Raw genomic sequence first — 278903 nt, 5'->3', positions numbered from 1 at the left:
TATATATATATATATATATATATATATATATATATGTACATATATATATACACACACATATATATGTATGTATGTATGTACATACATACATACATACAAACATCAAAAGGAAGACCCCATTGGTTGCGTATGTCATGCATTTTGTTGTCTCATGAGCATAAGAACATGCACTTGTGTTCCTTACCTTTCTTTGCAATGGGGTCTTGATTGTGGTGGGGTATGCCAAAAATTGATCAACAACATTATTTGATGCATATAGTTTTAGTAGTTTTAGTACACATACATACATAAATACATACATAAGCTGCATAGTCATGTCCAAAAAAAGTTGTGTCAATTCTTGCCTCAATGTAGGGTGGTGAATATATCCTATTTCATCATGGGGCCGGAGAAGACGGAGGCAAAAAATTGAACCTCCAAAAAGACTTCTTTTACCAGTCTATGGGGATTGGCTCTTACTAGTGTTGAGAGTGGACAAGACAGCTACTATTGGTGTGATATGGGAATCTCCCAATCTACAATTTTAGCACCAATTCTGGGATGTAAACTGCATAGTCAGGTCCAAAAAAAGTTGTCAATTCTTGCATTAAATGTAGGGTGATGAATATATCCTATTTCATCATGGGGCCTGCAGAAGACGGATGGAAAAAATAAAAAGACTTCTTTTACCAGTCTATGGGGCCCAACTCTTACTAGCATTGAGAGTGGACAAGACAACTACCGCTGGTGTGATATGGGAATCTCCAAGTCTCAAGTTTTGGGGTACATGAAATTAGATCATGCTGACGGTAACTCTAAGAGGTTCCAAAGGCAGGCAACATTCTTCATGATAGCTAACTCAAATGCAAGGCAGTGAAAATGCCAGGAGAGTTGCTAGGTAGCATTGATTTTGGGAAGGGATATGATAATACTTTGTTGTGTAATGTAGGATATTAACTTCCATTAAATTTGGGACATGTTAGATATAACTTCATACAATCCTAAGTCATAAAATTAATACATTACAAGTTCAAGCATAAATAGCTACTCATGGTTGGCAAATACACCACGGCATAGATCCGAATAGATATTTGGTTTTTTGCTTCAACTTGCTTGACTAGACTTTCCTTGATGATTGTTCAATTATGCCTGATGAGTGGTCACTAGCTTAATTGATGCATTAAGTGCAATGTTTTCCTTAAAGTTTTTCATACTATAGGATACGAGTTTGCTTATAGGGGTGGAAATAAAGCTTGTTAATGCCTGGTGCATATTTTCTGTTAGATGCAACAGGATACTAGTTACAAAGTGTCTTTGCCAATTATTTCACTTGAATCATGCTCCTCTTATGCTTGAGTTTGTGGTCACGTATTGAGTTTAACATAATAGTCTATAGGATACTGGATGAGCAATCAACAGACATTGGTCATAATAGAACTATCATTCAGACATTGGTCATAATAGAAGTATGGAGGGCTAAAATCCTTTTTTGGCTCCCTAAGTTTTTTAAAGCATGGTATTGTCCAGATTACATAGGTATTTTCACTAAGCAAAATTAATCCTTATGATGAAAATGTGTTTTTTTTCTTTTGACATAGTTGGTTCTATTTCCATGTTTTTGGATCGAATGTATGGACAATCTTCTACAAGCATAAAATACATGATATGTATATGTAGCACATGATCATGTTTACATATTTTCAGTCATATATTGTACCTTGTGATCTATCATTATCTTGTTGTGTGGATGTTCAATCTGAGTAGTGTTTGCTTTTTTTATCACAAATTTTATGTATTGTTGTGTCTCTACCTCTCCACAACGACTCAAATGTGATAGTATGGGGATGAAAGAGAAGTTAATTGTGAGTTTCAGGCATGCCTTCATTGTTGGAATATGTTTAATTTGCTTATGATCACATCAATTGTTCCAATGATATTGAGAGGAATAAGATGATGGATGAGGTTCTCGCTCGCTTGAAACCTATTTAATCTTGCTCAATTATGTGCGGCTGCTCGCTTTTCTCCATTCGCTTTTTGGTAATCTTCATCCTTATGCTGATTTAAATTTGCAAGGCGTACGATTTGAGCTATTTTTAGTTTCACCTGTCTACCTTTACTTGTTTATATTACGAGGTATATTCCTCTAGGTAGAGATATTTAATACTGGTTGGCACTTCAAGTACTTTTGGATGATGTCGTCAAAGAAGACATATGTATCATGGTCCTCCAAGACTTGCAAAGCTACTTGATATTTTAGTATCAATGTTCTATCTTCTTGAAATTAGTGTTGATAAATGTAAATTGGCATGTGCACCTTGTCAAGGGGAGCGAGAGCACAATATAGACAACTTGTTGTGGGCTTAGTTCTTGAGTGTTTATTAGAGTATTTCCAAGCTTCCGTAGTTGCTCAAATGTGCTGAGGTTAATTTTGAGACAATCGTCGAAGGATTATTTCATTTCTTTGCATGTTTCTGTCTCTACTTTTGTGATGTAAGAAGTGCAATATGCACCTACAACATGTGGATTGAGAATAAATTGGATATCACTATTTGCATCCTCGAGAAAACATAACTTGCGGTTGAAATTGCTCTTGTAGATGTCCTTTGACTACCTCGTCATGAAGATAGTTGGCTTGCTAATAGAGTATCTTAATGCTTTAATAAATGTAACTTCTATTGTTTTAAGAGATGCCAACCATTTGTCAAGTGAAATCATTGTGTCTCTACTCAAATCATGGAGTTGTTTGCTAATTGTCTTTGCTAGTAGCTGGCTTTTTGAATTGCTTCCCTCAAGCTTAGGACCAATTGGGTGTAAGATGCATGTTTCATGCATTAGTGGCTTGGGGAAGCCATATCTATATTCTTTGCATGATTTCTTGTAGGCACATCGATGAGGATGTGTTTGTGCATCATGCAAAAATGAGGGAAACAAGTCACCATCAAAAGACATGTATTCTTCAATAAACATGATTATGCTTAGCATTCCCGAATCTAGAAGAGGGGCCATATTTGATCCATAGTAGACCATGTGTTGAGATATCAAGCTCCACTCGCGATATGCCAGGGTGACCGTTGTGTATTTATGTCACCGACTTGTTAGCTGGAGATGCGGTTGGTACACCGCCCACGAATAATAGCTGGATGACAGCTATCCTTATCTACTCTAGTTTGTGGCTCAGTTAGTATGCCGCCTTAGCTAGTTGAGTTTGGTTTGAGACCCACATATAGGGTTCTTATATTTTCTTTGTACTAGAGTTCTTTTGGCTTTTACAACTAAGAAGAGGAAAACTGTTTTCAGCCTCCATCTTTGTGTGTATTCCCCCATTGTGCTTGTGAGAAAGCTACAAGTGAGACTCCTTCCCTCTCTCCCACTATCTTCACATGGTATCAGAGCCTTGTTCATGGTAAGGAGCTCAAGAAAGCAAACCAAGTTCGCAGTGTCCTGGTAAGAGGACAAGTGTTGCTTTCCTTTTTTGAGTTTGGGAGCAAATCTCTGCAGGTAGCACAGCTGGAAGTGCAAGAGTGCACTGTCTCAGATTGAGACACCCTTCGCGGTGTGGCAAGAGGGCATTATATGCTACGGGACATGGCAAAGCCCTTAGTGACTTTATTTTTCTGATTCGAGGTCATTTCGGGGCCCGTTTTGGAGGCGGAAGTTCTCCACAGGCACTCAAAAAAAGGCCCTGTTTTTGCTGTGCGACCATTGTTCTGCAAGTCGGTGAAAAGTTGCCGCAGAAATTGCATCATATGCCTGTGCGCAGAGACATTGGGAGTTGCAAATTCATGCTTGTTGCCTATTAATGCAAAATCGTCACTAGGAAGTGACTGTGTGGTGAAATACCACTTTCGTTAGTTTTGCAGATCTGCCCGTGTGAGGCAAAAGCTGTGTTTTTTGCAGTGACAGAATATTTTGCAGTGTTCTGTAATGGCATCTGATTCCCTTTCACAGATTGTCACTGAAAAGCTTGACAAGAACAACTTCTAGGCATGGAAGTTTAGAATGACGAATTTCTTGATGGCAAAAGGCTATTGGGAGTTCATTATAGGAAATGAAGAAGAACCTGTTCTTCCTAATGTTCCCAATCAACAGGAAATGCAGGCATTCAAAGGATGGCATGAGAGAGCCAGGAAAGTTATGTACTGGCTGTCTATCAGTATTTCGGACTCCATGATTGTGCATATTCAGGATGCAAGTACGCCAAAGGTGGCATCGGATACGTTGGCTAAAATGTATAGCACAAATACACAGGCCAGGAAAATGCAGCAGCTCAAGCAGGAGCTGCACAATGTGCAGAGAGAAAATATGAGCATCAATGACTACCACATGAAGGTGAAGAAAATTGCGGATGCACTTGCTTCCATTGGGTCGCCAGTGGATGATGACGATTTAGTTTCTGTGACCTTGAATGGTCTAGGAAAGGATTATGCACAGTTCCGGACATCCATTGCCGTCCGTGAAAAATTTCCTGATTTTGAGGAGTTGATTGCTCTTCTAATTTCTGAAGAGCAGAGAAATGGTGGTGCATCTTCTTCAGCAGGAACTTCAAAAGAAGCTGTCTTCTACTCAAATGCTGGCAGAGGTAGAGGCAGAGGTAGAGGAGGCCGATCTGCAGGCCGTGGTAGAAATTAGAATATGCAGCAAATGCAAGAAAACCAGTCCTATGCAAGAGGACGTGGTAACTCTAGAGGCAGGGGGAGCCAAAGAGGTCGTGGTGGATGGCAGAGAGGCCAAAATGCAAACAGCAATGTTAAATGCTACTACTGTGGCAAAATGGGGCATATGGCTAAAGACTGCTACAAAAAGCAGAATGACATTATGAATGGAAAATTGCAGCAAGGCAGTTATGCATCCTCTAGTAGACAGGGTGATGACAGAAATGAGCATTTGTTTATGATGCAGCATATGAAAAATTCTGTGACAAGTGCAGAAGAAAGCAATGATGTGTGGTATGTTGACTCAGGTACGTCAAACCACATGACAGGTCATGCTGAATGGATGCAGGATGCAAGGAAAATGGAAAAACCAGGATTTGTGGAGACTGGTGATGATACTGCACATCCTATTGTGCAGATTGGCAAAATTCCTTTGTCTATGCAGGATGGGAAAAAGAAATACTTGTCTGATGTATTTCATGTCCCGAACATCACTAAGAACCTGGTTTCTGTTGGTCAGATGGTTGATCAGGGCTTGCAGGTCAGATTTAATCCTCATGGATGCTTTGTTGAGGATATGAAAAATAATGGTCGCTTGATAGCAAAAGGAAAGAAGAAGGGCAGGATGTTTACGTTGGATGCGGACATGCCTGAATTGAGTGCAGCAATGTTTCCACATGGGACCAGTGTAGTTGCAGATATTGATATCTGGCACAAATGCATTGGTCATGTTAATATACAGTGACTTAAATCAATGCAAGCCCAAAATATTGTTGCAGGATTGCCTAAATTCAAGGTTGCAGAAATGCACAAGGTTTGTGAAGCCTATCAATTTGGGAAACGGGCAAGGAAACCTTTTCCTAGGCATGTTCAAGAGAGTAAAAAGCCATTGGAATTAATCCACTCTGATGTGTGGACTACTAAAGCTGCATCTATTGGTGGCTGTCACTATTTTGTCACATTTATTGATGACTTCAGCAGAAAACTTTGGGTGTATTTTATGAAAAAGAAAAGTGAAGTGTCTGGGCACTGCTTCAAAGCTTTCAAAGCTATGGTTGAAAAAGAAACAGGCCTGCAAATAAAATGCCTAAGGTCAGATGGAGGGGGAGAGTACCTCTCAAATGAGTTTGCAAGGTTCTTGCAGGAGCATGGTATAAAGCAGCAATTTTCATGCAGTCATACCCCACAGCAAAATGGAATTGCAGAAAGGAAAAACAGGCATATTGGAGAGGTATCTCGGGCTATGCTAAATGAAAAAATATCTACCAGATTATTATTGGGCTGAAGCAGTTGCTACAGTAGTTTATATAATGAACAGGACTCCCACTGCAGCAATACATGGCATGACGCCAGAGGAGATGTATACTGGTAGGAAACCAGATATTTCTCATTTGAAAATTTTTGGTTGCATTGCCTATGTCCATGTGCCAAATGAGTTGAGTCCAAGTTGGATCCAAAAGCTGAGAAGTGTGTCTTTATTGGTTATTCTTTGCAGCAGAAAGGGTATAGATGCTATAACCCTTCTACTCATAAGTTTACAGTGAGCAGCGATGTTGTTTTTGATGAGATGAGCAACTGGTATAAACCAGTAAATGTGATGGTTGATGTAGATGCACAAAATGGTAATGCTGCACAGAATTCACAGCAACAATCACAAAATATTAGTGGACCTGGAGTGTCCTCTAGCAGCGGTTCACATACTTCGCCATGGACACGCAGATTGAGATCAGGAGAATCTCCTCAAAGCAATGCAGAGAGTGGTATGCAGGTATCACGAAAAGGAAAAGAGAAGGTAGATCAGCCCATGTTTGATGTGAATGCAGGTCACTCTTATGTGGATGGTGAATCCAGTGGCTCAGAGCAGAGCATTGATGATGAGTTGGGTATTCCTTCTGTTGTTACACCTGGAGTAAGGAAGACCAGGGATGTTTTGAGAGCACCTGGAAGTGAGCCTATTTTGCGCAGGTCTACCAGGGTTAGGTATTCTGTGGATAGGCTGAAATATGATGGATTTACAGCCATTCACTATGCCTATATGGTCAAAGTGATACAGGAACCAAAACCCACTTCTTTTGAGCAAGCCATGGGAAATGAAAAATGGGAGAAAGCCATGGATGAAGAAATGGATGCCTTGGATGCTAATGCTACATGGGAATTGGTGCCTTTGCCTAAAGGCAAGAATGCAATTGGCTGTAATTGGGTTTATAAGATCAAGCACAATGCAGATGGTTTTGTGAATAGATACAAGGCAAGATTAGTTGTCAAGGGGTATGCACAGACATATGGCATTGATTATGAAGAAACTTTCAGCCCAGTTGCAAGGATGGCAACCGTAAGAGCAATCATTGCTATGGCTACATCAAAGGGATGGTCTTTACATCAGATGGATGTAAAGAATGCCTTCTTGCATGGTGATTTGCAAGAAGAGGTCTTTATGGAGCAGCCAGCAGGTTATGTTCATGCTATTCATCTTGAGTTTGTTTGTAGGTTGAAGAAAGCCTTGTATGGCTTGAAGCAAGCACCTAGAGCATGGTCTGACAAGATAGGACAGTATCTTGTCACTATTGGCTTTCAAATTTCCAAGGCAGATTTCTCACTCTATGTGAGAAAAACAGAGAAAGGGATTATGCTACTTGTCATTTATGTTGATGATTTGATCATCACAGGTGATAGTGATGAAGATATCCTTCATGTGAAAATGCTATTGAAGCAGAAGTTTGAGATGAAGGATTTGGGAGAGCTGCGTTGTTTCTTGGGCATTGAGGTGATTAGATCACCAAGTGGGATACAGCTCTTGCAGAGGCAGTATGGATTGGACATGCTGTCCAAATATGGGATGACAGGCTGTAAGCCTATTTCAGTTCTTTTGGAGCAGAATGTGAAGCTGAGCGCAGATGCAGGTGAGCTTCTGGAAGACCCTACTATGTACAGACGCATAGTAGGAAGTTTGATTTACATGACTATTACCAGGCCAGATTTGAGCTATGCTGTTGGGTTGGTAAGTCAGTTTATGCAGGCTCCAAGGCAACCACATTTGGATGCGGCTAGACGCATACTCAGGTATGTGAAGTCCACATTATAGTATGGACTATTTTATGAGGCTGGGGTTCAGATACAGTTGCATGGATACACTGATGCTGATTGGGCTAGTAGTATTTCTGATAGACGATCTACCAGTGGATATGTGTTCTCTTTTGGGAGTGCTGAGTCACTTGGAGCAGCAAGAAACAGCCTACAGTTGCCTTATCGAGCATAGAAGCTGAGTACAGGGGTGCAGCAATGGCTGCATGTGAGGTAGCTTGGTTGCATAAGCTACTCTATGATATGCATCAGTCTACAGATGGGCCAGTTGTCATTTATTGTGACAACATGAGCAGCATACACTCGGCAAAGAACCCAGTCTTTCATGCTAGAACAAAGCACATTGAGGTGCATTATCACTATGTTCGGGAGAAGGTTTTACTAGGTCTTATTGATCTAGTTTATGTCAGCACAGAGGATCAGGTAGCTGACATATTCACGAAAGCATTGGGCATAGAGAAGATGCACAAGTTCAGAGACCTGCTTGGTGTGCAGGAATTGGGATTGTGCTCGAGGGGGAGTGTTGAGATATCGAGCTCCACTCGCGATATGCCAGGGTGACCGTTGTGTATTTATGTCACCGACTTGTTAGCTGGAGATGCGGTTGGTACACTGCCCACGAATAATAGCTGGATGACAGCTATCCTTATCTACTCTAGTTTGTGGCTCAGTTAGTATGCCACCTTAGCTAGTTGAGTTTGGTTTGAGACCCACATATAGGGTTCTTCTATTTTCTTTGTACTAGAGTTCTTTTGGCTTTTACAACTAAGAAGAGGAAAACTGTTTTCAGCCTCCACCTTTGTCCACCTTTGTGTGTATTCCCCCATTGTGCTTGTGAGAAAGCTACAAGTGAGACTCCTTCCCTCTCTCCCACTATCTTCACACCATGGTCATGTTGGAACTCTATGACAAAGAAGAAAGAGATGACACAAGTATGCTGCCTCATTCTCATTTTCACATTGTTTGATATTAGGGTTGAGCTTTTCCAAACAATCAACCAAGCTTGGCCATCGCCTCTCACCACAATGTCATGAAGAATGTTGGCATCCGAAGCTGACAAATCATTGCGAAAGCATTTTCTTAAAGCCTCTTTTTGTCATCTTTTGATGTTTGCAGCACATCATAATCCTTATAACCAATTTTGGCCTTGAGAAGCTTCTTGGTATTTGTGTCATCTTGGATATCCTTTGCATGGAGCTATTGGACTTGTAGCTTGCCTTTTTTTAGTCTCACCCAAGTAGAAGATAGAATCTTAGAGATCATTGTTTTGACTATTTTGAAAAATAGATTTTGTATGTGTGTTCCAAATCTTCTATGTTCATTAATTGGCTCCCATTTGCAATTGCTTGTTGGTAGCTTTTCTCGGCTACATTAGAATATGTTCTTTTTAGGCTGAAGAATAAGTTTGGGAAAGACATTTCTTTGCGAAAGGTATCCTAAATAAACCTAGTGGTGAGTAGCCTTTTGATGGTGCAACATGCATAATTGAATCATTATGGTCGACAACTTGCTATGATGCATATAGCCCATGGAGCAGTGTGTCCACTTTGGAAGCTTCAAGAAAGTCAGCTCCATCAAGTTCATCTTCATTTTTTGTTGGACTTGTTGGAATTGTTTTGTCTTGAATTGTTGTAGACTAGGAATATAATTGTGCACTGCTCATGGATCAGTGATATATTGAACTGTGACATCATTGAGAACTACACTGTTCTCAAAGTATAGTGGTATTTGAATGAGATCATGCAATGCTTTCATTGTCAGTAGCGGTTGCACAAAACCACTCATATAATAATGCTTGTATGCGAGCCTTCGCTTAATGCCAACTAGAAGACATGCCTCATCGTTAAAAACCTAGGCATAATTTGCACTCTCTACGTTTGCCATGCAAACCATATTGTCCCTCATAGTTCAGCTCACAAATTTGCACAAATGGAATACATATGGAAAGCAATTAGACCTCGATAGGGTTGAGCCTTTGAACCAATTGGATCAAGGTATTCATTATGAATATTGAAACTGCAAATATTTGTGATAAGAGTCCCTCGTTTAAGCTTGATTCACATCTTTTACAAGGTCTTTTTGGAGTTGAATTAGAGTCTATGGTAGCACTATTTATAAGAGAATGATATGTGGAAGCACCAATCTCATTTAACCCTTGTAGTTGTCTTCTAAACATAAGAGTACCACAACAAGAGAAAGGGTTTGAGGCTTTGTCCAAAATAGCATTCACATATCTTTGGTTTCTCATTTGATTTGGTTTTTTCTTATGTGTGACCTTAGCGAGTGGAAGTTCTACTTCTTTCCTCTTTTGATGCAATTTGTGAATATTGCCTTGAATCTGCTTGCTTGTAAGTCTTGCCATTGGACAAATCAGCTTGACTTGAGGCATGAGCATGTGAGAACAAGCACTAATCTCCACCCAAGATTTTATAACATGAACCACTTCTGCTAATGGTCTAATCATTTGAGCACATATGTACTAATTCCAAAGAACATATAGTGAACTCTAAAAAAACAAGAAATTTCTTACAAATAAGTATCTCGACTAACAAATGACCACAAATCTCATTCATGCAATGTTGAACCAATAAAAATGCCTTTTTGAATGCACTCATTCCCTTAACTATCAACCAATCAATGGCACCAATGCTCTCAGCTCAAAGTAGAAGAATTGGTAACCAAGCCATCTTTATAAATAAATTACTACATATTTTAAATACCACATAGATACACGCACCTCATGCCACAAGTAAGTAAATAAAACAAAGGAGCGTTGCCCTGCTCATAATCTCTAAGTAGCAGATATACTACAACAAGCAAAATTATGAAGAACCATGTGAGAACATGTGCATGTAAGTCCTATCCAACTCTCTAAGAACTCCTACACCATCAAAACTTCATAAAAGAAAAAGAATTGCACCATGATCTCTTCTTTTCTATAGAATTAAGCTTCTACCTCCCATCTCTATCATCAATTTTTCAAAAAACACGCTATGAAAGAATAAAAATACTTATCGCACCATGTAATGATCACTAGAGTAGGTCACCATCAAAAGATATGTATTCCAGACCATGAAAACCATGTCATGAATCAAAATTACAAAGTTTGACATTAAAAAGTTCTAGAATGCTCATAAGAAACAACAAGAAAGAGCCATAAATCAGATATGTATCATAACATGAGAGGAAAGATCGAGCATAATTACAAAAGCTTTTCTAACTTTCAATAAAAATTTACAACAGCTTTCGAGTGTTATTAAACTTTTTGCAAAGGCACCATATGCCAAGTATGGATCATTATATGAAGATAACATAAGTCAAGTCAAATTACAAAAGCTTTCTAGTTTAATAAAACTTTTTGCAAAGGACCATATGCCAAGTATGGATCATTATAACAACAAAAAGATCCAACCAGATTTTGAAAAGTTCCATTTACTATATATCATTTGATAAAGGCACCACATGCCAACCATCATCAAGATAGTTACAGTGCTCGGAAATCTAGTACTGCCGCAATACATACAGAAACCAAGTCTGACCACATAGAAATAGTTCCAAAACTATCAACCCACCGATTATATATTGAGAAGAAGAACCACTATAGCAATGCACAAACAAGGGACTCTTTACTCCTCCTACGCAGCAAACTTAAACAAAGTCTCTAATCCCAAAAGGCCCATGAATATTAGCAAATTCCATATATCTTTTGTAGCAAGCAATTGCACACCAACCCATTCATGTTCATTTTCTTAGCTAGCTCACATCAATTCGATTATCGCACTCATGCAACAACTTTTTGCCTTTCTTGCAATGAAGAAAAAGCTGCTAAACAATATCTATAGAAGTTAACTCTCATACAAAAGAACTTGATTTCAATCTGTAGTACACATCTATATTATTTACTCTACCTATCACTAAACACTATTCATGAACAAAAACACCATCTGTATGCTCCTAAACAAAAGAATACATGCTCCTTCCATATCTTTGCTATTCCCAAGCTCCTTCATGCATCCCCATTTTAAAGACATGATGCTTTTCTTACAACACTTGTTGCAATATCCTTCTCCATAGTCTCCAGCCGCCCTTCCTTGGCCACCTCTTATTAAACTTGTCAAAAACACTCTACTATTGGGAAAACAATAATTGAAAAACACAAAAAGATCAATCTCACCCAATTATGTCTCCTTCTCATGTACATTTCATTATCAAAATTTAAACCCACAATCTCCCTTCTCTTCCCAACCAAATTGTCTTTAATTGGCTACCAAAACATGCTTACCAAGACCACCAATGTACTTTCTCTTCTCAGAATCCAAGTCCCAATATCTCATAGGCATCTACACACAAGCTCAACAAGGCTACCAATGTACTTTCTCTTCTAGGATATCCAAGTCCCAATATCTTGTAGACATCTACACGTATGACTTCTACACACAAGCTCAATCCTTTCACAGTTTTACGTGAATGAAATCCCATATACATTAGCGATGCAAATCACATTTCAAAGCAAAATTTTCTTCATCAAAAGCTTCCCATAATCAATTCTAGCTATTATTATAACATAAAAACAAAATACAAATCTGCTAATGAAGAAAAATATTTATGAAACTTACGAAAAACAAAGCTTCCATTTTGTCCAACTCTTTTAGAACCTTCTCTCGATGTAGCTTTAATCCCACACATGAATCTAGAAGACAATGTGCCTGGTAAATTGTTCTTTCTTAGAATGATAAATTTCCTTTGAAAAGCTTGAAGAAACTCAATTGTCAAGCATCCTCAGGCACGTACTTAATGGAATGGATCCCTCTTGCTTCTACTTAAAATGCATCACCATAAGAAACACTTTGATTAAAACGTAGACCAAGAGACAAAAGAGTAGAGACTCAACATTGCTCGATCACCCAAAATACAAAGATCGCATGATCCAAGAACATTTGAATGAACTTAGACCAAACTAGTAGATCACTTCAATCTCACCAACTTGCTTATCGAATAACATGTCACCCATTCACATCCATCATACAAACTAGATTCCAAACAAATCATGATTACCAAATTAACGCAACCATAGATATTGCTCCTCTTAACTACAATTATACTAACTGAACTAGGGTTATGTAACACACCCAAACATCTCACCCAACCCCCATTGCTAGGCCACATGAATTTTCACCTTGTTCTTCCTTCTATTGAATTACTAATACCTTTGTTTCTTTTTGCTTTGATTGCTTTATTTTATGACCACACTCATTTCTTCAAACTTTGCCAGCTCCAATTCTATAGCTATATATTTGTGCCACTGTCAAGGCCAACCCTATAGCTAAATCTTTTGTGTCATGTCACATGCCTTTTGCAAAAATTCTAGCAGTTGACTTTCTGTATAACCTACAATCACTTTCACACCGCTTCCACTCACCCTCAATAGCACCTCTTTGCATGCCTTGCTTGCTTATCAAACTTCCCCTTTTCATATAGCATTTTTTGTGGTGGTATACAAGCTCATTAACTCCTTCAATACAACATAGGATCTATAGTAATGGCTTCAAATAGCATGACTAGAGGCTGCAGTGTCCATCCTTTGGGACTGCACATGGGTGCAACCTGAATTGGACAACATCCTAGCACAGCTTCTGGTCAAAGACAATGTCAAGATATAGGGTCAGTGTTACGTTCTCAATTGTTACGTTCTCAATTGAATGGGAGAGTTGTCAATTGTGCCTACCCATAGACAAGAGGCAAGATGTGGCAATCATGTTAAAAGTGAAAATGGAAGGCCTCTTTGGAAAGAAGCCTGAGAAATAGTTCCATGTCAATAACCTGGAGCCTGAGTTCCTCATACCATAGTATAGATTATTCCTAGAGATGATATGGCCCCAAATAAGATAATTAATGTCTCAAATGCTACAATTCAATGGTTGCTACAAGTAGATGAGGGGAAGAGACTAGTATACATGCACCTCTTCCTCTAGAGATTACACAATGAGGTGAGCCAATTGGGCAATCCCAACACAAGGACCTATGCGGCTTAGATCTTCTCTATCCCTTTTCCTACTAGTAGACAAGTGTACCATAGTAATAAAGACTAATCACCCCGATAGACATTTAGGTAAAGCCTCCAAATGGTAGGATTTAGTAATACTGACATCAAAGAAAAAGAAGATTAAGCCTCCACTAGTGTCCAAGAATCCTGCACCCAATGGAACCACCAACACGGTGCGCAAAAAAACTACTAATAGGCTTGTGCCTTGTGGAACCATCAATTTGACACCCAATGGATATACCAATCCTACACCCTTGGTTACCCCAAATCATGTGCCGAGTATCTCCAATAGTGTAACTTCAATGCTAGTATCCTTTAGTCGATCCAAGCTCGTAGAATCTTAAAGTAGAAGGTGGTGGTGTATGACCCCAAAGTCTCCAAAAATCCAACTAAAACCCTACTCTTTGTGAGGCCGCCTACAAAAAGTGTAGAGACCCTTGAGGTCCCCTACAAAAAGTGTAGAGACCCTTGAAGGTCCCCTACAAAAAGTGTAGAGACCCTTAGGTTCCATACAGTATGTGGAAACTATCCCATACACATTATGTGGAAACCAACATGTATAAATATCTTCTAATGGAAAGAACCTCCTACTCTTTGAAAATCGCCAAGTTGGTTTATCAAATTACAAAGGAGATCTCTTATTATTTTAGGAATGAGTTGCCTTATGGGTTACCTCCTGTTGAAGACTTAGTCTCCACCTATGTGGCCAATGACCCAGGGTCAGCATAGGTTAGGATAAGTCAGTCCCATGGCACAAGGCAGTTACTAAGCATGTATTGGATACCACTATCTATAACTGATAAGTAGTGGGCTAATGCAATAGTATGATGTTTTATCATAAGGGCTGTTACTAAAAAATATAACTGATTGCAGACTTATAGTTGGAAGGGATCTGGACAGCTATAAAAGTCCTGTAACAACCCATTTTGAGGTTGAATTGTTGTTTATCTCTGCTAAAGCATAATACAAAATATCAATTTTGCAAGTTTATGAGTTCTCTACTATTTTTACATTGTTTAGTACTGTCTACATGTAGTCTAACTGTCTCTTGTCCAACTCCTTGCACCAGTTGCATTTGAGTTGACGTGTGTTCTGTGTTTTCATTAGCTGAATGCACCCTAAACACATTTGGCAATCCTCACAGCGTTCATTCCTATAGTCTCTGGTTCACACTACTTCACATTGATATCAATAGCAGAGATAGCAAAGCAATAACTCCACAAACACAAAAGCAAGTTGAAGAAGAAATAGATTTACTAGATAATCTTCTTTTGCGAGTACTCCATTCATACAAAACCCACAGCCCAACCGAATATGGTGGCTAGGCTGGGGTGATGAACGGTCATTCATAGTTCATGCACCAAATCTATGTAGTTTACATTACTACAAAAGCCGCGTATAATTCATTGAAATCGAATAGCCAGGTGCAAAACACCACCAAGGTGAGCTACAGCCAAACAAGCTAGACTACATCAATACAAAATTCCGTAGACAACAACAATTGGATTACCATCGGAAAGAAGACCAACAACAAATGACAATGAATCAATACAACGACAATCAGATTACTGGTAGAAAGAAGACCAACAACAAACGACAACGAATCAATACAACAATAGTCGGATTATCAGCGGAAAAACAATAGGCAATAGGCGACATCAAAAACAATGACAAGCAACTACAATCCCAGATCAACATGGAGTCGTAATAGGCAGAGCAGCATTCGAGGCTTCAAACTCAAGAACAATCAATCGACTGAAATCCAGTGAGTAAAACTTTCTCCATTTATTTCATGGGAAGCACAGTCCATGTCAAATAGGCCTAAGGAAGATATCTCTCCATGTCATGTTGGTATTGCATACTTCACACGAGATAGAAGTCAGGCAAACACTGCATCACAAATGGAAGATCCTAATGACATTCTACACGACTCTAATTATATTCCAAGTGGCACGAGTTCCTCAGACAATTCATTACAATTCACAAGTTTCTCAAACAATTCAGCAGGGAACTACATGAAGCACAAGCTGAATTACAAAAACTGATGCTGCCCAGTCCTACACAATAACTCCTACAAAGAGCACTTGCAGTAAATATTGCAACTAATGTATTCATGAGTGCAAGGCAGAGGCTGAATTTCAATCCTCCTAAAAATAAGACCTTCGAAGCACAAGCTAGTGCAACAGTACAACCAAAGATGCAGAACCCACTAGTCAAAGCAACCAAATTTATTGGCAAAGATAAAGAAGATCTTGACAATCATGTTGGACAATTTGAGACAAGATGGACAGCTAGTGGATTTGGACAATTGTCAGATGCTACCAAGAAAGAACAATTTGCAGCTACCTTCAATGGTAAAGCAATGAACTGGTTTATGCAGTACGGTGTTGGTCATTTTGCTGATTATGACACATTGAAAGGAGCATTCTTAAGTCGTTTCAAAAAAGAAAAACCTCTGAAGGATATCCTCAAGAATCTAAGAATTGTGAAACAAAAAGATCTTATAGTTGAAGATTATTCTCAGATGTTTCGAAACCTCAACAGAAGACTAACAGTAGACCAACAACCCACCTAGGAGCAAGGGGATTATTTTTGCAAAGGATTAAACAAAGAATTGAGAACTCCAGTAGCTGGCAGAGACCAGCTTGGAGGGGCAAATGACTTTAATAATTTGGTAGAAGCAACACAACAGGTAGAAAGGAGACTTGGTACAGTATCAAAGTCCAAGAAGACAAGGAAGAAAAAGCATTCAGATTCACAATCCGATTCAGATATGGACACAGATAGTGAAGCAGAAGAAGACACTGATGAAGAAGAAGCTACCTCATATGAAGAAGATGAAGATGAAGAAGAATATTCCAAGAAGAAAAAGAAAGAAAAGAAGCAGAAAAACAAAGAAAAATCCACAGCAAAAAAGACAATAGATAAAATCTCCCAGCTAGAGAAAATGATCAAGGACCAGCTTCAAAGCTTGAAGCCACCACCTCAAGCACCACAGCCCCAAAAGATTCCATGTGAATTTTGCAAGAAAGATAACCATGACAAAGAAAGATGTTGGTACAACCCGAACTATAGAGGGAGGGAACCACCCTATGTACAACAACAACACAATAAAGAGCCACCTGTACTTGCCAATCAAGTAGCAATAGCAAGGCCAGCCCAACAAAGATATCTAAATGCATCCCCTAGAAGGCAATTTCAGCAACAATGGGGACATTAACAACAACAACAACAAGGACAAAACCAGGCATGCACTTATTGTGGCATGGATGGCCATAGCCAAGGCCCACAATGTGAACTTTGGTGTAAACACTGTGGGGAAAGAGGTATGCCAATCATCCATTATGATGGAAGAAACAATCAAAACAGTCAACAACAACAACCTCCAGGAGTGAATATGGTATATATCACTCCTCATAATCCAGATAACAGTTACAGCAATCAGCAAAGTTTGAATACTACTCATGCATTAGCAGTTACAAGGTCACAAGATACAAAGCCTATACAAGGATTGGGATAAACACAAAGAGACAATGCCAAGGCAATGAATTGGCCTAATCAAAATGCAACAAGAAACAAAGCATTGCAACAAGTACTTGCCAACAATGCTTCATAGGATGTTAGAAAAGAGCATCACATTAACAAAGGCAAGGGCATCAATCAATATAAATAGATCCGACAGCAATACGTCTACACTACAAACCAAAGAGGGCAACCAAGCTCAAGCTCCTCAAAGTAGTCAAAAGACATCAGAACAAATTGCAATATAGAGAAACTACACAGAAAAGGCTTCCTCACAACAAGGCACATCTGCAGACCAGCATATGCATTCTGGAGAGAGAACAGGGTCAGAAATACCAGAAAGGGAAAACAAAGATATAAAAGTAGAACCTCAAGATGCGCTACATTCCATCACAGTAGAAAAAAGTCAAATGCCTGTGACGATAGACAATGAGCAAAACGAAGGCTTCAATACAAAACAAGAGGACCATACACTCTTTTACCAAAAGCTTATGGAGTCACAAGTACAAATCACTCTTGACCAGTTATTGAACTTAGTCCCAGCTTTCAAACATCAGATTTGCAAGGGATTTCTAACACAAAAGACAGATACATGCACAAGCAATAAAGCAAGTGATGATGAAGAAGAAACTCTATACATTTATACATCTACAATTGAAGATGTGGACTATCAAGTACCACTCATTGTTGTACTATACAAGAGGCAGAAAATTCCAAAAGTTTTAGTTGATGGAGGTTCAGGTGTGAATATCCTATCAGAGGATATATTTAAAAAATTTTGCTGTAATGAGTTGGTTCTATCTCACTCTCACTCTCACTCTCACTCTCACTCGCATGAAGATATTCAAATCAGATGATCAAATGATCAAATCTCAATCACACTGTCACTCTCACTCTCACTCTCAAAATATCTTGATCTTATCTTCTTCTTTGCGCTGCCTCAATCCACATGCACTATTGTCACTTTCACAGTGCCTCGATATGCGTGCCTCCTCTTCTCTTTCGTATAGCCTCGATATGCATGTGTTGGATTGTGTGTTCTCCTTCTCATGATCTCCTCTTCTTTTATAGCCTTTCATGACTCCAAAAAAAGCCGCCAAAAACCTCCAAAATTGGCCAAAAATAGTTTTTCTTGAAAAGTGTGCGTGTGCTTTCCACCTTCTTTTAGTGTGCGCTTTTGATAGCAAACGCATACGAAATCTTGACGTCTCTCTTCTTTTTTTCTTTTTCTTTTTTTAAAGGCATGAAAACGGCCCTGTTCGGAGCATCACCACGCCTGCCTCGTAGATCCAATGGACAAGCTCAATAGCTCATCTCGAAGATCGGACCCTCTTCTTTCCCTTTGCATGTGACCTTTAATGGCTAACTCTTCCATCTTGACCTCCGTCTAATGCCTGCAACTCTTGACACGGAAATCTAGATGCACTTTTAGCTCAAAACCACTTTGTTAGCAACTTCTGACCTCCATGCAGGCATGCAAACGAGTGAACCACAAATTTTTCACTAGGACAAAGTTTTTCTAGTCAACAAGATCTAAAACTCCCTCATACAAAGTTTCTTCAAATTATTTCTCTAACCAACTCAAAATCAAGCTGCAAAATCTAGCCGACACCACAATGGACAAAAACCAAAATTTTTCGACCAATACCAAACTTTCCCAAAACCTTCAAAACATTAAAACCATCCTTTTTTAACACTATCTGTGATATATATTCCAAAATATTTCATATACAAAATTGGAGCATCACATGTGCAAATTATTAATCAATATGTTGACCCAGATAGACAAAAACAACAATCCAACACACTTCCACCAATTGCTGTAGGACAGAACAGAATCGGAACACAGTCAAAAAAGCCTTTGGCAAGAGAATCTACAAAAATGGCTATAAATGTAGACAGTAACGATGCAGAAAGATCTCTTGATTCTACATCACCAGAACAAGCAATTCAAGAGGTAAAAATTTAGTTTGAAGAGCAAATGCAAAGGAGTGCGAGGGTAAGACAAGATGACTTGGAAGAAATGAATTTGGGGGACGAGGACAACCCACAAGCAGTCATGATAATTACAAATCTTCCCCCACCATTCAAAGTGGCTCTCAAAAAGTTATTAGAATAGTACAAGCACATTTTTGCATGGCATTACACTGATATGAAGGGGGCAGATCCATCATTCTGTCAACATAGAATAAATCTCAAAAAAGATGCAGCACCAATCAAGGGAGATATAGAATGAATACAAATTATGCCAAGTTGGTAAAGGAGGAAATTGATAAGTTGTTGAGGGTTGGTTTCATATATCCACTAACACATGTGACATGGTTATCCCCAATTGTTATTGTTCCAAAGAAAAATGGGAAACTAAGAATATGTGTTGATTATAGAAAGTTGAATGTAGCAACCATCACTGATCCATTCCCTCTTCCATTTTGTGATTCATTGCTTGATGCTATGGCTGGACATGAGATTTTTATTTTTTTAGATGGTTTCAGTGGGTATAACCAGATCAGAATGGCTCCAGAAGACAGAGATAAAACTGCATTTGTAACAGAATGGGGTGTATTTGCATCCAATGTCATGACCTTTGGATTGAAAAATGCACTACCCACTTTCCAAAAATATATACAAGAGGTATTTGCAGAGTACCTGACCTCATTCATGAAGGTATTTCTGGATGACTTCTCAGTATTTGGAAAAAGGATAGATCATTTGCATCACTTATCATTATGCTTTGCTAAATGCAAATTTGTTGGTTTGAGCTTAAACCCAGCAAAATGTGCTTTTGCTATCAGTAGAGGTATTCTCCTCAGACATATTATCTCACAAGAAGGCATGGAGATTGACCGTGACAAGGTCTCAGGAATCCAAAATGCTAAGGCTCCCAAAAATGTCAAGCAACTATAAAGATTCATTGGCCAAATAAAATGGCACTGTAGATTTCTGAGATACCTTGCTGATATCTATTATCCTCTTACTAAGCTCACATAGGATAGTGAACCATTCATCTAGGACACTCCTCAAGAACAAGCTTTCAACATTCTCAAGAAAATACTAATGGTTGCTCCTGTATTATAGCCCCCTGATTGGTCTCTCCCTTTTGAAGTCTTTGTGGATGCATCGGATTCAGCAGTGGGAGGAGTCCTCATGCAACAACAATCGCCTAAGTGGTTCTAACCTATATATTATATGCAAGTAGAATCCTGATAAAACAGGAAAAGAACTATGCAACAATAGAAAGAGAAGCGCTTGGAATGGTGTATGCTTTAAATAAATTCAAACATTATCTTTTCGCTAACAAAGTACATTTTCATGTTGATCACCAAGCTTTAATTTACTTGGTCAACAAACAACATCTAACAGGAATATTAGCAAGATGGATGCTATTGTTGCAAGAGTTTGACTACACAATTGTCCATAGACCAGGAAAGCAGCATGCAATTGCACATTATCTGAGCAGGCTGCAGTCAAGAGAGCCTCTGACAAGGATACCAGATGAGCTTCCAGATGCAAATTTGTTCATGGTACAGCGAATTGAGGAGCAACCAAATTGGTATGACAAAATCTTATTTTTTCTCACTGATGGACTAATCCCAGAAACAATGAATCAAGATCAAAAAAAGAAGTTGGTGTTACAAAGCAGACCTTTTCTTATCATTGTTGGAGTGTTGTACAGAAGAGGCATTGACCAGGTCATCGGAAGATGTGACCACGACCATGAGCAAAAAGCTATGTTAACAAAAGCACATGGAGGTGTAGCAGGAGGACATTTCTCAGGAGATATTACAAGCAATAAAATCTTGCAGGCTAGATTATGGTGGCCCACAGTGTTAAAGGATGCCCACAAATATGCAAAATCATGCCTACCTTGCCAAAGAGATGATAGACCAATGGATAGTGATAGGATGCCACACCAACCCATCCTTCCATTGGGCCCATTTCAAAAGTGGGGATTGGACTTTATTGGACCAATCAAGCCTCTAGCAAAATATTCTAGTAATCAATATATACTTGGTGCTACTGATTATTGCACAAAATGGGTTGAGGCTGTTGCACTCAAAACATGCAAAGCTAGAACAGTTGCACATTTCCTATACCATAATATTGTTACTAGATTTGGTGTTCCAATTGAGATTGTATCTAATAGAGGGACCCATTTCATAAGCAAAACAATCAGAAAGATGACAAAAATGCACATGATGTTGCACGAAAAGTCTACAGCATATTGCCCACAAGCCAATGGTTTGGCTGAGAGTACAAACAAGTTAATGAAAAAGGTTTATTGAAGAACCATTGCTGATCATCCAGAGGATTGGGATCAGCATTTAGACTCAGTACTTTGGGCACTAAGGACAGCTCATAAAGTAGCCACAGGATTGACACCTTTCAGGCTGTGTATGGATGTGAGGCAATAGTAGCCATGGAATTCATTGCAGGAAGTCTGAGAGTAGCAATTGACAACAAACTTTCCCCATAAGACTCCATCAATGCAAGATTGGAGCAACTTTTACAATTGGATGAGGATAGACTGACAAGCTCTCATACAATTGACATTATTCAAAGAAGAAGAGCAGCATGGATAAACAGAAACATAAAGTTTAAGCTTTTCAAAAAGGGAGATTTAGTGTTGATGTTCAATACCAAAGTTCAATACCAAACTGGGAAAAATGCCAGGAAAATTCAAGCTCGAATATGTTGGTCCATTTAGAATACTTGAGGCATATGAACAAGGAATGTTTCTTCTCTCAGATCTCCATGGTAATCCATTTGACAAACCAGTAAATGGCCTCAAGCTAAAACCATACATTGAAGACCCTACAATAGAGGCAAAAATAAATACAGTTTCTCTGCATGATTCTATAAATAAAACAGAATACTTTCCCTCTGTTTTAACATTTCAGGTTACCCAAGTACCAAGCATCTCCAAAGTACAAATGCTATGTATATCACATAGCCAAGGACGTGCAGAAGAATGTCATTTACAAGGATTTAAGAGATTACAACTGTTCAATCTATAGTAGACAAAGCAAAACTATCTGTAGTGATGAATGAAGAAAATGCTGAAATACCAGGATTATTATACACACCGACATATGGAAGAAAGCAAGAGCAGCAACTAAAGAGCACTATGCAAGGTAGCAGCAACAAAGATTACTACAACATCAATAGCAACATCAAATATCTCTCTGCCACCCTAACAGTACTACTCTGACATCAAGCGGTAGCCCGCCCAGTAAGACACTCAAACCAGCTACAAAGCAGCAAAATATCTACTCAGGTAGTTTTATTTTACCTTGGAAAACAAGGGATTAATTATAATGTCATCACAGGAGAGCTAGAACATACACAAAAACTATATTTGATCGAAGCAGCAATCCGACTACCCTGGAGCACGCAGTACGACAGGCATCCGACAGCACATCTAGCTCAGTCAAATTTATCCGACTCGCATCTGCAGGCACTCCGCCACAATTTGTTCGACCAAAGACCATTTGATACTAAGGCAACAAGTCACGCCCACTTGACACATACGTTGTCTGACTCGTGTCCACCCCTCTTCCGACTAAAGGTCCACACACTGCCAAGCATCCGACTTCGCCCTAACTCCAGTCACTCAATCATCCACACTCCCGACTATCGCATATCGAGTATCTACTGCCAAGGGAATTTTGTCCCATTTGACACACGATTCGTGAGATTCATCATACTCTTCCCTCAGAATGCGAGCATACAACCTCACCATCCACACTATGTGGATAATTCCCCACTTTCATGTGAAGCTCTAGTCTCGACGCGACCAATCATGGCCCTTACAAATGACACTGACACAATCCTCACAAGGACTCTCATAATCCAACAATGGGAGCTCAATGCAACTCTCCCCCAATCACTGACTCCGACTGCCAGTCAACAACAAGCAAACTCCACAAACATCAGCCAGAAAATGCTAGTTTCCACAAGCTCTACGCCACACAAACTGGTTCATATGGCACCAAAACGAAAATCCCACCCCACAACCCCTCCCTCTTCTCAACCTCAATAGCCATCCCTCGACCTCCTCATCTCTACCACCCTCCTCAACTCGAACATGGCTCCCAGGAAGAACCCGATGCCCCCTACACAAAAGAGCCCATGCTAGAGCCCTACTATAGAGAAAGCCGTCATGGTGGAAGCGAACGAAGATATAGAAAGTGACTATGAGATGCCACAGCCAGCACTTAAGAAGCAGATCATTACAGCTACCTTCCTCGAATTCAAAGTCTCTCTCGACGTGCAAAAGAACCACAAGTGGCTGAAGAAGATCGGATTGCTAAACTATGCAACACTACCCTGGGCGGCTTGGAAATCCTCACACGATGCTCTCAAATAGTATGAGCATTTCCAAAAAATGGGAGGTAAGTTGACAAATACCTTGATGGTTACCCCCGAAGTCATTGCTGAAGTCTTTCAATTACCATTGATAAGGGAGGAGGTCACATATCAAAAAGATATTGATCAAGAGTTCGGTCCACCTGAGACGGCCAAAAAGTATTTTATTGTCAATAATGTCCAGGACAGCGAGAGGAGGTAGCAATTAATCTGGTATTTGGAAAGAATGTAATTGTTGGTTAAAACCAATACCATGAGCCGCGACTCATATGCCTTGCTCAAGGCAACAGAAAAGGGGACCAGAATCAGTTGGGCTCATATCCTGCATTCCAGGGTCATGAGCGAAATTGTGAAGAAGGAATTAACATCAACAAATGCACACTTGAAGATTTCGCCCATCATCACCGCTCTATTCGAGTTTACAGCACATGGTTCAACTGAGAAGCCTCATGTGAGTATAAAATATCGAGAGCAAAGGACAAAAATGCGACACAGCTCAGATACAAAGCAAGGGGACAGACCAGATCCAATAAAAAATGCCTTGGTAAAAGATTTGGAGGTAGCCAACTATTCGCATGAAGAGAGCATGCAAGCAGTGTATGGCACATCACTCGCCAAATCGTTATGGGATACTCCCATTGCCAAAGAAGCAGAGCTCCCAAGCCAATCACAAAAGCTAGCAACAAGGAAGATTAAGCTAAATCCAAGAGCAAAGACAGTTGCGAAACAAACATGGGTACAACTTGAAGATGACCTCCCAAGAATCCTACTCAACTCTCCTCCACATAGCCCGGTAGGTGGTTTCTCCCCACTACGCAAACTGACTGTTCTTTCGGAGACCATGCTATCAAATATACTAGCAAAGAGATCACATGAGGAGGTGTCAACAATGGAGGTAGACCATGCATTAATCACATTGAAAGACTACTGCGATCAGCAAAGAAAAAAGAACCGAGAATTGCAAAAGCAAGTGCAGGAAATACAGAGAGAGAAAGAGGCAACAAATAGTTTACTTCTTAAATAGATAGAACTCGAGCAAGAGCTACATGCATAGCTTGCTGAGATGGCTAAAGAGTACAACAGCTCTAAGGATCATCAAAACAAATACATAGCAAAATTGACAAGGCAGGTCAAAGTACAACAAGAATGCATGCCCACTATCAAAACATGGCTGCAAGAAATGAAGGATGAGTTTTTTATTCAACTTGACAAAATGGGTGCTGATCAGAGAGAATTACAGATTAAGAATACACTCCTCAAAGATGGCATCTGTGTGCTTGAAAATGTTGAAATCCAACTCAGGGAAATGGCAGCAGAAGTCGAAGGTGTGTTTATGACAACATCCGATGTCACTGAAATGAAGAATCAACTCAGCAAAACTTCACAGGAAGCATGGGACAATCTTAAAAGAAGGCTTTTTGCAATTGCTACATGCCCATATCAAGCATTTGCTTCAGTTGCTTATGTCTATGAGGCTATGGCACACGAGGTAAAGGATCTCAGGGCAAGAGTAAAGGTAGGAACTCAAAGACAAATGCCATTTAAGCAGAATTTTTCCCTTCCAGAAGAAGAACATGCTAACACCTCAGCACATCCTACAATGCAGGCAGAAGAGGTTAATCAGCCTACCTAGGTAGAACCAAAGATGCCAGTGTTACTTGCACAAGCTAATGCTCTGCACAGCCCAACTCAATCATGGTGTGCTAGTCCACCGAAGACCACAGAAGCTGTAGAAAGTACAGATGTAGAGCAACGTGACACAAAGGAAGACCAGCCCACAACTAACCCTATTGTCACTCAGAGTACTGAAATTGACCTTGCAGTGACACACAGTTTCAAGCTTGACCTGAAGGATTATTTCCAGTAAAGGGTTCGAGTCTCCAACTTTTTTGACAAAAATTCTTTCCACCAAAAGTGCCAGGTGTTGAAGACTTAGTCTCCACCTACATGGCCAATAACACAGGGTCAGCATAGATTAGGATAAGTCAATCCCATGGCACAAGGCGGTTACTAAGCATGTAGTGGATACTACTGTCTGTAACTTGATAAGTAGTGGGCTAATGCAATAGTATGATGTTTTGTAACAAGAGCTGTTACTAAAAAATATAACTGACTGCAGACTTATAACAGTTGGAAGGGATCTAGATAGCTATAAAAGTCCTATAACAACCTATTTTGAGGTTGAGTTGTTTATCTTTGCTAAAGCATAATACAAAATATCCGTTTTGCAAGTTCATGAGTTCTCTACTATTTTTACGTTGTTTAGTACCGTCTACATGCAATTCGACTCCTATCAGTCTCTTGTCCAACTCCTTGCACCTGTTGCATTTGAGTTGACATGTATTCTGTGTTTTTATTAGCTGAATGCACCCTAAACACCTCTAGAGCAGAATATTAAACACAAGATTAAACTTATCCCGAGGGCAAAATATATTAATAAGCCTCCCTATAGGTTAAGATTTACTAAAGAAGCTGAGGTGTAGAGACAAATGGAAGAATACCTCAACTAGTGAAGATTCAGCCTAGTAAGTGCATTGGTGACATCACTAATCCATATTGGAAAAGAAAAAGAATGATACCTTTTGTCTCTATATAGTTTACAAAGGATTGAATAATATCACTACTAAGCATAGGTAACCGATGGCTTGGATTGATGATTTTACTAGATGCATTACATGGATCCATAATTTCAGTAAGGTAGATCTTAAGAGTGGCTATCATCAAAGCCTGTGCATAAAATCACTTTCAAGAGTAAGTCTGGATATTACAAGTTTTACTAATGTTGATTGGGCTTACAAAGCTACATTCATCATGTCTATAAATGACTTACTATGCCTATATATCGAGAGTTTATAGTATGCTTTATTGCATTATTATTTATAGTAAAAGTATTGTTGAGCATCATGAACACTTAAGGAAAGTATTCAATACTTTAAGGAAACCCAATCTATATCAATAGAAAGAAAACCAAGTTGTGCATCATTAGACTTAGACTTGAGTATATAGGGCTCATTATTACTCCTAAGGGGGTTGAGATGGATCCAAAGAAGGTTTCTATGATATTAGTGTGGCTAATTTCTCATAATGTGACCATGTTGCAATCATTCTTAGGATTTGTCTAGCTTTATCAAAGGATATTCCAAGATAGTGCCACCTTTTACTAAGCTAACCTTAGATAAAATACCTTTTGTGTGGGGGAATAATCAACAAGAGAGTTTAACACTATAAAGAAGGCAATGGTCTCATATCCCATGTTAAAAATTGTTGATCCCTAGAAACCATTTTTCCTAAAAACCTTGCAAGTGGCATTGTAATAGGAGAAATGGTTTCCAAAAGGGAAAGGCTAGTAAACTTTGAAAGAAAGAAGATTTCTCCCTCTTAGTATAATTGGCCAACTCATGAACAAGAGTTGTACACTGTTATTCATGTTTTGAAATTATGGAGACATTCTTTCTACAGTTCATAGTTTTACATCAATGTGGACCATGATACTGTAAGTATTTTTATAAGTAGCCTAACTTGAGTGGTTGCCAAGATAGGTGGGTAGATCTCATGCAAGATTTTAATATGAAGACTCGGTACCAAAGAGGGAAGGAAAATAAGGTTACTTATTCATTGTCATGCATTATGCATAATATGAGTTTTGTGATATTGGAGAGAGCTCTCATGACCAAGATAGGGAAACTCAAAAGGTGGACAAGTTTGTCTAGAGCCTTTCTCCTAAGTCTATTATGATTAAACCCAAGGTAACAAATGACCTAGCATCTAGGAAAGGCCAAACCTATGCAAGATATACCATAGATGGTATGCTAAAACATAATGGGAAATAGTTGTACTTAGTAGAATGATCTCAAGAGCTAGAGAGTCATTTGAAAGTGCCATAATAACCCATGTCCATCTAGATGTCAAGAAGACATATGATCTCATGAAGTAATATTTCTATTATCCAAAAATGATAAATCGTATCCATGAATATGTGATACGATGTTTCTCATGTCAAAGTGAGTAAGGTAGAGTAGGTGAAGCCACCTAGCTTTTTATAGCCCTTGGAGATGGTGATGGCCAAATCCTTCAATACAGTGCTATTGAAAAACTACATCACACTCAAAATGGGAAAAAATAAAGATTAAAGCAAGAGGCTACCAAAAGCCTATTGAATATGTATAAAGGCCACCCAAACACGGGGTGAGAGGAGCTATCAAGAGAATGCTTCATACAAACACATACATGGCCAGGCATCAACATTCTCCTCGATGTTCACTTGCCTCATCAATGGATGAGTAAGTCCACCCTGTAGGTATATGTTGATGAAGATCCACTACTCATCGAGTAGGAGAATGTTGCCATGTGATAAAGAACACGTTACATCAACCATATCAACACTATGAATTGAAAGCCCTTTTTGGGTCCATTTTGCATCACATTAGAGTAATTTGGACTTGTCAAATCTAATGGAAATTGAGACTTCTCAAAATATTGAATGTAAAGATGAACTAGACAAAGAAATCTCTACATCATACTATCATGATGATTTACTGTTAGCTCTAGACCAATTGAAGAAGGAAAACATGTGCATCACCACACACTTGAAAGAAGCATATGTGGATTTACAGGAATCTCCAAGTCATTCATGGGTTTATAGATAGCTCCATATGCATTTACTAGACCACAAATTTACAAACAATTCCATACTGTTTGCAAGGCTTTATAGGTAGCTGTAGACCATTCATGCCAAAAACCTTGATTTATAAGTGGCTCCATACCATTTATGGATCTATAGGTAGCCTTATACTAATTACTGTGCATGAACACACATCGGGAACATGTACATCGTAGCTCAACTCAGAAGACATGTGCATTAGTGCACATCTCAAAAGACATGTATATCACCAGAACTCTTAGAGAAAAAAATGTGCATCAACCACACAATGATAAGAAAGGAAAGAACCAAGCTTTGACCACTCACAGAAGAAGAAAAAGCATGTGCCTTGTTACTCATCATGAACAAGGACCATGTGCATTAACCAGCATTGACCACATTTATAAAAAAGAATTGCAAAACGCTAGGAGGTGGGAGTCGATGCAATGGATCTCACCTTGGTGGATTAGGATTATAGCTCTTGATCATGGAACAAAACTAGTTGGAATGGTTCAAAATGTCAATGGAGTGTTGGGGCTCAATTGCATTGTCATAGCTTGAGACGTGTCAATCATGTGCATTGACTGCACATTTGTGAAAAGAAGCTTGTTTATCAACACACCATTGAGAGGAGGAGAAACCCAAGTACTAATTTCTCATCAGTGGAAGAATCAATATGTTAAGCATGCAATTGAAGGAGAACATGTGTATCATCCACACATCAAGGAAGAGGAAACATTTGCATCAACTATACAATGATAGAGAAAGGAGAAGAACTAAGCTTTGACTGCTCATAGAAAAATGAGCACGTGTGCATCGATTGCACGTATCAAAGTGTCAAAATTCTTAGAATCTAGAAAACTATTAAAAGCTGTGAATTACTATACATACGGGAGAAGATGTGCATTGTTTGCACATCTGAGGGAAAAACTTATTTTCGTGGCACAACTAAGAATACATCTGCATCACCACATGTATAAGGAGAAAACCTCTGCATTGACCGCAAATAAATAGAGAACCAAGCTTGAATACTCACTAGAGAGGGAAAATATGTGCCCCATTCCATACATCATGAAAATCCATGTCCATCAACCACATAATGGATTTTAAAATGTTGGACCATAATGGAAATTCAAAATCTAGGATGTTGATTAACTTGAGAATCACTTTCTCATTCTTGGAGAATTTGTGCACTAATGGTACAATATGAAGAAGAATATGTGGGGCCTTTGTACATCGGAGAAGATAACATATTTGCATCAAATGCACAATATAGGTATTAGGAACATGGAAAGAATCAAGCATCAATCGCTTACTAGAGATCATGTGTCTTGATTGGTAATATTAAGATGTTGGAATGTCAAAGGTGCACGATACTACTTGATCTGGTGGATTGAGGGACTAAGGACCAATGATGGACAAATGGATGATTGCTGGGACTGATTGACGAATAGATGAACGGCTATCAACATTTTGATGACAAATTGTCGCACTGACCACCTGACATCTAGATTGATTGAAGGAGGGGAAAAGAGAATTTATGGATTACCTCATGAATGGAAAAGCATGTATGTCAAAGCACATCGGAGAAGAGAACATGTGCTTAATGTAGACAAGGATAAAATATGTGCATCATCGCACATAGGAGAGGAGAATACATCATTGAGTTTACAAACAAATCCATACAAGGCTTTAATCTACATATTAGGAAGACAATATATGTGCATCATCATAGATCATGTAGGAGAGAGAAATTTAAGCATGGGCCACTCAATGAGATCAACTTGTGCTTTGCTGCACACTTGGAGAGAAAATTAAGCATTGGTTGCTCATGTTTATGTTAATGGATAGTAGAAAACCATCGCTCTCTACATGTATTATCGAATCTTCAATTAAATCCATTCAGAATGACCAGAGGGTCAAAAAATGGCAAAACACCAAATTTTACTCGACATAGGCAAAAAGGTTAATCTTGTCGATATATCTTCCAAAGATGACTTCTCTTTAGTCTTTTATCAGGTGGAATGTTAAGACATTGCACAAAGATTGGCCATCATCACAACATTGGGTCATCTCCAAGGATTGTCCATTTTTTCCTTTTCGTTTGAAGCAATTCAAAAATGAAAAATATTGTCCATATGGATCGTGCATATCTAATATTTCCAAAGCATTTGACATTAGAATTGGAGATCTAATATTGCCAAAACATTTGACATTAGAATTGGAGATCAGAACATTGGAGTTACTAAAGTCTCTGCTGGTCAAAGATCAGAACATTGGAACTACTAAAGTCTTCGACAGTTGAAACCTGTGGCCAATCATTTGGATCTATACCATCATTTAACAATGGCAATTGATCCTCAACCCTTTCCTAGTGCCTCTATAAAAGTTGGCTTCGTTCCTCAATTATGGCACCAATGATGTAGCAGAAAATAAAACTAGATATGATTAGATCCTTGCTCCAAATTCGTAGAGCAAGCCATTGCTATGTGAAGGTCAATGAGCTACATGTGCGTAATATGCCAAGAATGTCTAACCATGCATTAAATTTCCCAATAAATCTCTAACATTTGGTACCTGCTGATATACCATTACTACAACAATATCATGAACACCATGGTCAAGGGATTGGCAAAAGTAAAAATAAATAAGGGTCATGGATACTCTAAAAGAGAAATATGCTCCATCATCCCACTGTGTTGGAAAGCACTAGGAGAGCCTTCAAAAACATACATGGTCCTAGTGTAGGAATGTCCACATGGGTGCATGATTAGGGTTAAGGACTAGTGGATCTAGGTTCTGTGAATGCTTAGAAACATCATGAAAGATATCGGCAAGTCCATTTGCCCAACCATGGGATATTTTGATGCAATGCTATGGGCACTTGAGGACATCTCTTGGCTTGCCAACCACCATGCTCCTCTCATGTTCCATCAACCTCCTTCATATCAAACCGTGATCATGGCAATGCATCATTCATTTGTGCTTACATATCTCTAGGCATTCCTTGGCCTATTAGACCATGAACTGTAGCACCCTTTGCTTGGATATGGCTCCACCAATAACATGGCTAAATACCAGGACCTCATCATTGGTGACAGTTTGCTTGTACTAGCAATGTTCAGGCTTGTTGGGCCTATTGTGTTGGCGATGGCCTCTTTTACTATGGTGAACAATGCACCCTCATCAATAAACTATGCCTCTGGTTCTGTGGCAAACATTAATGATCATGGCCACTAAAGTGTTAATAGGATTTTTTTGCTATGTTAATCGGTCATATCAATACAATGCTTCACTAACACAGCTGTGAGCCAAGAAAAAAAACAAGTGAATTAGGCGCTAAAGGGTACATAATTGAATCGGGTTTGCTTAGTCATCCTATCTCCTTGCTATATCAATTGTGCCCATGGAGAGTGGTAAGAGAACTTAGCTCAATGGATCTTTGTGGCCTAGAGGTCAAGCCTCACACTCTTGTACGTTCTGGAAGCCAATTTGAAACTGGTTCTCTCTCTCTGAGCTGCTCAATGGAGGATAGATCCCATCTCAATGCTTTCTCTTGCTCCTAAAGAGAGTGCCATCAGCAAAGAGCTTGAGTTTGGAGCTCTCACCTGCATCTCTAATTTGCGTATACCATCCAAATAGGCCAATCACCTATAGGAGGGCTCTCTAGCTACTACCAAATCTCTATCATGGCCTTCTAACCTCCTCCTCTTGAACTAAATCATCGAGGATATAGACCCCTCTTTGTAGGAGTCCATGCCGGTGCTACTCTAGATGAAGCACACAATAGGAGGGCTCTCTAGCTACTACCAAATCTCTATCATGGCCTTCTAACCTCCTCCTCTTGAACTAAATCATCGAGGATATAGACCCCTCTTTGTAGGAGTCCATGCCGGTGCTGCTCTAGGTGAAGCACATAATCGAGGAGTGATCTGACAATGTCATACCTACCAAAATACCCTTGGCTACCCCTTTGTGCAACATCCAATCCCCCACATAGAACCTATCCAATCACTCTAACATGACATCATGCCACCAAGATCATGCCTCTACTTGACAAAGTAGAAGAACATGCTACCAAGAAGTTTGGAGAAGTCCACCTCTCTCCATGGGCCATGACCACAAATTGCAAAGATGAACTACTCCCATGTGCTCCTCTCATCCATGGTAGGCATCCATGAGAAAGAGGCTCCAACTTGCTTGTCCTCCTCAAACCATGTTGTTGAAGTCATCTCCAACAACTCACGAGTGGGAGGCTCTCAGTGAGCCACCTCAAGAAAGTAGGGCACTACTGGTTGCAAGCCAGAGCATACACATTCAAAATCCCAATCCTAGAGTCATCCATCCACATTACTTCCCATGTGATAAGCTCACCCTGATCGCACACATCTAAGGCCAATGCCTGGGAAATAGAAATGCAAATCCCTCCACTCTTGCTTACTACTATGGGGGGCCACACTCCTTGAGAGAAGGCAACATCGATGTATGATATGTGCTGCTAAGAACATGTGTTCTAAATTAAGAGGAAATCCACTACCCATCCTACCAAAACCTTTGCAACTCCTATAGAAGTATCATGTGATGTGGCTGCTGTCATGCTTAAATCGTGAAGCTCGTGCATGATCCAACTCACCATGGTCCAACTCAGGGGAGGCGGAGGGTGGAGAACAAGGCCCTCGTATGAGTAGGAGCTTGGACAACTCCTTCAAATTTGTATGACTTTGATGAGGTCTTGGAAGGGAAATATTCCTCATTCGTGCAACCATGCCAAAGGCATGGTAGGATCCCAATGCCTACCTTCAAGGCCCATTGCTGCATGAAGGAGACCTCTACACCAAGCCGGCTAACACACTATTGTATCTTCAAGGCCCACTGCTGCATGAAGGAGACCTCTGTACCAAGCCGGCTAGCACACTATCGTAATGTCTAGTCTGAGAAACCTGCTTAAGTTGAGACCCCAACTTCAAACAACCACTGCGAGGCCTAGTCTTTGTCTCTCTGTTGAGAAATCCAACTTGAAAGATAGCTATGTCACCATGGGAAATCCACAACTTCCTCCCCTAGGCTCCCAACCACTCCCCATCATGAGATAAAAAAGCATGAGGGTCTAATTCTCCTCTCCCATTGAGGTGAAGTTGAAACCCCAAAAAGGATGAGAGGGGGAAACAACTGCACCAATGGACCCCCCCTTTTGGGGCTACAGGATCAAAACTGTCACCTCCAAGGCTAGGGGTTAATCATTTGAGACGTTGAGGTTGTTCCAAGGTCCAAGCCTCCAGAACTTGCACATATAGGGCTATCTTGGACAAGGCCCTGGACATAAAAGTTGAGAAAAGGGGCCATTTGTCAAGAAGTGGAGGGTTGAGAGGAAGAAGTTGCAGCCTTGCCCTTGCCCAAAGACTTAGGCACCGAAAGAGGCTAGGGTTTCAAGGGCAGAGGGCGGGGGGGGGGGGGGGGAATGGGGGATTGCAGTAGTGGGGTGCGGAGGGTGGATGCAAAAGAGGTAGGTTGAGATGAGTGGTGAGGGTGGCTGCAGCAGTAGTGTGGACGGGCGGAGGCGAGGGTATGACGGAAGGCAAACGGGAAGGGGGGACATGGGAGATTGCAGGGGAGGGGGGGAAGGGGATGGAGAGAAGTGGTGGGGGTTAAACTTTCTAAGGCTTGGCTTTGAGTATAATTCTATGAACTTGTGTATTGCATTCTTCACCTGTTGCTTGTCTTTTTAAGAAAGTAGAACCTTAATGGTTCAGAGAGTCAAGGGCGCTGCCATGTGAGCCCCTCTTGCAAGACCACCACCGCCAAGATTTTTTCTTTAGCGAATGCAAGCAATAAACACTACACTACAAAAAAGGAAGGGGGGGCTGAAAAAAAGGGAAGAAAAGGCTAAATAGGACTGAGGGCCAGCTAGAGTACTGAGGTCTTGACAAAGGGCCAGCTAGAGTACTTGGCCAAAAAATACTTGCCCAAGGCTCATACAGAAGCTGACCAAATTGCTAGAAAAGAGCCAACAAAGCAAAAAAGACTCACAGTAGAGAAATGAAGTCTTAGCCTTAAATGAGCCCAAAAAAGACCCCTCAACTAGGGTTAAGTGGAGCTCAAAAGATCGGGGTTGCTCACATACTAGCAAACTAAAACTATGCCGAGTCACCTAGTTCTAATGCTCACACCAACAAAGAACTCCTAAAAACAAATGTGAACTACCAGAAGCTTTAGGACCAGTCATGACAGTAAGGCAACCAAAGAAGAACTCTTGCAATAGGCATGATCAAATGAGAGCTTTGATACTGCTTAGATGCTACTGCAAGCCTTTAAACATTGAGTTCTCCTGTGAGGCCTTTATTAGCCTAGGCCTATCTCCTTCTATTAACATAGGCCTACCTCCTTTTGTGAGCCTAGGCCTACCTTCTTTTCCTTCTACTCCTCAATTCACCATGTCTAATGAGCCACCTCATCTTTTGTTCATCCCTAAGGGGAGAGCAAAGGGTTAGAGGGATGACATAGTAGATGTGGGAGCTTAGTGGACCTAACAAGGGAGGAGAAGGGGGAAGGAGAAGAAAAGGAGGGGGCCACATGAGAAAGGAGATGCCAATGGAAGCAAATAGTAGCTGCATGTAGTGTAGAGATGTAGGCAAGAAGGTTTGGTGACTCTTAGACTATAGGGGGGAAGTCAAACCCTCATGTTCTCAAGAGATTTGTGCTTGGCCTCTCTATGATAACCTACACTCACAAGATATTGGTGGCTAGAATCTGAGCAAGTTGTTGGGTGAGTTATGAACATCAAAGAGCTAGCTAACATGCCACGCTAACTCTTTTTTAATAAAGAAATATCAACTGGGCCTTGTTTAAATAATATTTGATCAGCTTTGTTCCCCACCCGCTTGCTTATTGGCTTCTCTACCCTATAAGACCAACGCTTTAAACATCCCCTTATGTGTTAGACTTGTCTTGGATATGAATATTGGAAGTAAAATTGGTGGTGTTGTGCATCAATGTTCACAGAAAACCTTCGAAGTAAGTACAAGGAACTTGCAACAATTTCACTTTCCCCTGTATTAAATATTTTCTCAAATTTATAGAATCTGCAAAATTTTATGCAATTGAGTTATATTTTGGCTAAATTTTGAAACCCCAAGTTTGGTGATTAAATGAACACTTGGTGCACGTATTTTCAATTGGATATAATTAAACATTGGCCTCTCTCTCTCTCTCGTGTTTCTTTTTGAAAAACTCGTGTAATTAAATGCCAGTCACGACATTTGGAGTATGTACTCAGCGAGCTTGAAAGAGCAACGAGTTATACTGATATTGTAATATTTGCTATCCGAGCAACAATGTGGGAGTTTCTCTTCGTCTCCCTCCTTGCTCTGAGTGGCGCCTTGGCATTCGCTCCCCCAAGCTCTTGCGGCTTCCCGGTAGGCTAAGCATCGCTTGCTTTTGTAATTGATTTGAGTTCGCATCATTCTCGTTGCGGGTTGGACGTCCAATTGGCTGAAAAGTCACAGTTTGCAACGAGGTACTTCAAGCTGCATTACATACTGAGAACTTGAAGGATGACCAAGAGCAAAACTATGAATTGGCCGAATCAATTATTTCAACCATTTTCGTTTCTATAAAATAAAGTCATAATGCATGACATAAGTAATTCTCACAAATGACAGCAAAACCACTTCTTCATGCCAATCGCATAAGACTGAGAAATGCTTGGCTTGTGATGCACTATTAGTGGCACGAGCCACCAAGTTACTGTTGTATCCTTATGTGCTAAGAATCAAGTGGTTCTATTGCTGGCTTCAAATGGTTAGACAGATGTTCAAAGTAAAGATCTGAAATTTTTTATGACACCGGTTAGCAAAGTAAAGATCTGAAATTTTTATGGTAAACAAGTGGTTCCAATAGCTGGCCTTCAAATGGTTAGTTAAACTGCTCTGAATTTTGAAGCTTACATCTTTATGACTGGTTAGCAAAGAAAAATCTCTGTTACTAAAGAAAGAGATGCCTTACTGGTCCCTAACGAATGATTTCCTATTTAACATTTCAAGAAAAAATTGGGCCTGGCAAATGCTTGCTTCCTTGTAAAGTGTGAGAGCTCCCTGCATTTCATTTCTAGGATTAAATGTCTTAATGGGTATTTCAATGCTGACAATCACGGTGCTAATAATGATAAGAAGCCTCTAGCATGTCAGTTTCAAGGTGATTAACATGGCACATTAAGCATTTACATGGTTAGGGAAGGGTCTGTTTACTTTGTGATGAGTGCAGCCTGCTGATCGACTCTATCTCAATAACGTAATATATTATGGAGCTCTAGGTCGACCTTCCACTTGCAGCCCTAGAATCCCATAGATATGACTGGGTCAAGCAGAATATTGGTTGCGTGAAGATCTCAAAGTAACGCACTTCAGCCTTGAATGCCCAGCTTGCTTTGTGTAGAGTCAATAAGCTACAGAAGGATTAGTTTGACAGAAACTCAGTACGAAGAATCTTATATAATTGGACACTCGTGTGTGCATGGTTGTGTGGATATGTACCTGTGAGAGCATTTGTTTATGCTATGGCCTACACCCACCGTTGGGCACTGATGATGTTGGCGGGAATGTTAGAAGAGCTAGTCCCTGGTATGCGTGACGGAGTTTATAGTTTTAACCTTGTCATTTTCATGAGATTAGAACTGTACTATTTGTTGTGTTTCCAGAGGGTGAGTTTTGGCAGGTTCCTCTCTCTCTCTCTCTCTCTCTCTCTCTCTCTCTCTCTCTCTCACCCAGAGAGAGAGAGAGAGAGAGAGAGAGAGAGAGAGAGAGAGAGTCATATTAACGTCCACGGGAGGCCTCACGGGCCTATGGGACAAAAGACAAAATGTCAAAATGACTTACATCATCTGGATAAACCAGAGAGTCGAGGAGTGCACATGGCATCTCAGCATGATTATTATAACACACCTATACATACTAAATCTATAAAAGATGGCCTTCATAATATCAGTTTAAGACGATTTGAAATCTCTAACTAAAGCTACTCCATCTCGATACACAGCCCATTTTCCAGCTTTACGCGCATCAATCACTTTGGTAAGCTCCACATTCCTCTGTTTCAGCTGAGTTGGGGCGAGCTCCTTGGAGATTCAAATCCTTGTGCCCTTCAGCTTGTTTGTTTGTCGAAGAATCTTAGTTCTTCCTGCCCTCTCTCTGAAAAACACCTGTGTTTGCATTCCCATTTGGGAGACACAGTTGATATCATTTTCATCCCATTCTACTTGTGGTATTTCCTTCTTGAGGCATGCAATCTTTTCATCTTCTGTGTACTCCTCTTCTACACTAACATCCTTGTGGAGTCCTCCAATGCGTAGTATCTTCTTATTATGTACTATGGCCTACTGCTCTTTTATTTTTGTGTAAAGATCTACCTTGTTAAGTTCGCCGTTGGCAACAATGACCATCTCTTCTTTGGCTGAACTGACCTGAGCATTGATGATTTCCTTGACCTTGGAGACAAGTATTGGTGCTAGTGGAGATGTGCTGCATTTCTCCGTAACTTCTGCAATGATTTCCTGCTTGGCTTTGCTCTCCATCTCATTCACCTTTCTGCTAAGAGCTGCAACTGGGAGTGTGAGCTCTCTAATTTCATGCTCCAGATAATAAATGCGTTCCTGGGGGTCTGATCTGATTCTTTTCTTGTAGGTCAGCGCAAAGGCGCTGGGTGTAGCTGCAATAGTTGAGTATGAGGGCTTGTTGGTTGGGGTAGAGGCAAATAGCTTCATTTTGGGGAACTTTGTGTTGGCCTTCCTAAACCTGGACCTGGAGGTGCTTTGCTAGAGCTAACCCCCAGAACTGGGCCAAGGGCTCAGCCCAGCTCGGAGTGACCTCAAGAGAACTACCTGTGCTGCATTGCTCCCTCACGCTTCAAAAAGATCTGGGGCTGATGTACGGCACAAGTATGGCTAAGGTACGACGCAAGTACGGATAACAGCTGATACACATCACATGTATGGTTGAGGTACGGCACAAGTATGGCTGAGGTACGGATGGCGAAGGTTGAGGTCATACGGACGGACGGATGACGGGAGAGCAGGTACGGACGGGAGAAAGAAAGAAATAAAGAAAGGTGTATTAACGTCTATAGGAGGCCTTGTGGGCCTATGAGACAAAGTACAAAACCAAAAGTAACTCATTCAAGCCGCTATGGGCTGAAGCAAAGGGCTCACTAAGGCCCTTGCTGAAAGCTTAAGTGCTAAACTAGTGAGCAAAATAGCAGAGTAGCAAAATAGTATCAGGTGCTCAGAGCTAATGCTCCTAGTACATGCCTAGGCTCCATATATCCAAGTACCTGGTGGCTCTTTGATGGGATGTGAGCTCTCGTATTTGTGTCTGTCGAACTCTCTTGAGGCGGCGGAGGACGTGTTCTCCTTGATCTCTGTATCTGATGGGCTACGTCAAGGGTGACGCCTTGTCTCTGGTGGTCTCCTCTAAGGAGGGCTGATATAGACCGAACCTCGATCGTGCATGCTCTAGTCACTCTCCGTGCCGCATGTGGAGTGTGTGCCTCTCGTTTGGCAGCATTGTGGCGGTGACTCTCACTGATAATCCATGATGCTCTCATCTCATCAAGCTCTTCTCCCTTAGCCTCGCTGGTAGTTGACTCAAATGCATATAAGTTTGTAACACGTGTCTGTGCTCTGTGGTGACTTGTGGCATTGCCTTCTGCTGCTCTCTGGTTTGTCGCATTAGTATATCTCTCTGACGTGGCATCTCAATTAGGTAGAGCCCGACATAAACCTAGTCGGGAAAATGGATTAGCTATGTAAGCGGATCAAAGCCATGCCCTTCCTGAAGTGCTTCTAGGCACACTTCCAAGACCCTCCGATGAAGGGTTGGCTTTTTGACACCCTAGTGAGACCGACTGCCATGTATGCAGCACCCTTCGGGGAGAGTGACGTTTCAGCGATAGAGTGGAAGAGATTTGAGAGGCTACATGTGACTATGGGATCTAGGATGATTCGGAGTAAGCCCTCGGTCCCCATCAGATTATGCAGGCAGAGTTCACCATGACCCCCCTCCAAGTTGATGCCATCTTTTAGACAGTGAATTTCCTCTACAGAGTCTATGCCTTACCCTAGTGGAGATTACTGAGGCTAGCATAGGAGTCTTCCACTCGACTGGCAGAGAGCGGTGTTGATATAGCATGGTACACACGGGTATCCACATGGTTTGGTAGTCATGGCATTCAGATGGACAGACGTCCCCCCTTTCCGTACAGCATGGATGCACCATCCGAGATGATCCCATGAGATGAGATCAACCGTATCATATGTTTGGACCTCCTCCAGCTCCGTACGTCTAGGGCTTGGGGGGGAGTGGAGTTCCCCACCAAGATCTAGTTCTACCATGACCACTTCCAGAGGGTCTCGGAGTATGGTCTCGTCATTATAAACTAATCGTAGTCTTTGTGGGTGTCCCCACCAAGCAAACCAAAGCACACGCCATACATTAATTCTTTGGTTGACCAAGGACAACCCTCTTTTACCATAATTAAGGGGCTTTGGCTCATGGTCAAGGTGCCTTAATTATAACCGAATCTCTCCACCCGAGGTTGGAGTATCTTGGTTGACTAAAGTCAACCCTCTTGGCCTAAACCAAGTCTCCCGGATCGAAGTCAGGACTTCTTGACCGAAGTCAAGTGTCTTTAACCAATAAAAAGAACTCTTTGACCATAATTAAAATAAATAAGGAACTCTTTCACTATGGTTAAATAAAAGGTCAACTCTACATTTTACTTGGAGTATTAACAACTTGGTGACATAGATTACATTCACTTCACCACCTAGACGGATCTTCTGAGACGTCTATATTGCTGAAATCAAAGGTCGAGGAGCGTCTATATTGCTGAAATCAAAGGTCGAGGAGGAGTATCCCAGAGCCAAGGAATGAACTTACCCCTTAGCTTTGGATTTTGAGATCCAAGCCTTGGTTCTAGTTGTTAGGTCGAACCCCAAATTGGTGCCACCATGGTGTTCCCAAGGTGATATCCGCTGCTGTGCTGCTGTTACCCTGAGTGGCTAATTATCTACCCACCTTAAGATCTTCAGAGTGGTTGAAGAGACCTCCATGTTGCTCTCCGTCTGTTGACCCACGGATGTGCCATTCAAGGCAATGGTATCTGTCGGGGTGAGAGTCAACCGGGCTTGCTTGGTGGCTTTGGTGGAGTAATAAAATATTAACTCCCTGGATCTACAAGGATGAGGACCATCCGCCCAACGATCTGGCCATAAAATTGGAACACGGTGGGAAACATGTACGGGTTGCCCTTCTGTTGATCTTCAATCTCCTCAATGATCTTTGTGGGAGATGAAACTGTGGGTGAACCACTTGATGTGGCTGCTTTTGCTTGGAGCTTCTTGAAGTGCGGGCAATCTTGCTACTTGTGGCCCTACACACGACGACAATAGGAACATCAGTTCTCTTTGGTGTAGGTCGCTCGGGTTGCTGAATCCAAGAAACCGCCATAGCTGTTGCTATCCTTTGTCATTTAATTCTTGTTTGGCTGCCTGTTCCTAGGGTTCTTTCCACCATCTCCTAGCGTGGTGGAGTCCTAGGAGTTCTTGCGGTGGACTGCCTTGGGTTCCTAACCCTTCGGCATGAGCCCAAAGTTTTGAGCAAGCTCATATGCACTCTCGTAATCCCGTGGTCTGAAACTAAATACATACCCCTAGATATCTATATGCAAACCATGGAAAATGTATCCACCCTTTCACGTTTTTGCTGTTGCAACTGAATGGACACTTGCATAAACCTGCTGGCATAGTGACGCACTCAATGTCCTGTTGGTGCATCTCGAAGAATTGACTCCAAGTACTGTGGTGGTAGGAGTCGTCGTGTCGTGATGTCCTTCACGAACTGTCCACCCATAATGAGGTATCTCAAGGCCTGCAACATAATGGTCCTTTGCCACTTGTCCCACCATGCGACTGCCTCACCTGTGAGGTGCATCAACGCGAGAATAAACCTCGTATGCACAACTGAGAAATAACTCTTGAATTGGTTGAGCCAAGCGATCAACACTAGGGGTTCGGGCTTACCACCATTGTACCAAAGAAAGTTGAACTTCCCAAGGAATGACGTTTTGGCGGGCTTAGGAACTCTTTCCCTTTCCTCGTCTCCCTATGGGCGGAGTGGAGAAATGCGGAGGAGGTGATCTGGTTGTTCCTTCGCCTCCCAAGCTGTGCGCTCTCTAAGCTCCTTCTTGAGCCTCTATATCGTGCTCTTCCTTGGTCACCTCGCGGAGGAGGTGATCTGGTTGTTCCTTCGCCTCCCAAGCTGTGCGCTCTCTGAGCTCCTTCTTGAGCCTCTATATCGTGCTCTTCCTTGGTCACCTGAGCTGCTCTCGCGCTTTCTGGTAGACTTCTCACGATCCTCCCACATCTCTTGGACCTGAAGCATGTGCGCAAAAAGACTCTTTGATTGCTGCTGCTGCATCTGCATCATGGCTACCATGGCGGAAGCTGTCATTGTGGCCCCTACGACTGGGGGTGCTGGCGGTGTAGGAGCTGAGAAACTGCGTCGTCCTCCACACCGGGGTTGGATGTGCCATTGCCACTCATAGTTTCTCTGCCGGATCTCGTCAGTACCATAAATTAGTGGCTGTCCCTGAACTGAACCTCATTATCTCAGGAAGAAAACTAAAGCTGTGATACCAATGTAACAGGGAGAAGACTAACTCACTCTCTCCCCTACTAACTACTGACTGAATAGAGATAGAAAACTGAGAGAAGATACACTCATAAAACACAATTGGAAGCTGTGAGGTGAGCGTGAGAACTGAGGGGAAATTGGGGTCCTCTAATGAGGGAAAATAAACTGTATAAATGTCTGCCCAAAGGGCTGAATACAACTGTAGAAAGAAAGGAGAAAATACTGTATGTAAGGAACTAATCCCTCACTGTAGAACTGTGAACTGAGGGCTGCTCTAATGCATACCTTGCTGCTGCTGACCAGCGGGCCTGTAGGGATACTTTAGGGAATTGATGGAGAGGCTCCTGATTTGCTGCTGCCTGTCCTGGCCTGATCCTGGGTGATGTACTGCTGGCTGAGGGGATGAAGGCCCAACTCCAGCTCTGAAATGAGGATGAAAAGTGAGCGACGCTGTCTGCGGCATGCCATGGGCTGCATATGCTCATGACAGCTTCCTATCAGTTTGGCACATCCTCACCATGAAAGGGTTGACCTTCATTATTATTCCCATCCATGCCTTTTTTCCAGAAAATTTTCCCATCCATCCCTTCTTGGGATGCATTGCAAAATAGTTCAAATGCTGAAATTCACAATAAGGTTAGTTCCTTAACTAAAACACAACAATATTTTCAGTTTTGATGTACTCCCCCACACCCGCCAGTGAACGATGTTAAAAATGGTGTTGATGTCCCACAATGTGCAGCAGCAATTCCCCCTTGCTTTTGCTAGCTGTCCCATAATAGTTCTGATTTCAAGACATAATAGAGCAAGGAACATTGATTTCAAACAGCCCACAAAAAGGTGTACCATGGCAATTCTTTAGGAGGCGTATGCTCTGCAATGCTAGTGACTATAGAGGATGAAGATCTACTTGTGGTTGCCATGATAGTCACCACTTGATTCCAACCGCCAATCTGCAACTACTTTCCAGCAATTTTCACCTAAAGGTTTCCATATATCGTACTATGGAATTGGGGCTTCTTGCAGTGGTGAACCCACAAAGGGCCAAAAATGTATCTCTGAAAGATGAACCACAACCATATGGCCACTTGAGACCTTAGCATAGGTGAGTGGACCCTTACGTTATACCTGGGTATGTAAATGTTACATTTTAGTGAAGTCAATATGTAAGGAAATGAGCCCAGGACACCTAGCAGTTGGCTTATTGATGTCCATATAAAGTGACACTCTGTGCTTATAGTTTTAGTAACATTGAACCATGGTTCTTTTCTTGATCTTGAGATTTGAGGTTGCAAATGGACTTAGATTTAGATTTAGATGCTCGTTGAGGAGAGACTAAAATGAAAATGTTTAGACTTCACAAGCAGTTGTAGCTTGAATGAAGAGATTTTGGACTACCTTTTGATTAGCCTTCTCCTTTAGTGCTAGCCTTCATCATGGCTAAGTCTGCCCTTCACCTCTTGAGTGCCGACAGAAACTCAGTACGAAGACTTTGTATAAATGGATGCTCAAGTATGTGTGGGTGTGTGGATTTGTATGTGTGAGAGCATATTTTTATACTATGGTCTACACCCACTGTTGGGCGCTGATGACGTCAGTGGGGATGTCATAGTAGCTAGTCCCTGCTATGCATGATGGAGTTTATGGTTTTCAACCTTGTGAGTGACTCTCATGAGATTGAAACTGCACTATGTTGTGTTTTTAGAGGATGAGTTTGGGAATGTTCCTGGATTCATCTAGGTATATTGCAAATGGACTTATGCTACATATTTACAAACAACCTGCTTGCAACTGGCTGGGTGTAAAATTATATGTTATATGTTCTGTTGGCAACTTATGAAGGCTTGTGTTAGTGTCTGCCTCGTACAGAGTTTATTGTGTCTGTAAGGCTCTACACTTCTGTTACCTTTTTAATTAAGTGAGGATAAAGAGCTTTTACAAGCTGTATTGCTCTTATGTTTTCTACTTTTTTGATCTGGCAGAACTTTTCACATAAGAGCAGACAAACAATATCATGGCTAGCATACAGGCATGGACGTCACCAAGCTGGATCTGAAAGAGCTGGGGGAGCAAGAGATTGGTCAAAGTATGGAAGATCCTCTGTGATGGCTGGTAATGCGAATGGCACTAGCAATGAATCTCGAGAGGTTTGAAGCTCCCACTAGCTTTAGGCTTCAGCTGCTAAGATGAGATGATCTAAGACAGGGCCTGTAGTATACAGGCACAAACTTAGTCATGTTTTTGCTGGAAGTAACGTATGGATAGTTGCATCATAGTTAAAAATGTGACCGTGGTTCCAAAAGCCAAAGGAGACTGGTTTTTAATAATGCCATATGTCCCAGGTTGCTATGCTTTCAATGTGTTAGGGCAAGATCCTCTGTGAAATCAGACTCAATCTAATTAAATGTATGCTGCATGCAGTTTCTAAACTGGGTTCATGGAAGAAAGAATGCAGAAAGTGTTAGCAACTTTTTTCTTGTTGGAAAGGAAAAACCAAAAATCAAAGGTGAAGCATCATCGACTGGAGGAAATTACGGATACAATTCAATGGCTGCGGTTGATTTGGGAGCTGGAGACATTCTTTTGGAAGTTCCAGTAAGTTTTGCTCGTTGTAAAACTGCCCTTAGAAGAGTAATCATCATTTCAGGAAGAGATGGGTACATTACATGCACAATCCACATGCTCATGTTCTAGCCCTGTTTCCGAGCTGCTTATTGATGGCTGTTCAATGTAGTTTTGCACTGTGTTATATCTAAGATGATCACCTTACTGGCCCTTAATGGGATTGGTTAATCATACCAAATTTTTTGGGTTTATGGTGTACATACTTTTCCTTACATCTTTCTCTTCTTTCTGCTTGTTTCTGCAGGAAGATTCATGTGGTGACTTTGGTAGCTTGAATGCTGCTATATTTAGTATATATATGAGCTATTGGCTGCCATATATTTTGTTGTTGCAAACAAAAGCTAAGCTGAATTGTTTAAATGACAATGCTTTACAACATCCAGCTTTTCTTTGTGTTGTATCAGTTTGTTCCTAATCTGGATCCTCAATTCACAAATAATCAATGGCATCTTCAAGGTGATAGCCTAGTGGTAACAATGCATATGCCTCTTTAATACGGTCACGGTCCCATTGACCCTTTAGTCATCATCAAGGGTATATCTTGGAAGATCCACCCAACCTAGGGTGGGGGAATCACATAAGTTCAATCTCTGCCCGAAGAAGTGGGCATGAAACGGTTAGTGCATTTTGGATTTGTGAAAGGGCTCTTCCCATTGGGTGAATTTGGGTTGTTGTCCAGCTCTATTACTATTGGAGGTGACAACCTTAAGACCTTGCACAGTGTAGCCTGATACCCAAGGGTTTCCCCAGCCATTGTCAAATGGAGAAAGCTCCGAATGATGTACAAGTCAACAGCGTTTTGTGTGTTTAGGATGGTTGAATGCAAAGTAAGAAAACAACGAGTGCAGCTTCAAAGTGCACTTTCCTTGTAGTTACGAGACTGAAGAAAAACCTGATACACTGAGCAAAAGGGTGGAGCTACTAAGCGAGCATCCTAACCCATGCTAGAAAACTGTATAGACATAGTCAGTGATATCATAGTACATGTCCACCATAATCATATACAGCCATCCTGGCATCATCCTCTTGTGGAGACATAGTTTGATCCAATACAATACAATAGGTATACAGAACATCAAGATACGCCCAACGGCGGACTAGGCAGTGTAGGCAAGAAGCCCATAATGGAACGATGTCTGCTATCTGGATAAGTAACTTGTCATGCTGTTACGAAAATTCAAATTAGACATCATCACAAATTCATGATTTACGAAAATCATAGAAACCAAGAACAAGGAAACAATTGGGGAAGAGAAGAGGAAGAGAGAGAGACACTGCATGGGGTCCAATCTGCCTCCCTAGATGGTGGCTCTTGCTTCCCATCTAGAGTATTTATAATTGTAATTCCAAAAAGAAAAGAGCCAATAATAGTATATCCAAAAGCATCCCTTGTTCATAATTAGAGGGATTGCTCAACATAGCTCCACGAGCTTAAAATATCACAAGGCTTAATATGCCCTCATTCACAATTAATAAAATAAATTAGCCCACGGCTTAATATTCACTTCTTTACAATATGGCCCATGGCCTTTGGCAACCATTCGATACTTAGGTCAATCCAAATCACTTTTACCATCTCCATTCCTTGTTATCCAACTCATCATCTGTACTCAAGCCGCCAATTGTGTTAGTTGTTACAATGAATTGATGAATCATCACACCAACGAATCCCAACACAATTGTACGCTTGATATACATACATCAAAATATACACCTTGCGACCAATTGCAATAACACCAATAACACTAGTGACATTAGTATTAACATGGAATCACCCACAATACTAACCATCTAGCCTAGTAAAACACAAGTAGTTAGGCGTTCCCAACTAAACCCACAAAGCATCCACTAGGACCCTCGCCGCATCCGGTGCGCTCCTATGGAATACTTTGCCATAGTCACACTTTACTAAAATAAAATAATTTCTATAGCGAGAAATATTGGAAATACAATTTCGTAACACGTGCCCTCCTAGTCTGACGAGCGCCACTGTAACCCCAGTCGGCTGCACCCCAGGTCTGAAAATAGAGGAGATGTCAGTGAGTGTGATCTGTGTGTTTGTCCTTTGCCGTGTGTGCCGCGTCTCGGTCTCAGGGTCTCTGCCTCTCCTGCTAATTGTGGCTGGGATAGCAACCTGCTCTGCCTGGAAGAACTCTGTGATCGTACTCTGGGATGGGCCGGGCAGGGTCCCTTGCTCCTGTCTCCTCGATCTGATGAGACGATCTCTCTGTCGGACTGCCTCGTGAATAAAAGCTGCCAAGCATGTCTAATCTGGGTATAGAAGGCAATGGTATCGTCCACGAATTTCATAGTAGACTGGGCAACGGAAGAAAAAGTGCTCCTCTGACTCCACCTCATGGCGATCACACAATGTGCAGCTACGACTCTCCCTAGGTATCCCCTCTGCTCACCTGCTCTCGATACGGAGTCGGTGCGATGACACACGTAATTGTCCAAGGGCAATCTTGGATATGGGTGTACCTTGGTGGGATGATGAAACTCTCAGCTGAAATGTGCAAGCAGTGGTCCCAATAGAAACTAAACTAGCCAGGTCCTGAATGTCTGTAGCTGTAGAAGATCCTCCCGATGATTGGGTTGAATTCGTTGCCTCGGAAGGGTGGCAGCATGTCTACATGAAAACCCAATCTCTCAAACCACCCGCATATGCGTGCGTACCAACATCTCTGATCACTTTGAGCCAATAATGCCATAAAAGATGCTAGTGCCAATCAAGGTAGCGTGCGTCGCCTTGTGGTACATGAGCCATACGCGTGCATGCGGTAGAGGTAAGTGATAGTCTGGAATGCCGCATCTAACTGCTGTGGCGATGCCCGAACTCAGCCTGAATGATCTGATGAGGGACAGATCGCTTGTTGCGTATAATTCGTGAGAGTAGGAGAACCTCTAATCTCTCCAGTCGAATCCACTCTGTGTCGGTGCTACCATACATGCATGCTGGTTGGACCAAGGAGTAAAAGGAGAACCTTGGTCCGCGGGCCTTGAAAGCGTGAGTGGAAGCACTATCTCTCGAGTCGGGCTAGGGAGGCATAACCTCTACTTAGGCGGGCCTACATCGCCGGTCACATTGTGAAGATAGGTCTTGAAAACATAACTTCCAAGTATGTGTATGATGAAACGATCTCAATTGGCGCCCCGTCAAAAGTAAACTGCTCTCTGTGTGAGGAGAGAGTAGAAACAATAACATGTATTGTCCCAAAGATGGATCAAACCATGTACAAAAGCTGCGCACAGTGTGCCCCCATCGAGTGGCATCGTGCTGCCTAGACATGGACCCCTGCGACTCCAAGACTGTTTTCCTACCACCTTGTGGCACCTTCAAAACATTGTCAGCCTGCGTGCCCTCCTAGAGCTTCAGTGGGCTGCGTAATGATGCCCTGCAAGCATGCCTTCTTGCTGCTCCGATGGACAGCCTATGGTAAGGCAGCATTTTCTGCTTGATCCTTGACCTCCCTTTACAGCCAATGGTGATGCACAAGTAATCCCTTGATTCTCGTCCTTCGTGCTGTGTGTAGGTGTTGGAAATGTAAGCGGAAGAACACGAGAGAATGAAGCTGAAGCAAGCGGGAATGAAATTGCAACAACACAAATGAACTACCAAGCTAGGGTAGTCATAGAGATGAAAGCCTAGAATGAACACCCACAAACTCAACCTGTAACTTAGGTAGGGATAAAAAACCTTAATAAAGGGAAAACGTGTCCCTAACCCATTATTACATGCAACATAACATTGGCCACCTCCTTAGGAAATACAAATATTTCTAACACCCCCTGTAGTGACAATGTCACAATGTACAAGGTAAACATCAATCACCAAACGGATATAATTTTAAAGCTTTGTGAAAAGCTTGAAACTTTGGACGAGGTAATGATTTGGTGAAGAGATTTGCCGCATTCTGCTATGTAGGGTAGAAGACCAAGTTGATCTCCCGTGCATTTAGCTGCTCCTTGACATAATGGTAATGAATTTCAATGTGTTTTGTACGAGCATGAAACACAGGATTCTATGCCACTGCAATGGCACTCTGACTGTCGGTGAGTATTGGAGTAGGCTTCTCCAATGATGCATGAAGATCAACCAGCAAACGCCTTAGCCAAATACACTTGACTATGGTCGTGAAGGCTGCCCTATACTCAGCCTCACATGAAGAGGTAGCCACTATAGACTGTTTCTTGCTTAACCAAGAAATGCAAGAGTGCCCAAGAAAGAAACAGTTGAACACTAGTGGACCGAGTATCAAAATCACCAGCCCAATCTGACTCGCTGTAAGCATATATGCGAAAGTTACTGCTCCTAGGAAAGAGCAAACCAAGAGTTCGGGTTTCTGCAGATAACGGAACACATGCTTCACAGCTTGCCAATGTGAAGTCTTTGGGCTGTGCATAAACCTGCTCAACTGGGACACTGCATACTGAATGTCAAGATGTGTGCTGCATGAATATATAAGGCATCCCACAGCTTGGCTGTGAATAGAGGCATTAGAAGGTTCACTGATGTCTGAACGGACACCTTAAGTGTCGGCTCCATAGGAGTAGAGATGGATTGCAATTCTGAAATCTAAACTGTTCTAGGAGCTTAGCAATACACGTGGACTGCAACAACAACCCAATACCTCTTTCATTGTGTATAACCTAGAAGCCCAAATAGTAGTGAAGCAACCCTAAGTCTGACATCTCAAATGTTTGCTGTAATTCAGCCTTAAAGTCTGTAATTTTTGCAGCATTAGTGCCAGTGAGCAGCATGTCATCGACATTGGGAACAATGATGAGTAAATCCGCTTCTTCCTTCCTGACATAGAGGGTGCTCTCATGTGGACTATTCTGCATTTCTTGGATGGCCAAACATGCATCTATCTTTGCATAGCAAGCTCGAGGAGCTTGCTTCAAACCATACAAGGCCTCTCTGAGGTTGCATACTTTAGCTTCCTTGCCAGGTTCCACAAATCCAATGGGCTGAGAAACATAGACCTCCTCCTAAAGGTCCCCATTCAAGAATGCAGTTTAACAGCTGATGGATCTTCCATCCATGAAATGTGGCCAATGCAACGAGAAGTGGGAGCAAAGGTTTCATCATAATTTTGTTGTGCATAACCCTTTGCTACAAGGCGAGCTTTGTACCTATCAGTGGACACATCTGATTTTCTTTTGAGCTTGTACACCAACTGTGCGCCAATCGCCTTCTTGCTGGCAGGCAAGTCCACCAACTCAAGTGTGGTTTTTCTTAATGGAGTCAATCTCCACTTGCATTGCCTGCATCCAATGCACATTGTCTCGTGCATCATAAAAAATGGTAGGCTCATCTGCCTCAAGTATGCTGCTGACCCACCCAGACTCACAGTAATGGGCATCCTCAAAGTTTCTAGTGCCACTCCATGTACGGCTAGGAAGTGATGCTGAAAGTTTTCTGTCCTCAAGAGTGCGGGGCAGCCAACGAGGTACTGATCTTGCTTCCTGCAGTAATTTACTTTCACGTGCTACGACATCATCAATCTCTTCTGAGAAACAGGCTCAGCCAAGCAAGAGGGAGTGTCATGACGAGAAATGACTCTTTTGTAATTAACAAACATCAGACCATTATTTCATTATGCACCAATTTGATGGTGCCGCATTTTTTGCATTTATCATGGACACCGACCGATATTGATATGTGTGAAGATCCACACTTTTCGAAAATGCAAATGTGTGCAATGCATGCAGAATTTGAATGCCGATTGGCCCTCCAATGGGGAAGAGCGCCCTCGTGAGAGTACTTGTTTCTTTTTCGACCTACATGCAAGGTGGGAGAGAGATGACGGATGAATGCAATGTGGTAGAAAGAATGCTACGTGAGATTCACAATGAAAGGGTGATACCCTTTCATTAATGTCCCTTGAGATCACTCAAGTTCCATCTTCCCATTTACACCTACCCTTAGCCTATGACCCATGCACCTACCATTCAATGCACTCTAATGCACCCTTTCCCTTTCCTATTGCCCCTAGGACCTAGACACGTGTGTGCACATCTTTATTACTAATCATTGGCCAATGTTACATAGTTTTGGCGGTACTATTGACACCGCTTGATCGATCATAAATACAAACATATAACCGCACCATCAAATTGGCGCCTAACAATAATAAAGTTCTAATGACTATTAATTAACTAAATAATCATTTCTCTTGTCATGACACTCCCTCCTACTTGAATGAGCAGAAGTCCTCTTCTGGATTATTGCTTGTCTCTTCCTCTTACGTGCACTTTCTCTTGTTACTTCTGCCATTGCATCGCCTCTTTGTAATCTGCGAGTATCTATGGAAAATCTATAAAGAACTCTTCTTCCATCCATTGTGCATCACTAGCTGGCTGGTTTTTAAACTTCAGTAAATACATATATCTCTTCTTTCCACGAATACTCTTCTTTTTATGGTACACGATATGTTCCGGAGTAAGAACTTCAGTCCCATCTTCAAGTTCAGGTTCTTCTTGATGTTGAGTATCCAAAAACGCAAAAGTATCGCCATGGTATCTCTTCAAATTGCTCACATGAAAGATGTTCTTCATACGCCAGTGGGCTGGTAACTTGAGCTCATACGGGCCTCATGATCTTTTTAAGGTGTATGGATTCGTGAATGGACAAAGATGATCAACCTAGAAGGTGGCCAGAGTTCTTACCCATGTTAGAGTTTGCTTATAATAACACTGTACATACTTCCACCAAGAAAGCCCCATTTGAAATCATCTATGGGCAATGTTTACCCACTTCAATAACACACTTGGGGGAGCGAATTTTTGCTGCTGACCAGTTTGCTGAGGATATGTCACAGGTTATTGAGCAGGTAAAAGAACATATTAAGAAGGCCCAGGTTCAACAATCCAAGGCAGCCAATAAAAAAAGAAAAGAAGTTTATTACAAGGAGGATGATTGGGTTTTATTGAAGATTGATAAAAGAAGAATCAAGTCAGTGAGAGGAAGTACCAAACATGTCAAGCTAGCACCGAAGTTTTATGGTCCATTTCAGATTTCAGCAGCTTTATATCCAGAAGAAGGATCCACCAAAGGTATTGGCTGAATGGACAGCATTCACTATTGGCTCAATAGTCAAAGTAGATTTCGAGGGTGACAAGGTAGAAGCCTCACCCTCCTGCTTGGATGCCTTGGCTTTCCCTTTTATTGAATTCGTCTTGGCAATCTTAGCCAAGAGAACAGGACACTTATGCCATATGTGCCCTGGCTTATGTTTCTTACAACCGAAACATTTTCCTTCCTTAATCAACTTCCTCTTCTCTTCGTCAGTCATAGAAGGAAATGGCACCCATCCAGGACGTGATTGGCTGTTCACATTCCTTACAAGAGCTTTACCCTTCCCTTTATTATTCTTAAATCGGTTTGGTTTCCTAAAAGTGGGTATATTATTGGTCTTAGATGATGACCCATACTCCTTATTGAAGGGTTTACGAGGATTCAATTTTCTCTCGGCTATTTCAGCCAGCTTAGTGAGGTCCTTAAGCGTGGTTGGGTTAAACATTTCAACCTCGTACCTTACTTTTGGGCTTAAAGCTACTAAATACTTCTTTCTCCTATCTTCCTCACTCTTTTCGGGTAACTTTAGAGAGAGTTTCCAAAATCTGGCTGTAAAATCTGCATTACTCTCATTATCGAACTGCCTAAACCTCTCCCAACGAAAGGTTAGGTTTTCTTCATGCCTCGGTGGCATGAAAGTGGTTTTCAGTTGCTCCACAAATTTAGCCCATTCATGAATAGGATCTTTTCCTGTTTGTGACAAGGACCACCACATTAGAGCATCCTTCTGTAGATGCAATGTGGCAAGAGCAAGCTTCTCTTGCTCGGTCTTGTCTTGATGGGCAAAGTATAGCTCAAAATGACGAATCCAATTGAGGATTTTGTCAGCCTCCCTTGCCCCATCATATTTGGGGAACTCAATTCTCTCTCGCGGTTGGAATTTGGACCTCTTAGAAGGGTTACTCAACTCTTCATCCCCGAAGTTTAAAGTCCTCTTAGTCCTCAATCTTGTCATAATGGACTGCTCAATCATATTGCTAAGCTGGAAAACCAGCTTATCAACAGGAGTCTCCTCTCTTCCTCTTGCACTTGGATTAGAATCCATGTGTATTGGGTTTTGAGTTGAAGGCGTGAACTCATCACCTTGTTCTTGGCTGGTCTCATTTCTTCTTTCATTACGAAAGGAGAACTCCCTATCAGTAGGTTCTTGAAGGAGAGACTGCTGTAAATCTATTTGTGGGTTATCATACTCAAGATGTGTATAACTCTCACCTAATCCATCCTCTTCAAGAGGAGGTGAAGGTGTTCTTTCCCTCTCTCCTTGGGGTAATGGAGGAAAAGGAATAAGTTCATTGTTATATGTCCCTTCCCCTTCCATTCTTTCCTTTTATTAATACAAGAGAGAAAATGTCTTGCTGTAATTTCAAAAAAGAAGGTTTATTTTACAGCAAACTTCAAGTGTTGTAGAGGTGGTGGTACTTATCCGACTCCCGCTTCGTTTGTGTTGAGAAGACACTTAAAATGACCTCCTTTCCCTTCTCTTTCAAGCTTTTCTTCTTGTATTTCTGCTGTAAACTGGTACGCTCCGTTTGGGCTACTTGTTTTGAGCGGATTGGAGCTCTAGATACCGTTATAGGGGGTACTTGATGGGTGGATCACTCCCTTAAAATCTTATTCCGATCCGACTTCCCGTTTGGGTAGAACGGGGATCCCTTTTTCTCACGGTTTAAGGGTACATTCACATTGGGGGGGGGGGCAAATCGTGAGGACACCCCGTTCACCGTTGAAGGCCAAAATTTTTCAGAAAAATCCCTTGTCTCAGAACCTCGAGATCGGTCAGTCGTGATCCTTTTCCGCAACCTCTCTTGCGACTTCCGTCGTTCGCAACTGTCGCCCTCTTCTCGTCCCGCTCGTGGATTGTCGCCGCGCTGATACCAAATGTGAAGATCCACACTTTTCGAAAATGCAAATGTGTGCAATGCATGCAGAATTTGAATGCCGATTGGCCCTCCAATGGGGAAGAGCGCCCTCGTGAGAGTACTTGTTTCTTTTTCGACCTACATGCAAGGTGGGAGAGAGATGACAGATGAATGCAATGTGGTAGAAAGAATGCTACGTGAGATTCACAATGAAAGGGTGATACCCTTTCATTAATGTCCCTTGAGATCACTCAAGTTCCATCTTCCCATTTACACCTACCCTTAGCCTATGACCCATGCACCTACCATTCAATGCACTCTAATGCACCCTTTCCCTTTCCTATTGCCCCTAGGACCTAGACACGTGTGTGCACATCTTTATTACTAATCATTGGCCAATGTTACATAGTTTTGGCGGTACTATTGACACCGCTTGATCGATCATAAATACAAACATATAACCGCACCATCAAATTGGCGCCTAACAATAATAAAGTTCTAATGACTATTAATTAACTAAATAATCATTTCTCTTGTCATGACAATATGGAGGTGGATCATATGAGTAGACAAGGCCCATGGAGCTGGAGCCACTGCTTCAGGCTCACAAAATTTGGACATGTAAAACTTATTTTATTAATAAAGATGTGCACCCATGTGTCTAGGTTCAATGGGTAATAGGAAAGGGATGGGTGCATCAGAGTGCATTGCATGGTAGATGCATGGGTCATAGGCTAAGAGTAATCTAATTGGGAAGATGGACCTTGAATGATTGCAAGGAACATTAATGAAGGGGTATCCTTGTTCATTGTGATCTCTCGTATCATTCTCTCTACTTCTACTAATAATTTCTACTTCTACTTCTATCTGAGGGGATGCCACCTATTCCCATCACAGACCCAGATGTGTGGCACACCTATGTGACATCCCTCTATGACGTCCCACAGCTCAAGCATCACTTGATAAGTCCACCCTTCCCAGATCCACCACATGCATTCTGATCACCACATAGAATGTGCTAGTTGCTTTACGTTGGCTCCACAACTGGAGAGCCCGGGACTCTCACATGGATAGGAGGTCTTGGCACCAATCCTAGCATAGATGTTCAATCATGCTGTATGCCACAGCTTCCCCCCTGTGTAGAGTACCACCACCATTGTGCCGATACACCAAGCAGGGAATCCCATGGATACTAGAAACTACCACACTACCATGATTGGCCATACACTGGCTAAGATTTAAGGGTCAGTACTAAAGAGAGAGATTAGCTCCTACACAGAGACACATGAGCAATGGGCATTGGGACAGGCTGGGTCTCAGAAGAAACATTCCACCCTTGATCATATTTTCACCCTACGGGCAGTCATCGAGGAGGCGAAATTGAGAGTCCAGAAAGTCTACGCTTGCTTTGTAGACTTTCAAAAGGCCTCCGACATAGTCCCACGATCTCGCATGATTAGGCGACTTTAGGAGATGCAGATCCTAGGAGTCATGATTTGGGGAGTGAAGCAAGGATGCCCCCTCTCACCGACACTATTTGGGCTCAATATTGATGAGATCACGACTTTGATTGACCACCTAGGAGGTGAGGGATTGTTACTGGCCGATTTGATGATACAAATCCTGTTGTATGCAAATGACATGGTCCTTCTATCCTCTTCAGCAGGTTTATAGAGACACCTAGAGGTTGTAGAGGTGCTTTGCAAGGAGAGAGACATGACAATCAACCATTGCAAAACCAAGGTTATGGTTTTCAACACCTCGCAACAGTACTTCGTCGACATAGCTTCACTTATCGAGGGGAGCCAATGGAGATTGTAAAGTCATACACCAAACCAAGGGTAGTCTTTTGTGGGTCCAGTCTTCATGATGACCCACGCAGCCAAGGCACGACCTACACAAGGATAGTGAGCTCTAGCTCAACAAGAGCGACATTGCTTTTAGGCACATTTCTAGGACCCCCCAACAAAGGGATGGCTATTTGACATATTGGTGAGACCAACAAACATATACGCAACACCCTTATTGGGGAGTGACCTATCAACGACGATTGAGTGGCGTCGTTTTGAGCTGCTGTAGGTGATTTTGGGATCCAGAATGATTCGTAGTAAGCCCTCAGTACCCCACCAGATCGTACAAGCAGAGTTTGCTATGACACCACTCCCAATTGATGCCATCTTAGACGATAGCTTCACAGGGTCTGAGCCTTATCTAGGGGGAGGCTATCGAGATTGGCACTAGATCCATCTATATGACTAGTTGAGAGTGGGGTTAGCACGGCCTGGTACGCACACATAACCAGATGGTTTGATAGCCATGATATTCAGATGGACCGTCTTCTCTCCTTTCAGTACAGCTTCGATGCCCTGGATCTCCTGGTCACATAGGATGAGATCAATTGTATTATACAGTTGGATCTACTCTAGCTCTATACGTCATGGACAGGGGGGGTAGGAGTTTCCCAGTAAGATCCAGCTCTATTGCGGCCACTTCTTGAGAATATCGGAGGATGGAGTGATTATCAGACCCCAATATCTAGAGTACAGGCGAGTCTCACATGCCTTGAGGATTGCCATCGGACATATGTGGGGTCTCGTCCCATCAGTTGAGGATTGAGACAAGGAGAGCCATAGGTACACCTAGAGAGTAGAGGATTTGTAGACTGCACACATTGGGGAAGGGGGAGACAGAGGAGCATTTCATGTGTACTTGCTCAGTTTACTATGAGATCCGAGGACAATACCACTATCTCTTTCAGGAAGGGCACGGTTTGGAGCCTCTCTCCTAGCTGTTTCACTTCTAGGACCAGATCTGCACTGGCCTCTATCTGATGGAGATGCAATGATACAGAGAGATCCTATTGCGTCAAATTAGATAGCAGGAGGGGATAGTATCATGGGATACAAAGATGGATCGAGCTCAGCGACATGCCACAGATTTCTATGCATTCGAGTTTGCCTCTGGACATGATAGAGTAGAGCAGGAGGAGATAGATGATATAAGGGCAACATGGATCAGTGGGATGAGACGAGGAGGAGGGATGGAGCCAACGACACAGAAACACTCATGATGTAGAGACGGACCAGGGCACACACGATGGAGGTTCAGCCCATCACAGCTCTACTCGGAGGGGATCGCCCGAGCAAAGGCATCACTCTCGATATGGCCCCAGATTCAGAGATCACGGAGACCATGCCTCCCGCCACAACGACAGACGACCCGGTAGACACAGATACGAGATATTTTCGGAGCTCACAGGAGAGCCACTGTGGCACTCGGGTTATGTATTTTGACTTTGAGATTGAGTACTAGTTTTTGAGTTCTAAGTTTGAATCTTAGTTTAGTATAGTACTTTGGAAAGGGCCTTAGCAAACCCTCTGTTTTAGCCCATAGTGGCTTGTATGACTTACTTTGTGATTGTACTTCGTCTCATAGGCCCGCGAGGTCTCCCGAAGACATTAATACATCTTTCTTTCTTTCTTTCTTTCTACCACCTTGCATGCATCTGCAATCTCTCTCTCTCTCTCTCTCTCTCTCTCTCTCAATAAGTGGAGCTGAGCTGCTGCTTTGAGTGCTTCCCCAACTCTCGCTCTCTCCCCCTCCCTCCCTCTCTCCCTCCCTTCCAGCCCCCTCTCCCTCTGTTCATGACCCTCAGGCCCTTGTGGGCTGACCCTTAGCCACCCCTTGGACTGCCCCTGCTGTCGGGCTTGCTTGTACCAAGCCCTCGGGCCACCGGACTGGTCGCACCACCAAGGGCAGCTGTTGGGCCACCTCTGTTGCTGCCGCACAGGCTACATGGGCCTCTAGGCCCCCCCCCCACTGTTCGCACCTCGTCTCCCAGCTCAGGTGGGCTGCTGCCGCCATCGTGGGGCTGCTCCACACCTGCCATCAGACCAAGGGGCTGCTACCAGCCCCGCCTAGCCAGGGAGAGGCCCAGCCAGCACAAGGGAGCTGCTCACAGCCCCTGCCTCATACAAGCATAGGCTGCTGGGGCTACTCCCTAGCCTCAGCCCACCTTTGCACCTCGACTCCAGCCCCTATACCTCTGCTTCTGCTCCAGCCAGCTTCAGACCTGCAAGAAGTACCAAAAAAATCAAGAAAGACAAGATTTGAATGAAGAAAGTACAAAAGAGGAGACTCCACCAGAAAATCTACACAATGCATCACTGAAAAGACAAAGAAGGACAGGGAGGAACCACCAACATGCTTGAAGATCACCCAGGGCAGTAAATATGTGAGGAACCTCTATATTTCCGCACTATTACACTTCTGCAAACAAACAGGGACAAATAGTGATTTTGCACAATGCCTACACGAGGATGTGTAGAGGACATTTGGGGGAAACAAGCACTTGAAAATGCCATGACAACTTACTCAGCAGGGAGAACTCATAATGCTACATGTAGTGTCCTCACTAGCCTCCAAAGGGTATGCCTAGCATTGATTGAGAAATCGACAATCTGGAAGCTACAAATGTAGTCCTCCTAGCAGAGAAGAACATGTAGATAAAACAATAGATGAGGTGAAGAAACATGGAGGGAAGATGCAAGAGGAATGGAGAAAGGATAAGGCCAAAAGAGATGGATGGGAGAAAGAAGAGAGAAAGAAAAGGCTGAATGGATATGGGAAAGAACCAAGCTCCAAGACAGATAAATGCCTTGGGGATTGAAGTGCAGCAACTGAAGGACATGAAGGGCACTTTGGAGGGGAATAGCAAGGCCATGGAAGAGCTTCCATTCTCAAGAAGGATATTGCAGCCATGCAAGCAACGGTGCAGGGCACACATGCTGAACTCAAACAACAAATCAGCAAGGGAGAGACAAAGATGATGGAGTGGAAGGATATGGGTAAAAAAGGCACAACAGCCCCAAAGAAAGCGTTTATCTCTGAAGCTCTTGAGGAGAAAAAGAGAAGGGTCAGCAAGGTACTAAATGTCTTGGTAAGAGGCCTACCAATGGGAGACACTCCAATGGCAGATGCCAAGAGCTTCTTCATTAAAAGGGGGGTCAATCTCACCTGTGAGACAGCTTGGAGGGTGGGCAAGGCGGACGCACCAGTAAGGCCACTAGTGATGAAACTCAGGACTGCATTGGACAAGTCCACCCTCATGAGCTTGAGGGCAACCTTGAAGGGAACTAAGATTTATTTGGAGATTTATTTGGATAGCGATCTCACTTTCCTAAAGTAGGAGCACAAGAGGGAGTGTATGGTATGGGTGATGGCAGCAAGAGAAGCAGGGAAATGGGCTGCATGCATACAGGGATGGTAAGGTGATCATCTGAGAGAGAGGAGGCAGGGAAGAGAAGGAAGATGGGGAATTATACGGTGTTGAGGCCCATTGGATGATTCACTACTCTACCCTCGAGGGGGCAGGGACACCTACAACACAGGCCCTCTCTCATCTACTCTAGCCTCACTCTGGGCAGGCACACCCACAAGCAAGCCCTCTCTCTCTGGGTGGCACCATGAGATTTTGACCTCCAACAGCATCAATGAACATAGTTGAAATGACAGCTACATGGCAATGGGACCAACATAGATGCTGAACAAAACAGCCCACAAATCAAGAAAGGCCAAGGAAAATAAGGGAATGCCATGCAACAGCTGGTTCTATCTAGAATGCAAAGGAGCTAGGGAGGCCTACAAGTTTGCAAGATAAGGAAAAACCACAAGAAAAGTGTCTCAAAGAGAAGAGAAGACAAACATTACAAACAGCTCAAGAGGGGTCCTATACTTTTTTTGGGAACCCCATGCAAAGGAAATCTTAGATGGGAATGGAAAGGTGAATTGGGAAGAGATGGTGCATTTGTTAAAGAGCTAGATGAAAGGAACGAAGCAATGGACAAAGGGAGGCAGTTTAAGGCCACATACATATGAAGTCATCACACAATTTAACAATGTTGAGATGGGTTTGAAGGAACTAGCACATGGTAAAGTCTATGACTTGCTAGGTCTTGCGGGAATTATAATAGGTGATAAAAGTGTTGACCTAATTGAATGGAGAAGATAGACTTCAAAGAGGAGACGTAAAAAATGTGAGATAATTGAGCAAAACAGCCCACAAATGCTTCAAGAAAGGCCAAAGGAAGCAAAGGAATGCCATTGACAATGTGACTAGATGTAAACTAACAAAGCTGTACATGTTTGAGAGAACTTAAATCGGTGACACCCAATCGTACAAATGTTGAGAAATCAATGCTCCACCATTTTGACATCGATCTATAATGCCCCATACAAGGAGAAGCATAGAAGAACTTAAAGCTACACATTTCATAAATAACTTAAAGAGGTGTCACTCCAATGGTACAAATGTTGAAACATCAATGCTCCACCCTTTGGCCATCCAGATATAGATGCTCACATATAATGCCCCCATACAAGGAGAAGCATAGAAGCAGAAACCATTAGGACTAGTAGGTTATGTAAAGGTAGAATGCAATTGCATCCATAATCAACCATCTGTCAGCTAGATGAATGGACCTTGGCATTCTTTGTTGACCATGGGGCTCAAGTCAAGTCAGCTGTTACATGGCTAATCATGTGGCATCATGTTGACATGGCAGACCTGGTGACAGCAGATTTGTAAGCTGATGTGGCATGTATGCTGACACAGATTGTTGGAGTCGGTGGATTATGTGGCAATCTGCATACTTAGCAAACTGCAGTCAAATGATGATGTGGAAGTTGGCCTTCTGAGCGGCGGTTGTTGACATGTGGCATTTGGTCTGCCATTTTGCAGGTCGTCTAACTGCTGGTTGGTGGCCCTGTAGGGTTGGTCAGCCCGTTCAGGCCTCTTCAAAGGATTTGGGATGACTGACCATGGGTTGTTCATTACATCAGGACATTTATATTTTTTGGAATGACTGACCTTGGTTTGCTCATTCCTTTCTATGGATAAAAGTACATCAGGACATCTATGTATGAGAATTTTTGGCTGTACATCTCAGTGTTTTCTCTCTTGTCTTCTATCTACTTGTGCGCACATGCTGAAGTGGGATTAAGTAAGTGGTTGAAAGTATCCTGGTATATCTTCTGCATTAGGATGACTTGTATTCTCAGTTGGTGATGTAAGGTCAGTTTTCCTCTACATGGTGTCTAGTTCAGAGACACGTGCGTAGAGGTGTGTTTTTCAACAGTTCTTCCCTGAGTGGCCGATGGCTAGTGCTGTGCTTATACTTTTTTTTGACATGTTCACGTCTAATATACAGCCCAATGTGCCATGCATTTTCAAATCCTAACTGGCATTTTCCAAACTTAGTTTTTGCTTTCATGAGGATTCTGGTTGGACTGTGAAGTATCTCCATAAATAACAATTTGTTTTGTTGGCAGATGCATTACTGCTTGTCAGATGAAATCTCAAGAGATGATCCATCATCCTTGGGAGGATCTCCATGGGAGCTGCGCTTAACAACAAAAATTTTACGAGAGAGGTTATCTCAATGTGATGAAATTATGATGTTGGTTTTTACCGTGCTGCTCTCGAGTGGTAAAATGATTCTTGGTTGTACCAGGAATAATTCTATGGGTTTCTCCAAGATTTAGCATTTTGTTTTGGCTTTATGTTGAACTAACCTGGCTGCATCCTTCTGATCTAGGTCCAAGCAGAAGGAATCACCCTGGTATTCTTTCATCAGACTTCTCCCAGGCTCTATCAGGCTACCTCTATTCTTCTCAGAATCAGTGAGTTATCCTCAGTAGTCTTCAAATGCTACAGTTTTCATCTTGGTAACTTTGTATGTCAAGCTAGAGCAAGATGACTCTTTTGTACAGGAAATCTATAACTGTGAAGATGCCTACATAAGAAAGGAGGTGCAATCAATGAGGGATTTCGCAGAAGCATCCTTTCATGCCCTTCACCATCATGAGACAGCTGGGGCTAGCTTCAAGGAATTTGGTAAATTTTCTTCTATTGTTTCCATGATCAGCAGCACTCATGTTAAGATCAGTACTTTGTTATGTATCTCCTTCCAATCTTTATTCACACTTTAATCTCATTGTGACAATGCATTCTAGTGCGGGTGCAGATTGATCTATTTTGAATGTATCATAGGTGAAGCTCAAATGTAAACTTTCCAGATTCTCCTGCTCCTCAGCTACTCAGCTGTTCTCTTTGCCGTCCTCCCTGCTATCATCCTCTTCGCTACCCATGGATGGCTTGTCCATCCTTCCCTTTGCTACATCCCCTTCACCCGACTTCTTGTCTGTCCTAGCTTGTGTTGCAACCTCTCCAGGCTGACTGTTCTCCAACTTCTGGCCTCTCTGCTCCACACCTCCCCATCCTGTCTCCTATGTTCTGGTCAGTCCTCCAATGTTCCACACCCTTCCCCCTATCTTTAATGTCTTTTTTGTTGAGTTGACCTCAGCCCTGATGTCATCATCTGTCCCCATCACTGCTTCTGCTCCTTATCTTTTTTGTTTGCTCCTTCTCTATCTGTCCATTCCTTTTGGGTTGGAGTCCAGTTAGAGGGCAATCACTGACTTCTTCTCTGGCGACTTGGGCCAGCGGCAGCAAGGGACATGACACAGCCAGGATCCGGAGAGCACGAGACAACAGGCTCATCCTCGAGTTGACTCTCACATGAGGACTGGAGACATCTCATTACTATTCGACTTGGGGAGATAGACCACTGGAGTGATGGTAGCGCTTGTCAGACAACGAGCTACCTGTTGGAGACTATAGAGAAGGAGGGAGGGGCCGAGATCGACTGATTAGAATGAGCACCAGCAATGCTCTATTACTGATTTCCTTTCCTCAGCGGTGCCAGCGCTAAGTAGATCCAGAGCCACTATTGACCAAGCTCATCTCTTCTATCCTCAGTCAACTGACGGAGTTAGTCCCACAAATAGCATACATAGGTTCCATCACTCAAATGGTCAGCTGATGGGAGGGACAGCCCACTGATGGGGATCTCCATCCCCTTTCTTCTTTTGTGTATTCTCCCACAATGACAGTGTGGTCTATCTCTCTATTGATATTATTCGCTCAGGCATCAGCCTTGGGTGTGGATGCCCACTTTAGTGGCCTCACCCCTTGAGCTTTTTTTTAGTTGGTTTTTCTTCAGTCTCATAGATCCTTGGGTCTTTTGACCAAAGGTTAATAAACCTTCCTTCTTCTTTCTTTCTCACTGAATGATTGTCACGTTACGCAGGAATGATTAGCAGGAGAAAAAATTGTTGGGATATTTGTGATCAAGGGCTTGTTCTAAGGTGCATGTGTGCATCTAGCAGGCACATGTTTGTGTGTGTGTGTGTAGTATAGTACACTTAGTGCTATGAGGTGTCTAGGACCATGACACAGGTGGTCATGCAATACAAGCCGCCCTCTTAAGGAGGTGTCAAAGATTTAGGAAGTCCCTGTGATGTAGGGCTGATTGCCTTTGATGTAGGAGAGGTGCCTATGATCTAGGATACCCTCTCTCCCACTCTATAAATTAGAGGCTTCTCTCTCACAATCAATAGAACACACATTTTGGTCTTCTCTTGTGTTCTCAACTCTTGTCATGATGCTTCTCTTTGCTCCCACGACTCCCAACATGTGGTATCAGAGCTGTAGGCTCTAGAAAACTCCTTAGCCTCCTAATTTGCCACGTCATCATCTTCTTCCTCACCTCCACCTCCTTCTCTCCATTTTGCCTCTTTTTGAAAAATTCTTGTGAGAGCTTGTGCTCTTCACTTGGGTGACCATTCTCCAAGCCCTTTGAGCTGAAGAACCTTCTCATTAGGCGCACCTCCAGCTCCAAGATTGGCGCGGAATTGTCCTACTACCCGTACCAACGCGTTCTATGTCTGGCACACTTTTTCGAAATTCAGGCTGTAGATGCAGAAATTTGACCAGCACTCCTAGTTGAAGTTGGGCGACACTATGACGAAGCTCCTGATGAATTTTGAGCTCAAATGCTTTAGTGGATGAGGAGAAATAAACAAAAAAACCAGTCGAACTTGGCGCAGCTCTCCTGGTTGACTTGGCACAACATTGTGCAATTCCTCTTTGGTGGCTCTTCTTTGGCATAAGACCTTTCATTTTGCATAAGAACCCCTTTTAATGGTCTCTCTTTATCAGTGCGAATTGAGCTCTCCAGTTTGCTTCTGTTTCTATAAGTACTTTTTTTGAAGAATGCTTTGTTTATGATTGACCAAATCAACTTAAATTTGGGGGTGTTCATTCCAAAAGCTTTTTTACATAGTGGAATGCACTTTTTGCTTTGGGTTGATATACATATGTTTGGATGAAATGCCTTCATCATGTTGCTCTTCCAATGCTTCATATGTGAAAGCAAAAGAGAAGAAGAAGCACCTATGTATGTCAATAGAAAAGTGACAAAGCTTGTGAAGAGAAAGCCATATTATTATTCTGCTTCAAAAAGTTTAGGCTTCTCTGATTTCATTGCTTGCATATGCACCTGTATTTTGCCGAAAAAACAGTGCTAATTATATTACTTTGAAAACAAGATACATGAGGTCAGCTTTGCAACTGACGGGGCTGCGTTCACAAATTGGACGCAGCCCAAAAAGGTAACAAAAAAGTAAAGCTCTCTCTCATGGAGGGATTAGGCGAGTGTGAATGAACAGCCAGAGAGGTGGTGAGTAGCGCCACTGAAGGCCCTGCGAAGTATGCTCGAAGAAGAGGCCCTGTGTGTCCCAATCACGGAGGAAACGTCTCCGCTTCTCCCGGCCAGCCTGGGAGTCTCCCTGTATCTGGTCCCACTAGCCTCTGAGGGTGTGTATAATCTCACTCCAGATGTCAGTCATGATCTGGGCAGTCGAAAGGGAGGTGCCACCGAGGATCTGCGCGCAGCGCGAGGTCCAAATGTGCCATCCTGCGATGCTGCTAATAATCTCCCAGACTGGCTGCCTCTCCTGAGATCCCGTGCCAGCCTCTGCCAGGTGCGGCGGAATGCTCTCGAGCGGCCCCCACGTCCCCTGCGTGATAAGGAACGTGGGGTCCTGCGGACATGCCTCGAACAGGTGATGAAAACCAGGTGCGGTGCTACACCAGCAGGACGCGCCCCAAGAGATCAAACCTAACTCCGGTGCTACGCGAGTGAGGATCCCGAAAGTCCACCTCCACACTTCCTGGGCGCGAGTGCAGCTCCACAGGCAGTGTTTTGGTGACTCCTCGTCCTCATTTTTTTTGCAAAAAAGAAGGGCTAATTATATTACTTCGAGACAAGGAATACAAGAGACTCAACAGCAATGCTGGAGCACAGGGATAACTCCCACCTGCGAAACTACAAGCCACACAGGGCTAAGCAAAAAACTGTTGCAAAATGCTGTCAAAACAAAAAGCCCTAGTCTGGGTCTTCTGAAAACCAGTAAACCGCGAAACCAAAAAAGCTACGGATCCCTGATGAAGTGAATCCTGGAAGTACTAGAAAGTCTTCGAAACAGTGAATCATCAACTGATATGACTCCTCTGAGTCAACATCCAACAATCGAGGCCGACCAATAATCCCTGATGAAGTGAATCCTGGGGGTACTCGTAATCCAAGCATGTATGGATCCCTCCTCCGCTGAGCTCCCGTCCATCGTGCCCGCCCGAGGGTGCCAATAGGAAGAGACCTGCCAGCATGAGCAACCACCACTTGACGGGGGGCGAGTCCGCACTTCAGTAGCCCGCTTCACGCACCTGCAGGCCTCAACCCACATGGGGAGCCTCCTGGTGCGACAAGAAGAAGTAGAGCCAAAGGAGAAGGGATCCCTGAGGAAGGAGTCGAGGGCCGCCGCCCTGAGGGAAAAGAATCTTCGAGAAGAACTCTGAGTCTTGAGAAGCTTAGAGACCCAAGCAAAAAGGCCACCAGCCGACGCGACCCCTCTGGGTTGTTGTCCAAGGGCCAGGTATTTCCAGCTCCAGTGCACCACTCGCGGCCAGGAGATGCTGAAGGGACGAGGGCAGCACAACCACCACCACGGGGAGGCACGAACTGGACTGCTGGGGGATGGCCATGGCCGATGTCGCCAGGGCAAAGCTGCGAGGAGAACTCCAACTCCGGAGGAGCAGGAGAGTGCAGGGCAAACCACCTCCCGCCAAAGAAATGCCACCGGGAAAGGAGAGACGCTTCCTGAAAGATGAACCTACTGCTACTGTGAAGGTGCAAATGTGGAGGACCGCCAGGGCAAGGGAGACAGCTGAAGCCGAAGATACTCCCCTCCGAAGAAGTGCAAGGCCCCATGCCACAAGTGGCTCGACACCTCCAAAAGCCCGAACACCCCCAACCCAGACGCGTTCTACTCCACGGAGAGGGAGAAGGGTGCAAAAGACCAGCCTGGAAGACCACACTGCCACGGGAAGGAAGCCACCAACAAGCAGGCCAAGGCTGGGGATGCGCCATCCTGGAGAGGCTCGCGGCTGAACCGGAGCAGGGGGGCAGCCAGTCAGCAGGGGGGAGCACTCAGCCAGCGGAGGGGGCTCGCAGCAAGGCGAGCAGGGCGGCGACCAAGGTGCGAGGGGAGGGCGCGGGGGGAGAAGGGTGGGAGTGGCAGGGCGGAACCTAGGCAGCGCGCGGGGCGAGGGCAACAGTGGGCGGGGTGAAGGTCGCGTTGTCGATTAGGCTTTTTACTCCTCGTCCTCATGACAGATTTGACAATGTCCATCCTGACCTACCTGCCGCAACCAGCTCCCCACTGGAAGACCTTTGTGGGCGAGAAGCCAAAGAAAGTAGGAGATCTTCCGCGGCCGCCAGCTCTCCCACAAAGCCTTCCAGAAGGCCTGCAAAAATAACCTGGAGATACCCTGAGCATACCAACTGGGCCGCTGGGTGGGAGGGCGGCTCTGCATCCTCCCGAGAACTCTCCTGCCCAATGTCGTGCTGTAGGCAAAGAAAGAGATCGGCCCCTGACCTGTCACAATCTCTGGCCATCTCCACTCTCCTGGGTCCCAATCAAGCTCTGACAAGGCCCGCCCCTCCCAGAGCCAGAGTCGCCATAATTGCAGCTGATCCTGCTCTATACTGGGATCGGTCCGCCAAACCTTCCCCACGAGGCCTACGACCCGAACCCTCTGCCATGGGAGTAGGGGGTCGATGAGCACATCCTCTCTCGTGAGTCGGCTGTCCCCCATAACCGCGAAGAAGGAAACATAGGTGTCGTCCATCCGACCTGCAACCACCAGTGGGATGCCACGGGGGGTGAACTGTCCCAGCCAACGGTCATCACCAGGCATGAGGATCTGAATCTGGGGTGGAACCAACCAATCAGCTGGAATCGCTCCGTCTATCTCCGTGCGTCTCACCTGAGCTCCACGGGCACCTCCAGCTGCGACTGCTAGAGCAGCGGTCTCCAAGTGTCTGTACGTGTCCCTCCAAACTTGAAGGGATCGGGCTGGCTCCCGCATCCAGCCATCCCACCTGATGTGTGATCTCTCCCCCAGCTGAAGTCCCTCGGCATCTCTGACCTGACCGTTCCAGATGAGCGGCTGGCGATCGATCTGCTCCTGACAGCTAGGAGGGGACTGTATGAGACTGAGGCGGAGCCGCCTCCAAACCATGAGGAGGCTGCGAACGAGTGGGGAGCGGGGCTGAGTGAGCGGGGCAGAAGTGAAGATCCACCTGAGGGACGGTAGCCACTCTCCACCTCGGCGCGGGACACAAGAACCGACCCCCTGCTGAAGTAACATCTTCCATGTTTGCCCCCCCGGGGTCAAACCGCGGATAACTAACTTGCCCAGCAGGGCCTTACATTGAAGCTCTGGATCGATGACCCGCAAGCCACCCTCAGCCTGCGGAAGAATGACTGTCTGCCAGGCAACCCTGGCTCTGGTATCTCTGAGACCGTCCCCCCCGGACCACAGGAAGTTTCGGACCAGCCTCCTAAGCTGTGCCACGCTGGATCTCGAGAAACACCAACAGGAAGCCCACATACCAAGCCGTGGCTAGGAGGACCTGGTTGACTACCAGAGCACGACCTGCAAGAGAGAGCTTAGCAGTGCTCCAGAAAGCCAGCTTCCGTCGAATGGAATCTAGCACCGGGAGAAACTGCTGAGCTGGCGTGATATCCAGGCCGACCTGAAAGCAGAGATATCTAGCTGTCTGTCCCCGCGGGATCCACCTGAAACCCAAAAACCTCCCCCACTGTGAGCACGCCCTGGGGTTTGTGAGAAAACCAACTGATTTGTTCCAGTTGATTTCAGCACCGGCTGCCGAACAGAAGACCTCTAGGGCCATCCTCACCCTCTCCAGCATCATCTCATCATCTTGGACATACAGTGCTGTGTCATCTGCATACTCCGAATCCAGGAGCTCCGTGTCCTCCCTGATGGGAAGGCGAACACCCCGGATCCCGGTCGACCTCGCCTGAAGGTAGTATGTCATAGCCTCGGCGAAGAAGAGAAACAGGTAAGGAGCAAGGGGGCAGCCCTGACGCACTGATCTCTCCAAACTAAATCACTCTCCCATCCTGCCGCCGATGATGACCCTGCTAGAAGCTGTCCTGTATAACGCTGAAATACCCTGAATCCATCCTGCTGGGAAACCTAGTCGCTCCAAAGTACCCTCCAGGAAGGACCAGTCCACTCGATCGTAGGCCTTCTCAAAGTCGAGAAGTAGGATGGCTAAATGTGACCCACTGTGTTGAGCCCACTCCGCCGCCTCTGAGAAGGTGAAGACATTATCTAGGATACTGCGATCCTGGACAAAGCCTGTCTGAGTGTCATGAATGAGGTCAGGAAGTAGAGGCCGAACTCTGGCGCTGATCATCTTGGCAAGGATTTTGTAGGCAGTGGTGAGGAGGGTGATCGGGCGCCACTGACGATCTCCTGTCGATCTCCTCCCTTCGGGATGAGGCAAATCAGTCCTGAGGAGAGGCTCTCTGGCATATATCCGCTGCTGAAAATCCTCTGGAGGGCTGCTAGGAGGGGCTGATGGATCTGATCCCAGAAGGAGGTGAAGAAAGCGCGAGGTCCCTCCGAAGAGCTCTCTCTCTGCCCCACCACTCCTGTCGAACTTGTAGGGCTGCGAGCTGGCAAATCTGGCTGGACTCCTGCAAAGCCTGCGCCACCGAATCAACGAGATCCACGCACTAGCCCCAATCTCTGTCCCATAGGCTACCGATACTGCTGCGCACGTCCTCCCTCGAGAAGATGGAGTCGGGAATCCAGCACGAACAAGGGGGAAGGGACTGAACTACCGAGTCTAATGATAAGAGCACAGGCGCATGGTCGGAAAGTGTCGTCCCTGGAATTATACCCGCCTGACCGCCTCTGCTGATGGCCCAATCACTGACATAAAATCTATCCAGCCTCTCCAAGAGTCTGCCTCCTTCCCTGCGGAAGCCCCACGAGAAGTCCAAGCTCCCGTGCCAACGACGGAAGGACGGGTCTCTCCAGCTGTCCCTACCTCCTGTCGCGAAGATAAATGAGTCCCAAGCGGACTGCTCTGCCTGAGACATACCTGTAAACTCTGGTCCTCTGCCGTGCTGGTCCTCCAAGGTCTCCATATTGTTGAAGTCACCTCCAACAATCCAGGAATCCATGTCTGGGAGAATCCCTGTGAGTGTCCTCCAGAAGGTGGCTCTGCATTGGAGGTCTGTGGGAGCATAGATGTTGAGGATTCCTATTTTGGAACCCTCCAACTCTAGGCCTACCCAAAGGGCACGGCCTGGGATCAACGTACCATCACCAAAAACTCCCTGGGCTAATTGCTCGCACACGGAAGTACAGACACCGCCACTCCTTCCCTGTGCGCCGATCGAGGGCTCCTAATAAGTGTGAGAGCGTCCAGGGAGAATCTTCCCGCAGCTACGGGAATGAGCCTCAGAAAGCTTGTGCTCCTGGAGCAGAAGTATATCCAAGCGACCAATCACTGTTGGCTGAAGTTCCTGTCTCAAGATGAGCTTCCTAGGACCACGGGTGCCAGAAGAATGAAACCCGTTCACATTCCAGGAGACAAGGTGTAGGCTCATGGTGAGGACTGGTAGGCTGCGAACAACTGTCTGCTCGCGGCTGATGTCGATGAAGAAGCTAACATTTCGGAGTGGAGACGGTGACGCTTATGAGAAGGTTTGGAGGGGGAGGCGGGGTCGTCCTGCCCGTTCTTCAACACCTTTAGCAAAGGCGTGAGTCCTTTGGTGCCATGAACAAACGCTTTCTCGAGCCAACTCGAGATCTTTGAAGTAGTCATCCCGTAGAAGGCTCGGAGTTTCTGAGGGGTCCAGGCTCTGACATCCTGGGGGAGGGGCCACGACAGAGGGGGCTTGAGGATCACAATCAATCTGAAGCGTTTGGCGGCGCAACGCCACCGCAGGCGCACGTCACCCTCGGACCGCTGAGTCTCGAGAAGCTGTCCACCGGACGGGCCTATCCAGGAGCAAACCTGAGCGTGCGTATGCTCTCTGAGAGCCTCCCAGACCGAGTCGTTTGTCCAAGTCTCGGTGCCGTCGCTGAGGAATGTGAAAGCAAAGCTAGGGCCATCCCTCGGGGCCAAGGCTGCGATCTTCCCATCCGCCCCTTTGCGGAGCAGGAAGATACTGATGTTGAGACAAGCAGGGAAGGTCCCAAGGTCAGCCACATCCAAGTAGTCCCAGGGGCCAGATCTGTAAAAGTGGCGAGGAAGCTCTCTCTCCTGAAGCTGAGGCCCACCAGAGTCTGCAACTGAGGGGCTAGCGGACAGGGAAGATTGCTTCAGTGGTGGTGTAGATTCAGGGTGTCCTGCCTGTGGAGGGGAAGGGGGAGGTGGCTGGGGGGTAGGCAACTCCGACTCCACGGAGGCGACTAGCGGGGGGGGTGGAGGAGGGGTAGTGGGGGCTGCCCGCGGCTGAGGAACCATCGTTACAGCTGACACTGCAGGAGAACTGAGAGAGGCGAGGGGGGGATCGGGCTGCACTTGGGACTGGGGCTGAGAAGGAAGAGGAGGAGACTGAAGAGGAAGCGGCGGGGGCTGAAGCTGTGGGTCCGGAAGAGGGGGGTGCGACTGGGGAAGGGGCTGGGAGTGAGTGGAAGGGGGCTGGGGAGTGGAAGAGAGGGGGACCTGAGGCTGTGGAGGCCGGGCTACCGCCGAAGAAGAAGCTCTCCCAGGACCCTGGGGCGGCTGCCTGTCAGGTCTTTGAGGTGCTGCTGCAAGTTGGGAAACCTCTGCCTCCTTGCCTTTTTCAGAAATCTTCTTATTCTTTCCTCTTTTCCTTCTGACCTCAGTCCAACCGCCAGCTAACTCTGGACCGGACTCCGGCTGCCTCTGCTCCTCCTGACGTGGCTGCCCGGAGGGGGGGGGAGGGGGCGGAGGGGGAGGGGGCGGGGGGGACTGAGAGGAACTGGAGAATCGTGAACAAATAGCAGCCAGGTGCCCAAAGCCGGGACACCTCAGGCACTGGCCTGGCTGTCCTGTGACTACCATGCTCTGGGTAATGCTGCCGGCATCTGTCACGATCTCAATCACTGCAAGGAGAGTCGCAGGGTCCGCCATAGCCACACGGACTCGGGGGGCTCCTGCCGTAGTAACCGCGTCGGCGAAAGTGTCATGCATAACCCAGCCAAAGTGGGAGCCTAGGTCCCTGACAATCGGCCGCAGCTCAGCAACAAGGCTTGGAAAAACTAGCGTCACTGGATGGCGAGGTATGCGGAACCGAGTATCAAAATCCGCTGCACTGAATCCACGGTACCAAGGGACTATCATAATGATCTTTCCATCCACAGATGTGGGGGAACCAGCAATCAGGTTGCTCGCAGCTTTCGCAGTGGAGAGTTTGAGCCAGAAGATGCCCCTTCCCATAAGGGCCACCTCCTCAATGTGGCTGTCCTCTAGCATGAGAGTGGACTGGAGCCAGTCCCTGATCGCTGATCTGGAGGGGGAATGTCCAATGACTTTGCCATAGACAGAGGTAAGGGCAAAGTCATTGGCAACCTCCTAAATCCGAGACGATTGTTGCTCTGTCAAGATAACGCGGTAGGCATCTGGAGAGGGAGGGTCCGACTGGGCCTCCAGTTCCGGGCAGGGAGCCGCCATACCGCCAAGACAAACTGCGAGACCTCCGATGAAGAAGAGGCTGCCACCCAAAAAAGGGGGGGATAGATGTGGGGGGGTGGAGCTTGGGTGTGATGAAGACGGGTAAGGCGAAACGGGGTGACGCGAGTCGGGTGGGGAAGCGGAGGCGCAGGCGAGGGCGGAGGTGGAAAGCGGCAAGTTTAGAGGGCGGAGGGCGGTGGAAACGAGGGCGGGAAGCCGGGAGGCGGAGGTGGCGGGGGTGGGGGCTGAGGATGGAGGGCGGGTGGGGTGAAGAGGAGGCGGGGGCGGGGGACGGCTGGGGTGGGGCGGGGCGAGGCGGAAGGGTGGGAGGGGGCGGGGCGGGGGGGCGGGAGGGGCGGGGGGCGGCGGGCGTAGCGAGGGGGCGGGGTGAAGCGAGGGGCGGGGGAGAGCGAAGCGAGGGGGGGCGGGGGGCGGGTGAAGCGAGGGGGTGGGGGAGGGCGAAGCGAGGGGGTGAGGCGGAGGGGCGAGGGGAGGTGAGGCGGAGGGGCGAGGGGGTGGGGGAGGGCGAAGCGAGGGGGTGAGGCGGAGGGTGAGGCGGAGGGGTGAGGGGGTGAGGGCGGAGAGGGTGGAGAGGCAAGGGGGTGAGGCGGAGGGGCGAGGAGGTGAGGGCGGAGTGAAGCGAGGGGCGGGGGTGAGGCGAGGGGCGGGGGGCGAGGGGGCGGGGTGAAGCGAGGGGCGGAGGTGAGGCGGAGGGGCGAGGGGGTAAGGGCGGAGAGGCAAGGGGGTGAGGGCGGCCGAGGCGGGGCTGAGCTAGGGGGGTAGAGGCTGCGGGAGGGAGGGAGAGGGCTCGCAGGAGCAAAATTTCCTGGAGCCTTGCATATGCACCTGTATGGTTGAGATTTATAGCCATTCGTAAGAGAGCAGACACTGCCTAAATCTTAAAGGTAAGACTCTCTCATGGCTACCTTTAAGATAGACAAATTTGATGGCCAAGGCTTTAAGACTTGGCAAATGAAAATTGAGTTTGTGCCTATGAAAGAAAGAAAGAAAGAAAGAAAGAAAGAAAGAAAGAACGAAAGTTTATTAAAGTCTTGGGAAGACCGATGGGTCTATGAGACTGTGAAAATCCTGATACTACAAGCTGTGGTAGTGGAGCTACTAAACGAGCATCCATATCAATGAAAAGTGCAAAAATGCAGAATGGCAGTGCTAAGTCCTAAGCACAACATAGTCATGTCGATGGTCGACTATATATCAATCTCAGCATCATCATCAATATCATCATCATCATTGGCAGCAGCAAGATATCAAGATGGATGAGGCAGTGCAGACAGGAAGTCGGCAATAGAGTGCTATCGGTCGCTCAGAGGTGCGGTCGTGGCACGTCTCCTGGTCGTAGCTCTGCGTCTAACCAGGGCTATTGTGACCCCTGCCAGTCGGGCTTCAACTCTAAACAAGGAGGGGATGTCTCCAAGTGTGATTTATGTGTCGACCCTTTGTCTGAGCTATCGGGTCACGGGCTCCGGGTCACGGTCATGTCGAGGCCTCGTCTCGTGGGGGTCCATGTGATCTAACTGAAAGAACTTCGTGATAGAGCTCTGAGAGGGATCAACCGAGGAAGAAGCCTGCTCCTGTCTCTGTGCTCAGAGTATCCTCTCGTGGTGTCTAAGTGCCTCATGAATGAAACTTGCCAAACACCGTTGGTCTGGGTAGGAGAGGAAATGGGCTAAAATCCCATAACTATCCCTGAAGAGGCAGTAGAAACGTCCTCGGATCTCATAGTACACAGGACACCTAAAGATGAAATGCTCCTTTGTCTCAACCTCCTGTATGTCACACAGTGTGCATATGTGCCGCTCCTTGGGTAGTCGCTCTGCTCTACCGCTCTCGATGCGAAGTCTGTGTGAAGAGACCCGGAACTGCCCAAGAGAGATCCTTAGCGAGTGGGGTAGGTGAAAATGTGTGTATCTTGGTGGGTCAATGAAACCCTCCGCTGTGATATGTAAGAAGTGATCTCTGTAGAAGCTAAGCTTCACTGGGAGTTCACTCGGTCCCAACCAGGTCCGAAAAGTGTGTAGGTGTAGTAGATCCTCACGGATAACCTGGTTGACCTCATGTGATAAGAGGGGAGAAAACGGAGCATCCGTGCTATACTGGAAGGGAGGTAGTCTATCCATGTAGAGCCCTAGTCGCTCAAACCATCTCTCTGTACATGCATACCAGCATTTCTGATCTCCTTCTACTGCAAGTGCCATAGAAGAGGATAGAGCTATCCATGGTAGCCTGCTACGCCCCGAGGTATAATCCCCATATTCCCTAACTCGGTACAGATATGTGATGACTTGAAATGCAACATCTAGCTGTAAAGGGGGTGGCGCGTGGATCCTGAAAGTGCAAGTGGAAGCATTGCCTCTCTAGTCTGGCCAATGAGGCATACCCTCTACTCAAGCGTGCCTGCATTGCGGGTTTCATAGTGAAGCTGGGTCCGGAGAAGATAACCCCAAGATAAGTGTATGATGAAACTATCTCAACAGATGACCCCGCAAATGTGAACTGCTCCTGATGCATGATGGCTCGAGATGTATTGAAGATCATGACCCTGGTTTTACCCAGGTTGACCTTCAAATCATGAGACTCACAAAAGGACTGTAGTTCATCTAGGTGTCTCTGAAGCCCCTCTGCTGAGGAAGACAAGAGAGCCACATCATCTGCATAGAGCAAAATCTGGATCAGCGTGCCTGCAAGAGAGTAACCTACACTCCCCTGTGTCCGCATCACTGTCTCAAGCTCGTCAATATAGAGGCCAAACAAGGTAGGTGACGAAGGACACCCTTGTTTGACCCCGATGGTGCTCATGATCTCGTCTGTCCACTCAGATCCTGCTCGAACTCTGCCAGAAACTCTCTCGGAAAGTGCCATGACAGCCCAAATGATCTCCTGGTCATAACCCAAGTCTTGTAGGTGCCGTATGAGGCGGGCTCTCAGGACCATGTCAAATGCCTTGCGGAAATCCACAAAGCAACAATAAACCCTCTGCTTCCGTAACCTCGCCTCCTGGATGATTTAGTCAAGCCAGGGAATCATTTACCACAAGAGGGTGAATCCACTACTACCAAAGGTAAGGAAAAGACAAGTGACTCTACTTCAACAATACCAGGAGATGCTAAAAGGCTAGAGAAAGCCTATGCAATTATTTCATTAGGTTTAGGAGATGATTATGTGCATCATATTTTAGATTTGGAATCTCCTTATGAGGCTTGGCATAAGTTAGATGTGCTATTTGGTGGTAACTCTTATAACTCTAAATTGACTTTGAAGATTAAGTTCTTTCAACTAAAGATGGATGGAGACTCTATTGCAGCTCATGTCAACACTATGAGTAACCTTATGATACAATTGGCCTCACTCAACTCTCCAGTTAGTGAAGATGATACACATGGCATCTAGATTCGTCTAGGGAGATGAGGGCTCTGCAAAGGCTTGCTGAAATGAAATCACGTTTTAATCTGTTGTGCTTACTTTTATGGAGGTTGTTGGCTGGGTGGATATTCTTTGTGCCATCACTCGTGATTTGATTAGTTCAGTAGTTTGAAAGTTTCAACACAGCTCCTAGGCAATTCGATATGAGCCTATTCTTTGTGCCATCACCCGTGATTTGATTAGTTAAGTAGTTTGTACATTTTAACACAGCTCCTAGACAGCTCGATACGAGCCTGCGGCGGTAGCAGGCAGCTGTGTGGGGATCAATGCAGATGGAGTTAATTTAGACACTAGATGACTTGTTCAAGGAGATTGTTTCAGTATGATTGCTTATGTTCTAGGAAATTTGGAGGATAAAACAGAAGGGTGATAACGTGTGCACATGAGCCCCTCGCTGCTCTTGAAGAGTATGTCTCGGGACTTTGACTATGTTGTGACTACTTTGAAGACTCTTCCCCAACCGACACCAGAGAGCATCATCCGTGCTCTACAAGAAGAAGAGAGAAAGAAGACTTCAAGGAAGGTGGAAGATCAAACTCAAGCACTTACAGTGAAGTTCTCAAAAAGCAAGTACAAAGCATGTAAGCACTATGGCAAGACCAATCATCTTGAAAAAGATTGCTATAGGATTAATCCTTGCACTAATTGTGGCAAAAATAGTCACTGTGAGAAGTTTTGCAATGAGAAGAAGAAAGGCAAGGCAAGGAAAGGCAAATATGGTTGAAGTAAGAACTTCATTAGCAAATGAAGAAACAAATTTTGTGGTAGATAAAGATAAAGATAAAGATAAAGATTGGACCTTCTAAAGTCCAACATTTTGGAACTTTTGTCATCACTTGGTCATGTATTCAATTTTGAGGTTCTCTACTTGGGAGTAGTACTCCAAAAAGAATGTTATGGTTATGTGTTGTGTTTGCCTCCATCGTACCTCTTGCAGACATGAGAAACTAGGTCCACACAAAGGCCTAAGATTAATCCTCGTACATGCAAGGGAGATAATGAAACCAGCCTCAAGGCTAACAAGAGGGCGGTAAAACACTAACCACACAAAAGCCTTCACAAAAGAATAGTGAGCAAACACTCCACGAAGAGATAGGGGGAGCTAGAGCGCTTCTGCTCAAATACAAAGACACAAACTAGCCCCAAAGCCTTGGCGCTCCTTTCGGTATTTCTATATTAATTGAAAAGTGCTACAAGGAGATAACATAGTGAGTACCAAATCACTCGCATTCAATGCTCTTCCCTCACCCAGCAGGCGTCAATATCACAACACATTAGCCGTGCGGGGCTTTGCTTTCACACCCATGTGACCATAGGCATCCATACTCATTGCAAACACCTGCATTTAACATGGGCAGCTATTATCTTCAGCCCAAGCAAGGCCACACACTCCCCCAGACAATCCCAAGTGTTCACTGATTACGGGAATACCCAACAATGGGTGAAAGCATAACTGAGCTGCCCCCGGTGCTCAGAAGTACAAACAATATCTGCAAGCATTCATTGTGATCACCCTGCCAAGCAAGTCTCTTAAAAAACACGGCCCATTGCTCTTGGGCAATCACTAGAAAGCATGTGTGAACCCTTTACCAGCCCGAAGTTCATCCCAAGCTCTTGCACAAGCCAATGCACAACTCCCTACAGCTTTCTGCTCACATGGCCACGTAGTGGGCTACACCCAACACCCTGGACCCAAACGCTTGTACACGCAGCCCAAAGCCTTTGCAAAAAGCTCACGAGGTGAATAAAAGGCCAACACCAGCCCCTTCACAAGCCGGTACAAATTGTATGGTAGACTTGTGCGTAAGAATCTAGTTTTTGCAAGCAAGTCGATGGAAGCCCTTAGCTGCAATCAAGAGTACCACGTGGAAGTTTCGGGAGCCTGTCTACCGTCCGTACACTCGAGGAATTAATGACTCGTATGGCTGTCCGTATCAGTGTACGGCTGTCCGTACCAATGTTCCGTACAACATTTATTGCATACGCAGCCCATCCATACAATCGCATTTATTGCCTGCGCAGCCATCCGTACTGCCGCATTTATTGCCCGCACAACCATCCGTACTGTTGTACGGACACAGACGCTCTCTCGCCTCGCCTCTTCTCCATGCAGATGCCAACCTCCGTGAGGCTTCCTTTCCTACGTAATGCCCCTGCGCCATTCTTGCCCATCCAATCTCTTCCCAAGGCCTTCCTTTCCAAAAGGGGGCTGCATGGGCTGCAATGCTCAATTTCCTAGGGGGAAACTTGCACACCCTCATCCCGTGACCTCGCCACTTGATTTGCGCGGTCGAGGCCACATGTGAGTATCTAGACTCATGCCCTCGTGACATACCCCTCTCTTGAAACATGGCAAGCGACCTCAATTGCATCTGGATGTTACAAGGATATGCAGTAACTGAAATACATGTGAATATACCATCATGAAAGCATGTATTGCCATTGAAAACAGCATATCTGATTGTTTAGAACCTAGGATAACAATCCATATAAAGTGCAAAAACCCACTCATAGTGACTAGTACACTGATCATAGAAGTCCCAAGGCAGATATACTGTCAGCAAGCAGTACCTTGGGTGAAACAAACAATGTCACCAAGCGACCTCTAAATATCTTAGCGTGTCTGTAACATAGAGACAGAGGTACTACCCCTCTCTTGAGCATCAGGCAATGCTCCAGACCTATGCTTTGTTGAGCCTGAAGAAGCCACAACCAAAGTCGGCTCAAGCTTATAAGCATCTGGGTATCTGCCAGATCACCCTCTTCCAAACACTTTGCAGGTAATGGAGAATAATTTCTGAATTTTACCAAGTAGTGGCGGGAAACTCTACCTGTGATCTTCCTTTCCTTATGTGCCAAAATTTGCTTTGGTACTAGGATCTCATCCAATTCCTCAACCTCTGGTTGTGTCTCATCAGGCATATCCTCTGGCACATCACCCTTGAAAGGCTTAAAGAGACTCACATGGAAAGCATTGTGAATCCTCGAGTGATCCGGTAGCTTCAACCTGTAAGCTACATCACTTAGCTTCTCTGAAACTTGAAAAGGCCCATAATATATCATGTTGAGGTTGGGGAACAACCGGTCTTGCCCCTTTTCTTTTTCAGCCTTGCCTTTTCAAAGCACAAAAGAATCCAATCACCTTCATTAAATATCAATTCACGATGGTGACGATCAGCTGCCTTCTTTTGCTTTGCGTGAGTCTTCTGGAGAGCTTGCTTCACCTTCTTATAAGCCACATCCATGCTTTCAACATACCTATCAGCTTCGAAAATCTTATCCTTTGTATGCAAGATAGGTGGAACTTTCGTGCCTCATTCCACTATTTCAAAAGGAGCTTTCCCAGTGGAATGCACAATATTGTTGTAAGAAAATTCTACTAAGGGTAGAAACTGCTTCCATTGTGTCTTATGCTCAGACACATAGCGTTTCAGCAAATCAAGAGCAGTCAAATTAGCCTCTTCTGACTACCCATCTGACCGAGGATGAAAAGAAGATGAAAATCTCAGCGTAGTGCCCATATTTTCGAAGAGCCCTCTCCAAAAGAGACTCGTCATGCGCGGATCTCTCACTTACGATAGACAACTTTGCCATATGATCTGCTGTAATTTTCTTCCTTACTAGAATGAATTGTTCCTGCTTACTGAACGGGCATATATAATAGTCCAGAGACCATCATTCCCCGTAGGCATCCTAGGAAGATCAATATAAAATCCATGGCAATGCTCTCCCACGGTCTATCTGGGATTGGCAGTGGCTGCAACAATCCAGGCGTCTTCTAACTGTCAAACTTGACCTTCTGGCAGATGATGCATGTTCTGACAAAGGCATCCACATCCCGTCTCAAAGCTGGCCAATAGAAAAAGTGTTCCACTGCTTTAACCGTAGCATCAATGCCTCTATGTCTTGCATACGGTGGAGCATGACTTTCTATTATAACCTTTGACCTTAGTTGCTTTGTGACACAAAAGGCGTCCATGCATCATAATGAAGCCATCTCTGAGAGTATAATGGTCATGCTGCTAATCATTAGATAGCTGGTTATAAATCCTTGAGAAATCCTCATCCTAAGCATACTGGTCCTTCATTGTATCCAACTCACTGTGGTAAGCAATGGTTACTGCGGAATCCTGAGGCTTCCTTGACAATGCATCGGCCACTACATTCTTTTTACCTTCCACATGCACTATCTGAAAGTGAAATTATGGATAAGAAATTGGCCCATTGCATATGCTTCTCAGATAACTCCGTATGAGTGAGGAAATATCTCAAAGATTGATGATCTGTCTGCACTGTGAAATCAGGCCCAAGCAAATAGTGCTTCCACGTAGCGAGGGCAATTCCTTCTCATAAATGCTCAGATGTCTCTCATCATCCTGCAAAATTCTACCCTCATAGGCCACTACCCGTCCTTCCTGCATAATGACCGCTCCAAGGCCATTCTTTCCACATGCATCAGCTTGGATGTGAAAAGCTTTCCGAAGATCTGGTGAGATCAATACTGGGTTTATGGTAAGCTTTTCTTTTAGCATCTCAAATGCTGCAATTTGTTTTTCAGCCCACACGAAGGATGCTCCCTTCTTCTGCATAGCATAGAGTGGTGAAGCAATTTCAGCAAAATGGCATATAAATTGCCTGTAGTACGAGCATAAGCCCAAGAAGCTTCGTACTTCATGCAAATTCTTAAGCTGTGGCCAGCTGCGAATGGCTTCAATCTTTGCAGGATCCATGCACACTCCATCCTTAGAGATAATGTGCCACAGAAAGTGTCTTAGGCATGAAGGATTCACTTTTCTTTGCATTTACAATCAGCCTATGCTTGCTGAGTTCAGCAAACACAATTGCTAGATGCTTCTTGTGCTCTGCCTCATCTTTTGAGTACACAATCATGGCATCAAAGAAAGTGCCCACAAAATCCCTATGCTCATGGAAGATTCTATCCATCATCCAATTAAAAGTGGCAGGAGCATTCGTAAGCCCCAATGGCATAACTAAAAACTCATACAACCCAAAGCTAGTTCTAAAAGTTGTCTTCAACACATTCTCTGGACGAATGCGTATCTGATGATACCCACTCTTAAGATCTATGTGACTGAAAATGGCTGACCCTTCCAATCTATCCAAGATGTCATCAATCCTTGGAATTGGAAATCTTTATGGTTATCTTGTTGAGTACACGATAATCAATGCACATTCTCCAAGAACCATCACTCTTTTGCACCAACAAAACCGGTGAACAGTAAGGGCAAGAACTAGGATGAATCAGCCCCTTATCCAAAAGGTCCTTCACTTGGCTCATGATTTCTTCTTGCTGAGCTGCACTCACCCGATAAATTGCCGTGTTTGGTGGACTACTGCTTGGCACTATATCAATTGCATGATCCTCAGGCTTCTCAGGTGGAAGTTCACCCGGCAGACAACGAGTCAGAAAAACATTCTCTAAACTAGTTAGGAAACTTGCCCGCTCTTTATCAAGCTTAGAGATTTTACAAAGGATGGATCATCAGACTTAATATCCTTTGCAAAAACTAAGTACGCAGAAAGATGATGTTTCATTACTGAGCATATAGCTGAACCAGATATAGCAGGGACTGACTCTCCCTTTAGTTTGACATCCAAAACATGCTTCTTTCCTCTATGTTCCAGGGAGATCTTCCGATTAAACTTGTCCACCAAAGCATATACCCTGTGACACCAAGACATCCCAACAAAACATCACGGCCCTCAAGAGGCATTATATAAAATTCCTGGCTGTCTCGGAACTTTCCGATGATAGGAGTAACCGGAGTGCTAAAGCCAAGGACAAGCCAATCTTGCTTCAAACATAGGCCCCATCTCCTCTGCACGGATTCCAAGTTTGCCTGCCAATTCATGAGAAACTTGAGTGATCTCGAGGGACATTAATGAAAGGGTATCACTTTTTCATTGTGAATCTCACGTAGCATTCTTCATTCACCTTGCATTCATCCGCCATCTCTCAGACACCTTGCACGTGGCAGCTCCACAAGCTGTGCGCTATTGTCTCTAGGTCACTTGTCAATCGATCACATAAAGTGCAGATGTGACCCTTCCTTGGTATGCCGTTCACTCTCAATATGTAGTTAGTGTGATGAAACATGGAACTATTTGATGGAAATTCTCAAAGAGGGGGAGGTGGATCCGTGTGTAGCCTAGTGGATTGACGAAGCCCTCCTTTGATATTTGTAATTAAGCAGTGATTCCTCTAGGAACTGAGCTTCATAGGAAGCTTACTAGGGGATAATTAGGTCTTGAACGTGTGTAGTTGTAAGAGATCCTCTTGAATAACCCGGCTAGCCGTGAGCGGAATAGAGCGGACCTCAAGGCTATACTGGAAAGGGGGGCAATCTAACCATATGTAGTACCAGGCTCTCAAACCACTTGCGTGTACGAGCATACCAACATCTTTTTTTTTTTTGGGGCAGAAAAGAAGTTTGGTATTAAAAGCTTTATACATTGAGGTTCCTCATCTGATTACAACAGAAGACAAAAAGAAACACTAGGGAACAGTTGAAGAAGGCCATATGTGTGAAGCAGCAGGTAACCGTGGTAGTTAGTGTTTAACATAGTTTGAAACACTAGGGAACAGTTGAAGAAGGCTATATGTGTGAAGTAGCAGGTAACCATGGTAGTCAGTGTTCAACATAGTGAGTCGCTGAAAGGAAGGTCTAGTAGAGGGGAGCACATCTCGACATGGAGTCCCGGAGTGGGAAAGATCAATCAAATCAGATGGGTTCCTATTTGGCGGAGTAAATAGGAGGGAGATCATGGTTTTGCAAGCAAACAGAAATCTCTCTGCAGTTGAAATTCTTGGCGTGTTCATCCACATCTTCTTGTAGATGAGAGAGGGCCTCATTGTAATTATGAACCTGTTGGTCCAGCAACCGCTTTGCCTGCTAGCATGAAACCCATTTCTGTTAGTTATCCTCTTACTTTTGAAAATTAGTGACATTTCCTTTAAACCAGCATGAGAATACTTCAATGGCACTAATTTCACCAATTTGGAACTGGTTACTGTTCTTGAGATCTAGATGGCCCACAAAGCTTGAGCTCAGAGGATTAGCGAGGAGTGAGGAGTTTTGAGGGAGTCTCCAAGGAGGATTGCCTTCTAGTTAATAGGTTCCCCAACCTGAATCTAGATTAGCAAACTTTCCTGGCTTCAGGGCACGCGAGGAGGAGATGGAATATGTCTTCTTTTTTGGAGGGGCATCTTTTGCAGAATCCAAACCCTTTTCCTATCCTCTCACTTCTGCAGTTGGTCCAGACAACCTTATGAAAGATGAGCTACAGCAGTGTAGAGTACTTTTCAGGGATGTTGTCACCTATCTCTTCTCTTTTCTCTCTTCTCAGATCAGGGAGTAGCACCTTTCATTTCCTCCCAGCCAATTCTGCCAAGACTTCAAAGCGAGAGAGAGAGAGCTGTAATCGAAATCACGTAAAATCCAAATCCATCCATCCTTCTCTCACTAGCCTTAGCAGACCCCAAATCCCTAGATAGATCTAGATGCCACATGTCATCCATATAGGGCCTTCCTAATGCAACATTTCACCCCTCTCTTGGGATGCATTTAATTCCTTGCCCCTAGGCACAATCTTTGCACTAGGCCCCTGGTCTCAGATCTATCTAGTCTGGTGCTATCAGCCCTCACCTAGGACCTTGACATTAATCCCTCCCGATCATTTACATAAAGCGCAAACACATATATTACAAAGATAGATCCTATAAGGGAAATGTCGACTGATTCTTCCGAGGTCATGCTACCTCGGCTAGAGCGTAACATTCCTTCCCTCTTCAGACATCAGCGTCCTCGATGATAAAGTCTGGGAACACTCTCCGCAACTGATATACGGATTCCCAGGTAGCTTCGGATAGAGGCTGACCATGCCATGCAACCAACACCGTGGGTATCTTCCGATTTCGTATTTGCATTGTTCCTCGGTCCAGGATTCTTGTTGGTTTGCGCCTTGCAATATCCTCTATCTCCTGAAACAAAACCACACCTTCGATTAGTGAGTCACCAGTATGTAAAAATTTCTTTAAACGTGAAACATGAAAAACCGGGTGCACCTTACACCCCTGTGGCAATTCTAATTTATAGGCTACACTGCCTATTCTCTTTAGAATTAACCACGGCCCACAGTATCGAGGTGATAACTTAGCACACTCTCCTGAAGTCAACGACTTCGAGTGCGAAGGAATTCTGAGAAAAACTTTTTCTCCTTCTTCAAATACTCTTATAGACCGATTCTCATCCGCATAGACCTTGGCTCTATCCATAGCCTGGCGGATATTAGCTCTCGCAAGTGCTAGCATCTCCCGCATCTGAACTACAAAGTTCGCGGCACTAGGCACTTTCTGAGGTACTCCAACTATAGTTGGATTGGCTGGCCTATAACCATAGTTCAGCTCAAACGGACTGAACCCAGTAGATGAATGTTTCCTATCATTGTAGGCAAACTCCAACAATGGCAACCACTTGTCCCATGTATGTTGCCTCAATGACACATATGCTCTCAGCATATCCTCTAAAGTCTGGTTGACTCTCTCCGTCTGACCATCCGTCTCAGGATGATCCCTACTACTCATTCCCAACTCAGTCCTTAGTGTCTCAAATACCGCTGTCCAAAAGTGACCGGTAAACCTGACATCTCTGTCTGACACTATGGATCTAGGCAATCCATGCAGACGAAATATATGTCTAATAAACAAATCCGCTACTTGCGGGGCACTAATAGACTCTCTAGTCGGAATGAAGTGAGCCATCTTGGTTAGACGATCAACCACCACAAGGATAGAATTATACCCTCCTTGTGTTGCAGGTAGTCCTACAATAAAATCCATGGAAATGCTCTCCCACTTACTTAGTGGTATTTCCAAGGGCTGTAAAAGTCCGGGTGGCTTCACCCGCTCGGCCTTACTTACCTGACACGAGAAACACCGTGTCACATATTCATGAATATGCTTTTTCATCTTAGGCCAAAAGAAATCTCGCTTCACGAGATCATATGTCTTCTCGACACCTGGATGTCCCGCACATGGGCTATCATGGCATTGTCGAATGACTCTCTGCCTGAGATCATTCTGACCAGGTACTACAACCTTGCCATTTCTAACTAGCATACCATCCCTTATGGTATATCTTGCATAAGTTTGGCCTTTTCTGGATGCCAGGTCATCCTTTTCATTTTCCCCGGGTTTTAACACATGAGCCTTAGGCCATAAGCTCTGGACAAACTCGTCCATCTTCTGAGTTTCTCTGATCTCGGTCATTAGAGCACTCTCTAATACCGTGAAACTCAGGTTGTGCATAATGCGAGACAACGCATCAGCTACCTTATTGTCTTTTCCTCTTCGGTACCGAATCATTAGATTAAACTCCTGCATGAGCTCTGCCCACCTAGCTTGGCGGCCCCTCAAGTCAGGCTGTTTACAGAAATGTTTCAGAGTATCATGATCCACATCCACATAAAACTCTGAACCATACAGATAATGCCTCCATGTTTTCAAAGCAAGGATAACAGCATACAACTCCAATTCATGAGTTGGCCAATTCCTTTGAGAGGAAGAAAGCTTCTTGCTTTCAAAGGCTACTGGCCTTCCCTCTTGAAGGAGGACTGCTCCTACCGCAATGCCACTTGCATCGGTTTCTAGGAACAACGGTTTCTGGGGATCAACTATTTTTAACACCGGTCCTGAGACCACAGCTTGTTTTATGGTGTTAAAACTTTCTTGTTGATTCTGTCCCCAAATAAAAGGTACTTTATCTGAGGTCAGATCAGTCATGGCGATACTATTTCGGAATATCCTTTGATATGCCTTCTATAAAACTGGACAAATCCCAAGAATGATCGCAACGCGGTCAGACTCTGAGGGATTGGCCAAGTTAGTATAGCAGCCACTTTCTTCGGATCCATTTCTACCCCCTGTGGAGTAATTATGAACCCTAAGTACTCAAGTCTAACCATACACAGTATAGTTTTCTTTTTATTCACGTAGAGACTGGCTTTCCTCAAAGTACTGAACACTATCCTTAAGTGTTCACGATGCTCAGTAATACTTTTACTGAATATCAAGATATCGTCAATAAAATGTACTACGAACTTTCCGATATACGGACGTAGTAAATCGTTCATAAGCATGACGAAGGTCGCTGGAGCATTGGTAAGTCCGAAGGGCATTACCAAAAACTCATAATGACCAAACCTGCTTCTAAAAGCGGTTTTATGCACATCCTCGGCTCTAATCCGGATCTGATGATAGCCGCACTTAAGATCTATCTTGCTGAAATTCACGGCTCCATGTAATGCATCTAGCAAATCATCAATCCGAGCCATCGGATACCTGTGCTTAACAGTGATATTATTCAATGCTCTGTAATCTATACAGAGGCGAAACGTATCATCCTTTTTCCTCTTTAATATCACTGGTGAAGCAAAAGGTGAGAAACTTGGTTGAATCTGCCCCAACTTGAGGTATTCTTCCAGCTGCCTACGCACCTCCGCTTCTTCAGTAAAACTCATTCTATAGGGAGGTCTATTTATAGGTTCTGCCCCCGGGATCAGTTCAATCTTATGCTGAACTTTCCGCTCTGGAGGTAACCCATAAGGTAGTTCATCCCTAAAACATTCAGAGAACTCCTCTGTTATAAGATTAGCCAGCTTGGCCATCTCATCACTTTGCGTAACATCAGTGCTAGCCGAAGACTCATCCACCGACTCTACCGATGCTATGCAAAGGTATAAAAACTCTACTTGAGCCTTTCTGATTTCCATCACGGAAACCAACGGTCCCTGAGGTATATCTTTTTCACCTCGCAAAACATAAAGCACATCATTCATCTTGAATTGATATACGTGCTTTTTCCAATCAATGGCTGGATTCTTCCTAGAATGCCACGCCATTCCCAGGGCTATATCCGCATGAGCAAGCTTGGTCATTTCAAAATCAAGCTTCTCAGTATAGTCCTGAATCCGAAGCTCCAACTGGGTAACCCTTTGGTCCCATACTTCAGTTGAACTTCCGTCGGCCATCCTGACTGTGTACGCATAGTCAGATGGACTTGTCTTTAATTTCAGCCTCTTCACGAGCTTGGAGTTAATCACATTGTGAGTTGATGCTGAGTCAAACAACACAATGACATCATGACTGGCCACTTGCCCTTTCATTTTAATTAACTCCGTATCATTGAAGGTTGTATACCCCGTTGCTGCGGGCTTAGATAGGATGTTATCAGGTGCACTCATCACTAACTTAGCAACAGATACACATAACAAACAAGGTACTAACCTCTGAGAAGGTCCCGCCAGTTGCATCTGCATATGTTCCGCACTGGGACTCTCCTGCATTTCTACGTCGCATTCATATATTATCATATTAGCCGTGCGACGATCTTTATTCAGTGGACAATCCTTCCACTGATGTCGCTGAAGGCAGCCGAAGCACAATCCTTCTTTCCTAGCTTTCTCTTTTTGTTCAGGGGTCAACGAGGACTTTGACCAAGCCCGGGCTGCCATTGGAGTTATTTTCCTTTTCACCCCAACGGTGGTACTTGTTTTTACTGGTCCCTCAACCGGCTTCACCTGCTTGGTTTGGCCACTTGGCTGCGAGACACTTGTCTTTGAAACCCATTTCCTCTGAAATCCCCCTTTCCTCGGGTGCTCATACTGAGTCCCTGCCTGCACAAATCCACCAGACCTGCCTCTGGCATCCTCATAGTTCAGGGCTACTGCTATAGATTCATCTAGTGTAGTCACATATTTAGCCCGAACTTCCATTTTGATCTTGTCGTTCAGTCCATAGATATAGTCTTTTAACTGAACCGACATAGGGAGAGGGTCTGTTATTTTCATAACACATTCCCTGAATTTGTCAGTGTACTCTGCCACTGACAAACTCCTCTGACGAAGATTTCTATAAGCATCCCAAGCTCGGGATTCTTCATCAGGTGGAAGAAAGTGTTTCTTGAATTCAGTTTTGAACCCTTCCCAGGTGGTTGGAGCAACTTGATCCTTCTGTTGCTTTATCCACCATCTATCCGCTGCCTCAATAAACAGGTGTGTGGCCTCGCGGATTTTCTTTAGATCGGATTTAATCTCACAAATGGCGAAGGCTTCTTCCCACTTGTGCAACCAAACCTCGATCACATCAGAGCTGCGCTCGGTCATCCGACCAGCGTACTTCTCCGGTCTATAATTAGCAATATTGGGCACTTTGACCCTTGCGCGCTCTAAGGAATGTACACTGGGCTCTGGCTCAGCTAGAGCTTTGCCCTTATCAATCCTAGACGGTCTAGCCGACAAAGCTTGCACCATCTCCCTAATCTCATTTTGACCAGCATTTACTTGAAGTTGCTGGTTCATAATCTGCTGTAAAGCATCCTCTAATATTGAAATCCTACCAATCAATGTAGGTGCTGCCTGATGTGACATTTGTTGGGTAGATTGTACTCTAGACTCACTAGGATTCATCCTTGAATTCTGTCCTTCTGCTTCCATTTGTTGGAAAGGGAAATAAAAAAAAAGTTTAAAAAAAAAATAAATAAATTTCTTTCTTCTCCTCTTATGCGAAACTCCAAAAGTACAGCACTTCAAAATCCCCTCCTGTACAGGAACAAACTACTGCAAACTGAAAACTTGAAATATATATCCTAAAGGGAAAAAGATGCCCCCTGGATATCCTTGAAGCTCGCAAAAAAAAACTCTGCCCTGTCGTATATTCGGTCTGTCAATCTACTGCAAACTGTAAAGCTTAGCTGGAACGTGTGCCGGCGAAGCTCATTTAATCAAAGTTTCCCATATCAGCTGATCGCTGCCATGGATCCTTCTACAGCACATTTCGTAGCGGAATTTTCAACGCTCTTCTCTTTGATTTAACCCTCGCATCCTTTACCACGGCGATGGGTGTAAGTGTTCCTGATTTCTGGTACGCCTGGAAGCCTCGCTTTGTGACTTTGCTAATTTACTGCGACGATGAGCTCCTTCAACGTTATAATTTCTGCGTCGAACTCTACGCCTCACCTACACTGATCGTCCGTCGAACAAGACTTTATCTTCGCTTCCTACTCCGCTATCCCGCTCTCTTGCCAGGATCGCCCGAGACTCGCTCTCTGCACTCAATGTTACGTTACGTTACGTTCCTCACCCGTGGCCCCCTTTTTGCTAAGGTTTTCGTCAATCGATCTTCGAAACCAAAAATTCGACGGGTGGCTGCGACAGTCCTTCGCCTTCCGTTCAGCGTGGTATATTCAGGTCTCCCGCTCCGCGCAGCGTCACGACGTCACAAACCGTCCAACTACTCTTTCACTATTCGTCGTCACCGACGCTCTACACCTTTCCCCTTCGTAACCCTGGCTCTGATACCAATTGTCACCTATCTCTTCTCTTTTCTCTCTTCTCAGATCACGGGAGTAGCACCTTTCATTTCCTCCCAGCCAATTCTGCCAAGACTTCAAAGCGAGAGAGAGAGAGCTGTAATCGAAATCACGTAAAATCCAAATCCATCCATCCTTCTCTCACTAGCCTTAGCAGACCCCAAATCCCTAGATAGATCTAGATGCCACATGTCATCCATATAGGGCCTTCCTAATGCAACATTTCACCCCTCTCTTGGGATGCATTTAATTCCTTGCCCCTAGGCACAATCTTTGCACTAGGCCCCTGGTCTCAGATCTATCTAGTCTGGTGCTATCAGCCCTCACCTAGGACCTTGACATTAATCCCTCCCGATCATTTACATAAAGCACAAACACATATATTACAAAGATAGATCCTATAAGGGAAATGTCGACTGATTCTTCCGAGGTCATGCTACCTCGGCTAGAGCGTAACAGATGTCCTTGTTCCAAATGAGTTGAAACCTGTACTGCCACTTAACTTGATTATTAGCAGTCTTCCATCTTGTGTTGAGGGTTCTAGCTATGTTCTCAATGTTGCTGTGAGGGGTAGCTATAGGGAGTAGGTGAGAGAAACCAATCCAACTTATTTCTTTCGGTAAATTGAGCACGTGGCTTCCTTTCCAGGTGACACTACCTTGCCACGGGAGGATCTTGCTCATGACCAGGTAATGGTCCAAGTTAGCAAGTCTGAACTCTCTCCTGATTTCATGCCATGTCTTCCATTTGAAATCCTGTTTATGCCAGAGTTGATTCCACGTTTGAAGACCTTTCTTGAAAAGGACTCTAGCTAATTCACGTCAATTAGAGGATACTGATTGAAAAACACAAAGACCCATATAGAATCAATGCCCATAAATGCCCCTTTACCAGAAAAGACTAACTGACTCTTAATATGCTCAAAGGCTTGCCAGAGAGATTTCCAGAGATGGCTCCCCTTGGTCTGACAAGGTTCTAGGTTGCACAGGGCAGAAAGGAAGGGGTAGTTTTGCCATTTTAGAGCTCTTAATGGTCTGATGTTCTTGGCATTTCTTAGGAGTAGCTTGGCCCAATCTGCTTCCGGGTGCAGAAAAGCTTTAATCACCCAAGAGGAAGCTAGCTTGTAGGAAGTCTCTTGGATATCTATGACTCCTAAGCCTCCCTTCGCCTTTGGTTGTGTGCAAAAAGACCACTTGACTTTGGATATTCTTCTCTTAGTGTCAGTCCCACCTCACAGGAAGTTTTTGCAGAGTGTGATGAATTTTTCAAGGCCGGTCTTGGAGGGGCACCAGCAGGAAAGATAGAAGATAGACGTAGGGTAGAGACGGTGGTTGAGGATAGTCTTTCTACCTACCAAGTTTAGCTTGAAAGCCTCTCCACTTGTCAAGTTTGGACCTGAAACTATTTAGAAACCACTCCCACTTGTCTTTCATGGAGACTTCAAAGCCCATTGGAATGCCCAGAAGTTTGAAAACCGTGTCCTTGGGGAGTTTTTGCATCCTAGCTGTGCCAGGATTGATTGATCTTTATCCTTTAGAACTGCATAACCTGTTTTAGAGTGATTTATTTTGGAGCCCGAGGCCGTGCAGAAAGTATCAAGGCATTTGAGCGCTGTGGAGACATCTTCAAGTGTATTTCTCAAGGTGAGGTTTGTATCATCCGCAAATTGTTGGGTTAGAAGCTGCATACCCCCTAGGAGCTCAATCCCTCTGAGATTTCCTTCATCTATTTGTTCTTGAAGCCCATTGACACACAATTTGGTTGAGGCATTGGACATGAGTAACCTAATTTGTGAAATAAAGTGTTCTCAAGGCCCATGCTTTCAAGAGATAGAATAAGAAAATCCCAATTCAGTTTGTCATATGCCTTTTAAAAGTCTATTTTCAGAAAGCAAATGTTCTGATTTGTTTCACTGGCATGTTCACATCCTTCACATAGGTTTATGATGGCTTCTAGCAAGTGCCTCCCTTTAATAAAACCTTTCTGTTTATGTTGGATCCACTTGTCCATTTTACCTGGGATTCTAAGAGCCAAAGCCTTTGCTAAAATCTTGTAGCTGCAGTTGAGCATTGTGAGGGGTTTCCAGTTTCTCAGTTGAGTTTTATCCCCTTCCTTGGGGATTAGTTTAATAACTCCTCTATTCAAATGGGCCAGGAGGGAGCCATGGGCAAGACTCTCATTCCAAACTTTAAGGAGACAAGGACCAACTATATCCTAGAAACATTTGTAAAACTCACATGGAAGCCCATCCTCCCCAGGTGTCTCGCCCTCAGTCATGGCAAAGGCTGCATCTTTTAGCTCTTGAAGAGATAGGTTCTTGTCAAGGTACACTCTGTCATACCCTGGCATTGTGACTTTTCTTGCCTTGCTACATTGCCTTCTCGCTTCTGTAGTGCTGTCAGTGTCATTGTCTACGTTAAGGAGGGAGCCACGGGCAAGACTCTCATTCCAAACTTTAAGGAGACAAGGACCAACTATATCCTAGAAACATTTGTAAAACTCACATGGAAGCCCATCCTCCCCAGGTGTCTCGCCCTCAGTCATGGCAAAGGCTGCATCTTTTAGCTCTTGAAGAGATAGGTTCTTGTCAAGGTACACTCTGTCATACCCTGGCACTGTGACTTTTCTTGCCCTGCTACATTGCCTTCTCGCTTCTGTAGTGCTGTCAGTGTCATTGTCTACGTTACTAAGCATGTCTTGAAAATGGAGCCTTATGTACTCCAAGTTTTTCTCAGTTGATGTAGTTAGGAGGTCATTGCCTTTGTTGAGAAGGGGATTTCTTCTTGGGTTTTCTTCCTTCTAATAAGTTTGAAGTTTTGTTTAGTCAGTTTGTCTATTTTCCCTACCCACCAATCTCTATAGTAGACCTTTGAATCATTTAGCTTGATATGCTCTTGTAGCCTCAGTTCTTTTCTCTTAGCAACCAGTTCTTCTTGGGCTCAAGGGTCTTGAGATCTAGCTTTCTTTTCTAGGTCCTCAACAGTCTTTTGGATGGTATCCATTCTATTGGAACGTATGATTGCTCTGTTTTTCCTTGCTTTTTAAAGAATTTCTTGGATGTTTCTGATGGCAGTCCACGAAGCCTCTTTAGCTAATGAGTCGAAAGGAAAAGCATGCACCCATACTTGCATTCTCTCTTGCTGGACAAACTTGAGAGAAAAGAGTTTGGGGTTTGCCTTGAACTAGGATGGGCTCTTTCTACCTTTGCCAAAATCAAGTGTTGTTAATACAGGTTTGTGGTCCAAGAGAGCTAGTGTAGAGAAAGTTGTAGTTTTGGAGGAGATTGTCAGTGAGAGCAGGCTTTGTGTGACATACACCTTGTCGTGCCTTGCTTCTCTTCTAGCCTCCCCATTTTGTCGGTTACTCCAAGTGAAGACTCTTGGGATACTTGAGTCTACTAGTTGGAGATTTTCCTTCAGTTCCTCCCAAGCTAGGAGCTCAACCCCTCTCATAGTGGAGCCCTTCATTAACCATCTGTCACTAGAAAGCTCAACCATATTGAAGTCGCCTAACAGGATGGTGTCTGTCCCCATTGCCCCCAAATGACTCTTCTTGACTGAGCATATGTGGGGGCATATACTGAAGCTAGTGTGAATGAAATGTTTTTTATCTTGCAGGACAAGGAGATCCATCTACCATCTTGGTCAGTTTGACTGTCTAGGACCCCTTGACTGAAATGTGAGTACTCCTATGGCTGTGCCACCTTTACTATATTCATGTTTAGTACAGAACCAGATTCTTCTTCTGTCTACCTCTTTAAGTTGTCGTTCAAGAGTCTCATCAATAACTTCTTGAAGGGCGAGAAAAGTTGGGGAGAGAGCATGTGTTCTAAGCCAAAAGGCAAGTTCCTGTCCTCTCATAGGATCAGTTAGGCCGCAGGCATTTAATGAAAGGTAGGAAATGGGTTTACTTACCATTCTTATTTTCCCCCTTTTTTGCCTTGGGGACAGGGCTCTTTGGGGGGGTATTTTGACCTTTCACGTGGGATATTCTTCTTTTATTCTGGATAGTGGCTTGAGCTACAGTTTTGGGTGCACTCTCTGCAACTGTGGTAGTAGGCAGCTCTTCTTTTGAGTCCCCCGACTCAGAGTCACTCATGTTTGTATCCTTTTGGTTTACCGCATCCTCAAACTCTTGAGACTAGCCTGGCTTGACGTCTTCCTCCGTGTTATCTTGGTATTGTATCCAAAGCTCAGTCTCTTGATCAATTGATGCGTCAAGGCGTTTTTGGTGTCAATTGGGTTAAAGAGTGGGTGTCAATTGGGTTAAAGTCCATTAGGTTTGGGTTGAGCAGCGGAAGCGAGGGCTGTTTCCTTATTGAGACTTGCTTTTTGTTTCTTGAGATGACAGTTCTTCACAGTGTGAGAAGAGAGCCCACAGAGGAAGCAAGAATTTGGAAGGTTTTTGTACACAAGGGGCTGTTCTCTGTAGGTTCCATCGTTCCTGGTGATGATCACCAGGGTGTTTGGGAGTTCATCAGGGACATCTATCAAGACACATACTCGTGGATTTCCTCTTGGGTTGATGAATTGTTCCTTTTCGACTCCTACCACTTCCTCTAGACTACTACAGATTCTTATAGCTTGAGGAACTAGAGAGAGAGGGAGATCTGGGAGTTCAACCCAGACCGGGATAGTGGTGGATCTAGGTCTATCATGATTGAAATCCTCAGACCAGAATTCCAGGTAAAGAGGTTGGTTTCTAATAGTCAAAGAGCTTGATGAAGGGTGTCATATGTCATCTCCTCTAGTTCAAAGAGGAAGCAGTAGAATCCCCTTCTTAGGAACCTGACACTTGTAACTACCATCCGTCTTCTACCCCAATTGTTCCTAATCCAGTTTTTCAAGAAAGCTGCAAGGGGGTGAGGACCAGGAAGAAATTTTATGAGAGCATGAGAGGAAAGCCAATTGATCGATTCCATGCGGAGATCTTCACTGAGGAAAGCTGCAACCTCACCTTTATGAGGTGGTGTTTCTTCCATCTGACGTTCTGCGCCCTCCTTATCAGTTTGTCGTGGCATGACTAGTGAGCTGGCGTCGGACTCGGGGGGACAGTAGTTCTTTCCTCCACCGGTTGGGTGTCCATTGGAGCTCGGGTCTCCGGGATGACAGCATGGGGGTCCCGATAAGATTGTCCGGCTCCTATCTGAGCTCCTCCACCTCTGGGATGGTCAGGAGGGAGGGAGGTCAGCTCACCTTTCGCTTTTCCTCTTTCCGGTATACTCGCCTGCAGTTCTTGCGTCTCTCGAGCCATTAGGTCTTCCTTGGGAAGGGGCATTCTGTTGCCCTCGTTGAAGATGGTCTGATCTGGCCGTCTTGGGGGGGGTATCCCAAAAGAAGGCTTCTTCTGCATCGGGAGTACGAGGAGAATGCCGAGAAAAGTGGAGGTGAAAAGTCCTCCTTTAAAGCTTTGAAGTATGCCCTTGTAAGAGGGCCTCTGACCTTTGTCTCTTCTTTGGCGGGAGGAGATTTTCTAGTCACTCTGGTCTGAGGGGTTCTTCCTACGATTGCTCTGTCATTTTCTCCGTCTATCAGGGACCGGCGTTGAGTTGCTGATCTTGTATCCTTAGATCCATCCGACAGATGTCTAAAATCCATGCTGGAATCATGCAAACAACCCGCAGAACTAGCAGGCACATCAGTAGATATGTTGCCTGACAGTATATTTCAGAGTGCTTCTTCGCCATTCTTAGTGCCCACTAAAAGAGTATCTACCTCCATTTATGTCTTGCTGATGGCACTGTATTCAGGTCTGAGGGGGGGGAGGGGAGCAAAACGCCAGTGTCTTAGGTCAAGAAGATCACCATTGACACCATCTCCATCTCCATCTTCCATCACTCTAACCCTTTACTTTTGAAATTATGCATTTTCAATCATGCAAATGATATCGGATGGACATACCAACATCTTTGATCACCCTTAGTTGCTAATGCCATGGACAGAGAGAGTTATTAACGTCAACAAAAGACTAAAAGATCTATGAGATTGAAAAAACTAGATATAAGGAAAGTTAAGGGGTGGGGCCACTAAAAATGGGCACCCATACCCAAGGCTATTGTCTGAGACGAGAAAATAAATACATCGTGTTGTCGTTGTGACGAGAGAAAGAACCCAACAACGAGGGAGAGGCCCTTGGCCGTCGGCCAACAAATCAGCTATCCACCTATGTATGTTTGTGGGACGAACTCCAATACTGGGCTGAGGATAGAGAAGATGAACTGGTCTCTAGATCCCGTGACGACTGGCATCGTTGAGGAAGAAAAACTCAGTGATGAATCGTTTGCTGTTTCTCAGCATGAATAGACTGTTCAGGTCCCTCCCTCCTCCTGTGTAGCCTCTGAGAGGAAGCTCGTTGTCTAACAAGTGCTACTGTCACTCCCACATCTGTCTCCCGACGTCAAAGAGTAGAGTGGAGATGTCTACAGTCCTCATGTGAGTGTCCATCTGGGGTCGATTTGTCAAGTGGTGCACATTGGGTCTATACTACATCTAGTTCCTTGTTGCCCCTGGTTCGAGTCACTAGAGAAAGTCTGTGATCGTCCTTTGACTAGGCTCTGATGGTCCCTCCTGTGTTCTCCTTTGCGCTCCTATGAGCTGAGCTCTATGTCTCGGGGCCTTGAGGAGGAAAATGGCCACGCGCCACTAATCAAGATGTGCCAAGAACTCTCTGAGTGGGCCAAAATTGCTTTGGAAAAGACAATGATGCCTTCCATGGATCTCATAGTACATAGGGCATCCAAATGCAAAGTGCTCCTCTGTCTTTCTCTCCTGCATATGACTTAAAGTACAAATCCAAAGTGCTCCTCAGTCTCGCTCTCCTGCATATGGCTTAAAAGTACAGAGGGCGCCCTCTGTTCATCCTATCTGAATCCATAGCTTGTGGGAAGATGCTTGGTACTATCCAATTGAGATCCTTAGTGCATGTGGAAGATGAATCTCAGTGTAGACCAGTGGCTCGTTAAACCCCTCCTTTGAGCTCCACAAGAAATGATCTCTGAAAAAATTGAGTTTTGCCGAAAGCCAAGTCTTGTACGTGTGGAGCTGCAATAAATAATTTCTATGACTTGGTTAACCTCGTGCTAGGTGAGCGGAATGGATGGATGAATCTAAGTGTAGACCAGTGGCTTGATAAACCCCCTTTTTGAGCTCCGCAAATAATGATCTCTGTAGAAGTTGAGTTTTTATCAAAAGCTCAAGAGGCGCCAACCAAGTCCTGTACATGTGGAGTTGCAATAAATCATTTCTGATGACTTGGTTCACCTTGTGCTAAGTGAGGAGAATGAATGGAGCCTCAAGGCTATACTAAAGTGGTGGCAGTCTGTCCATTTGCAGTCCCAAGCTTGTAAACCGTTTGTGTATGTGAGCATACTAGCTCCTCTAATTTCCCTACTAGCACCATACATCACCGGAGCCTCTCGTGGGCTTGACCCCTCCGCCAACATACAGAGGATCATCACAGTGATGCCACGCCACAACTTCTAATCTCATAGATCCTTCGGTCTTTTGAAGACTGTAATAAGCTTCCTTTCTTTCTTTCTTTTAGCCTCCAATGCAATGGATGAAGTCAAGGCTAGTCAATGCAATCTATGTCATCAGGTACCAAAGTCCCTGACTCTATGGAAATAAGTAACCCCATGAAAAGTTGTAATGCTGGATTATTCTCAAACTGTGCTAGTGCTCGTAGAATATGATGTGAGACCAATGTCTTGCCACGGATCATCCAAGCAAGAAGCACAACCTGTAGTCTCTCTTTACGGGATGAGTTTGTCTCCAATAGTTCTGTCCCCCAAAAGGGATTGTCATACATCCTAGCTGGATGAACATGTAAATCAAAGAGAACATACTTGGTTATGGGGTCCTAGAAATGCGAGTGAAGGCATAGACTCTTGAGGGCATACCCTCTGTTCAAATGAGCTTGCATGGCTGGTCGTATCATAAAGATCAGGCTTGAGAAGAGGACCTCCAGGTATGCATAGGATGCAATAGTCTCCATTGGGGCCACATCAAAGGTAAGCTACTCTTGATGTGCAAATAGCCTAGGATGTGTTTAAGATCATGACCTTGGTTTTACATAGGTTGACCTTCAAATCATGTGTCTTACACAAAGATTAGAGTGCATCCAAAGGCCGTTGGAGACGCTCGGATGAAGAGGAGAGTAGAACCACATCATCTGAATTGGGACCAAGGTACTAGCTAAGGGTGAGCCTACTCATCGCAATGTTATGATGAAGGACTCAAGCTCGTCGATGTAAAGGCCAAGCAAGGTTGGTGACAAAGTACAATCTTGGTTGACCGCAATTGTGCTCATGATCACCTCTGGTTACTCAGTTCATGTCCTAACTTCAGATGATACCCGCTCATATAGTGTCTGGACTGCCTAAATGATGGCTTGATTGTATTCAGGATCAAGTAATCGCTGAAATAGTCGGGCTTGTGGTACTGTGTCAAAGGCTTTGCGGAAAACCACAAAGCAACAATACAATCTCTGGTTCTGTGCGAGGGCCTCCTCAATGACAGCTCTCAGTGTGAAAATGTGGTTCAATGTAGCATGATGTTCCCATAAACCTGCGTGTCTCATAGGTCTAGGTGTTTGACACTCCACCAATCGGCTGACCTAGGTGTCAAGTGCTGATGCATAAATCTTGGACATAACATGCCTGATCATGATAGTCTTGTAGTTTTCTTGACTCATGGGATCCCCCTATCGGGATAATGGGGTTTAGAATCCAGGTGTGGGAAAAATGGGTGCAAAGTGCTTCGAAGCTTTTTGCTAAGATCGGGACTAGAATACTAAGCGCATGTGCAATGTACTTAGAACATAGTCCCTCATGGTCATTGGCTCGGCCATTGTGTAGCTTGAGAGGTGAGCGTTTGATATCATGGGTGGTAAAGTGTGAGCAGGATGTAGGACAAGGTTGCTATGGGGATCTCTTGGAAAGTGGTGTAAGCAGAATGGGGTGTGCTCAGTGGGATGGACAGGCTAAAAAATAGGTATGTATGATCAGCTCCAGGTGGGGGTAGCAGGATAGAGAAGCGTGTGATGTGAGAGGCAAAGGTAGGGGAGCCCATGAGATAGTCAACTGCACCGGACCCTCCTCCATACGGGAAACAAGTGAGCCCACCGAAAGAGGGCCATCTCTCCAGACCATTGTAGATGATAAGATCATGAAATACTACTTGAGAATGAGGCCTTCCATGTGTATTATGAGAAAGAATCAAAGGCATCTCTTGAAATGGTACATGCATTGGATGCAGCATGTAGAGCAGAGGAAAAAACACTTGTAGACAGCAGGAGGTCCATATCTAATCATGTTGAACCTGATTCTCGTGTGCAAAAGCAGGCTATGCGGAGTGGTTGTGGATTTCTTTTGGGTCTCTTTATAGCATGTAGGCTTACTTCAATGATGTGGCCAAGTTTGAAAGTAGCTATGTTTAGGCAAAAATACTAAGGGGTGGAGTCATTGAATGGATCATGCTCAAAGGAATAATATGCAGAAAAACCACTTGAAAAGGAGGTGGCATGGCATACAAGCTTCTTCATCAATCTCGGGGACAGGAAAATGACATTTCCATGGGGGATAGGGTGGTTAGATTAATAAAGGGGTTAAGTCCATGTATAAATGAAAAGCATCTAGAAGATTTGGAATCAGGATGGAGAGGGCGTGAAGAGAAAGGGCATACGTAGTTTTTTTGGGAAGGTGGTGTGTTGGGCAGTTTTTTTCCCCCCAAAAAGATCACTTCATTAAGTATGAATGAAAACCACAAGAGCAAGCTTTAATGCGGGAGTACATCATGCCATGCATGAGAAAAAAAAACCAGCTCATAAAGAGCTAACAAAAATTCAAGGGGGAGGTTGAAAATGCCACCTCAACCCTGAAGGAGACTCGGAGAAGAAAGGAGATCCTCTCCAAACTCTGAAGAAGGTATCTCTTTTGGCTGTAGTTGCTTTGGAGGATCCCTGCATGCTCGCCCAGATGGCCATTAGTGTGTGTATAGTATCAGTTCATATATTGGCTATAGACTGGGAAGGGTGAACGTGGGAACCCTCCATCGCCTCCGTACATTTGGCCCTCCAAGTATGCCAAGCTGCAATGCTAGCTAGAATCTCCCATGATGTGTCTACTGAGGCATAAGCAGCTCTGAAAGGAGTGAAGGGAACATAATGGAGAGAACATGACTCCACAGAGTGTCGTCGTATAATGAAGGCTGAGTCTGACTTACATCCCTCGAAAAACACCCGAGGGCGAGTAAGAGATAACCATGCCATTGATCCCCAAGTCATAAAGAAGGGTGCTCTATGAAATATGCTAAATATCCTTGCAACACCCTTCCAGATCGTCCTTGCCTGTCTGCACTCCCAGAGGCAATGCTGAACTAACTCTAAGCCAAAAGAAAAGAGTGATCTTTCTATTGCTAAGGGATTTCCAGAGCCTTCTTCAAAAGTTTTTCTGCACCTCTGCAGAAATCTGAAAACTATCCCAATGAGGAGCTCTGGAGGGCCTCCAACCTCTACCGCTAAGATGAAATCTCCTGGCATTTCTGTGTAACGAAAGAAGGGGATGCTCTTCTCTCGGTGCCCTTCATCACTCCCCTGGGTCCCACTGCAAGAACCTAATGGGGGAACCACCATATAACCAGAGTCTCCAAGACCCAAATGCCAGGAGAACAGGGTCAGGATCAAGATACCACTATGAGTCCGTGCCCCACTCCATGTGACCTGCAATCCTAATAGGCTGGGAGGCGACCTCCAAAAGAATATCATCTGAAGATCTGAGAAGTTTGCCTCCTGACTGAATATCAAAGACAAGGGTCTTCTCATGTGCATCCTGCAAGGCAATAACCTGTAAAGGAATACCCGTCCCCGTGAAAGCTCCCAACCAAGTGGACTTCGTGGTTCCTAAAAGCGTGTCATTTGCCAACTCACTATCCAAGAGATCATTCTCCTGCCTCAATGGAAGCCTCAGCCGTATAATATCAACTTGAGCTCTATGCCCTTGGTGGCCCCGTCCCCCTCTCTCCGTTGCTCAGCCTCCCTCTCCCGTCGCTCAGCCTCTCCACCTCCGTCGCTAGCCTCACCGTCACTCAGCCTCCCCGTCGCTTAGCCTCTCCACCTCCATCGCTAGCCTCCCCGCTTAGCCTCTCCGTCGCTAGCCTCCCTCTCCCGTCGCTAGCCCCTCCCTTCGTCGCTCAGCCTCCCACCTCCGTCGCTCAGCCTCTCCACCTCCGTCGCTCAAGCCTCTCTGCCTCAAGCCCCTCCTCACCGCTCAGCCTCTCTCTCTCTCTCTCTCTCTCTCTCTCTCGGCTCACGCTCACGCTCCCTTGCTCAGCCCCCCTGCTGCTCACGCTCAGCACTCCCTCGCTCAGTCCCCCCCGCTACCCCCCGCTCCCTTTCTCTCTCCGCTCCCTCGCTCAGCCCCCCGCTGCTCACCTTCAGCGCTCCCTCGCTTAGCCCCCTGTTGCTCCTCGCTCCCGCTCCCTGCTCCCTCGCTCACGCTCAGCTCCTTGCTCCTCGCTCCCGCTCCCTCGCCCCTCACTCACGCTCACGCTCACGCTCCCTCTCCCCTCGCTCACCGCTACCCCTGCTCAACCCCTCGCTCCCCTCAGCCACCCCTTGCTCCCCACTACCCCCTCACTCAGCCACCTCCCTCCCTCCTTTTCTGCTCATCCACCGCCCCCCCCCTTCTCTGCTCCCCTCGCCACCTTTCAACCCCCCCCCCCCCCCCCCCAAAAAAAATTTACCTTTAAAAAAAATAAAAAAATAAAAAAATAAAAATCCTCGCCATCTTAGCCTCTTCTCCTTCTCCACCTCTTGGCTGCCTCTCCACTTCAGGCTTCCGCCCTACCTCTCCACCACCTCGCACTGGACGTGCCTCCCATTATGGGGGGGAAACCGGTGCTCCCACTCCCGGCTGAACACTAACACTAAGATTTGCACTCGCACCCCAAGAGAAATAGGGGACAAAGCCAAGAAAGACGAAAATAGAAACAACAACAAAAAAAAAGCAAACGACACAACTGAATTTGGAGGATGTGAACACACGTTAGAACCGAAGTGGACTCGGGGTAGATAGCAAGGCAAAGGTAGGACCCGCCTCAGCTTCTTCAGCCTCTATCTCTACCTCAACCTCAACCTCAACTCCCGCTACAGTGTCAGTTTCGTTTTCAGCTCCAACCTCAGCTCCCTCTATCTATGTCTCTAGTTCGACTTCAGTCCCCGCTTCAGGCCCAGCTCTAGTTCCAGTCTCAGCCCCATCTACATCTACGATTAGTGACATACTCATGCCCATGGCGCCGGCTGTTGTTCCCTTTCCCTCTTCTCCTGTTACAGCTCTCGCACAGCTTATGACCCCTACTTCGGAGGTGTCGTACACTGTGCCGCATTACGCTTCACTCTCGCCTCTCTCTCTCAGTCAGCCCACCCTCCCACACCCCGTTGGGACTGCCTCATCCATTCCACTGTCATCTCCGTTCCTCACTCAGCCACCGTCCAGTTTTCGGACTGAGTCCCACTCTTTCATGCCACAGTCACCACAGTTTTAGCACGGACATGGGTGGACTGATACACCAGAGGCCCGTGAGACCCTACTCATAGAGATACATAGTTTTCGTGAGCGTGAGATGGAGCTGGCTCGCTTCGCACGGGAGCAGGTCCGCTTTAACCAAGAGCAGAGCCGCATCATACAGGAGTAGGCTAGGGCCATTCGGGAGCAGGCGGGTCTTATTCAGGGACTCATACAGGATATCATGCAGCTCCGACAGGAGGTCACAGCCATACACACTGCCCCAGGGAGTACCTCGGTGGTCAAGGCACAGATTGCGAGCATGCAATCTGCTATTGAGCAGACTTCTAGATGGGTTGACGTGGTCAAATGGGAACCTGCAAGGGTCACCGTTTCGGTTACCCTCATGGAGCAGCGGAGCAGCAGCAGAGAGCCAGTAAGGCTCTCAACATCAGAGTACGCGGGATCCCACGCACTGAGGCTACACCGATGGTAGATGCGACTGCGTTTGTGATCGCTACCCTGGGTGTGGCTGAGCATAGGATAGAGAGGGCATGGCAGGTGGGGAGAGATCCCAACCGAGAGCAACCCCTGATCATACGATTTCATGACACTCAGGCACGACTTTCAGCTCTACAACGCAGGTCAGTCCTTCAAGATCAGCCAGCGATCTCTATGGATGAGGACCTCACACCTCTAGAGGTTGAGGAGAGGCGCTCTTTGTTGTAGCAGCGGGATCAGGCCCGGAAGGAGGGGAAGTGGGCAGTGGTATGAGAGGGACGACTTCTTACAGGCCCCCGTAGGACACCTGCCCCCTCCCCTACATAGGGAAGCGGGGTCTATGAGACTCAGATATCCGAGACCCTATCCTGCACCATTTGGAACTGTAATGGTACCTTATGGTCAGAACCAAGGAACTTCTCGGAATCCTATACAGGCCACGACATAGTCTTCTATACAGAGACACACCAGAGTCTAGAGCGCCCTCTTTCAATAGTCAGTGGATATACATGGGAGTCTGCCTACAGAGATGAGACGAGGGGTACAGGAGGAGTTCGAGGTTCAGGTGGAGTTGCAGTCCTTTTCAAATCCACACTTCGGGGGATCATTTCAGTAGAGCATTTCAGTAGAGCAGAGAGATACACATTCTAGATTTCTTTGGATCCGGATATGACACATGGATAGCTAGGATCTGTTTGTCGCAGTTTGCTACTTCCCCCCGGAGACCTCCCACTTTGCCAGAGATATTCGAGGTGATGATGAGACATCCCCATTTGCTGCCCTTTATCAGTCCATCGTTGACTTTTCTAGCCGCGGAGAAGTCCTTCTAGTGGGGGACTTCAACGCGAGGACAAGGGCCCGTCAGGTACCACTTCTTGATTTCACAGATGATTCCACTCTACTGGCAGATGTTGACTCATTATCTATAATGGTCTTGACAGATGGCCCGCTTCAGGTGGTTTCACATGCTTTCCACATGGGGGGGACTCCAGTGTTGTTGATTACATCATGGGATCCCTTGTCTTCACATCTCGCATCACTGACTTCACTGTAGCACCTCTCCCCCCAGGGGCTGATCATACATACCTTTTCTTTCGCATCTCCACCTCCCTTCGCACAGCATCTTCCACCCCACTCAGTGCTTATTCCACCTACCACGATATACGCTTTGATCGAGATCACTCACCTTCTTACTCTGGCCGTCTGTACATACTTCTAGCTTATATTGACTTCATACCCCTTTTAGAGGATCGTGCTGCCCTTGTCACCCGCTCACTACACGAGGCTGCCATTCACGCTTTTCCCCACACCACCCGCTCCACCCGCCCACCACCCCCTGGAACCGTACCCTGTAATAGTTGGTACGATGATGAGTGTAAGGCCTTACGCCGTCAACTCAGATTCGAAACCAAAAACAGTCTTCCAAGCGCACTTGGTAGACTGGTACGGAGGAAGAAACTAGACTTCGTTCGTCGAGATGAGAAGGAGCTACTGAACATTTTGTTTAGTAACAACTCTAAGGACTTCTGGCAGAAATTTCTAGAAGGACGGTCCCCTCCGCCACTCACTGACACCCAGATCTGGTTTGATTATGTACGCACACTTTATGACATCCCAAATCAGCCCAATCCCTAGCCTCTCACACATGCCTCGTCCCACATCCTGCACCCTCTTCACTAGAGGAGGGGTAAAGGATGCTGTAATGAAACTTCATAATGGCCGAGCGAAGGATCAGGAGGGACTATGCGCTGAGTTCATTGCATATGGGATTAATCTCCTAGCCCCGATCTTAGCAAAGCTTTTTAATGAAGCGGTTTGTTTGGGATTTCCACACACTTGGACCATTAACACTATCTCACCCATCCACAAGGCAGGGGATTCCATGAGCCCGGAGAACTACAGGACCATTATGATTGGACATGTCATGTCCAAGATTTATGCATCAGTACTTGACTCCGAGGTTAGCAGACTTGCAGAGTGTTGAGGACTCAGAGCAGCAGGACAGGCTGGATTCCGGCGTGATCATGGAACCATGGACCGCATTTTGACGCTCAGATGTATCATCGAGGAGGCGAGGTCACGGAAGCAGAGGGTTTATTGTTGCTTTGTGGATTTTCGCAAGGCATTTGACACGGTCTCGAGAGCCCGCCTCATACGGCGCCTACATGACTTAGGTTATGACCAGGAGATCATTTGGGCTATCATGGCACTCTATGAGAGAGTTTCTGGCAGAGTTCGGGCAGGATCCGGGCGGACAGACGAGATCATGAGTATTGGGTCAAACAAGGGTGTCCTTTGTCGCCTACCTTGTTTGGCCTCTACATTGACGAGCTTGAGACAGTGATGCAGACATAGGGGGGTGTAGGTTGCTCTCTTGCGGGCACGCTGATCTAGATTTTGCTCTATGCAGATGACGTGGCTCTCTTGTCTTCCTCAGCAGAGGGGCTTCAGAGACACCTAGACGCACTACAGTCCTTTTGTGAGTCTCATGATTTGAAGGTCAACTTGGGTAAAACCAAGGTCATGATCTTCAATACATCTCGAGCCATCATGCGTCAGGAGCAGTTCACATTTGCGGGGTCATCTGTTGAGATAGTTTCATCATACACTTATCTTGGGGTTATCTTCTCCGGACCGAGCTTCACTATGAGACCCGCGATGCAGGCATGCTTGAGTAGAGCGTATGCCTCATTGGCCAGGCTAGAGAGGCAGTGCTTCCGCTCACACTTTCAGGATCCACGTACCAAGGGTTGCTTTTTGACTCCTTGGCTCACCTAGCGGGGATGTACGGCAGCCCTTGTTGGGGGCCAGACTTGTCGGATACAGAGTGGGCCCGTGTGGAGTGGCTACAAGTTCTCATGCTGTCATGGAGGATTCATGGTAAGTCATCCGGTCCTCATCAGATCATTTAGGCTGAGTTTGGGTCACCCCCTTTACAGCTAGATGCTGCATTTCAGGTCATCACATATCTGTATCGAGTTAGGGAATATGGGAATTATACCTCGGGGCGTAGCAGGCTACCATGGATAGCTCTATCCTCTTCTATGGCACTTGTAGCAGGAGGAGATCAGAGGTGTTGGTATGCACGTACAGAGAGATGGTTTGAGCGACTAGGGCTCCACATGGATAGACTACCTCCCTTCCAGAATAGCATGGATGCTCCGTTCTCTCCCCTCTTATCACACGAGGTCAACTAGCTTATCCGTGAGGATCTACTACAGGTACACACTTTTCGGACCTGGTTGGAATGGAGTGAACTCCCAGTGAAGCTTAGCTTCTACAGAGATCGCTTCTTACATATCACAGCAGAGGGTTTCATTGACCCACCAGGATACACACAGATTCACCTACCCCACTCGATGAGGATCTCTCTTGGGCAGTTCCGGGTCTCTTCACACAGACTTCGCATCGAGAGCGGCAGAGCAGAGCGACTACCCAGGGAGCGGTGCATATGCACACTATGTGACATACAGGAGGTTGAGACAGAGGAGCATTTCATCTTCAGGTGTCCTGTGTACTATGAGATCCGAGGACGTTTCCACTGCCTCTTCAAAGATAGTTATGGGATTTTAGCCCATTTTCTCTCCTACCCAGACCATCTATAAAACCAATCGAACATTTCGTGTAGTGCATTGCTTCGCACGATACCACTCCCATGCCTTGTATTCTTGAAGTATGCTGCCTTTGCTCTGTAGTGTGATTTCTCCATTCCTTGAGTATTCCAAATGGACAGAGGGCCCCATTGCTCCACAAACCATGGTGCATGTGCGTAAAGAATATGCTGTAAAGGAAAACATTGTATTGGAAACATAAACTGACTCAAGTTCAAAGCACAAAATTTCAACCTAAGGAGGATTACCATGCAATGTGTAATATGTGACTCGAGGCACTTAGACACCGCGAGAGGATACTCCGAGCATGGAGACAGGAGCAGACTTCTTCCTCGGTTGATCCCTCTCAGAGCTCTATCAGGGAGTTCTTTGAGCTAGATCACATGGACCCCAACGAGACGAGGGCTCGACATGACCGTGACTGGGAGCCCGTGATCCGACAGCTCAGAGAGAGGGTCGACACGTAGATCACACTTGGAGACATCCCCTCCTTGTTTAGAGTCGGAGCCCGACCGACGGGGGTCATAGTAGCCCTGGTTAGACGCAGAGCTACAACCAAGAGACGTGCCAGGACCGCACCTCTGAGTGGCCGGTAGCACTCTATTGCCAACTTCATGCCTTCACTGCCTCATCCATCCTGATATCTTGGTGTTGCTGGGGATGATGATGATATTGATGATTGCATTTTTTGCATTTTGCATTTTGCATTGGTATGGACGCTCGTTTAGTAGCTCCACTACCACAGCTCGTTGTATCAGGATTTTCACAGTCTCATAGACCCATCGGTCTTCTGAAGACTTTAATAAACTTTCTTTCTTTCTTTCTTTCTAAGGCAATAGATCATAGCTTCGGCCACAAATAAAAAGAGAAAGGGGGCTAAAGGGCATCCCTGATGGACTGATCTGGTAACCTGAGACCTGTCTCCCTTGACTCCACCAATAAGAACCTGGCTATGGGCTGATCTGTAAAGAGCTGATACCGCTTTGATACATGCATCTGTGAATCCAAAGCGAACAAGGGTACCCTCTAGAAAGCCCCAGTCTACTCCGTCATATGCTTTCTCAAAGTCCAGGAGTAGAATGGCAAGCCTATGGCCATTATGCATGGCCTAGTCAGAAGCCTCCTAGAATGAGAAGATGTTATCAAAGATGCTCTTGCCATTCACAAAGCCATTCACAAAGCCCGTCTGCATATCATGTATAAGATCTGGAAGAAAGGGCTTGCAACCGTAGGCTGATTGCTTTTGCTGAGATTTTGTACAAAGTACCCAACAGATTGATCAGTTTCCACTGAGACACTAAATTCCTGCAACTCCCTTTTGGGATAAGATGAATGAGGCCCTCCGTAAGTGAGCCTAGCATCTCTCGTAAGTGAGCCTAACATCTCACCCGAATCCCAAACGCCCTGCAGGGCTGAGGTAGTGTGATTCCCAATCTGATCCCAAAAAGAAATATGGTTTTCCTAGGGTCTCTCTCTCCCTCCTTCGCCCTAAGTTTCATGGATGTGATAGTCAGTCGTTAATGTCTGAATTTTCAGTCCTGCTACAATAGAAAATGTTCACATCATTTGAGAGATTACAATGCTCTAGGAAGCATTGAAATTTAGCCCCTGGTTGGAAGACTTTTTAGATGGGGCATCACCCCCATGCTTTTCCATAACGATCTAGTTTGGCTAGCAAGGAGCCACAGGTCACCATTAGAGTCGTCAGCATATGGGTACCTCTTGTTTAGCCAATTAGAGTGCATGAGGGGTGCCCCTTGGTTGGTCAGCTAGAGAAAGAGATGTGGATGGGTTCTTGGGTCTCCCCTAGTGGGCAATAGAAGCTGCTCTACCCTTCTTCTTTGCTTCGGATATCCTGGTTTAGAAGATCATTTGAAGTTTTATATGAAATCACTGTAGTGCCATGTTGTTGATGCTCTTCCCTTTTTCACCTGCATTTCAGATCTCAACAAGCTTGCATTTGGACAATCAGATCTTCTCTTTATGCTTGTGTGTGGAAAGAGGTTGATCTACGTGCTTGTAACTGGCTCTCTGCATTGAGTTACATTTAGATATCCCTTTCATGTGGTAGCTGAAAAATAAAAATATTGAAAGCTGGGTCTACTTCATGGCAGATTAGGTCAAAGAAGCGCTATTCACAGTTGTAAATTTTCTTCATGAGGGAAATGTATCCTATTTTCTACGGGTTTAAGAACATTATTTACTCACAATATTGTTTGGCAGTATGGGCGTTGGCTGTTGTATATGTGCATGCCTTAGCATGCAGAAAAGATGACCTAAAGCAAGAGGAGGACGTACATGCTCATTCCTTACATTTGTTAATACCTTTTTTTGGCACTACGGATCATTCTTCATCAGCTAAAGGTTTGTCTCTTGGTCTATCTATGAATATCAATATTGCATGTCTGAATCCAAGTATATCTTCTTGTTTGTTGCTCTATGGTGTTCTTTTTGCATAAGTTGGCCATATGTGAAAGTCTAATTGTGAGATCCTTTACCACCGCATCATTTTTTCTTATTTGCATGCACAGCCTCTATCAAGCTTGATGGACAGAATTTAAAGCTGGTTTTAAAGCAAGAAGCCGCAGCAGGGAGTCTTCTACAGCTTGATTTGAAGGCAGAAATATCATCAAACAACTTTCTCTATCATGGTACTCTTAAATTATTATATTTTCTTCTGTTACAGTATTAAATCTCTTGAGGATGATTGTGTTCAAAGGGATCGTGTCAAATTGTTGTTTAGACAGTTTGCCTTCTTACCAGGCTTTGTTCCAACAAATCTTCCACATGATAGAGCAGTCATCTTTGGCGATTTGCAGGTATATCTCATATCCTTCTCTACTGAAATTGGTTTCTTATGTGTCCCGGGTCAACTATAAGACACATTGGTACTTTTCTTGTTGACATACAATAATTTACCTTGAGTGTCAGGATTTGTGTGTGCTCTGTCCCATAGGTGAAGCTGCATTTACTGATCATTGTTTACTAGATGGCATCGATGTCAGGGTTTGGAGAATTCTGGTACACATTGTCGAAGCCTTGTTCTCTTAATTTCAAAAGGATATCTTGGGCAAATGGCAGAAGCTCTTGTTTCCTCAACACACCATGAGTGTTTGCTTTGTCCAACAATTCATAAAAATGGTCATAGAAGAAGATACGTGTCTGTGCTAATTGAGTTGCAGATCTACCTTGATATTGTAATTCTCCTATTGTTGCATGCAAGACATCCAAGAATCCCTAAATGCACTCCACCAGTTGCCATTCTTCATATGATGATGGATATAGATCTGAAAACCAAAACACGTTTGAGCTTATGTAGGAAATAGCAATGTTTGAAACTACCATTCCTTAACTGAAAGGGTTAAAAACTCACAATTGGGCCTGTGCCGTGGAAGACGGCAAAAAACTATTTCTCATGCAAAATTGAAATTTTCTTTACGGGGGTGAAGTTAACCCTCTAATTAAAAAGGGGGAAGAGAAGGAGGCCTTCACTCTCTTGAGAGAGCCGCTTGGGATGCTTTCTTGTTTTAGTTTAGTGGCAAAGACTCTTGTGCAAATGTTGCGTTTCATGCTATGCCTTCCTTGCTCCTATTTTCTTTGTTGAATAGGAGACATCCATATGCCCATCCTTGCACAGATTGATATATTTTTTGTTGGCGATTAGGCATTGGAAATAGAATTGGTATTATATGCATTGCCCCAGGGGATGTTCACTTTGGATTGCTTTTTGGTGGTCTTGAAGGTTTCTGAGCCATGTATGCATGCTTATTCTACCAGTATCAAGATTCTAGATGCCTTGTATGCAAAGGAGAGCCTTTCAGAGGCACTCTTGAATCCAAGGATTTGCAAGTCGCTTTCACTTCTCTCTCTATAAGGCTGCTAATTGTTGATGTATACCAAGCTCACGTCAAAATCTCGTATCTTTGGTACTAATTGAATGATAAAAGCCACTAATAACAGAGAGGGCTGCTGCCACATCTGAAGATGAAGGCACATATATGAGAAAAGGCCAAATCTGTAACATTCCTTGTTGCAACAAGGCTTAAACAAGCACTTCTGGATCAGAGAGCTGAGTATTTCTTAATGCACGGAGGTCTTTTTGCATTGAGATGGAAGGGAGAGTCATAAACAAATTTTCTTTACTCTTGTATTCGATGCTCTTGCTCTTCACAATGATAAAGGTCGTAGTTTAGATGGGTCGACCCCCTCTTTCTTCATTACTTTCTGGGACATGATTGGTGGTCCTTGCACCTCATCTGTATAAAGCATTTGGGATTTTGGTGCTATGCTTGATTCACTTATAGAGGGTCTTAGTCACCTTATCCCAAAGTGCAGAAATCTGATTATCCAATGGAGTCCCGTTACTCAATTGGTCACTGCATATAAGATCTTGGAAAAGGTAATCAGCTTGCAGTTACAACCCTTTCTCCCATATCTTATTCACGACACGCAGGCTGGGTTTGTGCATGGCCAAAGCCTTTTTTATAATATCTTTTTCTTTTGGGAGGCTTTGGAGTGGGCTATGCACAGCAGCCAGGGTTTGCAGTGTGATACCATTACTTGTTTTTTTCGATCTTCTCGCTATGTTCATGATACGTGAAAATCTGGTACGTCTCTGTTTTTCTCCAATCACAGGCATAGGCACATTGATTATCCTCCCAGCCAACCTCGGTGGTTGCAAGCTCTCAGAAAAAATCAACTGTTACGTGAAGCTCCTGCTTAAAAAATTCCACCAAGCCCCAAAATTCCCTAGATGGATCTAGTGTGCCACATGTCTTCATTCTAGGGTCCCTCCTTAATGCATCATTTACCCCTCTCTTGGGATATCATTGAAACCATTTGTCCCTAGGCACATTTAATGCATTTAGGTCCCTTTAGCCTTAGATCCACCTAGTCTAGTGCCATATCACCCTCACCTAGGACCTTGACCTTGATTCCTTTTTGATCATTTACGTGAAGCCCAAATAAATATAATACAAACATTGATCCTTTAAAGGAAAATGTCGACTGACCCTTCCGAGGTCATGTTACCTCGACTTGAGCGTAACATTCCTTCCCTCTTCAGGCATCAGCGTCCTCGATGATAATGTCTGGGAACACTCTCTGTAACTGGTATACGGATTCCCAAGTAGCTTTTGATAGAGGTAAACCATGCCATGCAACCAACACCGTTGGTATCTTCCGATTGCGTACTTGCATTGTTCCTCGGTCCAGGATTCTTGTTGGTTTGAGTCTTGCATTATCCTCTATCTCTTGAAACAAAACAACACCCTCGATTAGTGAGTCACCTGTATGCAAAAATTCTTTAAACGAGAAACATGAAACACTGGGTGCACCTTACAACCCTGTGGCAATTCTAATTTATAGGCTACCTTGCCTATTCTTTTTAGAATCAACCACGACCCACAATATCGAGGTGATAACTTAGCACACTCTTCTGCAGTCAAAGACTTGGAGTACGAAGGAAGTCTGAGGAAAACTTTTTCCCCTTCCTTAAATTCTCTAACGGATCTGTTTTCGTCCGCATACGCCTTAGCTCTATCCATAGCTTGGTGGATGTTAGCTCTCGCAAGTGATAGCATCTCCCGCATCTGAACCACAAAGTTCACGGCACTAGGCACTTTCTGTTTTCTATCATTGTCGGCAGATTCTAACAATGGCAACCACTTGTCCTATGTATGTTGCCTCAATGACACATATGCTCTAAGCATATCCTCTAAATTTTGGTTGGTTCTTTCCGTCTGACCATCCATTTCTGGATGATCCCCACTACTCATTCCCAACTCAATCCTTAGTGTCTCAAACACCGCAGTCCAAAAATGACCAGTAAATTTGACATCCCTGTCTGACACTATGGATTTGGGTAATCCATGCAAATGAAATATGTGTTTAATAAACAAATCCGCCACTTGTGGGACACTAACAGACTCTCTAGCTGGAATGAAGTGAGCCATCTTGGTAAGACGATCAACCACCACAAGGATAGAATCATATCCACCTTGTGTCATAGGCAGACCTACAATAAAGTCCATGGAAATGCTCTCCCACCTGCCTAGTGGTATTTCCAAGGGCTGTAAAAGTCCGGGTGGCTTCACCCATTCTGCCTTACTTACCTGATACGAAAAACAACGTGTCACATGTTCATGAATATGCTTTTTCATCTTTGGCCAAAAGAAATCTCGTCTCACGAGATTATATGTCTTCTCAACTCCTGGATGTCCCGCACATGGGCTATCATGGCATTGTTGAATGACTCTCTGCCTGAGATCATTTTGATTAGGTACTACTACCTTGCCATTTCTTTTCAGCATACCATCTCTTATGGTATATCTTGCATATGTTTGGCCTTTCTGGATGCCAGGTCATCCTTTTCCTCGGGTTTGAACACATGAGCCTTAGGCCAAAGGCTCTAGACGAACTTGTCCACCTTTTGAGTTTCTCTAATCTCGGTTATTAGAGCACTCTCTAATACCGTGAAACTCATATTATGCATAATGCGTGACAACGCATCAGGAACTTTATTATCCTTCCCTCTTCGGTACCGAATCGTCAAGTTAAACTCTTGCATGAGTTCTGCCCCACCTAGCTTGGCGGCCTCTGAAGTCAGGTTGTTTACAAAAATGTTTCAGAGTATCGTGATCAACATCAACATAAAACTCTGATCCATACAAATAATGTCTCCATGTTTTCAGAGCATGGACAACAGCATACAACTCTAATTCATGAGTTGGCAAATTTCGTTGAGAGGGAGAAAGCTTCTTGCTTTCAAAGGCTACTGGCCTTTCCCCTTGGAGGAGAACTACTCCTACCGCAATGCCACTTGCATCGGTTTCAAGGAAAAATGGTTTCTGGGGATCAACTATTTTTAACACCGGTCCTGAGACCACAGCTTGTTTTATGGTGTTCAAACTTTCCTGTTGATTCTGTCCCCATATAAAAGGTACTGTATCTGAGGTCAGATCAGTCAATGGCGATACTATTTCGGAATATCCTTTGATATGCCTTCGATAAAATTGGACAAATCCCAAGAATGATCGCAAAGCGGTCAAACTCTGAGACATTGGCCAAGTCAGTATTGCAGCCACTTTCTTTGGATCCATTTCTACCCCCTCAGGAGTAATTATGAATCCTAAATATTCAAGCCTTACCATACACAGTACAGTTTTCTTTTTATTTACATAAAGACTTGCTTTTCTCAAAGTACTGAACACTATTCTTAAGTGTTCGTGATGCTCAGCAATACTTTTATTGAATACAAGAATATCGTCAAGAATCTAAAAGCGGTTTTATGCACATCCTCGGCTCTAATACGGATCTGATGGTAGCCACATTTAAGATCTATCTTACTGAAAATTACGGCCCCATGTAATGCATCTAGCATATCATCAATCCGAGCCATCGGATACCTGTGCTTAATAGTGATATTATTTAATGCTCTGTAATCTATACAGAGGCGAAAAGTATCATCTTTCTTCTTTTTTAATATCACTGGCGAAGCAAAAGGTGAGAAACTGGGTTGAATCTGCCCCAGCTTGAGGTATTCTTCTAGTTGTCTTCGTACCTCCGCTTCTTTGGTAAAACTCAACCTATAGGGAGGTCTATTTACAGGTTCTGCCCCCGGGATTAGTTCAATCTTATGCTGAACATTCCGCTCTGGAGGTAACCCATAAGGTAACTCATTTCTAAAACAATCAGAGAACTCCTCTACTATTTGATCAGCCAGCTTGGCCATCTCTCCATTTTTGGCAACATCAGTGCTAGCCGAAGAATCATCAATTGGCTCTACCGATGCTGTAAAAGAAACAAAAACTCTTCTTGAGCTTTTCGAATTTCCATTACAGAAACCAACGGTCCTTGAGGTATATCTTTTTTACCTCGTAAGACATACAGCACATCATTCATCTTGAATTGATAAATGTGCTTTTTCCAATCTATGGCTGGATTCTTCCTAGAATGCGAAGCCTTACCCAGGGCTATGTTTGCATGAGCAAGCTTTGTCATTTCAAAATCAAGCTTCTCAGCATAGTCTTGAATTCGAAGCTCCAATTGGGTAACCCTCTGGTCCCATACTTCAGTTGAACTTCCATCTGCCATTCTTACTGTATATGCATAGTCAGATGGGCTGGTCTTTAGTTTCAGCCTCTTTACAAGCTTGGAGTTAATTACATTGTGCATTGACGTTGAGTCAAACAACACAATGACATCATGATTAGCTACTTGTCCTTTCATCTTAATTAACTCCGTATCATTAAAGGCTGTATACCCCGTTGTTGCGGGCTTTGACATGATATTATCAGGTGCACTAGTTACTAACTTAGCAATAGACACACAACAAAACAGGTACTGACCTTTGAGAAGATCCCGCTAGCTGAATCTGCATCTGTTCTGCTATGGGACTTCCCTCCATTTCCACGTCGCATTCTGAGATCACCATCTCAGCCATCCGACGATCCTTGTTTCGTGGACAATCTTTCCACTGATGAGGCTGAAGGCATCCAAAACATAAGCCTTCTCTCCTCGCTTTTTCTCTTTGCTCTGGGTTCAAAGAAGACTTCGACCAAGCTCGGGCTGCTGCCATTGGTGTTACTTGATTTAGGAGTCTCAACTGGTTTCGCTTGCTTGGCTTGACCACTAGGCTGTGAGACACTCCCTTTGCTAATCCACTTCTTCTTAAAACCAGTTTTCTTCGAGTACTCATACTGAGTCCCAACTTGCACAAACCCACTTGGTCTGTTCCCTTTTGCATCCTCATAGTTCAGGGCTATGGCAATTGCTTCATCTAGCGTGTTCGCATACTTAGCCCGAACTTCCATCTTGATTCGATCATTCAATCCAAAGATAAAATCTTTTACTTGGATTGACTGAGATAGAGGTTCATAAACCTTCATCACACTTTCTATGAACTTATCAGTGTATTCTGCCACCGATAAATTTCTCTGACGAAGGTTTCGATACTAATCCCAAGCTCGGGATGCTTCGTCAGGAGGTAAGAAGTGTTTTCTAAATTCTTTTTTAAACCCCTCCCAAGTAGTGGATGCCACTCCATCTTTCTGCTGTTTTATCCACCACCTATCCGCTGCCTCATTAAACATATGGGTGGCCTCGCGGATTTTCTTCATATCATTCCTGATTTCACAAATGGCGAATGCCTCGTCCCATTTGTGTAACGAGGTCTCTATGATATCGGAACTACGGTCAGACATCCGACCAGAATACTTTTCTGGCCTATAATTAGCAATATTAGGCACTTTAGCCCTCCTAGGCTCGACCGTATGAACACTGGACTCCGGTTCCATTGGAGATTTACCCTTTCTCCTCACGAGATGGTCTAGCAGACATTCTACGCACCATTTTCCTGAGCTCAGATTGCCCTACATTTGTTTGTAACTGTTGCGCTAAAATCTGTTGCAAGGCATCCTCTAACATTGCAATTCTGACAGATAGTGTATGACCTTAGCCCCAAGCTAAATTGTTTCACGCTCCAAAATATGCCCGTGAATAAACGTAATTAACAGCTACACCAAAGTGATCAATTCGATGACGAAGAAGACTGTTCTACGTAACGATTTTACTCACGGACTTCACACATCAATTGACCCAGGATACGAATGCTAGCCAATCATATAATGTTCCGTCCCAGTCTTCAGTACTAACCAAATTCCTCACACGATGCCACGGAGCACCAAACCGTGATCAGCGTGTGCGCCACCCTGATATCCTGCGAATTAATTATTCGAGCTTGGAGGTTAACAACGTTCTCCCTGGTTCTTTGAATTGTGATGATGTCTGTGAACAATTAATGCCCTAAATATCACAACAGCTAGTTCCGTGACCACACAGTAGCTCTCGTCATGCGCTGCTCATCAACGCTACCCAGACTAACGATCTGCCAAATTACGATCTGTGTAGAAATTGGGCTCCTTATTGTCCGTCGTCATACGCCCAGCCAGTCCTAGACCTCTCGCGATCGCTAGTCTGTAATCCCACTTTTCCAATCACACCCCGCTCTGATACCAAATGATATGTGAAAATTTGGTACGTCTCTGTTTTTCTCCAATCACGGGCATAGGCACACCGATTATCCTCCCAGCCAACGTCGGTGGTTGCAAGCTCTCAGAAAAAATCAACTGTTACGTGAAGCTCTTGCTTACAAAATTCCACCAAGCCCCAAAATTCCCTAGATGGATCTAGTGTGCCACATGTCTTCATTCTAGGGTCCCTCCTTAATGCATCATTTACCCCTCTCTTGGGATATCATTAAAACCATTTACCCCTAGGCACATTTAATGCATTTAGGTCCCTTTAGCCTTAGATCCACCTAGTCTAGTGCCATATCACCCTCACCTTGGACCTTGACCTTGATTCCTTTTTTATCATTTACATGAAGCTCAAAGAAATATAATACAAACATTGATCCTTTAAAGGAAAATGTCGACTGACCCTTCCGAGGTCATGTTACCTCGACTTGAGCGTAACAGTTCATACAGTCTCACACACTATGGTAGCATGTTGGGGGGGAGAGGGGGGGGGGGGGGTTGGCACTTTTGAGAGGCTGTGCAGAGCCATAGGTCTTGGGGGAGCAGCAGGGCTGAGCCATTGCACAGGGGGGGAAAGGGAAGGGGGAGGCAGCGAAGGAGGGTGCGTCGCACGGCGGTAGCTCTACCAAATTGCTAGGCTTTTGCACCTAGTTGACCCTGGGCTGGAGTGCAGGTTGGAGCCGGAGAGGAGTGCCTCTACTTCTCACAGCAGCCATGTTACATACACCTGTACATACCTATGATTAAAGTGTAAGATGAAGAACAAATAACATCATCCTCTGGGCTGGAGTGCAGGTTGGAGCAGGAGAGGATAGGGTCTCTACTTCTCACAGCAGCAATGTTACATAACCTGTACATACCTTATGATTAAAATGTAAGATGAAGAACAATAACATCATCCTTATGGTTCTCATGACTTTGTGCTGTACGTTGCAGGAGGTCTCATTCGTTATCTTTCAATCTGTCTCACATATTGACTTGGAGTGTTTAATTTTTAGAGTTAGCATGGGCTTGATAAAGTGTGTCTGCATATGTATTTACAGTTTAAAAATATTTTCAGGAGTTGGCAGATTGGATTCTTTCCACCAATGAAGAAATGAACAAGAGCAAATCTCTCATCATGAGGCGTGCTGAATCTGCATTACAACTACTGCACGGGAACCTGAGGCAATTAAATACTCCTCTTTTTAAGGAGCCAACCTCAGAGGTGGTTTCATTGGAGGCAGATTATTCCATGGGAGTTGATGGCTACATTGATCCATACATGATATGTGTTCTGCTTACTGTCTTATATGCTGATCCAAGAAATAGTCACAATGACTATGAGACAGATACGGTAGATGATATTGGTCAACCAGACCTTGAGCTTTTGCACAAACACTTTACCCTTGGCAATGAAACTATAATGACAAGTGAATTGGCTGGGACAGTTTGCATGGGCAAGGTGGAACATGCAATGGGTTTAGCCTACAAAAACGCACTTGTATCCACAATTTTGATGCTACAGAAGCGGTTGTTTTCTCTGTTGGATTCTTTCTCTACAAGTGTGGAAGAAGACGAGGCCATATTGAAAGCAAGTTTCTGGGAAGGATTCAGTGATGATGGTGAAAGCCATTTATGTGAGACTTGTCAATGGCATACAGAGGAGTTAAGCTTCAATGAGAATCTTGGGGTGCAGCTACGCTTGAGAAGGAAGATTGTGCTGTTTCATGCGTTATCAAGGCTTTCACATAGCTTCAGCTCAGGAAAAGACACACACTCAAACACAAGAGGCCAATTTGTAGCGCTCAATGGTTCTTCCAACGCACAGGTAGTCTGTTCACATAGCCAAGTGTGAGATCCTAATGCCGATAGAAATCCTGATTTAAAAAAAATTGAAATCATGTAGCTCTTTGTTGCTTGAAATGACAAAACAGTTAAACATTGCATTGTGAGTTAAAGGCTATATGTTGAGTAAGTTCTCTCTGTGGCACTGTAGTTCTTGAAATGGTGTGAAGAACAAGGTGCACGCATATCAGAAAAATTAGCCATTGTACACTTTCGTGATGAATCAAATGTCTCAAGTTCAAGAAGTCTTGTGCGAGGAGTGCAAGCCTTGCAGGACATTGAACAGGGCGAACCAATCTGTATATTACCGGTAATTTTTACATTAAACTTTTGTTCCATTACGCCTGATGCATAGCAATGTGCATCTCCAAGGGAAGTAGTACTTACTCATGTATGATCTCACCTTTGGAATTTCTCCATGTACTTATCGACCAGCTCAATTGGAGTTTTCCATATATCCCAACGTTGCACAGTTCATTTTCATCCTTTAGTGTATGTTATTAGACACTACAACACTTTGTTCATGGTAATTCTTGAGTGTAACAGCATTTTAATTTTTTCATTTCATAGAAGAAAGTATTCAGTTCAAGATCTCTTGAATTATTTGTGCTGTTCAGATAGAGACTGTTGCAGTATAAATGATGGGGTGAAAGCCAAGAACAAACTGCTCTCATGGAAAAAGAAAGGATATATAAAATAGTGCTTAAAATGTAGATGAATAAGCTTCAACGCAGGTACCAAACGTTTATGAAAGTGTTAAGGCCATTTTCTTTTGGATGCTTTCTTTTGATTCAGGGTTGGCTCTGTGTTTCTGATATGCTCTTCTCTTGGCTTGCGCGAAGTGGGGATTTACACCAAGTAATTGGATGGTGTGGATCACTGGCAAATTAAAATCAAGCATGAAATCGTTTTATGGCTTCAGGCAACTTTTGATTCAAGGTTTGTGGAGGTGATATCCTTGCTGTTGGTTCCTGCATGTGTCCTTGTAAGCTTCCTGCTTACTAATGACAAAGGGCACATCAAATAATGCTGGATCCTTACAACAATGTGGGCAGTGCACACATGAGTACTTAACTCTGATTAGTGTGGCACCTGGCAGGGCTTATTTCTCCTGTGGGCATCTGGATGAGTGGACACTGGATACAGGAATCACCTGGAATCTTACTTCCAGAGGCTGATTGTCATGTCCTTGCTTAGCTGTGTCCAAGCATTTGGAAGACAGTAAGTCCATTCAGCTATCTCCAAGCCATTTTTGTTCTCATGAAAATCTAGCCTTGTAGATGCCAATGCCTCTACTGCTCATAGACTTTAATCCTGAACTTACATCTCTGCTTAGCTTCCATGATCTCTATGCTGTCTGAGTCTACCATGGATCCCTCTCAAACTGTAGTATATTAGGTTGGTGCCAATAGACTGGTGTTGGCTGTTTGTCAATAGACTGTCTGAGTTTATCACAAATCCTCTCGAACTGTAGTATATGCTGTCTGAGTTTATCACAGATCCCTCTCGAACTGTAGTATATTAGGGCCGTGCCAATAGACTGGTGCTGGCTGTTTGTCATTCTTTCAGACACATCATTAGCCTGAGTTTATCACAGATCCGTCTCGAACTGTAGTATATGCTATCTGAGTTTATCACAGATCCCTCTCGAACTGTAGAATATTAAGGTGGTGCCAATAGACTGGTGCTGGTCATTCTTTCAGACACATCAATAGCTTCATAAGGTTTAAAGGAATCATATAGTAGATCAGATGTGTACTTTATATTGGGATACTTCACCTGTTGGTCTTGTCTTTGTATGTCCACAAAGCTGCTTCGAATCGTCTCAAATTTTCAAAGTCGTGGGTGGTTTTTTCTCTCTCTTAGAGTTAAGGCTCGCATGTTCATGGAGCCTTTCATCTTGGGTGTTTGTTGATATTTGTGCAAAAAGAGGTGTTGCCTTCGGGCAGGGGGAGATGGGGGTGGCGGGTTTGCAAAAGTAAGACTTTTGATTAATGTTTTGAAAAAGGAATGCAACTCAGCTGTCGACTAGGTGTTGTGTGTGCCAGCCCCTTGCAGGCTGTCACATCTAGAAGATACCTAGGGACTAGATCTTACAATAGCTTTGCAAACAGGGTCGATTTAGACACGCATGTCTTAAGGGTAAGACATCGTAGAGACACATCTAGACCTAAAACACCCCTTTTATTTTTTTGTCCTCAACCAATCTGTACATTGTACACCTTGCGCTTACTGCTCACTCCCTGTATCCTTGCCATGTCTTGCTCGTCCGAAATTCAGCCTCCCTACTGGTCCCAACCTATCCTCTTGGTGCATCCCATGTGCTCTTGCTGCTGTGTTGCTGAGCGTTGGCTGGCTGGTGACTTCTGCACCCATTTCAAGGGGAGCTCAGTGTGGAGAGCAGGTTGAAATCCCCATTTTAGAGCAGTTTTGGTCTGTCCATTACCTTCTTCCCCTCTCTTTGATTGATGCTTCCGAGGATATGTTGGGGCTTGATGATGCTCTAGTAATGCATCATCAGTAATGTTGCTAAATCCCTCCAAATGCAGGGAAGAAAGCTAGGCAACAGAGAGCCACTGATTCTCTCTGCTTATCATCACATGTCGCTAAGCTACTATTAAAAAAGCAGATCAATTTACAAGGTGTAGTGACAGCATAGTAGTGGAAAAAGGAGCAAGAACGTATTATGGTTAAGCTCACCAGCAATTCATCAACATGTTTGTCTTGTTCCACAAGAAAAACATCACGAGCTTGCAAGAGCATCTCTGTTGGAAAGGACCTCCCCATCTGTAAACTCCCAAATGAGAAGCGATGGTGGAGGGCCTAGCAACAGCAGATGGCAAGAAAAGTGTCATGTGCACGGATTGGTATCTGACGTGTACTAGGTACACAGAACTAGCTCAGGTTAGCCTGGGGAGGCTTAGAGCTAGGCAGGCTTGATTCTCGGGTTGAGTGGCAAGGGTATGAACTATTTATAGGTCTTCGCTATTTTTGGCGCCGGGGCCCGAGTCTATAAAAGAGGCCCAGGGGGTTCAGTTCTCAGTGTGCAGTTGGGAGCAAGTCTCGTTCCCAGGTGCTAGGTCTGATCCTGGATTGTGTCGCGGACGCGCGCCTCATCTTAGCGTAGCCCAAGGCCCAGTGGCAGATCCAGGGCTTCACAGCGCCACCTGGTGGTATGGGACACCAGGCTGGTTTAGGATCTGATTGGGAGTTCGTGCCGGTAGCTCAGCTCGTGGCTCGGGGGGACATCTTCTGATTCGGGATCACATCCCGTAGATGTCACGGTTGGGTGGTGAGCAGCCTGCTCAGTTCTGATGTTGTGTGTGGTTATTTTGCAGATCAGGGGTTTCAGGAGTGCTGGGATGTGTCAGTTGGTATCAGAGCCAGCTCCTGAGGTAGGAACTTCTGATGCGAGAAATTTGACGGATTTCTCTTCCAGGTATGCCCTAAAATTCGAGATTTCCTGCTGCGTTTTTGCTGTCTACCTGGGGTAGAAGGGGTGTAGAAATATCTGGGAAAGGAAGAAGAAGAGGAGTGAAATAGAATCGAAAATTCTGAAGGCTACAGAGAGAAGTCTGAGGGAGGAGAAGGAGAGCAGAAAGGAAGGAGAGTAGGGCAGGAAATTTACAGCCAGGGAGTAGAGGATGCGGGGTGTAGGAAGGGGCGCAGTAGGCGAGGCAGTAGCGGCAGGACAGCCTGTGCAATAGGCTGTCCACAGCCAGCGCAATAGGCTGTCCACAGCCTGCGCAACAGGCTGCGAACAGCCTGCGTCTAGGGCTGCGTGCAGCCTGCGCAGGTGGAAGGTGCTTTTTTGCGAAAAAAGCACCCCTCCAAAGTTGGAGGGGCTCAGGTGCTTTTTTCTCAAAAGCACCCCTCCAAAGCTGGAGGGGCTCAGCCTTCTTTGGAAGCCTAGCTTCCAAATTAGGCAGCCCTGCACCCTATATAGGTGGGGGGCTGGGTGCTAGACAACCCACAAGCAGCCCAAGATTCGAGACGTTACCTCGAAATCTGTGCCAGCCAGCCTCGCCCTTCAACAGCGCCCTGTTCGCACAGTTTCCCTGCATCCGCCCTGCCTGCGATAACCCTGCGCAACTCCCGAAGCTGCCGTACCAGCCGTACAGCCCCAGCGACAGCCGTAGAGGCTGTACGGACTGTCCTGCCTGTTCTGAACCAGCTGCTGTATCGAACAGCAGCTGCGCCAGCTTCTGCAGCCATCGTACGGACTGCGTCAGCAGCCGTACAGGCCACGTCAGCAGTCCGTACAGCTCCTATTGTCGACTGCGCATCCGGTTGCAGATTCGGGGAGGCACCAGGGCTCGTGGTCTTCCAGATTTCAGCATCTTTTCTGTCACATTTATCTGGGACGGTTTTCTTCTACTCCATCTCCCTCCGTGCTTCGTTTCAGTCAGTTATTCCTCTCCGTTTGTAATCAACTCAGTATTCAGTCATGTCTGATGCTCCGAATCCCGAGTTCACTATGGGAGAGCAGGAATTAGATTACACTCCAGTGGGAGAGGATGATCAGGGTCTCTATGACGACCTGATCACTAAGAAAGCCTTCAGTGAGTTCACGACTGCTCTTGATGGTAAATTTGAGCAGGTCAACGCTAATCAATCGGGGTTGACACAGCAACTCCAAGGGATACAAGCTACTTTGACTCTTCTGGCTAGCACGGTTCAGGCACTCACGCATGTGGATGCCATGGCCTCCGTGCTAGGCCCGAATATCACTCCGGATCCCTTTCCAGGTGACCAGAAATCAAGAACAAAGGAGGTGGTTGACACTTGGTTGCACAAGTGGCAAGTACACTTCCAATTTCACCCCTATCCAGATGAGAAAAAGATTCAGCTAGCAGCAGGGTTTATGTCAGGTAAAGCCTTGCTTTGGTGGAAAGAACTTCAGCCTAAGCCTGACACTTGGACAGAATTTGAGGGTATCTTCAGGAAGGAGTTCCTGAAGAAGGAAGATGACTATGATATCGTCGGCAAGCTCAAGGCCCTCGATATGTCAAAATTGAATTTAACTTTTGAAGTTTATCTTCAAAGATTTAGGGATCTGCAAACCAGGGCCACTAAAATGGATCCTGTAACCTTGTTAGGTTTTTTCGTGGATGGTTTGCCAGACTCCTATAAGTTACAGATTTAGAATAACAAGTGCACAACATTGCAGGAGGCCATGACATATGCGCGCATATATGATGATACCATGGCCGGTACCAAGGCAACCACAGTTACCGAGACCAGCGGAAAGAACAAACGCAAGTTCTTTCAGCATGCAACTGGTATTGGGGAGACGAAGTCTACGGACAACGCCTCCAAGAAAAGCTTAACTCCTGCGAAGAATGGTAAGGCACGTTTCCTTCGCACTCTCAGGCTCAAGAAAGAGGGCCGGTGTTTTTATTGCGAGGAGCGGGGCCACACGAAGAATGAGTGTCCTAAGCGGAAGAACCAGAAATTGGTGCTAGGACCGAAGCTCCAGGCAGGTCCACGTACCGCAGCCAAGGGAGCCAACCAGGCTACGATGACAGGTATTTCAGTAAATGTCATTACCTGCCCCCTTTCTTGTAATTGTACCTTTAATACTTCGTTGTTTGGTTCCCATGATCTTTTCCGAGTTTATGGAGAAGTTAGGGACCAACAGGTTCACATTCTCTTTGATCCGGGCAGCTCTCACAATTTTGCTAATTACAAATTTGTGCAGAAGATGGGGCTGTCCACAGTACCTAGCGACCACACCTACGAGGTGCAGCTTCCAGCCGGGAAGCAGTTTTGGGATCGCAAGGTTGAAGCGCTTCCCATCCGGATTCAAGCCTACACGGGAGCTCTCACATGTTATGTAATGCATTTAGAGCATGTAGACTTGCTGATCGGGATAGAGTGGTTTAAAACCCACAATATCCAGATTGGATGGACGGAGCATACGCTTTCTTTTGTAGACAAAGGCACCCAATTTTGTATTCAGTGTGATAAGATTACCCCTTCTCAGGGGCCTATTGTATCTGCGATGCAGCTTCGGAATATATTGAACACTTCTCATTATGATGTCTATCAGTGTGTTTTGATTCCACTATCTTCATTTATTGTTTCGGTAATTAACAAAAATGAATTAAGTGTGTTTGAACACCGAGAATTGAGAACGTTGTTAGATAATTTTAAGGACGTATTCCCAGCTCAACTGCTGGTAGGTTTACCTCCAGAAAGGGCAGTAGATCATCGCATAGACTTAGTCCCAGGGGCTCAACCTATCAGTGTACCACCGTATAGGATGAGCCAGGTAGAGGAGGATGAGTTAGCTATCCAGCTTCAGGATTACCTGAATATGGGCTATATCCGCCCAAGTAAATCTCCTTGGGGTGCACCTGTCCTCTTAAGAAAGAAGAAAGATTCTTCCTGGAGGATGTGTATAGATTATAAACGACTAAATAAAGTTACAATTAAGAACCGCTATCCTTTACCTCGTTCTGATGATTTGATAGACCGTTTGGCCGGAGCGAAGTATTTCACTAAGATTGATTTGCGTACGGGTTATCATCAAATCCGTATCTATACTAAACACATAGATAGGACCGCATTTCGGACTAGGTATGGTCATTACGAGTTCCTCGTATTACCTTTTGGTTTGACCAATGCTCCTGCTACTTTTCAGCAGATGATGAACGATTTGTTCAGAGATTATCTGGGCAAATTTGTTGTCGTGTTCTTAGATGATATCTTGGTATATAGTAAAACGCTTGAGGATCATATAGGACACCTTCGGGTTGTCTTACTTGTTCTAAGACAGCATAAGCTTTATGCCAAGATGAGTAAATGTGACTTCTTTATGAAGGAGATCATTTACTTAGGACACAAGATTTCTTCTGAAGGTATTAGCATTGATCTGGATCGTATCGAGAAGGTTTTAGATTGGCCTATACCTCAGACTGTGAAACAACTTCGCTCTTTCCTAGGATTTACGGTATTTCTTTGGAAGTCAGTCCGTGATTATTCACAAATCACGGTACCCTTGACCAACATATTGAAAGGTCGTGGACGCAGGTCTACTCAACCGATCCCTTGGAATGATGCAATGAACAAGGCTTTTGAAACCTTGAAGTTATCTATCAAGGAAGCACCCGTTCTTGCATTACCCGATCCTACCCGGCCTTATGTTTTAGAGGCCGATGCGAGTGATTATGCGATTGGGGCAGCTCTATTCCAAGAAGGTAGACCTGTAGCTTTTGAGAGTAAGAAGCTAGACGACACTCAGTATCGTTGGCCCACACTTGAGAAGGAACTTTATGCAGTAGTGTATGCTCTCAAGGTTTGGAGACACTACTTGTATGGTTCAAAGTTCCTTGTATTGACTGATCACCAGTCAATTAAGTATGTGTGTGATGGATCAAAATTGAGAGGAAGGAAAGCCAGATGGGCAGAGTTAATGCAGGATTTTGATTTCGAAATACGTTATCGTAAGGGTTCGTTGAATAGTGTGGCGGATGCCTTAAGTCGAGTTAAGTTTGTAAATGCTTTGTCATTTACGGAAATATCCTCAGACCTATTTCAATCCTTGAGAGGGCTATACGCAACTGATAGTCATTTCAGTTCTTATTGGTAGAAAGTCCAGGATGGGAATTCCATGGTTGACCAGGACTCAAGGATTGTGCCACATAGGATACAGGTGGCGGGAGGTCAGTGGATGATTAGGAACGGCTTGCTGTTCCGGAATGAAAAGATTTGTGTGCCTGATGTTCTGGACCTTAAATCCAAGATTCTCTGGGAGTGTCATGATGCTCCTAGTGCGGGACATCCAGGTATACATAGGACTCTGTCTCTTGTGAAGCATACCTTTTATTGGCCTAAGATGCGTGCATTTGTAGAGAACTATGTGGTAGGTTGCCGAGTTTGTCAGGTTACTAAGGCTGAACGCCTTAGAAGCGCGGGCTTATTACAGCCATTACAGATTCCAGGTAATAAATGGGAGAGTATTTCCATGGATTTTATTACTGGTTTGCCTCGTACGCGCAAGGGTCATGACTCTATTTGGGTCATAGTCGACCGTTTGACAAAAATGGCTAGATTCTTACCTACAAGAACAACTATTTCAGCTGTTCAGTTGGCTCACGAGTTTGTGGACCACTTGTTCAAGCTGTATGGTTTGCCATCTGACATAGTCAGTGACAGGGACTCAAAGTTTACAAGTAACTTTTGGACACTTGTATTTGAGAAGTTAGAAACTACTCTAAGTATGAGTTCCTCGGATCATGCACAATCCGATGGCAGTACAGAGAAGATCAACCAATTGGTTGAAGACATGCTTCGGGCATATGTATCTAAGAGACAGTCTTCATGGGAAGATTATCTACCCATGATTGAATTTGCTTACAACAGTGCAAAGCATTCTAGTACAGGTTATAGTCCTTTTATGCTTATGTACGGGTTTCAACCTAAGTCACCAGTTATGGTTGGATTAAAAGGGATTCAAAATGATGCTGCTAAGAACTTCTTGCAAGACATGCAGGAAATGTTGCAGTTTGCCAAGGAGTCTATTAGAAGTGCCCAAGATCGGGACAGATTTTATGCTAATAGACATCGTTCACCTAGAGAGTTCTCTGAAGGAACGATGGTATATTTGAGAATTCCTAAGGAATCCAAGAGCCTAAGTACTGGTTTGGTTCCGAAATTATCCCCCAGATACTGTGGCCCATTCAAGGTCATTAAAAGAATTGGAACAGTTGCATATCGACTAGAATTGCCTCCTGATGTTAAAGTACATCCAGTCTTTCATGTCAGTAGACTGAAAGAAGTATTGGGTGCAGATGATCAAATTGTTTCTCCTCATGAGATTATAGAAGTTACAGATTTAACTTTTATTCCTCACGAACCTGAATCTATTCTTGAATTCCGTGAAAGACAGATTTGAAATCGTACTATCACGGAATACAAGATTAAGTGGAAGGATCGTGTTGAGGAGGATGCAACATGGGAGACATTACAAAACCTCCAAAGAACATTTCCCGATTTCTTAGCGAACTCAGGAGTGAGTTCTTAGAGGAGGGGGAGTATGTCATGTGCACGGATTGGTATCTGACGTGTACTAGGTACACAGAACTAGCTCAGGTTAGCCTGGGGAGGCTTAGAGCTAGGCAGGCTTGATTCTCGGGTTGAGTGGCAAGGGTATGAACTATTTATAGGTCTTCGCTATTTTTGGCGCCGGGGCCCGAGTCTATAAAAGAGGCCCAGGGGGTTCAGTTCTCAGTGTGCAGTTGGGAGCAAGTCTCGTTCCCAGGTGCTAGGTCTGATCCTGGATTGTGTCGCGGACGCGCGCCTGCATCTTAGCGTAGCTCAAGGCCCAGTGGCAGATCCAGGGCTTCACAGCGCCACCTGGTGGTATGGGACACCAGGCTGGTTTAGGATCTGATTGGGAGTTCGTGCCGGTAGCTCAGCTCGTGGCTCGGGGGGACATCTTCTGATTCGGGATCACATCCCGTAGATGTCACGGTTGGGTGGTGAGCAGCCTGCTCAGTTCTGATGTTGTGTGTGGTTATTTTGCAGATCAGGGGTTTCAGGAGTGCTGGGATGTGTCAAAAAGGGAGGGGCTGCAGTGGGTAGCACCCTGCCCTTTAAAGGGCAAAGGGGCTGGCTGGTTGGCCACAAGGCCCAGCACACAGCCCCAAAGTAGGGGGGTGTGGAGGGGCCGGCCAATCAGCTGGCACACAAAACAAGGGGGCTGGGTCCCAATGCAGAGGGCACACAGCCCAAGAAGAGCTGCCCACAGCCCAATATATAGGGCTTGGTGGGGGCGGTTTTGGGACAGACTGAGTCGGCCAAGAGGCCTGCTCCAGTCGGTCGTTTCAGGCGGCCTTTAGGCCTATAAAAGAAGAGGCTAGGAGACTTCAGCAATTTGGGGAGCAGCAGTAGCAGCTACTCACACACCCTCAGGCCCAATTCCAGGAGGCAGAGAACAGAGTCTGAGATTTACTAGGGTTGGTAATCTTGGCCGTCTCCTAGGGCAGCAAGAAGCTGAGATCTGGTGGTCGATTTCTAACACGGTATTAGAGCCCAAGTAGGAGGATTACAAGTGTTGGGAGCCTGAAGGCAAGGACCTTGTTGAAGGACGACCCTGATTCAGAAGCTCTTGAGGATCGACTTCCACAGTGCTGTTGCGATAAGGAGGGTGACTTAGGTTTAGTTAGGTGCCTACGGAGTTTTGGTCTATACAAGGTTGAGTTTGCTCAATTTTGCTGTGTGGTTTAGCAGCAGAGAAGTTGATTTGAGAAGCCTCTTTGGCCCCTTCTCTCCCGTTCTCCTCCCCCAGTCGATGTCTTTCTTTCACCATCCCTAACTTTGGGAAACTGGATGGGACAAATCACCCCGTTTGGAAGGTGAAGATCCGGAGTCATTTAGTGGCTCGAAAACTATGGAAACTGACAATGGTAGCCGAGGCGAAGCCGGAGGATGTGATGGACAACAATGGGAGGACACTCATACTAGTGGATGAAGAGGAGGTCGAAGCATGGGAAGCTAGAGATGCCCATGCCTTGGCATTGATCATAGGGACTACGGCAAACTTTGTGCTTTCTCACATCCAGATGACCGACGCGTTAGTAGAGGCATGGGCCATTTTGAAGGATCTGTAGGAGATAGATAACACATCCAGAATCTTGCTTGTTCAGCATCAGCTCTACAACTTGGATATGGATGAGGGAGATTCGGTACATGACAACTTGACGAAGGTCAAGGTGGTGAGGGATCAACTAGCATCAATTGGTTGGAAGGTGGACTTGTGCCAGTTGGCCTTGATGGTACTACAGAGGCTACCTCAGAGTTTCAAAAGCTTCCTTACGACTATGACAGTAGGACAGGGGACCAAACCTCTAACTTTTGAGGAGTTGGATCCATTATTGCTCCAAGGAGCTAGGGAGAAGCTCTACAACGATGACAACGATGTCAAGGCGTTGCTGGCAAAGGGTAATGATGGCAAAGGAAAGGGAAAGCCTAGCGGTGGCAAGCCCAAGAAGGATGACTCTGGAGATGACGAGGACACTTCCAAGAAGAGGAAGCAGAAGAAGTGCTTCTATTGTGACACGCCATGCCATTTTGCGAAGGATTGCAGAAAGAAGAAGGTGGATCAGAAAAACAAGGAGTTCGACTCATATTCAGACGGTGACACAAAATCCAAAGCCAATGTGGCAATCGAAGAACTATTCTTGGTGACATCTCCGTGTGTTAATGAGGTAAGATATGCCGCCTAGAAGCCACACTGAAGATGTTTGACACATAGATGTCGGCCGATGGGGAGTGAGAAACCTTTGTGAAGGTGAAGGACAGCATGGAGTGCTTGGAATCTTGCAGGTGCATGGCTGTTGATACTGACACGAGGGTGGATTCCATGGAGTGCCCTAGGTTTTAATGTTTAGATGGTTGCTGTAATTCAGAAGGGGACAGTACATGATTGCACAGATTATTGGTATGTGCCTCGACGAGGTGCATGGTTTTCTTTTAGAGCAAGCACACAGGCTGTACGACGATCTAGTATGTACCTGATGTTCTTAATTTAAGCCTTTATAGCATGATGTGGAGGGAATTTGCTCTTTATATGTCTCAGGTAATGCGAGATTGGAAGGAATGGGCCTTCTTAGAAGGCAGAAGGGATGTGTGGGTGCTTCTTCAAATCTCCGACACAGATTGTTGGAAGGTGATGGACAAGGTGTACTGAAGCCATAAGAATACCTGTTTGAGAGCTCAGTGAGAGTTCGTAGTCTAGGTTATCTGGAAATATTCTTGGGATCTCATTTCTCGAGATGGTTCTTTTGTTGTGGACCTTGCCAAAGGAAGGACGGGTTGAGATAGACCTTCAGAGCATGGTGCTTGGAAGACTCTAGGCTGCTCACTCATTATGAGGGGGACAACTGGAAGATCGTGGCATTTGGATTGCTCGAGTTCGAAGGATGGAACGTGACTGAAGGTGGTGGTGCCAACGGGTGCTACCTTGGATGGATCTGTGTACTAGGATGGTTTGCTTGTGCAGGACCGGAACTGGAGGAGTAGGAGCCACTGGTTGAAAAGCCAGGAACTGAAATTGACACCGGATTGTTCCAGAGGGTTCCATTATGGCAGGTGCTGGTACAATGCCATTGATGTGTTGGCATTGGGCCTAGATGTGTCAGTGAGAGGGGGCGTTGGAAAGGTCACCTCCCTATTTGTAAGCCGCTAAAAGAGGAGAGCATGGGGAGGGAGACCTAGGGCAGAAGTTGCCTAGAGAAGAGAAAGTAAGAGGGGGCTGCCACATGAGCAGCACCTCACAGCAAACCAGAGCTTCAGAGCGTGCATCAAAGGAGCTGATGTGCAAGAGAGATGGCGGGGCATCGAGCCTTGGATCTGGCCTAGCACGAGGCGACGGAAGAAAGAAAGAAAGAAAGAAAGAAAGTTTATTAAAGTCTTCGGAAGACCGATGGGTCTATGAGACTGTGAAAAACCTGATACAATGAGCTGTGGTAGTGGACCTACTAAACGAGCATCCACACTAATGCAGAATGCAAAAAAATGCAAAATGGCACAACATAGTCATATCCTGACTATATATATATCAATCTCAGCATCATCGTCGGCATCATCATAATCAGGGCATCAGGATGGATGAGGCTGTGGAAGTGGAGGCATGAGGTCAGCAATAGAACGCTGTCGCCCCCTCAAGGATGCAGTCCTGGTACGTCTCCTGGTCGTAGCTCTGCGTCTAACCAAGGCCACTGTGACCCCCGTCGGTCGGGCTCTGACCCTAAACAAGGAGGGGATGTCCCCAAGTGTGATCTGTGAGTCAACCCTCTGTCTGAGTTGTTGGGTCACAGGCTCCGGGTCACGGTCATGTCGAGGTCTCGCCTTGAGGGGGTCTATGTGATCTGGCTGAAAGAACTCTGTGATAGAGCTCTGAGAGGTATCAGTCGAGGGAGAAGGTTGCTCCTGTCTCCGTGCTCGGAGTATCCTATTGCGGTGTCTGAGCATCTCATGAATGAAATCAGCCAAGCATCGCTGGTCTGGGTAGGAGAGGACACGGGCCAACATCCCATAACTATCTTTGAAGAGGCAGTAGAAACGCCCGCAGATCTCATAGTAAACAGGACACCTAAAGATGAAGTGCTCCTTTGTCTCAAGCTCCTGCATGTCACACAGTGTGCATATGCGCCTCTCCCTGGGTAACCGCTCTGCTCGGCTGCTCTCGATATGAAGTTTGTGTGAAGAGACTCGGAACTGCCCAAGGGGGATCCTCAGCGAGTGGGGTAGGTGAATCTGCGTGTATCCTGGTGGATCAATGAAACCCTCCGCTGTGATATGTAGGAAGTGATCCTTGTAGAAGCTCAACTTCACTGGAAGATCACTGGAGCCCAACCAAGTCCGAAATGTGTGTAGCTGTAGTAGATCCTCACGGATAACCTGGTTGACCTCGTGTGATAGGAGGGGAGAGAAAGGAGCATCCATGCTGTACTGGAAAGGAGGTAGTCTGTCCATGTGGAGCCCTAGTCCCGCAAACCATCTCTCTGTGCGTGCATACCAACACCTCTGATCTCCCCCTGTTGCAAGTGCCATAGAAGAGGACAGTGCTAGACATGGTATTCTGCTACCCATGGATGTGTAATCCCCATACTCCCTGACTCGGTACAGATATGTAATGACCTGAAATGCAGCATCTAACTGTAATGGGGGTGACCCAAACTCCACCTAAATGATGTGGTGAGGGACAGATGACTTACCACGGATCATCTGTGATAACATGAGAACATGTAGCCGCTCCACCCTGGCCCACTCTGTATCCGACAAATCTGGCCCCCAACATGGGCTGCCATACATCCCTGCAGGGCGGACCAAGGAGTCAAAAAGCAACCCTTTGGTCCGTGGATCCTGAAAATGAGAGTGGAAGCAGTGTCTCTCTAGTCTAGCCAATGAAGCATATCCTCTGCTCAGGCACGCCTGTATCGCGGGTCTCATGGTGAAGGTGGGTTCGGCAAAGACGACCCCCAGATAAGTGTATGATGAAACTACCTCAACAAGGGACTCATCAAATGTGAAATGCTCATCACGCATGACGACTCGAGATGTATTGAAGATCATAACCTTGGTTTTATCCAAGTTGACCTTCACATCATGAGACTCACAAAAGGACTATAGTGCATCAAGGTGTTTCTGGAGCCCCTCTGCTGAGGAAGACAAGAGAGCCACGTCATCTACATAAAGTAATATCCGGATTAGCGTGCCCGCAAGAGAGCAGCCTACCCCTGTGCTTGCATCATTGTCTCGAGCTCGTCGATGTAGAGGCCAAACAAGGTAGGTGATAATGGGCATTCTTGTTTGACCCCGATAGTGCTCATGATCTCGTCTATCCATCCAGATCCTGTGCGGACTCTGCGTGAAACTCGCTCATAAAGTGCCATGACGGCCCAAATGATCTCCTGGTCGTAACCCAGATTCTGTAGGCATCGTATGAGGCTGGCTCTTAGAACGGTGTCAAATGCCTTGCGGCGGAAGTCCACAAAGCAACAGTAAACCCTATGCTTCCGTGCCCTTGCCTCCTCGATGATACATCTGAGCGGGAGAATGTGGTCCATGGTCCCATGATCCCACCTGAAACCGACCTGTCCCGTTGCTTTGAGTCCTGGACACTCCGCAAATCTACTGACCTTAGAATCAAGTACTGATGCATAAATCTTGGACATGACATGTCCAATCATGATGGTCCTGTAGTTCTCCGGGTTCAAGGGATCCCTTGCCTTGTGGATGGGTGAGATAGTGTTGATGGTCCATGTGCTTGGAAACCCCAAGCAAACGGCTTCATTAAATAGCTTGGCTAAGATCAGGGCTAGGAGGTTGAGCCCATATGCAATGAACTCAGTGCATAGTCTCTCATGATCCTTCACTCGGCCATCATGAAGTTTCATTACGGCATCCTTAACCCCCCCCCCGCCCTAGTGAAGAGGGTGCAGGATGTGGGGCGTGGCATATGTGATAGGTTAGGGGTTGGCTGATTTGGGATATGATAGAGCGTGCGTGCATAATCAGACCACACTTGAGTGTCAGTGAGTGGTGGGGGGGACCGTCCCTCTAGAAATCTCCGCCAGAAGGAGGAAGAGGTGCTACGGTAAAGTCAGTGATGCGAGATGTGAAGGCAGGGAATCCCATGATGTAGTCCACAACACTGAAGCCTCCCCCATGTGGAAAGCAAGTGAAGCCACCTGATGCGGGCCATCTATCAAGACCATTATAAATAATGAGATCATGCATCTTGCTGAGGTCTAGTAGGGCCTGTCCATAGGATGTGAGCGGTCGTCGTCTGTCAGCCGAAACTTGTAGCATACCTACCTCCTCAAGGTCAATGTCTGGTAGTAGAGTGGAATCATCCTTGAGGTCGAGGAGTGGTGCTTGACGAGCGCCTGCTCTTGCGTTGAAGTCCCCAACTAAGAGGACTTCCCCGCGGCTAGAGAAGTCAACGATGGACTGGTATAGAGCAGCAAATGGGGATATCTCATCCTCCCCTCGAATATCTCTGGCAAAGTGGGAGGTCTCGAGGGGGAAGTAGCAAACTGCGATAAACAAATCTCGGCTATCCATGTGTCCAGAGAAACCTGGAGTGTGGATCTCTCTGCTCCACTGAGATGGTCCCCAAAAGTGTGGATCTGTAAAGGACGGCGACTCCTCCTCATCCTCGAACCCCTCCTATATCCCTCGTCTCGTCTCTGTAGGCAAACTCCCATATATACCCACTGACTGTTGGTAGTGGGCGCTTTGGACTTTGATGTGTCTCTGTGTAAAAGACTATGTCGTGACCTGTATAGGATTCCGAGAAGTTCCCTAGTTCTGACCATAAGGTACCATTACAGTTCCAGATGGCATAGGATAGGGTCTCGGATGTCTGGGTCTCATAGACCCCGCCCCCCTATACGGGAGGATAGGGGGTGCCCGACGGGGACCTGTAAGGAGTCGTCCATCCCGTACTACTGTCCACTTCCCCTCTTTGCAGGCTTGATCCCGCTACTGCAACAGGAAACACCTCTCCTCAACCTGTAGTGGAGTGAGGTTCTCGTCCATGGAGATCGCTGGTTGGTCTCGTAAGGCTGGCCTACGACGTAAAGCCGAAAGCCGTGCGTGTCATGGAACCGGATGATAAGGGGTTGCTCTCGGTTGGGGTCCCTCCCAACCCGCCATGCTCTCTCAATCCTGTGCTCAGTCGTCCCTAGGGCAGTGGTCACGAAGGCCTGCGCATCTGCCATCGGGGTAGCCTCAGTGTGGGGAATCCCACGTTTTGAGAGCCCTCATGGCTCTCTGCTGTTGCTCCAGGAGGGTAGCCGAAACGGTTACCCTTGCAGGTTCCCGTTTGGCTACGTCAACCCATCTGGACGTCTCCTCGATGGCAGATTGCATGCTCGCAATCTGTGCCTCCACAACTGGGGTGCTCCCTGGGATTGTACGTACAGTAGTGACCTCCTGTCGGAGCTATGAGATCTCTTGTCTTTGTCCCTGAATAAGATCAGCCTGGATTTGGATAGCCTGAGACTGCTCCTGTACGAGTCGTGCCTGCTCCTGAAACGTGTCTGCTCCTGTGCGAAGCTTGACAGCTCCCTCTCGTGCTCTCGGATGCTCTGGACTTCCATCAGCAAATACTCCCAAGCCTTTGATAGGTCAGCTCGTCCGTGCTTTAACGAAAATTGATAGGAATGTGGCCTGAAGGTGTGAGGAAGAGACTAGAGACTGGGTAGGATGGGTCCGGTATGGGGATGATGAGGCGATCCCAGAGGGTGAGGGAGTGTGGGCTGACTGAGAGGCAGAGGAGAGAGAAAGGTCGAGTAGTGCAAAACAGTGTATGACCCCTCCAAAGTAGGTGTCATAATCGGAGAGAGAACTGCAGCGGGAGAAGAAGGGAGAGATGGAAGAGATGGTGTCAGTGACAACCCCTCTATCCTAGGGGAGGATGGGACAATCAATGTCATGGGTAGGGGTATATCAGAGCCAGTAGCTGTAACAGTAGAGGCTGTGGGCGGAAGTGGAGCTGAAAGAGGAGTTGGAATTGGAACTAGAGCCGACACCGAGGCTGAAGCTGAGGTTGAGTATGAGGATGTAGCTGATGTAGTTGAGACCGAAGTTGAGACTGAAGCTGAAGCTGAAGCTGAGGCTGTGGCTGAAAGCTGAGGCGGAAGTGGGCCCTGCCTTTGCTTTGCTGTCCACTCCAAGTCCACTACGGTTGTATTGTGTGTTCACACCTTCGAGTTTCAGCTGTCTCTGTTTTTTCTTGGTGGGTTTATCTGTATCCTTGCCACCTTTTCCCATTTCGTTTGATTGACCCGTGTTCGGTGCAGGTCTTAGTGCAGGAGCGGGAGCGGGAGCATGAACATGAGCTCCTTCCCCATGATGGGAGGTACCCCCAGGGGGGCTGAAAAGAGGCTGAGGGGTGGCGGGGGGGCTAGTAGGGAAGGGGGGAGTGACTGGAGAGCAGGCGGGGGTGGCTGAGGGGTAGAGGGAGTAGCTGAGGGGTCGCGAGGGGGTGGATGAAGGATGGCGGGGAGCCTGAAGGGTGGCGGGTGGCTGGAGTGGAGGAGGCGGAGTAGAAGGGGAGGAGGGGGCACAGCAGCAGGAGCTGCAGCAGGCGGGAGGGAGCTGCAGCAGGCGGGGGGAGCAGCAGTAGGTGGCTGGAGTGGAGCGGGGGGAGCTGCAGCAGATGGGAGGCGAGGCAGGAGGGAGCTGCAGCCGGCAGAGGAGCAGTAGAAGGTGAAGCAGGAGGGGCGGAGCAGGAAGGGAGGAGGCAGAGCAGGAGAGGCGGGATAGGAGGGGCAGCATAGGCGTAGCAGGAGGGGAGGAGGCGGCGCTGCAGGAGGCGGGGGGAGCTACAGCAGGCGGCGGGAGCTGCAGGGGCGGAATAGGAGGGGAGGAGGCTGAGCAGAGCGGTTAGGGGAGGGGGGAGGCTAGGCTAGGGGAACGGAGAGGCTAGGGGAGCGGCGAGGCTAGGAGAGCGGAGCGGAGAGGCTAGGGGAGCAGCGAGGCTAGGGAGCTGCAACAGCTGGCAGGAGCTGCAGTAGGTGGCGGGAGCTGCAGCAAGAGGGGCGGAGCGGGAGGGGCGGAGCAGGAGGCTAGGAGCAGAGGGGGTGGAGCTGCAGGAGCTGCCAGCAGCAAAGAAGCGATGGTGGAGGACTGGCAACAGCAGATGGCAAGGAAAGGGAGGGGCCGCAGTGGGCAGCACCCTGCCCTTTATAGGGCAAAGGGGCTGGCTGGTCGGCCACAAGGCCCAGCACACAGCCCCAAAATAGGGGGGCGTGGAAGGGGCCATCCCATCAGCTGGCACACAAAACAAGGGGGCTGGGACCCACATAAATGCAGAGGGCAAACAGCCCAAGAAGAGCTGCCCACAGCCTAATATATAGGGGTTGGTGGGGGCGGTTTTGGGACAGACTGAGTCGGCCAGGAGTCGGTCATTTCAGAAGGCCTTTGGGCCTATTAAAGGAGAGGCTAGGAGCCTCATAACATATCCAGCAGTTCAGCAAATTGGGGAGCAGCAGTAGCAGCTACTCACACACCCTCAGGCCTACTTCCAAGACGCAGAGAAAACCAGAGAGTGGCTGTAGACTGAGCTTTACTAGGGCTCGTAATTGTCTCCTAGGGCAGCAAGACGCTGAGATCTGGACGGAGAGTCTGCATATGCTCGAGGTGGAGCATGCGGGCTCAAGTTCTAGAAATATCGGCCAGATAGTAGAAGTACGTGGTGGTAAAATCAAAGGATCACGCTCTAGTGGGACTTTGGATCTCTCTCTCTTTTGTATTGTGTCCATTGTTTTGGACAGAAATATATTCTTTTGGTAGCTTCTATATCTGGCTGGATCATTGTCTATTGATGAGTCTGCACATCTATTTGAAGCACATAAGTTTAAAAAGTTTGTGATTCCACTCCCCACACACACTGTGTGAGCTCCTGGGCTACTCTATTAGTCTTCCTGTGTGCGTATCCTCTGTTGGTCAATTTCTAACAATCTCCACCCAAACAAAGCGATGGTTTGACAAACTTATAGATCCCTTAGTTACACCACTTGACATTGGATCTGCTGCCACATCCTAATTTTGCTGCGTGCCAACTTGGGGGTTAGACCTTTGCTAAATGTTGGCGTTGTGAATATCCAATCCTCTTGCAGCTCACACCAAGGATCTTACAATGTATTTTTTTGCCGAAAAAACAGTGCTAATTATATTACTTCGAAAACAAGATACATGAGGTCAGCATTGCAACTGACGGGCTGCGTTCACAAATCGGACGCAGCCCAAAAGGTAACAAAAAGTAAAGCTCTCTCTCACGGAGGGATCAGGCGAGTGTGAATGAACAGCCAGAGAGGTGGTGAGTAGCGCCACTGAAGGCCCTGCGAAGTATGCTCGAAGAAGAGGCCCTGTGTGTCCCAAACCCGGAGGAAACGTCTCCGCTTCTCCCGGCCGGCCCGGGGGTCTCCCTGTATCTGGTCCCACTGGCCTCTGAGGGTGTGTATAATCTCACTTCAGATGTCAGTCATGATCTGGGCAGTCGATAAGGAGGTGCCACCGAGGATCTGCGCGCAGCGCGAGGTCCAAATGTGCCATCCTGCGATGTTGCTAATAATCTCCCAGACTGGCTGCCTCTCCTGAGATCCTGTGCCAGCTTCTGCCAGGTGTGGCGGAATGCTCTTGAGCGGCCCCCACGTCCCCTGTGTGATAAGGAACGTGGGGTCCTGCTGACATGCCTCGAACAAGTGATGAAAACCAGGTGCGGTGCTGCACCAGCAGAACGCGCCCCAAGTGATCAAACCTAACTCCGGTGCTGGGCAAGTAAGGATCCCAAAGGTCCACCTCCACACTTCCTGGGCGCGAGTGCAGCTCCATAGGCAGTGTTTTGGTGACTCCTCGTCCTCATGACAGATCTGACAACGTCCGTCCTGACCTATCTGCCGCAACCAGCTCCCCACTGGAAGACCTTTGTGGGCGAGAAGCCAAAGGAAGTAGGAGATCTTCCGCGGCCGCCAGCTCTCCCACAAGGCCTTCCAGAAGGCCTGCAAAAATAACCTGGAGATACCCTGAGCATACCAACTGGGCCGCTAGGTGGGAGGGCGGCTCTGCATCCTCCCGAGAACTCGCCTGCCCAATGTCGTGCTGTAGGCAAAGAAAGAGATCGGCCCCTGACCTGTCACAATCTCTGGCCATCTCCACTCTCCTGGGTCCCAATCAAGCTCTGACAAGGCCCGCCCCTCCCAGAGCCAGAGTCGCCAAAGCTGCAGCTGATCCTGCTCTATGCTAGGGTCGGTCCGCCAAACCTTCCCCACGAGGCCTACGACCCTAACCCTCTGCCATGGGAGTAGGGGGTCGATGAGCACATCCTCTCTCCTGAGTCGGCCGTCCCCCATAACTGCGAAGAAGGAAACAGAGGAGTCGTCCATCCGACCTGCAACCACCAGTGGGATGTCTCGGGGGGTGAACTGTCCCAGCCAACGGTCATCACCAGGCATGAGGATTTGACACTCGGGTGGAACCAACCAATCAGCTGGAATCGCTCTGTCTATCTCCGTACGTGTCGCCTGAGCTCCACGGGCACCTCCAGCGGCGTCTGCTAGATCAGCGGTCTCCAAGTGTCTGTACGTGTCCCTCCAAACTCGAAGGGACCGGGGGCTGGCCCTTGCATCCAGCCGTCCCACCTGATGTGTGATCTCTCCCCCAGCTGAAGGCCCTCGGAATCTCTGACCTGATCGTTCCAGATAAGCGGCTGGCGATCGATCTCCTCCTGACAGCTAGGAGGGGACTGTATGAGACTGAGGCGGAGCCGCCTCCAAACCATGAGGAGGCTACGAACGAGTGGGGAGCGGGGCTGAGTGAGCGGGGCAGAAGTGAAGATCCACCTGAGGAACGGTAGCCACTCTCCACCTCGGCGCGGGACACAAGAACCGACCCCTTGCTGAAGTAACATCTTCCACGTTTGCCCCCCCGGGGTCAAACCACGGATAACTAGCTTGCCCAGCAGGGCCTGACTCTGAAGCTCTGGATCGATGACCCCCAGGCCACCCTCAGCCTGCGGAAGAATGACTGTCTGCCAAGCAACCCTAGCTCTGGTATCTCTGAGACCATCCCCCCGGACCACAGGAAGTTCCGAACCAACCTCCTAAGCTGTGCCACGCTGGATCTCGAGAAACACCAATAGGAAGCCACATACCAAACCGTGGCTAGGAGGATCTGGTTGACTACCAGAGCACGACCTGCAAGGGAGAGCTTAGCAGTGCTCCAGAAAGCCAGCTTCCGTCGAATGGAATCTAGCACCGGGAGAAACTGCTGAGCTGGCGTGATATCAAGGCCGACCTGAAAGCCGAGATATCTAGCTGTCTGTCCCCGCGGGATCCACCTGAAACCCAAAAACCTCCCCCACTGAGAGCACGCCCCGGGGTTTGTGAGAAAACCAACTGATTTGTTCCAGTTGATTTTTGCACCGGCTGCCGAACAGAAGACCTCTAGGGCCATCCTCACCCTCTCCAGCATCATCTCATCATCCTGGACATACAGTGCTGTGTCATTTGCATACTCCGAGTCCAGGAGCTCCGTGTCCTCCCTGAGGGGAAGGCGAACACCCCGGATCCCGGTAGACCTCGCTCGAAGGTAGTATGTCATAGCCTCGGCGAAGAAGAGAAACAGGTAAGGAGCAAGGGGGCAACCCTGACGCACTGATCTCTCCAAATGAAAACGCTCTCCCATCCTGCCGCCAATGATGACCTTGCTAGAAGCTGTCCTGTATAACGCTGAAATACCCTGAATCCATCCTGCTGGGAAACCTAGTCGCTCCAGAGTACCCTCCAGGAAGGACCAGTCCACTCGATCGTAGGCCTTCTCAAAGTCGAGAAGTAGGATGGCTAAATGTCACCCACTGTGTTGAGCCCACTCCGCCGCCTCTGAGAAGGTGAAGACATTATCCAGGATACTGCGATCCTGGACAAAGCCTGTCTGAGTGTCATGAATGAGGTCTGGAAGTAGAGGCCGAACTTTGGCGCTGATCATCTTGGCAAGGATTTTGTAGGTAGTGGTGAGGAGGGTGATCGAGCGCCACTGACGGATCTCCTGTCGATCTCCTCCCTTCGGGATGAGGCAAATCAGTCCCGAGGAGAGGCTCTCTGGCATATATCCGCTGCTGAAAATCCTCTGGAGAGCTGCTAGGAGGGGCTGATGGATCTGATCCCAGAAGGAGGTGAAGAAAGCTCGGGATAGCCCATCCTCGCCAGGGCATTTCTGCCCGTCGATGGCCATCAAGGCCTCCAACATCTCGTCCGTAGTGAACGGTGCCAACAACGTCGCCTGCATGCTGGGCCAGACCAGGGATGGAATGTGCCTCCACACCTCCTCACGGGAGCATCCAGTGCGAGGGGCAAGCTGCTCCTGCTGGAAAAGAGTCCTGTAGAAGTCGGTAGCCAACCCCAAGATCTCACTCGGATCAGTAACGATGTGCCCCTCTGCTGTCCTAAGACTCCGTAGCGCTGATCACCTGTTGCTCTCTGGCCATGCGTCCTGAAGAACTCCCTACACATCCGGTCGCCCTTCCGAGCCCAGAAAGAGAGAGAGGCGTGATAGGAAAACTCTGAACGGCGCTGGAGAGTCTCCTCAAGAAGGGCTGTGGCTCGAAGGGCCTGGATCCGAAGCTCCTCCGAGCCCGGGGCTGCCTGCTGGATACACTGAATGGACGCGAGGTCCCTCCGAAGAGCTCTCTCTCTGCCCCACCACTCCTGTCGAACCTGTAGGGCTGCGAGCTGGCAAATCTGGCTGGACTCCTGCAAAGCCTGCGCCACCGAATCAACGAGATCCACGCACTCGCCCCAATCTCTGTCCCATAGGCTACCGATACTGCTGCGCACGTCCTCCCTCGAGAAGATGGAGTCGGGAATCCAGCACGAACAAGGGGGAAGGGACTGAACTGCCGAGTCTAATGATAAGAGCACAGGCGCATGGTCGGAAAGTGTCGTCCCTGGAATTATACCCGCCTGACCGCCTCTGCTGATGGCCCAATCACTGACATAAAATCTATCCAGCCTCTCCAAGAGTCTGCCTCCTTCCCTGCGGAAGCCCCACGAGAAGTCCAAGCTCCCGTGCCAACGACGGAAGGACGGGTCTCTCCAGCTGTCCCTACCTCTTGTCGCGAAGATAAATGAGTCCCAAGCGGACTGCTATGCCTGAGACATACCTGTAAACTCTGGTCCTCTGCCCTGCTGGTCCTCCAAGGTCTCCATATTGTTGAAGTCACCTCCAACAATCCAGGAATCCATGTCTTGGAGAATCCCTGTGAGTGTCCTCCAGAAGGTGGCTCTGCACCGGAGGTCTGTGGGAGCGTAAATGTTAAGGATTCCTATTCTGGAACCCTCCAACTCCAGGCCTACCCAAAGGGCACGGCTTGGGATCAACGTGCCATAACCAAAAACTCCCTGGGCTAACTGCTCGCACACTGAAGTACAGACACCTCCACTCCTTCCCTGTGCGCCGATCGAGGGCTCCCAATAAGTGTGAGAACGTCCAGGGAGAATCTTCCTGTAGCTACGGGAATAGGCCACAGAAAGCTTGTGCTCCTGGAGCAGAAGTATATCCAAACGACCAATCACTGTTGGCTGAAGTTCCTGTCTCAAAATGAGCTTCCTAGGACCACGGGTGCCAGAAGAATGAAACCCGTTCACATTCCAGGAGACAAGGTGTAGGCTCATGGTGAGGACTGGGAGGCTATGAACAACTGTCTGCTCGCGGCAGATGTCGATGAAGAAGCTGACATTTCGGAGTGGAGGCGCTGACGCTTATGAGAAGGTTTGGAGGGGGAGGCGGGGTCGTCCTGCCCGTTCTTCAACACCTTTAGCAAAGGCGAGAGGCCCTTGGTGCCATGAGCAAATGCTTTCTCGAGCCTACTCGAGATCTCTGAAGTAGTCATCCCGTAGAAGGCTTGGAGTTTCTGAGGGATCCAGGCTCTGACATCCTGGGGGAGGGGCCATGACAGAGGGGGCCTGAGGATCACAATCAATCTGAAGCGTTTGGCGGCGCAACGCCACCGCAGGCGCACGTCACCCTCGGACCACTGAGTCTCGAGAAGCTGTCCACCGGATGGGCCTATCCAGGAGCAAACCTGAGCGTGCGTCTGCTCTCTGAGAGCCTCCCAGACCGAGTCGTCTGTCCAAGTCTCGGTACCGTCGCTGAGGAACGTGAAAGCAAAGCTAGGGCCATCCCTCGGGGCCAAGGCTGCGATCTTCCCATCCGCCCCTTTGCGGAGCAGGAAGATATTGATGTCGAGACAAGCAGGAAAGGTCCCAAGGTCGGCCACATCCAAGTAGTCCCAGGGGCCAGATTTGTAAAAGGCACGAGGAAGCTCTCTCTCCTGAAGCTGAGGCCCACCAGAGTCTGCAACTGAGGGGCTAGCGGACAGGGAAGCCTGCTCCAGTGGTGGTGTAGATTCAGGGTGTCCTGCCTGTGGAGGGGAAGGGGGAGGTGGCTGGGGGGTAGGCAACTCAGACTCCACGGAGGCGACTAGCGGGGGGGGTGGAGGAGGGGGAGTGGGGGCTGCCCTCGGCTGAGGAACCTTCAGTACAGCTGACACTGCAGGAGAGCTGAGAGTGGCGGGGGGGGGGATGGGGCTGCACCTGGGACTGGGGCTGAGAAGGAAGAGGAGGAGGCTGAAGAGGAAGAGGCGGGGGCTGAAGCTGCGGGTCGGGAAGAGGGGGGTGCGACTGGGGAAGGGGCTGGGGCTGAGTGGAAAGGGGTTGGGTAGCGGAAGAGAGGAGGACCTGAGGCTGTGGAGGGTGGGCTACCGTCGAAGAAGAAGCTCTCCCAGGACCCTGGGGCGGCTGCCTATCAGGTCTCTGAGGTGCTGCTATAGGTTGGGTAACCTCTGCCTCCTTGCCTTTATCGAAAATCTTCTTATTCTTTCCTCTTTTCCTTCTGACCTCAGTCCAACCGCCAGCTAACTCTGGACCGGACTCCCGCTGCCTCTGCTCCTCTTGACGTGGCTGCCCGGAGGGGGGGGGAGGGGGCGGAGGGGGAGGGGGCGGGGGGGGCCGAGAGGAACTGGTGAATCGTGGACAAATAGCAGCCAAGTGCCCAAAGCCGTGACACCTCAGGCACTGGCCTGGCTGTCTTGTGACTACCATGCTCTAGGTGATGCTGCCGGCATCTATCACGATCTCGATCACTGCAGGGAGAGTCGCAGGGTCCGCCACAGCCACACAGACTCGGGGGGCTCCTGCCGTAGTCACCGCGTCGGCGAAAGTGTCGTGCATAACCCAGCCAAAGTGGGAGCCCAGATCCCTGACAATCGGCCGCAGCTCAGCAGCAAGACCTGGAAAAACGAGCGTCACTGGATGGCGAGGTATGCGGAATCGAGCATCAAAATCCGCTGCACTCAATCCACGGTACCAAGGGACTATCATAATGATCTTTCCATCCATAGAAGTGGGGGAACCAGCGATCAGGTTGCTCGCAGCTTTCGCATTGGAGAGTTTGAGCCAGAAGATGCCCCTTCCCATAAGGGCCACCTCCTCAATGTGGCCGTCCTCTAGCATGAGAGTGGACTGGAGCTAGTCCCTGATGGCTGATCTGGAGGGGGAATGTCCAATGACTCTGCCATAGACAGAGGTGAGGGCAAAGTCATTGGCAACCTCCTGAACCCGAGACGATTGTTGCTCTGTCAAGATAACGCGGTAGGCATCTGGAGAGGGAGGGTCCGACTGGGCCTCCGGTTCCGGGCAGGGAGCCGCCATACCGCAAAGACAAACTGCGAGACCTCCGATGAAGAAGAGGCTGCCACCCAAAAAGGGGGGGGATAGATGCGGGGGGGTGGAGCCTGGGTGTGAAGAAGACGGTGGATGGACAAAAGTAGTAGAGCCTAACTCGCCTTCACAGCCACCCTCATCCACGTTTAAAACACCCGAACAACGCAATCACAAGGCAAAAGGCATTCATTCAACATTCTTCTCTCTATAGTCCTCCTGATACAACTCACACTTGGATACATTTTCTCCAGAACCAGACAACCTCAAACAAAAACCCAGTGGACCACACAGCCCATCACAAGCTCCTACTGATGACTGGGCTTAAGCTCACAAAGCATTCGGATTCATACTGCATCCAATCCCACAACTCACCGAGCAATCACCCACAAAGTGACCACAGTCATAAATCTTTTATATCTCCTCAAAGATCATCAACAAGCACTAATAATGATGCAGCCCGCCATTCCTTGCTCATCTCTACCTTCAAGTTAAAATAGCTACCTCGGCTATTCTCTTGCTCACTCTATGCCCACCTCATGCAATGAAATCTCTTTGTAGCTTCTCTATTCACGGTGTACACTAGTCACCCATGATTCTTCAGCTCACACAGAAGAGGTCGCAACCAAACAAACTAGTAGCATCCTAGTGAAGGCAACAGTCGACCTCACCCTCAACCTTAGAGCTCGCCATAACATCCCTCTTCCTCTAACAAGAATCCACACGCATAGTTGAGACCACGGCTTCTCCTACCCACAGTTGCACGTTCAAACAACGGCCACCCTACTTTCAAATAACCTTGCTCAACCAACTACAACAGATCATCATCTCTAGGAACCTCCAACGCTAAGGTCTTCTCAGCATCACCTGGCATCTGCTTAGCCATAGCCTTTCTACAGTCAGCCTTGAAGTGAGCATGTACCTCGAAATATAGTCAGCCCCTGTCGTTCTCCCACCCTTCACCATCCAGTTATGGAAGGAACTCCTCCTATTGCGAGCTCCCACACCCCTCCTCTTCCAAGACCTTCCATCCGTAAACCAGTTCTCGGCTTCTCCTATCGATGGCAATCTCCATTCACGATCCCCTTTCTATCTGCGACGGCCTTCTTCTCCTAGAGTCTTCCTTTTGCTTCTAGTGTCGCCTTCATCGAGAAGAGCCTCTACTGCTCCACGAAGCACCCGCATCCGCCTTAGCCTCTCCTTGTTCACGTATATTCCTCGCTTCCCTCCAGAACCATGCTTTCGTGATTCCTCACAGTCTTCATCGACTGCTCTCAGAACTCCCACACCTGTTACTTCCAGTCCATGCCCGCTCCTCGACTTCTGCTTCTTCCTCGAGCTCTCGTCCTCGCCACTGTTGGCTGCTGTCCTCTCATCTCCTTTTACGAACCCATTAATGGCTCAGCCACTCCATCAACAGAAGCAAACTTCTGCGCTTGCCTCCTTTTGCACAGATTGCTCTCGCCTTCAACGAACTCGCGTTGCCTGTGGTCCAAAATCCTCCAGCTCACAGAGCTTACAAAGCTCCCCGCTTATGGCTCTCCTCCTCCTCGCTTGTTACGTGAAGATGGCCAGCAAGCCTTCCATAGCGAAGCGCCACCTCCAAAATCCCGTCGCCTTTTCCTTCATGTAAGCATGGCAGCTTCACAGCTACTCCTAATCCTGGAGCTCCTAGCAAAGCAACAGCCCCGTCGCTTCTGAGCTCCTCTCTTCCATATCCGCGTCGCCTTACTCCTCTCTCTCCCACTCACAGAGCTTACAATGCTCCCGTATCCTCCCTCCGGTGCTCTCCTTGTCGTCTAAGATCCTCCGGGTGTCCACCACCCTTCACGAACTCACAGGCTCCCTCCTGTGGTCGTTGCAACCCCCTCGACAAGCAGCAGCCCCTCCTCACGTAGCTCCTAGACTCTCGTTCCTCTCCCAGGACCCCGATATCCTTCCTCTGGCATGCTTCTTGCAGTCGCCACCTCGCCATCCAGAACCTCCTCGCCTCGTCCTCATCACGTAGCCACGTGCATGCATGCTCCTTTCCAAATCAATTTGGCCACCTTAGCTTTATTTGCCACCTCATCAGTGACATTTTACCACTCTCAAGACATTTCCCCCATATCACACACCAAGGCACTTAAGCACATATTCATTGACTATGTGCACACAATTGCATGCCACCAGTCATTTAGCATTTGATTGCCCACTGACCATCCACATATGATGAACACCATCCCGTCCCTGGATACCATGAAGTGCTCGAAAGTTGCTCACACAAAATCTGATTGAACGCCAGCAAGCACACACACAGGTTGAACATCTCACATGTACATATGTTCAGACGAGTTTGGGGTTTTCAAAAATCTTCACACACCTTTAGCAACCCCTACTCTTCTGCTGTGACATTCATGTCCAGCAGCTAAAGAGGAACATCGGCAAACCACCTGGATCAAAAACAAAGCAAACTTGTGCTCTGTGCCTCTGCTTTTCTCCTCCTAGATCAAAAGGATAACTTTGAACCCTCCACTGCCAAATGTGCATAATCCACCATCCTCCTGGATCAAATGGAATCAACAACACATCGACTTGATGTAGCCACCAACTCCTTCCATGTTCCCACATTCTCACTAAGCCTCCAGGATCCCATGGCTTATCCTGCCATCTCATCACACCACTCCATTGGCTATTAGCCATCACACTTGTATCATGAGTCTTTCTCAGCTTCACATCAGCCACATCTTTTGAGGTTACAACCTCACACACAGATCTTACAGGCATTCTGTCCTCACTAACATCTGACTCATTCTCTTGGGCATGATAAGAAACACACATCTTATCATCAGCAACTACACATGCAAAATCCACAAGGGTATCATCAAGCAAAGCATCCAGCTGATCATCAACCACACTATCACTGCCATCTAACTCAACATGCATACTGGTGTTTTCATTCTCTTTCGAAGAGATCAATGCTAACATATCATCCAGTGCATCATCAAGAACACAATCCATCTCATCCTCTGAATCACCATCATCTTGTAAACACTGAATCTTAACCTCATCATACTCATCACAGTTTGCATGCACACAATCAACACTTGCTGACTGTAGGTCTTTTACTTTATCAGTAATAGCCACATCAGCTTCATCACTGTCACACATGATTGAGCTCTCATCTTCACTACTAATTTCACACCTCTCTTCCTCATTTGCTGAACCTGAAATCTCATCTTCTTCGGTATGCACAATCACAGTGTCAACCACAAACTGATTGCATTCAGCCATCATAGGCATATCATCACCACTCAACACTGGAGCATGATCATCATCATCTACACACATAGACTTATCCTTAGCTGCCTTTAATGGGCTCTCAACATTTCTGCCATCTATGGTAGCAACCCCTTCTCTCGGGCTCTCTTCTACCACCTCGCACAGATCTAGCTGAGCAACACCCTCTTCCATAGCAAGTGACAAGCCTCCACTCATAAGTGTAATGATATCCAGCTCCCATACATCATCAGGTTCCTTCAACAGTGAAGACAACTGACTCTCTTCCTCTGATGAGATGCTCTCTTCCTCTGTCTCACTCAAAAAATCTATCTCTTCATCTGTGACTGTCTCCTCAAGTTCCTCTTCCAATTCCAGCCTACAGCTCATCACATAATCTGGTACTCTCCTTGCATCACCTGAACTTCCTTCTCCTCCATCCATAGCAACTCTCCTGTTATTTTGACCTCTGCTTCTTCCTGCAATCTCCATCCAATTTAGGCTGAGTGTTTTCATCACCTCCACAGCTTCATGCAATTCCTTTTTTAGGGAATCATCCCGCATAGGAATAGACACCGGCTCTCTCTCTACATATGCCTTAATCATTTCTGGCCTATTGACCAGGGCTTTAGGCTCCTCTTGCATACCAAGCTGCCTCAATCTCTTGACCTTCCATTCTTTCTCTCTAGCCACTCTTACTGCATCCTCAAAACTATCAATATTCTTCATCTCCACCTTCAGACGGAGGGTAGACTCTAGACCAGCCACAAACCGGTCTCTCTTTATCATTTGCGGGGGTACTTCAGGAATCAAAGCCTCACACCATAGACTCCACAGTCTACCAAACTCTATCAGATACTGATCCACATCCTGACCATCCCTTTGCTGAATTTTGCACAACTCCTTCCATACTTCATTAGGGCTCCTGGATTGTGCAAACCGTGCAAGAAAAGCTGCTCTCACCACTGTATACTCCGGATTTTGTTGCTGAGGATGAGTAGTCCTGAAGGTAGTCATTTGAGTCTGCAACCATGCTTTTGCATCTCCCTGCAAACAATAATTCAAGATCTGAAACAAAATCTCAGGGGTTGCTCTATCCTTCATAAGTGCTGTGAATTCCATCTTTTCCAAGAATCTCACTGCATTCTCATATGGCGTCCCCCAAAACTCTGGAAAGTTCTCTGCCATCCTCACAATCTTTCAACTGTCACACACCCTCGCTTTCTCAACCGCAACAAAACTGGAAGGCAACAAAACAAACACACTACTGAAGAAGCTCACTTTGCATCCGAAGAGCATTCTTTTTCCTACGGGCAAGCACTTTCAAAGCTTTCTGCACTCTGGCTCGGAGTCGGATCACACGTAGCTGGACTTCAATACATCTGTCCTTCCTGTGACCACATTCTCCACACCACTCACACTGTATCACTCTCATGTGTGGATTTCTCCCCATTGCTTGCAACACATCTCAGAACACCTGCTCCTCCAATCTTGTAAACTGAAGTGAACTTCCTCCGTGGAGGCACCAAAACATGGATGGACAAAAGTAGTAGAGCCTAACTCGCCTTCACAGCCGCCCTCATCCACGTTTAAAACACCCGAACAACGCAATCACAAGGCAAAAGGCATTCATTCAACATTCTTCTCTCTATAGTCCTCCTGATACAACTCACACTTGGATACATTTTCTCCAGAACCAGACAACCTCAAACAAAAACCCAGTGGACCACACAGCCCATCACAAGCTCCTACTGATGACTGGGCTTAAGCTCACAAAGCATTCGGATTCATACTGCATCCAATCCCACAACTCACCGAGCAATCACCCACAAAGTGACCACAGTCATAAATCTTTTATATCTCCTCAAAGATCATCAACAAGCACTAATAATGATGCAGCCCGCCATTCCTTGCTCATCTCTACCTTCAAGTTAAAATAGCTACCTCGGCTATTCTCTTGCTCACTCTATGCCCACCTCATGCAATGAAATCTCTTTGTAGCTTCTCTATTCACGGTGTACACTAGTCACCCATGATTCTTCAGCTCACACAGAAGAGGTCGCAACCAAACAAACTAGTAGCATCCTAGTGAAGGCAACAGTCGACCTCACCCTCAACCTTAGAGCTCGCCATAACATCCCTCTTCCTCTAACAAGAATCCACACGCATAGTTGAGACCACGGCTTCTCCTACCCACAGTTGCACGTTCAAACAACGGCCACCCTACTTTCAAATAACCTTGCTCAACCAACTACAACAGATCATCATCTCTAGGAACCTCCAACGCTAAGGTCTTCTCAGCATCACCTGGCATCTGCTTAGCCATAGCCTTTCTACAGTCAGCCTTGAAGTGAGCATGTACCTCGAAATATAGTCAGCCCCTGTCGTTCTCCCACCCTTCACCATCCAGTTATGGAAGGAACTCCTCCTATTGCGAGCTCCCACACCCCTCCTCTTCCAAGACCTTCCATCCGTAAACCAGTTCTCGGCTTCTCCTATCGATGGCAATCTCCATTCACGATCCCCTTTCTATCTGCGACGGCCTTCTTCTCCTAGAGTCTTCCTTTTGCTTCTAGTGTCGCCTTCATCGAGAAGAGCCTCTACTGCTCCACGAAGCACCCGCATCCGCCTTAGCCTCTCCTTGTTCACGTATATTCCTCGCTTCCCTCCAGAACCATGCTTTCGTGATTCCTCACAGTCTTCATCGACTGCTCTCAGAACTCCCACACCTGTTACTTCCAGTCCATGCCCGCTCCTCGACTTCTGCTTCTTCCTCGAGCTCTCGTCCTCGCCACTGTTGGCTGCTGTCCTCTCATCTCCTTTTACGAACCCATTAATGGCTCAGCCACTCCATCAACAGAAGCAAACTTCTGCGCTTGCCTCCTTTTGCACAGATTGCTCTCGCCTTCAACGAACTCGCGTTGCCTGTGGTCCAAAATCCTCCAGCTCACAGAGCTTACAAAGCTCCCCGCTTATGGCTCTCCTCCTCCTCGCTTGTTACGTGAAGATGGCCAGCAAGCCTTCCATAGCGAAGCGCCACCTCCAAAATCCCGTCGCCTTTTCCTTCATGTAAGCATGGCAGCTTCACAGCTACTCCTAATCCTGGAGCTCCTAGCAAAGCAACAGCCCCGTCGCTTCTGAGCTCCTCTCTTCCATATCCGCGTCGCCTTACTCCTCTCTCTCCCACTCACAGAGCTTACAATGCTCCCGTATCCTCCCTCCGGTGCTCTCCTTGTCGTCTAAGATCCTCCGGGTGTCCACCACCCTTCACGAACTCACAGGCTCCCTCCTGTGGTCGTTGCAACCCCCTCGACAAGCAGCAGCCCCTCCTCACGTAGCTCCTAGACTCTCGTTCCTCTCCCAGGACCCCGATATCCTTCCTCTGGCATGCTTCTTGCAGTCGCCACCTCGCCATCCAGAACCTCCTCGCCTCGTCCTCATCACGTAGCCACGTGCATGCATGCTCCTTTCCAAATCAATTTGGCCACCTTAGCTTTATTTGCCACCTCATCAGTGACATTTTACCACTCTCAAGACATTTCCCCCATATCACACACCAAGGCACTTAAGCACATATTCATTGACTATGTGCACACAATTGCATGCCACCAGTCATTTAGCATTTGATTGCCCACTGACCATCCACATATGATGAACACCATCCCGTCCCTGGATACCATGAAGTGCTCGAAAGTTGCTCACACAAAATCTGATTGAACGCCAGCAAGCACACACACAGGTTGAACATCTCACATGTACATATGTTCAGACGAGTTTGGGGTTTTCAAAAATCTTCACACACACGCGGGTGAGGCGTAGCGAGGGGGCGGGGTGGGGCGGAGGGGCGAGGGGAATGAGGGTGGAGAGGCGAGGGGTGAGGGCGGGAGAGGGCGCAGCGGGGTGAGGCGGAGGGGCGAGGGGGCGAGGGGGTGAGGCGGAGAGGCGAGGGGGTGAGGGCGGAGAGGCGAGGGGGTGAGAGCGGAGGGGCGAGGGGGTGCAGGCGGCTGAGGCGCGGGTGAGGCGGAGGGCGAGGGGGTGAGGGCGGAGAGGCAAGGGGGTGAAACTGGAGGAGTCCGAGAATCGGGAAGAGTGGCAGTACTATACCGATCATCCCTTACTAAGACGATCTCCATTGAGAGCCAAGTTCTTATGGGTTCGGATCCGGAGGGTGCAAGGAGCAGCAGGTCAGGTAGCCTAAAGATGGAGAGGAAGGCTAGGGAGGCAGTGAGCGGCTGGGGAATCAGGAAGTTTTGCAACCAAGGAGTTGGTAGTTGTGAGTTCCATTGCCTCTTTATTTTGCTTCCATTTCCTCATTACAATAGATTTTTATCTGCGTTGTTATCTAATCATAAATCTTCTTCTTTGTCTCCTTGTTTTCAGAAAAATCTAACTTGTGTAATTCCTATATCAGAATGCAAAACCACTCTATTAAAAATCTTATTCAAGTTATAGCTGCAGGTGCATATTTTCGATCAACACTTATCTGGTGCTACTGCTTTGTCAATTAGTCCTGTCACATGAATTTTAACAAGGCAGTCGCGCTTCATTTTTACAGTTGTTTGAATTTCCGTAAGTCAAAAGGCTTGTAATCAGGAAGAAATTTGTAGAAACATTTCTAATTGTTGTACTTTATTGGAGATTTAATTTTGTCATCAAATTTTTGATGTGCAGTTGGAAATGGGTCTTTTTGACAGAAAAGGTTCATCCAATCTTTTGGGAGCAGACAGTTGGCATCTGGCAGCAGCTAACCTTCTGCAAGAGAAGTATTCTTCTAGACTGATATCTCTCTTAAATATTAAGGTGGCATAAAAGTGCCTTAATCTCATCTGATTGAAAATTCGTCAGTGCGTGTGCTCTTAGAACCCTTATTGACTTTTTACAAGCATTGTTCCACTTTCAATTTGGCATATTTGAAAGCTATGCTGGAATGTTTCCAGATCACTGGGAGTCAGGTCGAGATGGGCTTCCTACATATCTATACTTCCACAGACAATGCCTACTCCCATCTGTTTGAATTCAAATGTACGCAATTTGCATTGGTAGCACCATAAACATATATCCACTAGTGAGGTACTGTTGCATCTGAACATTGAGTGCCACCTCTGGCTTACACGTTCTGTATGTTCTTGCCCAGGAGTTGAAAGAGGTTCAGTGGTGGCCGGTTATGCGGGAGCTTGTTCAAGTTCGCCAAGCAATCAAAAAGAGCTTTTCTCACCTTCGTGGTCCAAATTTAGCATGGGCCAACTTTGAGCAGTACAGTATGTACCTTTCTGTAAAAAGATTTTACTTGTCTACCTATGATTCTGCTGCTTTGTTGCTATATTTTATCTGATGAGATGCACTCATTGTGGCCGCCATGACCCCTTCACAGTAGATTGATCATGTCTTTTAGGAATCATTTCTCATTTTAGTTCACCTTACCAGAAAATGCATATGGATGCTGAAAGCCGATCTTGTTGCCCTCTTTGTTACGGTTCCATCGAACAGATTAGAGAACTGCAATCATGGTTGCAGATACACAAATTCACATAATTTTTTGTTCCTATAAAATAGAACATATTCTCTGATTGAATCCAACATCTTATATAATTATCCAGGTCACTGATTGACTTCAGCTTCACATCTTGACACATCCAATTTAGACCTGCGATAATGGACTAATTAGGAAGGTTGATGCCTTCTTGTTATAATATGATTTCTGCTCAGATCCTTTGCTTTTGGGACCTTAAACATTTTATTACTGATTTGTCTTTCCATCTGAAGAGAGGCGTGCAAATCACATTGACATGTGCAGGATGGGCAGTCACAATGGTGCATAGTCGAGCATTTACACTACCAGTGGGAGATGACGAAGAGTACGCTTCGTATGTACTCATGCCATTTATGGATATGATAAATCATCATTTTGAATATCAGGCAAATCCAAAATTTCCTTTTCCCATTCCTAATTACACGTTCTAGGCAAAAGACTTGTGAAGTTTCCGAAAGAATGAGATTTTCACCTAGACTGGACAGTGGCTTAGGGCTATTGACGGTTAACTTTGAAGTTTTTCTTGTAGGCTGACTGGATGTCATTACCTGTCAGAGAAGGCAAGCTGGAGATAGTCGCAAAAAGGCATGTGTTCAAGGGACAGCAGCTATTTGCCTCTTTTGGCCCGCGTTCAAATGATAACTTGTTTCTTTACTATGGTAAATTTGTGTACCTTTCACATTTGCAATTTTTTTGTTGACTTGTTTTTGCTTCAATGCACATCTTTTCTTAGTTACATCTGATATACTAAGCAATGGGCAACTTGTCTTAGTTAAATCTTATGCATACAACTATAATTATCATGGGGAAAAACCTAAGTAATGATTGAATCTTGCATCAAAGGCAACCCAGTAAAAATTGAGAAGATCTGCTCAACTCTTTTGATTCAAGTCTGAATAAGACTGCACATGATTTTAATTAATAGGAGAGAAGCACCGACTGTTACTGTTAAGACAGGTCTTATATGGCTTGTAGGAACTCCCTTGCTTAGCTAGTTTGCTTGCCTCCACTCCCGCCTCCCTGCCTGCAACAAGAACAACACACACTTTTTTTTTTGGGGTGAAAATTTCGTTGCTTGATATTTATTACAAGAGAGCTTCCCAAAAAGGGAAAGCTGGACAATACATAAACATAAAATCTCAATATAAGAAAGATATACATCAGAATCTATGTAGTGAGTTTGCAGACAATCAAAGAGAGATTGCTGCAAAGATTTGCGGGAAAAAAAGAAAGTGGATAACTGAGGATCACCAAAGACCCTATGATTACGATCTATCCATAGAGTCTAGAGCGCCTAGTATCTAACCTAAGTAAAAAACAAATCAAACTCCGGTCGTCGTGGATGAATGCCAAAGAGGTGGATCAAAAGCTCTAGACCAATGTATGCTTTCAGCTCTCAAAGAGTTGCCTTGCATAGAATCATGACCATGCCATTCCAAATGGGAGAGAATGTGCTTCCAATCCAATAACAGGTTAGAGACGAAAGGACAGCCTTTGACCTTGCCCTCAATAGAACCAAAGAGAAAGTCCCATTGCGTGGGCCGCCAATGACCAAAAGTAGGGGTGGTGATTTGTAAAAGCAAGAAACGGATCATGGCAGCCCAGGGCTGAACCCCATGCATGAACTGTAACATAAATTTCCCTTTAAGAGCAAGGATATGAACATGAATATTCAGAATGTTCAAGCCCCCATGGGTCTTGGGTGAACATAAACGAGACTTTGAAAGCAAGCGTAAACTTTCCTTGGCATGTTTGGAATGCCATAAAGTTTCCATTATGATGGACATGAGAGAAGCAATATCTGTCTTGCCAAACACGATCAAAGGCAAGTAGAATTTGAATGTATGCTACCAAAATAGATTGCACTATCCGGAGCCTAACAGGCAATGGCCGAGTCGCCAATTTCCAATATTCAAGCTTATTTTTCCAATTTTCAAGAACCCAGTCTGTTTGTTGACGACGGGCCATCATCCAACCCAAAGGATAACCCAAGTGACGAACTAACTGAGTAGGCGGAACAATCTCCCCCGGCCATAAAAGACTATGCCAGTCTTTAGCATGCAATGGTAAGAGCTTTGATTTCTGAAAATTGACATGAAGACCAGCAGTCATGCCATATATAGAGAGAGCATGCATAAGGGAAGAAAGGTCTGTCTCAGTATTCTTCGGGGTAAAAAAAGAATCATCAGCATAAGCTTGAGCAATCTTTGGGCGACTCCATTGTATTTCCAAACCATGGAGCATATCAGTAGTAGCCAATAAAGTGATCCAAATATTGAAGCATTGGGTGTGTGGCAATAGCATACAAAAGTGCATTGAGCGGACAGCCTTGGCGAACAGAACTACGAAGAGTCCAAGTCTTAGAGATATCCCCTGACAGGATACAAGCAGCTTGACTGTCATTGTAGAGCCAATATATGACATGCTGCATTTTGTGCCCAAAACCCAATGCTCTCATGGTCTGCGAGATAAAATCCCATTGGATAGTGTCAAATGCTTTAGCAATATCAACCTGTAGCAATAAAACATCCTATTCAGTGTATTTTAGCATATTCTATGCCAACATATGCATTGGCAATGCTATCTGTGATATGCCGACGAGGAATGAAACCATACTGTGCAAGATGAAGACCATCATGCGAAAATCCTTTGATACGATCAACAACCATTTTAGCAATGATCTTATAAATAACGGGCATGAGAGTGATAGGCCTCCAATCAGTCAAAGATTCACATAGTTGCTCTTGGGAAGAAGCTTAACCAACCCTTTTTTCCATGAGGCAGGCATGCATTGATTCTGCCAGGTAGAATTAATCATACACAGCAAGGTAGGCTCAAGAAAGAATTCCACAGTGAGACCATCCCAACCAGGCGATTTCCATCTACGACATGATTTTACTGCATCAGACAATTCTCTTTTAGTGAAAGGAACTTCCCAACTCCAAAGCCTGCATGGGTTAAATAATTGGATTGACATGATGCAATAAAAGGTCTCTTGCTGAAAGAACCTCATAAGTAGAAAAATCTGCATGTCCGAAATGCCGAGAAAAATGATCAACACAAACTTCAGCAAGCTGTGCTCGAGAAGAAGTCCAAATCCCATCAGACAAGAGAACTCTGCAGATATTTTCAGATTGTCGTTTGTGATGTAAACACTTGAAGGACTCTTTAGACAAGCAGCCTTTGTCCAAAAAAGCCCTTTGTCGTGCCTTGGTCTCCCACTTAACAATTTTCCTGTGATCATTGGATTGGAGACAATGTTTTGCCTGGCATAAGGACGTATTTTCTTGAATTGATAGAGCACGAAAGTGGCTCAGCTCAGTCAAGGATTGATAAATGCTTTTGCTTGAGCAACAGAGTCTCCTAGATTTTTCATATAAATTTTCCCATATTCACAAATAACTGCTTGCATTCTAGCAACAAAAGCAGTCCAAGCATAATCAATGTCAATGAGACTCTGACGTGAAAGAGGCTGAAAGGCATCAGAAACCATGGCCTTGAAAGTATCATGTCCCAGGTAACTATTATTGATTATGAGCATCCTTTTTGTGAGAGCCTATCATCTGGCATGTCATGAAAAGAAACCTTGAGCCAGATAAGAGCATGATCTGAATATGTGTCATGTGCACGGAATGGTATCTGACGTGTACTAGGTACACACAACTAGCTCAAGTAGCCTAGGGAGGCTTTTTTTTGCGCAAAAGGTAGTGCTAGTTATATTACTTGAAAGCGAGAGTACAAGAAGGCCCAAAGGCCAGCGGGCTGCAATCACAAAACGGATTCAGCCCGAGGAGTCAAAATGCCAAATACAAGCCTCTCAGGGCATAATCATCGGAGAGTGGACAAACAGCCACGGTGGAGGGGCGTAATGCCACTGAAGACTCTGAGTAGAGTGCTGGAAGAACAACTCCCGGTGGTCCCAGTCGCGAAGGAAGCGTTGTCTCTTTTCCTTCCCTGCCCGGGACTCTCCCTGAATCTGATCCCACTGACCCTTGAGCGTGTGAACGATCGTGCTCCAAATGTCTGCTAGGGTCTGGGTAGTAGAAGAAGTCTGAGCTCCTACGGTCTACGCGCATCTGGAAGTCCAGATATGCCAGCCTGCAATGCTCCCTATGATCTCCCAAACTGGGTGCCGAGGCGTCGCTCCTGCATCTGTCTCTGTCAGATGCCAAGGAAAGCTGTCCATGTATGCCCAGGTGGCCTGCGTGATGAAAAAGACGGGATCCTGTCTAGAGAACTCATAAGCCAAGTGATGTACCGTCTCAGTGCTGCACCAGCAAACGGCTCCCCAAGTGATCGGTCATAGCTCGGGTGTAGCCCTCGCTAAGATCCCCATGACTCCCTTCCAAACCGTCTGCGCATGCGAGCAGCTCCAAAGGCAGTGCTTCAGGGACGACTCCTCCTGAAAACACATCTGGCAATGCCCCTCCTACCCCATTTGCCTTAGCCAACTGCCAACTGGAAGCCCCTTGTGTGCCACCATCCAAAGGAAGTAGGAGATCTTCCTCGGCCGCCAGCTAGCCCAAAGAGTCTTCCAGAAAGTGCGAAGAAAGACCAAAGAGATTCCCTGGGCATACCACCTATGTGCCTGTGTGGGTAGCCCGCGCTGGAGAGCCCCAAGAGCACGCCTACCCGTGCGCGCACTGTAAGAAAAGAAGGGGGTAGGGTTCTCTGAGGTCTCCGATGGTGGCCAACGCCACTCTCCTGGGTCCCACTCCACCTCTGTCAAGGAACGGCCCTCCCATATCCAGAGTCTCCAATCCTGGTCCTGCATCATCAGGGGGTCTATATGCCATGTCTTCCCTTGCAGCCCTACAATGCGAAGGCGTTGCCAGGGAAGCTGGGGGTCGATCATGGCCTCTCTGCTCTGTAGGCGGCTATCATCAGTGACGGAGAAGAAGTGTACCGAGGAGTCCGAGAAAAGGCCTGCAAACAGTGACCAGTGACCAGAATGCGCTGTGTCCACCACACCTGTGTCTGTCTCGATCTCAAACTCCGAGGGGATGCTCTAAGGATCGAGGACTGCCACTTTGACACGTGGCACCCCTTGGGCTGCCGCCGCATCAATGTAGGTGTCCTGCATAGGCCAACCAAAGTGCGCCCCCAGGTCCTTGATGATCGGGCGAAGCTCGGTTGCGAGACCTAGGAAGATAAGGGTGACTGGATGGCAGGATGCGAAAGCGGGCATCGAAGTCCGCTACACTGAAACCCCTGTACCATGGGACCATGAGGATGATCTTCCCACCCACAGAAGTAGGGGATCGCCTGACCATGTCGCTCGCAGCCTGTGCTGAGGAGAGCTTGAGCCAGAAGATGCCACGTCCCATGAGTGCAACCTCCTCGATGTGACTGTCCTCGAGGTAGAGGGTGGACTGCAACCAGTTCCTGATGTCTGCTCGTGAAGGGGAATAGCCAATGACTCTCCCATAAACGGATGTCTGGGAGAAGTCCGTGGCGGCCTGCTTCACCAAGGAGACCTGGTGCTCTGTCAATGTTACGCGATAGGCTGATGGAGGGGGGGGGTCCGTTTGGGCCACCGGTTCTGGGCACGTGGCCGCCATATCGCATTGACTAACTGCGAACGCTCCGAGGCGGGGGAAGGGGAAGGAAACGGAAGGGGCAGGGATGGGGGATTAAGGCGGGGGGTGGAAGGAGGGATGGAGAGGTATGGGGAAGCGGGGGGGGGAGGGAGGTGACGAATGGGGGTGGCGGAGGAAGGAGGAGGAGAAAGAGAGGGGGGGGGGCAGCGCAGCGCAGGGGGGTGAGAGGAAGGGGAAGGGGAGGTGTGGCAGCGCCGCACGAGGGGGGGTGGGGAGGAGAGGTGAGGAGGGGAGGGAAGGGGGGGGGGCAGCGTGGCGCCTTAGCGGGGAGGGGCAGGAGGGGACGGGGGGGTTGGTAGCGCCACGCGAGGGGGGGGGCGGGTGGGGGGAGGCTGAGTGCGGAGAGGGGACGAGTGGAGAGGATAGGAGGAGCGGAGCGACGGGCGGAGAGAGGGGGGAGTGGAGCGGGGAAGCGGGGTGAGCGGAGTGTGGTGAGGGGGGAGGGGTGGATCGACGGGCGGAGGGGTAGGAGAGGGAGGCGGATGGCTGCGCGGCAGCGGCAGAGAGGAGGTAGAGGGGAGGGCCGCGCAGTGCGAGGGGGGGGTAGATGGGGAGCGGAGGAGGGAGGGAGTTCGCAGATAGAGATGATGAGGAGAATATTATAGCCTAGGGAGGCTTAGGGCTAGGCATGCTTGATTCTCGGGTTGAGTGGCAAGGATACGAACCAGTTAGAGGTCTTCGCTATTTTTGGCGCATTGGGCCCGAGTCTATATAAGGGGCCAAGAGGTTTAGTTCTCAGAGAGCCGATGGGAGCAAGTCTTGTTCCCAGTTGCTAGGTCTGATCTTGGATTGAGTCACGGACGTGCGCCTGCATCATAGCGTATCCCAAGACCCTGGAGTAAATCCCAGGCTTCACAGCGCCACCTGGTGGCATGGGACACCAGGCTGGTTAGGATTTGGTTGTGAGTTCATGCTAGTAGCTCAGCTTGTGGCTTGGAGGGGACATCTCTTGATTTGGGATCGCATCTCGTAGATGTCCTGGTTGGGTGGTGAGCACCCTGCTCAGATTCCTCACGTTTGGTGTGTTCTTGTGTTTGCTTGCAGATCAGTGGTTTCAGGAGTGCTGGGGACGTGTCAATTAGTATCAGAGCCAACTCTTGGGGGAATTTCTGTTACAAGAAATTTGGACGAGATTTTCTCCAGGTATGCCTCAATTTAGAAATTCATGTTCTTGCCCTGCAAGTGTCAGTTGGTTCATCGTTTAAGGGTAGTGGTGCTGGATTGGGATAGAAGGAAGGAGGGAGAGAGAGAGAGAGAGAGAGAGAGAGAGAGAGAGAGATGAATTTGAAGGAAGCAAGGTGGAGTGGAAGAGAGGCTGAGCGAAAGGTTGGTTGGTAGGGAAGAGCTTTGGAGTGGATCGTTAGGTCTAGAGGATGGCGCAAGGGTGGTGGAGTGAGATGCCAGAGGGAAAGCCACGAGCTAGGATGGGATGGAATGTTGCGTGCATCCTTCAGGATGAGCACTAGGGAACGGGTTTTGATGACAGAAGTAGGAAGAGGTGCGCAGGAGATGCCAGTCTCTTGGGACTGGTTTGGACGCAATTCTGGCTTGGAAAGCCAAAAAAAGCAAAGTCCCTACTAAAAGTAGGGGTGTGCTTTTTAGGCGTGTAGGCTACTATAAGCCTGGATTATGGCGCTCTTGTCTCAAGCGTCCATCTCTCACGCTTCAGCTTGAAGCCCCATGAGTGTGCGCAGCTAGCTCTTCACCTGCCATCTCTGAGTAGAACCCGTGAGCCTGGGCTGGTTCACTGCAGTTGTTAGTACGGAACAGCCCCCCTCTCATCGCCTTCCAGTTCGTCAGCCTGCTACCCCTCTGCTTCACCATTTCTCCCTCTTGACGCAGTCCCGTGGCAATTCGTTGCTTGCTGCCTGCTCTTGGATTCCGTCTCCACTGCTCTACTCCTTTCCTCACGATTCCTTTTCCTTTCCCTTTGGCCTTCAGAGCTTCCCTTACTCCACTTTCTTCATGGCTGATTCAGTAGACCCCGCGCTCGCTATGGGTGATCAAGATATGAATTACCATGTAGATGATGACCAAGGCCTCTACGATGATTTGATTACGAAGATTGCCTTCAGTGAATTCACCACCACTCTCGATGAAAAGTTCGAGCGAGTTCATGCGAATCAAACGGGGTTGACACAGCAACTCCAAGGGATTCAGACTTCACTCTAAGGGAGGTGCTTCTACGACATATCAGAGAGCAACAGGGGTTGGTTAGACCACTACAGGACATAGAGGGTGACCGGGCACAGCGGCACGTCACTGACTTCTATACATTTGAGTCAGCCCCCGGACACAGTGGAGTGGAGGTAGAGGAGCTAGCCAATATGCAGTCTGGATGAGCAGCTTCCACAGTACCGCCGAGAGAGGGGCGCAGAGGCCACATGTGCGACAGAGAGCCCCCAGAGTACACTCTATTGAGGTCCAACCTATCATAGCTTTCCTCAGAGGAGACCCATAGAGACGAGGGATCACTCTAGACATAGCCCAGAGAGTCCAGAGAGCGAGAAGACCGCGTCCCCCGCCGCAGCGCGAGACAGCTCGACATACACAAATACGAGATATTTTCGCAGCCCACCAGAGAGCCATCACTGTACCAGGCTTCGGTTAGCGCGCCTGGATAGATTGATTGATATGATATGATTATGATTATGTTTATGATTATGATTCTGTTAGCATAGATTAGTACTCAGCAAGGGTCCTAGCGTACCCTTTGCTTCAGCCCACTGACCATATCTAAAAACACAACCTCCTCAACTTCTACAATGCAAGATGCGGAGACTTCTTCTAGAATCAAATTCCAAGCATAATAAATATGCAAATATAGCAACTTATCAAGTTTATGCACTTCAACATGTAACGTACATATGTGTACTCTAGTGGGATGGGCAAGATGGGGTCCGACTTCAATTCTTCTTGTCCAATCAGGGGCTAGCCTTTTGTTACTAGAGAGAATGGAATTCTTCTAATGTAAGCCTGCCTTTTTCATCCTTCATCCTTTGAGAAGACATGGAGTATAACCATGTGAATTTTGCATTCAGACTTGTATCACAACCATACAAGCATTAGAGTGTCTTCAAATCACCAGCAGCTGTATGAGTTCGCTTTTCTGTGCGCTTTGTCCCATAGGCCTGTGAGGTCTCCCGTGGACGTTAATATATATTTCTTTCTTTCTTTCTCACTTTTGACTAGCACTGTTCAGGCGCTCATGCATGTGGATGCTTTGGCTTGAGTGTTAGGTCCAAATATCACTCCATATCCCTATGCCGGAGATGAGAAGTCTTGTGTCAAGGAGGTGGTTGACACTTGGTTGCACAAGTGGCAAGTACACTTCTAGTTTCACCCTTACCCAGATGACAAGAAGATGCAGCTTGCAGTAGGGTATATGTCAGGGAAGACTTTATTGTGGTGGAAGGAACTCCAACTCATCAAGCCTGCAACATGGATATAATTCAAAAAGGTCTTTAGGAAAGAGTTTGTAAAGAAGGAGGAAGATTACGATATCGTAGGCAAGCTCAAGGCCCTCGATATGTCCAAGCTGAATTTGACTTTTGAGGTTTATCTTCAGAGGTTTCGTGATTTGCAGACCAGAGTTACAAAGATGGATCCAGTTACCTTGTTAGGTTTCTTTGTGGATGGTTTGCTTGACTCGTATAAGCTTCAGATTCAGAAGAACAAGTGTACCAGTTTGCAAGAGGCCATGAACTATGTGCACATCTATGATGATACCATGGCCAGCGCAAAGGGAACCACCATTGCCGACACGAGTGGGAAGAACAAGAGGAAGTTCTTCCAGTATACCACTGGTACCGGGGAGTCAAAGTCTATAGACAACACCAAGAAGAACTCGACTCAGACGAAGAACGGTCGTGCCCGTTTCCTATGCACATTGAAGTTAAAGAAAGAAGGACGTTGCTTCATATGCGAGGAACGGGGACACACTCGGAATGATTGTCCTAAGCGCAAGAACCAGATGCAAGCATCGGGACCGAAGCTCCATGTGGGACAAGGCACCAAAGCTAAGGAAGCTAATCAAGTTTCGATGATAGGTATTTCTGTAAATGTCATTACCTTCCCACTTTCTTGTAATTGCACTTTTAATAATTCGTTATTTGGCCCCCATGACCTTTTCCAAGTTTATGGAGAAGTAAGGGACCAAAGAATTCACATTTTCTTTGACCCCCGGGCAGCTCTCACAATTTTGTTAATTACAAACTTGTGCAGAGGATGGGGCTGTCCACGATACCTAGCGATCACACCTACGAGGTGCAGCTTCCAGCTAGGAAGCAGTTTTGGGATCGCAAGATTGACGCACTTTCTATCCAGAGTCAAGACTACGCAGCTGCTCTTACGTTCTTTGTCATGCACTTGGAACATGTGGACTTGTTAATTGGAATAGAATGGTTTAAACCCACGATATTCGGATTGGATGGAAAGAGCATACACTCTCTTTTTTGGATAAGGACATCCGATCTTGTATTCAATGTGATAATATTCCCTCTTCTGAGGGACCTATTGTATCTGCGATGCAGCTTCGGAATATAATAAACACTTCTCATTATGATGTGTATTAGTGTGTTTTGGTGTGTTTGAACACCGTGAATTGAGAAGGTTGTTGGATGATTTCATGGATATATTCCTTGCTCAACTGCCGGAAGGTTTACCTCTAGAACAGGCAGTAGATCATTGCATGGATTTAGTACCTGGGACTCAACCTATTAGTAATCCACCTTATAGGATGAGCCAGCTTGAGGAGGATGAGTTAGCTTCAGAGCTACAAGATTATTGAATATGGGCTATATTTGCCTAAATAAATCACCGTGGGGAGCACTTGCCCTCTTAAGAAAGACGAAAGATAGCTCGTGGAGAATAGACTATAAACATTGAATAAAGTGACAATTAAGAATCGATACCCTCTTCCTCGTTCCGATGATTTGATAGACCGTTTGGCCGGAGCGAAGTATTTCACTAAGATTGATTTGCGTACGGGTTATCACCAAATCCGTATCTATGCTAAATACATAGATAGAACCGCATTCCGAACTAGGTATGGCCACTACGAGTTTCTCGTATTACCTTTTGGTTTGACCAATGCGCCTGCTACCTTCCAACAAATGATGAACGATATGTTCCGAGCTTTTTTGGACAAATTGTTGTCGTGTTCTTAGATGACATCTTGGTATATAGCCGAATGCTAGAGGACCACATTGGACACCTTTGGATTGTCTTACTTATATACAGCATAAGCTCTATGCCAAGATGAGTAAATGTGACTTATTTATGAAGGAGATCATTTACCTAGGACACAAGATTTCTTCTGAAGGTATTAGCATTGATCTGGATCGTATCTAGAAGGTTTTGGAATGGCCTATCCCTCAGACTGTGAAACAACTTCATTCTTTCCTAGGATTCACGGTTTTCCTACACAGCCGATCTCTTGGAATGATGCATTGAACAAGGCTTTTGAAACCTTGAAGTTAAATATCAAGGAAGCACCCGTTCTTACATTACACGATCCTACCCAGCCTTATGTTTTAGAGGCTGATGCGAGTGATTTTGCGATTGGGGCAGCTTTATTCCAAGACGGCAGACGTGTAGATTTTGAGAGTAAGAAGCTAGACGACACCCAATATCGTTGGCCCACACTAGAAAAAGAACTCTATGCAGTTATGTATGGTTTGGAGACACTACTTGTATGGTTCGAAGTTTCTTGTATTGACAGATCATCAGTCAATCAAGTATGTGTGTGACGGGTCTGAATTGAGGGGAAGAAAGGCTAGATGGGTAGAGTTAATGCAAGATTTTGATTTTGAAATACGTTATCGAAAGGGTTCCATGAATAGTGTGGCGGATGTCTTAAGTCGAGTCAAGTTTGTAAATGCTATGTCATTTACGAAAATATCCTCAGACCTATTTCAATCCTTGAGGGGGCTTTGCGCAACTGATAGTCATTTCAGTTCTTATTGGCAGAAAGTCTAGGATGGGAGCTCCATGGTTGACGAGGACTCAGGGATTGTGCCACCTACGGTATAGGCGGCGGGAGGTCAGTGGATGATTAGGAACGGATTGCTGTTCCGGAATGGAAAGATATGTGTGCCAGATGTTTCGGATCTTCTCTGGGAGTGTCATGATGCTCCTAGTGCTAGATATCCAGGTATACATCGGACTTTGTCTCTTGTGAAACATACCTTTTATTGGCCTAAGATGCGTGCATTTATTGAAAACTATGTGATAGGTTGCCGGGTTTGTCTTGCGAAGGCAGAACGCCTTAGAAGCGCAGGTTTATTACAGCCATTGCAAATCCCGAGTAATAAATGGGAAAGTATTTCCATGAATTTTATTACCGGTTTGCCTAGAACGCGCAAGGGTTTGACTCCATTTGGGGGCTCCCTAATGACCACATGGTAAGATTTGATGTCCATGAGGTATCCATGGAGGTGACCAAGAGCTCCGTGATTATGCTTATGTATAGGTTTCAACGGAAGTCACCAGTTATGGTTGGGTTCAAGGGAATTCAAAATGATGCTGCAAAGACATTCTTGCAAGACATGCAAGAAATGTTGTAGTTTGCCAAGGAGTCTATTAGAAGTACCCAAGATCGGGACATATTTTATGCTAGTAGACATCGTTCACCTAGAGAATTCTCTGAAGGAACGATGGTATATTTACGTATTCCCAAAGAATCCAAGAGCCTAAGTACTGGTTTGGTTCCGAAATTATCCCCCAGATACTGTGGTCCGTTCAAGGTGGTTTAAAGAATTGGACCAGTTGCATATAAACTAGAACTGCCGCCTGATGTTAAAGTACATCCAGTGTTTCATGTCAGCAGACTGAAAGAGTTACTGGGTGCGGATGATCAGCTTGTTTTTCCTCAAGAAATAATAGAAAGTTACAGATTTGACTTTTATTCCACATGAACCTGAGAGTATTCTTGACTTTTATTCCACATGAACCTGAGAGTATTCTTGAATTTCGTGAAAGACAGATTCGTAATAGAACTATCAGGGAATATAAGAACAAGTGGAAGAATCGTGTTGAGGAGGATGCAACATGGGAGACATTACAAAACCTCCAAAGGACCTTCTCGGGTTTTTTAGCTAACTCAGGAGTGAGTTTTTAAAGGAGGGAAAGAATGTCATGTGCACAGAATGGTATCTGACGTATACTGGGTACACAAGACTAGCTCAGGTAGCTTGGGGAGGCTTAGGGCTAGGCAGGCTTGATTCTCGGGTTGAGTGGCAAGGGTACGAACCAGTTAGAGGTCTTCGCTATTTTTGGCGCATTGGACCCGAGTCTATATAAGGGGCCCAGAGGTTCAGTTCTTAGAGAGCCGATGGGAGTAAGTCTCGTTCCCAGGTGCTAGGTCTGATCCTGGATTGAGTAGTGGATGCGCGCTTGCATCATAGCGTAGCCCAAGGCCCATCAGCAGATCCCAGGCTTCACGGTGCCACTTGTATGGGACACTAGGCTGGTTAGGATCTGGTTGGGAGTTCATGCCAATAGCTCAGCTCGTGGCTCGGAGGGGACATCTCCTGATTTAGGATCGCATCCTGTAGATGTCATGGTTGGGTGGTGAGCAGCTTGCTCAGATTCCTCACGTTTGGTGTGTTCTTGTGTTTGCTTGCAGATCAGAGGTTTCAGGAGTGCTGGGGACGTGTCAGTATGTGAAAGCATAATCAACCCATATTTTGCAAGTAAAATTATCAGAATGTTGTGGATTAACTCGATACCAGTGATCCAAGCCAGCCTAATAAGAGGACTGTGCATTATGTTGAAAGGTATAACCTCAGGTTCTGAATCTCTTCCCTGAGATGAAGAGACAGCCTGAGGAGAAGACAACAAAGTAGCAACTTCCTCTTCCGGGAAAAGAGTGCGACATGCTGTCACCGCAGCCCATGTAATGCCAATGCCTGAATTTTCTTCAGAACTATTACCATTCGATGACACACCATTCCAAGTGCGAGAAGGCAAAGGTCTCCTGGCTGAAATCATTTTCCTAGAATTTTTCCCAACATCATTAAAAAATTTCCCCTCTCAAACCTGTGCTGGAGAAGGTGAAGGTAAGGAAGGGAATACATGTGCAGTAGAGCCATTAGAAACAATCGACGCTTTACCTTTGTCTTGTGCTGCAGAAATCTGCTTATTGCTTTTATTCTTGGCCACATAAGACAAACCAGTATCTTTAGCTAGCATCTGCACAAGCATGGGTTCCTGATGCATTTTTTGCACATGTGAAGGATATTGGGAAGCCATATGATCAAATTTTTTGCAATCAAAGCAAGCTCCTACAAACAAACCCCACTTGAGTTTGTAAAAAGCACTTCCCATGTCAACATTATTCACAGTGACAGAATAAGAATCTGGCGTGGGATGATTAGTATTCCATAAGATGCAAAAACGATTGGAATTCCCATTCGGCCATGGAGGGCAAACTACTTTGCCCAAAGAGGCTGCAATTTTGGGCAAAAGGGAAGACAAACATTGTGCAAAGTCCACAATCTCAACCCAAACTGGACAACGATGCTGTATGAGGGCTTGGTAATCCCTGGTCGGTGACCATGGAATCACATGCACCATTTGTTGCCCATACAAAAGGGGAGAATGCTCCAAGAGCACCTGCTTATGTTCTTCATCTGTCATTATAACTTCAAAAAAACCCCTTGCTGCATATTGGACTTTACGAACAAAGGAGCCACCAAGAGTTCGAGTCAACCAATTACCCACATTTGCAGCAGCAAGCATACGTCCTGGGAAAAAATAATGACAGCATGTTTGGCATAGTCCCACAGAGGGTCGACAATGTCATCCACTTAGACCATGAGACCAACTATAGGGACTGAATCTTTCCATGCCTTATGAGTGTCTTCAAAACCCTCATGCATGACCTCATAAACAATCTTGGCTTCAAATGAAACATGAAAGGGTCATCCTGACGCACAGCTTGCTTTTGCTTTTTATTATGGCCCAACCTGTCCTTTTGAAAAGTCTTGTCAAATTCATATCCATCCATCTTGAGCTGATAAGAAGAAAACCCTGAATCTGAAAGGACTAGGAACATATAATAGAGAGCAAAATGTACGGAAAAAGGAAAAACGGAAAGAGGGCAAAATCAGCAAGCTTCTGGAAAAGGAGATGATCATATGGAACACAGTATGGACAAACAGGGCAAACAGTAGGGAAGCTGTACGGAAGGCAGTACAAAAAACGGTACGGAATGTAGCATGGAAAACAATATGGACAGTACGTCAGACATGGAATTTGTACGGACGTAAAGGAAAGAGAAAAAGTAGAAAAGGGCGATGAAAAGAAAAAAGGGACGTGTGCAGAAAGAAAACGTACGGATGCCGTACGAACGCCATATGGTTGTATGGAAGGCAGATGTAGGATGATGGGGGTTGCAACATGCTGTACGTAGCCTATACGGCCAGATGAAATACACACAGGCGAGGGAAGACAGAAAAGGTACGGACGTCGTACAGATGCTGTACGGTTGTACGGATGGCACGCGTAGGTTGACGTGGGCTGCAACAAGCTGTACGTAGCCGGCTTCCTTTACGGCCAAAAGAACACACACAGGCGAGGGAAAACAGAAAAATGGGCTGGCTCTCTTTACACACACACACACACTTTTTTGGGGTGAAATCCATGTATGTTTATATTACAAAAAGCCGTCCCAAAAGAGGAGACATGAAATTGCAATATCAGAAGATTTCATTGTAAGACAAGTGAACAGAGTAATCTATTTGACGAACATACACGCAATCATAAAGGGATTGCCTGCGTGACATCCGGAAATAGCGAAACATGAAAAAGAGTCTCTGAAGCACTATGATTTTGTCTTTGTACAGAGTCCAGAGTGCCCAATATCGAACCCAAGTGAAAATAAGATCAAATTCATGCCTCCGTGGGTGATGCCCAAGAGCCCAAAAAGCTTGCCAAAGCACGTAGTAATTGGGCTTGGAGACGCTGCTGGAGGAAAATCAGAAAATCACTAGTCACAGGGCGATGCCATAAAAGATGGAGCAAGGATTCCCTTCGAGCCAGACATCTAGACAGAGAGGAGGAGCAATATGTATACGTGCTAGGAGCAAGCATCACTCGCCATAGAAAAACCTATTGACAAAGAGGAAGTTTACAGGACCAAATCTGCTGCAATCTATAACGCCACCATTTGGGATTACGTTCATAGACCAAGCTGATTCCCCTATGTGAACTCCAAGGAGGTGGCATCAAAACCCTATACAAATTGGCGTGCGCGAACACAGATGCGTGCACACAGAGAGTGCTACAGCTCTATGTTATGTGACGCTTGACATGCACGGGGAGACGCATTCAAAGTCAGATTGGTTGGATACATCTATCTTCATGGTATCACAGTGTCAGCCTCCTATTACATTACACCACACATCAGTGATGTCCTTTAGCAAGTGGGCACTCTGTTGTTCTATTGTACCATTTAATCTTCAAAACTTTTCTCTCTCTTCTTGAGGGTGAAGCAGATGTTTTTGACATACAGTCCCTGTACGGGTGCCTCACATCTGTACAATATCTTTGCAGCATATGGGTGATCTTTCACCATTCGCTATTCTCGTTTGTTATTTTACATTTTGGACAGGCTGCACAATGGCTTGTCTTGTTTCTGTGCTCATTCTCAGTGAGATTGATCTCCAACAGTCGTTCACGTCCTTAGCCACTTGATTGTAAGTTATGTTGCAGTGTCTCTTGTGGCCCTAAAGTCTTGCGCAATTGCAGGAGGTTAACCGCACTCTCTATCCTGAATTACTCCTCTCATAAATGGCAAATGTTTATAGGAGGGATCATGCATTCAATGCCCACACATTAAGAGTAACTTCAAGACAAGCGAGATGGTAATCTGTGTGCATGATACGTGCAAAGTAACTTTTGCCCATCGAAATCCATCTACATTCATTAAATTAATACATGTATAGGAATATGAAATCTACCAAACTTCAAGCCTTTTCTACAATGGCTTCAAGGTATTTGGATAAACTTGACCATGACTTTCAAGATTTTTGTCAAAAGGCATAGTTTGAAAAGCTTTTGATCTTATAGTTTCTTCCTGTTTCTGTTTTTATAGGGTTTGTTCTGGAAAACAATCCATTCGATTCAGTCCAGATATTTCCATCCTTCAAGGTGCGATTTCAGGCCTTTTTGATGGATGGTTAAGAAAAAGGTTGCCGTGTTTAACGTTGACTCAAAAGAATTCTTAAGCTAACACTCTTCATAGTATGACATAATTAGGATCCACTGCACCTGCCTCTTTTCTAGATTATGATTTGTGTTGGGTTTTTAAACAATTAGGTGGTGTAGATTGGTGCTTGTAGCTGTTGTGGATTTCTCAAGAAAGGCGTTTTTTTTACATAAATCTGTAATAAATACTTCTGATGCAGAAGAGCTTTCACTAAAGTAAGGCTATGCAGGATGGAGTACAATGGTTCACTGTCTTATGGAGGCCAGCTTGTGATGAAAAATCCATTGCAATTCTCAAGGAGAGATGTAGACATGTAGAGCAGGAACAACTGTGGATGAGAGCCAAAGCAGCTATTGAAGATTATGCAGCTGGCATAACTGAACAAAGACCAGAATGGTGGGACCTTGTGAATACTTGGGCAGATTATGGGTATGAATACATGCAGTTTCAGCCAAGTCCCTCAATTTACACAGGTGGTATAGTGGATCCAACCCTGCTTATAGCACTCGAGGCTGTAGTTGAAGCACCAGAGTTTTCAAGCTTTAGCAGGCACCATGTACGCCCAGATTGTGAACATGGCCGTTGTGACATGGTATCACTCGTAAGGTCAAGTGTCAGAGACTTTTTTACCTGTATTGATAATACGAAGTGGTTAAATGCAAGATCAGCACTGCGTTCACAGCTTTGTTCGGAAAGTCTATCTCAAGCATTGGCAGCAGTAAATAAACAATCTTATGTCATGCTTATGGTTAAGGTGAGTTTAGGCCTCCGGTGCCTTGAGATATTAAATTCATTTCCAACAACTATAAATGAGGACAAGCTGCTTTTGGAGGAGGGCCTAGTACACAGTCAAGTTGAAAACACATCTCACATCCCAAATAATAGCATCCATCTAAACTTGACAATACGTTACAGGTATAACAAAAAGTTGTTCCTCAAGAATTACATAAATCAGGTGCTTAATTATTTTTGACCATATGCACTAACTACAAGATATGGAGTCATTTCCAGAAAGATTCCAGTAGGAGACACATTAATGTGTGTGAACATTTTTATAAGAGATCAAGTAAGAAGGAAAATACTTTTTATTTTATTTTTTGAACTACAAAATCTTGGTAGGCAATCAAACTCATGCACCCACCTGACACCTAGTTGGAATTGAGCTATTGAGGGGTGGGGAAGAATTCATCACATCTCGCCATCACAAAACGCATGCTATTTCTTTTCTAAAAACAATAAAACTGAATGTTTATTCTTATATAAAAGAAAGAGCTTGATGAAGGGTCCATTGGGATCTAATCCTCCTTGCAAAATTTTAGGCATAGTGCTTTTATTATGGAGCTAGTGATGGCCAAAGAATGGCATTATTTGGGAACTGAATCCCAGTAAATACGATAATAATTCATTGCGTTGCTGTTGGATATATTGTAATATTTAAGGCAGTGGCCAGTGTATTAGTTAGGAGGCTAGGGCCATTTTTTCTTTCTAAGGTTTTTCCTGCTAACCACATGTTAGTGGTTGAGTTAGGGTTAATGTCAATTTTGACTCACCCTAGGGTTTTAGGGTTTGTCATGTTGACAACCCTCTTGCAATCTCATTTCAGCTGTGCTCCACGTTTTTTAGCTCTCCACCTCAAAAGAAAATCACATTTGCGGTAGAGCACGCTGCCCACGCACCTCCCCTGAGCTCTCACACCCTTGGGGATCATTTTTGTCACGAGAACTCGATTTTCATCGCAAAAAAAAACTCAGCCTTCATCTTGTTTTTGGAGACAAGATGCTTCAAGTAGCTGCTTAGGGAAAGGGGATTTGATATCCATACATTCCCAGCAAGTGCAACTCATTTATTGCTAAAATTGTCAATTTCATAGCATTTTACAAGCTCGTCGACCTGTTTTTGGCTTTTTCTTTCCACACATTCTATAGTATGTCTCTTCTCGGAGGCTTCTAGAGCTATTTGGAAACTAGGCGACTATTGTTTGGGTGAGAAATTGGCTGCGTCAGGTTGAGTCATTTTGAAGCATCTGGCTCCATTCTCGAGGTGATTGAGGAGCTGCTGTCTACTTTCTAGTCGACCATGCTGGAGATAGTTCTGGAGTTCTTCTTCTACAAATCGACCTGTTTTTGCTCTACCTGTGTCTTTAACAATTTACTGCTATAGCCACCTTTTGGGCTTGTTTTGGTGCAGTTTTCAGCTATCAGAACAGCATCTTTTTGTTGTTTAAGTACTGTTACAGCAACTACAGTCTGTGTAGGTTCAAAACAGTTATTTACAGACTTGTTTTGAAGTGTTTCCAACTCCTACAGAGGTTGAGGACTCTCCGTTTTTTCTCAGACTGAGAAGATCATTGTCTAGAGCACATGTGATGCTGCCATTTGGTCACATTTGTGGAGCATTTACTGTTTTGTATCGGAGACTTTTGGGACTATTCAAACAACCCTTGTCGTCCGGTTTTGACTGTTTGGTGCAGATTTTTGGGTGTATCGTTATTTGAAATTGAGCCTTCAGCTAGTTATGCATTGTGTTCACAGTACGTAAACTTATCAAAGCTTGTCATATTTGTGCATTTAGTTGAGATGGCTCTGAATAGAAATGACATTTTTGGTGTGCTTGCCTTTGGATGGCACCAACTATTGTCTGTGGAGCTTTATGGTTATAAATCTTTTGGTTGAGGGACTTCGGGACTCCAGAGTAGAGATGATGGGATACACATGATGCACAAGCTGTCTTTAATTTCTCTTTCATTGAAGAGGTCAATTATACCACCCATTCGGACTTCGCAGGATGCTTGGGACACTCTATGTATCAGGTTCATAATGATGCAAGAGTCTCATTTATGAGAAGATATCTTGATTCAATGCATATGAATGAAGGAGATTTAATGGTAAACCATGTCACCAAGATTCAAGACTTATGCATACCAGATTCGCAGCCTTGTCTCTGCTACATCGAACTCACTACTAGAGTCATATCTTTCTTTTCATACATTACTCACCTTGTCTATGAGGGGAAATCACAACCCTCTCATCTTTCAGGAGTTGGTGGGACTTTTGTTGCAAGATGAGCAGATTAGAAAGGATATGTTAGTGAATGCGCATGGTGTAGTGTAAGCCTGTGCTGTGAAAGATAAGGGTAGAGGCAAATATAATCTCAAACATGTTATTGATCATACTTTTGAAAAGAACAAGAAGGATGTAGATAAGATTGAGAAAAAGAGAAAATGCCATTATTGCAAAAAGTGAGGTGACTAATCAATGAGTACTTGAAGAGAATTGCAAAAGAGAAGAAGAAAGAGTCCAGTACACTATCGTAGGCTCTTCAACCAACAAATGTAGGAAAGGATGATGTCTAGTCAAATCTTGTAGAGCTTACAGTCGTTGATGGCTCGAATCTCTGCATCCATGATGCTTTGTAAGTGCTTGGGATAAAAAGAATTTGATGTCTATCTCCTAATCACTAGACTAGGATTTTAGGTCATCTTTGAGGGTGACAAGTGTATAATTCAGGATAGGAAGAACGCTTATGCATGAGTGTTCTCAGGCATACTCTGTCGCGCTCTTCTTTAGCTTGATGCATATGCTAAAAGAGCATAAATTGAATATTCATCTTCTACATCTACCTCTTCCATTCAGGATGTAGAGTTGTTGCATGCCAGCTTTGGGCATGTGAACTTTGATGGTCTTATTCTTTTATAGAAATTTCAACTGGTGGATTCCTTGCCTCATTTGGAAACTCCTCCTAAGCATTTATGTGAGGGATGTGTTCTTAGAAGGATGTTGTAGTCCGAGTTGCGAAGAAATTGCAGCTCGTTCACAGTGATGTTTGCGGGCCTATGAGGAGGCAAGCTTTTGGAGGTCAATTCTATTTTCTCAAGATTCAATTAGGTCTTTGCACTCAAACAAAAATAAGAAGTGTTACCTCATCATGTGAAGTTAAGCACATGGTAGCTTTTACAACCATAGTGGAATGTATCGGTTGAGACATTTGTTGGCAAATCTACATTGGAGGAGCCTACTCCAATTTTCACCGACAATCAAAGTGCCATTACAATGGTGCGAAATCTTGTGTTTCATGCATGTACAAAATACATAGAGATACATTATCATTATGTCAAGGAGTAGCTACATGTAGCTTGGTCTTTTGCCCCCTACACATCTAAATTTGGCAAATCCCTTCACCAAAGCTTTGCCTTGTGAAAAGTTAGACACTTTCTGCAAGCTTTAAACTTATATCTGTTTGGTGATTAATGTTATTTCACATTGTCACTGCAAGGGGTATTGGAAATATTGTAATATTTAAGGCAGAGGCCAATTTTATTAGTTAGGAAGGTTAAGGACATTTTTCTTTCTAAGGTTGTTTCTCCCAACCATAATTAGTGGTTGAGTTAGTGGTATAGTCAAATTTGGCTCCCCCTAGACTAACTCTAAGGTTTTAGGATTTTGTCATGTTGACACCCTCTTGTACTTCATTCTTGCATTCTCATGTCACTTGTGTTCTATGTTTTGAGCTCTCACCTCCACAAACTCACATTTGCATGAACTCATAATTCATCCATTTGACATTATGAAATTAGTAATTATTACAATCCTTAACTAGAATAAGCTCAAGCCAATGGAGATGTGGTAATAGTAGGTTGCGTCAAGGATCAAAGTGTGGAGGAAGTTGTGATATCGAGATAGATTAATGACTCGACAGTCTACCGAAAACATAGAAAGAAAGTTAGTCTCAAATAATGGTTCCTTCTCAGGTAATCATGAAAGACTCTTTGTTAACCACATATAGTAGTGTGAAAATGCCCCTCCAAATGAGTGTAACTTGGTTGGGTGGATTTAGACTACCTTTTGACATTGGAATGGTATAGGAGCAAAAAGTTATGCTCTTTTTCACAAAGAACTTTTTCCAATATCGTGAGATTTTATCAAGATTTATAAATGTCAAGGGATGGTATCAAGGATTAAATTTGTAGAAACATTAAAGGTCCAAAAATCCGTAAGCCTTTTTTTGGTGACATGGACACCCTTGGTCATCTACGAGGTCTTGAAACGGTCATTCACCCACTTTTTTGGACTGAAGCCAAAATGGTTCGAGGGACTTGATTATGGTTCCACATTTGGGATTTGCAAAAATGGTGGATTATAGGTTTTGAGTGTTCTTGATACTTAGATGAACATGCCCCATCTGCTAGTAAATGGCAACCCTTGGTCAATCGTAAGCATGGACTTTGTAATTTGCTAATTTAAAATTTGGATTATGGATTATATCATGATCCCCTAGGGTTCCCCATATCACCCTTGGGTTATTGGTGTGAATTATGGCTGAATTTTCTATTTTAAAAACTCCTGAAAATTACTATGTGTCTCCATTCACATGGACTTCAAAACTTTCTCAAAATGGCATTAAGGACTATTTTATTCTTAGATGGCATCTTGTCCTTGTTGTATGGTGACTTGGCAACAACCCTAGTCCATTGCACGCATTGTATAAAGTTTATGTGAAGTTTTAGGGCACAATCAGTGGCTCCTAAGCATGCCCAATTTTGAGCTTTTAAGATAGCTAGGGCTCTTTAAAAATGTCACTTTTGGATTTTAAATAGTCTTTTGATCTAAGGTTTTGAGCTTTTAAGATAGCTAGGGCTCTTAAAAATTTTCACTTTTGGATTTTAAGTAGTCTTTTGGTCTAAGGTTCTTCATCTGATGTGGTTGATGTTTTTATGAGGAAATAGAAATATTCAAAAACTTGGATTTTTTCTTCTTAAAATCAGGTGGTGACATTGTCACTTGTATATTGTGTGTATGCATTGTCTTGATTGCCTTGATTATGGAATAAGTGCAAATTCTTCGTGATATGAGTATATGTTCTAAATTGAGAGAACGAATGCTCATTTTCTCTAAAATTTTGATTTTTGAGATTTCTCCTCATTTAAATGGGTTTCATAGGTTCTTGTGTGCTAGGCTTATGCATATGGGTCCTTTACATGGGGTGGATGCAAGAGTCTGTGTAGTTAGTCATGCATTCACTTGGGGTTTTTCCTTGCTTACTCCTTGCTCCCTTCTTGTTGTGTGGGCTGAGGTGCTCTTCAGTGGTGTTAGTCACATGAGACTTTAGAAGTTTGTGCATACCATCACTCATGGCCCTTATTTTGAGGGTTTTTTTCATGCTTCTTCTTGATTCCAAAAGCATGTAAAATGAGTTCAAGTATATAGGAATCTTGTCTTCATGTCATATGGAGGTGTATTCATTTGTGAATATATACATGGGTGAGGGAATGGTGAACAAGACCTTGGGTTGAGGACTTAAATGCCTGTTCTAGGTCGTTCAAAATGGTAAGGGTTTTGTGCTCTACTTCATGTGCTACCATGCACTTCTTGTTTACAAAGGTATTTAGAACACTTAGATGTTTTTTCATGGTTTACTTTTTCAACATGGAACTAAAGCTTGAAACTCAAGCTTGACTAAAGCTAAAGGATGATGAACTCAAGTGATAAATAGTAGTGCTTTGATGCTCCAACAATTGTGCTACCACACACAAGTATATTTGCATGGTCATAGATACCATTTTACCAAGAATCAAATTTTAAAGATCCACTTGAGTTCATGATGTACTATTCAAACTAGAAATAGTGAGTTTCTAGTGCTCCAAAAATTTAGTCATGGTTTGCTAAGCACTTGTGAGTGCTTGAATGGACCTTAGTGCAAATTTTGCACAAACAGGGCTTTTCATCAAGTACTTGCATTTCACTCGAGCTTAAGGATGAGGAACTTAAGTTCATTATGTAGGGATTTTCTCGCTTTTGGGTAGTGCAAGAGTGCACATGTGATTTACAAGCTTGTTGTATGCTTGCACAAGCATCATAGTGACATGATTTACATATGTTCGTGGCTCGATATGGCAAAATGTTCTCTAATTCAAATCAAGTGAAGGTTACTCAATCTCAATTGTAGCTAACTTGAGCTCAAGTTCTAGATAGTTTTTGAAGCATTTTTTGTACACTAATGCTCATGTAGTTTTGCAATGTACTCTAGGGTAGTTATGGACCCTATTGGAAGAAGAGGGAGAGAGGAGTGAGACACAAGGTTGCTCCTAGAAGTAGTGAGTGTATTCATGTATCATGGACGTATATATAGTTGAGGACTAGGTTGAGTTAGAGCCACCTATATATTGCTCCAACACCTTGGCTCAAACTAGGCCCTCAGGCTACAAAGGAAAACGCCCTTGGGGAGTACAAGGGAAAACCCCGAACCACTAAATAAATATCCAAGTAGAATGTACAATAGTAGTCATAGACCTTGTTTAAGATATGTACAATGTAGATTGTGAAGTACATCGTGGTACAATGTAGATATATATAGTGCACTTTGTGAAGTGCATCATGGTATAGTGGAGATATATACATTGTAGATTGTGAAGTGCATCGTGATATAGTAAAGATATATACAATCCAGTTTGTGTGTCATGATACAATACATTTCATGAAGATACTAAATTTATTTCTGAAATTCTGAAAGACCTTTCGTAAGGTTGTCACACTGAAGAGGAGTGCCAATGGCACATAGTGACCAAAGTCTCATGGTCGCTACCATGTCAAGTTTCGTGCGATCGAGATTATCATGATTATCTTTAAAAGAGCCATGATCAACATAGCACTAATGGTAAAAGTGCACTTGAAATAGTATAAATATGCAGGAAAAGACACCCCTATGAAATACCAAATATATACTCTCAGGTCCAATAGACTGACACATACTCCATGATGTTTAATGTGGTAAAATTTTCTTAGGGCTTTTGGTAGTATACCAGGAAACTAGTAATTTCTCTAATCATGAGCATGATCAACTCATGTCAGTGTACAACCCCCTATAGGAATAGTTTAAACCTTAGAGAGGGGGCTTGTGGGCGAGAGAATGAGTGCACTACCATGTTCTCAAACCCCTCAATCGCATCCCTCAAGATGGGATGAACCACAAGGGAACCTCCTGCTGCTGGAGCGCGGCTGAAAAAGTACTCTGGCTATGGTGACGCAGACCATCGTTTCTGGACCGATCTTGCCAGCCCACAAGTTTTGGGCAGACATTGGGGGTCCATCTGCAATACCCTCCAACATCCCTGGAAATCTTTGTCCATCCACGATTTCCTCACCATACTCTTCTTGATTCGGTGCAACAACAATTGGGGCCGCTCGAGGATTGATTGCTGGAGGTGGGAGCATAAGCTAAGGTAGGGCAGCCAAGTTGTGAGTATGTATGCGCACCAGCCTGGAAAGCTGGGGATACGAAGTAAGCTATGGGATACCGGCTTGCATGACCAAATGCGCCAAACATTGTAGGGAGGGGATATTTCAGAGGTAGATGCTTGACGATGCCTACCTCAACGACTAGAGGTCTGTGACTCACTGTTGTAAAGGCATCGTAGTTACGTTGTAATTCGCATGACCTATTTTATGAAGGTCCTCCACCTTAGCATGCAGCTTGCACTTGTCTTCAGTGAGCTGCATGTACTTCTGAACGGTGGTGATGTTCTTCTCCTAGTTCTAGCATTTTGGGGTGGCCGCCGCCGGTGTAATCTGAGGTGCTCTGCGCAGAGGTGAGACTACTGGAGGCTTTTGTGAGAAGTGGGGATGCTCCGTATGGATGGTCACTACTGCTCCTCAGGCCTTGGCCTTGCTCTTTGCTGGGTCTTGCTGCCGTTAGAGGGCATTGATCTCTCTCCATAATTGCTCCTCCATCCACTTCCATTCTTCTGCCTCCTCGTTATATTGGAGGTCGCTAGCTTCATCTACTCTCAAGTGAGGTCATAATTTGTTTGAAGCACAAGGATCTGCTGCTTATATACCTCATCCTCGAGGTGCCATGCTATGGAGCTCTGACCCAAATTGACCACAAAGGATAGGGCATCCAAATTGGCCTACTCTAAAACAGGCTCCTTGCCTAGGCCTTGTGTGGCTTCTACATGCCGACGGGGGTGCTGTCTTTCACTACGATGATAGGGTTGTTCTTTGCTGTTGTTGGCTATTGAGAGAGGAATCTAAGCGGACCTGATGGATTGGCTTCATGCATCTCCTTGGTCCAAATTGTATGGGGGCAGGATTGCCGTTGTGTTGGAGCCGGGCACCAGCATGCAAATGAGCTCTTTAATGTGCCACTGCCACGAGTTGGTGATCTCACTATTCATGGCATCGGCAAGAGCCTTAAGGCCTCTAGAGTTTATGTATGTCATCTCCTCATCCGGGATGGTGAGGCCCTGCACATGTGCCTTCAGGAGCGTGGAGGCTTTGCTCTAGACTGCGACGTGCCGCCATTCAAGGATGTCAAGGCGCTGGAGGAATTTTGATCCTGCCATTTGTTGAGTCGCTTTGAGGGTAGCTACTTCTCCCTGTAGTTGGAGGATCCGATTTTTGAGCTCGGTCTATTTCTCGACCGAGCTCCGGGCTGTATCGATAAGGCGCAAACGCAGGACCTTGTTATCTTACCTGAGAATTTTTGCATCATTATTTTGGAGATAGTGAGGCCTGTAAATCTAGCTGCATTGGTAATTGATGGGAGAGGCTCGAGGGTTGGCTTTGCTGGCTGGGGGCGATAGTAATTGTAGCTTCTACTCAACCTCCGATCCTGAGCATGTGCGCTTGGAGGAAGCAAGCTCTATTGGGATAGCCAACCATTGCCGCTTGAGCATGTCGACAAGGGAATAGCCGAGGAAGCCTTCTTTAGGCTGAGGCAATGGCAGCCGAGGAGCACATGGTACTAGTAGTGGGAGGCAAGGAGATCGGAAGTGCGGGACTTGGCAGGGCCGCCGTAAGGGGAGGGACTTTTGCCTGCTCTTGTGTCATAACGGGAGCCACCCCTAGATGCAGCGGGGACGGATTGGAGATTGCATCCAAGAGACCAAGAACATCAGCTGGAGCCACTAGAGATCCCAAGGTGGCTGAGGGGGCCGGGTCTACTGTATATTGGAGGATGTCCAGCAAGTGCTCGAGAGAAAAATTAAGCATTGGGCCAGTAGCATCGTCTGAGAGTAAGCGGCCGGGCGCCTAGTGATGATTGGAATCCTTTGAGTCGGTGTCTTTCAGGTTGTCCCCTTTGACTATTTCTGTTGGCCTTTGTTTCTTCTAGAGCTTCTTGCTCTGTCGAGAGGAACATCAATCCAGTGGGTTAGTAGTGGTTGCACCCTAGGCGTCATTCCGACGGGGTCACACCACTAGCTACATGTTTTCGGCCTATTGCTAGGCACCCTAGTAAGGAAAGAGAAACAAAACAAGTTGGCCAAGGTGGGTGCATACGTTACCTTTGCCTGCATCCTATAGGCAGTCAACCTCCTTGCGGATTTTCTCAAAGCAGAGGTGCGCCCACACCATTGAATTGCCTGCTTTGGACTGCTGGATATATCTTGCCGCCGCGGCTATTGGCTTTTTCTTGAGACAGATGAGCTCTAGAAATAAGCGGAAGAAGGGGATATATTTCAAATTCTTGAGCTTGCTGATGAGGTGGTGCTGAAGATCATCTCCATCTCTCCTTGGAGGGCTGGGAATGCCTTCTTGTTCCCGTCGATGGGCAATTGCAGCTCCTGAGCTACAAGTTGCTTTGAGACTAGGTACTCTCCACTTGCGACCCTCACAACATTGCCAATAGAGCGAGGATGCTATCTGCGTCAGGCTGAGTGGGCGTTGTACTCCAGGGAAGTTGCACTACTTCAATAAGCCGCGTAGGGCTCAACCATTTGCAAACATGAACGGAGGGTGATTCAAGTTGGACAAAAGATCATACTTGACCATAGTGACAGTGTGGGAGGATTGTGGGGAGGTGTAGGGAAATGAGAGAGCTATTGCGAGAGAGATCACGAAGATGGAAATAGGCAAGTGACTATGGAAGCCAGCGGCAAGGCATAGAGGAGCAACAAGAGGATAGTTATTGATGTCGAGGCGAAGGAGTGAGTGCGACGAGAGGCTTTTGAAATAGGGAAGGCTTTCGAGGGCCTTTATTTGGAAAAAGACCAAGTGGAAGTGGTTATCTTGGTCGGTGCTGTGTGCCCTGCCCCTAAGAAACTGGGTGGGTTTGGTGTCGCTGACCTGAAGAGGCGTTCAATAGCCTCAGTTTCTAGATTCCAGAGAGTCCTGGATTGAGTTCTTGGAGGACGCCATTCACAAGGCATCGGTTAAGCACTTCCAAGGTATGGACATGTGGAACAAAGTACTTTCAGTTGCCCCTGTAGGGATAAAGGGAAGCTTCTTTAATCGGCTAGTGGCTTTGTGAAAGGAAGGTCTTTATATGCTAGAGTGGAAAGGACTACCAGTTGGTGAGGCTGATTACTCTCTCAAACTATCCGTCTGGTGGCAAGCGGCCTGGCAGGGTGAAGGTCGGGAACGAGCTAATTGCAGGGCAAATCTTTGCCAAAGGAATTCATGCATGGGAAGACATCTTGGATGTAGGGGAACGGGATTGGTTGTCCCCAGTGACAATTGTTGAAAGATACAGGCTATCACAAGAGGAAGGGGCCCTCATGAGTAGATCCTTCATTGGATTCCAGAGTGCTGGCCCTCTAACCTCCACCCCTCTACGGTTTCCCTGCCTGAAGAGTGGGAATGGGGGCCTGACACTCCCCTTTTCAAGTTAACGGCCAAGGCGTTTGACAAGCTCCTAGCCTATAAGCTAAGGTGGTTTCAGAAAGCCAATGACAGATGGCTCAGGGAGGACCTTGAGATTGTATGGCGAGGTAGGTATATTCGACTATGGAAGGTAACTCCATACAGCAAAATCAACTTCTTTCTGTGGAGAATAGTAGGTGGCCACTTTCCCATTGGTGGTCATGTACCTTGGCTCCATGTAGATAATAGGGGCAAGCTTTGCAAGGCAGCTGCAGAATCTCTCACTCACTTGTTCTGGGGCTGCCCATGGGTTCGCAATGTCTGGGGTATTCTCTGAACTCGGTGTGCTAATGCGTTGGGATTGGAATTTATTTCCAAGGGAGCAGCAATCTTTGGAGCTGCCTTAGAGCCGGACAAAGCTACCCTATGGGACTTGATTAGATACGCCACTCTACATAAAATTTGGATGGTTCGTTATGAGGCTTCGATGAATGGTTCTGTTGTGTTTTCTGTTGTATGTAAGCAGGCTTATGTAAGCAGGCTGTAGTGGATATAGGTGTGCATGTTAGCTGATTGGTGGCATGTTGGCCAAAGGAAGCAAAGAGACTACGTCTCCAGAGCTTGTTGTATGAGATGTTTTTTGGACTGCACTAAGTAATCTAAGAGAAGACCACTTTCAAAAAAAATAGAAAATAAAAAATGATAAAAGCATGCATGCAGTAGTATGATAGCTTTTCTTGAAAGCCCGCCCCACACGATCTGCAGTAAAGCTCGTTGGAGGACAAGAATAGTTGTTGCGACATGATGACTCAGCATCTGGGCAAATTATGTCCACACGTGTCAAAATGACATTCAATTAGTCATTTGTTGCCTCGGAAACAAGTAAGGAGGCATCGGGCCAAAATAGGGCCTGAGTCGGTAGCCATTAATTGGCTTCTTGAATTGCGTGCCTTGCAACGTGCCTAATAAAATCATGCCATCATAATAACACTTTATGAGCCAATACGGTCCGGCCCACTGCAATTTCAATTTCTTGGGGTGAAGGCCTTGCTTGGACCAAAAGAGGAGAACTGCATCTTTTCCTCGAACACCCGGATCTTGGAGTGTTGTTCCACCCACTTCTTCCAACGATATTGCACATCCGAGACATAGGATGTGATGAATCTCCAATATCTTAGAGCTGGTCCATCTAATTAGTGAGTGATTCTTCGGAGCTAGTCATTCCGCAGTTGTGATATGTAAACTGGACACTGGGTGTTCCATGGGAACAACTGCATCAACCCCATAGACCATCTTGAAGGGTGTGAGGCATTGAAGGTACATAATTATCACGCATTGCTCTTGCTTTGACGCACTTGGTATAGTAATACGTAGCTACCATCACCACATACTGGTTACTAGATGGGTGGGAAATTGGTTGAACGGGCCAACAAAGTCGAGCCCCCACTTCTAGAATTGTTTTAGTGGTAGTATAGAGTATGAGGCATGCAATGCTTGATGTTAGGCTAGCCCAACCATTGACACATGTCGCACTGTCAAGCGAATGCTATCACATCTTCAAGGACTGTGGGGCCACTATAAACCTACTTGAAGCATCTTCTGGCCAGTCATATCACCGGTAAAGTGTCCTTTGACGGCTTTGCACAAGATCATGAATAGCTCATGCGGTGCCACACATTGACGAAGTACCTTAAAAGGAGTGACTCCGAAGGGTATCGCTTGTGCTTGTCTTGGGACAGGTGTCAATCAAGGATGCCGGTATCGATAAAATGGTACATGTCATCATACCACGTGGGTACAAAGGCTGGGATCCTGTTTGCCACAAAGATTGTCTTCTCAATCTGCTACTATTGAAGCTAAAAACAACCCGGCATCGAGGAAGTCATCCATGAAAAGGTCCGGAGATTCACTGGTCTCCAATTGGGACAAATAATTGGCCTTTGCGTGTGAGGAACCTGGGGTATGCACAGTGGAGAACTCAAACTCTTGTAACAACAACATCCAATGGGTAAGCTTACCTGCAATGACTGGGTTGTTGATGAGGTACAGTAGCGCTGAATGATCCATGTGAAAAGTGAACCGGTTATCGAGAAAATAATGTCAAAATTTGTTGACAGAGTTTGTCATGCCGAGGGCTTCCTTCTCTGTGGTATAGTGATTATTTTCAATCAAGAAGAGTCATCAGATGTCATTGTAAACTGGGCAATACCAACCCTTCTTCTACTACTGCATGAGTATTATGCTGATCTCGCCATATTAGAAGCATCAATAAAATTGTGATCAGGGAGGTTCCAATTTGGGGTCTGTACCATCAAAGCCTCAGCTAGCATCAATTTGAGGGAGTGGAATGCATGGTTGCAATCCGTGGCCCATTTTAATTGCTTGGTATTAAGAACCTTATTCAACGGAGTGGCCACATTTACAAGATAGCGGAGCATTCGGCTATGCCATTGAACCTGGCCCAAAAAATGAGCCAATTGTTTACTTGCAGGTCACCAAGCTTTACAAACTTGCTTGTGGGGCCACAGCAATGCCCTCTTTCAAAATGATATGTCCTATAGCAACAAGCTGCTGCTGTTGCTGACTGCAAAAGCACATTTGGTTGGATTAAGGGAGAGAGTTAGGACTCCCATAAGGTAGAAGTGGGATTAAGAGAGAGTTGGGACTCCCGTAAGGCACAATTGGAGATGGGTAAGGTGTTCATCTTGACTACCAAAAACACTGAAATTGTTCAAGAATCTACACATGAAGGTTGTGAGGTACTCTTCAAAAATCTCCCAAAGCATGCACTGGAAAGTGGCAGGTGCATTCTTCAACTCAAAGGTCATCACACTGGAGACAAAATTGCCCCAGTCCATAATGAAGGCTTGTCTACTCTTGGTCTTCTCGGCGCCATGTAAACTTGATTGTAGCCATTGAAGCCATCGAGGAACAAGTACATCTCATGGCTGAACAAAGTGTCAAGCATGGAATCCATGAAGGGTAGGGGAAATGGATCCGTCATTATAGCGGCATTCAGCCCGACGATAATCCACACAAACCCAAAACTTGTTGTTTTTCATGGACACAATAACAATGGGGGAGATCCATGTTGCACGGTCGATTGGGTAGATACATCCCACATGCAACAACTTGTCAAGCTCTTCTTTGAACCTTTTGGCATAATTGGAATTGATCCGGTAATGTTGTTTACGAATAGGTTTTGCATTGTCTTTGAGCACAATCCTGTGCTGTGGGTCAATCCCCATAACCCCATTAAAAAACATTGACATAGGAATGTAGAAGGTCCTTTAGGTTGATCTAGAATGCTACAGTAAGCAGGAGCTCTAACTCGGACTATCTTTAAGTTGAAATATGTTTGAGGTTGAGGTCATCCTCCTTGACATGCTTCGAGTGCTGAAGCTCACATTCAAAAGCTTCTTCTACTTGAATGAGCTCAGTGATTTCTGGGAGATCATCGAGATTGATATCATACAACACAGTGGATTCTTCTTTACCATCTCTCCTCATCCTTGGGGCTATTGTTTCCTGGAAAAATTGGTATTTTGTCCAGAATGGAAACTATATCAACCTCGAATAGGGTGATGAGAGTCAGGTTACTTTTCAGGTATTCTTTCTCCTCATCGTCATCCAGTCCTTCAATCATATTCACAGCTTAATAATTATGGTTGGAGATGAACCGGTTGCTTAGCTGTGATGGATAGCTTGACTTTCTTCTTACCCTTCCGAATAGTGAACCAATCAGAGTGCCAATTCTTTCTTCTTGGCAAAGCCAGGGCCTTCCCAACAACATGGGGTGAGCACCACTAGTATCCTCCATCTGGAGTACCATGATTGTTATGAAAAATGTAGATTCTTCCATTGCAAAAGAGACACCGTAGAGTACGCCCATCAGTTGGACTCGCCGTTGGTTGGCCATTCTTACCACAAATGGGATTGGATCCCAATTGGAGAACTCGAGCTATCAAACACATAGAATCAGACATTATGTTGACACTGGAACATCCATCAAGCAAAACACTTAGCATTGGCTGGACTTGAACCCTTGCTGTGAATACTACAATGTTTTCATCATATACTCGGTCTTCCAACCCATTTGGGTGTAGCACAAGATGCACCATGTAGACTTGGGGAATTGCTCCCGTGGGTCCTGCATCACATGCTATGTTGGACGCTTCCCTTTCCAGGGGATCATCCTTTGGTATTGGTGTAGTCAGCTCACATGGAGCAAGTATTTGTTTGCATAGTTGTTGGCAGAAGAAGGGAACACGATTGAGAAGTTTCTCTATTAACATGCCAATGTTGAGATCCTTCAATGTATCCTAAATATCTCTATCGGCATCAATTGATGATGCCTCCTCCAGTGACGGGTCTCACCACCATAGGCTGTCGAACCTCTTGTGCACTGAGATTTACTATTGTGATACATCTTGCGTATTGGGATTCACTCTCACCAACTACAGAACATTTTGTGCACGGTGATTTACCATCACTGGGTGCGACGACACGCTCACCCATCCTTGGGAAGGACCTGCTGATTTTCAAGAAATGCATCAGCATCCTTCAAGGGAACATATGAACACATGCTAGTGGGTGATTGTAGTTCCTCAACCAACTAAGACACCATGGCTCAAACTTCTTCTTGAACTTGCCATAGCTATAAAATTCACACATAAAAATACTTGAAAAACTTGCACAATGAAAAACTTGCACAAATCTTTACTCGCAAAATGTCAAAACCCCTAGTGAAAGTATGGAACATGATTGAGTAGTTTCTCTACTTACATGTTGATGGTGAGATCCTTCCATGCATCCAAAATATTGTTGGGGAGATCATGGAAGCATGATGAAGTAAAGAATGCGAGATCACAAGATAGACAATGAGGCATGATAATATTTAGAGTAGAAGGCCAATATATAGGCACCAAGATACATCAAATGAACATCATACATGATGTCATAGTAGAAGCCACCAAGATCCTGTAATCATGCCACCATCTCCATGAATCTCGCAATCGCACATCACAATCCTAGATTCACTCAATCACACTTACTGACTGACACATCATCAGTCAGGCACACCTACATACACACATGTGTTCATACACTCACTCATGTGATCGCACTTACAACCATAGACCTTGTAGCCATTGGTATGATCCACTACATCAATTTGTCCCAACATACCCCCCCAATGACTTCATCGGAGCAATAATACACGGGAATCTTCATGGCTTGCTCACCTCTAGTAGCAACACTCATGACCCCAACTTGTGACTCACTTTGGTTATGGCTCTTGGTTTACAACTAGGAGAATGGGCAATGACTATGCATGGGAAGTCCCCATAGGTTTGACGAGGGACAAAACTCACATACCACTCACAATCATTTGAGGGGGACATCCCAAGGCAAACGACCTTGTTGACTCTTCAAACATTCATTTTAGAGGGACTACTCAAGGCAGAGGACCTATTCACACAAAGTAAATAAAGGAATTAAAAAAGTAGATCTCTTGACATGAGAGACATCCTTCGCGCTGCTACTACATACACATGTGTGCACATCCTGCATCCAAATGCTGATGAAGCACTCGACACAAATGTCCTCAAATGATGTGTCGGTGAAGTTCATATGAGCAGCTGCATGAGAGGCAATCATAGCATGACTCTCAGAGTGTTGGGAGGGGATTTATGACTGTCAAGTAGGCAGATTTTTACAATAGATTTAGGAGATGGCTTTGATTTTAGAATTGCCTACAAGCTTCATTATTTGTCGTATGGCATCTCTTGAGTGACGTCTAGATTTGAAAGGCTAGGCCCTTGCAATGATAACCTGACGAGTGATGTCAAATGGCAAGATAGGTGAGAAGAGAGTAATGTAGGTCGACGTGGAGGAGAGCGATCAAATAATCTTTGTTTCTAATGGAGATCCTCTCCTGTAAAGGTAGAAGAATTCACTCAATACAATCACCAGCACCAAGGAATAATTCGTAGTTTTGTCTTGAGCCCCAAAAAAACTGTTGACCAGCCTACATCCAAGAACCCTCTGTAACATCCAGCCACAGCGAGACACGATGTGATCTTCCTCTCTGCTCCCTCTAGATTGAGTGTGTTGACCTTTGTGGCAGCTTGTTTCAGCCACGGTGATGCCCGATGTGGTCGTCTGACCTGCTAGATTCAAAGTTAGAACCCAAGGACTCGTCGAAGGAACATTTAAAAGACTTTTTAGGTGGCACGTGATGGACCAACATTTGCTCTATTTTGTGGGTGCTATCAATAATATTCAAATGTGAGCTACTCAATATCCGTCGAAGTTCTGACACTTGCCTCAAATTTTTGTTAAGCTTGCAAACAAAGTAGGAGTTCAGGGATTCGACTGGGGGACCATAGGGACAAGAAGCTGATTTTGGAATGAGTGGAATTTGGCCACATAACCATCCTGTGAAATATCTTTCTAGTCCATACGACCCATCTTGCTGAGGACACGGTAGTGATTTTTTCATCGTAGTATCAAAGCAATAAAGCTTATTGGAGGGTTTGAAACACTAGATTTTGGCCCAATCTATACTAAGCAATCTAGGTGGCCGCTTTGCCTTTGCCCTTGAGAGTGGGTAGGAAAGTAGCAACATTTAGCACTTTTGTTTGCTATGTTGGTGCTATATTGGCCTACTAGGGACTCTCAAATAGCATAATATGAATGTCTACACCATTGTAATTGTGGCTTAAGAATCTAAGATACTTGACCATCATTGTTGGGTGGGGATATGTAGGAGCACGAGGTGCAAAGTGATGAAAAACAATGGGGAGGAGGATAAGGCGGCAAGATTGGTATCCCATTTGCACCTCCCTCAAGCACACGAGGAAAAGCATTAGGAGAGTCCTCAGTACCCTCTTCGTTCAAAAGATCATTACTACTAGCCTCCTCGTAATCCACATAACTGGTTGAATTGAGAGACTGATGTAGCTCACGATGGCATATCGCTATTTGCATGTTGACATAAACCTTCGTGGGGTCTTAGGAGATCATGATCACCAAAGTGTTAATGGGATGGTTGCTACGTGAATGGGTAGAACAACGTATGCACAAACACATAGGTCCTAAATCAGAAACGCAGTGACAAGAGTTGATCATGACGTAACAATGAATCGAGACAATGAACAAAAACATGACAGTTGAATCCTAAAAGAAATTGCCAGAGTTTGTGAAAGGAATACTACCCTCAATGTCCCTGTGGAGCCTATCACTTAATGCCCGGATCGAGTGAGGACGAAATTCTCATACAAACTAAACTGGTAACATTCACATAAGGCATGAAGGCCTTCAAATCCTTCTTGCCAATGGTCATTCAGGACATGGGACACTACTAGGTGTTTAATCTATAACTATGTAACCAATCTGACGGTTGAGTCATATTGATCCTATTAATAAGTGAAGGTGAGTATGTAATACTAATCATGTATGCCACATGTTGGCATTGAGAGAGGATGTTAGAATATCACCATGAAATATAAACATGAGAAGTACAGGGGTGAGGGTCTTTTAGCTAAGCATGTGAGGAGCCAATGAGGTATGAGTGAGGATTTGGAGATGAGGACCCAATCCATATTTTTGTATAATAACACAAATGTGTGAAGGGTGTGGTGTGGAATAAAGTCTAACATTTGAGGTTGGAGAGTTCTTTACATCCCTCCCAATTTTTTATTCTTGAGCTCCCTCGACTTGTACTTCCATTTTCTCTACATGTTGTATGCAATTTTATCTTTCCATGTAGAGAAGTCCATTCACATTCAAGAGTGTGAGGGGTGATTTAAAATAAAATTAAAAAAAGTTTAAAATATATATTTCATTATCCTCTCTTGCTAGATGAATTTTTCTCTTCCAATGAGAGGATTCTAGATCTCTCTTTCCTTCACACGTCTCGATTGAAAAATTTCTCCCAAAAACCATATGGCAATAGGCTTTAGGTCACTAGTTTCCTTCCTCATCGTCGAGGTCCAAGGTCGGCAAGAATTTAATCTTAACAGTTAGAATAAAAAATCTTATTTTTCAGAATATGCTACCGCATGATCTGACTAATAGCCCATTGAAAATTAAATGAACCACTAACGAACACGTCAGCGATTCCACACAATAAAATAATCGACAGACAGAACCTCCAATTAACAAGTAACAATTCAATAATAAAATTAGCCAATAACAAAATACCAACATGATAAATACAAATGAAAATGAAAATTCAAAAGTATATTTAAATCGGTCAACCTGCAACAGCAGGTAAAATTATAAGAGTGGCCAAAATGGTAGATCCCACCAAAAAACCATAACTAAATAATGAACCAAAACTTCCATCAAAATAAACGCTGGAAAACTCCTCCCAAGCATTACTTCTCCGCAGATTCCTCCACACCAGATGGACTTCTATAGAACTTGAAGACACAGTTTTGGAATGACCCTACCACACTATAGCTCGTAGAACCAAAACAACCATTGAACCTATCAATAGATGAATCAAACCCATCCGAACAATAGCAAACCATCTCACAAAGGAAGTCATCATCTTCATGCAAAGCCTTCCCAGCATCAACACCAAGAGGAAGAGCTCCAACAGAAACACCAACGAAGCCACAAGTTGAACCGCCGCTTACAACATCAAACAAACCACCACCTGAGCATAGACTCGATGCACCACCAGATCCAAAAGAACTCAAGGGGGTCAGTAAGTATAGACCCTCTATATGACATGCGTTCAAGGCTTATTTGTAAATCCCTTATATGAAAAATTTCCCTTAATAAATCGTACCCTTTTTCTATACAAATATGTAATTCTTTTCCAAAATTACTTTTAAAAAGTCCCTTATGTAAATTAATTTTTGTAAAATTTTGGAATTAAAAGTAACCTTCTTTTGAACTCACATGATAGGGTTAACTACATATGATGAATGACCTCCCCAAGCAAAAGAATCGCCACCAGAAGAAATAGTAGAACCGTTAGAAGAAGGAAATGCTGCACCACTAGCACAAGCACCACTGCCATCCAATTCACCTAAATCACAACTAACCTCAAGATAAACAGATTCGTTCGAAACCAATTTCGGCACAGAACCTCCAGAACCCCTCAACAAACCACCGCTTGCACCACAATCAACAACTCCATCAACAATCTCAGAGTATTGAGCCATACATTCTCCCAAAAAAATTTCACAAGTTCTCTTTCCAAATTCATCATAGGGCCTCTCAATCAGACTTTCACAAGCACGCTTATGCATCTCCTCCATAGCATTGTATTTTTTGAAAGATGAAACATAATGATGACTTGAGAATTTCATTGCAACCTCAACAAGAACCCCCGCAAAGGACAAACGACTGAAACTTAGTAGACTGCAGAGATTTATTGGTGAACTTGCCCTTGACCCTAGCACCGACAATATCCAACATGTAACACACCAAACCTTTCAAGGTCTTAACTCCCACCCGATTTCGATTATACCAAATCTGCACAAAAACACAAACACGAAATTAAAAAAAAAACAAAAAAAAACATCACCAGTTCAAAATACAGACATATCACCCAACGTGGATTGTTGATAGGTTGTAGAAAAGCATACAACAAGTTATCATCACCGTCCACAACAGGTGACATGTGCTGCATCAAACGATCAAAAGTGAAAACAAAATCACGCTTATAGCTTTTCACAATCTTGCGAAGATGCTTCATTTTATATCTCTTCACACTCATCACATGATTCTTTGTAAGCCTCTCATTGAACCTAATCAAAGTTAACAAAAGCATTAAACACCAAACACAAAACCACAAACAAAGAAATACAAAAATCAATATAACTTACTCTCCAAAAGCATCTCATCCTCGATCAAACTGTGCCCGCTGTATGCCATGCAACTCACTACCACCTCTCAGAGCAAACCGAAGCAACAAAAAGAAAGCAAACTGCTTTTGAAGCCCCCTCGGATGAAAAGTAGAAAAATCAAGATCATTTAGAATGAGCATCTCATCCTTCAAACCAACTACCTCACTTTTTTAAGTTGGCTTCAACCAATCCATCCTAACTAACCGATTCATTGCAATGGTGAAAGAACTCCAAGCCTCCAAAATCATAGGATTCTTTAAAAAATTGAATGGAACTTCCACAATCTCGGTGTTGGCCACATGATGCTCCTTAAACCCACACAGAATCCTACTAAAATACTTGAACAAAGCAAGCAAAGTTGCCAGTGGGTAAAAACCACCATCACCCCTCTTCTTGCACACCTGCAGAATAAACTTGCTCAACATATCCGAAAATACCCTCAAATCTAACTCCTCGATAGGCGCATAGACATCAAGACCCTCCACATGACGCCAAGAATCAAACCTATCACGAGCTCAATTATCCTTCTCACCACTCCTATTCTCACCGCCCTCCTAAATCTCTCTTTCCAAATCTGGATCTAGAGGCAGAAACCCGATAATAGAACCCACAGCAACAACTGCACCACCATCCTTCATACCTATAGAACAACAAAAACAAACGTAAACAACAACAACTAACAACAAAACCACAAACAAACACAAATAGAACAAAATCTTACCTCCACAAATGCAAAAATCTTCAAAACCAGCAAATGCAACCCTGTCCAAACCAGATCCATAATAAGCATGAACCGGATCTTCATCCTCACCCAAGCAAACCAACAAATCACCACCAACATTACCTCCACCAGTAGCTATCGCAGAAGCAACTAGATCACCTCTAGTAGAATCCAAAGCCACCAGCACCTCAACATCCTGACTAATACCCAACGAAAAAGATGGATCCTCCACGATCGAATCCATTACAAGCACTATGAAAGACCAAACAACTAACAAAATCAACGAAACGCATTGAAAACATGCCACAAAAGCAAGAATAAACAAAAAAATGCAAAACCAAAACAAATAAAACAATGCAAAAAAAAGCAAAACAAAACCACACATAGTACTATAGTTCCATCCCTCGAAGCTCCTCTTCCATCCAACACTCCAAGTTCTTCCATTCGTTGATCGTCTCCTCCATCACTTCCTCCATGCTACTCCTTTGAACGCACTTTTTCTCAAAGCTTGAGTGCTCCACTAACTCCCTTAGTGTTCCACTAACTCCCTTAGTGCTCCACTAACTCCCTCAATCGCCCATCCTCATAGTTCTCAAAGACTCTCCTCTCAACCACTATACTCCCTCACTACCTCCTACCAAACAAAACACAAGCACCACAATCTGACCGCCACGCATCACAAAGCTACAAGCTCTCACACAATCACCCAATCAGAATGCTACAAGCTCTCACACAATCACCCAAAATTTCAAAACTGTCACGTGTGACAATGCTACAAGCTCTCAGACACATCCAATCACAATGCACCATGCACAAACAACCCACTGCCCAAACGAAGCAGCACATGTTCAAATACAACTACTAGTCCAGCCACCAAAAGTTAGTGGCACCACCAAAACCGCCAACTGTCAGTAACTGTACTTGCACTGCTAGTCACGCGCCCTCCCTTGGAACCTTGACGCTTGAAAAGTGATTGTGGTTGGCATTTCCCGACTTGGAAATGCCTACTTCCCTCTAAGCTTCTCGGAGGAAAAAAAAGGTATGTTATTGTGTCTGCTGCATTGGTAGAAGACATGAGCTTCTACATTTTATGTAGCTGTTTGACGATTCTCTCCCTAGTAATCGGTGACAACAAGCACATATGGCTCATTGGTGACCAATAGCGATGACCAATCATAGAAGATCTACATGGCAGCTTGAAGAATTTTCAAGTGAATGTCGAACCAGAAACTATGTTGTTTGCAACCTTTTTGTATAGGCCATGTCAAACTAGCTAGTAAGCAAAAAAAATGTAGCGGCAAGCTTTCATAGGATGTTGCCATGGCATGACAGAGACCAATCTGGCAATCAAACTCTTGACAAATGAAATAACATCAACTTATTATGAAATAAATGGATGAAATATGCGGCTTAAGGACGAAAGAGCAAGAAGAAAGCTCCTAGCAACTAGTTCGAACACGTTCTTTCGTCAAATCTCCATTGAAAGCCGAATAGCAGCGAGTCTTGTGCTCAACAGACTCTAAGAGTTTCCCAAAAACCAGCTACGGCAAACATAGAAGTAGAAATGATAAACAACCCAACAGAGGCAAAACTTCACATCTAGTAGCATAGATCATTCAGGCATCACATATATATGTTGGAAAATCATGGACATCATCATCTTCTAGTGGAAAGTCATGGAGAAGAACAATTTCTTGAGCAATGAAAAAAACCAACTAGGGTGCACTAGGTCACCTTAGGTGAAAGAGAGCAATGTATAAATTGTTGATTATAAATTAACGATGAAAAAAGGATTTTTTAAAATAACGAGAAAAATATTAAAGTAGAATTAGAAATTGTTAATGCATAAATCGTAATGTTAGTTGTAGAATAAATGAAAACCATAAACTAGAATTTGAAATTCTATATTTACGAATATGTGATGTAATTTCATGAATATGAGTGCGTAGACAAATTAAAACAATGAATAAAGAAGAAGAAGAATGATATGAATTGTATTCTGGATGTTTGGAAATGAAATCAGGCAAATGATATTGTTGTTAAAATCAAATTGTTCCGCTTTAAGTATTAATATTTTTTCGTGCTCGTAGGGTGTCCTTTCATATTATTGTAACCCTTTGAGCCCAATGTTGTGTCCATTCGTGCAATGTATTGATGTTCTAAGTCATTCGCTTCTATTGTATTCAGAGTTGATGCCAAGACATCCATGTTGAAGTGTTTTTCAAATGGTTTGTACTTGTGGACATCATCAATCATTTTAGATGGTGGGTTAGTTTTTTGTTGTTTCAGACGTGTTTCAATGTCTGTAGTTTGTCCAATATATTTTTTTCCATTCCATAGACAAGTGATGCAATAGATAAAGTTTGTTACTGATGTGGTATTGTTGTTTGACATGGTTGGTTCCTTATTTGTGTCTCCTGTTCATAAAATTGCATAAAGTATTAGTGAAAGTTAAATCTATTATATGGGAAAAAAATTATATACTTTGAAAGGATGTTCTATATTATGGGTAGAGTTTTACCTTGAATAGGCTGCTTTTTTGGTTGTGGGAAGATTGCAGCTAATGGCCCATTGTTTTCTTCTACAAATTCTGGGTCAATTTTGTATGCTATTTTGTCCATGGTTACTAGCCATTTGTCCTACTGAAGATTGTATGCATCCTTTGAATTGTTGTAATATGTTGTTAGCTACTTGGTTGTCAAGATCGGCAAGCTCTTCAAGTTCGATGTTGAAGGCAAAGTGTAGAATTGTTATGCAAAAGATTGATATTCCTTTAGTATGTTTATCAAGAATCACTTGTGCTTTGGTGCACGGCAGCAAATCATCCATGGTCTCCAGGCCATCGGATAACTTTTGTATAATGTGTTTTATCAACCATCTGCGAGCTTGTTGGTCCCTCAAGGTCTATCCTACAAAATCTGCATTACTTTTGGCATCAAGGGATGGTATTTCTCATATGAATCAAATCCAAAGATATATTCTTGTGGTTGTATGCCTGCCACGTTTGCTCTTCTCATCAGGGGACGAGCATTTTCCGAGCAAAAACGTACGAGCGATCTGAGCAGTGGACCTTTAGTTAAGTCTAATTTGATACCTTCAATATATATATTTTTTCAATAAACATCATGTGCAAAAAAATAAAGTAAAAATAATATTTCTTCCAAACAATTTATAGTCAAATGGTCTAGAATCTCAGGAAGATTGAATTGAGAGACATGGATAGATTTCTATAAAAGGACCATTCAAACACACCAAAAGGTCACCGAAAACTATAGTGTGGTGAGTAATACATTATTCATACACAACTCTTAAAGAAGCTGTGGGCAACAAAATACTGTTTACATACATATAGCTATATTGTGTCAAGCAAATGACTATCAAAATGCACCCAAAAAGTCAACACAAGCTACAATGGTCATACAATATTTGTATGCACCTATGCAAGTTCCTTTGATATAACCACAAGTAGAGATAAACGCCCTTCTTAGCAAAGCAGGTAGAGCTTGGTAGAGTTCTTGCCTACTTAGTGCAGATTGGTGAATGAACATGTGTATCTTCTCATCTAGACCCAAGTATTGCATATAAATGTAATACAGATGTTTGCATGGGATATATCTGTTTTGCCCTTGAGAATGGCCCATAAAGTCCAGACATGTGCATGATGGAAACACTGAAACCACAACATTGTACTTGCTCCCTTTTCTACGTGATCCTGGAGTGGAAACTAGGTACTCCACATGCTCTCTAGGGACAACTATATTAACATTGTGAACAACACATTCCAAGGAAATAGACTTAGCTATCCTTGTTCTCATTTCACATGTCACCTCAGTTACCCATTCCACAACCATGCCATCCCTTGTGCTCGGTGTACTTGTTAAATCAGCAGATTTGGCCCTAGTGCATTGCTTTTTTAATCTAAATCCTCCAGCTACTAATAACCTCATTTCTTCCTCATCCAGGCTTGTCCCCTTCTCAATAGGCCACTCCCTCGGCACCTCAGGTGGTTTTCCTTCAATGCAATTTGATGGTGTCCATGTGTGGTCCATGTTATCCCCACAAAACCAAATCAATTGCCTTCGAATGCCTGCTTTGGTGTTGATTCTCCCAAAAAAGCTAGGTGCAGGAACACCTCTCTTTCCCGTCCTACCCTTGTGATCTATCAATTTGTGGCATTTGATTCCTTTGTCCTCTAAGTATCCTTGACACCTCACCTCACTACCTGCATTAGTTCTTCTTATAGCCCACATAGTCTTGTGTACTACCTCTTCTTCAACATATTGATTTGTTTTCAAGATTGGTGTGGTATTTTGTTTTCTCTTTCTTGGCTGATTTACATACTGGTATTCTTGACGATGTGAATCATTTGCATACACTGCTTCTGAGAAAGATTTTGACCGCTTCCTTCTCACAGTCTTCAAATCACCCATACAATCTTGACCTCCAATAGTTGCATCCACCTTGCTAGCCACCTCATTACTGAGATCAATGAACTTGCATGAGTTGCTCCCTATGTCCCCATAAGAGTGCCTTCGAGATAGCTTTTCCAAACTAGGTCCACAACCCAAGTGTAGTCCCTTTAGATATTTTGTGTATCTTGCAGTTTGCAGCAAAGCACTCGTCATATTTGTCTCACAAGCATTTTTTAGTGTGACATATTTCACTCCGTCATTCGATGCCAACCAACTTCCATGGACTGACTCTACAAGGTTGGCTCTAGGAACCAAAAACTGGTCAGATCCCTCCATGCCCTGTGCCACAACATAGATTAGTTTCCAATAATCAAAAAACAATAAAGTTGTGAATGAAATAACAATAGACCTACCTTGAGAATGTATTCTCCCCAATGAGCCACTCTTGCATGCCACCACACAATCCATGTTTCTAAAATGGAGATGTCCTTCTTATGTGCATGATGCTTGAACCACGAACGGAGGTTTTTCAACTCGATGTCTACAGCTTCTTGAGATGGAGCATTCTTCCACTGTCTACACCTTAGCTTGAACTCCTCACGATCAAATGATGGAAGGAACTTAGCATGGTTTTCCAAGCTTTGCTCCCAATGGAATAAGCAAGATCTCTCTTTTTCTTTGAGCACCTTATTGGCATCACCATTGAATACCATTCTAATTGCACGCCAATTTGCTTGTGCCTCATCAGCCATAAACCCTTTAAATTGAGGCTTTGGGAATCCCTCCTTCTCCATGACTCTATTTAACATTTCCCAAAAAAGGATCTGGGCTTCTGTATCCTCAACCTTGAAATCCCCAATAGCAATAGTTTGTAGCTCTTGAACAAAAGGGTTGTAAACATGGCATGCCATTGTATTCCAATCATGCATACGTTTGACAAAATCAAAGCAAACCCAGCACGATCCTAACTCTCCACCTGGCCTCATCTTGTTCACTAGATCAACACCACTACCATGTCCCTTGGTAGACATCTTGAAAACATGACATCTTTCAAATGAAGAAAATTCAAGTTGTCCAGGGAACACCATGCTCTGAAAATAATCATATACACACTTTCTTTTCAGTTGTAAAAGAGCATCATAACCATCTGCAAAGGATCCACTTTCAATTTGGGCCTCCCTTTTCCAACGTGCGAGCCTACAGTTAAGAACATGTAGCATCAAATCCCATTACTTATTTTTCATAAAAACTTGAGTACTTTTAATCACATTAAAAGGACAAGTATGCACATACCTTCTCTTGTCCAAAGTTGGAGTAATCTTCTCTAGTAATGATGTCAATTCAGCATCACTCATGGCTTTCGGATCATCTTGAATGACGGCATCCAATATTATTTTTTTTGCTAATGTTTTTTGCAAGGCTTTAGGTCTTCCCATCCCATCTCTTTGTATGAGCTTAGTCAACCTAGCCTTAACTTCCTTCACAGCACCTCTAGAACTTCCTTCACCAACGGGATGCAAATGATACCCTGAGTGTATAACACACCTCTTAAATTGTGTATCACCCTTGGGGTGTGGGTAACATAAGAATAGCCTACATGGGCACTCTTGCTCGCAGAAAGGACGAGCACCACAACGCAAACACTTAAGAGTACTATTTTCGCCAACATATGATCTTTGAGGACACACTCGTGAAAGTCTCCCTTGCCAATGCTTCTCATTGGCCTCTTTGGTTCTCTCCAAGTAAGGACAAAATATGTTTTTGCATTGTAGATGCCCACCACATCTTCGAATTCTAACTAAACCATCAAATCCTGTCATATTACTTGTTATATCATCCGTCCAAACATGGCTGTCGTATTTGGTTTCTGTCCCCTCAGCACGGTTAGGGAGGTCCGAAGCGGGAAGCTCAAACAAAATATTGCCATCATACTTTACTGGAAGTGCATCAACTTCTTGTATTGTTGTTACAATGTCCATAGCTTTTTTGAGTGTACTTCTTGCAGGAAGGTTTTTCAAGAGAGGAACCAAACTCATGGTCTTATCAGATTGTTCATCTACTTGTTTTTTATCCGACACTTCCTTACTGATTTCTGTCAAAAGCTTTACACCTCTAACAATGAAGGTGGTTCCAAACTGAGTGTCAAGATGAAACAAGGACTCCTCACCTACAAAGGGAACCTCAAAGGACAAGTCGTCACACTTGCTATCAAGTAGTTGATGCAAAGAGATTGAGCTCGGTGAAAGTCCAAATGCTAAGTGAAGGTATTCTCTACTAATGCGTGCAACACCATTAGTTGTTGCAACTTGCAGTGTCTTCGACCTATTGTCATTGGACACAATTGCAAAATCCATGGAGCTTGTGGAACACAATCTCCCTTCCTTCAAGTGAAAGGAAAATTAGTCATTACCAGTTTTGAGATCTATTGCTAGCAAACGAGGCACAAGTGAGTAAGCATGTGAGCAACAGTAGTTCACGCACTTGTCTCCTTTCGAACTCTATATTGACCAACTCTGCACTTGTAGTGCAAAAGCATAGAAAGAGGCCATCATTGTTCTTTGATACTAGATCAGCTAGACGATCAAACTCATAATATAACCACATTCATTGCCACCGCCACGTCCCAAGCACACAAGTCCTTGTAACCGCCAATTCAGAAGAATCTACTCATATAATCAATTCACAACATTCAGTCTGATCGCCCACGTTCCAAGCACTCAAGTTGGCACCCCACTTATCATTCATTGAAACTTTCTCTAGGATGGAGAGGATGGGGAGTCATAAAAGAGTCATGTTACTCAAGGTTGATTTTTCCAAGGCTAATGCACACGAAAAAGAACCACTACAAGTTAGTGTCACTGGCGAAACTATATTAGCAGATGCAACTAGCTCAAAGAATGGATGGGAGGTGCTGACGGAAGCTTGGATGGAGGGTTTATCAATTTCACTACACTAGCAAGTTTCAAGTTTATGGGAGCTATTGCTTATATCTCTTACAGTTTCGGCGAAAAAATTTAAGTTGCTGGCGAAACTAGTGAACACTAGTTTCGCCCAGTGAACACTAGTTTCGCTGGCGAAACTAGTGAACACTAGTTTCGTTGGCGAAACTAGTGAAGATGACTCCGACTGCGCCCATGCCTATGCCTATGCCCACGCCTACGCCTTCACTAGTTTCGCTGGCGAAACTAGTGAAGACGACTCCGGCTATGCCCACGCCCATGCCCACGCCTACGCCTATGCCTACGCCCACGCCTACGCCCATGCCTACGCCTACGCCTCCTTCTCGACCCTCCTTCTCCGCCTACGCCTCCTTCTCGACCCTCCGCCCTCCTTCTCGACCCTCCTTCTCGACCACCCTCCTTCTCGACCCTCCACCCTCCTTCTTGACCCTCCGCCCCATCACCACCGCCCTCCTTCTTGACCCTCTGCCCCATCTGTAAGTGCTCTCTATCTCGTCTCCTCTGTAAGTGCTCTCTATCTCTCACACTTCGTAAGTTTTGTTTTCTTCATCTTCCTTCTTCGAGCTTCTGCTCCTCCTCGGTCAGCAGTTTCCTCATTGATTTCCCATCAATTTCCTCCCATCTCGCTCCCCTTCTCTCCACAGTTCGGTGTGTCTTCCCCCTGCTTTCGGACACCACCCCATCCACATGAATATCTTATTCGTCTTACACAGCATCATCCCGCCTGAGAAAGAGAGACAGATTAGGTGATAGGCTTCTTTCATCCCTTTTGAGGAGGATGATAAAGAACTTTCAGAGGATTTGGAGTCCATTTGATGTAAGATGAGCGATGGCGGCACTTTGATTTGGAGAGAGAGAGAGTGCCAGAAGCACTGCCCATTTGCGCTGGGCACAAATGTCTCCTGGCAGAGCCAAAAGGCCTTGTGGTGGCTCGACTCTCCATTTGTGCTGAGCGCAAATTGGCAGAACCGAATGGCCCCTTCTCCCTTTGGAGGCTTGAAAAGCCTTTGCGCTGGGCGCAAACGAGTGTTGGAAGGACCAAATGCCATATATGGATAGTTTGGCGAGGGGAAGACGGGGCCATTTACGCAGAGCACAAACAGCTCAGTCCAGAGCCAAACGGAGCCCAGACTTGGGACAGGCTAGCCAGCATCATGCGAACATATGCATCTCTGGCCTTCGAATAATAAGCATCACGGGAGAAAGGGCAACAATACGAAATTTGGGAATCAGTCTGAATTTCCATGCTTTCTTCTGTTCAGCTGAATTTCTCCCGTGCCTTCACTCTGTCATTTTTCAGATGGTTACACTCTGTCATTTTTCATTTAATCATTTCAAAGATGGTTTCACTATGTCATTTATTTGTTTTTCTTCTTGTGCAGGTGAGCTTATTGAAAGTTGTGCAACAAATGCCTCCAGTAAGTTTGGTTTCTTTTTCTTTTTCTAGTTGCATTTCACCTTTGCATTTTTGCAAATCTTGTAATTGAGTTCTTCAAACGTGTAGAGAAAGAAACGTGATGTGTCTAGTCCTATCACAAGGAAAGGTGGCAAAAGGAAGAAGCAAGAGTCAGAGGTCAAGAATGAACTGAAGGAGCTTGAGCAAGTTGACATTGAAAATGATATTGAGGATCCTGAGGACAACAAGGATAAAACTATAGATGATCCATCCAACAAAGTAGGAGTTAAAGATGATGTGGAGGATATCATTCCAGAGTGTGTTGAGAGACCTTTAGGTGCAGATATTTTAGAGCTTCTTACAGTAACTAAAGAAATTCCACCTCCTCGAATTCCCTTGTGTCGTTGTCTCATAAACCTAGTTGTGCGTCAAATTAGGAATGATTTGACCATTTTGAAAAGAGCATTTGAAATAGAGGGATACATTCCGACAAAAGGATCTTTTATTCTATCTATCAAAATGCCTGATGGGTCTTCCAAGGACGTTGAGATGTCACAAGAGAACGTTGGGACAAGAATTGGAGCTTAGTTAATGATGAGTTTGAATCAGAGATAATTGGCACACCATGGAGCTTTCTATCAAACAAAATGTTCTTCATGTGGGAAGGAAATCATCGTACGGCATCTTGGATGGAAAGCATAGAAGAGCTTTACACAAATATCAAGTCTAGACACATTAGAGTGCAAGCTCAAATTATTGAACCGGAAGCAAAGGATGAGCTTAAGCTTGTTGCTGCTCTACAAAGATTTAACTTGTAAGCCTTGTTGTTTATGTTTACTATATTGAGATGGTAAGTGCTTGTAAATGAAACCAATTTTGATCCATTTAAGTCAATGGTTGCAGGCTTAATGAAGATGCAATTGTTGTTACTAATCTCAAGGATTATTTGTACCACACAAGCACACTCGTATCCTGTGATGCTCAATATTTTACTCAGGATTTTAGTGAGGAGGAGAAAAAAGCTATTGAGTTGGCAAGACAGAAAGAGGTTGGAAGTGGACGAAGGGTGTGGTATCCCCTCACCCAAACTATTCTTGGGAGGATGGTATTTGCTGTAAGTATTAGTTCTTTAGTTTATATATTTTCTTTTTTTGTGACTTTGCTTTGTGTTCCAATAACATTATGATGAGATTATCTGTTTATGTTGAAAGGGGAAATGGAAATCAGACTTTGAGGCTCAATGCAAGAAATTGCATTCTTCCATGCCAAAGGATGAGAGAGAGTCCAAGATTCATGAGATTAAAAACACAGTGGGAGCAACATATCGAAGAAAAATTACACGGGTAAGTTTTCAATTTACCAAATTTTGTATTTATAGATCACAAATTTGAATTTGTAGTCCACAAAATTCTACGTTTTATATCTCAGATATTTGAATTTATAGTTTGCAAATTTGAATTTATAGTTTTCAAATTCTAATTTTACAACTCATAAACCATAATATATGATTTGAAAATTATAAATCTATAGTTACAACTTGCAAATTTTTAGTTTGTACTTTGAAAACCTTAATATATGGTTTGTTGTGTGTATCAAAGTCTCTTCTAAAACTTTACTATTTGGCATATGCTTTCAATAGTCAATCCTTCCCATGGAAAGGAGTGGTTTAATATCCTTTGGAATTTACCATTTGAGGATACATCAATGAAGATCACTTTGGAGAAGCTTTACCAAGTATCAATTGCAACCTGTTCCAAGGCAAAGCAACTATCTATTCTTTCTCTTCTTGGTGCAGATGACAATCTAAAGGAGAGTTATGGGATGTCTATGACTGACCATGGTTTCATACCTTGGCTTGCAAAAGAAGTATGGATGGACCATGTGTTGGCAGATGCTGGGCGATTGCTTGATCAAGTGATGAAATCATCAAGCATTGAGGGTGCAGCTACACTTCCAGACAGTCCTTCTATTCTGGAATACTTTGATGGCATTATAGTGAGACACATGCCTTTTTTGTTTGAGCCTTTTGCTTCATTGATGATAGTTGCTGTTGTTCCATCCAAGCAAGTTGATCTTACAAATGCCAGCAGACGATTGGTTTACAGGTGCGTTTTGGCTTTCGTTTTCAATGGAAAGATATCTTTGTAATACCTTGCATTCTCTTATATTATCCTAAAAATCATTTAGGTATCTCCATTATCTGGCTGCAAATAAGAGTCTTAAGGTGGTACCATCCATTTGCAAGGCTTGGACTATGCTTGCACCTGCTACTTATTGCATGTACACCTCTCATATTTTTAGAGAGAATAAGCATAAGGATGGTCATATATTGCTTACGGATGGGAAAGGAAGCACTGCCCTTGGTGGATCGAGATGAAGGCTGGAACATGTATCAAGGAAGAGAAGGAAACTTATGATCGCCATTTAAAAGGTGAGTGCAAGTCAAACTCGGGTTCGTCGGGCAACATGGATGAGGCACAAAAGAAGAGGCTTGAAGAGGAGCAAAAAGCAATAGTAGAAAAGCAAAAGGCAAGTCATGTGACTCCAAATAACAAACGAGGTGGAAGACCTAAACCAACGGGCACTTCTAACACAGGTCTATTTTCTTATAACTCTTTCTTTCATGTTTCAAAGTGATTAGAAGCTTCCTACAAATTTAATTTAGGATTCTTTGTTATTGTAGACAATGATCCACGAAAGGAGGAGTCTCTTCTTAGCAAGAAAGTGTGTAATACGGATATGGTTTATGTTCCTTTGTCCACTTTCTCATCATTTGCAACTCGTATCTCACAAGAAAACTACAAAGTTTGGGAGTATGATTATGTATCACTTGGAAAAGAAGTTAAGCAATACAAGTACGATGGGGCTTTTCAAATCATAAGAAATTTTTACCATGAACTTGGTGGCATGAAGAAGTCACGCAATGGAAAAAATGCTGCATGGAGTGTGGATTTTTGCTTGATTGACCTTCCTACAGGATCTATAGTGAGTGGAATCAAGGGTGGAATCCCTGGATGGAACATTCTAAATGAGGAGCATATCTCATGCTCACTTGCTATTGCTTCATCTGTGATGGATGATTATGGATGGACATTGGTGATGTGTTCACCTGTATCCACTTCATTCGTTGAGCGTTTGGCAAGACAAATGAGACTAGAGGTTTCTTGTAGGTGAGCAATATATCACAGTTGATAATGTCTGTTTATGTGAATTGCATTCAGCTATTGGTATCTTATAGTTAGTACATGTAGATGGATCATGGAGACGGGAGATTGCATTGATGTTGCGGATAATGTTGGCTTTGGTGTCAAGGTATGTCATTTGGCTATTTACATGATTGTCATGTTCTTGTTTGTTCGTATTTTAGTATTCTCCATTAACTTTTTCAATCTATGTTTTATGTAGATTACTGCCTTTCAAATCCTATTGTTCTCTAGGATTGGCAAGAAGGCACATCACTATCTTGATAGGGCAAATAAAGTTTCCCAATCCCTTAAGGTGTGCATGGACAATTATTTCATCACTCATTACTTGCCTTCAAGTGTACGGTGCATAAAAGAGGGAAAGGGTGGACAGTGGCGTGGTGGGTTGGAGAAGAGTAGCTCCATGATGTTGATGTTCATGGAGTTGTGTCCGATTGGAGGCTCTGTGCTTGAGCTTGGTGCAGGTACAGCACCTGGGATGAAAGCAGCAATTCACTCAGGACGTCCATGCATGGCAGTGGACAATGACAAAGAGATTTGCACAGGATACTTAGAAGGCATGCTTAGAGACAACTTCACAGAGGCAGGGCCTTCAAGTGTGAATCAAGCAGTCCTCATGATAGATGATGAGGAGACACAGACTATGACTTTGATGCACCTCTTGATTAGTGAGTAATTTATTTGATCTATGTGTATAATTTAAGCATGGTTAGATACTGACTAATTGAGCTTAGTGTTCTGCCTTGCTATGCAGAAGATGTGGCTACCCAAATGGCAGGAGATAGCACATTCGATTATGAGTTGGTGGAGAGGCATCATGGACATCTAGACTACATAGATGACTTGGCTGATGAGGTCTAGAGAGCATGTCCTGGCTTTTTATGGATTGATGCAAAACTTAATTTCTCATGTTTTCATTATCATCTCATGTAGACCTGGTTTCTTATGGATGGATAGCCATTACCTTCTTATGCAAACCTTAACTTCTTATGGATTGATAGATTATGGCTTCTGAATCATGTGATTTTAATGTTCTTTGACCTAATATAATGAACATGTCATAGTTGTTTTGGAAATGTATGGCAAGTTGTAATTTTTAGGTTTGAATTTTTAGGTGAATTCATAGTTTACATCTTTGATTGTTAAAATATATATCCGTCCCTCTATTGAGTTTCGAAAGACTAAAAACAAATAATTGTTGGCAATCTCACAAGCTTGAGGGGAGGTATTAATAAGCATATCTACTTAAAAGTGAACAATGCCACTAGTCCTAATTTTGTTGGCATGTTGAGGCTTATAGAAAATACAATGAATGTGCAAATATAATACACACAATTGCATCATGAGAGCATTCAAACCAAGGGTATATGTCTTTGGCTCTTTGTACCTTGGTACATGCATGCAGCTAATATGAGAGCTGTCGATTGAGGTTTTTAAAAAAAGATATTCCATAAAAAAACATTCATTCAAGTATAACTCCATTGAGTGTTGCTCGGATAATCCGCTCAAGGGTTTCCGCTCATAATATGTACGCACCCTTCTCATCGGTTTATCGTTGAAAAAAATCTTGCTTTCTTTTTTCTGTTTTTTTAAGGCGCGTTCTTCATCTTCTATTTTTTCTGTACCTTTGCATTTGAATAGTTGGAAAAGTTGAAAAATGAGAATGAATGTATGAAAATAAATGTAGTTGATGTTAAATAGAATGGTTTTCTCAAAGAAAATAGTTACGCATGCATACGTACCTCTTTTGAAGTAGTAGCCATTTAAAAAAAAAAAGAGGCGTCCCTTTTGTACAATCTGCCAAAATAAATAGTGATCGAGTTATACAATGAAGGAATGTAGAATGTTTGATTGGCTTCAAAGCACCGGTTTGAGATTATATGCTGAACTGTACATTTAGCCTTTCAGTGTTAATTAATAAAAATGTCGTATCGATTAATGGATGGTGAATGGATATTACCTTTTTTAATTACATTGTGGGGGTATACTATATGAGGCATGGGCATGAAGTCAAAAGGTTTTATGCTACGCAAGATACAAAGATGTCGCGGGCTTGTGACTCGAGACAACATGACGTATGTCAATCCTAGAGCAAATGATTCACATATGATGATTAATGTATTTCCATGTAGTGTCAAGCCTTGTGACTTGTGTCCGGTTATCGCATATGCGAGCATGATTGGAAATGTTGTCTTGTGGTACCAAGTCCCGTTCATGACCTTTCATGTGTGCTTCAAGTGTTTGAGTGTAATAGGCTCACATGTGGAAGAGATGATGGCATGAATCTTTGTCAACATGCCAATTGTTTCATGCCTCTCCAGGTTACGAATAGTTGCTATTGCCCCATCAGTAGCTTCTATTGTCAAATTAATATTTTCTATTAGCATGATCCTAGCACCAATCACTATGTGTTATCGCAAATATAATAGAAAAACATTCTGTTGATTCTCCATTTGAGGCAATGGGTAGTGCTCATGACAAGAACTATTTGTCAGTCTTAGAGCGAATTGACCACGTTCCAAATAAGTCACAATTTTTTAGGCCAGTGACGAGAGAAGTTGAAACTATCATGATATGTACAAAGGGAAATTTGTTCAAATGAGAAGTGATTGCAATGCAAAATGCCATGATACAAGGTGAGGAGCTGACACTTGAGAATGCGCTTTTTACATGCAACTCACCTTTTGGGAGAATGGCTATGTTTCACCATATGCATGCCTCAATCTGGCACTTAGAAGACCTAGATTTCAATAGCTTCTTAAACATCATTCGCACTACAACACCAATAGAAGATCAGATCGAACAATATCTTGTTGGGACAATCATCACAGACGAGGAGGCACAAAGCTTCATCGATACAGAGACCACTATTTTGTGCATGCATAGAGAGGATGCACAACGATATAACAACAATATCCTAAGATCGCAATTTCCAATAACTGACATCATTTGAGTACAGGTCGTATTGAATGCAGATAACATTCCAAAATTACAAGATTGGATAATTGATCTAGATTTCCACAAGCTTCATGCTATGACAATGCTGATTCTTAGCCTTGGATGAGCCCTCTCAAGCATCGTCTTGTATCGTTGTTTGTAACAATGGGTTTGAGATGAGATTTAGAGATAGGATGTCTTTAGTATCTGATAATAAATCTTCAGTGCTTTGGAAAAATCGCTCTTTGCAATTCCAACATATTAAAGGATTATCCAATAATGACCTTGATGTCAATTGTCCCACTGCCAAAGACTACATGACTCTTCTTATATTTAGGCTGACATCTAATAGTGACAACATTTGCACATGGAAGACGTTTGCTCAAAGGATCGATTGTATGTACTCAGCTTTGTAAGGAACATAGTAGAGCTTCTAAAAAGGATGTGATATACATGCCCTGCAAGTCATACATGTTGCTAGTACTCCGTGAGACTTCTTGACGTGTATGTGTGGCAAGACATTTGAGAAGCAATAAGGAGGTACTAATTTGGATTGTTGTAGACTATTAGATTGTGTAAGTTTCTTGCTTTTCCCGGTCCAAAGCTCGCATTTTCCACATGATGTACATAATTGTAGCTTCTTAATGCATTGCGAGCAGTCACTATTCCATTCACTTAGCAATCTGTCTAGAAACATCCAAGATATTGTTGAGGGCTCTAATTTCCTTTTCCTTTTGTCTAACATCCTAGTTATAGCTAGGCGTTGTTTCATGATAATCCTGTCTGTTGCCATTATTCTAAATGTAGGTGTCATGCATCTACCATAAGTAAGCGAGCACAAAATTAGTTTATGTGTTCTATAAATAATCCAACATTAATCAAGAACAAACTTGAAGTAGCGAGTTTCTTCTTTATGAAATTTGCAGAACTATGAAGGATTTCCTTTGTTGTAAAGTTTTTTTAAAAAAGAAATTAAAAAAAGAGAAATACCTGATGATAAATTAAGCTGACAATAGCAGGTCCATCGAAGCAACGTGTGTGGTTGAGCATTTCCTTCTTGCCAACATCTCAACATAGAAAATAAAAAGAAGAATTTAGAATATGCAAAAGCGATTTATTAAAAAAATATCAAATGGAATATATATATATATATATATATATATGTATGTATGTATGTATATATAATTTATGTAACCACACATAGTGTGGGCAGGGAGGAGGCGATGCGCTTCCTTCCCCAAAGAGTTATAATTTGAGGGAACGGGCCCTTCCCTGTGCGTTGAAGTTAAAATCACCGAGAGTATTAGCGTCGAGATTGAGTATCGCGACTTATGTAGGAGACTAATGTATTACCTAGATCTCAATGAGTGTATCTATATTCCAAGTCGAGTGTCATCCAAGTTCTTGTATAGACAAGCATATGTGTCTGCAATATGTTTGAAATAGAAACAATGTCAAAATATGATATCATTGAACAATAAATTATCAATCTAGCTTGTAACGAGATTTCTTGGATCTTAAAAAGAAAGTAGTTTGCACGGATCAGTTGCACACTTGGAATTAGTCAATCCACTATCTTGACTTAAATTACTCACAAGTTGATGATATATTATGTTTAGTGTATTAGAACTTATTTATTGAAAACTCAGGAATTCGAAACTTCAGATCATAACTTTTTTTGCTTTTTAAATAGTTATGAATTCAATGTAAACATAGAATATAGGATCAACTAGCATACAAGGACTTTGTATATTCGATTTGCCTTTATTATACCAAAAAATTAATTTGGGATCATATCGTATCCCATCTCTTATAATGGTCGCATACATATATGATTCTCCTCGATGAAAATAGATTGCATGAACTCTCTAGTGATATGCGGTCTTTTGGCTATTGTTTAAGCATTCTTTTGGAAATGTATTGGACTAGTTTAACATCTCTTGACCAGAGCTTGACCATTGTGCTTGGTCTGTGAGAATCTGTAAACTGGGTACATATTTCGCTAGGTAAAGGCTGATTTTACAAAGCTCTGAGAATATCCAACCTAGAGAGAAAATGTCCGATGCAGATGTCCAAGGTTTTTTTGTAGTACCATCATATAGCTTAGGAGCTAGCCAACCCATCTTACCAAGTCTCTCTCTTTCAAGTTCAATTCTATTCTTGTATTCAATATCTTCCTCACTAGAATGTCTGGCTAACAAGTTCTCCTTTGAATTTATTATATATGTAGCATGTCCATAGTCACAAATACCAATCCACACTCGCATAGTAGCTGCATAGTACAGAAGGACATTTTCATTATGCAAATCATTGTGGATCCAACCTTGTTCATGTAGCTTCTGAAGGCCAAGGCAAAGAGCAAAATAAAGTAGTGCATACAAATTTGCTTATATACCACGGGCTTTCCTTTGAATCCACATACTATGCCAAGCCAAACACTTCTCATTCGAAGATAGCGATTCATCTACATATTGTGCATGATATGTGATGTCTCCTATGATGGTTGTCACATGCTTTTCCAATTCCTTTGACCAAGCTACATCTTCGAATATGTCTTTTACTTGATCTCGTATCTTTGACACCTCTTTGAGTTTATTTAACCTTTGCATCACATGTTGTTTGAATACATCTAATAGAGTGTCATCATCCTCGATTTTTCCAATCATTGTCTTGTCCATGTGTGTGATGACGAGTAAGATTACTTCTCTTTGAATATAGGCAAAAAGCCTCTTCAATTCTTTGAAATGTTCCTTGATTGACATGTCAATACGTTCAGCACGTCCTAAACGAAAACAAAATACAAAGTTAAGAGAAAGAAAATATAAATTTATGTGACAATATTATAATTGCAAACTCAAGATCATGCCAATATACCATATGAGCAGATCCTTAATACCCCAAGGTACAAAGTTGATATTGCATAGTGAACTCAACAAATATTTAAATTTTAAAAAATTTACATTGGAAACATGGTCACACAATATACCGTTTAAGCAAAACCTTACAGAAATACTCCAAGGTACAAAGTTGATAGCATGTGTAAAAAAATTCTAATACATTTGTAATCTTTTTTTATTTTGGGTTTTAAGGTAATTAAGACAATATCAAACAATATACCATATGAACAGATCCTTGCGGAAATACCCCAATGTAAAAATTTGATATCGTACAATGAATTTAACAAATTCAAAAACTTTATCATGTCGAAAAAATGTCCAATTAATATACCATAGGCTATCAGAGCCATCGATGACCCCCCCTTCTTCCAACCAATTGAACCAGCTTTCGGCGGCTTAGAGGCCGATGGAGTGTTCAAATCCCAACAAACGCTACCTAGCTAGGTAACACAAGCTAATGAAGGGGATATAATAGGGGAATATGTACCATAAACAAATGCAAGGGGTTCATTGTGTTCCTGGGACCTAGGCCTTCATCTTCCTCTGAGCTCCTCCTCCATTGCCATAGCCATGGATTCCCTTGTTGCTTCTACCTTTGCCCCCTCCACCCTCTCTTCCCTTGACCTCTCCAAGCTCTCCTCCTCCTCCTCTCCCTCCCTCTCTGGCTCTCGCTTGGCCTCCCCCCTCCTCCGCTTCACCTCCCTCTCCCCTCACTCCTTCCCCATCCATTCCTCCCTCTACTCTCTTCACCTTGCTAAAGAGCCAACCCGTTGCACTACCGCTTGACAAAATATGAAGAGGGGAGAGGAGAAGAGTGGAGATGAGGATGTTGGGATATCTCAAGGTGTATGCCTCAGGCACACCTTATGTTTCTATGTGTGAGTGCTAGAGGCACAGTTAGGTGCCCACAAGCACAGTTAGGTGGTGGAAAGCCACATAGGATGATTGAGAGAATCTAGGAGCAGATTGAGGAGATGATTGTGGAGCTTTGAGGTCATCAGTGATGTCAGTGACCTTGTATGAGGTGCCTACTTAAGGACCTCACTCTTCTTCATTCTATAAGCAAGTATTCTGATTTTGTGTCCACTCTACTCTTTCCTTTCAGTATTCCAGGTATCAGAGCCCTTTGATCCCGCTTGAGCCCATTTCTGCCACATCATCATCTTCTTCTTCATCTTCTTCTTCTCCATTTTCCTCTTTCTTCCCAAAATCTTTGAGAGCTTGGTTCTCCATCCACAAACGACCATTGCCCAAACCCTCTGAGCTAGAAACTCCTCTAGTATGGGCAAACTTCCACCTGCAAGCAATTGAAGAAAAAACGTCTGTGGTGGCTGCTATGCTCCAAACAGCGAATTTCTTCTGTTGCTCAATACTCCCTGCCTGCTCCGCCATTGCCTGAGCCCTTTTAGGAGTAGATGGGCGACCTCAAGACGAAGATTTTGAGCCATTTTTCAGGTCATTTGGTTCAGTAACGAGGGAGAAATCGTCAAAACTCAGTTTCAGCCTGTAGCAACTCTCCCGGGCAAAAGTGCGCACCATTTCGTCCAACCTCTGTGTTGGACCTTCTCTGGTATATGAGCTTTCTTTTGCTTTAGAAAGCCCTCTTTTCCTTGCTTTGAAGAGTGAGCTACAAGCCCTCCAAGTTCAGCTTTTCAGTTTTGACAGTTTTGGACAAGTTTTTGAAGAGGATGCTACATAAAATGCTACTCTAGCATTTCTGGTTTTTTGAAGCTTTCAATAACTTCAGTACAAGTGTGGATTCAGTTTTGTTTTGACTTGCTAGACCTGGTTTTGATTGGAAAGTGTTTATTTCATCCGCTTCTATGAAGCATATAAGAAGAAGCGTCATTGTTTGAAATCTAGTCACTACTATTTGCTACATCAAGTGCTCATACTTTGAAAGTCTTTCAGTTATCTTTGCCTTGTAAGAGAGATAGACACTGCCCAATATCTGGGTTAGACCCTCTCATGGCTACCATATTTAATCTTGAGAAGTTCAATGGAAAGGGCTTCCATACATGGCAAATGAAGGTGAAATTTGCATTGATGCGGGAGAACTTATGGGGACTTGTCAAACCCACTCCTACCGCTTCTTCTACAGCCTCCAATGCTGGAGAATCCTCAACACCAACACGACCAGCAAGGGATCCAGCAAGAGAAGAAAAAGCATATGGTATAATTGCTCTTGCTCTAGGTGATGATTAAATACACCATATCTCTGACTTGGAGTCTCCTTCGGAAGCTTGGCAGAAGCTAGACATGATTTTTGGTGCAAGCTCTCACATCTCTAAACTATCACTTAAAATCTCTTTCTTTGAATTAAAGATGGCAAGTGATACTAATTTAGCTGCTCATGTCAACTATATGCGGAGTCTTATGACTCAATTAGCTTCTATCAACTCTCCTATCACCCCTGATGATGCTATGGCAGTGTTACTTAAAAGTATGCCTGAAAGTTTTGATCACATTGTTAGCACTTTGAAGAATCTTCCCAATCCTAACCTTGAAGGCATTATCTCTGCCCTCCAAGAAGAAGAAAGGCATATGGAGCTAAGGAAAGGCAATGACACTGCTTATGCTGTAAAGGGCAAGTATACTCCTTGCAATCACTGTGGAAAGACAAATCACCTTTCAAAGGATTGCTTCAAAGTTAATCCATGCAAGCACTGTGGCAAGAACAACCATCATGAGAAGTTTTGCAGAGCCAAAGCAAAGATAGAAAATGCAAATCTACTTACAGTTAATGAACCTCCACAAGATGAGGCATCCTTTGAAGATTATGCATTTTAAACACATCTCTATGTATGCTCCAGATCTCTCTTTTTATGTCAAGGTACTCAGCCTGGATAGTCCTCCAAAATGAATGAAAATAAACTATTGTGTGTTTTGTAAACACCTCTGGTCACCTTATGATGTAGGCCATGTGTATGTTTTGTTCCATGGTACCTCCTGCAGACATTGTGTGCATGTACATGCAGGGGAGATAACCATTGGAAGGTCTTTTTGTATCCCTTTTTGTTTACCTTACACCCAAGGGAACCCTTGCTAGCATGAGAACCTAGCCATAGATTTATCCTTGACCACCATGAGATGGCATAAGAAACTATGAGACTAGATGTATCCTTGACATAGCCTGAGGCATTTCCTTGAGGGGGGGTTTGTTGGGATATCTCAAGGTGTATGCCTCAGGCACACCTTATGTTTCTATGTGTGAGTGCTAGAGGCACAGTTAGGTGCCCACAAGCACAGTTAGGTGGTGGAAAGCCACATAGGATGATTGAGAGAATCTAGGAGCAGATTGAGGAGATGATTGTGGAGCTTTGAGGTCATCAGTGATGTCAGTGACCTTGTATGAGGTGCCTACTTAAGGACCTCACTCTTCTTCATTCTATAAGCAAGTATTCTGATTTTGTGTCCACTCTACTCTTTCCTTTCAGTATTCCAACAGAGGAGAGAGGGCACAGCTAGAGAGCACAGCACAAATGACTAACTGTACACTAGATTCAGTTGAAAAAATAGAATATATACAAACCCATTCATCAGGGTTAGGGTTAGGGGATCTAACCCTTTCCTTTATAGCACTCTATAAGGCTATGCACATATGATCATGTGATGGTGCTGTGCACACATGATCACATGATATCGAGTGTGAACTCTCAACACCTTCCCTCAAGATCAACATCATGAAGTAGGCCTTCCCTCAAGATGATGATTCTGGGGAATCGAAGAAGGACTGAACATTACATTCCATCACACCCCTTTAATGGGAATGTTCTTCCTCTATGTCAAACCAAGAGCTAGTCGGTGTTTCTCGAATAGCTCTTTACCGAGTGGTTTGGTAATGCAATCGTGGATGACTTCCTCTGTATTCTATCCCAAACTGTCTTGTACCTCTGATGTATCTCAAGGTATTCCAATGAGACTGTTTTGGATTTGCCATAAACTGTGCTAGTGAGCTTACTGCATAACAAATATCTTGCCATGTGATTGTCAGATATATAAGAGATCCGATGAGTTGCCTGTAGTATCTGTCATTGACTATAGGCTTTTCTTGGGGTGTTGCTGGCAAATCTTGCTCTTCTTCATCAACCTGTTCTGTAGATGACTGTGAAGTCGATGCTTCTATCTCCTGTGTAGGTAAGGTTTTCCATTCTGATTCCTCATCAAAGATTACATCTTTGGAGATAATGACTTTGCGGTTGATGGGATCATACAATTTGTATGCTTTGCTTTCTTCACTGTAGCCAACCATGATGCATTTGCGTGTCTTTTCATCCAATTTTTTGTGATGATCATCATGTATGTGAGCATATGCTATGCAACCAAATATGCGGAGATGCTTAATGTGTGGCTTGTGTCTAGTGAATGCTTCATAAGGAGTCATATCCTGTATCGATTAGGTAGGAAGCCGATTAAGTAAGTAGTTTGTTGTAGCTATTGCTTTTTCCCAATACTGATTTGGAAGATGCTTTTCACTAAGCATTGCTCTAGCATTGTCTGCTAAAGTCCCATTCTTCCTTTCAGCTCTTGCATTCTGCTGAGGAGTATTTGCACATGTGAATTGTCTTCGTATGCCGTAACTTTTGCAAAAGTTCATGAATGCTGAAGACATGTATTCACCTCCTTTGTCAGATCTCATGACCTTGATCTTTCTGCCTGTCTAGTTTTCTACCATGGCTTTGAATTCTTGAAATCTGGAAAACACTTCAGATTTCTCTTTCAAAAAGTAGACCCAACAATATCTACTGTAGTCATTGATGAAAGTCAACTAGTAAAGTGAACCATTGATGCTGCGGGACTGGGCATAACCCCATACATCTGTATGTATCAAATCAAGAATACCTCATGCACGAGAGGTACTTCTGACAAAGTTGGTTCACTTTTGTTTGCCAAAGCAGCATGCTTCGCAAACTTTTCCAAGAAACTATAGCTTCGGAATCCCAGTTGCCATATTTTGATTCCTGAGATCTAACAAGTACTTGCAGTTGACATGACCATATCTCTTGTGACATTTTGCAGATAGTGGCATCTGTTGTGGTTGAGCTGACATGGCATGCTTATCTGATACTGTAGCTAGCATTCTGTATAAGCGTCCTTCCTTGACACCTTTTGCTACTAGTTGACATCTTTTGGATTTATCTCTGATAGTGCATTCATCACCATCGAACATGACTTTGTAATTGTGTTCCGTCATTTGACCTACTGAGAAAAGGTTCTTGCTGAGCTTTGGAACATAGAGCACATCTTTCACTAATCCTTTTGTACTACTGAAATTGTTCATAGGGATAACACCTGTCCTTTGAACTGGATTCGGTGTATTGTCTGCTGTGTAGATGACATTTTTCTGACCTTCTAATGGCTTTATTTCTGTGAACCATTCCTAATGATTTGCCATGTGAGATGATGCACCACTTTCGATGTACCAAGGATCCTGTTCAACTTGGTCGACTTGATAGCTGAAATCCTCTTTGGGATTGAAATCAGTGTCTAGGTACACGTCTAGGTACACTGTATCAGTTTGATGAAATTCCTCGCTTGCAATAAACATATTTCCATGTTCATTTGTAAAATGACTGTGACTAGAATGTCCACCATGATGATTTCCTCTGCCTCGAGAATTCCTTTGATTACTGCTAGATTGACCGCCTTGGGCGTACTGCTTCTTGCGGCAATCTCTTTCATGGTGTCCAAACTTGTGACAGTGGTTGCACTGAATGTTTGACACATTGGTGGATGCATTCCATCGTCCTTGAAATCTTCCTCGGTTGGAATGATTTCCTCTTTGCTGATTCTGTTGTTACTGAGGATGATGCTAATGCTCATGTTGATGCTGATTTTGATTTTGTTGCTGATGATGACCACTTTTTTGGTATGATCTTCCTCTGCCTTTGCCTCTGCCTTTGCTTCTGTCTGGAGCTATGAATGCCTAATCATTAGAATGACCTTTTCGAGCTTGAATAGCTTGAGTTTTGAGTTCTTCACCAAGTAGAACTGATTGAAGTTCTTCTAGTGTCGAAATTTGCCATTGAATGGCAATACTTTGGACTAGATTCTCGTATCCCTCTCCTAGTCCATTTGTTGAGAGTTGTGGTGCCATGAGCACATGTAGAGCAAAGGTATGAGTAAAGCTTCACCACTCTTACCCCTGCTGTCACTCCCAGCATCGCTATCTTACTTGTCATCCCTGCCTTCGAGAAGACCACTGGGTTGTAGTAGACCATGGCATCGATTCTCGATGCTTGCTGAAAGAAGTTGATCCACAAAGCCACTAACTTACATCTAAAAAAGCACATTCTGAAGGAGGAAAGTTGTGAGCATAGAGCTCGCTGGTGTCAACCTTGCCTCCCCCTTTCATCCATGCTCTCCCATTCAACCTTGCTCTCTAGTTTCTCTCTTCTCTAGCCCTTGTGCTACTCGTTTGTCTTCCCCTACCTTCAGATCCATGCACGTTGTCCTGTATGTCGAGTTTTGTGGGTTGCCTCTCCTCGACAATTTCAATCATCAGCCATCTCCTACAACTCCTCCTCTTCAGTTGTCTCTATCTTAGGGCCTCAAGCCCGTCCTTGCTTGCCTACATCCTCAAGAGCAACATTCGCAGTAGTCTCTCCCTATCTCCCTTCGATTCATGCCACTCAGATATCCAAGGAAATTAAACTACATTAGCTCTGAATCATCGACTATTTCAGCAGATCTTTGAATGTGAGATCAACTTGAACTACATGGATCTCCTCCGTTTTTATTTATTGTGTTCTTTTTCCACTTTCTAGCTTTGTGGGCGCTCTTTCCTTGCAAAGAATTCATGCAAATCTTGAGCTGGGGGTGGTATTCCAGCCACGTCATAGGCTTTTTTGGAAGAAATCTTTCTGATGGGATTCTTTCACCTATAAAAAATTCACCGCGCGATCGAGCACAATATATTCTCAAAACAACAAATCATTTGGAACATTCTTGATGATGACATAAGAAGCAATTACGACATGATATTCATAAAACAAGATACCTCACACCATACCAACTCACAGTCGAGCTCACATTAGTCTGCAACATGAATTTATAAGCCAAAAAATGAGTGAATTTACATGAAAGAGCTTGTAGCATACAGATGAGGTTACATCCGTCTGCAACATGGAATTACAAGCCAGACAAAAGAGATGAAAATCTGCATGGGCAAGGCGCATACAGAATCCTTAAACTTTGCACGAAAATCCAAAATCTCTTTGCACACAGTCAGCCGTGTTCTTACATTGGATTGTCAACAACAAAGTTATGTATCAAGAATTTTCATCTCTTGCAAAAACAAAGCTAGATGGGAAGGAAGATTACAAACCTAGACACTGTTATTGTTGGTGCTCTTTCCCCCACAAAATCTTGTAAGGGAATTCTTCACGTAGTTACAACAGAACAAGTTGCGCTCTAGCTTAGAAGTTTGTTCAATCATTTATATAAGTTTATAGTGAAAAGCATGTATATGGTTTTTTGCTTTTTAAAAGCAACCACATGTTTTTTTAATTTTTTGAATAAAACCTTCATGGTTACATCAACGGCCCACAAAAAAAAAACCAATTTACATCAACAGACTGTAAGAAAATAGTACGCAGCGGAAGATAACAACAAAACGCAAGTACACGATGGAAAGCTGGAGAGAATACAAAAAATTCTGATATACCAAACTGCTGATACAACTGATGGTTGGCTGTCCACCCGTGCGCTCTACAGACAGAGCTTCGATGGTGATCTAGACAGATGCTGGACGGAGGACTATGAGCGTGAAGAACTGGTGATCTGATGATAGGGGGTGGCCACTTATATAGTGTAAGTGGTTGACGGTCGGCCCTGTAATAGGCAGTCGGCCTAATAGACAGTCGGCCTGGAAGACCAACCGACCCTTCAGAAAACATGCCGTCGGGCAGATGAAGGATCGCGCATAGGTCATACCGTCGGGGCTCATGCACTTTTGCCGCGGCATTGAGGTTTGGCAAAAACCTGGCAGGATTTTCATCTCTCAGCAGAGATATGCTCGCGAGATCTTGAAGGCATTCGATATGACCGAGTGTAAGGACGTGGTCTCTCCCATGGAGGTGAATGGTAAGCTCTCAGTGGAGGATGCATCACCACTTGTCGACATCAAGGAGTATAGGAAACTTGTGGGGAGTCTCATTTTTCTGTGCAACACTAGACCTGATATCAGTTTTGCAGTTGGTGTACTTAGTAGGTTCTCAAATCAACCTCGAGAGAACCATTGGAAAGCAGGGATGCGTGTGCTAAAGTACGTGAAAGGTACACTGGAGTATGGCATTACCTACAGAGCAGGGAAGACCTTGGCGGGTTACTGTGACTCAGATTGGGCGGGAGATTGTGATTCTAGAAAGTCAGTTTCTGGATATTGTTTCTCACTTGGTTCAGGAGTGTTCTCTTGGATTAGCAAGAAGCAACCAACAGTGGCACTATCTTCGACGGAAGCTGAGTACAAGGCAGCATGCATTGCTGCTTGTGAAGCAGTTTGGCTAAGGAGGATCCTGCAAGACATAGGAGTTCCAATCGAAGATGCGACGGTTCTGAAATGCGACAATCAGAGTTGCATGGCCATTGCAAAGAATCCTGTGTTCCATGCTCGTACAAAGCACATAGAGATCCAGTATCACTACGTACGAGAGCTCATCGAGGATGGAGTCATAGAGCTGGAGTATTGTCCCACAGAGGATAATTGCGCAGACATCTTCACGAAGGCTCTTGGGAGTGATTTATTGTTGCGGCATCTACATCGACTCGGCATTGGTCCGATCACATAGTTCATCTTCGGGTGAACATTGAGGGGGGGTGTTAGAGTTAGCTCAAATGTCCACCTCTCATGTAACCCACCAATATTCTGTGTACCCAATGTTGTAAGGCCCCCATATGAGGAGAAGCCATGATGGGTATCAGATATTGGGAGGGATCCCCAGTTTAGACACTGGAAGGGGTCTTAGAGTAGACCAGATGGTTATGAGATGGCTTAGGAGCCAAGAGTAGATACCCGTCTGCACAAAGGGGGGGTTCGGGGGGGCGATAGCCCCCCCGATAGCAGGGGGTCCGGGGGGCGCAGGCCCCCGGTGGGGGTCTGGGGGCAAAGCCCCCAGTGGCAGGGTCCGGGGGCTGCCGGTAGCCCCAGGCCCGACGGTATGACCTATGCGCGATCCTTCATCTGCCCGACGGCATGTTTTCTGAAGGGTCGGTTGGTCTTCCAGGCCGACTGTCTATTAGGCCGACTGCCTATTACAGGGCCGACCGTCAACCACTTACACTATATAAGTGGCCACCCCCTATCATCAGATCACCAGTTCTTCACGCTCATAGTCCTCCGTCCAGCATCTGTCTAGATCACCATCGAAGCTCTGTCTGTAGAGCGCACGGGTGGACAGCCAACCATCAGTTGTATCAGCAGTTTGGTATATCAGAATTTTTTGTATTCTCTCCAGCTTTCCATCGTGTACTTGCGTTTTGTTGTTATCTTCCGCTGCGTACTATTTTCTTACATGGTATCAGAGCCCGGGTCTGATCCCTGGCCACCTCTCTCCATGATCGATTGGAGGGGGGTGTTGGAGGTGCAAATCTCTCATGGACAAAGGGGATAAGAAGAAGGAGAAAGGGTTGAATTATCCCACATACAAAGGTGTGTGGAAGATGAAGGGACATAAATAGTCCAAGTTGCCCCTCCTATCTTCAATTCCCCCAAGCTTGCCTTTTGTGGAGGTTGGAGGGCTGGCTAGGCAAGGGTGCCTTATGGCAGGGGTGGGGACCTGCCATACACACATGCCAGAGCCTCCGTAGTGGCCATGAAGGTTGTGCACTTCCGTGAGGTGCTAGCGGTCTTGGCGGGGGGCACGCTAGGCACATGCTCTTGGATTCTAACACAGACCACATTCGTACACGTGGCTCAAGGAGGTGGAATAAAAGCAAAACATCTCTTTAGGCTGCCTACCATAAAAATAGCAAATGCCATGGTCGTGCTTTTATTTTTTCACAAAGCATGAAAAAAAGAGACGGGTTTGTTGATCCTAGGACTTATGGGTTAAAGAAATATTCATGCACCAGTAGTAATTCAGGAGTACTTTTACTTCATATAAAGTACATTCTCTACTCCCAAAATCAAAATAAGATGATGGACACTTCAAAAATTAGTGGGGCGATAAGTCACCTCATTAAGGTTAACGCAGTAATCGATGACCCCACTATTGCTAACGTAGCAACCCCACCACATTGAGCCTAACACAGAGACTCTTACAGCTTTATGAACAATGCAGTGACCCCAATGTAAGTCACTACATTAAGGTTAACACAACAATCGATGACCCCACTATTGCTAATGTAGCAACACTGCTATATTGAGCCTAATGGAGTGACTCTTGCAGCTTTATGAACAATACAGTGACCCCATTGTAATACTACTAACAGAGCAATGCAACTGCTAATGCATGGATGGTAACACAACGATCATAGCACTAGGGAATTCTACATAAACAAGCCAGGTTGTACCCCCTCACTGCATTAACAATTTCAGCTAGACTTTGTCAACATTTCCAAAGAATTCTAGCCTACATTTAGCCTTTCATTCCAACCTGCTCCTTATCTCCAATCAACTCTTTGAATGTCCTCCTAATCCTCTCGATCCATTGATTCCGTCATTGCAAATTTAAAATCTTATTTTTCCCCAATGAACCTAGACCAGCCATTTGATTTCGAACATGATATCCTCATAGAACACCCCCAACCTCTTACACCACTTCCCAATCATGTGGCATCATCCTCCCATACCATTTCAATCTCCATGTTGTACCATGTCTCTGAGGAGGAATAGGCCGATGAATTGACAACCTCGGTCTACTAGTCTACCAACCAATCTAGCTGGGACATTATCCCATGAGGATCTAGAGGTCGCACCCATCTAAAGGTAGCTTTCCATCCTACAATCGGTGCACTCCCCCTTGGGAGCCAACTGGATCACTGCTTAGGGCGGTTAGATAATCCACTCCAAGTAGAGACATAGTGCCATTGAGGAGTACTAGATATATTATCAAAGCCCAGCATGCTATTAGGCCTCCATGACCTTGAGGTGCTCCCACACTTAAGCATGTTGGGTATTCAATTTATGACCAATTCAATTCCCTTCCATCTCAACATGGACATCATCGTAGAGTTCTTGTCAAACTACGACATCAACTCTAACACCACATCTCCTCAACACAACGAACCAACCTTGCCTATTACCGCTTCCATATTGATTATGTATGGGCATCCTTTTGTTTTCCTATCCTAGGTAGATGACTACAGAATTATACAATGCTTGATGCCAAGCTATGTGAAGTGGTTGATTATTAAACTAGGAAGCACAAAGGAGGCATGCCCTTTGATGAGATCCAAATATCAAGCCTCATCAAGTTGGCTAGAGTGGTGTAGTTTCTAAACAAAGTCAATATGATATAGCACCACAACATCATTACACCCAATATGCTTATCAAGCTGTACAATCCACAATGGCATCCCACAAACTGGGTGTCCTATTTCTTCAAGGGGAGCTACACCAACCACTATGAAAATAGCATGGGAAACTACATGATGTTTATGCTTATCATTTATCGTATGGCACAATGGGAGTTACCCCACAAATTTAGGTTAACAAAGAAAGATGCAGCACAAGGACCAATTGAAGTCATCTCATCAACATCACACCATCATCCACACGGAGTAAATGGGTGAAGGACAAACAAGCCATCACCTCCATGTCTAAGGAGCAAATATCTAGAGTCACATTGTAGTGAATAAGAGGCTTGTGTGGTCTAGCTAAAGTGCTAAAAATGGGAAAGTTACCATCTAAGAAGAAGACATACAGGTACATAGAATGAGCATGTTTTCACAATTCTTAAATATGCATCATGCATGAGTGCTTCTAGCATATCTACATGTGTCTGATAGGCATGATACTTTACATAGCTTCAACAAGATAAAAACCCTTGTGCTTTCAAAGTTTGATGGGGATCATGCATCAATTTCATGGTTGGGCATGTGTATTTTCAAATTTCTTACCATGCATTGTGCATGAGTGCTAAAGATTATGCTACAAATCAAGCAATGAGTAAAAAGCAACAATGTCAAGCAACAAAGTAATCAAAACAAACAAGAGAAATGAAAGAACAAACAAGAGAAATGAAAGAACACAAACAAGATGACAAGATACCAAGAAAGCAATGAAGTCAAGAAAGCAAGCAAGCAAGCAACAAGATGCAATAATATCAAGCAAGCAAGTAATTGGAAAATTTTGGTAGCATCTCCAATGAGCCGTAGAAAAATCTCATATTTGCCTTTTGTGCAACCACAAAGACATAAGAAATGTGTAAACACACAATGCAGATTCTAAAGATTATTCTAATGCAGATGAAATGGTTGGGAAGCTTAGCTAGAAGAAGAAATTTGAAGACAAACCACTTAGAATATCATCGACTTCTTTAGTTCCCAAAATAGAAATCTTCTTCTTCAAGCTTGGAGTGGAGGGGAGTGGGCCCACAGTGGTGTGGGTGGTGTACGGATGGTAAGGGAGGGTAGGGAGATGGTGGAAAGGTCATGGGGAAGAGGCAAAAAGTTGGCAAGATCTCAAACAAGAGAGGTGTGGCAAAAACAGAGGCATTTGGGTTTGCTTTTTGAAAGTTTATCTGAGTCAGTATAGGCATCAGTATATACTGGCACCTATACCAACAAAAACAAAGTTTTCCTTTGTTTTTGCATTTCCTAAAACTTTAGTACTTCTCTCATCTCTCACTTCTAATTTCTTACTAGGTTTAATAAATGAGGACTTGTATTGGATTACAAAATCTTGTAGCCTGGGAGGCCTTGTTTTAGGGTGTGTGTTGACTTTTTTAAATCATATTTCCTTTTTTACCACACCTTACACCCTTTAAGACATGCATCGTTGTACTTCTAGCCATGCATATGGTATTATATGTGCATGATATTTTTCAAAAGCCCCAAACCAGGTGATTTCTAGTCCTATGCAAAGAATCATGGCCATTCAATGTCATTTTCATTGGATATTTCCTAGTTTCGCACCATGCATCAAGCATGGTCATTGAAAAACATGCATCTGTCAACTTCTAGCCATGCAAATGACATTTGATAAGCATCATACTTTGTGCAAGCAGTAAAATGGATGAGTTCAAGGCTTGTGCAAAATATCATGGCCATTTGGTGTCATTTTCATGGCTTGGAATGGATATTTCTTAGTTTTTCACCATGCATCATGCATCATTATTCAAAAACATGCATTGGTGTGCTTGTAGCCTTGAAAATGGTATTTGATGGACAAAATACTTTGAGCAAGCCTTAAACTTAGTAATTTTAATGTCTGTGCAAAGTATCATAGCCATATGATGTCCTTTGCATGGCTTGGAATGGATATTTCCTAGTTTTTCACCATGCATCATGCATGAGTGTTGAAAAACATGCATTGATGTGCTTCTAGTAGCCATGAAAATGGTATTTTATGGACATGAAACTTTGTAAAAGCCTTAAAATACGTGATTTCATGGCCTGTGCAAAGTATCATGACCATCTCATGTCATTTTCATGGCTTGGAATGGATATTTCCTAGTTTTTCACCATGCATCATGCATGAGCATTGAAAAACATGCATTGGTGTGCTTCTAACCATAAAAATGGTATTTTTTGGGAGTGATACTTTGTACAAGCCTAAAACAAGGCAATTTCAATGCCTATGCAAAGTATCATGCCCATCTATACATGGCTTGGAATGGATAGTTGTTCACCATGCATCATGCATGAGCATTGAAATACATGCATCGGTGTGCTTCTAGCCATGAAAATTAAAAAAAAAGGACTCTTGCAAAGTTTGGAGATGATCTAACGGTGGGATATACGGATACAGATGTCCATTGTGCATTTTTCCTCCACATACATAGCATCCACATGCAAATATGGGCATTCTAATTCCCCAGTGTCACATCCGACATCCAATGCACCTTACACTTTGCAAGGACATTAAAACAACTTGTTTTAAGACCCTTGCAAAGTTTGGTGCTGATCTAACAGTGTGGTATATGGATGTCGGTGTCCATTGTGCTTGTTTCCTTCATATACATAGCATCCAGACATGAATATGAACATTCTTGTTCCCTGGTGGCACATCCGGCATCCAATGCACCTTACACTTTGCAAGGACATTAAAACAACTTGTTTTAAGACCCTAGCAAATTTTGGTGCTAATCTGATGGTGGAATATGTGGATGTCGGTGTCCATTGCACATTTTTCCTTCATATCGAGTGTAGCATCCACGTGCGAATATGTGCATTCTTGCTCCACGACGTCACATATGGCATCCGATCAACTTGATACTTTGGAAGGACATTAAAACGAATTTTTTCAATACCCTTGCAATCGATGGTGGGATATACGGATGCGGATGTCCATTGTGCATTTCTCTTTCACATACATAACATCCACATGCAAATATGGGCATTCATGTTCCCCAGTGTCACATGTGGCATCCAATGTACCTTACGCTTTGCAAGGACATCAAAACAGCTTGTTTTAAGACCCTTGCAAATTTTGGTGCTGATCCAGTGGTGTGGTGTACGGATCTCGATGTCCATTGCACATTTTTGCTTCATATCAAGTAGCATCCATGTGCGAATATGTGCATGCTTGCTCATGGTGGCACATATGGCATCTGATTAACATGATAATTTGGAAGGAAATTAAAACCATTTTTTAAAAGACCCTTGCAAAGTTTGAGCTGATCCGATGGTGGGATATACAGATGCAGATGTCCATTGTGCATTTTTCCTTCACATACACAGCATCCACACGCAAATATGGGCATTCTTGTTCCCCAGTGTCACATCAAATGCACTTACACTTTGCAAGGAGATTAAAACAAAATTGTTTAAGACCCTTTCAAAGTTTAGTGCTGATTTGATAGTGTGGTATAAGGATGTCGGTGTCTGTTGCACTTGTTTCCTTTATATACATAGCATCCACATGTGAATATGAGCATTCTTGTTCCTTGGTGGCACATCCGGCATCCTATGCACATTACACTTTCCACGGACATTTTTAAAAAAAATCAAATACCCTTTAAAATTTTGGAGCTGATTTGACGATGGGATATACAGACGCGGATGTCCATTGTGCATTTTTCCTTCACATACATAGCATCCACATGCAAATATGGGCATTCGAACTCCACGGTGTCACATTTGGCATCCAATGAACCTTATACTTTGCAAGGACATTAGAACAACTTGTTTTAAAAGCCTTGAAAAGTTTGATGTTGATCCAATGTTGTGGTATATGGATCTCGGTGTCCGTTGCGCTTGTTTCCTTCATATAGATAGCATCCACATGCGAATATGAGCATTCTTGTTCCCTAGTGGCACATTGAGCATCCGATGCAACTTACTTTTTTAGACATTAAAAAAACTTTTATTAAGACCCTTTAAAATTTTAGTGCTGATACAACGGTGGAATATACGGATGTCTATGCTCGTTGCACATTTTTCCGTCATATTGCGTAGCATCCATGTGGGAATATGTGCATTCTTGCACCCCAGTGGCACATATGGCATCTGATCCAGCTAATAATTTGGAAGGACATTAAAACCAACTCTTCTAAGACCCTTGCAAATTTTGAAGCTGATAAGATGGTGGGATATATGGATGCGAATGTCCATTGTGAAATTTTCCTTAACATACATAGCATCCACATTCAAATATGGGCATTCTGATTCTTGGTGTCACATTTTTGACATCCAATGCACCTTACACTTTGCAAGGACATTAAAACAACTTGTTTTAAGACCATTGAAAAGTTTGGTACTGACCTAATAGTGTGGTATATGAACATCGGTGTTTGTTGCACTTGTTTCCTTCATATACATAGCACCCACATGCGAATATGAGCATTCTTGTTCCCTGGTGGCACATCCGGCATCCAATGCACCTTACACTTTGCAAGGAAATTACAAAAACTTGTTTTAAGACCCTTGCAAAGTTTGGTGCTGATCCGATGGTGGAATATATGGATGTCGGTGTCTGTTGCACATTTTTCCTTCATATGGCGTAGCATCCACGTGCGAATATGTGCATTCTTGTTCCATGGTGTCACATACAGCATCTGATCCACTTGATACTTTGGAAGGACATTGAATCAATTTTTGCAAAACCCTTGCGAAGTTTGGTGCTAATCTGACGGTGGGAGATATGGATGCAGATGGCCATTGTACATTTTTCCTTCACATACATAGCATCCACATGCAAATATGGGCATTCTTGTTCCCCAGTGTCACATGTGGCTTCCAATGCACATTACACTTTGCAAGGACATTAGAACACCTTGTTTTAAGACCCTTGCAAAGTTTGGTGCTGATCCGATGGTGTGATATATGGATGTCGGTGTCCATTGCAAAATTTTCCCTCATATCGCGTAGCATCCACGTGCGAGTATGTGCATTCTTGCTCTCAGTGGCACAAACAGCATCCGATCCACCTGATACTTTGGAAGTACATTAAGACCAATTTTTCTAAGACCCTTGAAAAGTTTGGTGCTGATCCGACGATGGGATATACGGATGCGGATGTCCATTGTGCATTTTTCCTTCACACACATAGCAACCACATGCAAATATGGGCATTCTTGTTCTCCGGTGTCACATCCAACCATTTTTCTCCTTTCGAACTATCCATTTTCTAAATCCATAAAGAAATTAGAAACAACATATGCATAAATTAGCACATATGAAGAATTTACATTAATAAACGTGCAAATTGAAACTAATAAATGTTACTATGAATGCTAATCCACAGGATGCTGAAACCATGCACCAAGAATGGACCCATATGTCCACAAAGATCACCATTTCCTATGGTATCATGATTGCCCTTATCATCTTACACCACAGGGATATAGAAGCAGGGCACTCGAACATCTAGTAGTAGTGATGTTTGCATAAACCAAATCTATCACTTCAACCTTAAGCATGCCATAATTTTAAGGACGAAATTGGTATCAATATACTCAAACTTATGTCTTATATCTTGGGTTATATCACATCTAAAACTGGTCCTCACAAGGTTTCTTGAAAGAATAGAGAAAAAAAGGAGAAGCAATGGAATGCTCATATTATTCCCTTTCTAAAGGACAAAACGGGCCTCAATATGAGGGTTTAGCATGTTATGTGGCTTTTGATATTGAATTGAACCTTATAGATCAATCCTTCTTTCCTAAACATTGTAAGGATTTGTATGCATCATAACACTATAACATTGGCATTTTTGCAAGTTATGAAAGTCATACAATTTTATGCTTGATTAGAGTCATCTTCCATAAATGATGATAGTTGGTTTTGCAAATTACTGCATGAACTCTTTGGCTATATTCTTGAATTTATACCTTTTAGCAACATATTGGATACTGTTGGGGAGATATTCTAAGGTCAAGAACTTCCACAAGTTTAAATCTATTCAGTTTGATTCTCCCACAATAGTGACTCGAGTAATGTTATGGCATTCACTACGATAATAGCCTTTCTTTGGCATCCATGGAAAATCACATTAGGTCTATAATGTGGGGATGGGACACTTGATTCTTCACACCCACCATTTGTAGCAACTCATTGATATCCATTGTTTTTTTTTTTTTTTCGGAAAAAACAGTGCTAATTATATTACTTCGAGAACAAGATACAAGAGGTTAGCATTGTAGCTGACGGGCTGCATTCACAAATCGGACGCAGCCCAAAAAGATAACAAAAGTAAAGCTCTCTCTCACAGAGGGATAAGGCGAGTGTGAGTGAACAGCTAGAGAGGTGGTGAGTAGCGCCACCGAAGGCCCTGCGAAGCCTGCTCGAAGAAGAGGCCCTGTGTGTCCCAAACCCGGAGGAAGCATTTCCGCTTCTCCCTACCGGCCCGGGAGTCCCCCTGTATCTGGTCCCACTGGCCTCTGAGGGTATGTATAATCTCACTCCAGATGTCAATCATGATCTGGGCAGTCGATAAGGAGGTGCCACCGAGGATCTGCGCGCAGCGCGAGGTCCAGATGTGCCAACCTGCGATGCTGCTGATAATCTCCCAGACTGGCTGCCTCTCCTGAGCTCCTATGCCGGCCTCTACCAGGTGCTGTGGGATACTCTCGAGCGGCCCCCACGTCCCCTGTGTAATAAGGAATGTGGGGTCCTGCTGACAGTCCTGGAATAAATGATGAAAACCAGGTGCGGTGCTGCACCAGCAAAACGTGCTGCGCGAGTAAGGATCCCGAAAGTCCACCACCACACTTCCTGGGCGTGAGTGCAACTCCATAGGCAGTGTTTTGGTGACTCCTCATCCTCATGACAGATCTGGCAACGTCCTCCTATCCAATCTGCCTCAACCAACTCCCCACTGGAAGACCTTTGTGGGCAAGAAGCCACAGGAAGTAGGAGATCTTCCGCGGCCGCCAGCTCTCCCACAAGGCCTTCCAGAAGGCCTGCAAAAAGAACCTGGAAATACCCTGTGCATACCAACTGGGCCGCTGGGTGGGAGGGCGGCTCTGCATCCTCCCTAGAACTGGCTTGCCCAAAGTCGTGCTGTAGGCAAAGAAGGAGGTCGGCCCCTGACCTGTCGCAATCTCTGGCCATCTCCACTCTCCTGGGTCCCAATCAAGCTCTGACAAGGCCTGCCCCTCCCAGAGCCAGAGACGCCAAAGCTGCAGCTGATCCTGCTCTATGCAAATGGGTCGGTCCGCCACACCTTCCCCACAAGGCCTACGACCCGAATCCTCTGCCATGGGAGTAGGGGGTCGATGAGCACATCCTCTCTACTGAGTCGCCTATCCCCCAAAACTGCGAAGAAGGAAATAGAGGAGTTGTCCATCCGCCCTGCGACCACCAGTGGGATGCCACGGGGGGTGAACTGTCCCAGCCAACGGTCATCACCTGGCATGAGGATCTGAAGCTCAGGTGGAACCAACCAATCAGCTGGAATCGCACCGTCGATCTCTGTACGTCTCGCTTGGGCTCCACGGGCACCTCCAGCTGCGTCTGCAAGATCAGCCGTCTCCAAATGTCTGTACGTGTCCCTCCAAACTCTCGAAGGGACCGGGCTAGCCCCCGCATCCAGCCGTCCCACCTGATGTGTGATCTCTCCCCCAACTGAAGGCCCTCGGCATCTCTGACCTGATCGTTCCAAATAAGCGGCTGGCGATCGATCTCCTCCTGATAGCTAGGAAGGGATTGAATGAGACTGAGGCGGAGCCGCCTCCACACCATGAGGAGGCTACGAACGAGTGGGGAACGGGGCTGAGTAAGCGGGGCGGAAGTGAAGATCCACCTGAGGGACGGAAGCCACTCTCCACCTCGGCGCGGGACACAAGAACCGACCCCCTGCTGAAGTAACATCTTCCACGTTTGCCCCCCTGGGGTCAAACTGCGGATGACTAGCTTGCCTAACAGGGCCTGACTCTGAAGCTCTGGATTGATGACCCCCAGGCCTCCCTCGTCCTGCGGAAGAATGACTGTCTGCCAAGCAACCCTGGCTCTGGTATCTCTGAGGCCATCCTCCCCGGACCAAAGGAAGTTCCGAACCAACTTCCTAAGCTGTGCCACACTGGATCTCGAGAAACACCAATAGGAAGCCACATACAAGGCCGTGGCTAGGAGGACCTGGTTGACTACCAGGGCATGACTTGCAAGGGAGAGCTTAGCAGTGCTCCAGAAAGCCAGCTTCCGTCGGATGGAATCTAGCACCGAGAAACTGCTGAGCTGGCGTGATATCCAGGCTGACCTGAAAACCAAGATATCTAGCTGTCTGTCCCCACGGAATCCACTTGAAACCCAAAAACCTCCCCCACTGAGAGCACGCCCCGGGGTCTGTGAGAAAACCAACTGATTTGTTCCAGTTGATTTTCGCACCGGCAGCCGAACAAGAGATCTCTAGGGCCATCCTCACCCTCTCCAGCATCATCTCATCATCCTGGACATACAGTGCTGTGTCATCCGCATACTCCAAGTCCAGGAGCTCCGTGTCCTCCCAGAGTGGGAGGCGAACACCCCTGAGCCCAGTAGATCTCACCCGAAGGTAGTATGTCATAGCCTCAGCGAAGAAGAGAAACAGGTAAGGAGCCAGGGGGCAGCCCTGACGCACTGATCTCTCTAGACGAAAACGCTCACCCATCCTGCCGCCAATGATGACCCTGCTAGAAGCTGTCCTGTACAATGCTGAAATACCCTGAATCCATCCTGCTGGGAAACCTAGTCGCTCCAGGGTCCCCTCCAGAAAGGACCGATCGTAGGCCTTCTCAAAGTCGAGAAGTAGGATGGCTAGGTGTGACCCACTGTGCTGAGCCCACTCCGCTGCCTCTGAGAAGGTGAAGACATTATCCAGGATGCTGCGATCCTGGACAAAGCCTATCTCAGTGTCATGAATGAGGTCTGGAAGTAGAGGCCAAACTCTGGCGCTGATCATCTTGGCAAGGATTTTGTAAGCAGTGGTAAGTAAGGTGATCGGGTGCCACTAACGGATCTCCTGTCTATCTCCTCCCTTCGGGATGAGGCAAATCAGTCCCGAGGAGAGGCTCTCTGGCATATAACCGCTGCTGAAAATCCTTTGAAGAGCTACTAGGAGGGGCTGATGGATCTAATCCCAGAAGGAGGTGAAGAATGCCCGGGATACCCCATCCTCGCCCGAGCACTTCTGCCCGTCGATGGCCATCAAGGCCTCCAACATCTCATCCGTAGTGAACGGTGCCAACAACGTCGCCTACATGCTGGGCTGGACCAGGGATGGAATGTGCCTCCACACCTCCTCCCGAGAGCGTCGAGTGCGAGGGGGGCAAGTGGCTCCTGCTGGAAAAGAGTCCTATAGAAGTCGGTAGCCAACCCCATGACCTCACCCGGATCCGTAACAATGTGCCCCTCTGCTGTCCTGAGACTCCAGAGCTGATCACCTGCTGCTCTCTGGCCATGCGTCCTGAAGAACTCCCTGCTCATCCGGTCACCCTTCCGAGCCCAGAAGGAGAGAGAGGCGTGATAGGAAAACTCTGACTGGCGCTGGAGGGTCTCCTCAAGAAGGGCTCTGGCTCGAAGGGCCTGGATCTGAAGCTCCTCCGAGCTCGGGGCTGCCTGCTGGAGTCGCTGTGAATGGAGGCGAGGTCCCTCCGAAGAGCTCTCTCTCTGCCCCACCACTCCTGTCGAACCTGTAGGGCTGCGAGCTGGCAAATCTGGCTGGACTCCTGCAAAGCCTGCACCACCGAATCAACCAGATCCACGCACTCACCCCAATCTCTGTCCCATAGACTGCAGATACTGCTGCGCACGTCCACCCTCGAGAAAATGGAGTCGGGAATCCAGCATGAACGGGGGGAAGGGCCTGGGCTACCGAGTCTAATGATAGGAGCACAGACGCATGGTCGGAAAGTGTCGTCCCTGGAACTATACCTACCTGACCGCCTCTGCTAATGGCCCAATCACTGACATAAAATCTATCCAGCCTCTCCAGGAGTCTTCCTCCTTCCCTGCGGAAGCCCCACGAGAAGTCCAGGCTCCCGTGCCAACGCCGGAAGGACGGGTCTCTCCAACTGTCCCTACCTCCTGTCGCGAAGATGAAAGAGTCCCAAGCGGACTGCTCTGCCTGAGCCATACCTGTAAACTCCGGACCTCTACCTTGCTAGTCCTCCAAGGTCTCCAGATTGTTGAAGTCACCTCCAACAATCCATGAATCCATGTCTGGAAGAATCCCTGTAAGTGTCCTCTAGAAGGTGGCTCTGCACCGAAGGTCTGTGGGAGCATAAATGTTGAGGATTCCTATTTTGGAATCCTCCAGTTCCAGGCCTACCCAAAGGGCACGGCCTGGGATCAACGTGCCATGACCGAAAACTCCCTGGGCTAACTGCTCGCACAAGAAAGTACAGACACCTCCACTCCTCCCCTGTGCGCCAATCGAGGGCTCCCAATAAGTGTCGGAACGTCCAGGGAGAACCTTCCCGCAGCTACGGGAATGAGCCACAGAAAGCTTGTGCTCCTGGAGCAGAAGTACATCCAAACGACCAATCACTGCTGGCTGAAGTTCCTGTTGCAAAATGAGCTTCCTGGGACCATGGGTGCCAGAAGAGTGAAACCCGTTCACATTCCAGGATACGAGGTGTAGGCTCATGGTGAGGAATAGGAGGCTGCGAACAACTGTCTGCTCGCGGTCGAAGTCGATGAAGAAGCTAACATTTTGGAGTGGAGGCACTGCCGCTTATGAGAAGGTTTGGAAGGGGAGGCGGGGTCGTCCTGCCCGTTCTTCAACACCTTCAGCAAAGGCGAGAGGCCTTTGGTGCCATGAGCAAATGCTTTCTCGAGCCAGTTCGAGATCTCTGAAGTAGTCATCCCGTAGAAGGCTCGGAGTTTCTGAGGGGACCAGGCTCTGACATCCTGGGGGAGGGGCCATGACAGGGGAGGCCCGAGGATCACAATCAGTCGAAAGCGTTTGGCGGCCCAACGCCACCACAGGCGCACGTCGCCCTCGGACCACTGAGTCTCGAGAAGCTGCCCACCGGACGGGCCTATCCAAGAGCAAACCTGAGCATGCGTCTGCTCTCTGAGAGCCTCCCAGACCGAGTCGTCTGTCCAGGTCTCAGTGCCGTCGCTGAGGAATGTGAAAGCAAAGCTAGGGCCATCCCTAGGGGCCAAGGCGGCAATCTTCCCATCCGCCCCTTTGCGGAGCAGGAAGATACTGATGTCGAGACAAGCCGGGAAGGTCCCGAGGTCGGCCACATCCAAGTAGTCCCAGGGGCCAGATCTGTAAAAGTCTCGAGGAAGCTCTCTCTCCTGAAGCTGAGACCCATCAGAGTCTGCCACTGAGGGGCTAGCGGACAGAGAAGCTTGCTCCAGTGGTGGTGTAGACTCCGAGTGTCCTGCCAGTGGAGGGGGGGGGGGAGGAGGCTGGGGGGTAGGCGACTCAGACTCCACGGAGGCGACTAGCAGAGGAGGTGGAGGAGGAGGAGCGGGGGCTGCCCTCGGCTGGGAAGCCATCGGTGCAACTAACTCTGCAGGAGAGTCGAGAGAGACGGGGGGAGGGGGATGGGGATGCATCTGGAACTGGGGCTGAGAAGGAGGAGGAGGAGACTGAGGAGGAAGAGGCAGGGGCTGAAGCTGCGGGTCGAGAGAAGGGGGGTGAAACTGGAGAAGGGGCTGGGACTGAGTGGAAAGGGGCTGGGGCTGGGACTGAGTGGAAAGGGGCGGGGGAGCGGAAGAGAGGGGGATCTGAGGCTGTGAAGGGTGGGCTACCGTCGAAGAAGAAGCTCTCCCAAGTCCCTGGGGTGGCTGCCTGTCAGGTCTCTGAGGTGCTGCTGCAGGATGGGTAACCTCTACCTCCTTGCCTTTATCCGAAATCTTCTTGTTCTTTCCTCTTTTCCTTCTAACCTCAGTCCAACCGCCCACTAACTCTGGACCAGACTCCGGCTGCCTCGGCTCCTCCTGACGTGGCTATCCGTCGGAGGGGGGGGGAGGGGGCGGAGGGGGCGGGGGCGGGGGTGGGGGAGGCCGAGAAGAGCTGGTGAAACGTGGACAAGCAGCCGCCAAGTGCCCAAAGCTGTTGCACCTCAGGCACTGGCCTGGCTGTCCGATGACTACCATGCTCTGGGTGATGCTGCCGGCATCTGTCACGATCTCGATCACTGCAGGGAGAGTCACAGGATCCACCATAGCCACACGGACTCGAGGGGCTCCTGCCGTAGTCACCACGTCGGCAAAAGTGTCGTGCATAATCCAGCCAAAATGGGAGCCCAGGTCCCTGACAACAATCGGCCGCAGCTCAGCAGCAAGACCTGGAAAAACTAGCGTCACTGGATGGCGAGGTATACGGAACCGAACATCAAAATCCGCTGCACTGAATCCACGGTACCACAGGACTATCATGATAATCTTTCCATCCACCGACGTGGGGGAACCAGCAATCAGGTTGCTCGCAGCTTTCTCATTGGAGAGTTTGAGCCAGAAGATGCCCCTTCCCATAAGGGCCACCTCCTCAATATGGCCATCCTCTAGCATGAGAGTGGACTGGAGCCAGCAGTCCCTAATGGCTGATCTGGAGGGAGAGTGTCCAATGACTCTGCCGTAAACAGAGGTACGGGCAAAGTCATTGGCAACCTCCTGAACTCGAGATGATTGTTGCTCTGTCAGGATAACGCGGTAGGCATCTGGAGACGGAGGGTCCGACTGGGCCTCCGGTTCCGGGCAGGGAGCCGCCATACCGCCAAGACAAACTACGAGGCTTCCGATGAAGAAAAGGCTGCCACCCAAAAAAGGGGGGGATAGAAGCGGGAGGGTGGAGCCTGGATGTGAAGAGGACAGTTGCGGAGGCAGAAGGCGGGGAGAATGGAGGGCGGAGGATGGAGGAGGCAAAGCGGAAGGCCGGGAGGCGGAGGTGACGCGGGGTGGGGGAGTGGGGACGGAGAGCGGGTGAAGTGAGGAGGAGGCGGGAGCGGGGGGAGGCGGGGCAGGAGGTGGCGGGGTGGAGGGGCGGGGCGGAAGGGCGGGGTGGAGCGGAGTGAGGGGGCGGGAGGTTCGGGGGCGGAAGGGCAGGGTGAAGGGTGCGGGGAGGAGTGGAGGGTGGAAGGGCGGGAGGGGCAGGGGGGGTGGTGTGGCGAGGGGGCGGGGAGGTGAAGCGAGGGGCGGGGGAGGAGCGGATTGGGGGTGAGGGGGCAGGTGAAGCGAGGGGGCGGGGAGGTGAGGCGGAGCGATGAGAGGGGGGGGTGAGGTGAAGCAAGGGGGGGGGGCGGTGTGAGTCGAGGTGAGGCTGAGGGGGGGTGAGGGGGAAGGGAGCAGAGAGGCGAGATGAGGCGGAGAGCACACAGTTTTCACTGTTATGAAACCGTTTGATACAACTAGATTGATATCCATTGTTATGTCCTTCATGGAATCTTTTTTGAGTAGTGGAGGATATACTGGTAAGAGTCATAAGGAAGAAATTAGGGGAAAATCCTAGCCCAATAAATAATTTAGGGGCTTCTTCAACCTCATGCATTTTGGCATAAAATGAAAATACAAGGTGAATGATATTCATTAGGCCTCCCAAAAAGAATTGGGTAATTTAGTGAAGGATACAAATGACGTTCTAATATGTGTGAACTCAGATGCATTGGTTCAGAGAGCAACCATTTGTAATCTTTGGCCCTTGACCACCACTGAGTGTAGGAGTCAATAACCTTAACCTTTCAAATTGAATAACAAAAGACATAAATTATGTCTTAAGCTTTCGAAGAGAAAACTATAAAGGCTCGCAAGTGAATAAATTTTGCTCGTAGGAAATTAAGCCAATTAGAAATTATGAAAGGACACCTGACCATCAGTACAATACCTTAAAAGGACACTTCGGAATTAATAGTATCCTGAGTGGACAATACTTCATTGACTTATGGAAGGTCCGAAATTAACTCGTATGATAGCTATTCTTCATTAGGGTGCCTAATAAATATCATGCAAAAGTATTCCTTTCAGGGCCATGCTAGAGGCAACTTAGTATGGATGATATTCAATATGATGCCAGAAGTTTCATGTTGTCATATGCTACCTCCTCATCATGTTGCGTGATGCAAACACTGGCATGCCAAATAAAATGTACGGCCAAAAGTCTACTAAGGCACTCACACTGCATTCAAACAATGTCTCAAATACTTTGATAACTTTTTAATTTCTCAAAATTTTCTTATTAAAACCCACAACTTCCAATTACACCTTCCCCTCCGAAAGCCAAAAAGGCAATTCAAGGAAATCTCTTATTTGCACCTAGGGTGCTTTGTGATGCATTACAAAGCTTCTAAAGCTATAATTTTTTCGCATTCTTTTTCATTGTTATAATATCTTTTTTTGCTCTTAAAAAGAAATAGATTCAGGGATCTAGCTACCTCCTTTCCTGCTCCCTTGAGTGTGCTGTCGCCCAAACCAATCTTTCCCCAACACTGCCATTGGAATTGTAAATTATGAACTAACTCAAAGTTCGGGAATTGGGAGTCATCGGCCAGCAAATCAACCGCTCCCTCTTGGCGCACAGCAGCGCGATGCCCAGAATGGATTACAGGAAACCTCTCAGACTAGTAGCTCATAGTGAGCTAACCAGTTTGGAAACGGGTAGCCACTGCTCCAACACTCACAGCTCTGAAGCCAATCCCCCAAGCTTCTCCAACAAAGCAACAAAGCAAATGCTCTTGGCAACAACACACCATCGGCTGAGAGAAGTTGCCACCGGCGTCAGAAATTGCATAGACAAGCATTCAGGATGATCCTTTGTCCGCCTTCAAATGTCAGAAGCCATATTGAGCAAGGAGGATTTGTTGATGACATCTATTGATGCTGCTTTGTCAGTACTATAGCTTAGGACCATCCTGTTTCAATCAATTGCATGCTGGCTTCGGCACACTCACCCCAATCTCCCCGAAAATTTTGAGGCATAACTTTAGGCTTAGAAACTATTCACAGCATCAGTAGCAAAACCAGTCACAAGTTTCGTGTGCTGGCTAAGAAATCATTTGTAGCAGAAGCAACCAGTGACACCTGTGCAACGCTTTCTGATTTCGGCTAACATCTTGCAGGTATTTTCAGGAGATGTGGTGTTCTGACACTGCTTGTGCATTCATTCCTTGCTTCTCATTAGTTTGGTCACGTTGTGCTTTGGCGTTATTGAATTGAGTTAAAAGACAAGGTCTTTTCAACCCGTCCCCTAACAAAAACATTACGAACGCATGTTAAAATATTAACTTGCTGCAGTTTTTTCAAGTATGTCAGCTAATGCATGTGATGTATGTGAAGATCAAACGTAAAATGCAAGCTCACTTAGAGTATGTGATGTATGCTATTGCATTTTACATTTTTGCAAACCATGGAGTATGTGCTTCTAGCCATAATGCAAGGATGCCTTAAACACATACACTATGATTTCACATTCTCCTTACTGATTTCTTGAGAGGCAGTGGATAGAAATTGGCAAGAGGTTAATCTATATTTCCTTTGCTTCTATGTTGTCTCTTCTAGGATAATGAAGGTAGATGAACTAAGAGTTGATCCAATGTACTAAAATGGGCTTTATTAAGACTCAATTCTACATATCAAATGCTCATGATCTTTTTCCACAAGTCCTTTTGGCCATATAGATAATGCAAATACCCACTCAAGATTGGCCATTTAACATTCATTAATGCCATTAAAGATTTGTAAGTCTCGCCATTGTCTATGCATTCTTGTTGGGATACCCTTTGGGATTTTTTGGGAAAAAATCTTAGGTCAATCAATCCACTGTCATTTGAGACACCACAAATTTTCTAGATTTACTCATGCATCTGCTCCAATTTTCCTAGATGTCTCAATCTATTCATGCAATTGTACTTCTATTGGTTCTTATGAGCTTGAAGTTGAACTTATGGGGCCCTTGTCTATGGCTTACATTCCATAGATAGTAATACTTGGGTATCTTGGAGAAATGGTTATGTACTTCGAAATGGTTTTGATTAGTTCTCAAGGTGTGGTACTAACTTTTGGTTCCACTTGAATTGAATGAAATGATTTATTTTGGGAAAAGAAACCATGTTCTAAAATGCTTTAATTTGGGTTCATCATTGGGAGTTAGAAGGGCAATCATGACACTGTGACATGAAGTTGGGGGTAATAAACTTCACGCACCTCTTCACTTCCTACTGCTTTTGACTTGAGTGACAAAGATATTTATCATTGAGAAAGGGACATTAAAAGCAAGATTTTATGCCAAGATACCACACCATACTTTCCTCCTTGGTAACATCCCAAGTGATGTTGTACTTAAGCATAGGGAGAAGGAAAGGATCAGCAGAGGCCATAATCTCAGCAAGCCGGTCTGTGCCAAAGAGAAGAGCGATATGTTGTTGAAAGAAGATCTTGTAGCTCAACATAACATGAACTGATATATATCGAGGAGTTTGAAGGGGTTGATTGGGTCAGATGGGTAGGTTCCGAGGAAACATTGCACCTCCTTCCCTTTACACTTAGCTCAAAACACTCTGCAAACTATCATTAGACATAGAGGCCTATGACTTTCACTAGAGACATGATATCAAAGATTCAAAAAAATATACAAATGCGCCTTGAGATGGGCTTCATGTGATATAAGTTTCATAAGAAACAAAGAAGCGGCTAGAAAGTTATGGGCCATTTACTAGACAAGGGTAAAAACTATCATGAAAACAGACTATCAGACACAGAGACTCATAACTTTTTATTGTAGTGTCTGATTCAAGGTCTAATCACATAGAGACATGCATCTTCAAGAGAGATTCGCATGATATATATCTCCTAAGAAACAAAGAAGCAACCAGAAAGTTATGGGCACTTTACTAGATGGGGGTAAAAACTATCATGAAAACATACTGTCAAACACAGAGACTCATAACTTTTTGCTGTAGTATCTGATTCAAGGTCTAATTACATACAGACATGCGCCTCAAAGAGAATTCCTGTTGATATAAGTTTCATTAAAATCGGACTATCGAGCGAAAAGTTATGAGCAAAACACTAACAGGGAGTCAAATTGTCATAAAAACTAAGCAGGATGCTCCCTCAAGACCCACCTTCATCAACGATCCACCACTCATAGATTTTTCATAGAAGAGGGTAAGTAACTACCTTGGTAGCTCGGGAAATGGATGGACCATGTGTGTGCAATGAGCAACCGAATAGAAAGAACTTTTAAGGCTTTGAAAGAAAGAAAAGTGAAGAGAGACTCAAGAGAGAGAATACGAAGTGATCTTCATTGTCAATGGAGTGAGAATCCACTCCAATGCAACTCAAAATACTACAAACATAAGGAAGAAGAAGAGGTTTCATATGTACAAGAGAGAGCGGAAGCTCCAAGACTACTCATAGAGAGAGAATGAACTAGAGAGAGATGGACTCAAGAGTCTACATAAGAGAATATCTACAAGAGGGAGAGAAGGCTCATGGAAGAGGCTTGAGGAGACTAGAGCTACAGCAACATGAGACCTAATGGTGGAAGATATATTGAATAAGGAAAAGGAGGGCTCCTTTTATAGAAAATTTGTCACCCTCCTTCACCCATTTACAATTGCTGCTTGTAGATTCCTTTCCTCATCAATCACATAAACCCGTATGTCACCATCCATGTCCTTTTTGGCTACTCTTGCCATGTGTCCCATCAAAAGATGCTCAAGACTCTTAAAATATTAAGAAAGTGTCTCCCCACATGGAGCCCATAGGGACCCTCTCTTTTCCATATGTCCACATCCTCCTTATTCCACATAGGAATTCTAAAAGGATTCCGCTTGACTCCACACTCCTCCACATGCCTTCTACACACTTGGCATGTGATCTCTCTTATATTATTGGAACACATGGACATGAGCCCACCTCTTTATATGACTCACTCTTACTATTTTCTAAAAACCCCATAATATCCCATACACAAATAACTTTCACCCCATACCAAGGTATTTATCATTCGGATGTGCACACTTTCCGAGCAAAAACCTACGAGGAGAAAAGTTCGAGCGATAATTTTTGACACCAATCATGCTTGTATATTTCTCAAAGGAATATACAATTCTTTCTTAATTTCTCATTTATGGAACCATATACTTACTTATTTTTCATTATAACCCTCATTTTAGAGAACATCATCTATATATGAACAAATAGTAAACACTCTAGAAACTCCTATAAATACCTCCCTACCATACTCTCTTTTGAGGATTATGGTAATTAAATCGATTTAAAAGAGTTTCCCTAATCTTTAGTAATCCCATATTTGAAGCTCTCATATAACAATGTATACCATGTTCCTTGGATGAGTGGGAAAAAGATATTGGAAACCTCATACTTGAGGCCATTATAATCGATCATAAATTAATCTCTAATACATTATCAAATATGGAAAGGCAAGGAATGAATTTTCAAAATATTCCCAATTCTCCAAACCTAAGTACTTTTAAGGAAATGTGGTCTCTATTGAACTCCTTCCTACCATAATATGAATTAGGAGAAGTTATAACTCTCATATACATCTTGAAATTTTTACTTTTTATCTGTTATAAGTATCAAAAGTATAATTTCAAGCCTACCATTGCATAGATCATGAAATTTTGAACATTTTTCCTTTTTACATCTCCTCAATCTGAGATAAGGAGCAAAAGTTATGACCCCTTCTGCGTAGGCTCTCCAAGGGTATTCCGCCGGCGGAATAGGGTTAGGGGGCAAGCTCTTCAAACCATATTCCTCTGGAAAAATACACTTAGAGGGTCTATTAAAAAAGTACTATATTATTTTCTTAGGTCATCCTGAGGAACTATAAAGAGGATATTTGCTCAAAATTTCATGATCCAACCAATGGTGAAAGCAAAAGAAAGGATTTTTGAAAGTGATAAAATACGCCACCACTTGGACATTATATATGTATATTATATAAAGGTATATTTATATCTATATCTATTTATTAGTATTTCATATTTACTTACATATTCCTTGAAATAATTTGGATTTTTTTGCTCCCCAAAAATGACTTGAGCCTATATATTTTGACCCCTCCTACCTTTTGTCCGTGGGGGGTTTTTGCTCGAAAAATGGAAACCCCCTTATCATTCATACACATGATATTTACAATGATCCATTCCACTCATCCTCTCAATCCCATACAATATCTTAGAAAATAGAAATAAGTGAGAGCCGCTAGGCTATCACTTGATACTAGAACTCTTATAAAACATAGAGAAAAACAATACCAATGCCAAATAAAAAATATCAAATTTTGGCATCACATCTTCCCCCCCCCCCCAACAAATCCTCTCTAGTGACAGAGTGGTCCTGCTGGCCCTCAAAGTGGTTTAGCATTTAAGTATTTAAGGCGATACTCATTGGTGCGTCCGGGTATCACCATGCCATCAACATCCTTAAGCTGATCCATTGGTGAACTTCTTCTTGACTCGATATGGTCCCTCCCATCGGCCAATAAACTTTTTGTCTAGCCGCTTGTCCAAACGGCTATCAAATCTCATGACCAAATCTCTTTCTGCAATATTTTTCTTCTTGTGTAATTTGGTGTCAAAACGGGACTTGCGCCTTTTTTGAGAAGCTTCCAAGTTTTGTAAATCCTGTAATCTGCATTCATCCAAGGCTTCTAGGAATAAGCATTGAGCATAGGCATCCTCCTGTCCTTCTATTCTTGCAACAGCAATGGGCAAAATGGCTTCTATCCCATGCACTAGTTGGAATGGTATAAACCCAATAGCTAGCTTGTGTGTGGTTCTGTAAGCCCATCAAACTTCTTCCAAGTGCCTATCCCAATGCCTTTTCTTGGTGTCTACAAGATTTCCCATTGAGTTGCACAACAATTCATTTGTTTTCTCTGCCAAGCCATTACATTGGGGATAGTATGGCATGGACATGCTATGATTTATCTTAAGATTATGCACCACATCTTCAATTAGTTCATTTTTAAAAGAGGTTCCTCCATTAGTGAGAATTTCCAAAGGACAACCAAAGCGTGGACAAATTTGATCAAAGAGAAATTTTGCAATTGTGCTTGCCTTACTATTGACTATGGCCTTGGCCTCTACCCACCAAGTCGCATAATCTGTGGCACCAATAAATAATGCTTGCCTTGAGATGAGCAAGGGAGTGGTCCCACAAAGTCCAATCCCCACCTCTCGAATGGTCCATATGCTGGAATAGGCTTCAAGGGCCTAGGAATCAACTATCACCTTCTAAACTTTTGGCATACTTTACAACTTTGACACCATTCGTATACATCCTTATGGAGGCGTGGCCAAAAGTAACTTGCATTAAGAATTCTCCTATCTGTGCTTGCTGAAGCAAAATGACCAGAGCATTCATGACACATTTCTATGATTCTCCTAGTCTCCATGGGATGGACCACTGGACGGAGCACCGTATCTTTTCCCAATTTGTAAAGAATGTCATCAACAATAGTATACAGACAAGCCTTCCTTACCAATCTCTGCTTCTATTGTGGAGTTAACCCTCAAGGAAACATGCCTTCTTTCACATATTGCTGAACATCTTGTAGTTCTAGCCATCCAGCGTCTACCAAAAAAACTACCCTTCAGTCTTGTACTACAATGGCTTGAGTAGCTAACTCATCTACCCTTTGATTTTCTTTTTTATTTATATGAACAAAATTGCAAAAATCAAACTGACTACATAGTGCAATAGCCTTTTGATTAAGCTCCTTCAAATGAGGACTTCTTGTCTTGTAATGCCCTTGCTTTATAATAATCTGAGAATCTCCTCTTACTTCCAATTATTTAACTTGACTTTGAAGGCAACTCTCCAAACTAAGAATCAAAGCATTATACTCGAATGCATTGTTAGTTGTGATACCTAGAAGCTCTTGTTCTCTAGCCCATACTTCTTGACCTTCAGAATTCATTAAGACTATCCCCCCAGCTCTTTGTTGGCATGAAGGAACTAAAGGCCCATAAAAATACAAGACAAAAGCTGTTGGTGGTGTCTCACTTTCATCATTAATGTCCTTCTTATATTTCTTTTCTTCTCTTAGATCCTGCCATCCTATGAGCAAATCTATTATAGTGGATCTAGTGGTATTTTTAGTTATAAAAGAGAAAGAGGCACCTTGAAGCTCTAATAGCCATTTTGCAAATCTCCCCCCAGGATTAGGCTTGTGAACTAGATATGCTAATATAGATTGAAAGTTAAGGAAGAAAAATGGTCGAGGTAATAAATAGGAGCAAAACTTTCTGACTGAAAACACCAAAGAGAGAGCTTGCTACTCCATTTCTTCATACCTTGTTTCCATCTCTATAAGTTATCGGCTGGCATAATAGATGGGTTGCATTCTACCTGCTGTGACACTAAAAATTGATATTTTTTAATTTGGCACTGGTATTTTCTTCAATGTTTGATAAGAGTTTAAGTATCTTAAGTGCTATCTACCCGTTGAAACAATCTGCAATGCCTCTATACTCTCTAAAGTCTACTCCCTGAACTGATGAAGGTAAGGTTTCAGGTAATGTAATGATGTGAAACCGTATGTGAGCATATGGACTGACTCCGAGTAAGTACTAGTCAGGAATTTCGGGCATGGCTTAGATTGGCAACTTGGGGAAATTTAAAGCATCCCCTCCATGGCGATCTAGTCTACTCTTATCTAGATCTATGCCAACCATCGATTGATGAAAGAACAGTAAATAGTTCCTTTTCTTTTGTTCTTTTTAAGTGCTGGGTTAGATGTGTCAATGTAGAGGCAAATGTGCATGAAGGAAGTGGTTTTGCCGGTGAGGCTCAAATGTGAGTGTAACTTGCACCGAAATGTGCACATGATATGACAAGCACATAGAGCATGAAAAAACAATCAACTTTCCTTTCTGAAGCGCCCTCAAATTCTTCCTAGATCAAGAGATACGACTTGATCTAAGTGGAGGGGCAAAAGGAGTGCAAATGGTGCTCAATGATGATGTGTCACTGTGGGTCACATGCAGTGTGATGTGGCATTGTGCCTAGCAAGAGGTGCACCAATGGAGCCCTGTGTTGAGGTGGCAGGAGTGCTCACATGAAGTGAATGTGGAGCACTGTGTGTGCCTACAGAGGATGATTGGACAGCTGAGGTGGCACAGATGATGTCAGCAGATGACATGGCACTGATGATGTGGTAGTGATGACATGGCAAATGATGTGGCAGATGATGTGTCATTGATGATGTGGCATTGATGATGTGGTTGTCAGTGATGACATGGCTCTTACTGACTAGATTGATGATGTGGGAGTCGGTGGTGATGTGGCCTGATGAGCTGGTAGGATGACGTGGTAGACAAGGTGACACATGGAAGGTGAGTTGATGTGGTAAGATAAGCCCTCTTGTTGACATGGCAAGCACAAGAGACTACTGATGTGGCAGTTAGGATAGGACTGCCACATGGCACCCTATGAACCAAGCCACAAGGATAGAATAGAGTCAGAATATTCTAAGGTGCTGATGGAATCTTTAAGATTCTATCATCTTCTCCGTCGTTGGGCCATTGAGGTCACTGTAGGAGGCATATGGAGCCCTAGAGCCATTGCATTTTGGAGCGTGTTTTGGGAGGCTCTGAGTCAGAGGAGATGGTGCGTTTCGATTCTATAGGAGTCGATGCACTTGAAGCTGTTGTATGGGTTGAGGGAGCTTGGTGGGGCGTGCTGTTATAGGAGCTACAGAAGGTGTTGCGAGTGAGGCTTGGAGCTACTCAAGAGGGTTGTGTAGAGGCGCTGGTAGTAGGAGATCGTAGTTGTCGATCTGGCACAAATGCCTTCAGTCGCTACCCACTACAGAGTTCGTTGGAGAATGGCCACGTACTAGGTGCACAAGCTGCTAGAGAATGGCTGGATTCAACCATCACTGGGTTGGTTGGATCGTTGGAGAGGCATGGTTTCTATAGGTCATTTGAAGTTGGAGAGGCTGGCTATAGTTTGGAGCCAGCCGATTGTCACAAAGGAGGCATAGCTACTATAGGCTGCTCTTTGGATAAGGTCGTTTGTTATGTCCAAAGGTCATCTTTTCCTTGGTCTAACAATGCTATAATGTGGACAAATCCATTGCACTCGATCTCATCCATCTACTACTCCACGATTGCTTTGTAAGGGGCTAGTATACTTCTGAGAGGTCGAAGATGCTCATTGGGGTGACCTATGCACTCGGAGGTTGGCTATTCAAGAAGCGAGAGCCGTGTGCTTGACAGCGGGATGAGGTTGGCATGGAGCTGTTGTGGGGAGCCATTCACTGCTCTTTTGTTGTAGCCGTTGAGTTGGTTGTTGCATGAAGTAACCTTGTAGATGACTTCAAAGGTCCTTGGGTGCAACAAGCTTGTAGGAGTGGACTTCAATGGTCCTTGGGTGCAATAGGATGAAGACACTGCTGCAAGGAGTTCGTGGTGCTTGCTACAAGTAGGTGATGGAGGTCGCCAAATCTAGTTGGTGGCTCAAGGAGCTCAAGGAGAGCTTGTTTCTTCCTCAAAGGCTTACTAGTACTCAAAGAAAGTACACCTCTCTTTTTATTGACAATGGGAGCTCTCGTCCTCACAAGATCTCACAATCACTCAAAAGAAATGAACTAAAAACTCTCTCTCGCAATTAGTAATGAACGGAATTCTCACACCAATGGATGAAAATTCTTCCAATGAATGGAAATTCTCTACGGAAGTGAACTCTCATAAGAACACTCAAGAACGCTCAATCTCACGATTTCTCTCTCACACTCTCAAGAATCGCCATGCCTCATCAGAAGGAAAGGGAGCTCTGATACAATGACAAAATATGAAGAGGGGAGAGGAGAAGAGTGGAGATGAGGAGAGAGGGCACAGCTAGAGAGCACACCACAAATGACTAACTGTACACTAGATTTAGTTGAAAAAATAGAATATATACAAACCCATTTAGGGTTAGGGTTAGGGGATCTAATTCTTTCCTTTATAGCACTCTATAAGGTTAGTGCTATGCACATATGATCACATGATGGTGCTATGCACACATGATCACATGATGTTGAGCGTGAACTCTCAACATGATCTACCTCTACCTCTACTTCTGTCTGAAGCTATGAATGCCTGATCATTAGAATGACCCTTGCATGCTTGAATGGCTTGCGTCCTAAGTTCTTCACCAAGTAGGACTGACTAAAGTTCTTTTAGCATCGGTGTTTGCCGTTGGATGGCAATACTTTGGACTAGATTCTCATATCCCTATCCTAGTCCATTCAGGATGACTTGAACCATTTTTGATGGGTTCATGGTCTCTCCTGCTCTGCTGCGAGTTGATTGTTGTAGTCTTTGATCCGGATTATATAAGCATGACCGGTTCACTCCTGCTATTGTGGAAACTTTGGTTGATTTGGTTTCTTAGTGTGAGAATCTTGGAAGTGTTTTTTAACTTGTAGAGGGTTGTGAACATATCCCATGCTTCTTTCGATGTGTTAACTGTTGTAGCATCATAAATGCACACATACGCTACGAAAAGCAATAGACAAACAATACACGCAACATCCACGAGATAGAATACAGATTTGTGAGAGATAGAATGATGAAGAACAATGTATTCTAGAGCAATAGCTCGCACAACATCTGCGTACACAATGATCTCGGAATGCTAGTAATAACATGCGTACAGAACCGTCTGACGGTTAGAGAAACAGTTGTTGAAGACTACAACCGCTTGGAGATCTGAACTGTCAACCCTTGTGCAGCTAACCTACCCTCACAAACCCCTCTAGGTCAATGCTGCTAACCCGCATGGTTATGCAATAACACATGGCACTCACGGTGGACTTTGCGAACCACACATGCACATCCTCGAACTACAATTAGATGCCTTATATAGTGCAAAGTGCATGTGCAGCAATCATTTTAGGCATAGCCTCGATAGAGAACCAGGTGCGGTAAGTTAAATCTCTCTCTTTACTCAGGACACAAGAATTACCAAGCATCTCCTTTTGAAAAAAAACAATCAGAAAAACATCCACTCTCTATAGTCACAATGCCTGTCTGAACATCCTTTTTATATTTCTCCTACCTGTCCAAAAGCATCTCCGCATTTCGGACATCTTTGATGTTCCCTGTCCAAAAGCAACCACTATAGTGACGTATGTGCTTTGCTGCACAACAACACTTTATTTGGTGAGGCCCTTTTGTAGCCATCACTCTAGTTCTACTCTTCATCTGAACTAGAAATGTAGTGAATAGACACAACAATGCCATCACGCTTGCTCAGTCCTGCATCACTACTCTCAGGCAACTTTGTCGATAATTGTGTCATTGCTCCACTCGAACCAGCATCTGCATTTGTCTCTAACTGTCACTTCTGCATAAACATCTTCAATCTTGGATCCTGCTCTAGATCCATTAGCCATTGTACTGAGGCTTAGATCGAGATTCACTACCTGCTATTCATGCCACTACTCTGTGGGTAATACTTCATCTATCCATGCACCCAACAGTAATTGATCTTGCCATCGTTCCTATGCCATCGCAAGTCTTTGAATCACTATTGGCTCATAGTCACGAAGGGGGATCTGGTAACCCCAAAAAAGGTGTGTGCTTACTAAAATACTTCCTTGGAAATTTATCTACCTCTTTCCACCAAGGAGGACAAGAAGGTAAAGATAGACTGAAAGAATGGGCGCACCATTCCAACCACAAAAAAAGTGAATGCCTCTGTCACTTCAGTGCATCAATTCTTTTGTTGTTGCAAAGAATAGCTTCCACAATGCCTTTTGCCAGCTCATCATATTTGGCTTGCCAATCCTCTTCAATGTGCACTATCTCCGTAGCCACTCCTTTTCCCTTATCCATACCACCGCCACCTGAAGAAGTGCTAGACCCTTTTATCTAGAACTAGTCGATAGATACAGACCCTGTTACTGACTAGAACCCACACTAGCGCCCACATCTCCATCTGATCTGGTTTGTCATTCGTGCAGAACTAGCTCCTGACAGGTCTACGGAACAATAGCCGCACTCCATCTAGCCACTTGCCTATCCCATTCCACCCTCACACCACCCTAAGGAAATTCTAGGAGCGAGCCCATCTACTCCATGTTAACACTCACGTTCCTTGAAAAAGCCCACAAATATTATGCTAGTGCATTAGTAGTATGTCGACATAGCAACTCCTGCTTAATGCTCAACACATACTCTGCATGCAGCTCCTGCGTGGCCTCTGAATATGCCTCTGCCACTTAAACTCTCGCTTGAAGAATTGACATCTGATCCTCCAATTGCCACACCCGCTCCTATTGACCTCATAGAGACTCATTTTCCATGTGCAGCTGTGTGAATTCGGCCTCCAAGCTGGTCATCCTAGCAGATTCTGCTCCTGTACCAATTTGTGAAGCTATTCGCATGAGCAAATGAGAACAAAGCTACAGCTTGGACATGCACAGGCTACGACTGAAAATTGAACCTGGTAGAAGACACTGGTGATACACCCACCACAGACTCCGAGATCATCGTTAACACTTCTGCTACCGACACCCTTGTTGCATCAACGACGACTGCCACATATGTTGTAGTAGTTGCCGCAATTGTTGTTGTTGTACTCTGCTAAAGCTCCTCCATCCACTGCTGCGTCAGGGAACCTCCCACCACTGGAGTCGCCTAGGATCCCCGCTGCCGTAGACACTAGAGTCACCATCACCTGTTTTGCCATGACTGGTAACGCCATTGGTGTAGACACAACAATCTTTGTCGTCGCCACCCCACTAGTTGAAACACCTCCCATAGCACCAGTATGTACCGGAGTTGAAGGTGCAAGGGGAGACACCACCCCTGGCTAAGGCAAGGCTTCTTCCGTCATTGTTTCATTAACCACTTCACCAGAAGATCCCTGTGCTTCATCCTGTGTAGGCCCCTCAGGTGCAAGAGTAAGCACCAAGGCAGTTGACCGTCGAGGCGCTATCGACTCCAAATGGATGGGAAACAAAATCTCCAGGACTTGCCCAATCTTGGAATTGACTGGATGCTTCTTATCAACATGAGTTGCCACCTGTAAAGCCTCTGCATGAATTTGCTCCTTAAGGATTCATGCCCATGGCACCACCCTCTCATCAGCAACATCTATCATCCCTCGAGTTTGAGGCATGATGGTATACGTCTTAGCCTGCAAGAACAACAACTCGAGAATCCAATGATAAGGTCCCTCATTTGGGCATCTGAACACCCACTCAGCTTGTATTCATGGTAGGAGCTCCAAACTCCACCTCCATCACCACCAGTGTGTACACGTCGGTTGCACGACCATCACACCATCCATAGGCAAAAAGAGACATTGATGAAACAATTGCACACTCAGCTCTCGATGCTCATCCAAAAACTCCACAACAGTTCCCATCACCAATTATTGGCAAAGCACCGATGCTAACAGCAGATGACCACCCTCTGCCAATCGATACTGCTGAAACTACAAATCGGTAGCCGCTGAAGACGAGCATCAATCGATTGAGAATCTATATACACCAACGGAAGAAGAGGGAGAAGTTGAGCATGAGCCATCCCCATGTCGAGACAAAGGAAAAGAACCAAGATAACAGAGAACATTGATGATAGCTGGCAGGCGAATGCACTCAAGAGAATTGCAAGTGCGATGACAAGCAAGTAGCAAGCAACTGAGACATGCAAACAATGGAGGAAGAGTTAGAATTCAGATGGCCAATATCCCGGTCTTGACAACAGTGAGTTGCATGGCATCCAGGCTAGGATCTCACAGAAGACTGTTGTCATCATGCCGCGAACCCTTCTGCCACATGTCCTCATGCGATGGCTCGACTGCCTCAACCTCAACCCAGGAAATCTATGCCTCATTAGAGATGGGGAATGGGCATTGAAGCATGCCGTCATGATGGTATGGACGAAGCCAAAACCCATTAACTAGATGTGGAAGAATGTGTCCTTGCAAATTCGCAAGATAAAATGATGTCGATCTGCAATTATGAAAAGCCTAAAACTGGACCCGACCATCGCAATTTCAATTTCCTTGGCATTTTCCCAAGGCGAGTGTTGAGCAAAAGAACCAGTTGCCTGGGCTCAAAAGATTTCTTCTTAGACACCAAATCCACCCTCCGCTTGTGCCTAGATTGAACCTCCAAGGTAAAATAATAGCTCTCCAGCCGCAAATCATTAAATTGGTCAAGAACATCCAACCGGAATACCATAGAGTCCTATGGAAGGAGCTTGTCATTTACCACAATCCTCAGACTCGGAACAATATGCTCGATCGGCGTGATTGCTTCTAGCCCAAACACCCATTTAAAAGGAGTCAATCATGTGGCCACCTTGAATGAAGTGTGGTATGCCCATAGTGCTACCAGCAACTTTTCATCCCAATCCCTATGCGGTGCTCATTCACCTATATAACGACATGATCCTCTTGAACGTATTATTGGTAGACTCAGCCAGTCCATTTGCTTGAGGATAATAGGGAGAAGACTTCTTATGAATCACCATATAAAAAGCATTCATCCGCTTAATGATTGTTGACAGAATGAGTCCCCCTGTCACTGACAATCTCAATTGGACACCCAAACCGAGTGAACACATCGTGGTGTAGACACTTTGCACTGATTTTGTGGTGTTGTCCCGCAAGGCCCAAGCTTCTACCCATTTGGTGCAATAGTTAGTGGCTACCAAAGTGTAGCAATTTCGGGCTTGAATGGACCCATGAAATCCAAGCCCCATTTTTGAAATGGTTCCAGAGGCAAAATGGGATTAAGTGGCATGCAGTCTCGATTAGTGGGCTATCCCAATCATTGGCAAAGGTCGCGAATTTTTGCAAACCATCGAGCATCCTTCTGTATGGTCAACCACCATAACCCTACTTGCAAAACTTTCTTTGTGGTGACTTCGCCCACAAAATGGCCATCCAAACCCCCACAATGGGCTTCCATTAATACTAGTTCCTGCTCATGAGGTGGAACACACCGCAATAGTGCCTTCGTTAGATGCCATCGGTACAACTGTCCCAGGACTACTTCAAAGGAATGGCTCTGCAATGCCAAATGTTTCCTCTGATCTTGATTCATGTGTTTGGGCATGATGCTAGTAGAGAGAAATGAGAGCATCTCATCATACCACAACCATGGTCCTTCTGGGATGACTTCAGCCTCTGTTGTGATCGAATCCACCCAAAAAATCGATGCTAGCTCTACATGCTAGCTCTACATTAGGGAATTCTTTCTCCACTCCTGTTGGCAGCTCCCTAGACTCCAGTCGGGAAAGGGAATCTGCAACTGCATGCTACGATCCCGATCGATGAATGACATCAAAGTCATATTCCTACAAGAGCAACACCCATCATGCCAATTGGCCTGTAAGACTTTGTTGCTTCACCAAATATAATAATGCAGAATGATCGACATGGAAGATAAATGATCAGTCCAACAAATAATGCCAGAATTTATTGACAGAGTAGATCATGCCCAGTCCTTCCTGCTCTATGACGGAATAATTCTTTTCGACCATTGAGAGTTGTTGGCTCACGTAGTAGACTGGGTGATACCACTTATTTACATCTTCCTGCATCAAGATACTCCTAATGGCTCGATCTGAGGCATCCATGAACACATGAAAATTCTTCTCCCAGTCTGGAGACGTAGCACCGGTGCTCTAGAAAGCTGAATCTTCAGCTACCAATATGCTTGGTTGCACTCTGCGGTCCACACAAATGCCTTTAGTTCCACATGAGCCAATGCATTCAATGGAATCACCATGTGATCCAAGAATGGAAGATGTTTGCCATGCCATATAATTTGGCCCAAGAACCACAAGCATTCCTTAGGCATCATTGGTGCCGGGGCTTGCATAATTATTGCCACTTTATCTGGATCCATCACAATTCCTTCTGCCAAGATCACATGTCCTAGGAGTCGGCCGCTCCGGACTGTGAATGCATGTTTCATAGGGTCCAGATTGAAGGAGACTTCCCTGCATCATTGGAAACATTTCCGCAAGTGCTCCAGGTGCTCATCGAAAGTGCCGAACACACTAAGGTCATCCAAGAAAATACTCATGAAATCTGTCAAACAGGACCTAAAGATCTCCTGCATTGCCTCTGAAAGGTTGAGGGAGCATTCTGCAATTCAAACCACATAACACTGCAGACATAGACCCCCCAGGGTGTGATAAATGATGTTTTGGGCTGGTCTTCTGGAGCCATTCGAATTTGGTTGTACCCACTATATCCATCCAAGAAGGAGTACACCTTGTGCCCTGCCACTTCATTAAGCAGCGAATCCATAAAGGGCAAGGGAAATGGATTACGAATTGTGGCCACATTCAGCTTGTAGTAGTTGACACAAATCCACAATTTCTTGTTTTTCTTTGGCACAATGACAATCAGGGAAATCCATTATGGATTATCAATCGGTGTGATGAATCCCACCCACAACAAGCACTCCAGTTCTTCACGCACTTACTTGGCTAGGTGCGGATTCGTATGATACCTTTGTGTCTTCATCGGCATGACATCTAGTTTGAGGTTAACCTAGTGTTGGTAAAACTTTGGATCCAAACCCTTCATATCTGCATAGTCCCAGGCGAACACATTAGAAAATTCTTGCAACAGGGCAATCGATTTGCTACAGAATTTAGTTGTCAACAAAGTGCTGACTTTGACTGGTTTAGATGCACCATCTGCTCTGAGAAAAACCATATCGAGAGCATCCTCCTCAACATGTGTGACTCTGCTCATTCTTTCTTTGAATTCCCTCTCCCGTTGCAGGAGGTCCCATATATCCAATTCTACTACGACTTGCTCGGACTCCCTCTCCAAGACAGGGCTGACCGCATCTGCCAAACAACTGTGATGCATGTAGTTGTCTGTAATGCCTTCCACATCAATGGTGAAGATTAGGAACCAACTTTGGATTTGCCATGTTCACTATCCATCTGCCATGTTCACTATCTCCTACCAACACAGGTCAGACCACATCCACCAATGGTGTTGCCACTCCCATTGTGACCCGCACTTTCTTCTTTCCTCTACGCACTGAAATGAAGTTTTGCTCCCAATTTTGCTTGACTTTCACTTGCCACAACCAAGGCCTACCCAAAAGGATGCTATACTCTGGTGTTGTAGCTTCCATGTTGAGCACCACAAAAGACACTACGAATGATATGCTCGCCACCTCTAGAATAATGCCTTGCAAGATTTCAAGTGGTTAGACCCACGTTGATTAGCCATGTGGACTAAGAAGGGTGCCAGCTCCCAAGACATCTAGCCCATTTCTTGGTAGGTCTTCAAAGTGACAATATTGACCCTCGAACCACCATCTACCAGCACCTAAGAAAAAGTCCAACCTTACGGCTTTGCAAAAAACATTGGAATTCTCATGTCGGTCAAAGGAACTGCCAGAATTAGGCATGAATCAGCTTGACATAGCTCCACCTCTTCTGGTTCTGACTTCGTGTGCAGGGAGTCCAACAATTGTTGGTGGAATCCTGGAATTAGATTAAGCAATCAGCCTAATAAAATTTGGATAGGAGCCTCCAAAATGCACTCCAACCCCAGCTCCCTTTGCAAAGAATTCACCCACCTCTTGGCTTGATTAGCGACCAACAACGGAGTTATTTTGACCTTCGTCGGACCATTTCTTGGTAAGTGTAATTTGAATTTGGCTTGAGTCTCCACCTCTGATTGAATAACTGGTTCCGTAAACTGCACCTTTCGCCCTTCACTAGGTGTCATTTTGCAGACTCTGGTAGAGACATCAATGGTGGCTCCTTTGTCACCAACTCATAGACATGGCGACACACATGTTCTAGATCTAACCAATCCAACATCTTGTCGCCATTCTTGGGAGTTGGTCCTCATACCTGAGTACCAGCATGGGTAATTATGCTAATCTCTGGGCACACCAACGGATCATCATCAACAATGTGTACCATCAAAGTGCTAGGCATTTTCCCGACCATCTTTTGCCACTCCGTGCATTTTGCTAATCCCATTACCGAGCCTCCAAGCATTCGTTCTACCAATGGCCTTCGCCCAAACAAAATAGATAGGTCTTCAAACGATTCTAACCACGACCCCCACCTCCATGTCTGCATCTATGGCCACCACCACCTCCGCTTAATTGGAACGTTTGTTGTTGTGGTGGGAACGCTTGCTGCTGTGGCTCTCCTTACACAAAAGATGCAGCCGCATCTTGCTTCTATTGACCAACTGCTCTTTGGCCATGCCCATTGTAATGGCATGTCACTATGTTGTGTGTATTAGTCAAGCAAATCGTGCACCAATTCACATTAAGAGTGCACTCGACTGCGGAGTGACCAGGATTGTGGTAATGAGTACACCATATCCCCTTCAAGACTTTAGGTATAGATCCTTCTCTAGAAGCCATTGGCACACCCTTACCACCTTTAGAGGTTCTTAGGTCTTCATCTCTGCTTTCGAGTCGGAATCCTCTGAACTGGTACCTTCAGACCTTCCATCCAATCTGGTCGCATCTGAATCCTCCTCACTGTCATCTGATTTCTTGGATTTGGACATTTTCTTCTTAGATTTGCTCCTCAGATTTGCAAGTTCTAAATGTCCTCCCGTGCAACGATTCCCCTGCTCGCACTGCTTGCACCATGACCACCACAAGTGTTGTCTGTGTCTGATCCACTGTGGCCAATGCCATTCGTAGATCTTGTGATAGCCCCAAAATGAAGTAGTCATTGAGTACCTCCTGATGAGTAGGGATTTGAGCAAGAGGTACACATTGCAAGAGTAAATTGAATTTGGATGCATATCCTTCCATATCATGTGATTGCCTTGTTCTAGGCTACGCAATCTCTCCACAATTTTCGGGATCGTTTTGTCTTGACGAAACTGCCTCAAGAATGTATTGTGGGCTACATCATATGTGGTGAAATGGTTCACTATGTACTCTGCCAACTAGTGTGCTGCCTTGCCCAATAAGGTTGAATCAAAAACCACCTCTTATTGGAGCGGTACCACAACTCCCGGATTGTTGGTTCCATGCACCTTTTTGAACATCCGAACATGTGCATTAGGGCCATCTGACTTTCAAGTTTGAGGTAGAGCAATCCCAGCCCCATTAGATCTAGGGGTGGATCTAAGGGATAGCATTAAAGGATAGAGGGATCAAACATCAACCCTTGATCAAGACCAAGATCCAATGGATGAGATCAAAAGAGGAGTCAGGTCAATATAAGCCCTTCATCAAGACCAAGATCCAAGGGAGGAGATGAGTGCAAAAAGCGCTCAAATTTGGGCCATAGATTAGCAAGGGGATCAAGGGAGGATGTTAGTGGAAAAGGCGCTTAAATCTGGGACATCCAAACAAGCACTTTAATTTGGGCCTTTGATCTTGTTATATTGATCTTCACCATCCAAAATCTACTTGCATCCTAGCCCTCCAAACCAGAACTTTATTCCGAGCCATGGATCTTAGATTTAGATGAAGGGTGCACATTGAAAGCACATTTCCCCTCTTAATCAAGCCTCCCCGAAGTCAAATTTTGAAGCTTGGAGCCCACCAAAGGTCATCCACCATCCACCAAAGACATCCTAGGCCTTTGACCTATCCACCATCCACCTCCATGCCCTATTTCAAACTAAAGGTACCCATGTCAAATGATTCATCACTACGGGACCTTTAGCCCATGGGTTACCATAGTAGGTTCACTTCCGATTAACTTAATCCATTTCTTAATCCTTTCCTTATGAGGCCCTTTCAAATCTCCCCTAATGCCAATGTATGCCCATGGCTTCTCGATACTGATGTGTTGAAATGCCATGCTAGGCCTACAGGTGAACATGGGTTAGCTTCAAACTGTCCTTCACTCAGTGTCTATCCACATCTAGTGTGAGCTCAACTAATTCATAAAATAATTCTCATATTTTTCTTGAATATCAGCTATGCTCACTATGTTCATGCATTAATACTTGGGGAGGCAACCAATGTGCCATAATGTGTTGCACTAGCTGAGCAGCTTCTAACCGTGTCTCCCTTAATTGTCGCCAATTTGCTGAGTATCCTCAAAATGAAATAAGGGATTAATCCCCTCACCTTAAAGTACATATCAAGAACCAAGAAGTAGAGTTACATCCTGTGTAGGGTTTGGAGAACATCTTTGGAATCTCTCACCCACAGTGGAAGTGTCTCTCGTATGAAGCTTACAATTGAAAGTTGCCTAAGGATTCAAATTTTGTGGCACAATAACTTGCTCGAGAGTGCCTACATTTTGTTGCCATGTGTGACAGAATACTCAGACCTGGCAAATCATTCATGTGCACCCCTCAGTTTGACCAATGAACACCCTATGCCCCTGTGAGTGCTTAATTAAATGTGAATATGGCCTCTCTTCCACTCCTGGGGTTGCTTTTTAGGCTATCCCTATGTTACTCAAGATGTAGAATTAGATGTCCAAAGAAACACTAAAATGGGGTTTGTGCTATGTCGGTGAAACCATATGGAGATGGGTGATTAAGCTTATGGACTGAAACTAGAAGTGTTGCTGATGCAAGTTGTAACAACTTGATAACACAAGCATAGTTGTATTGCTCAGTAAGATTTATTTGGATTACAAACAATCATAGCTACAAAACCAGGGCTCAGACACTTTGCCACTCCCTTTTTCCTCATCTCAAGGCACAGGACTCTATCAGAGATAGTGGCTAACTCAATCCTTCTAGCCTGATCACAACAAGATAGAACTAGATCTATAATGGGAAAAGAGTTTGTTATCTATTCCTATACCGCGACTCTGACTCAAACTCAAAATCTAAATGGGCAATCCAGTTCAAGGAGAACTCATGGTGTGTTGAGACTGCACCAGTGTATCTTAGCGTGAGGGCTTGAGTGCATTCATCATGTGCAAAGATACTATAGTACCTTGCTCTTGGATCTGTAGGGTCACAAATTGTGTACCCCAGTACTCCATAAAATCTATGGTGGCTAGAATGTGCATCCAATTGTGGGAGAGTTCAGGTTTTGGCAGTGGAGCATACCAATGCTCATACCTATCCTCACTATCAACTTTGGCATTACATTCATCAAATTAATTTTATGAATGCCATCCATTGAGTCATATCTATCTCAGCTATGTGAATAGGTTCCCAGACATAGGGTGGGCCTTCCAAGTTCAAAGGTCTACCCTTAAGGATTGATCACCATGCCTAAGGTAAACTCAATTGGTCCATCAGCCGTGAACCATCCTTGTTTCCCACATAAAGAGTGTGGCTAGGATCATCTCATAGGATCTTGGCTAATCATGAAAGTTCATGATGGCAAAGGACACCTTATATGAGAGACCAAAGGTTTTTATGTTTACGTCCCTTACAATTCTGATTGGATCAAAAGTTTGTTCATCGGCTAATATGATGATAATTCTAGTAGTTTCATACTTGGTTTTACCTCATTTTTCCCAGCAGCTCTTGGTTATTATACTCATGCCTACTCCCCCATCTAGAATAGCTGTTGCATTCTTTCCATCATGGGTTATGGGATGCACTGCATTAGTGTCATCACTCTTGAAGTACTGGCCCAATCAATTAAATAAAACTTTAGGGAAATCATGGGCGTTGAGATGTGGTGGTTTTGGACTAGAGGTTCCTTGGGACACAATCTTCCCATTCACCCAATCCATAAGGTTGGATTACCTCTCATAGTAGAGCTGCTATGGGCATCTTTACTTCCGTGGATAGGAAAGATGCTAGACTAGTGATGTCTCGAGGTCTGGTCACATGATCTTGGCCAATTGGCACTGGCTCCTCTAATCCCTAGAAGCATTTGTCTTCTCCTCCCTTTAAGCTTTGAAGAGCTGGATCCTCTTCAAACATATGCTGCATTAGCCTGGGTCCTTTAGAAGGAGGTTGTGTTGCTACCTCCTCTTCTACCCTCTCAGACACTTCAAGTGTCTTTGTGTTTTGGGGGAGTCCTTGGAAACTTGGATGAATTGTGTCTTCCCCCTTGCTCACTTTGAGCCTTTGGTCGAACTTTGCTTGGCACTCTCGTACCAAGTCTTGTGCCTCGAGGAGGCATTGCCATACACCTATTTTCCCCTTGGTCATGCTACTTTTTCTTGCACTATATGTCTTTGTAGCATCAATGTAGCAATCTTTGAAGAAGCTCTACTAAATGATGAGGTGGTAGCAAGGGTTGCAGTGTGCTCTTTAGATCCATCCTGTATCACTACCCTGTCGTCCCCTTTGCCAACCTTCATGGCTAATTTAGAATTATCTCTTGGGGACCAAGAAAATTCTCCAAGTGGTGAAGCGTTATCCTTACCCTTTCAAGCTTTCTTACACATCTCTCTCGTTAGAAATTAAGGACACAAAGGTCATTTGACTATCTTCCACATTGAGCAATGTAAATGGTTTGCTAGCAGGTGGAGGAGTTGGAGTCGGAGTTGGAGTTTTAGCTCTCCGCATAGGAAAATCCTTGAACAAATGGTCTACTCCATAGCCCAAACTAAAGCGGGCTTGGATAGTCATAGCTAAAGGTGCCACATTAGTAGTATGTGGGTGTGGGTTCCCTTGGAACAGTGTAACATCTATTTCGGGTAGTAACATTGGTACTTGTTTTAAGATTCTTTAAAAAATTCATATAACTTTTATAGCAAAAGCTATATTTTGTGATAAAAAACTAAAAACTTACAGAATTCATGCATTTTTCAAACATAATGCCTACACTTTCACTATATCACAAAATATCTTTCAATTTTCTGTATTCTCAAAGTCTAAAAGTTTTTTCCTTCCCTTGGCTCTTATATTTCTCTCAAAAAATAACTTTTATTATTTTAGGTTGTTTTACCTAATAGCATGCTCTACTCATTATTATCCAAAGGGGAATTTTCACTCTCTTTTAGATCACATAAATAAATAATGGAAAGCTTTTATTTACCAATAAAGAAAGAGTAGATGATATGTCAATTGAGCGAGCCAAAACCTCCAAATTATAAATCTATTTTTAGATGCATAATTTGGCCCTCTTGACACCATAAATGAGCTTCGAAGGCCTCAAAACTCGAAAAACAACTGTAAACATGGCTACCGTCTGATGTCTCCTTGTAAAAAGTATCTTATGTTGGTTGTGAAGCTCGCATATGCTAGCTTTGATCAACTCACACATAGTTGTAAATATTTTGTTTACCTATCTTAGTGTAAAATTTTAAAAAGCAATTTTATTATGTTTATTTAGTCTAAATTTTTAAAATGCTAATTATTGTAATATTTTGTTGTTTTGTAAAAAATTTGGTACATATTGTGTAGTTATGTTATTAACTATTAGTATACTATAAAGGAATAAAGTACTAGTAATGTTAGAATTTTGTTATTATTATAATGTATTAGAATAGTATATAGATGTATAAGTTTGTAACTCCTTTGATTTATTCAACTTGTGTTGGCTGTGAGACTCGCTATGCTGGTCTTTATCAGCTCATGCATAGTTTAGTAAAATTTATTTATATGAATTATAGCTACACTACATAGATACAATACATAGATACAATTGACTCAAATCAGTTGTGAGGCTCAATGTGTTGGTCATGATCAGCTCATTTGTTGTCTAGCTGGTTGTGTGGCTCGTGTATGCTGACTTTGATCAACTCGCAAAAATATTTTCTCATGTGAAACAAAATAGGTAGAATTAACAAAATAATAGAATAATGGAAGTGGTGCTAGCTACTGCACTAGTGTGAGTATGATACCGACATTCGTCAACAAAGCATAATGTTGCAAATGATCATAGTGCAGATATATGCTTCCTTGAGAAAGCGAAAGATGTGGGAAAAGGAAAAGTACCACCTCACACCTATTTTGTAGGTAGATTACCACATTTATAATCATTCCAATTATGTCAGGAAGGGACAAGATGATTGGATGGTTTCTAGAAGAAGGCCATCGGTACTTCAAATCCATGAGGGAAGACCATGGCATCACACCTGACAAAGAGAACTATAGCTATATGGTTGATCTTTTGAGCTGTGCAGGACAACTGAATGATGCTGAGACTTTATTGCGATCCATGCTAATTCTGTCAAATGTTATAATGTGGACATATTTGCTCATAGGTTGCATAATATATGGCAATGTGCAATTGGGAAGATGATGCTTTAATGAAGTTCTTCAAGTAAATGCAAAGAATGCTTCGTCATATGTGCTCATGTCAAATATCTATGACAATGCACGGATGTGGGAGCCAAAGTCGACCGAATTCAGATGCTGAGAAAATTGGTAGTAGCACAAAAGCAGCCTAGATTGACGTCAACAATCAAGTCTTTTAGTTTGATGTGGGCAGAAAAATCTACCCACAAAGTGATGAAATTAGTAACAAGCTAAAGAATTTAAGCAAGCCAATGAAGGAGGAAGGATTCCTGCCACAAGTGGACTAACTTTTGGCTCTAGTCTCACGTGATTTCAAGGAATATATGTTGTGTGGGTAATCAATTGTCAAAAGCTGACTAGTGCAAGTTGAAGGAAGCATCCCGTCAATGATGATTGTTATGTACTTATCAAGTTGTTGATAGCTCTTCTTGTGATGCTTCACTAACTTCTTCCTTTCTAGAGCTTGCATTTATCAATGCATTTGCAACTCCACAATTGCTTCTTCTACAAATATAGAAAACCATTAGATGTTGCAAAAAAACTATTTCTATAAAAAATAATAAATTTTCATGGCATCATTACATGCACCTCTCTCCTATCCTTGACTTATATTATGCAAGGCCTTCAAGTCCATGCATGTGGTGCATACACAAAAGCGACAGAGCTTTGGTATCTTCACGTTGTTGAACTCATTTTTCCAAATCCTACAAAAATGTTGGTATGTCACATACTCGTCACCTGTAGTAACCATGGCATCCTTGTACTTGGAATGGATCTCACGCTTGGAGAAATTATCAGGTAAGTGCAAGTCATCACTATTTGGAAGAGCCTCGGCATGTTTTCGCACAAAGTCTTGCAACCAAGAACTTACCATATTGACATGTGGTCCATGCACTCTCATTTGATCTGTTGTACAAATGCGGGGGTCTTTATAGAGGCGGGCTTGCAATTTTTTTAGCCTCTCATTGCCTAGACAATGTTCGAGTCTAAATGCTTTGCGACAAAGAATCCTTGAACCAAATGAGTACTCAACCATAGTTTTGTTCAACAAATTTTCCCTAGGTCTTAGAGACCATGCTAAATAAAATTTTTGATCATCTTTATTCATTTGAACATAATTTTTCCGTAATACTCTTAATTTTGCAACTCCAAAAGTGACTAGGCACATTCTGTTGCAACAAAGAGTATTGCTGGTCTCTTTCAAATGTGCGGTGTCTATCATTATGTGAGCTCTCTCTCTTATGTAGCTAGACTTTTTCATGTCCACATCCATTGGTCTTTCCTTTAGTCTCTCCTCAATAGACAAGATTGAATTTTGATTTCCATTTTGTGATAACTGAGAGAGTCGAGAACCTGTTAACGAGAACCTGTTAAATTACATGGCGCAGCGAAACAAAAACTAAACAAAGAATAGAGAGTACACATCAAACTAGAGATGAACAAAATTTTCCTTCAATAATGATATAGTACAAATGATAGCTCCATCCACCTGTGCACTCCCATAGTGGAGCTTAGATGGCGATCTAGACAGATACTAGGTGAAGAGCTACTAGCTGGAAGATCTCTGCTGGAATATGTGATCTGATTTGAACTGATTTGATGCAATGGACTGGGGAGGTCGCCTCTTTATAGCTATGAGGACGGTAGTCAGATCAACGTAGTCAATGGAACTGACCAGTCAACCTAGTCAGTGAAGCCCACTTGTCAACCTAATCGACGGAACTGACTAGTCGTCCATGGAATATTCAAGAAATATTCCCTATACCATTGCCTCAGGGACTCTTGCCCTCAAACCCCCACCAGGGGGCCACTGGCCCCCCTGGGACCCCCTAGCTAGGGACTAGCTGGCCTCCAGGCCCCAACAAGAATAAGGGGCTCCCACACAATCACCTTTCTACCATCAACTGTCTCATTAATAGACCTCATCTAACATGCAAGTCAGGATCCATCCAGTGCCTCGGGCTCACACATGGCTTCTCCTCATATGGGGGCCTTACAACTTGAGCACCTTGGATCACTGGTGGTTATTATGAGGGTGGGGCATTGAGCATATCTAACACCCCTCCTCAATGTCCACCCGTAGGTGAACTACCTTCTCGGCCCATTGCCGAGTCTCTGAAGATGACCTTGAAGCTGATCCTTCCCGAGTGCCTTGGTGAGGATATCTGCTCCATTTTGCTCTGCTGGATAGTATACCAATTCCACTATCCCATCCTCGATCAAATCATGCACATAGTGATACTGAATCTCTATATGTTTTGTGCATGCATGAAACACTGGATTTTTAGCAATAGCCATGCAACTTTGATTGTTGCACCTCAGCACAGTTGCCTCATCCTCTTACACTCCCATGTGCCATAAGATCCTCCTCAGCCACACTGCTTCACAAGCAGCAAAACATGTTGCCTTGTACTTAGCCTCAGTAGAAGACAATGCCATTGTTGGTTGTTTCTTACTGATCCAAGAGAAGATACCTAAACCTAAAGAGAAACAATATCCAGAAATCGATTTCCTAGAATCAACATCTCCAGCCCAATCTGAGTCACAATGACCAGCCAAGGATGTGCCCGTATCATAAGTGATGCCATAATCAAGAGTGCCCTTCACAAACCTGAGCATCCGCATCCCTTCATTCCAATGATTCTCCCGGTGGCTTATTAGAGAACCTGCTCAAAACGCCAATAGCAAAACTGATGTTCGGTCTGGTGTTGCACAAATAGATGAGACTGTCGACCAACTTCCTATACCTCCCAATGTCTACTGGTGGTGAGGCATCCTCCATAGATAGCCTCGCATTAACCTCCATAGGTGTAGCTATCTCCTTGTAGTCAGACATTCCAAATTCCTTCAAGATCTCCCTTGCATATTTCTATTGAGAGGTGATCTTGCCTGGCTCTTTCCAGACTTCAATCCCCAAACAGCAGTGCATCAAGCCTAAGTCTGTCATCTCAAACTCTGTGCTCAACGCCTTTCTAGTCTACTGGGTCATGTCTTGATAGTCACCTGTAATAAGGAGATCATCCACATATAGAGCAATAATAGCAGATTTCGCACCTTTCCTGTACCCATACAAGCTAGCATCCGAGGCACATCTTTTGAAGTTTGATTTATGAAAGAATTTGTCTATCCATTGGTACCATGCTCTTGGGGAACCTGTTTCAGCCCATACAGAGCCTTCTTTAGCTTAGATATCTTGTTCTCAGAATGGGGGGCCTCAAACCCAAGTGGCTGAGCCACGTACACCTCCTCCTTGAGGTCATCATTCAAGAATGCTGATTTAACATCCATTTGATAAACTGGCCACTTTTTATGAGTAGCCACCGATAGTACTGTGCGAGTAGTGGTCATTCTGGCAGTCGGAGCGAAAGATTCCTGAAAATCAAACCCTTCAACATGCAAAAAATCCTTGTGCAACCAATCTGGCTTTGTACTTTTCCAAAGTCCCATTGGCCTTGTACTTTACCTTCCAAATCCACTTGGTGCCAATAACCTTTTTGTTAGGTGGTCGACCTACCAGCTCCCAAGTTTCATTCTTCATGATGCTATCATATTCTACTTGCGTAGCATTTTTCCAATCTCGGTCTGCAAGTGCTTCCTCCAAACTCACAGGCTCCTTTACTTCTGCAATAATCTTAGCCATCAAGGCCATATTGACTATGTGAGCAGAAGCCCTCCTTTGCTCCTCGATTAAGACCCACCTTGGTCCATCTGCATGCTGCTCAACAGACATAGGCATTTGGTTATCATGGTCATAGAGCTGCCTTACCCATTGCTGTAATGGCTTATCTGGTGGTGTAACAATAGGTTGGTGACTTATACCTTCATCATCTGATATTTCCTCCTCCTTTATAGCTCTTGGGACAAGTCCATAGTGAATTATCTCTTCGCTTGATGATAAAGTGGAAGAGCTCTTCTCTACCTCCACTGCATGTGGCTGCTCCTTGAACACCACATCACGGCTTGCTATGATCTTCTTTGCCTCTCGATCATATAACTTATAGGCTTTCTTCTCATCACAATAGCCTAAGAAGATACATTTGGTGCTTTTTGGTTGCAGCTTGTTTCTCTCTTTGTCTAGTACATGCGCATAGCATTCATACCCAAACATTCTAAAGTGGGAGACATATGGCTTCTTACCGCTGCAAGCCTCATGTGGTGTTTTACCTTTGAGTGCCTTTGTATAGCTGTGATTAAGGATGTAAACGGCAATATTGATAGCCTTAGCCCAAAAGAGGTTTGGCAGTCCAACACCTTTCAACATACATCTCCCCATCTCCATGGTGGTCTGCATTCAGCATTCAACAACCAAATTTTGCTGAGGCGTATGTGGTGTCATCATTTGTCACTTGATCCCTTTGCTCTTGCAAAAATCTCCAAACTCTGTAGAAACAAACTCACCACTACCATCCAATTTGATTTTCTTCACTTTTCTCCTTGTTTCATTTTCAACAAGCTGTAGCCATTCTTTTAATTTACCAAAAGCTTGAGCCTTTTCGTGAAGAAAGTACACCCACATCTTCCTACTATAGTCATCGACAATCAATAAAAAATAGGAAGATCCCCCCCAGGCTTGCGTAGGCATCTTATCACACAAGTCAACATGCACCAACTCTAGAGGAGCATTTGCTCTATTCTTGCTTTCTTGTGGGAATGCCTTTCTCTGTTGCTTGCCCATCATGCAAGCTTCACATGGTTCTTTGATTTCTATTACTGCAGGTAAGTGAGCAGCCATACCTTGCTTCTGCATCTCCTTCAACACTACAAATCCAATGTGGCCAAATCTTTCGTGCCAAATTCTGCTTGTGCCCACTCCAGTGGTGGCTGTAAGAGCACTTAGCTCATACAGGTAGTTCCTCCTTACTCCTGTGCTAACAAGATTGCCAACACTATCCAAAATTTTTGCTCCTTTCTTGTTAAACCTCATCTCATGGTCAAGGTCAGTTATGGAAGCAACTGATAGCAAATTTCTCTTGATTTGTGGAACATACAGCACATTAGATAGTTTCTTAACATCTCCATTTATAGAAACAAATGAAACCATACCTATACCGTCAACAGGGCATTTTGCGTTATTTCCAACTGCCACAGTAATGGGTTCATGTAGAGGCTAGACATGGAACAATATAGATCCTTCTTGAACTAAGGAACACTCTTCCTCAACGGCGAGAAATAGATCCAACCGGGGTCTCACCTGAGTGTTAAGTGCTGTTACTAGTCCATCAAACCTTGGTGGACATATTCAAAGACACCACCGAGCTAGCTCTTCGCTAGTCTTTTGTATCCCAGCACCAACCATCTGGTCACACAGATTTTTGATTCGGGTTATGAACGCCTCCGTTGTCTCTCCTTCATTAAACTTCTCAACTGCAAGCCAGGTTCAGGATCCTTGTCTGATTCCATGTCTCATAATGGCTCTTCAATATGTTCACAGTTGCCTTAGATGTATGCTGAATCAAGGTCAAAACACTATTAGTAGTACTTGTAACTAGGGCACATAGAGCATCTGCATTTTTGCATTTCCAAGCTCGTAGAAGGTCGGCATTAGAAGGTATCGTACTCCTCGAATTTGTTGGGTCAAGGATTCCTTGTGGTTCCGGGTCAGCAATCCCCAGTACTGTCTCTAGAAGCTCATATGAATCCAGAATAGCAGTAATTTTAAACTTCCACAGTGTAGTTCATACCATCTAGCTTGCCTTAAGTGAAGGCTTGTGGGCGAATCCTCAATGCCTGGATTGTTGGTGTAGTAGTACCCTGCTGAACTTGAGCTACTTCCTGTTGAGTCACTTCTTGTTGCCATCACTCCATATGCTATTGAAGCCCTCGCCTCTCTTCTATTCTTCGATCCTTAGAGCCACCTGGGCTCTAATACCATGTTGAATTACACGGCGCATCGAAACAAAAACTGAACAAAGAATAGAGAGTACACAGCAAACTAGAGATGAACAAAATTTTCCTTCAATACTGATGTAGTACAGATGATGGCTCTGTCTACCCATGCGCTCCCACAGTGGAGCTTTGATGGTGATCTAGACAGATACTAAGTGAAGAGCTACTAGCTAGAATATCTCTACTGGAAGATCTAATTTGATCTGAACTGATCTGATGCAATGGACTAGGGAGGTCGCCTCTTTATAGCTATGAGGGCGGTAGTCAGATCAACGTAGTTGGTGGAACCAACCAGTCAACCTAGACGGTGAAGCCGACTAGTCAACCTAGTCGATGGAACCAACTAGTCATCCATGGAATATTTAGGAGATATTCCCTATACTGTCGCCTCGAGGGCTCTCGTCGCCCCCGAACCCCCACTAGAGGGCCGCTAGCCCCCAGGCCCCAGCAATAAGAATAAGGGGCTCCCACACAATCACCTTTCTACCATCAATGGTCTCATTGATAGACCTCATCTAACATGCAAGTTAGGATCCATCCAGTGTCCCGGGCTCATACATGGCTTCTCCTCATACGAGGGCCTTACAACTTGAGCACCTTGGACCATTGGTGGTTACCAGCAGGGTGGGGCATTGTGCATATCTAACAAAACCATCTGGGCTAGATGTCCCTTGTAAGAAACAATTGCTATCTTCAAAAACAAAACAAAGAGAACCATTGAATGAAATTGGACATAGACCACATACCTGATAGCACTTGTTGACCTCTTGTGCTTGCGATGACATCTATTGTTTCATTCTCTTCAATGGGAAGATCCGGGCCATGGATATGAGTACTTGGGCTTCTATGTCCACATCATGCTAGGAAAAGGAGTAGGAGACACATCCAAGGTCGTAAAAGATACATACAATGTAGCGAAGGAAGCGCCCTTGGAACTATGAGAAGAAAAAATTGAGATAGATGTAGTGTTGAACGAGCCTCCCATGCAAAACTTTGTCGACCTTCAAAGGGCACGACCAAAAAGTGCCATGCAACAATGAAAGGTGCAAATCATATGCTTGACCAAAAAAGTCAGGGTTAGGTTTAGGGTTTTAACCATAGAGGAATTACTAAAAATGGAAATTTTTTCCTATAAATATGAGACTCCCACATTTGCTTCTCATTATTTGTAGAATATGCTTGAGAGTTCAACAGAAATCACCAAGTATGTGCAATTTTCTTATGGTTAAGTGTTTTTTGTTTTCAATTCGGTCATGAAATTGAATTTTAAGGTGTGCTTCAATATGATTTCATGTATTTTTTTAATGGGGGTGGTGTGCTTCAATATGATTTAATGTACTTCATGTTTTCTTTTTTTAAGACACATTGTTTTGATTAATAGTGTATTCTATTTTCTAAAATAGTAAGTAACAATTCTAAAAATAATTTGCTTTAAAGAAAAGCTTTAGAATTCATTAATAAAAATCATGCTTGTGTACATAGAGAGGAACCAACCTTCTTATAGCCTTAAATTAAAGTTTGGTTCTTAAGATAGTAATTATCTACAAACTTTTGATTTCTAGAAGTTATAGACTATTTAAGTATTAATTATTATTTTAAATATCTAATGATTACCCATACACAAAATTTGCACATTGCTCATACCCTTATTTTAAGTATCAATTAGTAGCCTTTAAGGTGTTTGTATTTCCACTTAACTTCACCATGGTACTAGAGCCCAAAGCATCTCTAGCTCCCCTCAAAATTTGTATGGAGAAGAGTTGCCATCCTTTTGTCCATTCCTCAAGAATACTTTGATTGTATTATGAAAATGTACATTGTTAAAAGATGTGAGAAGCAAGATAGAAAAAAGGCATGAATATAAAATAGACTATGGCTGAGGTATTGTGAAGGGAGTGCTAGATCAAAATTGCAGCAAAGTAAATCAAAAGATGAAGAAGACAATAGACGTAAAAGACATATAGAATTAGATAAAAGGGGCAAGAAAGTGGCCTAGTAGATAGAGACTGAGGCCTTACATTGAAGCAAAAAAAGAGTATGCACCCCATGGTGGTGGAAAGGAGTGAAGTAGTTCAATTTTCATGGAGGCACAAGACATAAGGGAAAATCCATATCTTGAAGTTTGAAGTGGGATAGTTGTTGAAAATGGTGTAAATAGTATCATCTAGAGAGAATTGTATAGGTTTATGGGGAAAAACCTAACCCTAGCCCTAACCCTAAGGGATAAAGATGTATATACATGTTCTTCTTCATTTCTTGTAATGTATAGCTGGTCATCTATTATGCACTCTATCTCACTCTATCCACCTTCTTCAATATGGTATCAAAGCTAGTGGATGGCTAGGATAGTTGATCCTCTAGGTCATTTTGGAGATCAAACTCCACCAAAAGCCAAATTTCACTGACTAATTTGGACATTTGTGATGTATGGTTTGGGTGACAAATTAGGTTCCTCCCTTACTGTTTACTTTCAAAAACCTAAAGTCACCTATTTTTAGATGCCATATCTTAGTTGAGTTGCATTCGAATTGAGCCCAACTTCAACTAAGGTTTCACACACTGAAAGTTCCATAAAGCCTATTTTTGGGAATCATTATCCATGGCAATCAGTGCACAAGTTAGGATATTGAGTTGTTCATCATATCAAATGAAATAATTGTAAAGTTGGCTATTTCTAGCACATTTTGGTGAATCATAACTCCTGTAATAATTTTGGTCACTATTTTTAACAATTTTAACCATAAATTGGTCATTTTTAGATCTATGCTCATGGGTATCCTTGTTTCATTGAAAGGAACAATTTTAAGAAGGCAAAGCTACTATTTCTAATATATCTCACCTATTCTATATGTATGGAAAAATCACATGACGAGATCACTAGAATGATAAACTGGACAATTATAATGGAAATCAGAAGTTCAAACTTGGATTATGATGGAAATTGGAAGTTCAAACTTGTGAAGATATTCCAATTGAAAAAGTGGTAGAACATTATTAAAGAGCAATAAAATAGACCAAAAGCCCCAAAATCACCTTCAACAACACTATTGATAGTAGATCAAGTGCAGAAACTTACTAAATAGCAAAATGGATGGGGTGAAAAAGCATAATTGCCATTCAATCATATCAACTTAAATGTCAAATTCTAATCATGAAAAACAAGAAGCTAGTTCTAACTATGGAAACATCTAGAGAATCAGTTCAAAGAACATGTCTAGAATCATTATCCTTGAGAATCAGTTGAACAATGCAACCAAATTGCAAACAAAAATGTGTGCTAGCTACCTAGCTAGACCAAAGGACATAAGAGATCAATTGGTTTAGATATCAAGATTGAAACTTAATATATATTGTACTCAGTGGTCCTATTATCATTTTTTTGTGATAGAAATGGTCACAAGAGATGCACCACCATAAGTTTGAGATTATGCCAAATATGCTTATGCAAGAATAAATAAGAAGAGGTCCAAACATTGATACTAAAAGTCATGATCAATCATTCTCCACTAGATTTCATAAAGGAAAAGGAAGCAATTTAGGTGGATTCCACAATCAAGCTAGAGGAAATTATTCATACAACATTCCAATAATTATCAATCTTCATTAGGTCATCACCATTAACATCAAGGTCCTTCCACTTAGAGGGGGACATGGAATCCTAGAAGCAAAGAAAACTCTATAAGAGTTAGTAATTAAAAAATTACTCCTAAAAAGACAAGCAATTGACATTATTGTGTGGAATCTCAAGCCATTGAGAACCTTAATGCAAGAAGAACAATGGTATACAGCCAATGGTAAATATGATGGAGTTGGCAATCAACATCAAAATCAAGGCAATCAACATCTAGAAAGCTTGCACATCATATTAATGATCAATATCAAGATAATAAACAATGGGATGCAACCAATGGTTAGTGCAACAACAGGTTGGCAATCGACATAAAATCAAGGCAATAGACTACACATTATGCTAATGATCAACATCAAGATAATTTTTGCGAGTGATTCCAGAACAAAGTTTTCATTTCTCAATACAAACATTATAGAAAATCAATTGATTAGAATTATTAAGATGATAATACTTGGTGGTTTGATTCAAGTGCAAGTGATTAGTTTTCAAACTACATCCAAAAAAAGATGCCATAGAGAATATGATTATGGGTGCTAACATACCTCATAAAATTGAAGAAATTGGTAATATACCATTGCATAGTTGTACATCTACTATAGAAAATATTGATGATGGTTTCTAACTATGTCATAAGATCTTTTTATTGGTCAAATGACTAAGAAGGTCAAGGATCTTGATAATACTACTTCTATCATTTCCAAAGGTGCCAAGTTCGATAGAATGTTCAATCTTCATCACCCATTCCCATTCAAAGAACACTTGTTGCTCATCATCAAGAATCAAGATACATATCTCAGCACACTGCTGCAAAAGAGGTTTGGATACCTTAATTTCAAAATCCTAGTCTCATTGGAAAGATCAAACATGGTACAAGGTCTTCCAAAATTTTATTTTTGGAAAGATATATGTGAATCATGTTGCATGGGAAAGTAGCATAGGCAAACGTTTCCAACTTTATGGTGTGGGATCTCAGATGTTCTCCAAGTCATTCACACAAACTTATGGGGTTATGATTCTATTAATAGGTACATCATTATACTTCATCACCTTCATCGATGATTATTCCAAGAGGTCTTTCATATATTTCTTCAAATAGAAATTAGTTGCCTCAATGCATTTAAGGATTTCAAAGCACACATGGAAAAACAAACTGGCAAGCTCATCCAGATCCTCTAGTGTGATAATGAAGAGGAGAAATCAAGTCAACTAACTTCAATGCTTTTTATTGATACTTTGGGATTTGATACCAATTGTAAAAATAGGGTAGATTCTTGTGCACTGTTCTCGTTTGTACATCTCGGTTACATTTAAATGAAGAGATCAAACACTCCAATTTTATTGTGTAATCAAACCTTTGAATCCTAGAACTTTGGCTCTTAAACAAGACTTTCATGCTCTTTAAGAGATGTTGGAGTCATGTACTTGTACAGAACTTTGGCTCTTAAACAAGACTTTCATGCTCTAAAAGAGATGTTGGAGTCATGTACCCGTGTCAGACTGTTACACAGACGGAGAAGTTTTACGTTTGTAGATAGAGAAACCTTCAACTTTCCACCCTAGAACTTTACAGGTTTAAGAACAAAATATAGCTTTTAAGAATTTCAAAAATTGTGAAGATAAATTTCTGAGATAAATTTGAAAACTTGAAGTTTCATTGTACATAGTTTGAGGGGTCTTTTGTGAACCAATGACTTGGGCATAACAATCAGGCAGAGAAGAACCAATGCTTATGATGCTATACATTACCAATAATCCCCGCAAGAACACACTCCATCCTTGAAGTGATGTAATCGACTAGCATCCCTCAGAGTAATCTCTCGGCCTACGATTCTGCTTATAAATTTGAAAGCGGTGTGACAGTCAGTGCACATCCTCAGATTCTTCACTATAAGCAGGGGCGTTCCATCAGGTGTGTTAATCAGCCCAAAAGACATTGCCAGCCTCTCACTGTGGTGACAAAGCATGAACTTCTTTTGTCTTTCGTCTGCATCATGGAGAACTAGCCTTGTATCAGGTTCATAACCCCTCTCCTCCAATTTCCTGTTCAAATTCTCTATATTTCTATATATTGCCTCTGTTTGAAGGTGTGATCTATCTCTAGGAAGAAAACTATGGACTTTGTTGTTGACCTCAATCGTACTACACCCTGGTAGTTTTTGAACTCCCCTCCCCAGCATCTTTTTCCTTACTATTTCTACATCATCCCACCTCCCATGTTGAGCAAAGATCTTGGAAATTAGTACATACGGTGCTCCATTCTGTGGATCAAAGTCTAACAAGTACTCTAGAGCACGTTTTCCTCGATCTACATCACCATGTATTCTGCAGGCACCAAGCAGAGTCATCCACATCCAAGCAGTGGTTTCAAAGGGCATTTTGTAGATCAAGTCCTCTGCTACATCCAGTCGCCCAGCCCGCCCAAAAAGGTCAATCATGCACCCATAGTGACCCATTGCTGGTGCAATTCTATGATCCTGAATCATGGATATGAAAAACTGGTAACCTTCATTAACCAGACCCGCATGGCTGCACACGCTTAGAACACTGAGAAAGGTAATCGCATCTGGTTTCACGCCTTCCTGCTGCATCTGGTGTAACAGTTGCACAGCCTCTTTGGCGCGACCTTGGAGCGCATACGCAGCAAGCATGGAATTCCAGGAGACCACATCACGTTCCATTTTATTGAACTCTAAATGTGCCTCCTTTAAAACCCCACACTTGCCATACATATTAACGAGGGCATTTCCCACACCAACGTTTGACAAAAAACCACTGGCAACAATGCATTTATGCATCAGTTTCCCTTCTGCAAGGGCTCCCAAGTTGGCAGAAACACTCAGGGAATTCACAAAAGTGAGCTCATCTGGGCTGATATTGTCCTGATGGATTCGTTTAAAAAGCTCAAGGGCTTCCTTGCCATAACCATGCTGTCCATAGGCAGTCATCATGGCATTCCACGAGACCACATTCCTCTCATGCATTTTGTCAAATATGGACCGTGCATCATCCACAGCTCCGCTTTTTCCATACATATTGATTAGAGCATTACCCAGCACAATGTCTGATTCAAAGCTGCACTCAATGCATGCATGAATCACATCATTGTCTGCAATAACTCCAATGCTGGCGTATGCACCCAGAACACTGACCAGGGTGATCTTGTTTGCCTTTGGGCCTTCACGCTTCATCTTTTGAAACAATTCGATGGCCTTTTTGCCACAGCCTTGCTGGGCATATGCATTGATGATGGCAGTCCAAGAGACTATAGTATGTTTGTGCATGCTACTAAACACACTATGTGCATCCTCCAGAGCACCACACTTGCCGTACATACTAGTAAGGGCTGTCGCAACAATAATATCTGATTCAAACCCAGCCTTCACTATATATGAATGGACCACTTTCCCTTCTGCCAGGGCTAACGAGCTAGCACAAGCACTGAGAACATTGACACAGGAAACCTCATCTGGCTTCATGTTTTCCTCTTGTATCAGTTGTTGGAAAAGTTGCAGGGCTTGTTCACCAAGCCCTGCCTGGGTATATGCTGTAATCATAATATTCCAGGAGATCAGGTCCCTTTGTAAAATGTTGTCAAAAACCAAGCGTGCATCTGTCAAAGCCCCACACTCGCCATACATATGAAGAAGAGCATTTCCTACACCTATGTCTGACTCAAGTGTACAGCCAACAACGCATGCATGGATGACTTCACCTTCCAAGAGGGCTCCAAGACAAGCACAAGCATTCAAAGCACTGATGAATGTGACCTCATTTGGCTTCAACCCTTCTTGCTGCATTTGTTGGAAGAGTTGAAGAGCATTCCTTGCATACCCTTGCTGTACATATACAGCAATCATGGAAGTCCAAAAGATTACATCGCTGTTACGTGCTTTCTCAAATACATACCGTGCAGCAGCCACAGCACCACATTTTCCATACATATGGATAAGGGCAGATGCCACAACAACATTTGATTCCAAACCCTGGGTAGTTATACATGCATGTATCAATTTGCCGTCTTCTAGGGCTGCCAGGTGAGAGCATGCAGGCAAAACACTAGCAAAGGTGACCTTGCTTGGCTTCATGCCTTCCTGCTGCATCTGTTGAAAAAGTCGAATGGATTCTTGCCAATGCCCATTCCGAGAATATGCAGCTATCATGGAATTCCAAGAGCTTACACTGCGCTGATTCATTTGGTCAAATACCAGCTGTGCATCGGCAATAGCTCCAGATTTCCCATACATATTGACGAGGGCAGTCCCCACAGTCATGTTTAAGTCTATACCATCTTTGACCATGCATGAATGGATCGCTCTACCATCTGCCAGGGCGGAGCATGCCCGAAGAACATTGGTATAGGTGACGTAATCTGGCTCCATGCCATCGTGCTTCATCTGTCGAAATAGTCCAAGAGCGTTTTGGCTCTGCTGTTGAGATGCGTATGTCGCAATAATTGCATTGCAGGCGACGGCAGCACAGTTGGTGTACAATATTACAAGGGCATCCAAGTTAAACACACTGTCGAACATGTCGTTGAGCATCAGCTCACCCTTTGAAAGGGCAGCAGGCCATCACACACAGTGCTTAAGATGATTTTGTTTGGTCTTAGCATACAAAATAGAAGGGCCTTTAATAGGCCACAACCATGCTTGTCCTTGTGATAGCATTGCATTGAGTCATTTTGTCAAATATTAGGTGTGCTTCATTGAGAGCCCCACAATTTCCATACATGTGGATAAGAGGAGTCCCCACAGCTATTTTTTATTTAAGTCTCGACAATGGAGACATGGATCATTTTACCTTCTGTCAAACTACAAGTGTGATTGTGTTTGGAAGCTAGGCACGCAAAGTGTTACAAAGCTAGGCACGCAAAGTGTTACAAGTGTGATTGTGTTTGGCTTCTAGGCTTCCTCTCGCATCTTGTGCTTAAGATGATTTTGTTTGGTCTTAGTCCTTCCTATTGCATTAGCATATAAAACAGAAGGGCCTTTAATAGGCCACAACCATGCTTGTCCATATGATAGCATTGCGTTGAGTCATTTAATCAAATAGTAGGTGTGCTTCATTAAGAGCCCCACAATTTCCATACATGTGGATAAGAGTAGTCCCCACAGCTATTTTTGATTCAAGGCCAGTCTCGACAATGGAGACATGGATCATTTTACCATCTGTCAAACTACAAGTGTGATTGTGTTTGGAAGCCAAGCATGCAAAGTGTTACAAGTGTGATTGTGTTTGGCTTCCAGGCTTCCTCTCGCATCTTTTGAAACAGTTCAAGGGCCTCTTTGATGTATCCTTGGTGCTTGTATGCGATAATCATAGCATTCCAGGGCCATGTCTTAAGAACATTATGATCGAGAGAATGATATTGCATGTCTCTCATAGGAAGCTGATAATTTTGAAGAGGGCGAGCTCCTTGTTAACCTCCATAGAGTACAATCATTGAATGCAGGGTAATCAGTGATTAGAGTTGATTAGGCTTCATGATTTACTTCAACGAATACGTATCCATTGACGTACAGCATAAGCTCAGGGAGTTTGAGCCCCAACTACCCCAAGACCAAAGCGTGCAGGCAACGTGCACATTCATGATTTACTTCAACGGATACAGTCATGGAAGGAGTACAGCACAAGCTCACGGAGTTTGAGCCCCAAATACCCCAAGGCCAAAGATTCCAGGCAACATGCACAAATTGTAGGTTCCAGCTAATACCCCAAGGCAAAAGAGTGCAGGCAACGTGCACATGTTGTATGTTCCAACTGCAAGCTGCAGTTAAGTGTCTCGCAGAAGTTAAGCCTCATCGCTCCAGGTTTTGAGCCTCATACATGAGGTTCGAACCACAAATGGCCCAAGGCTTGAGGGAACTCAAGGAGTTTGAGCCCCAAACAGCCTAAGCCTTGGAGGCGCGAGGCTAACACAAGCGCTATTTGGAAACCGGTTAGGAACACCTCCTAATTCTAGGCTTTTGTCCCAAGCACTCTAATATGGTTAACACAAGTGCTATTTCCGCTAGTAGGGAGAGATGAAAAGAATAGCAATATGCCTTGGCACCCTACGGGCCCAAGAGCCTTTTATTGAAAAGAGAGGGAGAGTGCTAAAAGGTAAAGGGTTGGTCCTTCCTTTAAAAGGTGACATGTATAACAGGCCAAAGTGTTGAATTTGGTCTTTATTTTTGTTTGCACAAGTTTGAATACAAGCTCCCTCTTCTCTTCTAATAGTGTTTTCGGGTGTTCTCTTGTTTCCATTGTAGTGCCCTTGTGTTTTTCACTCCATCCCCCTTAACTCTCTTCTTTCCTTCTCCTTCTCCCTTCCTTCTCCCCTCTCTTTTCCCCTCTCCCCCTTCCCTCTTTCTATCATGGAAACACATTGCAACAACAACTTGGAGGCCGCTTGAGTGGCTCATGCCTTGCATTGCTCTCACAAGAAGTAGCTTGGAGTGGAGGCTCCATCGACATCTCTTCAACATCCCCACCACACGTGTGTCACCGTCGAGACACACATTTTTAGCACCGCTGCCGGGGAATGGAGGTATGCTTTTGCATTCCACTAGTCTTCCTTCATTATCTACCCATTGCACAAGGCTTCAAGCTTAACTTGGAGCTTTGCTAGTGGAGTTGTAGGAGAGGAAAGAGTGAAGAAGTGAGAGTTTTGGATGGAAAAGTTAGGAAAGCTGTCATTTTCTATTGGAAAGCCATTTTGAATCATTTGAAGCTTGTTTTTTATGCTTTTTAGTGTTTTGAGTTGATAAGAACTTAGTTTGTGAGATTGCTAAGGAGTGTGTGATGTCCAAACACACAAAAACCAACAAAAAATGATGATTCTTGCTGAATTTCGAAGTTGTTTTGTGTGCTGGAACCCACCCCTCAAGAAATCTTGCATTTTGGCTAGCAAAAATTATTTTTCTTTCAAGTTTTTTTCATTGTGTAGATAGACTCAGTAGTGCAGCACCCCCTAGCATTAAAAAACTAGAATAGAAACTCAAAATCCACAAAAACCGATCGAGACGCAATGTTCCACTATCCCCACGAGTCAGCATGTTATTGCTATCCCACCGATTGGTGCGTTAGTAGTATCCCGTCGATCAAACCACGTTGACCCGACACGTTAGCCGTATCCCATTAATCTAATTTTTGAACACGGCCTAACCCACCACCTTGATTAAATGCATGTCAGAGTTAATTATCACATCGATTTGATAATCGTTGACCCGTGGCCTTAGAGCTATCCCATTGATTGTTGCTATCTCGTTATTCTGCCGACCGCGCAGTAAGCCCACTCCCAGGTCTGTGGCCATATTCGTATCATGCCACCTAGTGCATTACGCTTATCACGCCGTCGTTGCTATAATTATTACTTCAGCCTAGTTATCCTGCCGACAGTCGCTATTTTCTATCCCATGCTCGTCGCCATAATTATTCCACCGACCGGCGCATTGATCAGTATCCCATCAACCCCTTTATCCCTCTGCCCATTGTCTTAACCTAATCCCTATAGCCGTAGGGATACCACTTGTGTCTTATCCCATCGAACATGTGGCAAGATTTATTCCGTTGATCGGTGCATTACGCCTACTCCACCACCTGTCGCCATAATTATTCAACCGATCGCTGCTCTACCGATATCTTGTCGCCCAGTGTGATACCTTATCCCTACGACCATCACCATAGAGATACCTGGGGGATTCACTCTGTGAAGATTGTGGGAGAGAGGGAAGGAGTCTCACTTGCGGCTTTCTCACATGCACAATGGGGGAATACACACAAAGGTGGAGGCTGAAAACAGTTTTCCTCTTCTTAGTTGTGAAAGCCAAAAGAACTCTAGTACAAAGAAATAGAAGAACCCTATATGTGGGTCTCAAACCAAACTCAACTAACTAAGGTGGCATACTAACTGAGCCACAAACTAGTGTAGATAAGGATAGCTATCATCCAGCTATTATTCGTGGGCGGTGTACCAACCGCATCTCCAGCTAACAAGTCGGTGACATAAATGCACAACAGTCACCCTGGCATATCGCGAGTGGAACTCGATATCTCAACACTCCCCCTCGAGCTCAATCCCAAATCCTGCACACCAAGCAGGTCTCTGAACTTGCGCAGCTTCTCTGCGCCCAATGCTTTCGTGAATATGTTAGCTACCTGATCCTCTGTGCTGACATAAACTAGATCAATAAGACCTAGTAAAACCTTCTCCCGCACATAGTGATAATGCACCTCAATGTGCTTTGTTCTAGCATGAAAGACTGGGTTCTTTGCCAAATGTATACTGCTCATGTTGTCACAATAAATGACAACCGACCCATCTGTAGACTGATGCATATCATAAAGTAGCTTATGCAACCAAGCTACCTCACATGCAGCCATTGCTGCACCCCTGTACTCAGCCTCTGTGCTCGACAAGGCAATTGTAGGCTGTTTCTTGCTGCTCCAAGTGACTGCAGCACTCCCAAAAGAGAACACATATCCACTGGTAGATCGTCTATCTGAAATGCTACCAGCCAATCAGCATCAGTGTATCCATGCAACTGTATCTGAACCCCAGCCTCATAAAATAGTCCATACTGCAATGTGGACTTCACATACCTGAGTATGCGTCTAGCCGCATCCAAATGCGGTTTCCTTAGAGCCTGCATAAACTGACTCACCAACCCAACAGCAGCATAGCTCAAATCTGGCCTGGTAATAGTCATGTAAATCCAACTTCCTACTATGCGTCTGTACATAGTAGGGTCCTCCAGAAGCTCACCTGCATCTGCGCTCAGCTTCACATTCTGCTCCAAAGGAACTGAAATAGGCTTACAGCCTGTCATCCCATATTTGGACAGCATGTCCAATCCATACTGCCTCTGCAAGAGCTGTATCCCACTTAGTGATCTAATCACCTCAATGCCCAAGAAATAACGTAGCTCTCCCAAATCCTTCATCTCAAACTTCTACGTCAATAGCATTTTCACATGAAGGATATCTTCATCACTATCACCTGTGATGATCAAATCATCAACATAAATGACCAACAGCATAATCCCTTTCTCTGTTTTTCTCACATAGAGTGAGAAATCTGCCTTGGAAATCTGAAAGCCAATAGTGACAAGATACTATCCTATCTTGTCAGACCATGCTCTAGGTGCTTGCTTCAAGCCATACAAGGCTTTCTTCAACCTGCAAACAAACTCGGGATGAATAGCATGAACATAACCTGCTGGCTGCTCCATAAAGACCTCTTCTTGCAAATCACCATGCAAGAAGGCATTCTTTACATCCATCTGATGTAAAGACCATCCCTTTGATGCAGCCATAGCAATGGCTGCTCTTACGGTTGCCATCCTTGCAACCGGGCTGAAAGTTTCTTCATAATCAATGCCATATGTCTGTGCATACCCCTTGACAACTAATCTTGCCTTGTATCTATTCACAGAACCATCTGCATTATGCTTGATCTTATAAACCCACTTACAACCAATTGCATTCTTGCCTTTAGGCAAAGGCACCAATTCCCATGTAGCATTAGCATCCAAGGCATCCATTTCTTCATCCATGGCTTTCTCCCATTTTTCATTTCCCATGGCTTGCTCAAAAGAAGTGGGTTCTGGTTCCTGTATCACTTTGACCATATAGGCATAGTAAACAGCTGTAAATCCATCATATTTCAGCCTATCCATAGGATACCTAACCCTGGTAGACCTGCGCAAAAGAGGCTCACTTCCAGGTGCTATCAAAACATCCCTGGTCTTCCTTACTCCAGATGTAACAACAGAAGGAATACCCAACTCATCATCAATGCTCTGTTCTGAGCCACTGGATTCACCATCCACACAAGAGTGACCTGCATTCACATCAAACATGGGCTGATCTACCTTCTCTTTTCCTTTTCGTGATACCTGTGTACCAATCTCTGCATTGCTTTGAGGGGATTCTCCTGATCTCAATCTGCCTGTCCATGGCGAAGTATGTGAAACACTGGTAGAGGACACTCCAGGTCCACTGATATTTTGTGATTGCTGCTGTGCATTCTGTGCAGCATTACCATTTTGTGCATCTACATCAATCATCACATTTACTGGTTTATACCAGCTGCTCATCTCATCAAAAACAACATCTCTGCTCACTGTGAACTTACGTGTAGAAGGGTTATAGCATCTATACCCTTTCTGCTGCTGAGAATAACCAATAAAGACGCACTTCTCAGCTTTTGGATCCAACTTGGACCTCAACTCATCTGGCACATGGACATAGGCAATGCAACCAAAAATCTTCAAATGAGAAATATCTGGTTTCCTACCAGTATACATCTCCTCTGGCGTCATGCCATGTATTGCTGCACTGGGAGTCCTGTTCATTATATAGACTGCTGTAGCAACTGCTTCAGCCCAATAATAATCTGGTAGATCTTTTTCATTTAGCATAGCCCGAGATACCTCTCCAATATGCCTGTTTTTTCTTTCTGCAATTCCATTTTGCTGTGAGGTATGACTGCATGAATATTGCTGCTTTATACCATGCTCCTGCAAGAACCTTGCAAACTCATTTGAGAGGTACTCTCCCCCTCCATCTGACCTTAGGCATTTTATTTGCAGGCCTGTTTCTTTTTCAACCATAGCTTTGAAAGCTTTGAAGTGCCCAAACACTTCACTTTTCTTTTTCATAAAATACACCCACAGTTTTCTGCTGAAGTCATCAATAAATGTGACAAAATAGTGACAGCCTCCAATAGATGCAGCTTTTGTAGTCCACACATCAGAGTGGATTAATTCCAATGGCTTTTTACTCTCTTGAACATGCCTAGGAAAAGGTTTCCTTGCCTGTTTCCCAAATTGACAGGCTTCACAAACCTTGTGCATTTCTGCAACCTTGAATTTAGGCAATCCTGCAACAATATTTTGGGCTTGCATTGATTTAAGTCGCTGAATATTAACATGACCAATGCGTTTGTGCCAGATATCAATATCTGCAACTACACCGGTCCCATGTGCAAACATTGCTGCACTCAATTCAGGCATGTTTGCATCCAACGTAAACATCCTGCCCTTCTTCTTTCCTTTTGCTATCAAGCGACCATTATTTTTCATATCCTCAACAAAGCATCCATGAGGATTAAATCTAACCTTCAAGCCCTGCTCAACCATCTGACCAACAGAAACCAGGTTCTTGGTGATGTTCGGGACATGAAATACATCAGACAAGTATTTCTTTTTCCCATCCTGCATAGACAAAGGAATTTTGCCAATCTGCACAATAGGACGTGCAGTATCATCATCAGTCTCCACAAATCCTGGCTTTTCCATTTTTTTTGCATCTTGCATCCATTCTGCATGACCTGTCATGTGGTTTGACGCACCTGAGTCAACATACCACACATGATTTCGTTCTTCTGCACTTGTCACAGAATTGGTCATATGCTGCACCATAAATAGATGCTCATTTCTGTCATCACGCTGCCTGCTAGAAGATGCATAATTGCCTTGCTGCAATTTTCCATTCATAATGTCATTCTGCTTTTTGTAGCAGTCCTTAGCCATATGACCCATTTTGCCACAATAGTAGCATTCAACATTGTTGTTTGCATTTTGGCTTCTCTGCCATCCACCACGGCCTCTTTGGCTCCCCCTGCCTCTAGAGTTACCACGTCCTCCTACATAGGACTGGTTTTCTTGCGTTTGCTGCATATTTTGATTTCTACCACGGCCTGCAGATCGGCCTCCTCTACCTCTGCCAGCATTTGAGTAGAAGACAGT

General features: G+C 44.4%; 2 protein-coding genes and 1 pseudogene across 2 annotated transcripts; 2 read left to right on the top strand and 1 right to left on the bottom strand.

Annotated features, from left to right (window-relative positions):
• The first annotated feature begins 35523 nt into the window (after positions 1 to 35523).
• LOC147895062 (uncharacterized) lies at positions 35524 to 169195 on the top strand. Its single transcript, XM_087384172.1, has 18 exons — positions 35524 to 35694; positions 43947 to 44111; positions 44386 to 44559; positions 60859 to 60959; positions 61125 to 61209; positions 61300 to 61423; positions 107123 to 107263; positions 107431 to 107550; positions 107663 to 107718; positions 115997 to 116746; positions 116915 to 117073; positions 150429 to 150520; positions 150695 to 150779; positions 150892 to 151015; positions 151552 to 151673; positions 151817 to 151946; positions 167986 to 168041; positions 168329 to 169195. Exons 1-18 carry the CDS (start codon positions 35614 to 35616, stop codon positions 169070 to 169072), a joined length of 3309 nt encoding a protein of 1102 aa, XP_087240298.1. The 5' UTR covers positions 35524 to 35613; the 3' UTR covers positions 169073 to 169195.
• Positions 169196 to 201403: 32208 nt separating this feature from the next.
• On the top strand, positions 201404 to 202204 carry LOC147895061 (uncharacterized). The gene is made up of 2 exons (XM_087383403.1): positions 201404 to 201626; positions 201714 to 202204. The coding sequence occupies exons 1-2, from the start codon at positions 201404 to 201406 to the stop codon at positions 202202 to 202204; spliced, it is 714 nt and encodes a 237-aa protein (XP_087239529.1).
• A 66642-nt stretch (positions 202205 to 268846) lies between these two features.
• On the bottom strand, positions 268847 to 271754 carry LOC147895060 (pentatricopeptide repeat-containing protein At2g27610 pseudogene; annotated as a pseudogene).
• Positions 271755 to 278903: the final 7149 nt, after the last annotated feature.

This window comes from Dipteris shenzhenensis, chromosome 13 (assembly GCF_047967505.1).
Source record: "Dipteris shenzhenensis isolate YYH24624 ecotype China chromosome 13, Dip_SZ_1.0, whole genome shotgun sequence".
NCBI lineage: Eukaryota > Viridiplantae > Streptophyta > Polypodiopsida > Gleicheniales > Dipteridaceae > Dipteris > Dipteris shenzhenensis.
Note: the sequence above shows the minus strand (reverse complement) of the source record. Positions and strands in the feature narration are given on the sequence as shown.

What these genes read in the sequence shown, in the direction of transcription:
- LOC147895062 (XM_087384172.1), top strand. Translation starts at nt 35,614, where the DNA reads ATGTGGGAGTTTCTCTTCGTCTCCCTCCTTGCTCTGAGTGGCGCCTTG. An exon ending in TCATTCTTCATCAGCTAAAG is followed by an intron (nt 107,264 to 107,430) that starts GTTTGTCTCTTG and finishes TTGCATGCACAG; the next exon opens with CCTCTATCAAGCTTGATGGA. An exon ending in GCTAACCTTCTGCAAGAGAA is followed by an intron (nt 150,521 to 150,694) that starts GTATTCTTCTAG and finishes GAATGTTTCCAG; the next exon opens with ATCACTGGGAGTCAGGTCGA.
- LOC147895061 (XM_087383403.1), top strand. Translation starts at nt 201,404, where the DNA reads ATGAAGGCTGGAACATGTATCAAGGAAGAGAAGGAAACTTATGATCGC. An exon ending in AACGGGCACTTCTAACACAG is followed by an intron (nt 201,627 to 201,713) that starts GTCTATTTTCTT and finishes TTGTTATTGTAG; the next exon opens with ACAATGATCCACGAAAGGAG.